The sequence below is a fragment of the Hippichthys cyanospilos genome, chromosome 15, assembly GCF_059441005.1.
Source record: "Hippichthys cyanospilos isolate Australia breed blue-spotted pipefish chromosome 15, RoL_Hcya_1.0, whole genome shotgun sequence".
Classification (NCBI taxonomy): Eukaryota; Metazoa; Chordata; class Actinopteri; order Syngnathiformes; family Syngnathidae; genus Hippichthys; species Hippichthys cyanospilos.
Window position 1 is genome coordinate 7,637,482 of NC_142383.1, and position 288,358 is coordinate 7,925,839.

Genomic DNA, 288,358 nt, shown 5'->3' on the forward strand with positions numbered 1-288,358 from the left:
AGTCTTATGTACAAATTTTACATTTTTGTCTTGATCTGAGTCCCATAAGAAATAGAGAACAGAGTGCCCCCCCCCCCCCCCCCCCCAAGTTTTATTGCTCAGACTGTTGTCTTAATAGCTCCCACTTGGAAGTGTTTAATAAAAGCATCAATATTGCCACACATGAAGAGTAGTTAAAAACGAAAAATGTCCTTTGATTTGGAGGTTAGCTTAAGGTATATGGAAGGGTTTTTGAAGTTGATTTTAGCCCCCCTTAGACTATTATGCTTTGAAAATCCTGACTGAGCCTAGTCGGACCCCTGCATAGTCTACACAAGTACCTCCACTTGAAAATACAGAGTGCAGTATTCGTGGCTGTCACATGGCACACAGCCTATCAATAAATCACGTGTAGCCGCTCATCTTTTACAACACTTACTTGAATGAACCGAACATAGTCGGCTGGATGTGAGCCAGGATCATGAAATATCGCCGTGATATGTGAGGTTTTTCCCATCTTCTTTTCCCAGCCTGCAGCTCTGCATTACAATCAGATAAACACACGGCAGTAAGTCAACGCCAGAATTTTTCATATTGCACAGAAACCGATTTTTATGAACGTTCCACAAGTTTTTCCATTTTTGGTGCACTTGTACCTTTTTATGGAATGAATTATTAAATAGACCTTCATCTCAAAATCAGTCTAGTGGGGAGTAGGTAGAAGGTTTTAATGCAAGCTGCAACTAATTGACTTGTAATGACTGCAGCCATTATGGAGATCGCATGGACCCTCGCCCTATCTCCATCCAGAGGACAAGCCCAGAGAATTCCCAGTCGAGCGACTTCATCAAGGCGATTATAATTTTATTAATCACTTGCAACAGGCACATTAATCTCCCATGTGTACCCCCCTGACTATTTGTGGCGTTTATCTCAGAAATTGAGAGTGCAGAAATATGCTGTGTCCTCCATCTCGGTGTTCCTGGTAATCCTTTTGTCTGAGCCTATGCAACCTTGAACGTCTCAATTCTCCCGGGAAGCTCTCATTTGCAATTCAGCAGTGGAGGATTTCCCGTTTCGCTGTAAACGTGCTCCGTGCAGTTTAAGTAGTAGACATTTAAAAGAATTGTGTGTGTGAATTATCATATGTCACCGATAAGGTTGACTTTCTATAGACGCAGAATTATCAAGGTTTCTTTGTTGTCATTACATCTACACAAGTACAAGGCAACAAAATTTAACTTGACAAGCTCAAAGAAACATACGAACATAACCCAGAACATAAACATAGAAACATACAGAGACAATGACCAATAGAGGGCGACAGGATGGGACGTGCACTACAGCAGGTCATGTGATGTGGGTAGAAGATAGGGACTGACAGAGGAGCTGAAGCAAGGTTGAGTGTTGGAATATCCTATGACTGATGTGCCAAGTATCTCGTCTCAGCTTTGTCCATTTCAGTATGGGACACTTGGCGGGGTAGGGGGTTAGAATGTAGTGTTTAGCAGAATTCTTCCTCCAGGTGAAAAAGTCCAGATAACAGATGTTTTAGAGACAAGTCATCAAACACTTTGGTCAACCTTGAGTTTTTAGTCTGTGACTCTCAATGGGGCATTAATGCACGCACATAATGTAACATTTTTTGCTCACTCTCAGCAGCTATTGAAAGCTGCCTGTGTTATTGACCTTGCGCCATCACATTGTAATATTGGAAATGCTCTGCCAGAAATCCTTAGCTTGTGTTTGGTCTGATCTTAGCATGAGGCTACCAGGACTACATTTCTCATGATCCTTAGACACGTTAGCAGGAAGTAGTTCTAGTAATTGTATGGTGAATAAATAAACACCAGCTAGCAATTATGAGAATAAGAACAAAAATTTAGCAGGAGTTTGAATTCAAGACTACAAACTGAAAAGAGGACATTCATACAAAAGGCCAACTAGAATCCAATGCACATTGTTGATTTTTGATCAAATTATAGGATTTCAAAGGTCCCTTAAATATAAGGTAAATTGAGAGTTACAGTTAATATTTTTTCCTTATGGTATATATATATTCACATATCATACACATTACAAAGATGGAGTCGTTTAGAAAAAAAGTTTAGAAGACTTGGCTGGCTTTTGTAGGACCTGAGTTTGCTAACACCCCACGGAGATGGTGAAATGGATTGCAGTAGACTAATAGTTTCGCCGGAGTGCGGCTCGATCGCGCCTCGTCACACGGCGTGGTGACCTCTCACCCAACGGCCAAGTGAGGAAGGTCACAGCATTTTGTCGGGGTTAATCAACAATGCAGGTATTGTGCTCCTTTTTCGGGCCATTTCACTGTGTCACTTGCCATCAAGCACAGAAGGACCTGTTTAAAAACAAAAACAAAAAAACAGAAGTATTCAGACCTACAAGGTATTTGTTTGCTTGGCCTGCATGTGAATGCTCAACACTTGAACTCTGACATGTAAAGATTTAACCACTCAGTTAGGTTAGACACTGTCCAGGTCAGATTAGGTCAACTGTGATCAGACTGCATGCCATTTAAAGCACTTTAATACAAGTAAGTAATGTCACACTGGTCTTCAAATTTTCAATTTTGTCATGTTTTCACGTTCCAAAACTCACATAATTTTTGTTTTTAGTTCATTTTTTCTTGTGATATTATGACATTTTTTTACATACTATGACTTCATAAAATGAATAAATTCCTAAATGTCCCCATTGCATTTTATTTGCATAAAATTACATACGTTATATGGTTTTATCAAAGTTAAACTGCAACTTAAAATTGTGCAGTTTTTCTTGTGTTGTGTATCCATTTTTAAAATAAATTCTGACACTGATATTTATTTTAAGGTGTGATTTTTGTAACACCTTAAGACCTTTTGTTTTAAAAGGTGCAATTTATTCAGATTCTGATGTATATATATATATATATATATATATATATATATATATATATATATATATATATATATATATATATATATATATATATATATATATATATATATATATAGTATATATATATATATATATATATATATATATATATATATATATATATATATATATATATATATATATATATATATATATATATATATATATATATATATAAATGGATCAGTATTTATGCTACAAAAAGGCACACCCCACTTCCCTTGGGGCTTTTTTGCTTTCTTCTCTACAGGTTGCCGCTTACAAAGAGTCTGAAGGTGACCCTCCATGCCCCCTTAAACCAACCCCCCTCCTCATGTAACCGTAGCCCTCTGAGAGCTAGACAGCAGCTCGACCCACCTTAAAGCCACCTTCCCAATCCCCACCCTGTCATTCCATGGTTGCCATGGCCGCACCTTGCATGCACAAACAATACGCTCACAAACCCACCCAATCATTTTTTTTTTTTAATCGCCCACCCGGTGTTGGATGACGATATTCCTCTCAGCCTCCATTGTCGCATTCCCGTAGCTGCCCTGACAAGCTCAGATTATGAAAGACACACCAAAGAATTCAATCCAACATTGTGTGGGGCACTTCCATTGTTTAATCCACTAATTTTATAACACAATCATTCAATTTTAAAAAGAGTTTTTCACTATTTTGATTTTCCTGCTAGCACATTTGACACGTTAATACACTACCTAGGAACCTGAGAAAAACCACACCTTATTGAGTACACATCATTTGAACGAATAACAAACCACAACAATAGAAGTCAAAGTTCTCCTGTATAAACTTTTTGGTATAAGCAGACACATTCTATGGTGAAAGAGATTTCTGTATCGAAAATAAGGGAGAAAGTAAACCGCAGCAATGTTTTGGCCTCGGAGCAGAGCTATAACAAAAGTGTGATGCTTTTTTGTAAAGCTCCTTTTATACAGCCTGTGAAACTTTCTGCTTTTCTCACCCCTTATTGATTTTCCATCAATGACACAGAATGGAAGGACAAAGTCGACCTGACGACCACCTTGACCTGGCAGAAGTTTGCCTTCTGAGACAGTAAATTCTATTCCAAAAATCCCCTTTCACAATACGTCAAGAACCTGCTTGTTGCTGTGCTGTAAAAACAGCACTGACAACGAGTGGTGGGAGAGAGTCAAGTTGACATATTTTCTCCCTGTAAAAGATGGCATTTTTTTCATGTTTTTTCCTTGTCTCTGTGGCATATAGGTAAAAACCAACAAAGACACGGAATGGTGCAACCACTAACACTTGGCAATTGTTAGCCTTGTTGTGTTGTATCAGATGTGATCATTGGATGGCAATGTTTCCACACCTATAACACAGATATTACCTACATGCAATTCAAAGTAAGGAATGGAAATCAATCTTTCATATGATGCCGCCCATATTCACTTAGACATAGCACAAAAAAATCTATTGGCCTTGAAAGATAAGTGAAAATGCTAAATATATTGGCCCTCTACAGGTTTCCTTTTCCGATAACGCTTGGCACAAAAAAAGTTAATTTTGCGGTCAAATCCTGGTATTTTCTGTTACCATGTATAAGACACACTAACACTTTAGCAACAATGTAAAAACTATAGCAAAACAAAATAAATCTTCTTAACTCTTCATATTTTTTCCGTGTTATTTATTTGACACTGATTGTCATTCGGAAGCTTTTAAAGCACCTAATGTGTTTTTCCAATGAAGGCGTATGTCAACAAAGTGTAAAGACTGTGAAGCCGTACCAGCTGCTCACCTTGTGATTGGCTGCTTGTTTTTGGCGGCCCCAGATCACCTCGCCAACCCGCCGGTCCGACCGGCCACTTGCTGCTCGCTCTAACTATTTGACACACATAAACACAAACACGAGTGCTAAAACATGCACACACACATACACCGGGGGCCATCTGCCAGCTGCATTAGTAGTCTACAGATGTCCGGGTCAGAACAAGTCTCAGCTATCATAGCGGGGGGAGTGTGTAAGTGAGTGTCTTGTTTATATTTAACACATGAGCAACAAAACTAAGACACATCATAAATAGTGATTAAATGGTTATTTACTCATAAGACTACAATGATTTATTTGTTTGCACCTTATTCGACTCTAATTATGTCTATCACTGGCGGTCTGTGTACATACCCTGCGTTTGTAGAATGTCTGAGTTTGTGTGTATATACGCCTTTCTGAAATAATTTTTATTAACCAGTTGACACAACTTTTGGATATTCTTTGGTTTGGCATTAGTTTTGTTTTTTTTCTTCATTTTCTTTTGTCTTTTAAATCTGTTATCTGTATTTTTTTTCTTTTTCATGTATAACCTGAGTATTTTTTTTTCAATGGGGTTTTCGAATATATCTATTTTAAAGTTACATATGTGATCTAAAGTGTACAATGTTCACTGCCAGCTGAGTTTAAGGGGTCTTTGATATCAACAGCTATTAATGACAGAGAATGGGATAGTATTTGTATAACTAGCTTATTTCTATATGAGCGTAACATGTTAAATCAATATTGTTTTTTATTTTGTAAATTTCTAACTACATTTAATGAAATACTTTTTTTTTTAAAGGCCATCATAAAAAAAAACAACAACATAAGACTATATATACACACATAATGTAATTGATTAAATTAAATGTACTCATTCAATGCCAGGGACATTCTTTCACGTTTTTTAAAACGTTTGGACATTAAATCCCAGATACTTAAGTATTAAATCGGTACTTAAGTACATTAATACATTAATTTCCAGATATTTGGAAGTATTAAATCGATACTTAGGTATCTGGGATTGAATGTCTGGACTCTTAAATAATGTGAAAATATATCCCTGGCATTGAATGAGTAACAATGTAAAAATTATGATGAAAAAAAACCCCATCATGCATGACAGTTATTTTACAACCACATTTGCTGTTTTCGCAAAGCAGAAGTCAAGATGAGTGCGGTGACCTTCTCCAGCTTTCCCTTCCACTACAACAATATGTTCAAAGGCTGTAATAGGCTCTTTGGCGGATAATAACGACTCACTAGCACAAGTTAAACAGTGCTAATACATGTGTGTACTTTGTGTCCACCTGTGTCAAGTGTACTTTTAGGTGATGACACCAAGCGAAAGCCAAAATGAACAAAAAAGAGCCTTGATTAGTCTTGAGCGGACAAGTTGTTAAATTACAAAGAAGGGAGGGGGTATGAAAGGATGCAAGACAAAGCCCCCTCACATGTGCAGCCTGAGGCTATATAGAACATATAAGGATGAGCAGTGTGTGAATCACACTAGTTTCCCAGATGCGTTTCACCCCTACCTCCACCCTTCTTGTTTTTTTTATCTTCGCCACACCCCTTGGGTGACCTCACGCAGGTCAAGTCACGCTAAAGTGAACTTCATAAACACATCATGTTGACTCTTTAGAATGGTAACAGAGCGTAAAAATACGTTAATGAGCATTGTGGCACTTGCTCATGCAGCATCTGCTTATCCAGACAGTGTCTTTCATGCTGTTGGTGAAAGAGACAATCGAAATAATGCGGATTGGAATGTGAAAATCGTTAAGACATTGTTATGACACTGTGAGACACTGTCAATTGATTCCTGAAAAAGTCTTATTTGTCTTTTGTGTCGTAAGTCAGTTTGAACATATTCAAAATGTCCTTGTGACACAAAAAACAATTAAGCCTGTTTCATAATTCTGTGTCGACTGGGACAAGAGAGTTTATTGATTAGTAATTCTTGGAAATATCTCAAATGCATTCGGCCACAAAATGAAAGTGAAATTTGCATTCGACGTAATACAAGAGGAACACTATAAGTCCCCTCAACTGTGTTACATGCAGAGTAGAACCAATCGCAATGATCCTTTTATCTTTTCTTTCTCAAGGTTAGAGTCTATTTTCATTGAGCTACATACAGCCTAAAGTGATTTGTGACTCCCACATACAATTCATTTGTCACTGATGTAAATGCTATGTCATCATTAGAAAATGTTACAAAATATGACTACAGTGTGAACTGATCAATATATTACAATATTTACATCACATTATTGTATGACATTATCACATGCAAGATAATTAATTTAAAATCTTTCCACTAAATATAGTGATGACCTGTCATTGTGCTGCAGTGGGAGGTGTTTGGAAATTAACATGCTTTAAATACCTTGAATTAAAAAAAGAAATACACTTGTTACAGAAAGCAATCCCATAACAGATTATTAACTATATTTCGTGAGGGTAAGATTTTAAAATGATGGATTACAATTGCCTCTGCCGAATCTTGGATGACATCATTAAATAACACAGCTGAAATGTAAGTCAGATTGAGTGTTTAATTTTGTGCTGGAGGGTAACATTTTGGTGTATTTTCAAGTCTTATTACTTGCTATGTGCATTTATATAAAACTCTGTGAAATGACATTTGAGGCAGCTTTGAAACAGCTACTATGAGCAAGCTAGTCGCATAAAACGTGCATCGTCTATCTTTATCTTCCTTGGATTTATTCCAAATTTAACCTTTTGGCTACCGGTAAATGCAAGCAAAGACAATAAGGAGGGTATTTTGGAGAAATATTATAATATATTTGTCATTCAAGCAAATCTTTATCTGCTGACATGCAGAGTGAGTCACAAATGTGTATCTTTTTTTCAAGGAAATGGAAAAAAAAAGCCAAAATGAAAGTCTGCTAATTTTTTTATTTTATAGTCAAGTTCTCTTCCCTACACTCAAACGCATCGTGTCTGCACGTCCACAAGTTGACCGCTAAACCATAAAATTCCACATGGAGTCGTGAAAATTGTGCTCTGCATAGTGGGCGAGCCGTTGTTGAAGACACCAAGGTAGAAAAGTGTCTGCAATCCGAAAAGATGAAATATGTCGGGGGAAATGTAGGATGCGTGGCGTGTTGGTTTTCCATTTGGATCTCTGAGGCAGCGTCAAAGCCAAGACAAAACATTTTGCAGGCAACCCGAGCAGACTCTTAATGAGGCGTTTTTTGTCTTCCCCAGCTTGTAATCCCTGCCAGCGTCGTGCCTGGACCTGCTCTACATGCACCTCATCTGCATTCAAATCAGCCTCATCACGCATTCATACTTCGCCACCGCTTTAATGACCTCCACTACTGGCATCATTGCAATCATCCACGCCATGCACTCACTGCTCGAAATACATGTCGTTTTTTCAAACTGAGCCATATTTCATAATACAACTTTAATGAAGTGGATGGTCTGTTGAGTGTGTGTTTTATGATCACACTTACTTTTGAATCACTTGAAATTGGGGTTATGGACCGGGCAATATTTGTCATCAAACATCAGGCGTACTGCTGGGTCTGGTTGCTCTTCCTGATACAAACCTGCATTTCTGCAACTTTTTGCCTTATTTCAAGACACATTTTGTTTCCTATTTTTCAAGGACTTTTTAGAATTTGTCAAATCTCAGCTGACTGTGTGGCTCATTTTCTTTCGTATATTTCTTACGCAAGGACCGGCTAGTTATTACTAAACTTCTGACATACAGCTGGGACATCATGTGTTTCGTGATACGACGTAGCGTGACTATAACTTTGCTGACCTTGTGGCTGATTTCAAGTTATTTTGTTTTCTCTTATGCAAGGACCGCTTAGTATTAGTCAAACCTCAAACTTTCGGGAGTCAATTCATTTTATGATACGACACTGCATGACAACAGATTTCCAGATTCTGCGTTTTATTAAAAGTCATTTCTGGACAAATTGAGATAAAATATATTGGTTTAAATAATTTATCAATAAGTAAAGTATTGATTTGTAAATTAACAATGAGGCAATAAGATGTCAAAATCGATGTCATTTATAATGTAACAGGGACACATCTGGCACTTAAAGCTAATATAACACTGACGGCCCAACACTTGCACGCGCACGCACACACACACAAATGCTTTTTTTTTTTTTTTTAGGCCGCATCATACAGAGTGAAGGAGCAATACCCTGCTCACTATAATCAGTCAGACGAGTGAAATTTTGCCCCGTGGGACTTTCAGAGAAATGTTAACTCGCCTCACTTGACCGTCTGTCCAGAAGATTACATTACCAGACAACAGACTTTATTAGCAGGCACCAAATGGGGGCCAAAATGTTATGGTGCTAAATTAAAATACTGTGATGCATTATTCTGTGTTGAGAGAAGAGATGAGGGATGTAATTAAACTTAAATAGTTTTTCATATTAGGTCAATAATCATCAACAGCTAATGATGACAATTAATCAACAATGCTTGTTTTTACAGTTTGTGTAATGAAATGCTTCCCATCTCTATGCTAACAGCAGATTACCAAACCGTACTTCATAAACTTTGTATCACGGCTGTCAACATTAGTAGTTATAAAGCATTAAAAAAAACGTTTGTCAGTTTTTTCACTTCTTGTGGCAGCTGAACTCAGGCAAAGACGGACGTTTATGTAGTTTTACTTCAAAATGTTGCTCGGCGGCTCATTGTAGAAATAAACATTTCTCACACTTTGCGAAGCCAGGTTCAAACACCATATTAGTTACATTTTTGATGTACCATCTCACAACAAAACATTCGCTGCAGAACTTAACCTAGAGAAAGGTTTTGAGAATTGCTTCTATGAAACATCTATTAGAAAAAATATGATGTGTTTTGTTGAGCATGAAACAGGAAAATAATCATACTAAAAGATTAAAGAAATCTATTACAGCAGTTTGAAACCAAATGTTTTTGGTGCGTAATTTGATGTTATTTCCACAATTTAAATATCTGTTACAAGTTTCATGAGAATAGTTGTTGAAAAATTGTAATTACAGTATAGAGAATTTTGCAGTTAGTTCTTCAAAAAAAATGTAATCATTTGACAGCACTAATATATAAATGTGTACATTGAAGTGGTTTACAAAAAACTCAATAGGAATTAAAAAAATGGTTACGATTTAAAAAATGCAAGTGCATTGATACGATACATGTCAAATGATTCCGCATTAAAATATATCAAGGTACATACCCAATCTACTTTTATTGAATAGATCTTTCTTTGAATGAACAGACAGATTTATAGTATTGTCAAAGTTCAGTCACATGAAACACAGAAAAAGACTGAAAGTGTTCAGAAAAGCAAGGACTGCTTTTTTTAGTGTCAACAAACATCAAAGTGAGTAAGTATCTAAAACAGAGGAGGACAGTTGCTAATGCAAACATTTAGCAAAATTGAATACGATCGAAAGGACGTGAGTCAGGCAGCGGTCTGGAAGAGATCTTCATCTGTGTTTTCTGCTCTCTTGACCAAGATGTTTGTTGTCCTAATAAGCACCTGTTGGGTGGGGGATGGGGGATGTGAAGTTTTAACCAGAAATTCCAGTCTGGTTCTTAGTGTAGCTTGTCATGTTGACAGAAAAGCCACAGGTGCAGTTTTTGTATGCTCTAGTACTCTGGCAGAAAAAAATGGTCAGTTTGGGGTTTCATTCATTCAAATGTTTGCCTACACTGGAACCTTTGTTCTCACACTCAAAAAGAGAAGGGGTGCACTCGGGTGGGGGTCCCTCTTCAAGAATTAGCAGCCCCAGTCAACCATGACTGTATGCATTCTTAATTACTGGAATTGCTGGCATACTCCATTGGGAAAATGTAACGGATTTCAGCAGTAAAAGGCTACCGTTAAAATGGTATATGAGCTGTATGAAAGTGTGGGTGAACATTTCATGGGCTTTTCTCTTGGACATCGCTCAAGGGGGGGTTTCGTGGGGCTTTCTCATGGACGTGACTCATAGACCTGCTTAATATGCCTTGGACATAGGCGTTTCATATCTTTCTATATCTTTCTGCTGCACTGGCCTTATAGATCTGGTTTATTAAATCTTTCTTGAATATATATATATATATATATATATATATATATATATATATATATATATATATATATATATATATATATATATATATATATATATATATATATATATATATATATATATATATATATATATATATATATATATATATAATGTAATGTGATGAAACATCCCAGGTCATAACCTTTTTTTCCTTCAGTCAGTGATTGGCCCATCTCCTCCTTAAATGACACATAAATCACAGAAGGGGGAATGAACGTGTGTCTTGCCGTGTGTTTTCATGACCCTTAACACGCCTTTTCATTGGGGACGTGTCAGCAAAATGTGCAATGATGTAGACAGCTCTGGCATGTGTGCATTGTGTAATCTCGCATGTCCTGCAGTGGTAATAGCTTTTAGATTTGTGATTTACAGTTTTCACTGAGCCTGGGAAGAAGGTATTGTGTAGTTGTTGTGCCGCAGGTTTAATGTTATGGGTGTGTAGGTGGGGAAAAATTAATTGCGTAATCTTGTGGGTTTTTGTGTGTACCTGCTGCTAAATTATGCAGTTTCACACTGCAAATGGGAGGATGATCATCAAACAACGGCTGGTATGCATGTTAGCATCTGTTTGTGTTTGCATGCTTGCGAGCACACGTCTGCACTTTCTTCTTGCGTGTGGGAGTGTGTGTTAGTATTTGCATGCTAGAACTGCAATGTAAAATTACTTTAATGGGGCAAGTTGAATAGATGAGGGGAAAGAAAGTGACAAATACTGCAAGTCATTCAGTAAGATATCTAAATAATTTAAAATCGATCTTATAAATACGTGGCTTCATGTGTAATAATTTCTATGGATTTAGAGTAAATAATGAATCATATTTAAATAAAGTCTTGTCAAATATAATAAATACTAAATTATTTAATAAATATATTTATAATACATGCCAGGTAATAAATACATTAATCAATAAATAAACTCTGCCTGGGTTTGAAATGTCCAAAATAATTTAAAAATCACCTCAAGTCTTTTGTTAGCGGCTAGCTGACAACAATGGCAACAAGTATTGTATGCTGGAATGACAATGTAAAATCTTTCTTTTTTTTAATACAGTGATCATCTTTTATTGGGAAGGATACCAGTTTAAAGCACTGGTTATAACTATAAATAATCCAACATAAATTACCGTAATTTAGGAATGTACTGTACATAGGGATGCCTTGATCACTATTATATGAGTGGAAATTTGGTTCAATTACATTATTTTCAGCTGATCTGAATCAGGTAAAAAGAAAATCCCGACAACTATCCAAAACTCAAAAAAACAACAGAACATAACATTAAAAAACATCTGTACATCCATTTTCTATAGCTGCTTATCCTCAACGGTCACCTTGGCACACCGAAGGACAATTTAGAGTGTCTAATACACCTACTATTTATCATCTTATACATTGAAATTTAGTGCTATGATTTTTTTTTTTTCAATCTTATCTGCGTTCATAATTTTCCTAGGTTGGGTTATGGCTGACCTTACTTCCCTATGTGGTCACAAAAGCAAAGTGGATGTAGATGGAGCAAACTGGAGCAAATATTGAAATAGTGTAGTGTAGTGTAGTGCTCAAAGACAGAAATGTACTATGTGACCAGATTCCAAGAGGCAGGGAGAAAACTGGTGAGTTTCTGATGCTCTTTGTCCCTTTATTGGTTTAGAGGGGCTTTTTGTATACCTTATGAGCGAATCATGATAATCTACCTTGTCGTAGAGTATTAATAGAAGTATTATATATGCATGGTTAATCTTTTCCCATACGTTCAGGCGCAGTGAGTCAATGGCACAAAAGCCTTTTGTGCACTTCCAGTAAGGCCCAGCAAGAATTGCTGTTCAAACAGCGTGAGGGGACAATGAGTAAAGGATGAGGGACATTTGCTTGAAAAAAAAAAAAGCAGGCCAAGATGGATGAATGACCACCTGAGTTGTGCTTTTGATGCTTAACATGAATTTTAAAACAAAGTCATTTATGAACTGCGAAAGACTAAAAGTTAGTCATTAGAGAAAGAGCAATTTCATTTAGGCATTTGGTGTTATCATTTATACACACAAGCAGGAAAAAAAAAAAAACTTTTCAGGGAATTTTATTTCACATCCATTATCTTCCTAATGAATGTAATGTAAATGAGTTTTGCAAAAATTCGTTTTCAATTCTGCATCATTGTTAAGATATGGTGGAATTATGTAAAAACCATCTGCGATTGTGTTCACCGAAAAAAGGGGAAGACTAATACCAATCTAAGAGACTAATGGATTGCCATAAACACTGGTTATGGGGATAATAGATTTGTCTAGGCTGTCTGTTAAATTTCTCATCCAAAAATCTTAAAATTAACAAACAAATTGCTGAATCCCAGCCAAACACACATGATTCTGACTTCCCGTCTCTGATGCCAAAAATATGAACACATGCTAACCTTTCATCTGATCTGCCTGCAGGAAGTGCAGCTGTCAGCAGGACATCCTTAATCACACCACTTACAGGACACATGATTTTTTTTTCCCCCCCAATAAGATTTGAATGAGATTTAGGTTCTTTATGAAAACCTTTGTCACATTTGCAAACATAACATTTTCATTGTCTGTCTCTATGTGTACACAGACTTCTCGACTGGTAATTTAGGCCATCATGTTCTGACTTTGTTTTCACAAATAAAAAATAAAATATTTCCACATACACCTTGCAATGTGTTCACGAACTAGAGTTTGCTCTTTGGTGCATTTAATTAGTATTTCTATTGAGGTTTGAAAAGTTCTATTGTATGGGTTGTCATTGAATGCATCTCAGTCAACTGCGTGTGCAGTATTTGTTTTCTTCTGCTTCTCTGCTTAGCTATTGACTGTACTTCTTTTTTTGCAAAACCTTATTCATTAAACTGAAAACCAATTGGGACAACATACCTCGCGAGTTATTCTAGCTCTGGTATGACGTGAATTCCTTTTAAGCGGTTCATCCTATAAATCACATGACAACTGTGCGATTGATGTAAGCATGGCAAAAATAATTGGCTTGCTGGACCAAAAATAAATAAATAAAAAGTGAGATGTCAGGATGTGGGCCTACTTTATATTGGGACAAAATACGGTACAGTTGCTTTAGCTTCAGTTCATTTGCTCCTCTAAAACTATTGAAGAATTGTAGCACATTTTGATTATCCTCTCAGCATCCATTCAAGGGGCAAGCGATTCATCATGTCTCAACACAATATTGCTGTGTGAAGCATAGGCTAAAATTCATGTAGCTTAGCATGCAGGTAGTGCTAAATGTACATATTTTCGTTGTCACAAAAAATGATTGAGTCATTTCAGCTTGTTCCACGTAGAAGACTTTGAAACCTTCTAGTATGCTATGCTAATACTCAAAATAGATAAAACTACTATGTAAACAAAATGTATGCAACTGTGTATTAAAAGCAGACAAAGAAGAATAATGTACATTTCTTTTGCTGAGTCAGGTTTTTGATAAGAAAATATTTCACATGTGAGAGCATTTTCTTCTCAATACCCCAAGGCCCAAAACGGTGAGCCCACCTCGACGAGGGCGTGACACCGCACGCACGCACTGGCACCGAAACCTGACTTGAAAGTGTTGCCTTGCCCTCCAGACAGACACGCGAGCGCAGGAAGAATGCAACACCAGCCGTGCCTCCCTGAGAGAGTTAACACCTGGGGACAGAACGCGTCAAAGCACCCATGACAGAGCCAGCTGGCTTTGGAGTCCTCCCACTTGTCTGCTCACATCAGTTTGATTACTAATGTCTGGCCTTTAGTATCGTACTTTCAGTGATGTCTAATCATGTTATAAATTAAATTTAGTAATGTCAAATTAACATTTTAATTGTAATCAATGAACTACTTTTGTAGTTAAAATCTTATTTTTCATTGCCAATTTTTGAGCTCAAACTTTTCATCAGCCTTCTTGTGCTTGAGTCGATGAGGTAAGAAAACAAAGATCCATTGAAAGTTTTTTGTTTGTTTTTATTTTATTAACAGCACCACTTAAAATTTGATCGAAAGTATAAGTGTTTCAACGAGTGCTCTCTTGACATTTCTTACTTTGTCAGCAACTCCAGTTGATTTTGAAGTGAGCAAAATGTCTGTTTTTGGCTTCTTCATTCACGCCTCTGACTCTTACTTCTGTACCATTTCACTTCCTGGTTCAAAATCTAGCCACCAAAACAAAATCATATTTCATCAGCTGTCTACCTGTAGAAAGCTGATATTACCATGAGGTAGGCACTTTATATTTATTTTTAATATATTTATAGATTTATATACTTATATATTTTTTATATTTTTTAAATAAAAGGTCTTTAACAATGATGGCAATTAACTGATCACAATTGGTCTGACTGTATATATATATATATATATATATATATATATATATATATATATATATATATATATATATATATATATATATATATATATATATATATATATATATATATATATATATATGCAACAAATTCATAAGGTAAACTGACAGCATCAGGGAGGGACTCTGCTTTGAATGAAATGCTTGAATGATAGCAAAATCACAGAATTTTCTTTGCTACTCACGGTATGCTTATACTTATACTTAACACCGATAACTATGCTAGGTTTATACTCACACGCTAAATTACTCACAATTATAAATTGAGTTAAATGAGCTTATTGCACACAGTTGTATAAAGTGATCATATACTTTCACCCAATATCTCATCTATAGAAAGTCATTATTTCTGTGTACAACATGCTCGTTATCTTTTTACATATTTAACTTTCCAAGACAGATTGTGATTGGCTAGAAAAATGTAGGTGTATTTATAAGTAGAACATCTCTACTCGGTATGTGTAAACTTTTGTTGCTCCTCTTTGTCAAAAGGAAAATGTAGCATAACAAAGAAGCAGAAAACCTTGAAATGGAAGGGGTTTTTTTTCGATGCAGATACGAGATGGAGAAGGAGAGAGGTGTGCGCAGATGCAGAGGCATGTGGAGGAGCAATGAAGGACGAAGCAGATGGAAAAAGAGATAGACTGAGATGGGGAGGGTTTAGGAATGATTGTGTGATTGTGGTGTAGATGAATGCATGCCGGAGGGGAAAAGGAATACTAATTCGGGAGGTTTATCTACACCGCATGCATGGGGAAAAAAAGCATTCCGTATTCCCTCACAGTGGAATTCCAATGTGGACCATGAAGCCTCGTGTTTTTGTCTGTGGGAACAACTGACAAAAAATAAATACAATCAAGTCATAGAGCAGTGACAAATGGCATCTGAAACGCTTTTTTTTTTTGATAGCCAATCCTCAAAAAGAAACTCAAACTCTGATGCCAAGCTCTGCCTTTGTATACGATATAGGCAAAAAAAGCTTCTTTTGTCAAGTGAGTGTATAATATCAGACTTAGATGGATTTTCAAGACCTTTTCAGCCGTTGGTTTCTTTGAGTGAACCTCGCTTCCTGGCATTCATCCACTTCCTTCCTGCAGGCGAAAACGAAATGCTCCTCTGAGTCATGCCAGTATCACTCTGTCATATATGTGAAAGCCTCGACCTTCTATGCGGTGCCCCTCATTGTTTTGACATGGGCTGACAGGGAGGAAATGCCACAGGAATCAAGTTTGATCATTTTGCAGATTTGGAAAAGCATACATGGAGCAAACTGCCAATGAATGACTCACGAAATAAGTCCAAAATATTGTCATATTTAGTACGGAGCAAAGCTTACTTTTATTTGTATACAGAAACCTTTTTTCATAAACCCATAGAGCAGTTATTATAGTGAATGATGTCCATCAACAAATGGCGTATGACAATTAATTTAATGTTTATCTAATTTCTTACAAGATGGCTATGATTGGACCCTATCACCTCGTCAACTGTCTCGACAATTAGTCAGTTGGCTCAAGGGTATTCCTTCAAGAGACGTGATTGGCTCCCGGCGCAACATAGGCCAATGAGGCCCGAAGTGGATTACATTTTCTGGACAGAATTGTTTTCCTAAAACTAGTAAATCGAAGCAAAATAATTAAGATATTTAAGATGTTATATAACAAAGCTATTTTTGATGAGTTCTCATATTCCAAATTTAAACTTTTTTGCAGTACTTTTTTTTTTAATTAAAATGGGTGTTTTTTTCTCCACATTTAATATTTTCTGGATCGATTTCAACTATTCAAATAGTAAACTGTTCAATAAAAATTTTTATAATCGATTTGGTTTTTCCTTCTTATTTCCACACTTTTTGACCAATTCAAGATTTCCAAAAATAAATTGTTCAGCTCATCCGTACTACAATCATTTCCCCCAAATTTCCCAAAAAAACATTTAAAAAAAGCACAAAAAATGTCCAGATTTTTCAGATTTTCTACACATGATTCTACATTGTTCAATATCATTCCATATAGTAATTCAATATCACTTCAGAGTCCACATGCTTCCATAATTTTTCATTCAGTGTTCAGCATTCACATACAATTTCTCCAGACATTGCTCCATCTAGTTTACAATGTTCTTTACATTAATATGAGAGTTATTATCCCAAATGATGAGACATATGCCATGTGACTTTAACCTTAAGTCTTCTTCACATTTATTGTGATTATTTTTTAAATGACCTGTGTTTTTCTTCCTGGGTTACACCCTCAAACAGTCATGCAACCCCACCCTGGTAACATGAACCCACTTGATGCCCCTACCCCCTCAGCGTAACTAAGAGCGTGGAGCCCTTAAGAGCAAAACCATTCCCTCTGGGACACTCTGGAATAGATCGTGTGGTGGTAGCTGATTCAGCATTCTGCACTGTCCCCTTTCCTCTCTACTACCCTCCCTCCCTTCTCTTCCTGAATACACTCCCAAACTCTCTTATCGCTGCATTTCTTTCCCATCCAACTTGGCAGTAAGCATTCAAGCTTTTCATAGCGATTCACAGGAAGCATTGTAGAAAACAAAGAAGCCTGTTTGCTGGTGGGACTGCAATGTCACAAAACAAAAGTAGGTCAACACACTTTTTGCACATTCACATGCATGTACAGTATGTACATCTAATGAAATTAATCCAGATATGAAGTGGAAAAAGTAGAAATATATTTATCCATCAATTTTCTATTTATCTGCCTTCGGGCAGTAGACGGGGGAAACCTTGAATTGCTTGCCAACCAATTGCAGGTCAAAGAGGGAAGAACAACCACTCACACAGCCAATCACACCTAAGGACAATTTAGAGTGTCCAATACACATGCCATGCATGTTTTCAGGGCATAGGTCTGTAGAAGGAACCCATAGAGAACCCACACGGCCTCGGTGAGAACATGGAATACAGAAAGGCCGGAGCGAGCTGAGGATCATTTTCGATTGACCGTTGGTTTTTTTACGGGTTATGACGGTAATACAAGGACATACACATATCTGACTTTTCACCTGAAAAGCAGTATATTATATTTTCATCATTTTTACGTTTAAAGGAAATAATGACAAACTTTGAAGCTGTTTGATGATAAACGTGGTACAGTACTGTACTTTTTTTGTTACTGTAGAAGAAAGGATATTTTGTTAAGAATAAAAAGGTTTGAAAAAGACCCAAACAACACTGGGTTTGGATAGCTAAAATATGGTTGCCTTCAGGTTCAATCTGAACTTGTGGCAGAGGGGCCAAAGTTTAAAAAAAAAGTCTTCTGGAGTCATTTTTGTTTCGAAATGGGCAAAGAACTGAGGCAGCAAGGAAGAAGAAGAAAGAACAAAGTGTATAATCACGGGGTCAAGATCAGCATCAGATTGATCAATGAATCGATTAGGTGTCTGATCAAGGAGAACTTGAGAAGGGATGCTGCAGCAGGCCTGAATAGACTGTGTCAATTGTTGTCTTTTATCAGGCCTCAGGTCTGGGAACAGGAGCCCCGCCGATAATATCTATTTTAAACAACCTCCCACATCCGGCCCCCTCAACTTTTTTCCTTGCTTGAACCACGACGTCATCTCTATTGATAGCCAGATCAAGCCTCTATCTGTTGCTACCCTCTTTTCTATATCAGCTATCTATGCAGCAAACGAGTTTAGAGGACTGGGCGAGGGGGGGGTTTGTTTACATGACAACGACCTTGTGAAAACACAGATGATATTCCAGAGCTTTTTAGGTTCCGTTTATATTTGTGAAACCTATGTAACACTGTACGAGGAAATGCATGCTTGGCTCCTGTTTGTAAAGGCCTCAAATTAAACAAAAATTTATGGTTGTACTAAAGGCAGAGCAAGTAATCTTTTTTTTTTATATAAATACAATTTATTTTATTTATATGGTGTCTGGATACATAGAATGTTAAACAAGTCCAACAACAGTCCAGATTCATGGTAATTAATTCATACATTTACACTGTGCAAAATGACTTCTGGGTTGGTAAGAAAGTTGTATTGAGGCCAGAAGTTTAACTATTTTATTCTTTGCATCCATGAAATGTGGTAAATTCCACTTTACATTTTATTTTCATCTCTTGATGGGGTTTTATCCACCAAAAAACTAATAACTTAATTGTTTTATTTGCAATTGTTTAATTGTTTGTATGCCCATTTGCGACCAACAGTATCCATGAATCCAGGTAATTATACGTCCTATACATGTTGTTCCATATAGGAAAAGATATGGATTAATTGAATGGGGAATTTGTTTTTCTTTGACACCTTGCACTAAAACTACACACTTATCATCCCCTATAATTTGATGTGCTTTTGATTAGCTACAGATCGCAAATGAGCTAAGCAATTAGCCAGTTAACTCAAAGACATATTTTTACGTTTTTTTTAAGAGTTCAGAAATTCAATCGCAGGTTCTTATTTATCGTAAAGTAAAGTTATCATATGGTAATCGATTACTTTAAGTAATTAAAAACTAAGTTACTTTGGTACTTTAGTCCCTAAAGTAATCAATAACTTCAGTGCTTTTTTTAAAGTAATTCAATATTTATTTCATTTTGTACCACTCATTTTAGACCCTTCTTTAGCGAAACTATTGAAAATGGAAAAAATAATAAAAATAAGAGTCTGGGATTGAATCGGGGCCCAAAATACCCCCACTCTGTTGATTCCCTTCCACAGGGAAAGGTAAATCAGGCCCGTTGATCACATGATCAAGAACTGATATTTCATATTAACCAGTGTAAGCAAGCAAGCATACTGGGAAGAAATGTGCGAGACAGCCAACCAGAGCTCAGATTTTCTTTCTCTTGTTTGGGTTGCAATAATCAGAATGTAAAAGAAACAGGAAGCATATAACAGCCAAACGGACAGCTGATGTACAGCCAAGATTAAACTATTTCAATAAGATGGCTTTTAAATTAGCTAAACAGTATGTTAAGTTATTAGATTAAAAGAAAGAACATTGTTGTTACCTTGCGGGGAGATAATTTGTGGTAAAACCTCACACTTCGTTATTCTGTATGTGCTGCTGTTTTAGTTAGAAAAAGGCACAATGTCACAGTCAAAAACTTCCATTTGGAGATGCACATTTCTCTAATGTTTACAGATTGCTACTATTAGAGCAAATGACCAAAATGACATCACTGAATCATTTTCGGGTGGCTTTTTGTAAACGTTGTCTCAACTGAAAGCATGTTTTTGTTTTGTTTTTTCAAAAGTACACTCTCGTGTTACTGAATAAACTAGAGTGTGTGTGTGTGTGTGTGTGTGTCTCTTATTCTTCTCAAACATGCCCCAGCATGTCTCTAAGGAATGCTTGTAATGCACTGTGGTTTTCTTTTTTTCACCACACAGAAATTTATCTGCCCAAAATCCCGAAGGTCACTGACCCCCGAGCTTATCCGCCGCACCAGTGTTGGGAAAAAAAGGAAGCGAGAAAACGCTGTGGAATGTCTTCTTAGAGACAGCCCAAACAAACTCTTTGCAATCTCCTCCACAGGTACTGAACCAAATAATGAGTGTTTTGAATGTACGGGCCCTTGATTTCCACTAGGAGACAACAGTCTGCATGTGTGTGTGTGTGTGTGTGTGTGTGTGTGTGTGTGTGTGTGTGTGTGTGTGTGTGTGTGTGTGCGCACGCACGTATGCATGTGCATGTGTCTTTCCCCATCAGTGAGTACACACAGTGAGGGGCGCCAATCAGTAGCAATTATGCTCAAAGGAGAAGAGAGTCAAGAGCAGCATTCCTCCTCAGCACGACAAGTGCTCATATCAAGTCAGCCTTGATTAATAGCGACGTCTGTCTCCGGCATGACGGCGAAATTTGCCTCCTCTCAAGTGCAAATACATTTGATTTGGGCACACAATCTCTCTCTGTAGCCTCATTGGCAAAGATTCTTGGCATCTTTTTAAATAACACAAGGTCCAATGCCAAATAATTAGAGCAAAAGAGCAACACACAGAGGAAATTCTCCAGAAGGACGTTATTTTGAATTTACCAAAAATAACATAAAATTAATTAAAATGAAAATTGGTTGTTAGTTGAATAAACTAAACTGTCATTTGATTAATAGAAAATATATTATTACATAAAAATTAATCCAACTAAACCATTATAAACTAAACTGTTATAAGGAACACTATGGCAACTATATAAGGCATATTATTGAAATTTAGAATTTAGATGGAAGCTGCTACCTCTTATCACCTTCAACACCATCAACAAATTACAATAAGATCTTGTGGAAACCATTAAACATGGATATTTTGATTACAATTGCACTGATTCCATTAAATTAACACAAAACTTTTGTGACAGTGAATCATGATCATAATTTAATTATTTGAAATATGTTTCTATTATAGACTAGCTGTCAACAATTTGGATGCACCCTCTAATTCAGTGAGGTTTCATTATTTAGAATCTTTCTGAAGTGTAATTATGTCTTCAAGATTATGAAGAAACACTCAAGGAACTATCTAGAGAACAAAAACTGGTAATCAAAACAGAATGTTTTGAGTTCCACTGTACATTCTTCAAAGTGGAACATTTTGCACAGACAGTTTGGTTATTTTACCATTCAGCTTTATAATGTGATGATCTTTAACCTTGAGTAATTTTCACTTATACATAGCTGTGCAATATTCAAAAGGTTAAATATCTTGACCTTTTATTGTGTTGGAGACAACAGGAATTTGAAGGTGTCTCCAAACTTTTGACTGGTACTGTTAATGTCAAAAAAGTGCAGGCTCAATTTTTGGCTCAGTCTGACACAACTTTGCGGTTTATTTTCTATGAACCAAACCCAATTTGAGGCTGTCGTTATAAAAAAAAAAAAAGAAAGACCCATTTTTGAGACCCTAAATTTGGGAAAGGCCAATGTGGGCCCTCTTGTGGGAGCAGTTTGGCCTGAGTGCCTCAGCTTAGTCAGCAAATTAAGGGTCAACATGCCAAGGCCAATGCGGCTCTCCTCCGCAATGAATGTAATCAATATTATGACTCATTTTTATATCCGGCCGTCATAAGCTTTAATGATGGTTTACACAGCGCGATGTGTGTAGACTGTGCCAAAATGGCTGATGAATTTCATTAGTGGAGGAGAGCCAACAGGAAAACTTGCAGCTTATTTTCTGTTCAGCTCGTGGGAGAGAAACACAGACCGCATCCGGAGATAAAGAATGATTAATGAAATATCCTTAAGGAATATGAGAGGGAAACTCAAGTCAAATTTCTATATGTTCTATGTGACCCACTAGTGTAAACGTAGGATTTTGATTAATACAGTGTGTGTACAATAAGAATTAAGCAGCAAAATCCATTTGTTTTTATTCATGTCAGGGGGGAGCCATTTTGCCACTTGCTGTCGACTGAAAATCACATCACAGTTGTTCAGGTAAGGGCCAATCATGGCTTAGCTGTTTTCTCAGTTGGGTCATGTGACATTCAGAAGCAGAGCAGTGATTGGTTGCTGATATTTCAAAGAATTTTGATAATATAGTGTATTTGTACAAACATGAATGCATGAATTGAAAAAAACGACATCAACGTGAATGTGAGAGTTCCCTTTAACGTTGGTGCCTGTTTTCCATATATGGGAATGTGATTCCCCGCAAAAGCAAGAACCCTCCTTCCTTGTAATTATTCAATCCAAATTGAAGGTTCGCACTGCCAGCATAATATCAAACTTGAAGGAAAGTTGCTTGATTCATTTTTTGGTCATGTAAACAAGGCCTCAAATAATGCATATACTGACTGTATACAGTAACACAATAACGACCTCCCTCCGAGCGTGCGGTGGGACGGCACATGCTTGACGAGGTTGTGTGTCGACGTAGTCCACGTATGTCTTGGGGCGCCAGATATTCCCGCCAGACCCGGAGGCGGCCCATGTCCCACATACAGTACATGTCGTGTACCAGAGGATGAAAACAACTAGCTTACTCACTGCACAGAGCTCCCATTTGCATTTAATGTGGCGCACCAGTCTTGTGTACTGTGATACAAGCGTCATAAATAAATCAGTGGATTACAAAACAGTATTACCTCAGCTATTTTAGACGCATATTGTCCTGCAATGCCACTGCCTCAGGAGGCGAGATGAGGTCTAAATTGACCTGTATTTGTGGCATTATGTAAAATTGTTTCTTTTGAGATTATGGTTGTATGGCTAAATATTTTCATTGGCAAAAACCAATAGAGCATTAGGTCTTTGTCACTGAGAGGTCATTCACAGTGGCCAAGCCGCAGGAAATTTATTTTTGTCTATATATTTTGACTCATTTGAGATACCCTTCTAAGTCCTGGTGTGATCTGTCCAGGACATCCTGGCCTCTGCAATGATCTTGCATGTTTTGTTTTTTTTTTGGAGTGGGGGTGTGCATTTGATTCTGCTGTCTTGCTGAAAGAAAATGGACATAACAGTGGACACAAATGAATAGACTGGGAATCAGGAGGGTATGGAAAGTCATTATTTTATATATTTGTGTTTAGTTGAGGTATTTGGTATTTTATTTTGTATTTGAGATTTCTTTTAAATACTTTTAGATGCAATTTTATGTCCTAATGTCCAAACACTTTCCTGTTAGGACAATGAAAAAATAGATGGGCCAAACACCTCTGTATGGCCCATTTCAAGGCTGTCTATTTACAGTATTCTGTGTAGAGTGTCGTCCTCTAGCGGGGAAACCAAGTGACTTGGACATTTCATTTTATTAACGCAGATTTTCAAGAAACTTTTAAGAATATCTTGTTGTGTTGACCCTCAAAAACTCTAAGTACAACGCTTAATAAAATTGCATTTGTTAAAGACCCTTTATTCTTTTTAAAAACTATTTGTAGACGTTTGTTTTAATAACAGGCCTGTTTATGTATTCCACGCCCACGTCATTCGAAAAAGTAGAAATACAGTTGCAGCCGGTGGCCGGTCTTACTTGATGTACAGTACACCATCTGAACTTGCAGAGCAAAACAACGACCTCTGCTGTTCGGTAAGGTCAATTGCCTCAGAACGATAAGGCTATGCAAATTCTTAGAGCAATATTTATCAGTTCCACCAGATAACAGCAGTACAAATAACAATCTACGCAACTGTTGAAATCAAATTAAAATAGATATTTTTTCTTAATCTACATTTTTTACACTAGGACAGACAACCTCTTCGGGGGTGGCCCAGTGCTGGCGCCACTTATTTTCATTTTGGCCGGCGTGTGCAGTTTGAATTTATCCAAAAAAAAAAAAAAAAGTTGTGGCACTTGACCAAAATTCTCTTGTCTTTGGTGTCATTTTTTCTGGTTGCTGTCTCTGACTTAGCCAAAGAGGCCGTAACAAGTTATTGAGTAAGTTAAATGTGATACACTACAAGTAATTGATGCTTATGAGGTAATAATCCACGCTAGGGGTTGTTGGGAGACAAAGTTCATTTGCACAACTTAGACAATAAATTCTTTAAAAAATAAAAGATAAATGTATCAAGTATGTTTTTTTTTTGCCTGATAGAAGTGCTCACAAATTGTGAAATCAAATTTGTTTTGAAATAAAAAACAAAATCTGAATGCAAACAAATTTCAAGTTCCATATTCAACAAGCTTATATTGAAAAAAACTGCATTTGGGTGCAACCATAAATAGTTTCTAAAATAGACATTATGTGACAGTTCAAAAACAAAAAAATCTACACGTTGGAGAACTGTTTTTGGAATGAAATCTTACACATTGTGCAAAATGTAGCACACAAACACAACAAAACAAACACTATTAAGACCAAAATAAGCAGAAAAAGTAAACATTAACAGTATGGGTCTCCAGATCCAGCCTGTCTTTGATGTTACCCTCATCCAACACACCTTATTCAAACGATCAGCTCATCAGCAAGCTGTGCAGAAACCGAATTATTTGAATTGGGCGTGTTGGACAAAGGCAGAATCAAAAACAGGTTTGATAGGGGCTCTCGAGGATGAGACTTGGAGACGATTTACAGTGTGTCAGAACTCATAGGAATATTCTTATATTCTCATGCAACATCCATAACATAGCAACGATCACTACTGAGTATATAATCAAATTCTACCATTAACTCTTGGAAGGACGTGTACGTCGTGGGTAGTTCCATGCTAGACCGACATGTGTCTGCAATCGGCGTGCGTCCGGCTCCATCCAAAGGTGTAAATGCTATTTCGATTTTATCAACACAGAGTGCATCTGAGCCTGTGGTAAACCTCAAAAACTTTCGAAGACCAGACTGATCGAGTCCTCTGATATACTGTTCCAAGTACTGCAGACATTGATGCTCGGCTTGTGTCGATGGAGAAGCTCGCAGCAATTCCAGAACTTTCTTCTTGGTGGGTTTCATTTTTTCATAGAATTGTTGAAGACTACCCACACTATCAAAAGCCTTTGTGAGCTCGGGACACACAACCTCTGACATTCTACCTAGCGCGTAGTTTGGCTTCTGGATGATCGACATGTGAGCAACACCTAAAAGTGTAGCTTTCAAGTTCTCTTTTTCTGGGATAGCCCTGGCTCCAATGCGGTCTAAAAACTCAATCATATCCTTCTCCGTTTTATCATTAAGATCTTCTTGTAAAGCCTTGTTCACGAGATCCCGCTCATCTTTGCTGATGTATGAGAGAAACGACTCAAACAGCAAATCCGGCGTGACAGATTTTTCCCCAAACAGTAGCGCTACTGTGAATGCTTTTGCGAGCCTACAAGGGAAATACCCATGGTCCTGAAATCCTTTCATGAGGATGCGGCCAATAGATTTCCATTCCTCTTCCCTCCATTTGTGTGTGAGAATCGGGACTCTCATATCTTGCCCTTCGGTAGCATAATCATAAAATTCCATCCAAAACGCAGAATAAACATCTCGAGACACCCCGGATGCATACGATCCCGCCTCCTTGGTGTACCCGAATATGAGAGAGCTGTTTAGTCGATTAGGATTTATGAACTGTGAGATTAATTCATCCAAAAGACTTGTTCTGGGGGTTAGGTTTGTCTCAGTGTCTTCTTCCTCTGTCTTGATGTGAATTTCTTCTGGCCCTGCTTGTTCTTCATCCGGACCAGCCAAGAGAGAGTTTGAGGATTCTTTTAATGTCGTGCTGAGGTACAGCCTTAGCATTCCCACCTTTAGCACAGAATAAAGGTCCCCTACGCTAACATCATCATCCAACACGGCTTCCTCTTGATAATCTAAAATATCGACGCGGAATTGTTCTAATTTTCCCTTTTTCGAAGTCCCATTTGGAAAGAAAAGATTCAGCGCCATTCGTAAAATGTCGGCTTTTTTTGAGTCCTTTGACATAACAAGTCTCCTTGTCCCACCTCCTTGATTCTTGCGTTGCTGTTTCCCCTCATGGATCCAGCCCAGGTCTACTTTCCTCGTGTATCTAACGGCAAGCTTATTATTTTTCAAATATGGTCGGGGATGTATGAAAGATGGTCCGGGTCCTCCCTCGTTGCCGTCCTCAGAGGCTTTACTGACAGCCATCTTGCGTTTAAGCTTCAGTACGAGCGATTGTCTTCGTGTATCTTTATCACCTTTTTTTAGATACTCGGAGCAAAATTTTCGAGCGGCAATCCTGTCCCCATAGACGGGAATATAAGTAGCCAGGATGTTCTCGTCCATCAATCCAAGAACGGAGACGTCTATCTACGACACCAAACAAAAAGATTATTACTACATGGGCAATCATTTTTTGTTAATGGTAGACTGCAAATTCAGGCTGCACTGGGAAAAAAATAACACCCACACACACCCACAATGTGTGATATTTTGCGGCTTAAACAGTCATTTCACTTTGAACAGGTCACATAATCTAAGATGCATGTACGGTAGAGCTTTTGGGTCACACTATTGTTTGGCAATTGCTGGGAACATGTTCTATATTGAAAGAAAGTGTCCGTGGCTTGAGCTCATTCTGAAAGTGCTGTGTGGATATTTTTTTTTGTAAAACAGGCTTTACACTATATGGTTTTCATAACCGTGACACTTGGACACTTTACATGTCTAATATTTGTACTAAAGCTTAGGAACAGTAAATGGAGCAACAGTAGATGAATCTTAAGGGAGGTGACAAGGTGGAAGATTGGTTAGCACAACCGCCTCCACAAGTGGTTGTCGTGAGTTTGATTGCCATTAGGTTGTGAATGTGTCCTTTGTCTGGAAATCAGTTCAAAGTGAACCCCACCTGCTGGGATAGGCACCAGTACTCTTGCAACCGTTATGAGGAGAAGCAGTAAAGAAAATTGATAGGAGGATGAGAGAATATTTAGGGAACCTACCTTGTCATCTCGTAGTTTGATTATGTTGTCCTCACAAACATTGCGACGTTGCAAAAAATTACAGAGTGCCTCCATCCCACTCTCCATCTTTTCAGATTTGTCTGTGTAGCACAGTGAATGTGAATTCAGAATCACGACTATTATAATACGCACAGTCAGACACACACACTTATTTTGTGTGTGTTAGTGAGTTTGTGTCTATCTGATGATTTAGCATTCAAAGGAAACGTGCCTGTTGTGCGCACACTTGCACATTCCAAACCCTATGGAAAAATATGGAACGATCATATTACGTGAATTTGTCAGTGAGAATAACTATGGTAACCAAACATCTATGGTGACCAGACATCCCAGTTTGTTAAGTCAATGTTTTGAGCTCTCTGTGTTATTATGTCTCGTGGATTCTCAAGCCTACCCCTCCCTACCCGTGTTCAACGTCTCTCGAACAACCAAGTCTTCCACGGGAAACGGGTTCTCGTGTACGCATCGAACGCAAAGTTCAACTTTAATTGACCATTTAAAAGATATTAATAAATAAGCTTATCACCTCATTGTTGATCCGTTAAAAAACAACTTTTAGCAAACAGCTTTGCCAATCAACACGACAAAAAAAGTAATAATTTAATGATCGAAAATGTCCCTCTGCTTCCCGTTTGTTAATGTGGATCATCGCTGGTCACCTGAAAAGATTCCGACAACATTTGGAATATATGTAGAAGGGAATGGTGCGCTTTGCAACCGAAGGCAAATGGCACGTAACAAGTATTTGTTGTATACAACAAGTCGGACGAACGGGACTCATGCATTACAAATATAATAATAAAAACATAAAAATTACGAATGAACAACGTTTACTTACTCAGATTTCGCTGTCAGTGTGCCTCCTGTGCAGCCGTGAACGCCATCAGTACCTGCGGTGCACATGCGTATTTCAATACACTACGGAAGCGTGGGACTGCTATTGTGCAGTAAACATTTTTGACTAGTTCGAACACACCTTAACGCCGTTCAAACGACGTTGAAGGTACTTAAATCGTTACAACATATTGATGAAGTCGTTCAAACGTAAGGAGTAACGTCGTTTGAACGTATTGGTAAATCATAGGCTAAATGCTAGGACAAAAAATCCCCCCCATGATGCCACGGGTCTTGCCTTTCCCAGTGCGCATGCGCATCCGTAGAGGAGCATTGCATTTTTACGTTACTATTTAGATTTATAAATAATACATATTTTGTTTATTTGCACATGGGCTTTTTGCTATTTGTGTTCCTAATAACCAGGAAATGCATTTTTGCCCCAAAGGAGATTTTTGAAATTTTAGTCTAGCCTCAAGACTCAAGATGTAGTATATAACCACATGCACAAATAATAAAAAAAAATATATACAAACTGTATATATACATTTTTAACTTATGTAGACTGTTGCTTTACAGCCAGCATCTGTATCCAGCAGTTTTCCAGAAAGTGACACTGTGTAAAGGGAATATGCATAATTTTTCGCATGCGCCTGTGGGAGCTAATGGGGTTTAACGGTAATTGCAAAAATACACACTCCTCCTCGAGCTGACTAAACCTATAACAGACATGGCGACCTCCGGAGGACTGCCACACCCCATGTATTATAATTTAATGATAACTAGACCTATGATTATATTTAACACATAAAGGTCATTAAGGACCCATTTATTTGCACGTTTTTCTAATTTATAACAATGTAATTTATTCATGTTTAATGAAAAATGGTCTAAATCTTACACAGTGTCACTTTAAAGGATCGGGGGTCAGTGTTGGGCCCTAAATTATTCATATTGTACATCAATGATACATGAAAGGTATCACAAACTTTCAAAATAGTTTGCAGATAAGACCAATATTTTTTGTTCTGGCAGTGATTTACACACTTTAATAAGACTGATAAATAATGAATTCAGTAAATTAAAGGAGATGAATAAATTATCCTTGAATTTGAGCAAAAAAGAATAATATTTTTCAACAATCATAGAACTAATTTGGAATTAGAGATACAGCTGGAGGGGATGAGTATTGAAAGAGTAAATTGGATTAAATTTTTAGACATGATCATATGTTCATATGTTAAACGTGTACAAACAAAAACCTCAAGATGCATCGTAGTAGTATTAAACAAAGCTAAACATGTACTGGATCATAAATCACTAAACTAAAGTAAACCTAGGTTATGGTATTTTTCCACTTCCAACCACTTAATATACACACATAGATTACATTTGGCAGATGGGTGATGTAATTTCTAATTAAATATCAGTTTTATGGTACCGATATTTCAAATTAGGAAGTGAAACATTTTGTTTACTGAAGCCACACCTCTCACAGTGTGACTGCCTCATTCCCTTCATTTGGTCACTCAATGCTGGCTGGCCATTAAACATCCATTCATCCATCCATCATCTTGATCGCTTATCCTCATGAGGGTCTGCACGTTGTGAGAGCCTACACCATCCATGAAAATGAAGCAGTCAAAACCAGCAGTTTACTGACATTAAAATGCAAAGCAGTGTCAATTGTCCCTGTTCCTCCTGTCAAAGAGGTCCCATTTTCTACAATAAAAGATTATAACTAATATATGAACTGTTGCTGTTCATTTGGCCAACTTGGTGCAAAATCTCTCTTCCTCAATACCGGAATCAACCCGGAATAAAATGACATAAATAAGTAGTTACTCTTGCATGGTTGGTGCCAGGGCTTATTAACGTCATCATGCATCTCGCAAGTTGTGTTTATCTGCTTGGGCAGGGTTGGTGCTGAGAGCCTACAATAAGCAAGGACTGCTTAGAAAGACATCAGTGAAGGGGAATAATACTCCGGGGGTGTTTATGGTGAGAAATCAACATTGGAACATGATTGATAGTCAAGTTGGAGTTACAATCAAGGATTACAAGACTATTCCTTCCTTCCTTCATCCTGACCAATACATCAGGGGCTGAGTAAATAATGTATGAATTTATTTTAAAATACCAAATAAAATGTGGGAGTAGCTCAACTGGTATTGCACAAAATAATGTGATGGGGCTATCTTGTCAAGAGTGTCCAAACTTGGTCCTCAAGTGGCGCTAGGACTGCATGTTTTTGATATTTTTGTCCCCCAAGAGACCTGATTCTGTGAATTCAAATGATCAGGATTGTTGTCATGCTCCTGCTGAGCATGCTGATGATTGTTTGAATTGGGTGTGTTGGAGGAGAGAAACTTTAAAAAGAGCCAGGGTAGCATTGAGGACACCCCTGCTATAAAGCGTCGCCACCCCAATGTAGCTCTGCTTCTTGTACCCCAACTTGTACACTCCAAGCTAGCTAGGATGGGTTTAATCTCACCCGCGACTCTAGAGGCTAAACCCTAAAAAGGCTTGGATGAATGGATTGACTGAAAAGGGAATACATACATAATGTTCTTCTAATGAGATGTGCTGTTTTCACAAATTGGTCATATTTATGGGCTCAGAAATTAGACGCAAGAATATTTTTGTTCAGTTTGTCAATATTTTGATGATGGCAATCGTGGTAAGGATAGAAACATAGGCGCTACTTCATGTAAACACAAAATTGAATTGTACAACGTGGCGAGGGTCGGGCCTGTGCCACTTTCCGACAGCTGATTGGCCTAACTTTTTCACCCCGAGCCAATCATAACGCGGTTCTAGCTCCTCCTACAGCATCGCTATTATGGCGGAACACGGAGCAGGAATTTCATCTATGCCCCCACGATAGCAGTGTTGAACGGCCGCCGCCAGGGGATGAACACTGTGGGATCAGAGCCGAACTCTTGCCCGGTGACGAACAGCGACATCGCGTCTTAAAATTTACCGCTGCCTCAAGAGCAACTTCACCTTTTTTTCCTGTTCCCACCATGGCGGAAGTACAGCTGCGTTCAAGCTAAGACAGTCGCTCAGATGCCTCAAGTTGAACTGTTGACTTGTCTATTTTCTAAAGAATATCTTTGAAGTTACACAACTGTATTGGGAAATGATGGATTCTTTGGAAGTGCTCTCAGACGGACTGGCCAACTTGTCCATGTTTCCTTTTTTTGACATGGCGCATTACGTGGTGTCCATCATGGCTCTGAGGGAGCAGCCAGGTAAGCTCAGGTGGGCTTGCCAAACGCCACCAAACCAAAGTCAAATCCTTGGACTAATTTCACCAATTCGCCCTTTAAAACCCGGAAAATCTTACTGCCGTCAAAGTGAAAGTAAATTGTGTGAAATAATCTCGCCAATTTCCGCCTTTAGACTCACAAAAATTCATTGACTACTCAGCAACTTTGAAGTTGACAGTTAAATGTAAATAACGATAGACTTAAAACAAAAACATCACAGCTCTCGTAGTGTAAATAACACTTTAATAAACGTCACAGCTCTCATACACAATATTGTATTGAACATAACTTTTTTACTAAAGTGCAAGAAGATGAATGAGAAATTTGAGGAATAATGAAATTGCTAACTTTAAGTTGAATAAGCAGAAAAACTCAATTTTAGCCAGTTTTAATGTTTATCAATACCTTGCGTGAATTGTTTTTAAGCATTGGAAGTGGTGTAGAGCTCAGTAGAGCTGTCAAAGTAATTGATTCAACAAGAAATGAATAGTCAAATTATTTTAAACTATTTTAAAAATCGAGTAATCATTCACAGTTATTAATTAATGTGAAATTGTCCAAATCTTTGTCCAAAACAGCAAGATGTTCTTTTGTTTTGAATCAAACTAAGACAGTTGTAAACATCTCCTTTTACATCGGAACATGATGAGTGAGCCAGTAACCAATCAGTTTCAAAAAGTTTTGAATACATCAATTCCTCCTGTATGGCATTGCTTATTTTTTTCTACTAAACAATACTAAATAAACAGTAATTAGGTAATAAATAGGAATCGGGGAAATACGGTTTTGCAATAAACTTTAATTCAAAACAAAATGGTATCGTTTTAATTGTTGGGCAGCACAGTCTAAGCACATCTGCCTCACAGTTCAGAGGTCTCTGGTTCAATTCCAGCTCACCCTGGCCCTCCTTTCTGGAGTTTGCGTGTTCACCCTGTGGTCGTGTGGGTGTTCTCCGGGCACGCCGGTCTCCTCCCACATTCCAAAAACAAGCATGGTAGATGTATTGGACACGCCAAATTGCCTTTAGGTGTGATTGAGTGTGTGAATATTTGTTGTCTGTGTGCCCTGCGATTGGCTGGCAACCAGTCCAGAGTGTCCCCTGCCTACTGCCGAAGACGGCTGGGATAGGGACCAGCAAGCCAGCGACCCTAGTGGGAATAAGTGGCTTGAGAAAATGGATATGTAATCGCTGAAATAGTCAATAATCAGTAAAAAAAAAAAAAAAAATATTGCTTTATTTTCATGAAAAACTGCACTTTTTGACAGAATTCTGAAAACGAATATAATGTCATGTGAAACTAGCCCAAAACATAGGATGAAAACCACAACTATTGGATGCATTCATTTACCATATTAAAACAAGCACATTCAACGCATTGTTAATAACAGTACAGAAATCACAAGGGAAATATGGTTATAAAGCAGCATGAAGCTTCTGATGTCATAAATATGGAACAGGATAATTTTCAGAGCCTATGCTAATTTCAAGCCTAAAATGCTAAAATGACACAACGTTATTACTTTTTCTTAACTTAGCACAAAGCATCAAATGTTTGAAACAGCATGTTAAGAATGGGTTGTGATAAAGTTTGGGAATTGGCTAAAATTTCATCAGCAAATCAATTTGCATTTTTTTGTAAGAATGTACCCAAAAAGCAGTTTTTGGAGGGATGGAGAGAGAAATCTGGAAATGGACAGTAACATTTTTAAGAAATAGCTCTTTAAGCAGCACAAAATTAAAAAAAATGGATCAAGTTCTTTTGTCATTAGAAAAATGGACAAGCATTCTTTGTGATGCAATATTTTTTTTATTTTCCTGGAAATCCGTCTGACTCAATCGGAGTGAAATCAAATGTTTCTTATTCATCTCCTCCAGACATTGCTTAATATCCAAGTGGCTGGTTTGGTTTGTTCAAATTAAGTCATCACAAGTATACATGTCAAAAACATGCAATACTGTCCTAAAATGTTTGGTTATCATTACAAATACACCATGACCGACCATGTTTAACATGCAAACTGGCTTTCAAACGCTTATGAAACACTAATGACTGTAAACACGCTTTTCTTTCCTTACTTGAGGACAAGTTAGTCCTGTTATGCATTCTTTGTTTAGCTTAGTTACTCAAGCGAATTATACAAAAGTAAAAATACGTTCTTTTATGAGACATATTAGGACACTGCCTGATTAAAAAAAAAAGTGTCTCTAATTTGATTTAACCTGGAAAAAAACAAAACAACAACTTTAGAGAAAAAATTCTGTGCACAACGACTAAAGGGCAACAAGAAGTGGCCAGACGTATCGGGAGCGTGTAAGTGTGTCAAAATGCAAACATGTGTCTCCCCGTTGACATTATATCACAGTGATAATGGCGCCAAGAACAGGTGGACTTGAACTGCGCTCAAATAGAATCCATTGTCGACAAGTTAGCGTGGTCTATTTTGGAACTTGCCTCATAAAGCATCCCAGCGCCTGTAACCTTTTCACCCTTTGTTCTTGACGCCCTAGTATGACCATCTTGGCGCACACGTGACAACGCGCTTAAGCACCACATACAAAATGTGCGTTGACGTAGCAGTTGCATACGTATATTTGCGCTGAAATAAAACTTTTAAGTCAACATTCCAGATGACAGCTTTTTTTTTCTCCCTAAAAAGGAAAAAAAATGCCATTGGCCATTCCTCGCTGCCATGTTTAATCCTGCCTTGTTTTAAATGCGCACACTCCCAATCCTGCGAGGCACTCCCGAGGGACCGAAAAAAGCTTTGCTCAAATAGTGGCTCTCCCTCTCGTGCAGTTTACCAACTGTTAAGAAGCCAAGTCACATATTTTACATTAGAACTGTCTTTATTTGTACCGCCTGTCATTGTATAGATGGATACGAACATTTCTTGATGTAAATACGATTTTGGATTCATGTTTGTGAAATTGGTTAAATTCTCACGATACCCCTGATAAGTCTTAGAAGTCATAGTGAATATGACTGAGGTCACTGTTTCACACAAACATTTCCTCAAAAAAGAGGGTAAATCTTCCTGTTATTTATTTTCTTAATTTACTGATGGTATTTTTCACTCGGGAACATGACGTGAACACTGTTAAACTCCTTTGAAAACCAAAACAGCAGCACCTACCATACTTAGCAGTCTTTCAAATGAAAGAAATTGTGAAGACTTACTACATGTTTTATTGTCGCATCATGTGGACTAGATCTTTCCGTTTCCATTTAACTCAATCTGAGTGTACAATCAACCATTTAAAATATTCTCACATTGTAGTCAAAGTAACTCTTTTCTCAAAGATAATTAATTGCTTGTTGACCAACACGATTTGATAGTACATCACTGATTTGATTTACCAGTATACATAATCACCTCAGAATCAAAGTGCTTCATTTATGTTACTATGTCGATGACCACAAATGTGGGCTGTTCCTTGAAATAACTACTCTCGACACGATTTCAGATTAAAATAATTATTCCATGAAAAGTAAAAATAGATTTTGGGAGTTAACATCAGCTCTCAAGGTGAACCCATTAAAAAAAAATGCATCCCCTAACCTGGCAAAAAAGATGATTTTAAGTTTAAGCGACATTCCACATATTGTACTCATCACATATTGTATGTTGTTTTATCTTATAGTGACAAGCATTACAGTAGAATCACAACAATGTTGTATGCATCCATTTTTATGACATTCATAAACTTAAATAATTATTCAAGTTTTTGCCTTAAACTAATTTTCATGTTGGAAGTGTGTATGGAGTCTGACTGTATTTTGGAAATTTGTTACTTGAAGTGTTAGAAAATTGTTTTTTTTTACTTTTTTTTAAACTAATGTAGGGTTACTTCACAATGTTCCTGTTATTCCTCTGTTTTTCTTTTTCTTTTCTTCCTTTCTCTTTAATAGTCATTTTTACCTTTGTTTTAAGCTCCACTTTTACTTGACATAGGTAGATTTTTAGTGTGAAGCCACCACCCCCTCATCTGCTGCACTGTAAATAAAGGCACTTGGCCACTATTTGGCTAACCATCTCATTTCCTGCCAAAGTGCTGTCACTAAAGTTTACTTTGCAAAGAATCTGTAGACATTAGATTTGTTTGAGAGAAAGCAGGCTGGATGGGAAGTAGAACACGCCGTTTAAAAGTCACTGTAGTGAAGCGTCCCTTCAGCGATAAGCCTTATTTTGTTGATTAGGGCGGAAGGGCGTGGTAAAGACGTTGCAAAGTCCAGATAACAGTGGTGTCTGAGTGAGAATGTGGTTAAAGACGCTACATGAAATTTGCCTCACAACCGCCGGAAAATAAATCGCTCCAATATAAAGAAAAACACAGCTCAAACGGGGGAAGCTTTTCAATAAAAGCAAACATGAAGCTACTGTATTTTAAGGACATCAACCTGGTGGATACATTTGTTCTTTGTGCATTTTATTTTAATTCAATTTCTTCTCAACAAATTTAAGATCATAAATGTTGTCTGCATTAATTCTAAGGGGCAATCGATGGCATACAATGCTAATGTGTTTACTCTCGAGCAAACACAGATCTTAAGGGGGGCAATTACAAAAACATTTTCAAAATAAAATAAGTAAAACAGGATAAAGTTGGAAGAAAGAAGGTTAAAAAGGCACTTTCTAATTTAAATAGAAAACACTTGTAGACCGAATTTGTGTGTTTTTATGGATTTGATTTGTACTTATAGGTAAAGATAGAAAATATTTATTTTTTGCTTATTATGAATTTCATTATATTAAAGGTATTTTTTAATCTTAACGTGAAGATATGAACTTTGACCTCATTAGGTGTTCCTGCAGAAAGTTCGCAAAAATCTGGCAACCGTGTTAAAAATAAAATTAAAATGTTTGGATGAGCAGGTTTAGTTCCTCCAAGTTTACCACCAGTTTTCCAGCAATCTAATCTCGGGTTAATCCCTCGGATTATGCAAAGGTCTAGCCAAGTGCGTGGGCCAGGTGGAGCTGGGATTGAATGCTCAACAGTGGTGTCTACAGTTCTTAAACTTTTTGACCTCTTCGTCCAACTTTAATCCTAAATGGCAATTGAACTCTTTCACTGCAAGGTGAGTTAAAAGGTTTTGGTCAGAGGCAGTGAATAAATTAAACAGTCACACTCTATTTATTACATTTATGTAACTTTTTATTTTAAGTTCTTCACAACAAAATTAAATACTTTTACAGTTTACAAACATTTTGTGTACAAACCCAAGCAAATTGCATTTCAGAATTTTTTTTTAAGTGTGGCCTGATGAGCCAACTCCTGTTTAGCCCTGTCAGAACCTGTATTTGCCCTGTATTTTAATAATAACACTATAAATTACCATGATGAATATTATGTATGAATGCATTCATTATGATGTATATGTGTGTACATATGCACTTTTAGACACCCAACAATATTTGCATATGCTAACCAGTTAGTAATCATTTGCAAGAAAGGTCCATCTATATAATGATATTGTAAACATGGGTTTGGCAAAGCTTTAGCACAGATATTTTTAATCACCTATTTTTAAAGTTGACTGACCCCACTTGGTTGGCTTTTTTCTAAATCAAGTGCATGCAAATTAAAGCAAAGCAACATACTCTGCATTCAGTAAAGTTTAATGACCTCCATTGTTTTGTTTGAACAAGTTACACTTCCAGATTAAACACAATGCATGTAGAACTGATTTTGTATCTAAGGTGGAAGCCTCCTTGTTGTTTTATTTATTTAGCTTTTTATCTTGTCGTTGATACACACACAAAAAATAACAATATGTCAAGTATACCATTGACCTAAATAATAATTATGAATGAATGATGAATCAATGACTCATTGTCAGGATCAATCCAAGCTTGCCATTATCGTCCTAAACTGTCATAAATGAATGTCATAAATTGTTGCCACACGTATCTCTTATATTTGATATCATAGTCTACAGATGTTATGAATGTTGCTATTCAGTCTTAGACAGTCACAAGATATCATGTTAAATGGCATTTAAATGCTTTTAAACTGTACAAAGGAACTGCAGTGTTTGAAATAGGAGGCTGTTTAACTGGAGGCCATCAGCCAAGCACTTTGACCCCTAATCCACTAATCCACCCTTTACTGCATGCTGTTTATTTGCTTGGTTCTAGTTAATATGTGTTCTCTAACTTTACTATACAGGAGCTCTGGAGGTGTCCCGTGCGAGCCCATTGGCCTGCTGGTTTAGCTCCATGTTGTACTGCTTCGGCGGGGCCGTGCTGTCTGGCATCATGCTTGCCGAACCGCCCGTGGAGCCACTGGCCAACGGCACTGGCGTCCTGCTCGCCTCTCTCCTCTGGTAAACTAGAACAAGCAGGTCACACATTGAAATGAAAAGAATATACACATTCCAATATTTAGGCCCTCGGAAAAGTTGAGTCACACTTGATTGGGGATGAAGTGCCTTGGAGCCATTTAAAATAATCAACAGTGATAGTGTTGTCTATTCTTTGACATTTTGTAATTGCCTGATTTCTTGGATTGGAAGCGTGACATTTCAGAAAGGGGTGCAGCAGTGGCTTCTATCCTTAAACTTTGAAGACTGTGTGTCCCTCTGCTGGTAAAATATGGAATTGCATTTTCAGGAATTTACCTGGATCGTCACTGTCAAATGTATACACTACTGTACATCAGTTTTATTTAACTCACTGTCAAAGGTGGTTATAGATGCTAAATATGCATTGTAACTGGGAGGTGTGACAGTGAATGAGTTCATCCTTCCTTTTCTATATCTGCTTATTCTGACTAGGTTTACTGGTGCCTATGTTTTCTGTCACTAGGTTGGGGGGGGCACTCTGAATGGGTTGCTAGCTAATTCCAGGGCACACTGGGATGAACAAACATTCATGCACTCAATCACACCTAAGGACAGTCTCCAATACACCTGCTATGCATGTTTTTGGAATGTGGGAGGAAGCCAGAGTGCCTGGAGAGAACCAGCATGGGCACGGGGAGAAATGCAAACTCCACATAGGAAGGCTTGACCAAGCTGGAATTGAACTCAGGACTCTGCACTGTGAGGCAGATGTGCTAACCACCCTGCCCCCCCAAAACCTCCATGTATTGTGTTTTTACCAAATCACAGTTTATATTTAAAATTGATTTAAACAAATAAGTATTTGTGTGTGTGTGTGCAGTAGTAGATACTGCGCTTGGCTGGCGGCTGGGTTAGGCACCAACACGCCAGCGACCTTAGTGAGGAAAAGCAGCAATAGAAAATAGATGGTTGGATGGATGGATAGATAAACGTATGTTTTATCAAATAATAATTAAAAAAACAAAACAATAATCCAAGTTAATGTAATAGCAGAATTGAAAAAGGAAAATGAAAGGCAATTATCAGTCGTAAAAACAGGTTCCAAAAAAAAGCACATGAATTTTTGTCAAAAAAAAACTTTTAAGACATACATGCAGTTTTCTCAGAGTTTTTAAATGCCATGTCACATGATTATCCAGAGGTGATTGTGTATACTTAGTGCAGTTGCCTTTATTTCAAAAACTCAGCTCAACTGAGAAAATATATACACACACAAAAAAAACATACATAGATATATACATCTTAGACCTTTAAAGACCATATCTCATAGTAATTAGGAACAAAGGACAAAAAAGAAACATGTGAATTGTGAAAATATATAGTTTTGAGAAATAGGCCAATTTGTGGCCTCATCCCAAGTTATCAGTACTTATGATGGCAGCTGATACTAATATTGACGGCTCTCTTGGTACAGTTTTATGATCACAAAGTATATGAGAATGCTACAAAACTGCCAATATTCTTATGAAATGTTAAGGAAAAATGCCATGTTGGAATAAATAGCTCTTTCTTTAGAATTATCTCATTATTTGGGGGGTTGTGTATCTGAAATATTTGTGATGTTGGTACTTGGTATCAGTGAAGACGTAGAAGATGAGCGGTTGTGCTGTCGATCAAACTAAAAAAACTGTTATTGAACACCATATTCGATTGAAAAATGCTTGCATGTTTTTAATTTCATTCAAATATTTTTTTTAGTTCTGCAGGTTAAAAACAGTCAAACTAGTAACCTGATGGCAGCTCAGTTTGAGTTTAGAAATAAACACCGCCCTCTGCTGGACAACAGTGCTACAGCCGCTGCTGACCGGATTTTCCTTTTGGGGTCCCATAGGTACTTGGTGTTCTACTGCCCATCGGACCTGATGTACAGCTGTGCGACTCTGCCACCTTTGCGTGTACTTTTGTCGGGAATGAAAGAAGTCACACGCACTTGGAAGGTGCTGGGCGGCGTCACACAGGCGCAGAAAAAGTACGCGGATGGTTTGCTGGTCATGATCGCCATCGGTTGGGCCAGAGGTACTCAAAAATTTTCAATAATGTAAAATGTCATAAAAAATATTGTGATGCGAGGAATCACATTTAACTAAGCCTAACTTTTGCATCCTTTAGGAGCCGGAGGAGGCCTAATAGGTAACTTTGAGCAGCTCGTACGCGGCGTGTGGAAACCAGAAACCAACGAGCTCCTCAAAATGTCTTAGTGAGTCTCCTGGGATATGATCTTTTCACATTTGGTGTAGACCAAATGAGCAAGTGCTAATTCTTAGTACGATGCACACTTGGCTGAATTTTTGTGAAAATCTTCTTGGGAAGATTTCCAATTACAGTAAAGAATCGAATCCTCTGTTAGTTTATCCTTTGACAAGTTTCCCCCTCTTGTTTTTTTTTTTTTTTCTATTTTAAGTTTTGAGTAGGGTTTGATGTACGAAAACTAACATTTGTTTTTTCTTTATGTTAGTTTGTTTTTTTCATTCCAATCACTGTTAATTATTTGGGGATTTTCGTTAAGTTGGCTTGATTCTGTGTGAAACATGTATTTGCATGTGTGATTTTATTTTAATCTGATTTCAGATTGTTTTAATGAAATATTTGTTAATTTATTTATGATTATTTTTTTTTCCAAGCGACAGCATTATTTATCTCGGGGGTAATACATGCAGTAACCAAAATCCACCAAGTAGAGATTGAATTTTGTTCACTTTTTTTTATAGTTTTTTCCTTTTGTTTGAAAAATAATTAAAACTAATAATATGTTTGTCCGGTCCAACTTAAATCAAGAAAATATGGAGGTAAACCTGTAATAGGTAGTCCCAAATTAAAAGCCATGTAGTCCAGGTTTAATTTTGCTTTCTTTTTTTTTTTTTTTTTTTGACAGGTCTAAATAAAGTGACATAAACCTGCAATAGAAAAAGTTGTAGTTGTGATAGAGTGAAGCAGATGCAGTGAGGGAATACTGAATTTATTTTTAAATATACGTTCACTGACTGGCCAAATCTGACGACATTGTCTTCTTTACACAGCAATATATATGCATATGCAGATATGCATCCCAATTTGCCATAATCAACCATCAAACACATTCTGGAAGATCAATTGTCATTTTGTATATGTGTGTGTTCAAGCCCCACCAAGGTGACCCTGATCGGGGCCGTGCTGTTCGCTCTGCAGCAGACTGACTACTTGCCTGTCCACACTCATCATCTGATGCTCATCTACACCACATTCACTGTGGTCAACAAGGTCAGTCACAACTAGGGATGTATCTTAATATTCTTTAGTCATTTGAATCCATCATTATAGTGGTCACCCAGTTAAAGCTTTCAAATTTCTGAGTAATGTTGAAACTGCCATATACTTGGGTGCGCAGAAGTATATATAACAAGCAGCAAGTAAACATACATGCGCTCAGGGATTACCATGTTAGAGCATAAGTATGCAGCAGCTATTATTAAGAGGAAACTACTGTATGTCTTTAATGGATTGCACCGAGCAATGTTTCCTCCTCATTCAGCATGGCTGGGAAGTTCATGTTTGCGCTGCATTTCAGAGTCATGCTTTCATGAACTGAAATCTATACAGTACAGAATCTTGCTTATCTCTTAGCCAGGGAATGCAAGATAAAAGTTTTAAAATAGAAAAAAAATAACCTCAGCAAAACCTAGCTTTTTATTTGTAGTGTATGTGACAGATAACGTGTTCGAATGTGTATTACACCACATGTGTCAAGCTCCAGTCCTCAAGGGCAGGAGTCCTTCGGGTTTATCCAGGTTCCTCTACCCAGAACACCTGATTCAAATGATTAGCTCTGCCGGAGCTTGAAAACTGTCCTAATCATTTGAACCAAGTGTGTTTGGGAGGAATGCATCAAAAACGTGGAGGATATTTATGCATTACACCAACTTACAGCATTGCTACGTGTTGATGCATGCATTGCAGGCATTGTGGTGTGGGTTTAGTGTTTTGTGTGTGTTTTTTTTTTTTTGACGGACCGACGATTATAGTTCGATTAGACTTATAAAAACGATGGACCGACCACAATTGAAAGGAGTCCATGTACCGACTAGACTATATATGACAGTCCAGCAAAAAAAAAAAAAGTAAAATGCCCGTCTCTGATATGCAGAATGTAGGAAGCGAAAAAGGTGTTGAATCTAAGGCTGTTTCTCTGGATGTGGGAGCGTTGGAGTGTGCTTCAGCTGATGCGTCAAGCATATTGTCTAGATGCCATGGAGACAGCCTTGTCCATGGCAGTCCAGGCCACTTAGTGGAAGGAGGCGATTGTTTGCATCTAGCAGAAATCCTCCTCCAGTAGAAAAGTCGGGACGACGGACGCTTTGGGATTGAGGAAAACTTTTGAGTTTTGAGCATGGAACTCTCAATGGAGCTTCAATTAGCCGAATTAGAATTCAATTCTTTTGAGGGGCCCTAAAACTGCATCCTATTGTGATTGAATTCAGTCGTCACATGAGTCTTGAGTGTTGATGATAGGCCGTCCCACACTATCCAAGAAGACCAGCAGCTTTTTATCCAGGCCAGACAGGCTTATCTGGAGAATTTTGCGAGAAATCAGAAACCTATCAACTCAAATAAAAAGGATACTTTTTAGATTCCAAAAATGTCAAAGACCTCCACGGACAAGCTCAATAGGCACGCCATCGCCATCTTCCACTTGTTCCAGAAGTCCATGGTGCTCTTCTCAGCGAGAAAATTCTGTAAATTGAGTCGAGAGCCCATGTGACCAATTGTGGGGTTAGATTTTGCAGGGAAATACTTCAGGATGCTAAAACGATCGTTGGGACAGAAAACTGCATCGGACGAAGTGAGAAAAGCAGGGAGATAAGGGTGGGAAAGGAGCTGAGTAAAAAGCACCTCTGTCAAGAGCCGAGCAGAATGAATGGATAAAATCATACAGAAAATACATACAGTATGTACATACTGTACATGGTACATACGTAGTCTACATCAAGGGTGTCAAACTGATTGATTTTCAGCGTGGGCCACATTGTACTTAAAGTGTCTGTTAGAGGGCCGGAATCAATCTAAAAATAGTCTAAAAAAGCTTCAATTTTAACGTACCCCTTTAATTTCTCTAAAATCCTGAACATTTAGGACTTAAAAATAAAAAAAAACATGTGTCTAATAAACACAGTTTTTGCCGGTTTACATCGTTACCTAGTTTTGAAAACAGAGGCCGATAAAAACTGTTCAAAAGATAGATGGAACAGAAAATGGTTATTTTTGCAGACAATCTGCAAGTTTAGCGAGAAACTTGAAATCAAATCAGCATTTGGCGGGCCACATAAAATGATGTGGCGGGCCGGTTCTGGCCCCCGGGCCTTGAGTTTGACACATATGGTCTACATGAATGCATACATCCATACATGAATACATACCTACATAAATATGTACATTCTTACATACACATGTGCATACTGCACATGCATGCATACATACATACTTTACATACATAATTATAAGCACAACATTGGCAATAGACTTGTGATAATGGAAGGTTTTTTTGTTTTTGTTTTTTGTCTTAAAAAAAATAATAATAATAACCCTACAAATTTAATGATGGACCATAAACTGCTCCATATTGCTCATATGTTGCTCACTCATGCTATTTGGAGGCAAAAGTATTGGAACATGACATATTCCCTATCACCTTTGGAATCTTAGTTTCCTCAACTGGCTTTTGTTGGCTCGGCGTTACCCTCAGGGCGGCGGCTTTTGCATCATTCTCCTCGCCTTGCGTCATCCGACCAGTGTCTGGCAAACCCGACAGCGCCTTCACCTCTGATCCGTCACAAATGTACAACGAGGCGTTTCGTCAGATTCAATTTGCTATCTGTTGTGCGCTTTGTTTTTCTTTTCGTTTCCTACTAAGCCTCATCTCACTCAGTTTTCACTAATGAGAAGCAAACACTAAACATATTACATACGCTTACATATTAAATTTTTCACCAGTTGTACAAATGAATGCTGGTTTCAGCAGCTCCATTACTTTCAATTCAAAGTTTCAAAGCAGTCTTTCGTGACTGGGATCATTTACAAATGAATGTACTTCCTTCATCTTACTCCACTTCCTTTGGACGGATCGAAAGTCCAAATATTTCCTTCACATCTCAATCATATCAGAATGTATTCATTCGGTTTATTCACTTAGGTGAGTTCATGTTTGGCACGTTGGTTTATTCTGTTTTTTTATTATGCATCTTCCAGACCAGGATGATGCTGACAGGCTCGGCGACGTCGCCGTTTGCCCCCATCGAATCGGTGCTTCACCAGACGCTCTTCGCCGGCTTCCCCCCTTACGCCGCCCTCACCGCAGCGCCGAAAAAGAACTTTGCCACTAGCATGCAGAACAAAAAGCATTGCAATCCTCCCGCCAATGGAGTCAGCGGGAAGAAGAGCAACTGACGAAAACGTCTCTGTTGAGCGCTGGTCAACATAGTTGCCTTGGTGGGATTTTTTTTTTCCTAAGCTAACTCCAATCAAGCCTGCATCTACTGTGATGTTCTCTGCCCATTGTACACTTGCAGCAAAAAAAAAAAAAAAAGAAAGTCTTAATTTTAAATAGATATTTATTATATGAAGAATTTGGGGTTTGGGGATCAATGCTGAGCACCTGAATAGCATTTTCTGTATGTAAATACTCTGCTGTTTCCTGCAAATCCTATTTTTATTACACTTCAAGCAGGTTCAATCTTTTTTTCTATGATGATTATATGCTATATTGTATTTAATGTATTTAAATATGGATATTGCACTTTTGGAAGATAAGCCTTTTGATTTTTTTTTGCGACGAATGAATTGTAAAGCAAATGTGAAATTAAATGAAATATCAATTAAAGCACTCGGAATGGATTGCTGGGACAAATATTATGCAACGTTTAAATATTGAATATTTTTACTTGAAACAAAGCTCTTACACAAAGGAGAGAAAAAGTTGTCTATTTGTAGTTTATTATGCATTAAAATCGAATGCGGTGAGTGAATACACTAATAACTAGCATGTCTCAATATGGGTTATTCAACTTATTAGCTCTTATTTGATTATGCAGCGTTGTGAATCGAGTCATTCCAGATCATAAAACATCATTCAGATCATAAAACAAACTAAGAAAATACCAAGACGAGCAAATGGTGTTTGCATTGAAAAATCGAAATGACGTTTTTTGATGACCAACAAAATAATTCCATCAATAGTTCTTTATCAACTTCATCAATTTATAATGTAGGCATTCACAGTAAAGTACTGTATAAAACCATTTACAATACTACCATAATTTTCGGACTATAAGCCGCACAGGTATATAAGCCGCAGAAAAATTGAGCAAAAAAACAAACAATTGACATAATTCAGAAATCCAATCAAACATACAGTATACATACAATCACATACTGTATATACCAAATTACACAAATGTCACAAATATCTATCCAAGATCTTATTCATTTTATACATAATTTTTATCTTTTTAATACTATATTTTTAAAACTCTTCAATACAGCCATTGATTCACATTTTTTCAGCTTTATTTCATAGTATTTAAGACAGATAAGCCGCACTGGCCTATAAGCCACAGGGCTCAAATCATGAGAAAAAAGTTGCGCTTATAGTCCGAAAAATAGGGTAATGTAAATGTATAATCAGCTGTTAAAATATGTGTATGGTCAGTATAGATGTGCTATATTCACGTTTTATTCATCATGTTCACAATTTATTTGAATTGTATGTAATACTATTGTGTGTCTATAATAAAATCCATAGGAAGCCATTCACAGTTAAGTACTGTATAAAACAATCTACAATACTAATATAAATGTATAATCAGCTGTTAAAATGTGTGTATAATAGGTATGGATGTGCTATATACAAGTTTTATACATCATGTCCACATTTGATTTATATTAGATCTCAATTGACTGCATGTCTACAGAATATTGCAAAGGAGGGCATATGGCATCATGCAACATCCTCTTCTGGCTGAAACACGGTATACAGTACATGGACATCAAGGAGATGGAAAAAGCAAAACTCCTGATAGTGCACGTACAGCATGATGGTGCGTGCCCACGTGTGAACACCACTATAAAATAAAGCGTTGCATCAGTGTAACATCACCTGGTGCAGTGGGATCCCTGCAGTGAATCGAAAGGAAAAACAAAAGGAAGACAAGTAAAGATGATGAAACGCTCGAAATGATGCACCTGCCATACGTTTCAAACTACACGTGTCTTCGGGAGTTCTCTTCATTGCAGATGGGGAGAGCATGGAGGCCAGGTTTGATGATTTGCAATAGAACGTGGTAGTGACGTTTTCACTCGCCGTCAAACACAAAAAGAAATCATTGCTTGAAGTGGCTGTATTTAGATGTCCTTGTAAGCCTAACTGGTCCTTTTGTCTTGTTGCTACCATTTTTCTTTACAGTATTTGGACAATGTTATTCATGACTACTGAGTCTTTTTTGAAAGTGAACTTTGGCCCCATCTTGAGGTAGTTTGCTGTCATTGAACCATGTTGAAGTGAGTTGAGGAGCTTCATTTACAGCTTTACTGCCATCTAGATGCAATTTTCTATTTTAGGGCTCTAAGGGATTATGGCAATGCAAGGGTAGTTGGAAAATAGATTTTAATAGGAAAATATGTGGTGATTCCCCCATAAGACAAGTCGTCTTAAACACGTGGTTCCCACTATGAATTTTGTATGCTGCAGTGCAGGACATGGCCACTTGGTGTCATCAGGATGCACTGATGCCACTTGATGCCTGGGAACTGACAGGCTGGCGAGCAGCTGCAGGCCGGGAGGGGTGGGGGCTGGGCAGGGGTTGTCCTTTGTGGAGCCAATGGTAGCTGCATGCTTGTGGATGTGTATGCCAGTGCTGGTTTTCTATGCTCGAGGGGACAAGTAGGTAAATTCTGGCCTTGCGAGGACATCTGGACTTAAAAAGCAAAACAATGTCAATAGATGCAAATAGCACAGTTAAGACGACCATCCAGGATTTAAAACAAGTGAACATATTTGTGCTGTGGTGTTTAAAAATCTAAAGTGCACAGATTAATTAATTTATTTTTTGAAAATCTTAAACCCAGGGCGAGCCATCAAAGGGGGACACAAAGCTGTGATGTGCACCAGGGAAAAGGAGCTCCCACATTTACACCATCACGGTTTGTTTGTGTGTGTTCATGTGTCCTAAAGACATGTACCGTGCTTGTTTTGTTTGGTTTTTGGAACTTCTGATTTTCAAAGCCTTTTTTAATCCAGATTACATAGTATTTGATTTTGGTTTTAATGCAAACGATGTCATCACTACTTCAAGTAGGAGATGAAAGACATAATGGGAACTGCACAGGAAAACATTCTGCCAGGCGGGAAGAGGGCACATGGGAGTGCAAGAAGAAAAAGAAGAATGAGAGGAAAATGTGATGGCCACAAGGGACAACAAGGACCTGGCATCACTCTTTCACTCAAATGCATTCTCTCTTACTCTCTGCATACGGCACACTCACTCAAAGTGTTTGTGTGTGTCACTTGAAAAGAGCGAGTGTAAATGGATTTGCAAAGCAAAATTACTCTACATCCATCCATCCATTCTTTAAACTTTCTAAAACCAGTTTCTTAAACTCAAGCTTCTTAAAAATAACAAACTTCATAATAAATATTATTAAACCCATGCTTGGACTGGATTAGTTTGAACTTTGATAGCCAAAACAGCAGCAACTATGGAAACAATATCAGACTTGTGGAAACTTGATAGTTTTGAAGCGTCAGTGGGTGCCAGAAGTTGCCACATTACATAAAATTAACACAAAAGCGCGCACACGCACACACATGTATACGGCAGGATAGATTTCTCTTTTTCTCAGTTATATGATTGCGCAGCACTCCACTAGCAAGGAAAGCGTCACAGTGCCTCTCATGCCTAACTCTTACGATTTGGAAAAGTATTTTATGGCAATAATTACTTCATGTTTCTGCTAGTTATAGGCGAAACCAGAGAAGTAAGTGCAGAAGAATATGCATGAAGCCCACCTAAATAGAAAAAATAATCATTTGAGTTATTTCCAAGACCGTTACAGAGCCATTAAGGGTGGAGCTTAATGATACTCCAGTTTTTAATAACTCAGCCCCAGGGCCAGTTTAGCTTTATTTATATAGCGCAATTCATACACAAGGTGCCGTACATAATTTAATGACTTGTTAAGTCACTTAAAGACGAAAGCTCTCAAGACATTTAATAAAATATCGCTGACATCGGGCCAAAATCTCATTTAGGTGAATTTTATATTTCTTTCTAAAGACCACACATGTGAGTGTTTATCGCAAATCGCTTGGTAACTTTCACAATGCAATGCTATGACTTATGACTTCTTTTTGTCTTTAGAACATGCATAACCACTTTACACGCGTGTATACCACATCTTGAATATTCTGACATACGCTATAACATCTATCAAATCTAGGCTGCTTCGTGTCTACTCAGTCGTCTCCGACAGCTCCTCCGCTCCACCAACTCTGCCCCTCTCTACCCTCACTCTCCACTTTGTCCCTCCATTTTGTTTTTGTTTTTTGCGCTTACTTGGGCGCTAAAACCCTCTCTCGAGTCCCATTGTTCACCGTGAGGGACACATTTTCACCTGGATGTCCAATCTTTTGATCGCCCAATGCAATTTTGAAATCAATCACATTTGGGGATGACGTCGTTTTCGTTAGAAGGCTTTGTGTGCAGCATTACAGCTAAATGCCGCTTCAGTTCATATAGCTATAGTTCATTAGCATTACTGTGTGTGTTCAGGGCAAAAACCCATTCAGGGATTTATAGACCGGTATCTGAACTTTGAATTCTATTGGGAGCCAGTGGTAAGCCTTTAGATGTGTAATATGTTCACCTCTCTTTATCTCTATTAAGGTACTAAAAGCATTTGCAGAAATACAGCACACCCTTGCAAGCAGTGGCGCTTCTTGAATGTTCTACCTTCCCAACCAGTCATAGTCAGTGGTCATTTGTTCACATCAGCATTGCCACTGTAAGGTACACGGTGTGCTTCTTTCACTCCGCCTCCTGTTCCCTCCTCCTCTTCTTCTCATTTCTTCCTCCACCGACGAGGCAGATGGTGTTTTTGTGTTTCATAAAGGACCTGCTAGATATTCTGAGGCAAGAAGGTCCACGTGTGCGGGTAAACGTGACCTTGCGAACAGGGAGGATTGGAAATGATTTCTTTTCATTGTGCCTCGGTTTCATTCACCTCTCCCTTCCATCAATCTTCTGGAACGTTCTCTCCCTCCGGTTCACCTCTCCGATGTCCCCCTCCTGTATGCAAAGCAGGTGTCAGCCGGGACAAGAAGGCAGCGACTTCCTCACAAAGGAGGCGACGGGGGTTTTGGAAGGGGTTGTAATAATGCACACACTCACACACGGAGAAGGGAAATGGGAGATTGGGGGTGGTGGGCAAGGAGCTGTCCATCATTAGTATTCCAGCAGGAGGCTCCTGGCCCGGCCCAGACATCTGAGCGGAGCAGCCGCCGCCGCAGATAAAGAAGAAGCCATTAATCCACATAAGATTACCAGCACTGATACTTTATCCCGCCGTAATACAGGGATGCAACCGCACTCGGCGCGTTTACAAAGGCGTCACAGGCAAAACCAGGGGAAGACGAGGAAGGAGTGGTGCCAGCTCACCTTGCGGATTCCAAAATGGCAGCAGCGTGCACAAAGAGCCGGCTCGGATTTGATTTGGAGATTTTGGGGAACTGCTGTTGCAGATGGCTTCCGAAAGCCCAGAAACAGCTGCGCGTCCTTCCTGTGACCGAATTTGCAGACACCTACATGCGTTCTACTTGCTGTCTTAGTTGCACATCAGCCTTTACGGTGGCAGAGAGCCAAAAGACCTTTTTTCCCCTTCATTCGTGAGATGTCAAATTTTCAAATCAGCCTTTCAAGGAGGATTTCACACACGTACCAGATGTCAAAGTTGCATCAGCGAACAGCGAGTCAAAAGCTGTTCTCTTCTCCATGTGTAAAATGTTAAACGTCTTGCTTCACTCATGACAATGGAAAACCGATCAAAACGGGTTTTTAATTTAATTCTCCAAATGTCTAACTTTGTCCTGCTCAATGTGTGGGGCGGGGGGGGGGGGGGGGGGCAGTTTTGGTGTGTCAGGTGTATTTACACATGCACGACACCAGGTGATGTTGTGGCGCTCTGGTCGATAAATTGCTGTCAACTGTCAAATTGTTTTCTTTCCTAGAGGGATTTTGCAAAAAATAATTCAGCAGCGCTTAACTAAGCCATTTCATTTCATAGCATAAGTCAACTCTTTAAGGCCTGATTGATAATCATTATACAATACTATACAATCTATACAAATTTTGGTTAGCCGTCCATCATATCATCACATACATATCAGATGAAACACCATGGCTGGCTAACCAAAATTTGCATAGATACTATGTTTTAAAATAGGGATAGATCGATGATCGAGCATGCCGATTATTGATGTAAGTATTTGTCATTTTGACGAATATCAGCATGGTTTCTTTTCAAAATTTGATGACCTATAATTAGTCACTTTAGAACTGTGAATTATTAAAACTTTCAGGTAACTTTGAAAGACTTTTGGTTAACATTGAAAACACTATATACGTTTTATTTTTATTTGAAATTAAAACAAAGAGAAGTAATGTTAAATGTCGGTTGAAGTTCTTGAGAATTTGATTTACTGTAGAAAAAGTGAGCCATGTTAAAGTTTTCATTTAGCTTATTAAAAGATGTTGACGACCCTAGAAGCAATTTTACATACATATGTCGTCTGAAATGTATTTTTCGTCAATCATCTCATTTTGCAAACCCAAAAAGGTGCTCAATAAACATATGCTTAAAGAAGTTTCAACATTTGGAGTTTGTATCTTTTCTTTTCTTTTTTTTAATATTGGCTTTTAATGAATATTAGTTATCAGCCTTCTTGATTATAAATAATTAGCAGTGGTCCTTAAAAAATACATTAGTCTACCTCTAGTTTAAGCCTTTAAAGAGTTGATATTCAACACACATTTTTTTAGTAACACAACTGTGTTTTAATGTTTTAAAATGTAGAGCACTGCCACTACAGCATGTGGGAGGTGAATATCAATCATCAGATGCCGCAGATGAAATGGCATCTTGATTAAGTTATTAAAAACAGTGATGGTTAGTATTCATCTAAATGATGAAATGAGAAGAAGACGCTGTTTATTCATCCAGCAGCGTTGATAAATGAGGAAGAAAGATATTAAAGAAAGGCTCCAGAGAAGGACAGGCTGGACAAGAAGAAAAGACAGCGCGCAGCTGGGTTCTCCGTGTCCTGGAAGAATCCAGTCATTCAGATGTGGTAGATTGTGTTGCCATGAGAACGCCACAGAGGTCATTGCGAAGCGAGATGAAATCACGAAGAAACGACAGGGAAAGGCCACAAACCATCATGTTGACGGACACACTGTTTCTGAAAACGAAGGCAAATGCTGGATTTTACGGGCAGTCGAAAACACCTCTGAAGCTTGTAAATTGCTAGCTCCTCCCCAATTCAGTGTCGGTGCCATTCACACACAACAGTGCCATGGTCAAAAGAGGGAATAATGCTCGCTTTCACAAGAAACAGGAAAGTGACTTTACATACAGCACAGGTACCGTCTGGACTTATTGCTGGTTCAGATTTCAGCTTTGAACCTCTCGACACTAACTTACCATGGGACAACAGGCTCTTTACTCACCTTACTGCACTCGTCGAACTTCTCCATTAAAATGGCTTGAAATAATGTGAATCTATTCCAACACATGGAGAAAAGTATTGTGGCTGCTCGTTTTTTTGTTTTGTTTTCGTTCAACAGCAATCTACTGTCATTCCTACATTGAATTGTGCAGTACAGTACAGTACATTAATATTAATAATCCATTACAAGTATACTGAAGCACATGGAGAAACACATGGAGAAAATTATTATGGCTGCTTGGTCTTTTGTTTTGTTTTGTTTTCGTTGAACAGAAATCTACTGTTAATTGAATTGTGCAGTACGGTACATGAAAATTAATAATCCATTACAAGTATACTGAAGGTATGAAATGTATAGATGGAAGATGCAATATTGTGTGCCTCTTAGTGACCTCTGCTTCAAATTAGGCAGTAGCTAACAATAATAAAAGGGCAGGATCAGTTGTAGACGCCATTGCTTTGGAAATATGAGGCCACGACAAATCCACTAGTCAGCGCTTTTCAGGATGAATCATTCAACATGGCCGCCAGCAGGGTCCAATAACGGCGACAGAGGTGGAAGACCTAATGAAGACTTCCACTGCTGATGCAGCATACAGCAAATGAGCTTGAAGTGAAGAGTGGAGTTTACATCATGACATTGTGTTCTCGCACATGTACTGTTAAGTGTGTGCTGAATAACCAACGACAAACATTGTTTTTAACAACATGCTCCTAACAATGGCCGCCAAGAGTCAGCAATGATGGCTGTTAACTTTGTTTTAATAAACCAAAGGTTGATAATAATGGTTGAGCAAATCAATGACAATGGCAATATTTTTGGCAGATCCAGGCTGGCGTGCTGTTGGCTGTTTTTTTGTTTTTTTGTTTTTATGAAATGAGCATAAACAGTTTTTGTATATTGTTTTTTTTTTTTTTTTTTTTTTGCATAATTCTTCAAAGCTTTTTGGCCCTAAATACATTTGTTGCTACACTTGTAACAAATCAAGTAATGTACAGTATGTACTCATCCATCCACAGTAATTGTTTTACATTTTGTCCGCTTACATATTTTATTATCTTTAACTTACAATGACGTCTGTAAAAAGGTGTTTAATCCATCTACTAGCTGTCATTTAGTTGTGTTTTATGACAAGCTAATTTTTTAAGCTCTATTTTTTTAACACTGCGACAACATATTATACAGCTGCAGTTTTTTATTCCTACTGTGGTAGAACTCCAAAGTGTTTTATGCTGTTATGCTTCAATGGGAGGTGCTGCCTTAGCGAGCAGCTCCATCTCACACGGTGATGACACATCGATGATGAGGATGATGTCGCCGCTGTTGCAAGCTTCAGTAGCTTGCTCAAGGACGTTGGGGCGGCGGAGTAGCAGGAGACGATTCGCTGAAGGTCACCTGCATTAAAAATAAGCACACTTCCCGACTCTACCCACTTGTCCGTCAAAGCCTTACTTGGTGCTATGCTTCATACAATCTAATTGCATCAAACGTCTCACATTTTAGTGTTTATTTTTAAGTCAATCGAATCCTTATTTTGTTTCAACAAAACAAATGTCAAAACCTTGGATAGTGAACGTATGCCATGAGAAAATCATTATAAATGATTGAATGATTGATTGGTGTGTTGCTGTCAGAACAAGAGCTGTTTCTGTTTGAATGTAAAAGCAGGACGACCCTCAAAATTCAACAATACTCTAAGTAGACGACAATAAAGATAACGGTATGTTTTTTAGTTGGCAGATTCATCAATACTCTATGCTATCAAATCAAGTGGAGTTCTCCCAATTCTGTTTGAATGAATCCTATATCAACAACCTTGGCTCGTGAAAGTAATGCTCTTAGAAGATGACTGGCAATTAAGGTCAATTTTCAAGTCGAATTGATGCATGCCAAGTTGAGCGCAAGTCTGCGTTATTTTATGATTTATTTTTTTTAATCAGGTTACAAGATATGCAGCTACTATACCCGAACCAACCAAGTACTGTACATTCATCAACCGAAGCTTTGTTGCTCAATGTCACTGAGAGTCAACATAAACAACATCCTATCTCTGACCAAGATATGATTTGGTTTTCCTGTTCCTGTTATGTTGAACAACAACATTGTCCCCCTGCAGTCCTCGCCTGCTTCAATGTGGCTTGTCTCAGCTCTTTTCCCGACCGTCAAAGTGATAGATATAGCGGCAGTCTGCTAGGACGACCTCACCCAGAGGGCTGAGGAGGCAGAAAGAAAGACACAAAATGCAGAGAGAGTGAGAGAGGGAGAAAGGGCACATGAGGAGAGCTAAAGAGAGCGGAGCTTGGATGAGGCATCCAGTGACCTCCTCCCTCTCCATTGTTGTCGAGCATAAGAGCAAGGCAGGCTGGAGGCCACCAAGGAGGGGGGAGAATACATTAGAAAGCAAGTAAGACCACAGAGCTTGCAGAGCAAGGAAATGGATGAAAACTGAGGATCCGAGCACAAGAGCAGGAAATACGCATTAGATGCAAAGGAAGCAACGGGAGAGGACAGGACAGGGTGGTGTCATACCACTCATTTCAGCTGCAATTGTACCAAGGGACATCAGACGCTGAGACCACAGACCTTCATATTGGGACTTAAACCACAAGTCACGTAAAGGAAGACCGCATGAGACTGCGCTGAGTTAATGAAATTCCAATGAGAACACGTACATTTCAGTGAGGATCTTGATAAAGGTAGAAGAATCCATCTCCCTAGGGCTTTAATTGCATAGCTGCTTTGTTCATTGTCACCCATCAGACAGGCATGAAAAAGTATCTGAACCTTTAAGAATTTCTCACATTTCTGCTGAAAATCATCATTACACATGATCTCATTTATTCCAAAATCACAGATGTAAAAACAGTGTTCCATCTAAACCCACCTAAACATTTTAAGGTTTTCAGATTTTTAATGAGAATAAGATGCGAACAATGAAAAAAGGGAGAGGAATAAGTAACTGAACCTTCTACCCAAGGAGAATTTGAGAGCAACCAACATTGGTTTTTTATTTTGTCAAATAATTTAAGTCATGGGATGTCCAATTACTGTGGGGTCACTTAAAGTTTTTCCTGCCCACTATAACAAAGACCTGGTAAGAATTTCTGTATGTCTTGATGAAGAGCATTACCTGAAGTGCATCATGCCTTATTCAGAAGAGCTCTTTGAAAAACCAGCGATCAAGAATTGTTCATTTGTATAAAGCTTGGAAAGGTTATAAAATCATCTATAAAAGTCTGGGCATTCATAAATCCTCAGTTAGAGAAATTACCTACAAACGGAGAGAGTTTGCCACTGTTACTTTGCTCTCAAGGAGCGGCCTTTCAATCAAAAAGCATGTCAATAATTCAGCGCAGAATGCTCAGATGTAAAAAGAACCCGAGAGCCTGCTACACTTACAAAAATCTTTGACACAGTCCAATATCTCTGTGCATCGACTATATGTAAAACACAGAAAGCTAGTGCTGTCAAAAAATATATATATATATATATATATATATATATATATATATATATATATATATATATATATATATATATATATATATATATATATATATATATATATATAAAAAATGTTTACAAAAAGGCACTGCGACCCCCCCACAGAACTTCTGACAAGATATTTTGTGGACTGGTGAAACTAAAGTTGAACAAATGTTGGAGGAGCAAATGTCGTGTGGATTAAAAATGGAACAGCTCACCAACATCAACACTTCATTTCCACCATTATGCATGTTGGAGGCAGCAGCAAGGTTTGGGCCCGTTTTGCTGCCTCAGGGTCTGGACAACTTGTTATCATGAATGGAAACATAAATTCAAATCTTTATGAGTGTGCTTTGCAGGAGAATCTGAGGTCAGGTGTCAGACACTTGAAGCTAAAAACAGGATGGATGCTGCAAGAAGACAATGATCCAAAACACAGATCAACTTTTGAATGCTTTCAGAAGAACAAAATACACTGTTGAGTTACCAAGTAAAAGCTCTGACTTAAAACCCATTCAGGTGCTGTGGCATGACCTAAACACCATGATTCATGCTAGACATCTGAAGCATCTGACTGAACTGTAACATTTTTGGTAGGAAGAATGATCTGAATTGATGTACCAAAATGATTTGTGACTCTAGGAAGCATCTGATTGAAGTAATGCTGCCAATGAAGAAGCAACAGTAATTAATGGTTCAGCAACATTTTTCTTCCACTTCTAACACTGTTCGCATGTTATCAGCATTAAAAATATTAAAATCTATCAATATGTCAGTGGTTTTAGTTTAAGCAGACACTGTTTTTTCATCTCTTTGATTCTAGAAAAGACCACATTTAAATGAGATTGTATGCAGGAATGTGAGAATTGTTCAGTTACTTTTACATGCCACTGTATAAGAATGAATATGAAGTGGTTAACGAAAGAGTTACATGCCATGGATATCAAGACACGAGTGCTCCTTGGAATGCACGGAGGGCTCCGCCTTTAGTCCTGTACAGCACTTCACAACAGGATATAAGATGGTGGCAGACAAAGGTACACATGGATCTGCATAACCAGGTAGCGGTAATAGTGTTCTAGCGTTTACTCATCATTTCTAGCGTCACTTTTTGTGGCTTCAGCGTTTTACGTTTTGTTTTTTGTTTTTTACAAAAAACAGTCACTGTCCTAACATGGAGTTTTAAGTTGTCTAACAGCCTGTTAATACACGTTCTTGTACTTGTTCAGCCACAAATGAGGGCACTTTTGCTTAAAAGTGCTTGTCATTCCATATCAAAGGAGTCATGGCATTACATAAGGGCAGTGTGCTTTATGGCTGTGAGTGAGAGTGTTATCTGTTGATGTACGTGGTGGTGGTGGGGGGGGGGCAGATGCACGAGGGAATAGTTTTTAGGTGCCATCTTGATTTCATTATGTCAAAATGTGAAATGTGAGGAAGATTCTTTTAAATATCTATTGGGTTTTAATATTCAGCTGTTTATGAGTAAAAATAAAAGTACTGAAACATAAAACACAAACATTCAAAAGTTTTAAGAAGCTTAAACTAAATACACTTTGAAAGGTTGTTGTGAATTTGAGGTTCATTCCTAACCTGTAAGCAGGTGTCCCCTGTATTTAAGGAAATATGCTATTCACGTTTTGTTTGCCTTTCAATCATCATCCAGTTTAAGTGCACAAGTTTAACATCGCTGCCCTTCTGCCTGCTAATGAGCCTTGTCGTCACTCATCAGGGACGCAATATCAACAATCACTAACTCCATAATGGTTCTTTGACCCTGATGCTATTATATCCGTCATCATCACCATCACCGTACAATGAGCTTACTGATGAAGAGTGATCACACAGCAGAGTAGAAACAAGCAGAAACACCACCAGTAGCTTCATGCAATGAAGGTGATATTAAAACTACTGTTTGTTTGAACTATTAATAACATACATCAAGCGACTCCTCCGGCGTCTTAAATCACATTTATTCACGCAGTGCTTGGTTGCCATGTGGCTTGAATATGATTATACAAAATAGTGTGTATCGTCAAGCCATATTGAATTGACATTCAGAGATTCCAGAAGGATAAACAAGTGAGGTCTTACTGAGTGATTCTACTGTGGGATTCATTTTAGAGCAGTGCTTTTCAATTATTTTTTGCAAAGCTCACCCCCCCCAAGGAAGGAGAAAATATTTTGCACCCCCCACTCATTGCAGTGACTATAAATGAGATCATTATCTGTGAAAATTGTCCAAGAATACATTAAATTGTATCTTTTTAACTTCAACAAAAGAAAAAAAGATGTTAACTTTACTTTTTATATTGGTTTATACAGGTTACAGCTTATTCTATATCTGAAAAAAAAACTGCATCAAATTGCCTAAAAAATGTCAATCCTTAACGTTTTTGACTGAACTGTTTGATGCTGAAAAATATGAATAAATACTACATTTAAATTGATTAGGAACATAACACTTGTATCCCAAATATTTAGAATGTGTTGATTTTTTTTTAAAAATGAATTTAGAAATGTGATTCAGAACTTTTTTTTTAAGTTCATAATTCTTGCACAGACTTTGACAATGAGCACACCACTGCACCACCCGGTGCTGTGGATGTACAATTACACTGCACAAGAAAAAGAAAAGCCTGTTTCCTGGGTTTTTTTTTTTTTTTTTTTTTTTATACAATAAAGTTCTGCTTATTATACTGTATATACTGTATGAATTATAAAAAATCGGAAAATGTGTTGTTTTGTGAGGTGACAATGGATTGGCTCATCCATTGATTTCAATAGAGAAAGATGATTTGAGATACGGGTTTTTGAGTTACGAACAAATAGGGCACCACAATAGATAAAGTAAAAACATATTGCAGCTCTAGATGTTTTAATTTAACATGAGCAATACATTAACAGAGTGAGAATTATCTGCACTGTCCACATCGTCACTCCTCATAATTTCAAACATATGCTCGCATTCCTTCATCAGTGCACTTTTCCAGGAAAGGACTGAAACCATGCAGGCCAATGCATGAACAATGTCAGCATCACTCACAGTATATGCTGCTGCCAACATTGTGGACACAATCCCTTGCAGAGACAGTCCAGAAATGGAACACTAACAAAAATGTCATCTTGATTTGGGAAAACAGCTCACTTGAAGTCTAATCCGAAAAACACGCATGTTTAAGAAAAAACACCTAGGTTTATTTAAAATCATAAATTGGGTTGATTGAAAATCAGTTTTTTGATGTTTACAGAAGCAATTGTCTTTGCTCTTAAAAAACATAGGACGGTTTATTAAAGGTTTGAATGATTTTTTTTTACGTTGACTAAGTTGCCATCTCAAACATGAACAATCAGTCGGTGGGGCGCTGTGTTGCTTTGACAGGTAAAGTTTTTTTTTTTTTTTTTTTTAGCATTTCTTGTCAATACAAGTGACACTCTGGTTCTGATCTGAATGACATTCAGGATTAAAAGAAAAAAAAAAAGTTACTTCTTGGTGCAAATGCATTTGGAGTTCACCGCCCCCCTAAAGCCCTGCATTCAGTTTGTATGCTTTCTTTCTGCTCGGTTGTATCTTTTGATTGACACAGGTATTAGTGCCTTCTTTCCCAGGACTCACTAAACACATCATCTCTTCCTCATTTCTTGTGCATTTCCCATCGCAGCTGCGCTGGGGGCGGCATACTAATTGTGCTGTGGTCACCTCTGAGGAAAACGATTTGTCCAAGGCGTGTCACCTGAGACAGGCTGCAGAAACACAAAAAGCAGCAATGCATTGTCTTTGATAGGGCAAGAAAATATGACCGTCAATTAACTTGTACATTTTCTTTATCACAAAAGACAACTGATGTTAAACGAGTCTAATGTATGCTTTCGCAAACATCAAAGACAACTTAAGAAAGTCAGTGATCTAAAGGTAATGTACATTTTTTTCCAAATATAAAATACACAATGCTAATAGTATCCATCAGAAGACTGCATGAGTTATATTGAACTATTTATTGTATGCCACAAAGAAGGAGTACACACCTGTGGAGCCTTACTCTGCTCAATGCAGAAGAAGGTCTCTCAAAAAATGCTTCCTACTCTTAATCTGCCTTGCCCATGTGACTGACTGGGACTTTCGTGTCTTGGCCGATTCAACCTGAATTATGTGTGCCAGGGTGTGGATAGATAGGAAGATCCAGAGCCAGGAAAGGTCACAATGACATGATGGCCTAAGCAAAAGAGATCTTATTAGAGACCTTATTATGACATACTAGGCTGACTGGCAGCTGGAAAATTTTGTAATAAATTACAAAGCCACCAAATCCAATAAGGAGCATGCCCGTTATCAAGATTCCAATAATGCATATGTCCTCCACGTCCTCTATGGACAAGATCAATAGGCACACCAAATTCAGCTTGTTTCAGAAATCCATTGAGTATCCAGCTGCAAATGTCCCGGAGGGGCAAGAAGGCTCCCTTCTATTTTCTCTTCTTGTTCAGAAAATTCTGTCAATTGAATCCAAAGCCCAGCTAAATAATTCCATGGTTAAATTTTGGTGGAAAAAATACTGCAGGCGACTGAAATGATTGTTGGGACAGAAGACGGAAAAAGGGAAAGTCAACAAAGCAGGAAAATGAGGCTGGGAGACGAGCAAAGCAGTGTCCACCTCCATCACTAGCCAAGCAGAAAAAAATATGACTCTCGTAAAATCGTTAATTTCTCTCCCGTAGTCCTCATATAAGTAACAAAAAACATTTTGTCCAGAATAATGTACCGGTAATTATTTACCTATTTTTTAGTCGAAGTGATGGCTAATATTTCCCTTGTAATGTCACTCATAAAATAATAAACCTTGTCATTTTATGACCACATTATCCTTGTAAAGTTAAAACCCCATACTTTTACTGAAGGCTTCCTCCTGATAAAGCGATGATTTCACATCAAAATTCAACATTCTTGTAGTCCTATGGATTTATTTTCTGAGTATTCCATTTTATTTTCCAATTGTAAGAATGATTGTTTTAATAACAACAGAGTGGGAGGGGATGAAACTGGGTTGACTGACACCATTATTTGTGTTGCGGATTGATTTCACAGTGTCTCCGGCATCCTCACTGGCACGTACTTTTGTGTGTTAGGGGGTGTCTGACAAAGGAACATGTGTGAGTGAAATGAATGCAGGTTAAATCTGAACGCCAATAAGCAGCTTGGGAAAGCGCCATGAAGGTCAGTTTTACATTCGCAGATGCGGCTGCTTGCACGTTTAGAGGAGTGAGTGTGTTTGTGTGTGTGTGTCTATGTCCATGGGGGGGGGGTGCGCAGTCAGCACACATCTGGATGCCAAGTAGTGGGCGGGTTAATGTGCGTGTGCGGGTCCGCCTCGTGCAACTTGATGCTCCTTCCAACAGGGATTAAAGTCAGACATGGACTCATCTAATCACTGCTGGCCCAAATCTCGTCACTCTCTAAACAAATCACAAAAACACACATACACACACGCATGCAGAAGATGTATCTTGGAACAAGTCACCAACCATCTCATCAGATTTTAACTCTGTCAGCATCAACATTTTTGCAAAATTATGACCTAATTAGAAAGATGCGGATCGAAGAATTTCTACAGAGTATTACCAATTTGGCATAATTTTGAGACTTAATTTTTTTGAAGATTATGGCAATAAATTATGATTTTTTTTTCAATTTTTCTCTATGAAAATTCAGAAAAAGTGCCTTTTTTCTTCGAAAACTCTGAATTAGCATGAGAAAACAGTGTTGTTTTATTCTTACCACTTCTTACCACTTTCTCAGAAGTGATTTTACTCATATCAAGCCATCATAAAATTATGACTTAAAAGTAGGTTGCTCTTAATTTTTTTCTTAATTTAATTCTTATTTTTTTAATTAAGAAATCCAACAAGTAAATAAATAAATACATAAATAAATAATACTGAATTGTGGGGTAGTGGGAAATGTATCCCATTAAATTGTCATAAATTATTTAATTTTAAGCGCAACCTAATTCATGGTAGACTATCCTTTCAAGATATTTGTCTCAGTATTGTTGCTACAGCTCTTGGACGTCAACAAGTCAACAAGTCCAATGAGTGCAAATCTCCACCTGTGATGCCATCTGTGATATGAAAGTAAAATTAGGTGTTTTGTTTGTTATTCCTTGCATGCAGAAAAAATGTTGATAGCCCACTGGTGCTGCTGCAACAACACTTCCCATCCATCATTCATAGTGACAGTTTGGAGTATTGGAGAAATTAAGAAGAATAGATAGAGCAGCAAGGCAGATGTGACTTGTCTTTGATTGAATTGCACCCGCGCATACAGAAGCCTCATACACCTGGGTGTCTGTGTTCATCTCCATCCAATATTAGCCTCCCAATATGAAGCTGGAAACGCCCTGACAGGCTGTCTCCAGTGGTGCTTGTCGTCGTTCCATTTTTTTTTTTTTTTTTTTTTGCGGCTGTTGCCGTGCTGCCTGCGTGTGATGAGGCGCATGTGAAGGGAGCTGAAGAACAATAACACGAGAGGGGACTTCATAGCAGCTCTTGTAAAGGTCACTGCTAATTATTGGCTGCTTTAATCACACCATTACTGAATTGCACCGGGTCACTGAGCTGTATTATTGTAGTTTACATATTTACCCTCTTTCTATTAGGGCTGCAGCTATTGAGTATTTTTGGTAGTTAGATATTTCTAAACATACCTAATAACAAAATTCTACTCAATTATGAATGTACAACCATCATAATCTTGCAGCTAAATTATTCTGGACATAGTAACCAGGAAACAATTTCTGCATAATGATGTCGATTGTTAGCATCTAAATAAGTGATTGAGTGTGATTTCAGAACAATGTATTGTTGTTTGTACGGGATTCAGGAGAAACAGTTGCTGTAGAAAGACTTGTCAAGCTGTTTTGCCATGACAAGCTACTGGGGGCAACTTCAAAATAAAAGCGTTTCAAGGCATTCATTTCCATATATTACTTGGTAAACTAAGGTTTATTCACAGTGGTCTTTTCACAGTGTTTCTGACGTGTTTTACATAATTACATACCATGGGTACATATAAAATAACAAATAAAACAATTGTTAATGTAGATCATTAACATTTGTTGCCTCGACTGAATATTTTGAATATTTTTTCCCGACATTTACACTAATAAGCAAGTATTAAGGGCAAGAAAAACATTTTTCGAGCATTTTTTTTTTAACCAAACAAATTACTTGAGGAGTGCCGCTAGTTAATAATGAGTGACATGTCCTGAAGTCGCGGCTCAGTTGTACAGTAGATAGCACGCCCGCCTCACAGTTAAAAGGACCAGAGTTCAAATCCACAAATCAAAGTTTCATCCACTGATTGATGTAGAACGAGCGAAGGTGAGGGAAACTTTTGAACACAGGGAGACAGGTGTTTGTCTGGGTCGCAAGGAGGCCACGGATTACAGCTCGGCTGCTTTCTTTGGTCTAATTAGGACCGAACCTTAATCTACACCCCCTCACTGCCTAATTGTGACTTTGTCACGTGAGGAGGAAGATTTGGACCGAGGAGCAGACAGAAATGAAGTGGAGAAGTAGAGAGTCCATCTATCTATTTTCTTAGATGCTTGTCCTCACGAAGGTGATTCTGGCTTCTAAGACAGGCCAACATTTCGCAACAGACCTCCAAATGACGAAAACGTTTTAAAACAATGTAATAAGCCTAACAGAACAGTAAATTTCTCCTGGCATTTTAACTTTCCGGCTGACCGAACTTAAATTTTGTTTTGTTAAATGTGATCATTGTGTTAACTAAGAAAAAATAACCCAGATGAAGATTATGTGTTGTGATTGTGGGTGAGGTCGAATGCAAAGCATTGATTTCAGGTTTGTGCAAACGGAGAAGGTGGGGCTGTATTTAAATGTGTCCGTGTCCGGCTGTAAGCCGTCACCTGATTTGGTGTTGGAACCAAGATACATTGACGGCAGCTACAATTAAGAGAGAAAATGCCTTTGATGTATTTAACTGAGCAACACTTTCTCCTCATAAAATAGCTGAGCGTGGCTGGGAGCTCAATGTTTTTGCTGTGTTTCAAAGGCATGTTTCATGAACTGGAATGCTTACTGGACACAATCTTGCTCAACACATTCATTGTACAGGTCTAAAGTAGAAAGCAATGTTTAAGTATTAAAATATTTTTGTGTAATTTGACTTTTTAAATATGATTTGAATGAATAAATCGCTTGCAAAGAGTCGAGCAAAGCAAACTGGGATACCTTTCTGTGGGCATGTCCCGTACCTTTTTCAAGTACAAATCGATCTTGAGTATAAGTCAACCTTTGTGCTGTATTTATTGCAATTTGTAAACATTTTATAAAAGGGCGAGTATAATTTTTGTAAATATTTGTCAAGGTTTTGGTCAGCAACGCATTTGGAATTAGTCTTACATGTGGCCATTGTTGCAAGGTCGATTTGAACTTCCTAGAGAATCCACTGTTTCTCGGACATGCTCATTTTTTCATCACAATATCATAATGTGTCATTATTATGTCAGCAATGTTCTTTCCCTAGTTCATTTAATGTTTTTTAGGTTCGGCAATGTTTTTAGCTCAATGGGATATGGCTGACATGTTAAAGAATATTTAGAAGGGTGGATGCCAACCATGATACAGTATATGGATTGAAAAGTGGGCTTTTATGCTTGACAGATAAGAAAAATCTATGTGAAATGCACATTTAAGAGTAATAAACCTAAGAGTCATTATCTTCCTTATCACTTCTATGTCAAGACAACTCAGGGACCAAGGCATCCTATTTCCATTATTGCCACTGAGGAAAATCATGAAAAGAACTCCAAAGTTTAGATACTTTTTATCTCGTCTTGGGCTTGCACTATACACCGACACCGAGGGGCCAGAAAGTGCTGACGTACACACTTGTCTTAGGAATTTCATGCCAACAGGGGAAATCTGCTGATGCCACAAAGACTTGTCTCTGGCACAAATCTCACCAAAGAACTCAAATTATAAACGGCCAACAGTCACTCACACCATAACTGTGAACATGTTCTGTGTCGTCTCCACCAGACATCAAATAGGAAAGGACAAGTGAGTTTGTGTGTGTGTGTGTGTGTGTGTGTGTGTGTGTGTGTGTGTGCGTGTGTGCGTGGGTGTGCGTGTTCAGGTGTGTGTGACCACTACCTTGACCCTTCTGCAAAGCTAGCACTATCAGCGTCAAAGGTTGTCAGCAAGATTGATGTCTTAAGTCTTAGCATTACTTGATCAGCATAATTCGGTTCTGCTTGATTCCCAGTTTTAACCTGTGAACACAGAGTAGCGCCCCCCGCTGCTGTGGAGACTTTCAAGTCATTGGGTGAATGCTGAAAGCAGTCATGCATGAGATAGTACCTTAGATATAATAATAATAATAATAATAATAATAATAATAATAATAATAATAATAATAATAATAATCAGCTCAGGGTGTATCCCACCGACTGCACGGAGATGAGAAAAAAATACATTATATCCAAACCTCCGATTGTAGACCGAAAAAAATAAGCAAATCTTAAGTTCTACTTCTGAAAATCTGTAAGGTAACAACTAGAGTGAGTAGTGTTTCTTTTCTCTTTTTTTTAATATATTGCTCATTGATTAATTTCTCTTGATATTTCTATGACAGCTTCAAAAATCAAGATGTTGGATTCACCACAAACTTCAGTTTATGGACATATTGGAATTTAGTATAGGATAGTATAGTAAGGATTTTTTTTTTTTTTCTGAAGGGAATTTTGTCACAATCAAAGAAATTCCCGCTTGTCAACCTTCAGAAGATTCCCTCCTCAGAGAATGCTGCATTCTCTCTATGTTTCTGTGATCACATGACAAGCCCTGGTGGAGTCGAAAAGAAGAAGAAAAATAATAACAATAATAAGAGTAACATTGGCGAAGCACTGACACCTGCTTAGCGCCTCACGTGATGGACAACCATCACAAAGCGCATTGTTTTTTGTGTATTCTGTGAATGTGTCAAGTGTTGCCTCTTGTTTTTCCCTCCGCCCTGCACTCCAAAAGGCTTGTGACAGGCAAAACAGATTAAACGAAGCTTGCTGATGGAATATATACAGTATGAAATCTTGTGCTGCTTCTGAGGGCTTATGACTTCTGCTTTTTTTGCCTGGTGGGAAGCTGAAGGAGAAAAATGGAGAAAGGAACGCTCTTGATCACCTGCTTTGTCTGGAGTGAGTCACCTTGCAAATATATGAATAGCAAATGAAGCAGGCGTAATCTCACGCACATTTGCATAGAGTTTCTGCACCACTGGCATGCATATATTTGACATGTCTTCTTTCTTATTCACATCCAGCCAGAGTTCCCCATCTTGCTTGTTGTCCTCAGACATCGGGTTGTATTTCTCCCTTTGGCAGGATGCACCATGGGGGGAGGGCGAGAGCAGGTGGAAGGAAGAGCAAATGACAAATGTGTCTCAAATACGCAGCCAGTCCAGCCACAACCCCCACTTACCCGCAATTCCTTTGCCCTCCTACCTTCACTCTTCCCTTCTCATCCTGTCTGACCACATTCTAATTGACCGTAGCTACAAGGGTCAATTCAAGACAACAACAGAGCGGTTCTCAATCTTTCAAAACCTTTATACCATGTAATACAGTTGTTTGCTTGACTATGTCTTCTTTCATCCATTCATTTTCTATACTCCCTATCCTCACTAGGGTCAAAGGTGAGCTTGAATCTATCCCAGACTTGTCGTCAGTCAATCACACCACACGCTATTCACACCTATGGACAAGTCAAATAATTCTCCGAATTGTCCAAGGGACCATGTAAGAAACTGGAATGATTAGACAGCGTCACAACATGCTCAGCACAAATGGGGTTTAAGAGAATGTCGTCCAAAATGTTTGTGATAATAATACTCTCTATGCCTGCTGACTCGTCTAAACATGACATTCCGAATTGTATTTGTGGATATGAATTAAGCAGGAAACTCCACCCGTGTTCATCCATCTCAGAGCGACGGACATTCTGCCGCTTGCTGTCAACTGAAAACAACATCACAGTCGCTTAGGTAACGATCATGGCTCACCTGTCTTCTGACTTTGGGTATGTGGTGTTATTTCAACAGCAGGTGGCAAAATGGCCAACCAGTGAAATGAATAAAAGTGAGCAACACTAGCATCACTGAATCACTGTGACCAGTGATACAGGACAACAACCATTTGCAGTCGGACTAATGCAGAGTACAGTATTTCATATCATCTCAAATTGAGCCAAACCCTACTGGCTGGTGGACACAAGGCTTCCTGACGCTCCATTTGATATTTTCTTAAATAGTGTGAAGCTGGTGGGGAATAGTGGACGTGTACAAGACTCATTCCCAGTAGGCAGACATCAGAGGAGTGCCTGTGAACAACAGAGGAATGCGTGAAAAAGAAATGCTTTTGCTGTTGTTATGACAAAGTCCCACCTGATAACCTGTCACATCCTCGCCGCAAGTGGCCATTATCTTTGCCCGGGTCTGTGTGATGAATCTAACTCGGCACCACAACTGAAGACCCCGGCTTTTCTCTGATGGGCTCTTTCAGCCGCAGCATGCTCAGCGCAAACCTTTCACAAAGCCATTTGAAGAAGGGTCTATGGATTTCAAGGCTCCCCAGGCTCTCTTCGTCCATCTGTCTGTCCATTTCCTGCATCTCTCTGGAAGATGCCGCTCAAGGCTTTATCCATCCGTCAAAGGGCGACGGGAAGAGTGGACACAGCGGTTTTTAATCCCTGGGACTGTCCTCTGTTTGCTTCTTCCCTCTCACCTGGGGGACTTTTCAGTTCAGAGGGCCAATTTATTGCGAGATCTGGAAGGGGACTAAGATGAGGCACCTTAGAATACAAATGCCTCATCGCCATAGCAACTGTAAATAAGGATCTTCAAGGAACATTAAATGTGGATGTAAGTGGAGGGTCTTTGCGTGATATGTGTTATTTGTCATCTGTCGATGCACATTGCGCGTCTGCTTCTTTGGGGATTAGTCATCCGTTGCTCATAGGGAAGTCAGGCGACATTTTTCTTTTAGCCCAGGAAGAATTGTTGAGAATGGCTTGAGGTTCAATGACAACATTTCTTGCTGGGCTCAAATGGGGAGTGTGAGCACACTTTAGTGCTGTCAAGAAAATCTTTTTTTTTAACTCATTGGTAGCAATGTTGTCCAGAATAAATTGCAATTAATTTCATTTCTCAACAATTATTTTGTACAAAGCTGGTAACTGATATTTACTTGAGTAAAATTTCATCACCAATGTAAAATCATTAAATAAAAAATATTTTCTTCTAAATGCTTTTCTAATTGCTTTTTTTTGACATGTTAATACAACTCATTTTCTGTAAAATATTACAGTTCTTGAACAAAATGACCAAATTCGAGTCACTGCTGCAGTCATTTTTTTATTATACTCTTCTCATAAAAACAGTTCTCAACATTTTGCATTTGCATAGTTCTTTCCATCAGCCCCACACTCAAGCAGCATTTGCATCTGCAAATTGTGCAAACACAGACTCCAGTATTAGTATTATATGACATTTATGACATCTGAATTCAACCTATATGTGTGGTGACTGTATATAGAAAAATGCATTTTTTTTTCTTTTTTTTGTAGTAAAATTAACATGTTTTTGTATGCTTTTCCCGAATATAAAATTTCTGGTGTGAAAAATGAGTGGTTTATTTGTTGTTAAAAACTGAGGTCAAAATTGGACTAAATTTAAACAAAATTAAGTTGCTATTTCAGGCAAAAACTTTCAAAATATGTTAAATATTGTTATTGCTCCTTAAAACATAGATGATTATCTCTGCATTTGGTGATTTTTGTGCATCTAGCGTAAAATCTGAGGATTTTATAGCCATTTTAAGATTTGTTATACAGTAATTATATATTTAAAAAAAAAAGAATTAATCAGGATTTTACTAGAGAAGGACTTTGAATTTTTTTGAAAACATCCAATCCATATTCGGTACAGATGTTATGGTACACTATTCCTGCTACATGGTTATGTCACTCACTTACACCCTGCTGTGATGTACTTTACTGTCTCAGTGGCTTTTTTCACAGCCTACACCTGGTAGACACAGGCCTCTCTTGATCTTGTGTTTAGGGCCTGTTCTTGTGCTGCCATAATTATCAATGTTAGCCACTCCCTCAATTTTGACATACATTGGAGGGGCATGACAGTTCATCCAGTTCCTTCTCCCTAATGGGCTTCTGTTGTCTGGGGCATGAGTTAGTCTATAGGGTCCATCATCTTAATGTACTGTATTCTTGGAGGCCTGTTTCTTTCTCCTGGATGGTGCTCTCTCGCTCTCTCTCTCTCTCTCTCTCTCTCTCTCTCGCGCTCTCTCTCTCTCTCTCTCTGTACAATATGGGATAGACTCTCCAAAATCCCACACCCAAATTAAGCAAGAAAAACATCAGCAGTGGGAATTTGTTATCACAGTTAGAGATGGAAGAAGTACAATGTGGTTCATCCACAGTACAAAGATGCAATGGCAAGGGATAGCCAGGACACAAGGGCATTAAGGGGGTGATTTCATCATCATCCTCAAACATTGAGAGTGGGCTGCAAACCCCACAAGCAGAACAGCTCAGCAGAAGCGTGATTGACCTTACAGAGAACATCATGAGGTCCTTGGGAAAATCAACTAGCTCCTGCTTGCCAAGGCTAAAGAAAGTAGTTCCATCAGAATCGCCACTGAATTATGTCAATGATGCCGCACTGACAAGTATTCCTACCAAAAGCATCACTGAGATAAAGCAGCTAATCTATGCAGCAGCATCAGTTATCCTCGTGAGGCTTTGCTATGAGATGAAAACCGGAAGGAGCATGGGCCACCTCCATGGAAGAAAAGGCTATAGATAAAAATGCAGGCGACCCAGAGAGGTTAGCCTCCTAACAGAGCAAGCTTAATTGTCAGCTGGAATGGGCTGTAAGTGAGAAGAATAAAACCTAGAGTCCAGACTTTAGAACAATTCAGGCAAATGAGCCGTGGAAGGTGTGTTCAGACGGGTGAAGGAAGACACGCTGGCTTTGTCATGTTCACATCATTACAATGATAAATGGCTATCCCTGTTGCTGTGCTAGGCATTATTGACATTTTTAACAAGTTGGTAATACAAAAAAACTCATAAATAATGAAAGAAAATGTAAGTAATAATAAATAGTAAACCAGACTTCAGAAATTCATACTAATTTATGGCTATACAAAAAAATCAACACAAATAAAATAATTGGAAAAAAGTCACATCAGTCAAAATCAAAATGATTCATTATTATTGATATAAATTATTGTTTGGGGACTGCCATATATGCAAACTGCTGTTTCTTCAATGGGATTCTCTGGATGGATAGATAGATAGATAGATAGATAGATAGATAGATAGATAGATAGATAGATAGATAGATAGATAGATAGATAGATAGATAGATAGATAGATAGATAGATAGATAGATAGATAGATAGATAGATAGATAGATAGATAGATAGATAGATAGATAGATAGATAGATAGATAGATAGATAGATAGATAGATAGATAGATAGATAGATAGATAGATAGATAGATAGATAGATAGATAGATAGATAGATAGATAGATAGATAGGTGGATAAAATGTATACCACTCCTGATCTATACTTTTGATAATAAATTGTTGATCATTTAAAAGTGTTGAAAATGGCTCAATGGTTTTCACAATAAAATGTTTACAAATTGGCCATCTTTTGGGTCTCCAAAAACATGATCTGGTCTCCCCTTTGTCATCTTCAGTCAGCCATTCTTTTTTGAAGTTAAACCACACTGTAATCATCAGTCTTTTTGTTTCACCAACGCTGCCATAGTCATTTTGTCACCATGAGATGGGCATTTTTTTAACAAATTTTTGATGGTCCATCGTTCATCTCCACCACAGACATCTGTCGATGCGGCACTGAGAGAATGCCCACCTCAGTCCCAACTGAACGCTCACAACGGGGGTGACTGATGAATACAAAGATGGACAAAAACCTCCCTTGCATCATTGCTTAATTTGTGTTTTTTATGTTTCACTTCTTTCAGCAGTAAACGTCACCGGTCCAACAGAGGTGGCATACTGCCCACCTCTGATAAATGCATATTATCCAACCATTCCTCCAATTGATGGAGCCTATCCTTTGAGAGGCAGCGTACACCCTGGGCTGGTCAACAGAAAACTGTAGGCGAAATAACACCTCTTTGGACTGTGTGACTTCCCGTTGATCAGTCCATTTTTAGTCACTCTTGGCACTATGTGCAGGTTTGGGGTTACGTAGAGTAGGATGGTGGTTAAGACCGGATGCATGTGTGGTACTGCACTCTGGACTAGGGGCCATCCCATATTAATCCGATTTGCTGCAGCAACCATATGTCCAAGCAGTGTGATAAACCCCCGGCTGCTACCTGGCACCCATGGGGCACTCTGTCAACAATAATGTCAGCTGATGTAGTGGTTTGGGGAACTACATGGGGCTACGTGCGTCACTACAACACACCATATGAAGCTACATTATTCCATCTGTTGTCTCAACAACACGTCCTATGTTTCACACGGCTCTGTGGTGTTTTATCATTTAATATACATATTTACCTCACACTCTTCTCACACTCTTATTTTTCTTCAGTTTTTTCAGAAAATGCATTTACACGGTTCCATTTCAAACTATTATTAGAAATGAAGACTGTGCTTTTTGTCATATTTATTGTATGCTGTCAAGAGATTCATTATCTGTTATTCATTGATCTAATTTGTCTCTTTTTAAACTCTTAAACATTGTTTTATTGTATCAGATTTAAAGATTGATACCGAACAACTAAAGTGGCTATTGTCATGTATGTTTTTTCCAACAGACTATAACAGAAAAAGATTTAACTGTTTACCTTTTGCTGCTTTTGAGAGTCGCCCCAAATCCTGAATGTAATCTTTAGTATTGACCATCAGGAGGAATGGTGCTTTTTTTGATCGTTGTCAATGGTCAAATACCATAATTCCCCAAATATAAGACACACTCTTAATTTTAGGCTCAAATTCTGGCATTTTCTATTTCTCTGAGTAAAAGCATTAACACTTTGGCAACAATGAAAAAAGTACAGCAAAACAACATAAATCTCAACTTCCTTAACCCTTCATATTTTCTTGTCTCCATATCCATAAATTATTTACTAGCACTTGTTGCTAACAGACAACTGATGTCCAGAAACTAACATTAAGATAAAAGAGTGAATTTTGTTCATGATGATCAAAGGACAATTTCTGGCCCATTTATTTGGAACTCTATGTAGGCTACTGTAATTCCAAAGACTTCTCATGCTTTGACCTGCCACTGTATTTTAGCATTTGGATATTAAAGTGAATTTAATAAGTACTGCGTTACTCATTTTTTGTTGAGAGCTAATTTTCTATCAGGTGTTAAGTTCTCTTTTCTGTTGTGTGATTGTCATTAAAAAATGTTAACCACTGTGTGATAGAAATGTTTTCATAAACAATATGACTGTTGAATAGTTTTGCAAATTCATAATAATACAACTCATGCATGGTTTCAAAATGCTGCATTTCTTTGTGACCTGAAGATTTACTGTGAAAATCCTCAGGAATGACACGAAACCATCATGCTTGATAAATGTCCCATCACACGGGGTTCCCTTGGCGCAACCACCCCTTCTTGCTGCCCCAAACCCGACCTCCCCACCACCCATCAAATCATCCTTGCACTGACAATACGCATGTGAACACCTTTTGTTTGGGGCTCCTCTTTGTTACTGAAAGCAGCTAGCCTGCAGCAGAGGCAGCGCCAATGTTACTACTGCCGCTGTTACAGTCTCCTTATCATCACTGACCACATTATATTGGATTGGCTTTTTATTGAGAAATAAATGAATAGCTGTGGCTGTGACTATCTCCTGGTTTTAGAGTTCAAAGTATGAAGAAAAAAAAGCATGAGCTGACTTTATGATCAAAAGACTATAAAGAATCACAATCAATTATGTCAACCTCCAGGTGGCATCCAAATATGCCTCCCAGTGGCTTTGAAAAGTACTTGAATGACATCACTGGAATCTGATTGGATGCTGAGTTAAACGAATGAATTCCTACCAATGGTTGACATTCAGCCCTTTAACCCCAACCTTTCCTTTGTGCCCGTAGAAAAGTGTTTAATCGTGCATTTAATTGTAACAAAATGAAGAAACAAAATGAACGATTGCTTATATCTTGGATTAAAAAATCTTTTAACTACAGTACAAAACTGGTTAAAGATTCGTAAACTGGTGTTGGATATATTCAGTATCAGTTCCTATTATAATCTGCATGCATATACAGTCGCTGACAAAATTCTTGACACCTATAAATTTTGTAAAAACAACAGCCTGTAACCTGACTTTTATTTTTAATCCTTGGTTTTAGAAAGAGCTATTATGAAAGCTAAAATCCTACCCCACTTATGTTTAATATACTAAAATATACAATATTTGCTTCACTGTACAAATTGTAATTATTTGATGAGCACGGAAACATCAGCTTTTGGCATGAAAAAGTTTAATCAACTACAGAGAGTAATGTGAAAATCCCATTGAAAATTTACTTCAAATACTCTGTTGAACAAGCTGGACCAAGTGACTGGGGAGTGAGAAGTCTGGGCTTCCCTGCTCAAGCTGCCGCCCCCCGCGAGCCGACCCCAGATAAAGCGGTAGCTAATGGATGCATACTATGTTGAATTAAGTAGAGGTGCACTGAGAGCCATATTCAAAATCTTATAAAACTTCCACAAACTTTGAGGAGTCATTCATTCAGTACGGCAATGATTCAAGCAATTTATTGCCGAAGTCAACAGGAATCACAGGGAAAGCAGTCCTGCATGTCTCCCAGAGTTCATCAACATAATTTGTTTTCATCTTCCATGCTTCCTCTTTCATTCTACCCCAGACACGCTGAATGATTTTCATGTCTGGTGCCTTGATTGGCCAGTCCTGGAGGACCTTGATCTTCTTTGATTTGAGGAACTTTGATGTAGAGATGTATGTATGTGGTGGAGCGTTCACCTGCTGCAAAAATCCACCCCCTTTATGGATGAGAATATCAGAGGTGGCAATACTTCTTGATATTTTAAACTATTGATATTGCTTTCAACCCTTCAAATCTCTCCCATGCTTTCATATATATATTTTTAAATTGCCTTTGTATTAGTGCTGGTTTCAGGGCACTGATTATTCAACCAAGACATAAACTGTTGTGGTTGACACGGGGACTTGAGGTGACCAGGCCCGGTGGAGCTCCGTTATAGTGGAAAAGAGTCCTCCCGCGCAGTTGTTTTTCATACCTAAGCTTGTGAAAAACAAATCCAGCCTCTTCAAAACCTTCTTCTTGTTCTTTGTGCTTGGTGCTGAGACACATTGAAGGCGTGAACCACCTCAGTAGTGGATCTGGTCTTCAGCCTTTTGATGACAAACACTTTGATCTCAGAGTGAATCTAAGGGATGTTGTGAGATGTCAAGCTGCAGTTGAAGTGATGGTCTGGTCTGCTGGCTTTCTTTTTAAACACAACCACCGTGTGATTGATCAATTATTGATCACAAATGAGGGTGTAATCAATGATTAAGTGCATCCTATAACAAGGTGACATGACTTTTGTCTTTGCAAAAACTGACTCAATGGCCTTTACCAAGCTGTGAATGTTAGAATGGTTTTCAGCACCATTATTTGGCACCAAAACATCATCTCAAAAGCTGTTGGTATTGGAATTAGCTATTAACGATTCCTAACAACTCATCAATAAATTACATAAATCATTGCTGTACCAAATAAATGCAGTTATCTAAGCTCTAAGAAGTGTGTGAAAGATTTTTATTTTGGCTCTCACAGCACCACTACTTAAGACACTGATGTTATGCATATTTTTGTATTTGAAGCATATTATTTGTCTCATTTTTCCATGACTCTCTAGGAGCTAAAACAATTGTCATGACGATATCTTAAAGATCTGTCCTCATGAAGCGATTAATTTTCTATGGGTAAGCCTTTTTTTTTTTTTAATTTAAACATAGTTCAGGAGGTTTTCGCTTTCATAACAAACAATTTCTGATGCTAATGGAATAAATAAGTCAGGTTATAGTATGTTGCTTTCATAAAATGGGTAAGCGAAAAGACTTTTGTCAGGGACTGTAAATATGTACACATATGTGTAAATATAAACACAAATAAATTGATGTTATAAATATAAAGTAGTTACTGCTCGTATTTAGATGCAATTGATTTATTGAAACATCACAAAATTTAAAGGAGCATGTCGAATCTGATTTATTATTAGGATAGTGCAATATTATCTCTCTGTCCATCCATCCTCCCACTAAATCGTTTTATAAGATGAGGCATTGTATATTACAATAAGGGTAATGACAAAATTCGTTTACATGATAAATATACGTTCATTTATTATTGTTCGTGTACAAATTAAATGGACTAATTGTATGTACAGAAAAATCTGATTTTTTATTACTATATTGATAGTGCAAAAAACTCATATACCTGAGTAAACAGTACATGTTACATTTTTCAATTCAATATGAATGTGAACTAATTTTATTAAAAGTGTTGTTATGATGATACACGGAGCATCATCATGATCAGCCACCATCGTGAACTACAGATAACCCCATGACGTAGCACACCCACGCAAACGCGTATAGAAATCCTATATAAAAATGTCGTCTGGGCTGCGTGCGCGCGCCTGTGCGTGCGTGCGCGGGAGCGCGCCGGCTAGGGGGCTCCGAGGTTAGCGGGTCGGTGTTGGCGTGGAGTGCCGATGAAGGATGAGCTTCAGGGGCGTCCATTCCGCCGACGCTCACTGGTCTCGTGGCCAACTCTCGCGCACCCTCTGGTGCTCGCTCGCAGCCTGCCGAACTTCTCCTTCTTCTCCTCCTTTGTGTGGCCCGTTCGTCACGTTATCATTGTTGTTGTGGTGGTGCTCGTCTTCCTGCTCTTCCTCCTCCCCGTGTGTGACTGCGAGCCGCTCCGCGGAGGAGCCCAGGTCATCTGCAGCTGCGGCGGCGAAGAAGAAGAAGAAGGAGGAGAAGCAGAAGAAGAAGAAGAAGGAGAAGCAGGAGGAAAGATGGCGATCACCCACTAGCCGGAGCGGGCGCACGCATGAGACCGACAACTTTGGAGGAGAAGGACAAGATTGTAGCGGTGAGTTTTGACCATTTATTCGAACGCTACATTCTGTCACGCTTTCACGGCGGAGACGCCACTCCACTTGCGTGTGTGTGGCCGCGTTCGTTGGGGCTTTCAAGGTCTTGCGAGAACGTCGCCATTGGTGGATCATGGGATAGCTTTTCGCCTCATGCGTGACCTGGAAAGAGCTTGACCGACGACCCCTCCTCCCCCTGCCCCCCAATTCCCCCCTCCTCCACCGGGAGGCTTCATTTCTTTTCTTTTTTTTTTTTTTTTTAATGGCTCCCATGTAAGCCCAAAGTCAAGTGTCTTCTTCTCCTTGCTTCCCGGTTCATTCGCGCTCGTGCCAGTCACTTCAAATAGGGAAATAGTCTTTGTCGCTAAGATACGAGGCTTAGTTTATGACCCTCTTTCTCCTAAAAAAATAAAACGGTGTGGGGGATTAGTGAGTTAGTCATAGGAGAAGCTAGAGCACAGATGGTTGTCCTTCTTCTGTGTCCTCCATTAGGAGCTGCCATGCAAGTGTCCTGCATGAGGAGGATATGTTCCCCCTCCCGCCCGCTTCCTTAAATCTGCTGTCCACCCCCCCCCCCCCCCCCCCCCCCCCATTTGTCTCGACTGGATGATGGTGTTGCAAATGTGCTGTCATTGTGTTGATGCGGCTCCTGACTGCCTGTCACTGGTCTTGGGTCAGGTGCTTGTGTGTGTGTTTTACAGTGGAGCTCCAAGCATAAAATGGAGGCTGGCAGATGAGTCTTCCAAGGGGAGTGGAGGGAGGAGGGGGGGGGGGTGTTGCAGAACAAAGGTGGTGTTTGACATGGAGCTGCAGGGCTCGACAGATGGACGAGGACATAGAAGAAGTAGAAGCAGCGGCAGAAGTCAGGCTGCCATCTTCAGTTGAGCTAATGGAACTATGGAACTTTTGTCAATAAACACACACACACACATATATATATATATATATATATATATGTATATATATGTATAAAATTTGCTGATACTGATGCTTGACTATTTGCATCGCAGTTGAGACAAAAGTGCAATGACTACTAGTGGCCAGTAGAGCCGCCATTCTTGTTCGAGTTCTGGCTTGTGGTGCCTGAAGAAGAACAAGTAAGAAATATTTGATGGGGACTGTTGTATCGTTTCTGTTATCAGTATTATTGTTTCTGTAATAGCAAAGTTACCCAGTCCTATCTGAATATTGTGTAAAAAAAAAAAAAGACCAAAAACTCCCGCAACAAATTCAACAAACAAGGGTCCCATTATCTTGATTCAACCTTTATAGATCACCATGACCTGGATTATCAAGAAACTCCACAGATGATTTCAAGATTTGTCGTTAATCCACTTGAGATAAAGGAATAATAATCAATAAATGGTTACTGATTAATATTATCTTAAAGCGTTTAAATTAAGTGTATTACTCAGTTGTGGTCAGCAGAGGCGCTGTTGTTGTTTCTTAGTCTCAATTAGTTAAGGAGTATTAGCCTATACTTTTTTCTTATGCATTGGGTTCATTCAATGTTTTCAATGTTATGGTTTCAATACAAACATGTCACTTCTAGGAAGTTTTAAACCATAGGTTGATTAAAAATTCGGGATTTAATTACGCAGTCAGTGTTTCTCAAGCTACTGACCCTTAAGGCATCAAGGTTTGGTCAATATAGTCAATAATGTCAGAAATCAGGCAAAAATGTTACAGGCAGATTAATATTTACTGTTAAAAAGTTGAACATCCAAGCATTTGGACACATTTAATTATAGATCTCATTTGTAATTAGTTTGACAGTTACCATCAATGTTATTTAATTTACTACAACCTGCAGGACTGAAATAGAACAACATTAAGCAATGCTGATTATTTTTTTTCCCAACCCGTTTTCATTAAGTGGAAAAACTAGTTTTCTGGTGTGGAAGTAATTACACGAAGAGAAAGTAGTTTACAAATCTTTGGAGTGATTCTTCAGACCTTGGCAGAGGTCTGGGCTCTGAAGAGTAGTTGTTATGTTGTAATTAAAATACTCAGGTTGTGACTAATTTATGTTATTATTTCCCATCGCTTTATGTTAATGTAGGGTTTCTTTTGAGGGGTTTTGAAATTTGTAAAACCAACGAACACTTTGATAAAGTCCTGTAAAGTGCTCATTGTGTGCCTTGACCCTGATTGGTACTGTTGTAATATCAGTTGCAATTGTAGCAGCGTTGTATATAACTTTAAACATATTTTAACAACAGAATCAAGCAAACACTTTTAGTATATGTATTACGTATTCTAAAAATCGGTCATTTACTCGATAAGCGCTGTATCCTTTACCACTACTGCTTTTGTTCTGTCATTCAAACTCCAAACTCTACTATCAAGGCAGACAGACATTTCACACTAAATCATGGTTTTATCCAAAGTGGTTTATTTTCATCGGGAGATTTTCCATGACCATAATGCTGCTTGCTCATGTAGGGACATTTTGGGTTTTCTTGACCAAACCTCTACCAGTAATCCTACTGAGGAAATATGCGATCAACCCTATTGACTGATGGGTAAGCTATGACGAGTGATTGCATGCTGACCACCGAAGTGTTTTCACCATGTCTGTATGGATAATGTTCAGCTATGTGTGAAGTAATGACACATAGTCCCTGTCAGGACGTTCTGAAGATGTGCCTCTGATTGTGGCCAATTTAACTTAAATGACTTTCCACAGCAAAATGCCCTGGAGTTATTCAGCCTATCAAGAGACGTGTGTGTGTGTTAGTGTTCTGCAGCGGTGACTGTAGTGTGCAATGTTACTGATGAGCAGGGCGTGTTTGTGTGTTGAGAGCTTGACACAGTGTGCTGCGACAGCGCCCAGTCTGAGGAGAGTCATCCAAATCAAAATGGTGGCCATGCTCCTCTCCCCCTGGCGTGGCAGGTTCCTCGAGGAGGAGCCTGGCAGGAATCTGCTGCGCTCGACACATTTCTCTGGCAGGCCTCTGCGGTGTTGGTGGACGAGCCCTGTGCTCTTCCAACTCTCGGGTGGTGTTATTGGTCTCACTCGGAGCTGCTGCAATGCACATATCCCATTCTTGTGTTGAGTTTAGTGGCATTTCCTGTACTGTCGTTTGTTTCGAGACTCAAGATGAAATCCATGGCTGGTAGCGCTTCCTCGATTTCAAAGCAATTTTCTATTAGGAAACATTCTATATTAGAAATGGAACTGTTTGGCCGGAACCGAAAATGAGAAATGCTTGGCCGAAAATTGCAAAGCAGGTTTTTTAAAACGTTTTTTAATTTTTAATTCATTTTAATGCACTACGCCTCGCTGTGGTCAATAGACTTTGGGATCGGAGTGTAACATCACAAGCAGCGCACTGCACAGGTGGGTATAAGATGAAAATGTATTAAAACTATACTGTATACTATATGCGTATTACCTTAATTTAATTCTAGTTCAGTGTTTTAAAGCCTATTAAAATGCGACTAATTTTAATGTACCCCGTTTTTTTTGGGGGGGGGGGTAAATTTCATATTATTTATAGTATATATAATGTAACAAAAGCAGGTTTGGTCTTTATTTTGATGAATTGACTTAACAACCTCTAGACTGGAAGACTGAAGTCTAATTATTTGATTGGGTATTGTAAACATAAGTGATCAAATGGACCATTTATTGTAATTTAGTAAATAAAGCAATTCCACTTCCACCGTTTGTATTTAGTTCTTCTCAATTATATTTTGCAAAGCACCCCCAGGAAAGAAAAATCACCCTGCGACATATTTGAGAAGGACTGATTTATGCCAACTTTCATAGATTGATTGGAATCCTCCATTATTTAGGCATTTTCAGTTAACGTTTAATGCATTGACACTCTTTATCTGTCTGTTTGAAAGGCAACACATTCACTGCATACATAGTTAGCTGCTAGCGCTAATGCTGAAAACTTGTGCTGTGTCATAAAATGTCAATGTAATTGACCGGCAGTTTGTTAGTGTTCTTAATCAGTGATTGAATATGTTTATTTGATTTTTATTGTATTTTTTTTTTGGGTGGGGGCGGGGGTTGTATTTATGATGGTAGCTCTGTAATGTGACAACAATCAAAACCGATTCACTAGGACTCTAGCTTGCCACTTTGTATCCATAACATACGACAGCTATTGTGTTGTCATCCATACATTATTTATGTGTTTATTTTCAATTTCGCAATTTGCTGATAGCTTGCATGTGACGTGATGTTGTTGTATCTTCCTTGGTAGGTTTTATTCACAGTGCACATCTCACATAATTATGTGAATGTTCTATATATTTACGTCGTCATTAAAACACATACTCTTGCCGTGCAACCAAATGCCATTTTTTACCAGAGCACACTGATTAGTTGGAGGTGGATGAATCAGTCAGTGTTGAGTTTGGAAGAAATTGAAGGAATGGCTTCTCGGATTTAGCCGCATAGAGGAAACACTGCTGTCCACAGTTTTGTCTATTCAGTCAGATTTAAAAACAAAAACACTCCAGCCTTCCTATGTGGGGTTTGCATGTTCTCCCCGAGCCCATGTGGGTTCTTTCTGGGCACTCCGGCTTTAGCCCAAACTTAAAAAAAACAAAACACACACACATGTATGGCAGGTGCATTGGACATACTAAATTGTCCTTAGGTGCGATTGGGTGGGTGAATGGTTGTTTGTCTTTGTGTGCCCTGGCTTGCAACCAATTCAGGGTGTCCCTCAAGCCTGTGACCCCTTAAGTAGAAGCGGCTCTAGAAAATGGATAGATTGATGGCATTAGTTGTCAATCAATGCACCTCCAATGCATCGAATATTAGCCCACTATAACATCATGCAACTTTTGACGATACGTATTCGCTTTTGGTTATGATTTGTTAAAAGCCAAAAGAAAATGAGCTAGGAGCTAATGCCCAGATGAGAACTTGTGCTGTCTGCTGAAAATATGTGTGGCGTTTTACATTGTGATGTTTCCAGCACTGATGTTTTCTGTAACTTCTGAAGCATCTACAGTATAGCTCAGACTTGGAGTCGAAACGTGATTCACTACTTTCGAAAGAAATCAAATGGTTACTCCTTATGCCTTTTTTTTTTTTTTTAAGTGAAGATATCATAGTCCAACAGTTGAAAAAGCACATATGTCAAAATGGTAAACTGAGTGCACTTTATCTACATCACACAGTGCCCTTTTGGCAGCTGCTTCTCAGACCAAAAAAGATTTCCTTTAACTCATTCAGTCCCAAAGACGTAAGTTTTAAGAGTCCAGGCATTCAATTTAATTCATTTTAGAACAGAAAATGTATACAGTGTGGTATTGCCTTGGTGTGTTGACTTTAATCCTTTATATTTGGGTTTCCTTTTAAAGTTAATTTTAAGTGATGTAAGCTATCTCATTTATGAGCCATTTTGCTAGGATCGTTTGGTTTGGTGTGATGTTGCAATGAATCCGAAAATTGATTTATATAATTTGTGGCGAACAATGACAACCTCATGCCTAAAATGGGATTTCACGCTCTGCATGTAAGTGAAATTGTCTTTTGTGATAAAAATGAGTTGCTGCTCCCTGATAAATGGTGGAAACAACCGCTGTGATAGTGACAAACGCAACGTTATCATGCAACCAGAACATCATGCTCTTGTTTTTGTAATCTTTTGATATGATTAAAACTTGAGACTGAATAAACCTCAAAGACTATTGCTAGTTTGGATAAGACAAGGCTTTTCACACATCAGTTGCTTAAAGTTCAATTGACTGCCTTATTTTTTAAAATTTGTTTGTAAACATGTGTTATGACCTGATAGTGATGTTTCCAAACACTGTTGTTTTGCTCTTTGCTATTGTAAATATGTGATTATGTAAAATTTAAATAATTTAAAGATGAGTTAGAGTTTATTAGAAATTTAAGAAGGTCAAGGTACAGTGGAGCATTTAAAGTTATGTTAAAATTTGAGCGCATTTAAGAGGGTATAAATAATTTTTTTTTAAATGCTGTAATCATAACATCGACAGCATTAAAAGGATAACCAATAGTGCAAAGCACATAACCAATTTTTCAAATGTAAAAAGTGCTGCAAGTTAATGATACAATGTGGCTAGGTTGGCATAAAAAATTGAAACAACAGTTTAACTGGCAGTTTAAAATGTATTAATTGTATACTTTTTACATTTGAATATAGTGCATTGCCATTAGCTTGCTTTTATACTCGTATGTCAAAAACCACAATGAAGTACTCAGTCTTCTTTAATCTATGTCTTAATCTTTAATCCATTTTTTGTGTCATATCCTCAACACTCAACAAGCAAGTCATGTTTTTATTTTTTATGTGACAATATAAAAAAAAAGAAAAACGTCATGTAAATTGAGGTGTGGGCTCAGATTCTCTGCATGTTAACATTTATGAGAATACATTCAGCATTTTTTTCCTGTGAGAAAGTGAGAGCAATTTTTGCTGTATTTTAGTATTCTTAAGAACCAGTAAAGGGTTTGATGCAGCAAGGATGTGTGTTTGTGCGTGCGTGTGTTTGTATGAAACCCATCATTCTACTGGTCCCTCTCATTGCACTCGGCCATTCTTCTCCACCTGGGGCAGTGAAGGGACGCTCAAACAAAAGCAAATTGAAATGCTCCAGTGAATGCTTTCTTGATTTGATGCACAGCTAGTGAGATAGAGGCTGGCCCCTCTACTGCTGCTACTACTGCTCTTGTTACACCATTCGCTTCCTTCTTGTTGTTTGTTTGCTCAAGAGAACCTAATAGCTATGTAGCAAAATGTCACTGAAATTCAGCTATGTAGCAAAATGTCACTGAAATTCGGAAGCTTTCAGCTCTACAAGTCCACACAGAGTAAATGTTCTGGGTTCTCATCATTAGTTTATGTGCAGTATATGTTGATGGTGTGACAGTATGAAGTGTTGTAGAATGCTTGGGTTCAAATTTCAGTCCCTGGTTGAACCTAATGTGCTGCAGATTCATGTCAGGGTTAAACTTCAACAAGGAAGTGGTGTGTGTGTGTATGTGTCTGTGTGTGTGTGTGTGTGTGCGCACGTTTGCACGCGCGCGCGCGCGTGTGTGTGTGTGTGTGTGTGCACGAGAGGTGTCTTTCCAGTTTCTGTTGTCAGTTGCCACGTTACACCACCGCCAAACTGGTTCCTCTTCTGTGCTTTCCATCAGAACATCAACAGTCCCAACGTTGCCTTCTCTCTTGTGGGGCTGAAAAGAAAAATAGCTCAGTACTTTATCAGTTGGCTTATTAACACTCTGAGCATTCCAGATCTGTGGTTTGGATGGAGAATGAATGTTGTTGCTGATAAATGAAGCCCACGTTCAGGTATCCTGCCCTAATTTCAGGATTTATGGTCCTTCTTCTACCAAGACACAGCAAACCCAAGTTCTGTCAACCCAAAGCTGCCTGTGGTGGGGAGGGAAAGAGGGGAAAAAAAAGCTGAATTCTTTGGAGACGCTCGTTCTTTGGGCAGTGTGGTGCCACGAGACAAGGCCTTCATTGAGCTGGAACAGGAGCAGTCTTGTAGAAAGGATTCACTAGCTGGAAGCAACAGAGCTGTCCAAGCACGATTAAATATTTAAGGGTTTGGAAAGGAGGTCTATGTGGTAAGTTAATATTGATGGCTCTCTCATCTTTCTCACCCCCGTCTCTTAACTTGTTGAGTTACCTCAACCTGGGGAGAAACCTCGTCTAAACTTAGCCCTAGCTTTTTAAAGCTTTCCCACTACCCTAGCAAGCATTCCTGCAGCAAACCGCTTGGACTTTTTCATTCCTAATTGCATCCCATGTCCTCTTTACCCTCTTCCGTGGCTGTGTCTGGAATACTCCATCCAGACATGCTGCTGAAACTCTCCCAGTGTTAGTAAACGGGAGTGTTTGCAGCGCTGACTTCCTTGTACGCCTGACAATGTTTACTGGCATTTGTCCATTCAGGACCACTTACAAGAAACACTTTTGTGCGCCTCACAATCTTTTTCTTTTTGTGCTTGTATGGCACAGCAGAGGCCATTGTACCTATAACAGTGTAAAGATAGAGCTCATAATAATTTACTGTTCACTGTATGTGATCGTTTCCCATATAGTATTTTGAGATCATAGGTGACAACTTCGGATTGATTGATGTCGGGAAATGGTTTCCTAAGGGAGATGGCTATGTGGAATGCAAGGTTTCCTGGCGTAATTGTCCTTGTGGAAAAACACTTCCTGGTTTCTCTCCACAACCTGTCCTTGGACATTCTACACAAGCTTTAGACTTAAGTGCTGTGTTATGTGGTTGTGTGTCTGCTCTAGGATGGCTGAGTTAGTCACATTTACAGTAACTGCATTGGTTATTGTTGACAATGTGACATTGTATTGGGAATTAAAAAGAATTACTTGTTCTGTGCAATCAAATAACATGTTAACCTATTGTTGTCATCAACACCCTCATGAAGATTGTCATTAGATTCAGTTTATTTGCAGGCCGATACTAAAACATTGGAACATGGAATATTATTGGATGGTCCAATGAAGAAAACAATCAATCACTTTTTCTGATATTCTTTTGAAGGTTGATGCAAAAGCTATACTATGGAACAAAATGTTTCCAGAATAGGAAATGCTATGTTGTGATGTTCTGCAACTTTCTGGCAATAGAGATGGGACCATACTTTTGAAAGCCTATTTCACAGACTTGACAGCTTATTCATAAGCAAACGAAAACAAAAAATGTTGGTAGGTTAAATGCTGTGTTGATGGCATAGGTAAATAAAGGCCCAGATTCTGATTTGATTCTCAAAACATACATTGGTGTAATTGAACAGCTTACGTGATGAGTGTGTAGCGACACCATACAATGAGATAATAAAAAAAAGAGAACTTTGTGATAGCTTGTTGATAGGGAGGTAAAACTGAAAAATTGTTTATTGTGATGGATGTATTGGAGAAATTATTTTATTGAACTTGAGATAAGACCCTCTGGGAGAAGCCAAGTAATGCCAGTGACATTGTACAAAAAATATAAAAATAGCAATACCTTAAGCTACTGTTAACCAATCACGTTAGAATGGAATGTTCAATCATGATCCTCAAAACGGATTATGTTGCTCTGGTATTCTAAATGTGAGGGCGCCCATATTTAATGTCCAGAGAAACTTGGACATGTGTCTTGCAGGCTTGTGTGACAGGGTGACTCAACTCTCCCAAATTTAGAGCTAGCATTTCCTGTATTCTCTCAGCGGCCATTTTCTTTAGCTTCTGCTAAAGGCAAGCAATGACAGTCTGCAGAGGAACCAGCAGGACAGTTTAAGCATTTCCATCTGTGTAACATGATAGTGAAGCAGCAGTTCTTCTCTGTGCTCTCAAAGGGCCTACGAAAGACCTCGAGGAGCTCAAAATGGTGGACGGTTGTGCCACCGATACTCCAGTGTGACAGACTGCCTGTCCTTGACTGCAGTATGAAATAGAGCCCTCGGTCTGGCGTTGGCCCGGGCTTTGGCTGTGATGCAGAAGATAATTCTGGCTGCCCCAAGAGAGCTGAGGAAGCAGCCAAGTGAAGTGACTATACACCAAAGAAAGATTGAGCAGACTTCCAGACAACTCCAGCCATGCACGTCTGCTTCCTCTTATCTCTCTTCTAAGCCCATTGGACTTCCTCGGTGTTCATTGTGTTTGTTAAAAAAAAAAAAAAAAAAAAAAGGACAAAGACACAGTTGTTTAATCTACAAGGATTGAAGAATGACATCATATAGGGATACATCACGACTGCTAAACCCTGCTTTCACTGGTCTGAACCAGCTGTCGGGACTAATAGGCATATGAATTGATGGTTAAACATGCTCTAGCTTGTGTTGAATTGATTCAATCTAAAGCAATTGAGAGCACTACTTGGCTGCAACCGGCAGAGGCAATGTTGTTTCAACTTGTTTGCTGGTCATTTATGGACATTGTAGAGAGAGATTCGTCCCAGAAGTGATCAAGGTAATCACATAATTTATTCAATTCAAGCCAATTTATCCTGAGTTGAACCAGTGAACCAAACCAATAAAATAATGTGAACCAAGAGGTTTTAGTGCACCTTAACAGAATGTTAGGTAAGTCACAGGTTTCATCTGTTGCTGGGTTACAATTCTGCTTATAGTTTGGTGGAGAGGTCTTAAAATTCGGTAGACTTGGCTTTTTCATTCCTGAAATTCCTGAAATTCTGCATAAGAGAACCAAAATGTAGCATGGAAAGATATTGCATTGGTTACATGTAAAGGGATCAAAGTCATACAATAATTTTTGATGTAATAAAATATGAGATAATCATTATTTATGGATGTTGTTGTAAATTGTTAGACTACGTAAACAATGAAGAAATGAACCAGCAGTGATGATTTGTCAATTTAAGCGGGCTGTAATTGACCTATTTAATCGTCAGACCGATTTAATCAGTCAGGTCTTCCTGAACATTACAGGCGTGAAGGTCCGCAAATCACCCCAGCAGCTTCATGGTGTCAGCCTAGGAGATGTCATCAAGTGGCTGCCTTAAAGACACTAGGAGAGGGTCATTAATGCTCCTCCTAATCTGCTTGGTCGTTATCTTGTGCAAAATAGGCCAAATGTTGCTACTTAATTCTCTGTGTAACACACCCCTCCCGCCCTTGCTACTCTTTTTCAGCAGGCAGAGCACTTTGCAAAACAGAAGGCTACCCTTGGAGCAAGGTTACCACAATGGCTGCTTCTCCACCAATTTTTTATGCGGCTTTGGATAGCAAACGTGGCCTCAGCGAGTCGTTAATTGCGTGGACTTGCGAATAAAGATAAAAAGAGTTGTCTGTCTGGATGGGTGGCTGATGTCAGGTAGCCATCTGTCACTTGGAGACGGTCTGACCTTGCAGTATGGAAGATGCAGACATAAAATATGGGATTAGTGTTTTGCTGCTTGTAGCATTCCTTTTGCTATCCCCTCTGCTGAAATACTCTTGGTCATACATTCTGTTAGCCATGTCACGATTTAGCTAGAATTTCAGATGCTAAACCTCTTTAGTTCTGGTTCTATTCCAGTCAAGCAGTGTTGAATGGGACGCTGATGGTCATAAAACTGAAACCTTGAAGAGGATGGTCTTTGAGGCCTACTGCATTACACTGCAGTACTTTCTTTTTTTTAATGTCCTGTGAATGTGACACCAGTGAAGGTCAGTCTGCAGACAGATCAGCAAAGCTCTCTGGATTGCAGTGCCCAAGCAGCTCTGCACCTTCATTTTCCATTGCCTCTAGAGACACTCAGCGTTTTGCTTGTCTGTCCTCACAAAACCTAGCTTTCTTCCTCCTTCCTTCGGCTTTTGAACATGAACGGCAACAGTTTGTGTTTTTGCTCTGTGAACACCAAACTTGTCTCATTTAGATCAGCTCAACTGCTATTAACATCCACCAAAAGAGAGATTAATCATATCTACAATTTAAATGTCTAATAATAATCTTTCGAAATAGCTGTGCATTGTATACATTTTTTTAAATGGGGAAATTATGAATTTTGAATCTATTAGTTTTAAATGTCAGAAATAGTACTAATAGTGCTGATGAAACTCCAATCTAATCTGATTAAATGGAGAACGGTAAATAGCACGATCTGAAATCCAACTCGCAAAAATACCAAAATGCTAAACAAGCAAGTTTGGGGTAATTTTTGAACATTCATGAAAGTCTGGAGACACACATCTTGTCAGGAAACTTTAAAGATGAGTAAAAGATTGGCTCCATTTCAGTTTAACTCTTTTCTTACATCATATAATCACTGGGCCACTCAAAAACGTGTATAGGTTCGAGTGTAAATATTCTTAATGTATTCATTTGTCATAATCTATTAACTCCATCTAGGAAGTGATGCAGTTTGAATCCGAAGATGCAACTCTTGCAGGGTGGTCATAATTCCATTTTATTGACCACCATTCTACCCTTCTATTTTCTATAGCCTCTTATCCTCACTAGGTTCACTGGCTTGCTGGTGCCTATCCCAGCCGTCTTCGGGCAGTAGCCAGCCCATTTTGTCTTAAAACAATCAAGCTAGAAAGCAGTGCACTACCATGATTATGCTAGTTTCATATGTCCAAACTCTCCTAGCCTTCTATAACTTCAGCAGGGCTACTAAAAAGCAACTTCAATGAAAACTCAATACAAGTATAGATGAGCAAGTACCAAAACTTGGGCTGAAAACTGGCCATATTTCAAGGCAATGGTACGTGTGAGAGCGGAAGTTACAAATGATACAAATAGAAAATTGCTATTTCATGAATTGTTTAAGGAAAATGCGATATACAATATTGAAAAATAAACCATTTATTTTCTGGTGGGGGGACGGCCCTCCAAAGTATTAGTGGTATCTGTGCTTTGAACTCAAATGGAGTTCTGATATTGCTATCAGTCTGACAAAAAGTGGTGTCGGGCATCTCTAATCACTAGAATCAAATCCCAAAACTATACAGACCTGAAAACTGAAAAGGCATGCGGTTACTCTCGTCTAGATGAGTAGTATATCACTTTTCATCACAGTCACATTTCAGCGTTTGTGATAAGACAAAACAGTGATCTGGCTGTCTTCCATCTGAGCAGAGGACAGAGGTTCCTGAAATGACGCGATCACATGATGCCGTTCATTTGAGGAAGTCTGAATACACTTGAGATGAGACATCGATTTCCACCAGCTGATCAATGAACTCTTGCGCCTTTTCAGATGAGAGATGGAACTCGTTCATCATGTTCAGCCATGAGAATTTTGTCATAACGATTTTAGTCATACACTGGAATGCAATCAAGAGAAAGTGGGACGAATATACAGAACAACTTTTTGAAATACATCACCACAACAATTTAAAACTTGAATCAAGCCAAAACCTCATTACTTCACACACTAGACTTGCACTATTTTCAACATTAAAAATTAAAACAAGCAAGTCCAGCCAGCTGTTGACCAGATGTCCACTTTCAATGTTCTAGCACTTACATAACTAAATCCAAAATTTAGAAAAAAAAAAACTAGAAAGTGTATCCACTCTAAATTGTTGATTTTGAAAACTCACATGGTTTTAAAGCTATAGCCTAAGTCAGTTTTAGTAGCTAGTTGAAGCTAATTATAGGGATCTCAAGAGAAAAGGGTTTCAGTACAAGATCCAAAGCGCAAAAAAGGCCTTCACTAGAATAGTAGTAAGGTTTTGGAATGCTCTTGCCAGACTCTAGAACTGGATCATATTCAGCATTTGTCAGGTGGTCAGAAAAAGATCAATAGAAGATGCATGATGGACATGTGATGATAGTTGGCATATGACAGTTTGGGGCAAACAATTCTGACATGGAGAAGATTGGGCTTTTAGGATAGAGACATTTATTTGCCTACTGAATATAGATTATTTTTATGAACACAGTATAGTTTTCCAAGTATTGGTATAACAATGAAGTTTTGCATGTATGCTCCTTGAGTGGCTAATGAGTGGCTTCTTAAAAAGAATGATAAATCGAATTTCTGTATCAATGTTTTCAGTTTTTCAGTCTTTAATATATATGCTATAGAAAACTTTTTTCTTTTTTTTCTTTTTTTTTTTTTTACAAATATTGCCCAATATATTGCACTATGTATTCCAACATGCCTTTGCTATATTGCAATATGCAGTCAAGCAGACATTTTAAAAATATATACGTTTTATGTTACAATTTTCCTGTAATGAATGTATGACCCTACTTCATTGTTGGCTTCTGGCCAGTCAGCCTAGAATTAGCCTTGCTCCAACATGATACTCACTTTTTGATAAAAGAATACAATCCCATATGAATTTATCACACATCTTTGCAACATGCATACCGCATGTGTCATTGTCCTTAGAGCAATCTTTCTCTTAATATGCAGCCCTTTCCTCTGCCATTGAATGGTATTCAGTTGTTCTACCTGTGGCACTGTTGGTGGCAAACATATTAATAATAATAAAAAAAAATCATGGACAAACTTAAGTGAAACTGGATGTAATTTCCCTCAAAACTACTAATATTGTTTTTATTTTTCATGAAACACTGATCTACGAAATGTCGTCAAACAAATTCCAATGGAACATCTTCAACTAGAAAAGCATCCTTTGCTGTAGCCTCGCGCCAAATGTTTACACATGGTTATGGTATGACAATGTTAATTACCAACTACTTTAATTAGAATCCACTAAATGTCAGTATTTTTTTCATATGATATGTAGTAGCAGGTTCTTAGGCGGGGTCCAGAATGTCTTTTACAATTTAAAGGATTGATTTGGTTTAAACAATCGTGGCTTTAAAACTTAACAATTATGGCTATTTTTAGGAGGGGGCAAAAACACACTATGCACTTCACCTTCTCTTAAGCTGCCCTTTTCCATGAAGTCCTTTGTTTACTGTCAACATAGGCCAAGAGGGCCTTTTTGTAAAGGAAACCCCAATACAAGAATCTATAGTACAGTATTGTAACATATTTACAAAAATTCTAAACATTTTGAATAAGTTTGCATACTCTTTGTAATTCCACCTTCTTTTGACTCGTAAAGTGTAATGGTTATGCCCTTTATCACTGCATATTGTGAGTAAGGCCTATTGGAATATGAAGGTCTGTCAAGTCAAACCAGGTTTTTTTTTTTTTTTCCTAAACCACTGTTGTTATCTACAACATGCCAACTGATACAAAGCCGAGTCTGAGCCAGCAAGAGTGTGATTTTAAGCACACCACAGCATTCGCAAGGCATGTAAAGGTTTTGTTTTTGGGAAGGGGTGTCCTCTGTATTTACCCAATGACTTAGTGCATTTACAAACCTTCATGGCATCCAAAGAGGGACAAGATCAGCAAGTTGGTCAGGTATACATTTTGTCAGAGGGCCAAAAGTAACCTTTGCCATGTTTTTTTTTCACTGGGTGACTGTACTGTGCTCAGTTGTCTAATTGATCTTTTTTTTTTTTAACCCTTTTCCAAACTAACGTGTTTGACAAATTCGATGCTTCTAATGCTGTGAAAGATCTTTAAGAAACCAAGGCTTGTGTTGTTGGAACTACAGAAATGTCAGGAAAAACAACTAGGATGTAAGGAAAAAAAATGACAAGGATAGCCCAAATTTAGTTGGGTTACTTCTGGGGTTCAAACTTGGAATGTTTGCGCTCTTTTACATGGGATAATTAACTAGAATATTTTTTCCCTAAATTAGATTAGGCAAGAGTCTACAATGTAAGAATGGTCTGGATGTGACATGAAGTATGCTACTTTAGACAGCTAACATTCACATTTTATGGCAGCCTTGATCTTTTTTAGGGTGGCATATAAAAATAAAAGCAGGATAGTAAACGACAGTCTTGGTCATACTGTAAGGTTAAGAATTTGCAACAAACACAATGAAGTTAGCTGTTTTAGGTCTCAAACTAAAAGATTATAGAGTTTGTCAATGACCTCGCAGATCTTACTCATTTGCAAACCCGTAGCAATTCAAAGAAAAATGTAGTTTGCATAGACATGTCATTGTGTTGTGTTCCTTTTGGATAAGTGTTATTACAATTGTGCGCATCTGCATCCAATCCCACTCCATCTTGTATATAAGACTTTTGAGCAGGTATTGCATGGCAACATGTGATACGGTGAGTTTTCAGGAGCCTCAAACATCACAGGATAAGCGGTTTACATCTTTAACCTACATGGCCTCTCTCTTTCCTGGGTGGTGATGTAATGTTTTCTAATGTTCTTGTAGTTAGAGGACACTCCTCTCCATTGAGCTTCTCTCTTTATGGGAATTTCACTGAATTAGTGCAAGTGGATTTTTTTACCCTCCTATTTTCAGTTATTTAAAGTATTGCATGTATTTTCTATGGCATTTTCATGGTACTTCCAGGCTTCTTGCTGTGCATAGAGAACTTACAATGAATTTAGATTCTCAGTCCTGATTCATTTTGGAGCCTATTAGTAGGACAAATCCACTCTTAATGCACTTCAGACATAAGGATAATCTTATAAGACATTTTTTTTAAGACATAAGGTAGTAGGGACTTGATGTCTTTCATCAGAAATGAGCAAAATTGGGACAAAAGCAGCCTGGTACCAGGTTTTTAAAGAGCAGGGTATCATTCACAGTTTACTTGTATATCAGTTGGCACAACAAAGCATTCGGCCCCTTCTCTCCATTAGAACATTAAATTTGTTTTTCCTATGCATTTTGTTCCCTCATAAACTCTATTTTTAAGTCACTATTTGTTGAGAATTCTATCCAGAGTGAAGACTGTCCATACCAGCTCGGGCATGCAGACGTGATAATGCATCTTTTATTTTTTTCTTATTGAGTTATACTGTTTTATTTTGCTCACTGACTTCTTTGCACGCACAGTGTCAGAGTGCAGATTTGTCTCCCTAGCTTTTATTGGTTGTTATATTCAGGAGCACTTTTATGCTGTTAAACACATGGGAATAAGATTTACATTTTCCTGTGGTTCCGAAAAAGTCAAGGATTATTTTTGTTACATTCTGACATTTACCTTTTACAAATTGAGGCACAATCTCAGCTAAAAATAGGTTAATGTCACCAGTTGTCAGCTATTGTTTATTTGTAGTAGGCCCTTCTCCACCGAACGGTTTCTACGTTGTACCACTCTGGCTTGCGCTACTCTACTCCACACCCGGGAGCCCCTCCTCACCTCACCAGTGGTGATGGTAGCGAGCACACTGCATACGATAACAAAAAAACAAGGGCGAATGCCGCCGAAGGATTATTGTACTTTGTGCTTGGATTGTGGCTGCTTTGACATCAAGTCCATCAAAATAAGGTTGTGGATGCAAAAGCTGTTTATTTTTTTTCCTCTTTGTCGTTGGTCATTAATGGTTTTCCCCGTCTAGTTTTCCATGCCACATATTCGAATCTGTCTTGGGCCTATGAATGGCATTCAAAGTATTCACAGCACGTTTTGTAACTGGACTACTTTTTTTTAGAACGACAACGAAACGGGTATCAGAAAAAGCAAGCAGGGTAGAGTAGAGCCACGTAGATTTTTCGGTGGAAACTGATTTTGCCGAGTAGAGCAGGTTAGATAACAGATTGACTTTAAAGATAATTTGCAACACTTCCAACAAAGAAAACAACTAATATTTTGGGGATTTTAAAAACCTCTTTATATATATTGCAACTTCCTGGAGACAAATAGCTTTTGGCTTATGTGCATACACTGGTTCAGACGTAGAATAAGCTCTGTTCCAATTGACTGGTCAAAGGTCAGGAATGTTCGGACTACACATTAGCTGTGTAATGGTAGCTAGAGATACAGGTGGCTAGGCAAAATGAATGTGTGTAGATGATGGGAAGTAAACACCAATCCTGTTGGTAGACTATTAAAAACCACAAAGGCTAAAGTTGAAAACTGATTCTGTTAAGTGCGAAGGCCAATGAAATAAAGACCCCACAGATCTTATTTACTTGCAGATGTTCAGTAAAATGTAGTGGACACCAAGAAGATTGCTCACGCTACGGAATGTTTCTTATTCATTATGCTCAGACATTTTGGGATGAAAGATTTTTCTACTGCCACTCTGGACAGTTGAAGTCTTCTTTGAAGATGTGCTATCAGGCCCTGTGTTGTAAAGCCATAGATGTTTTTCCTTCTTGATAACATGAGATAGCAATAGCCAACAGTTGCGGACGAAGCCTCAGCCCTTCTAATCAGCTTAATGCTGGCTTACTCAAAGGCCTTCTTTCAAGCGATGCAGCTGCAGAGTGGTGGGTGTGACTGACTACTGGCAGTGCTTGCCGATGCAGCGAGACCGGTTGGTGATTAACAAATGTCTGTAGACTTTGGAATCTGGGGAGCCCAGTCTGATGGCTTTGTCCTGCATTGCTCTCCACCAAAAATTCTTCCAGGTTGCTCCGTCATGCTCCCTCCTCCTCCCACCCTTCCCCTTCTGGCCTGCTATATCCCCCTTTTGCCCCTTCCCTTGCTCTCCTGAGGTCCTGCAGAACTCACAGATAAAGAAGTTCAAACATGCCTTGCATTTTTAGACCCCCTTGTGGAATGTCGTTGGCGGATTCCATAAAACAAGTGGAGGCAGAGGAGAGGCTTTACCGCTGTCCTTTTCCACAAAGGTTTGATGCAACTCATCCCAGAGCGCAAACCCTGGCATTTCTCTGAGAATCTCCTGATGCGACAGATAATGTCCTGAGAAATGAGAGGCGGAGTTGTGCCGGTGAGAGTGTGAGATGCTTTCTGCTGAGCTTGTGTTGTACATCTGGCCGATAGATTTCTGTCAGCACTTCCTCTGTGACAGGCCGCCCAGCCCTTTTTTTTTTTCCTCGCTGAGGAAGAGGATCAGGTCTGTGGGTCCATGTTGTGCTGCTGGCTGAACACCTAAGTGCACATAGTCAGCTCTTAAAATGGCTGCCCTTGAAGCTCAGCTCAGAGGAGGATCTGAGCAGCTCAGTCTATGCCTGTCAGAACTCCAGCTGACTAGATGAAAGCAGATGTACTATCGCCCCATAAACTTGGTGTAGCACGACGAAGGCTTCGCCAACTCCTGGCAGATGGTGTTTTTCTTTTTATCCCGTCTTGATATTCATGTCAAGAATACTGGCATTTGGAGGCCACTTGGTGGAAAACAGTGTTGAAATGCCAAGAGAGCAGGGCGTGACAGTAACATGACTCCAAAACAATGGATCTCCTGCTTGCTCAGGGCCATTGTGTCTCACATGGAGCTCTTCCTTGGTCGACCAGTTGTGCGGGGAAAGCTGGTTGAGTTCTGCCACACACTCTGGATTTCGAGGTTGTTTAGTATTCAGGTCAACAGACTGACTGCTTTAGCACAAAGGCTTATGTTATAGCTCAAAGGCTACAAGAGAAACAATCATTTCTGGGAAAAATTACCTACGTAATTCATGTGATAGATGTTCCAATGACTTTGTGTTAGAATTTACATGAGCAAATCCTTTTTAGAATCAATTATTGAATATATTATTCCAGGGATTACTCACCTAAAAATAAACATTATTTTTATTTGATGTTCTTAAAAACAAGGGTGTGGTTTCATGCTCCCTCGCGACTGTCATCCTCACCTGGTATTTTTTTATGTTCATATATCCCACAATAATTGCACCACTTTACACTCAACACTGCCTAGTGATAATTGGAGACAAAGGCAAGCCATACCATTGCGAAAATAAGTTAGTTGGAAACAAGCACTGAGACAAGTTTAACCTGTCATGACTAGTTAGTGGAAGACTCTTGGATCCCGTGACTGTGATGGGATGTACTGTGATGAGGCTTAAGCTTGTTCAGTGTTAATTTAACTGTAAATCTAGGTTGTTGTTTCTTGTGGCAGCAGGCATCCACCAAATGGATTCTCAATGTCACACGTACATATTCCTCTGTTGCCATACTGCAAAGCAGAGCTTCATTATCCCCGCTTTGCAGTGCTTCCATAACTTTATTATTAATATTGAGAAGCACTGGTTTATAGTGACCCCAAAACTTAGGCATGTTTAGATTTTTTAAAAATGACTGTTGAGAGGAAGGAAATCATACATGATCCGTCAGCAACAAATGTCCATGCAAAAATGGAAAGTGGCTATATTGGTTTGTGGTTAATGTTAGTACAAATGTTTGTGTCAACCAATTTTTATCATTATTTTTACCAAGTAGGAGTTGTATATTTTATTGCCAACCAAAATATTGCCTCATATCCCTGCAATGAAACTTGGGATATCAAGCTACACAGCCGTGAAATGATGATGAACTACGGTAGCGTTCCAAAACTATTCTGAAGGAAATGTAAAGCTGTCATCCCTCAATCTTAATTGAACACAGTTGATACAATTTGATGGAATATTCTGCTCTAAATGCTGTTGTGATGAGCTGCTGACCAGCTGACGCTTATCCCAAGGTAATAAAAAATGAGATGAATCAGGCCATAATCCCTCTACAGTCATTCCATTGTTCCTGGAATGATGCTATGCCCAATAAGGGACACTACTACTAACAGTACAACAGAAATCATTCAAGTGTTTTTGTCAATAGTGGTTTACAGATTTAATTCAGAGCTATCTTCAAGTGTCTGCTACTAGCCAAATACCTGACTTCCAGCCATAAGTTTCATTTATTTATGTTCCTCTCTCAGGGAAGTAGATATTTTACACTTGATTATAGCTAATTGAATTTTAGAAACAAGCCCTTTGTAAAATTGTGTACAACCAACTCTTTTTTTAAATCACACTACTGTCTGACACCAACTTAGTTATGGCACAGAAGGGGTGCATGAGAGATTTACTGATAATTGAGAGTAGGGTGTTCAGTATTGAATATCGAACTAGTCAAATTGGGATACAATTTTATTTTGCAAAAAGTTGTATTACAAACCCATTTTTCTGACCCCTATTTATTAAATATTGTTGTTTATTTGGTATCGTTTTGCATTTTCACACAGGGGGTATAGCGCTTTGATAATTGATTATTAATTTTGACAAGTGTGGATAAGTGGCTATAAAAAATGGACGGATGGATAGTTGTGTTAGTGGTTGATGTCTGCTGTGGCATACCTCCTGGCAGCATTATTGTGCCACTTTCAAATATGTTATGTAAACAAGATGTCAAAACAAGTTCAATAAAGCAACATAGCATCATAGTAACCAACTACAAAATGCCCCCCCCCACACCCTGCATTTTTGGTTTTTAAAAGGGCAATTCAAGACAGATTATTGCTGTTAAAAATACCTGAAAAAATTATGTATATTATATAAAATTATATATTGCTGTTAAAAATAAAAAGCTGTTTGTATAATAAGCACATGATCAAGAAAATGCACGAACATAAAATAGATTGCATGAAGCCTTGCATTTACAGTTTTTCTTCAATTTGTCATAGCACTTTAATCTTCTCATTTGTGGAGTCTTTGAAACACAGTACAAAGATGCTCTTTTACACTAGTTTTAAAGAAAAGGTTTCCTTTTTTTTTTTTTTTTTTTTTTTTTTTTAATAAAGGTTCCTTTTGACCACACAGTCATGGACATTTGAAAGTGTAAAACTGACTTGCTGGTCAGTTGCTCGCTTATTATGTTGCGAGGCTTCACGGTCGATACATATATATATTTTCTTAGCAAACATATATTTTTTTAGGCAACAGCAACAGGTTGTCTTTAATGTTTTGATCTAAATACGTTTTGTCTTTTTATTTTTCTCCCAAGGTTTCCCTGATTTTCCAGGGAGTGCTCCCCCTTTTTGGTGATGGAGGTACTGCAATGCGACGATTGTGACTTCCGTGCTGACTCTTACGATGACTTGAAGAGCCACATTCAGGAAGTGCACAAGGTCTTCCTGCAGCCCACAGACACAGATGATTCGGACTCACTGAAAGATGAGGAGGAGGAGGAGGAAGAAGACAATGACAACGACGATGTCATGGTCAAGCAAGCGGAGGAGGAAGCAGGAGCGCAGGAAACCGGAGACAAGGATAACAGGAATTATACACCACCTAAAGCTGGAATGAGTAAGCCTCCCAAATAAATTTAAGATGTTACAGTTAATTTACCCAGCCTTTAGACACACAGCTCTGCATAAAAGAATCATTGTTTTTTTAAGAGGGTAATGCATATCGATGTACTCATAATAATTATAATAATAATCATCATCATCATCATCATAAAAAGACTCTTGGTATTCACAGTAATGATGACAGTAAAAGTGTAAACATAACGAGATTATGTTCACATTATTTAAATGTGAAGGTAAATCCTGTTAAGGGTCAGAAAGTATCATGTTCACTCTTCTCAGCTTCTTTTCAAATTTTGCATTGTGTACTTTTCTATTCAAATTTTGCTTTATGTACTTTGTTTGTCACTTCAATTGACATCAAAATGTCCCCTCATATAGCAGATGCCTAATTAACTTTTATTTAATTAATCTTTTGTTCAGGTCCCAACTCTGCCAATAGCTCCAGCAAGGCATCGCCAAAGCAAAGTGCTGAAACTCATCTGCTGTTTTACCAGTGTAAATTCTGCGTCCGTTACTTCAGATCAAAGTCGTTCCTGAGGAACCACACCAAAAAGGTGCACAATGTTGTTGAGGAGGACGTTGTCGCACAGATCTCCTCACAGACTGATAATTCCAAGGTGTATTCCTGCCAGTATTGCACCTACAAGACTCCGCGCAAAGCAAGGATGATGAAACACCACGTTATGTATCATAGACAAGTTCCCTTGGGGGTCTCTGGGGTTACCTCAGAGAACATTGAACCTGAAGAGGAGTTATGCTCATCCAGCAGCCTCTTGACAGGAACATTAGCCTGCGAATGGTGCAACTATCAGACTGACCAGAAGGCCAATTGGACCAATCACGTGGTCAAGGAGCACAGCGACAAGGTCAATGTAGGGTCTAGCATTCTCGAGCCGGAAGGGGATTTGTGTATGAGCTCACCTATACCTAAACCAGATTCCCTGCCCCAAAGTCCCACTCGGTCAAACATAGCTTTGAATGAAGGATATGATGAGTCTGTGGGAGAGCCTGAAAACACGTCTGCACAGATTGTTGCAGACTCACCCGTCAACGAAGGATGCGTTGCTTCGCCTAAGCGGCCCAACAGTGTTAATGAGGTAGATGCCAACTTACTAAATGATGAGGACTCAAGGAGCAGCTTAGAGGGTGAGGATGAAGAGCTAGGCGATATAGACGATCCAAACTACACTGGAACGCTGTCAGCAGACGCAAAGCAGCTACTAACCGATGAGGACAATAAGCTGTTGGAGACGAAAGGAATACCCTTCAGGAAGTACCAAAATCGTTTCCAATGCCCTTTTTGCTCCTTCCTCACCATGCACAGGCGTAGCATTTCACGCCACATTGAAAACATTCACCTCTCTGGTAAAACCACAGTATATAAATGTGATGAATGCCCGTTTATTTGCACCAGCCCTCTTAAATTAGGCACACACAAACAGAGCCACAGTTCCTCTGATGTGGAGACCATGGACCTGACAAGCGACAGCCCAGAACCTCACAATGACGGCACTGGAGAGCTCATCAATGGTGCAAATGTAACTATGTCCAAGATGAATGGAAAAAAGTCAAACAGCATTTCGAATGACCAGCAAAATCCACATCGCTGCACGCTCTGCAACTACTCTACAAGCACGCTGAAAGGACTGAGGGTTCACCAGCAGCACAAGCATTCCTACTGTGATGACATGGATCCTACCCCTTTTGAAAGTCAGCTGGCCGATCAACTGGACACGGATGTAGCAGCTTCACCAGCCTGTCATAGAAAAACGCAGACCTCCATTTTAGGGCTCACTACTAAAAAAACCCTTGTTGGTGGCAAACGCGCACGAAAGTCTATAAATGACTTGCCGTTGGATTTATCCTTGGTCAAAAAAAGGACGAGAATTGATGAAATTGCAAGCAACCTTCAAAGTAAAATAAGCCAAAGCCAACAGGACCTGATCATAAAACTGGATGACATGGATGACGAAGACATGGCCGATCAAAACCATGATGGCAAAAACGCCGTGTTTGCATACAACATATTGCAGCCTCACACAAGGGATTCATCTCACAAGGGAAGCAGGATTGGAAAAAGAAAAAGCAACCCAAAATCAAAATCGGGGAGCCTTCCATTGTCCCTGGCTCTTTCTGATGACAGTGAGAACATTTCAAGTGATCTGACTGATAGTCGAGAGGCTACCCAAGAGAACAGTGACTATTCTGCCGATCCTGGAATGGCGCGTTTCTACTGCAAACATTGTGATTATAATAACAAGTCTGCTCGTAGTGTCAGCACCCATTACCAGAGGATGCACCCTTATATGAAATTCAGCTTTAAGTACATCCTGGATCCTGAGGACCAGAGCGCGGTATTTCGTTGCTTGGAGTGCTACATTGAGTACACAAACTACAACGACCTTCACCAACACTACATGGATCACCACCCAGAAGCTAGCAATGTGCTCAACTTTAACCAGCCTAATTTGGTGTACATGTGTCGCTTCTGTTCATACACAAGCCCCAATGTGCGAAGCCTGATGCCCCACTACCAAAGAATGCATCCCACAGTGAAGATCAACAATGCAATGATATTCTCTAGCTATGTTGTGGAGCAATCGCACAAGTCTGGCGAATCACAAACTTTGAGGGAGATATTAAACTCCGGCCCCAAAACGTTCAACTCCACCACATCCACTCCGAGGTCCTCCTCAACCCCGCTGCTTAAGACAGTGTCCAAGACCCCGGAATCAAGCACTGAAATGGATCCCCTTAAAGACGTCATGGCCGGAAGTGTCGTCGTATATGATTGTGACGTATGTTCCTTTTCCAGCCCCAACATGCACTCTGTTTTGGTCCACTATCAAAAGAAACACCCGGAGCAAAAGGCGTCCTATTTCCGCATACAGAAATCGATAAAGGTTGTCTCTGCAGATCAGCCCGTCGCTAACTCCTCACTTAACACATCAGCTACCCCCAAAAAATCGAACACTGCTCTGTATGGATTAGACGAGGATATGTTTTACTGTAAGCACTGTGTATACAGCAACAAATCTGTTGTGGGTGTTTTGGTGCATTATCAAAAGAGACACCCCGAAGTAAAGGTGACAGCCAAATATATCAAACATGGTCCCCCCACCCCTGGCTTGCTAAAACTAATAGACGAATTACAAATTGCAGCACCAAAGCAGTTTTTGATGCAGTACCCAAACAACGGTCATGATGGCTCCAACAACTCAAGTCCTAAACAGGGAAGTGGAGAGAAGTGTGATGACGAGCTATTTTTCTGTCAGCATTGCGATTACAGCAACCGGACTGTCAAAGGAGTGCTAATGCATTACCAGAAGAAGCACAGGGAGGCTAAAGCCAACCCCGAACTAGTGCGTCGTCACAGTGCCGTCGTCCGAAGTCAGCGCGAGCGTGCACAATCAAGTAGTGTATCTTCCGCCCCAGACCCCGAAAACACTGCACCTCTACGTTCCCTGAAGTGTCGACACTGTCCCTACACATCCCCTTATGTTTACGCCCTCAAGAAACATCTCAAGAAGGCTCACCCAGACGCGAAGGCCACAGCCTTGACCATTTTACATTGGGCTTACCAAGATGGCATTTTGAAGGCCGGCTATCACTGCGAGTGGTGCATTTACTCCCACACTGAACCCCAAGGCCTGCTTCTCCATTACCAAAGACGCCACCCGGAGCATAATGTGGACTACGCCTACATGGCGAGCAAGCTGTGGGCCGGGCCAGAGACCACTCAAGAAGCAGGGAATCAAGAAACAAAACACTATAAATGTAGGGACTGTGCCTTTGAGGCTTGCACGGTATATGACATAACAAATCACTATCAGGCAGTGCATCCCTGGGCCATCCAAGGGGACGAATCTGTGATTTTGGATATTATCAAAGGAAAACCTTCAGTCGAGAAGAATTCCAAATCTGTTGAGGATGATGGCACTCTCTACATTGCCACACCACCTCGAGAGAGTAACCCACTTCCCACTCACCCACGTCTATCTATTTCGAATAATCCCTATCAGTGCACCGTGTGTCTTTCTGAATACAACAGCCTCCATGGGCTCCTCACCCACTATGGTAAGAAGCACCCGGGTATGAAAGTCAAAGCGGCAGACTTTGCGCAGGAGGCGGACATCAACCCCAGCTCTGTGTACAAATGTCGACACTGTCCTTATGTTAACTCTCGAATCCATGGTGTCCTCACCCACTACCAGAAAAGACACCCATTGGTGAAAGTCACAGCTGAGGACTTTGCGAATGACATTGAACAGATTGTAGACACAAATGATGCAGAGGACAAGAACAAGACTCAAAGGCAGGGCTATGGTGCGTACAGGTGTAAAATGTGCTCGTACACACACGGGACACTGGAGAAGCTCAAAATCCACTACGAGAAGTGCCACAATCAGTCAGCCACTGAGATTTTCACTCCAGGTTTGACAAATTTCTCCATCAGCCAAGACACCGAGCCAGTAGCGGAATGCAGCACCAATCATGCATCAAGCACAGGTAAAGGCCAGGAGGTCAGTGATGTGGACTTCACTCTTTCACAGTTACCCATCAATAAGCCAGAGAAGCATGCCGTATTCAAGTGTCAGCTTTGCAAATACTTCTGCTCCACCCGCAAAGGCATCGCCCGCCACTACCGTATTAAGCACAACAATGTTCGCGCTCAGCCTGAGGGTAAAAACAACGTCTTCAAATGCGCACTGTGTTCGTACACCAACCCTATTCGTAAGGGCCTGGCAGCACACTACCAGAAGCGCCATGATATTGATGCCTACTATACCCACTGTCTTGCTGCTTCCAAGACAATAACTGAGAAACCCAACAAAGTTATACTACCCTCCCCCTCTGAACAGGAGAATTCAGAGATGAGCGAAGAAGTCCGCTTGGCTGTAGAGAGGCTTAAGTGTTCTCTTTGTCCTTTCCAGGCATTCAGCAGGAAGAGCATTGTGTCACACTATATTAAACGCCATCCAGGTGTCTTTCCCAAGAAGCAGCACGCTAGTAAGCTCAGTCGCTACTTCACTGTCATCTATGCCAAAGAACCCGAGAAACCTAAGGATAGTCCTATGGAAGATGATGATAAGGAGGCGTTGGAGGATGTCCCTGATTCAGAGCCGGATGCGGACTGGCTACCATTTAAATGTCTGAAATGTTTCGGGTTGTCCTTCAGCACTGGCCTGCTGCTGTCTATGCACTACAACGACCACCACAGGGCCGACTTCAAGAGGGACTTTGCCGTGTCGCCAGACCCCCATGTTGATGACGACACCTCAGAGTGCTTCCAGTGTGCGCATTGTGAGCTGAAGTTCTTGTCCCTCCCTACGCTTGCCACTCATCTGCTCAATCACAATGACGAATTTCAGAAGAGGGCTACCAGGCACGAAAGGAGGCGTCAGCTTCTCAGCAAACACAAAGCAGCAGCCATACCGGACAAGTCTGAGAAGGTGAGAAAGCTTAAGCAATGGTGCGCAAATGGGTATATTAGGGCACTTAAGGGATAACATGAATTTTTAACAGGGTTTCTTATCTCTTTTATTAAATGCCATGACAGGAACAGCACAAATTAAGAGCAAATTATTTGGAATATGAAGCAATCTCAGACTAATATGTGCAGTTTGACACAGATGCACATTGTCTTTAGTAGATGAGCCAGAAATAAAACAGATTGTTATTCGATTTATCTTTTGTAATTGCTGAATTAATCGCGTCAAGAGAAACATTTCCATTCATCCAGCCATCAATTTTCTATAGCTGCTTATCCTCACTGGGGTTGCAGGCTTGTTGGTGCGTATCCCAGTTGACTTGGGCAGTAGGCGAGGTACACTCTGAACTGGTTGCCAGCCAATTGCAGGGCACACAGAGACGAACACCCAATCACACCTAAGGACAATTTAGTATGTCCAATCTGAAGAATGCAACGAATTGATTATCATTCCCATACCGACTGCCAGCAGTTATTTGCCATCCTAATTTAACAAAGTAAGATTCATTTTTTTTTTTTATTATTAGTTTTATAGTCTGCAATTTCTTATTTGGTTAGAGAATCCATAGCAATAAGCGTCTCATGGGCGCTTTGGTTATTATCTGTAATTGTTATGCTATCACACAGAAGGTCTCAGTTTCAAATTCTATACAAAAGCAGCCAAAATGCCCTGCTATGTTTTTTTCGGATTCAATTTGCTTCTTAATTGTAAGTGGCAGTATGGCATGTGATGATCTTATAAATTCTTTTATTTTACTATGAAGCTTCCTTAATGTGTAATTTAATAATAGCTTACAGGTTTACATGCCTTTGACGGTCCTGCAAAGATACAAACCAAATCATTTTTGTTTTACTGTCAAATGGATGCAAAATAAAACTTGTTTGCGTTGTTTACAGGAAAGCTGTGCAAACAAAGCTCCTATAGGCTTCAGGTGTAACTTTTGTGTTGAGGTACACACTACCATCCGAGCAATCTGCAATCACCTGAGGAGGCATGTCCAGTATGGAGAGGTCAAAGAGGGACATGTCAAGGTAATTGCAGTTTTTTGAAGCATATATTTTTCCCTATTCCATGTTTGTGTTTGTCACTATAACCATTAACAAACACACAATGCTCCCACAAAACTCATACCTGTTTTACACATGACTGACCTGAGATATAGCATGTGCACAGAAGCGAAGAAGCTGGGCTAACTGTTAGCCTATCTGAAAGCAAAATGACAGTTCCAAACTCCCATTGTCATTTTTTACTGTGGTGAATAACTTGCAAGAGACATGGGTGCATGCAGTCACAGCTCTTTTTGTTCATGACATCAGTGCTTTCTTATTGGCTATCGTTCTTGTTTCACACAACAATCAGAGAATCTGTGGCTGAGCCCAACTCGATGTTGACCATTCAAACAAGGATCTGCCATTGTAAACATTGAACAGGTTTATCATTTATGATTAGCGGCTCAAGTGGTTTCCAGTTCGTGTAGAAAAATCACTGTTGAAATGCTCAGTTCATCTGAGTTTGATGAGATTGTCTAATACAGTATATTTAAAGATTTTCATGAGATTTTAGTAGTTCATTGCTCCTGAAAAATGATAAAAGATTATCACTGTCACTGTTGAGTTTTTCTGGATTTTGTGCAAGTCATTTCAAAGCCTTGACAGGCTTTTTACTTCGCCACAGGATGCTTATCGGTTCCCTGTGAGCTGCTTCTTTTGACGCATGTATCTTGTTCTTCCTCATTCGCTTTCGCTAGTGACAGAATCATCGAAGGGCTGAGTTATTACTTTTAGGGTTGCGGCTGGTATCTGTCGGAGCATTAGTATTCCAGTGTGGCTTGGAATAGGCCTGATGGTACAAGGCTCTAACCAAACGCTAGACATTAATGGACTTGGTATAGTCAACCAGCGCACTGCTGCATTTCTACAATTTCATTCGTGTGTTATACAGAATGTTCCTCCTTCTCAGGTGATTCTTTTTACAGACACTATGAAGAGGTTCCCTTTGGATGTGCCAAATCCTTTTTTGTGGCTGCATGAAGTCCAGGGTCAGGTCTTTCCACAAGCTCAGATGAGCCTCCTTGACGCACTGTGAAAGAAGTCGTGGTGATTTCTGCGACTTGTGACAGTGACACCGAAAGCGTCTGCAGAAGACGAGGAGATGGGGAAAAACATGTCCGGTTGCAAATAAAAGCTGAAATAATGAAAAGCAACGTACAACACTGGAATAAGGTTTAACAAAATGGTTTCAGATGAAGTATCCACATAATTTTCCTACATTCTTGTCTTACCTCAATTTGTGCAATACGAGGGCAAACCGATTTTTTTTTAGTCAATTATTCTATCGATCGTTCCATCATTACAGTAACTGCCACACCTTCAGTATAAAAAAACTGTGCCAAAAGCTAGAGTATAAATGCCTTCCAGTATAGCGTAGATGGTTGAAACAGCAGCATTTGTTATTCAGGCTTTCAGTTCATCCAAGTCTTTACACTTAAAGTGGTACCAGTTTCATATTACTACCATTCATAGTTCAGGAGATAAAATGTGCTCAAGTCTTCTGGAACAGCCTCTATAATGAGTTTTTCAGACCAATTATAAAGTTTTAATCTTTATTTTTCAGCAGGAAATAAGTGAGGTGGCCCTCACCGTGCCGTCGGAGAGACTTGTTAATGGTGAATTGGAGGAGGATGAAACGGAAAACCTTGAGAGACCCAAAGACGCCACGAAGGGCCTTACCTCACTCCCCACAGCTTCATCCGCCGTTGCTACAGAAACTCTGGAATTAGACCTGGATGCTGTCGATGGGAGGTCCTCGACTCTGAAGCAGCGGCTGTCAACGGGGGGGCACCCGTGCGCCCAATGCGACAGGGTCTTCATGTCCATGCAGGGTCTCCGATCCCACGAGAGGAGCCATTCAGCCATGGCTATGATCATCAGGGAGGACAAATATAACTGCCAGTACTGTCAGTTTGTTTCACCATTCAGACACAAGTAAGTTGGCGCAGTAAGATCAGCCCAGCATATCAGTTGGCCTGATTCATGACATACTTAGATTCCTTTTTTTGTGTTTAAAAGTTTATTCATTGATTGATCTTTTTGTCTCGCCAATTGATCTTTTTGTCTCGCCATTCAGCCAGCCGTAAGTGAGTTGGAGTAGTATCCGAAAAACAAAACAGTATGTTGACATTTTTTTAACAACTAAATTCATTTTTATGTAAGTACTTAAAAAATTTGATTTATTTTACGTTCATGAAATGTTTTAGGTCTGCAAATATTAATATATTTGTCACTTTTGATGAATCGAATTTCATTATTTACTCCTGAAAGCGACAATCTGCTGATTTATTTTGTTTACGACCTGGTTTTAAATTCTTTTTCAATAAAACAAAGAAAAGGTGCAATTTAGTTTTCGTTTTTAAAATATCAAGTTCATAGTTTTACAAGTCAATCTGATTTATTTGATTTTAATGTAGTCATTGTCATTTGATTTTAATTTGGTCATAATCTTAATCATTTGTGTTAAATTAAAACTTTAAAAAGTGTATATAATTTATTACATTTTATTTTTATGGCTTTCATTCAATAAAACAATTGATCTAAAAGAATATGATTTATTAGGGTTTTGTTTACCCATTCTTAGCAAAAGTAAATTTGGTTTATTATGTAAAATGTTTTTACTTATATATTTTTGAGGTTTTAGATTTTTTTTGAAGCGGTAGATCATGATTGAATGAAATCTTATTAGTTCCCTTATAAAAGTATTTATGCTTCCACATTTTGAAAGAATGTGAGGAAACCCCCTGTTTTTGCAGGGGTATTGCACAGAGAAGACTTTACACTTAAATCTGTTGACTTCCATATTAATAAACACAAACTTCTGAGTGTGCAAGACATCCTTTCTATTTGGGAACACAATTTGGTTTTTATCCATCAGACACAACGCGAGCAGGAATGAGAGTCAGGTGTAATCCCCACTGTATCCTCCGTGCCCTGACCTAGAAACAGGCTGCACTCCCATGCCACCTAGGCAGCCTGGCATTCAAAACACAGCCAGCTTCCCTACAGGCGCTCCCACCAGGGGATTGTGGACAGATGAGTTCCCCCTTCCCTCATCCAACACGTCTCCCTGCTCTGGAAAATGCATTTAAAAAAAAAAGAACTTGACTCCCATTTTTACTTTCCATCTGTTTTGTTGTAGTTTTAATATTTTCCTGTCTTGTCTCCTATCACCCCCAGCCTGGACAGACACATGCAGTCTCACCACGGCCACCACAAACCATTCAAGTGCAAACTATGCCCCTTTAAGTCTGCCTATGCGAGCCGTTTGAAGAGCCACCTGCACAAGGCGCACACTGGTAAATTATATGCTGTGCACCCACCGTTATATAAAGACCTAAAATCAATATCAAACATTTCAACTGTATTCCTCCCTATCAGGTGAGCAGCACACATACAAGTGCTTGTTCTGCCCCTTCTCCTCCATGACCATCAGCCAGTTGAAAGAGCATTCGTTGCAAGACCACGGCGAAGCCCTCACTCTCCCCAAACTGCGGGCCGCCACACAGGCTGCTCACGCCACCCTCAGGACTCCCACCAGACCAACCACCAAGGCGGAGCAGAGCCCCTTAATTCCGGAAGGTGAGACTAGGATATCAGGGCTTGGAATTGACTCTAATATGGTTTGTCGCAAGTCGTAGTTCTTACGTGTGAGCGTAAAAAGTTTAAACCGAGGCAGTTGAAGTCTTCGTGGTCGTTTAATTGGCTCAGTAGTACATGCAAAGTCACAAGAATGCAAGGCGGAATGTAGTGGTCCTATATGTGTCCGGTTTGTCAGAAAAAAGTTGTTAAATATAACATACTGATGCACTTCAAACAAAACAAAATCATCAGACATCAAGTACAAAATTATTTTGACCAAACGCAACAATTTTGTTTATGCAGCAGTGAGATGCATTGACTTATACATTGGATTGACCAAAATACATACTTACAGCCACATACAGAAAATTACCAATATGCATAAAAGTATGTTGTGAGGCAAAATTTGGCAAATTTGACATTAAAATGTTTACTCATAAACACTAGGGATGGGCCAAGATCAGAACACCATCAAATTTCTTGTCCCTGCACATCACAAGATTATTATTATTTTTTATTTTTTTCTGTGCAATGGCGTATGCAGGATAATTTGGTTGAATTGAGGCAATCCAAGTACACAGGAGTAGTCGTTGCTTGTTGATTATCGACATGACAGCAACACATTCCGCAAATGTGCAATGAAGGCCAGCCACCTTCAAAATAAACCTCACCATAATACCCAATAATGTACGGACATGAACACTGTGGTAAGTTTTTATTTTTAAAGTTGTTTTCGAATGCATGTTGCATCAATGGACAACATAACTCTTTACAAACGGGTGCTCCGGAAGTGTGCCGTGAGTTGCGGCTCTCGATATTAAAAGCACATCCTTGTTCTTAAATTACTTTTAATTACCAATTCAGGGTGCAAAAAAAATTGCTTAATTACGCTGTATTGCGTGGCGCCTTTTTCCAGCTTTTAGCGCAGCGTCTAGCATAAATTAGAGGTTAGCTAGCAGCACACGAATGTGCCATATAACCATGTGAGAGCAGGTGGATTACTTTTCAAAGCTTGTTTAATAGACGTAATCGACTATGCACACTTTAATGCTGACAGCCTGACACGCTGGCCGTTTCTAATGATCATGTTTTAACAAACCAGGCAGACTCAAATGGATGTTCTGTGGTTCTTACATCACTTCGTCTCATTAAACAAAATGTATGTGGAGAGTTGTGTTTTCCAGTTTAAAAAAAGGATTGTAAAATATTGGCTAATAAGACAGTTTGTTACTTAATGCACCGCAATTCGCACAACCTATATACAATTTGTTACATTATTCATTAAGGAAAGATCTGCTGCTGAAAAATGAGCCAGATTCTTTTTAAGTTTTGCGTTAGAATGCTAAATGGTTCGTTTTCTTGTACTCCTCAGTAAGAAGAAAGGTTTTAAAAACTTACTCTTAGTCATTATTTTATTTTGCAAATACAGTTAGAGAATCTCGTCTCATCTTGTTCTCGTGGACTCAATCCCATGAGACATCTCGTCTCGTGGACTCAATCCCGTGAGATTTCTCGTCTCGTGGGATTTTTGTCTCATCTCCTCCCTAATAACCATGATGCACATCTTTGTGCTGTACAGATGACAAATGTCCTTCAATGTACATAAATTAACAAGCATGAGCTGAGATCATCTCATTTTTATAAAGCATGCCTTATGTGTTGAAATATCTACACTTACTACAAAAGCAAGCATCGTAGGTAAAGCTGAGCCGCAATGTATTTTTCCAGCATGTTTCGACAAACTCGTAGTGCTGAATGGTGCATTTTTCAGGTAGATAGATATTATATTAGTGTCACTGTGGCTTATTTATTGATGTGTCTGAGGCTCAAAGTAGGGCGAGAAGATGGGCTCGCTCACTCATATAAGCACTCTTGAGAGAACGAATGAAGCATGTGCACAGTTGCTCTGCCGCTCCCCTATGACCATCGATTGATCACCCGAGTGGGGTGTATGCGTGTGATTGATATTTCGAATGAGTACGAAGAGCGATTATGTGGCTTCAGAGGTTTTTTATTTTATTTATTTATTTTTTGCCACAGTTGGTTACAAATTTAATCCAATTGTCTGCCAATCAAAAAAATTAGGGCTAACCGCCCTCAATATTGGAAAATGAAGGCTGTCATTTACATGTCATTTACATGTCACGTAATCAACGAATTGGTGTTATACTGTGGGGGAATCATCAGGAAATTAATGCTCAATGAAAAGTGTTGGAAAATTATATATGAATAAAAACTATTAAAAAAAATTGCATGTGGGAGAAATTCAATTTTTTTTCAACTCAGTATGAACCGTACAATTCCAATTTTCCCCCAAATCAATCCCAGACCTTTTTCTGTAAAGCTATGAATTGGATAGCCCCACCAAGTAATTTTTTTCTTAACAAGAAAAAAAGGAACAGAATACTTGGTCAGTTATAATCAGTCAGTTCTTGGAAATCACAAGGGTTATGATGGGAGATGGAGGTTTTTTGTGTAAAATGTATTTTTAAAATGTTTTTAAGACTTTTCTTAATTTTTTTTAATATTGAATAATCTGTGATATAGTGAAGTTGTGAAACTTGAACTCGCTATACCCTAAGGTTGACTGTGTTGACCTATTGAGTAGGGGTGCTGACACCAACCATTGATACCTATGTTTAAAAAAAAAACAAAACATGGTATTGAGTATGTCATCCTTGCCAGTAGTCAGTGCTACGCTGCGGATATGTGACACACCTGTGCACAGCTTTAGGTCTTTTTTTAATTGTTTTGTGTTAGTGTTAATTGAAATTTTATACATTGATACTTCTTTTTAGTATCCATTTTATGTCCTTGTTATTAACAATTTTAATCTTCTTTCATTTTTTTTCCTTTAGTATCCATTTTTTTCTTATTTCAAAAGTTGTGTGCAGCATTTATGATGGACTGTGCTCAATTTTCAGACACCTCATACTGGGAGCCGGCTGACGTCCACGAGCAGCTCAGCCGTTACCAGATCACTTCTCGTAGTCACACGTCCCACGGCGACCATCGACCTGACAGTATTCTCACCTGTGAGTTCTGCGAGTTCAGCTCAGGCTATATGCAGAGTCTGCGGCGACACTATCGAGACCGCCATGGTGGCAAGAAGCTCTTTAAGTGCAAGGACTGCTCCTTCTTCACCTGCTACAAGTGAGACACCGCTATGCCGAATACTTGAAATAAGATATGATGTTAACAGAGCTGGCGGGTTATGTTCTTAGGAATACCTTCACCTTGCACGTGGAGGCGGGCCACAATAACAACAGCAGTAACCATGTGCCAGAGGATGTCCAGAAAGACCTTCGCTGCCCGCTCTGTCTCTACCACACTAAACACAAGAGCAGTATGATCGACCACATTGTCCTGCACAGAGGTACGCAAGCTGTCTCAACACATTTCTTTGTGAGTCCTTTACAAAGCTCAGCAACAATTGGTCATCCGTAAAACATCTTCTAATTTACAATTTCAATGCCTTGCCATTCATAGTGGGCATGACTTACAAACTCTAAGTCATGGATAAGTTTCAGCTCCCCTAGTGACACTAATGAGAGCGAGTTCTTTAGAAAATGGAAAAACAAATATCATTAAGATGGATCAGGTGTATCTATGCAGTCCTTCTCCTCAGGCCTTCATCCTTGGTGCCCGTGTGTTAATTTTGCATATCAATTTACATTTATTATTGTTTTATTTCTTTCAGAATCAAATTGTTGAGTTGGTCAAAAATGTTTTTAGTTATTGACTGGTTTTATTTCAGGAACTGATGCACTTGTGGGTTTTTTTTAGCATCAGCTAACCTTTAACTGGTTTAAACCTTGTAAAAAGTAAACATTTTTTGAAAGTTGATTTAGGCCTGTGAGGTTTTTTAGCATCAGACTAACCTGTAACTGGTTCACACCTTGTAAAAAGTAAACATTTTTTGAAAGTTGATTTATCTTTTTTCTTTTTGTTAATGTTGAAAATTATACAGTTTTAGGTGTGTATATATATATATATATATATATATATATATATATATATATATATATATATATATATATATATATATATATATACACACACACAATTATAATGATCACATTCATAGTAATGATACAATTTTAGGTATACATATCCAATTATTATAGATCATGATCACATTCATAGTCACTGCAGCATGTGTATGTGTGAAGGAGGCGCGAAATGTTTTCTTTCCTCAAGGGCGGCTTTGCAAAAAATAAGGCAATTAAAAAACATTAACCTAATGTAATGTTCCTTTATTTCCATTAGAGGATCGTGTGGGTCCGCTGGAGGTAAATCGCTCCAAGTTGTCCCGTCACCTCCAGGGTATGGTGTTCCGCTGCCACAAGTGCACGTTCACATGCTCCAGCGACCACGCCCTGCAGCTGCACCTGCAAAAGCATGAGCTGAAGCCTTACTGTTGCCAGCTGTGCTACTACGACAGCCGTCACCGCAGCCAGCTGGAGGAGCACCTCCGCCTTGAGCATAAGGTCAGAAGCGTGAGAATCCACCCCTGTGCCTTAGCTTTGTTCCCACATGTAAGTTGGATGGAAAATCTAAATTCCCTCTCATAATGTTTCAAACTTTATTCACAATAACAGTATGTGCAACTATGTGACTTCCTCGGGCCACGTGAAGATCACTGACCTTGGAAAAAAAAAAGTACTAAGTACAGTGGTACCTCGGTACTCGACCATAATCCGTTCTGAGGTGGTGGTCGAGCACCGATTTGTTCGAACACCGAAAGCAATTTTCCCATAAGAAATAATGGAAAGTATGTGTGCACAAGTAAATGTGCACAAGCAGTACATGATAAAGATAAAGATAAATAAAGCATTATAAACCATTTTGTATAATTTACTTACGTTTTGGAGAGTGGTTGATGGCATACAGGAATGGATGTGGAGAGGACGGGAGGGAGTTACTCCTTCCATGATGACGCTAGCTAACTGCGACGCGAGGTACACCGCGTTCATATTTTGCTATAATTTCCTTCTTCGGTTCAATAGTGGTCCTCATTGTTTTCCTCTTTGCCTTCCCCTTATCACTGTCTTTCTTTGGACCCATTATTAAGGGCTAGAGCAACACGAAAAAGTTTCAATCCGGGAAGAAATACTCGAACAAACGTCTTACTCCGCTGGCGGTCTGAGTTGAACTGGCGCTTACCCGCTGGCCGAGAAGGGCCGAGGAGCGCGTTCGGGTCGGCTCGGCTCGGCTCGGCTAGGCTCGGCTAGTCGAGCGCCGAAAATCTGATCGAGGTCCGATGCATTACCTACTTGATTTTTTTGGTCGAGCACCGATTTGGTCGAGTATAGAGGCGTTCGAGGACCGAGGTACCACTGTAGTTGGGTTAAAGGCTTCATAAAAATACAAGCTAAAGTAGTTTTTCTAAAGGCTTATATAACAAAGAAGAAAGGTGCTGAATATGCAATAATCATTCAAACCTAGCATGTTAGATCATGAATCTACAGAGACGTTTCTGGAAGGGCCACCATCACCAAAATGAGTTCCTTTCTTTTTTCTTTCAATCATTTTATTTTTTATATTTAGGTATACTGCAATATATTAATTTTTATTTTATTTAACTGATACTGTTCTTCATTTTAGAAAAGTTTTTTCTTCTGAATATCACAACTTAGGTTGCAACATGTACTTTATTATAAAATGGCATTCCCCATGCTGGTATTATTACAGATTATGAAAAGGATATCCATTTTTTTTTTTCATTACGTTGCCTTCACTTTATTTTGACAATAATAGTACTCTGATATGGATTTCTGCTATATAGTAGTCTTTTTTTAGTCTTGTAAATTGTTTTTGTAAAATATAATTGTTAGTGAAACTTTTTTCTAATTCATCTAATTCATTTCTGTTATTTTGTTTTTTGCTTGAATATAACAACGTGTATTTTCCTAGAATGTTTAAACCTCACATTACACGTTTACTCCCTTTTCCTCAGAGCTACCGTACCTGTCATTGTATAGCTTGTTAACAATGAAATTGGGAGCGCTACTACAAAATAAATCAATAAAATAAGAAAAATAAATAAAATAGAAATTATAGTATATTTGTTGTAATATAATTATTGCTCTTGTGGAAAAATTCAAATAAAATGACTGCATTCCTCTGAAGTTATCATTTTTTATACTATTACATGTTCAGATAAAATCCATGTAATTGTAAAAAACTTCATAAATATTACCCTGCATTTTATATATATATATATATTTTTTTCCAGAATCGATAATTCAAAGGGTTGCTTTTTCTCCTATTTCTTTCCACAACTTTATTCCTAAAAAAATTCTAAAGGACCTTTTTGTTTGGCATCAAATGATCAACTTTTCACTCTTGGCAGTTAAAGGTTGAGTTTTCTAGCGGCGTGTCAAACTCAAAGGAGACCTTGTGCTTGCGATCAGGTCATCCGGAACTTCGAGCTGATGGGCCGCGTCAACCTCGACCAGCTGGAGATGATGGAGCACGAAAACAGCAGCAGTGATGAGGAGCAGCAGCCACAGCGGGAGTTGGAGATGGAAGCGGAGGAGGAACAAGAATCAAGCAACAGGTTGGAGATGGCTGTAGACGAAAGCGTGGCTGTGGCAGAGGAGGACGACGGCATGGAGGAGACAGAAAGCCCCGGACAGGAGGAGAGAGGTATGGAGGATGAGGAGCGGGAGGACAGCATCAAAGACGAAGAAGAAAATGAGGAGGAGCTCAAAGAGGTGGAAGAAGAAAGGCCTGCACCACAAGGTTATTTTTTGTTGAAGCATATTTCACAATAAATCTCAAACAATAAAGACATCAATACCAAACTGAGGCAACGATGAAACTTTTGTTTCCCAGAGGTTCTTGCTTCTCCAACCAACAGCAGCAGCAGTAGCAGCTCTGGAGAAAAACGTTTTCCATGCGAGTTCTGCGGACGCTGCTTCACCAACAATTTTGAGTGGGAACGCCATGTTCTTCGTCATGGCATGTAAGTATTATCATTTTTTTTATTTTTAACCTGTTCGTATTTTAAAATACCTAAAAGGTGGAAAAGAACTTACCCTTGTAGAATTTAGTAAAAACGCTTAGCCAAATTTAGCCCTTAAAACAAATCATATATTTGAATTATTATTCCCCACGTATAACATTCAAATGTTAAGAAAGAGGTCACGCAGAAAGGTTTTATTTAAAACTTTGTTACCTTAAAAGCCGCTATTCCACAGAAGGCAAACAATGTCGCTTTCTCATCAGGTTCGTTCAAGGTTGCAAACATTCACCAGAGTTTGCTTGCGAATATTCGCAACCTTAAACAAACACCGAGATGAACATGAATTTTGCGACCTTTTCCAACACCTGTAAAATCTTCAGGAGCTTAAACACCAGTTTCATTGCCCTCTGCCACCATACAATCCTAGTGTCAATAATATTATCTCTTACAGGATGGTGAACAATAGCCAACTGGACACCAGCACAAACTCCAATATAGAGGCTTCTGCCCCTTCCTCCCTCTCCTCCACTTCTGTGGACGCCGGACTGGAAGTTTCCGCCAACCAGGGCGAGAATCAGAACGCTTTGAGTCTTTCGCCGGGTCAGCAGGCGGACAATGGGGAGTCACTTGATGCCAAAAAGGAACAACAGTTGGGGTGACCCGAGTGGGACTTTCCAAGGTTAGCTTAAAATAGGATGTTTAAGGGGAGAAAAAAGAAAACAACGATACAAGTGAAAACATTTAGTTTGCGCTTCATTAGACTGTAAAACTTTTAGATTTTCATATATATATATATATATATATATATATATATATATATATATATATATATATATATATATATATATATATATATATATATATAAACAAACAAACACACACACACATATAGTAGGGATGTCCCGATCACATTTTTCTGTTTTGAGAATTGGCTGATAGAGTCCTGATCTGATATTTTGACAATTTTTTGAGCTGAATAAAATAAAAGTGCATCCAAATCTTTTTTTTTTTTTCCCTAAACAAAACTGCAACAATATGACACCAATTGAAACAAACTTTTTTTTTTTTTTGGCACATCGTGGTGCCACTCAAAATAATGTTGTAAATAAATAATATAAAATATCCTGTCTTGCACAAAAATGACAAAAATATTATAAATTCCACTTATTGCATTAACAAAAAAGAAAAATGTGAACACCCAAAGGGCTAATAAGCATGGTTTTCATTGCCTCTCTCACATGTTCGTGATATAAGAAAGTGCTGCGCATGGAAAGTTACACTCTGGAAATTCAAACTTATGTCAGCCCATTGTTTTGTGGGGCTTAAGAAATGACATCGGATTCACAGATGAAGTCCAAATGTCCGTTGTGAATCCCGAGGCGGGATATCTCGTAAATGACGAGAAAATCCAGTAGATCTGCAACACAGGCATAATAGCGTGACTGTAGCTCATATCGTAGCTGCAGTTGTTCACGAGACGCCGAAAGCCAAAGTTTTCTATCACAGACAGAGGTTGGTCATCCAATGTGATGAATTGAGCGATATGGGCTGTGATTTTTTTTTTTGGCTTCTTTGCCGTCTTTGGGCATTCTTCATCGTTCTGCAAAGTCTGTTTCAGCGTTGGTTGGTTGAGTAACTTAACCTTGAAGTTTAGCATTGGTGTTTTTCAGCTGGGGTCTTAAATTAGTTTTATTAAAAGCAACGCTATCCGTTCCGCCATGTAAAATGCTCATTTTGCACACTTTGCAAGTCGACGATGAATTGTCTTCATTATTCACGCAAATATATTTCCACATGTTAAGGCATTTACCAAAGCGTTCCCCCACTGGCTGTTTACTTCTGGTGTGTCTGGCTGTGTCGCAACAGCATAAAACTTTTTTTTTTTTCTTAATCTTTTGGTAATATGTGTGCCTCCGTTTTGCCCTTTAATAAGAATAAACTACTCCTAATAATAATAAACAATCCGATCATTGCCTTCTGATTTCGATCACCCGAAAATGACATGATCGGTCCCGATTTCCGAACATGATCGGGACATCCCTATATACAAGTATTAGGTTGTGCTGCTTAAAAAAACACACACACAAAAAAAGCTGGCGTCCCCTAGGACAGATTTTAATATATTGGTAACCAATAGTGAACTTTATTGCTGACATTCTGGTCAAAAAGTACAGTGAAAGATGCCACCTATATACAAATTATTTATAGAGAATGTTGCCCCAAAATGATTATTCAAATTAAGCGTATTTGAAGCACCTTTGACACTCACACATTTAAGAAAAAAAAAAGTGAACAGTGTAGAGAGCTACCTTATCATTTTTTTCCATTCTTGTCCTGTGTTAAAACATTTAGTAACGCCCGCACCTTATCTACTTTACTACTAATCTGCATTGGTAGAAACAATTGACCTTGCCATGTTTTGTAGCAAATTGCTATCTTTAGACCCTTTATGATAAAATTATTATTATACTGCGTATAAGCCTTCAGTCCCTAAATGTTTGGACTGTAATGTTTCTAATGATTGTTCAGTAATTTCACAAATGTTTTCATTCTCACACTGGTTATAAATATTGCCATCAAAACGTGGATGCATACAATGATGACAATTGAGGTTTTATTCACCCAGCTACATGAATGCGTTTTAAGCTGAGAAGAGAAGGGTCTCTAGCTGGAGGACAAGTTAGCACCTCGATTTAAGGCACTAAAGGTTGCACTTGTTTTTTTTTTTTGTGGTCAACAAAACAATTGTTAAAGCCTTAAAACAATTTACTCAGCTTGGATGCAACTCATCAAGCAGCTGTTTACTCATGCTCTCTGAAGAAGACAACAGTGTTTCTCAGTCTTTATTGAGGCCCATTTTTACAATTAAATAACGCATGGCACACAACCTGCCAAAGAATGGCATCAAATGTATTGAGAAATGAGTCTCTTGTCTCATTTTGCTGAAAAATGCGCTTAGTTTGAAATCTGAGCTTCATCTCAATCTCATCGCAGGAAACCATGATGCAATAATTACACAGTTTTATTGTACTTTCTGTCATGTAATGAAAAACAATTTAAATCCTGGCTGGCATTGCTAGATCAACAAAGAAACACATAATTAAATACTTGCCGGGGAAATCTAAAGCAAACATGAATATATCTCAATGCACACTGGTGCATTGTATATGTATGAAAAACATAGTGGGTCATAAATAAATAATAAAATGAGAGACACAAAGTATGGCTGTAATTGAATGCCTTTTGTGCCATGTATTCAGTTTGTACCTTCACATGGGGGGGGGGGGGGGGGCTTCCTAATCTGAGAACAAACACAATAAAAAAACAAGTGCAACCTTGACAAAAAGCCTTGTTCTATATTGTAATTTCATTAAAATGATCGCCACCCCATCCTCTTCTTTGTCCATTGTCATCTTCATTCCTGTGCGTCGATTTAGTAGTACTGTTATACAAAAAAAAGCATAGATTGTCTTTGTGTTGAAAGTTGCTGCTTGAACGCCCTGAAGCCTTATTACGAGGAATTAAAATATAGCAATCAGACTTTTGTAAAATGCCCAAATTAGCAATGTTAATAAAATGAAGATAAGCGTATTTGATACGTTTTAATGTGCGTTACCCAACTCTCTGTCAAGCCTGCTGTTGTCTTTTCTGTTAGTGAAGAAAAAGGAAGTTTGCGCTTGAAATGTCAGAACTGCAGATGCCATCCATGTACAGACGACAAAACTATTTGTTACGTGTTTGATCTGTGGTCTTTTGAAAAGAATATACTAAAGCCTTACCCCCCCCCCCCCCCTTTTTTTTTTCTTTAACTTTCAATGTCCTAGGTACACTTGAAAAAAAAATACAATAGTTGACTCCCATATTAACTGTTCCACATTTGCGGTAACAATGGCATAATAATTGCCACCTAAATATCTCCCATTAAATATTTGTAAAGACTCTTTCACATGTTCAGTCGGAATCTTTGCATTGGAGTCATAACAGAACAGCCGTCAACATTCAAAGTACTAGTACTAGTAACTTGGTCATTTTTTGAGCTATCCCCATGTATTATATATCATTACAAAGGGATTTTCGTGTAGAATTACATTGTAACACTATCACAATTTTTATTTGCCAACAGAAGCCCGGTTTTGTGAAAACGCATCAGATATACTTAACACATTTGGTATTGAATGAACTAAAGGCGGAAAATTGCCAGGTCGACTCAGCCCAGCCCCTCCTTCCGCATTAGTTCAGTGCATACAGAAAGATTACCAGGGAGAATGTTAGCTTTTACCAGCATTGTAAAAGGTCTTTTCAGGATCTTTTGAAGGCAGAATATTTTCTGGTCTACTTCTCCTGTCCAGTTTTGTTGAGTTTGCACAGAGAAGGGCTTATACATAGTAGGCTCCATGCAGCCTCTGTTATTGCTCTGATGCGACAAATTACAACGCAAAAACTGGCGGGGTTGAATTTGCTCCCCATTTCTTTGTCAGTGCCTTTATTTTTCTTCCCCAGAACTGATACAAGGCGGTAAAATAGTTATTTTCTACTACAACAGACTGTGTTATGGCCTGCCTCAGTTACAGCTCTGATAAGGACCTCTAAAGCAGAAAATTGAGCCGTTAATTTAATACCACCTTCCATCCCAGTCCTGTTAAGAATTCATTAAAAGGTGAAAACATCAGTTTTTACAGGCAGGATAAAAGGGGTTTCACACATACAATCTTCTACTTCATTTACAGCTGCTTACGCAAGGGTGAAAATGGTAGATACACAAGCCGCATTCCGTGTCAGTCCCGTTTATATGGAATAGAAAAAAAGCCTGAAAAATACATTTGTCTTGTTTTGCCTTGGTTACCTTTAGCGGGCCAACAGTTTTCCTATTCTAAGTTGTTGCTGTTGATACAGAACGGAAAAAGTCTTTAAAAAAAAAAAGCCGGCTTTAAACCTGCTTCATCCTTTGCTTTCGATTCTAATTGGGCTCACAAGGCAGAACGTCTTGAGACAAGATCGTAGTTAGATTCCTTGCCAATGCTGTACATTCAGAATAGTTAAAAAAAAAAAAGATTAATATACTGTCAGGTAAGGAGGGGTCCACACGAGCGCACACACACACGCTCCCTTTTCTGTTACGGCTTAGATTTAAAGTATACAGTAGCTGGGGTGACTTTGCCTCCCACTTCCAAGACACACACCATTCCGTGCATGTGCCGGAAAACAACGTAAATATACAATGGCTTTTACCGGCACACACATCACAGCTCTTGCTGATACTACCTCCGAAAGCAAAAATGGTCGGGGTTGACGTAGTCCCCCCTATCCTTTCATACAGCATAGCTGCTTCATTAGTCAAACCCGTCAGCCTCTAGAGATCTGGTTTCCTCTCGTCTTAGACATCTGTGTCAATTATCATTGGTCCATAGTTGGTAAAAGGCAGGAATGTATCAACCTGTCTGTGCACCTCTTTTCCCTGACTTTATTGTAGCGATCAGGTCGTGCCAGGTTCTCATCTTCTGGTTGGACCTTTTCCCATTGTGAAACCAGATGCCGAGACAATCTCGGAATTTGGCGCAACTTTTTTGTGTGCGTGTGATTCTGTGATTAATTTTGAATTGTTTGTGACTATGATTCCCCCTCACTGTGTGTTCACGGTCTAGTTCTGACTGTAAAAAAAATAAGAAAACCCAAAGTTGAGTCCCTGCTGATAACACACTGGATATATACGTTGTACATAGGTTTGTTTTGGGTTTTTTTTTTTCTAATCTATAGGTTGACACTAGACTGTCCTTTTTGCCTTTTTCTTCTCGTTTCAATCTAAATCCCTGATATGGTGGGTTGTGTACGTTGCCTAGGATGATTGTTTACAATTTGATTCCATGTTATCTCTGGATATTCTGTACATATTGTAATTCATTGTCTTTTTTTAACTTGATAATAAAGTTATCAGATAACGGTCTGGTCTTGTTTTATTGCAATTTTTTTAGCATGCTCGCTGTTTTGTTGAGATGCGCTAATCTCACATCTGATGCCAAATCTTAGCACAATTTCCATTTCGCAGAGGATCACATTTTTAATCTGCTGCTTTACTGCTTCAGACGAGGGGCAAAGGAGGACACGACCAGAGGGTGTGCCAAGACGAGGGAGAAGATGGAAGTCTTATCACAGTAAAAGACCAGATGGATGGAGGCTTATCAAGATTGACGGATTCATGCATTCGTTGCATGTGACCCACTGACGTCATCTGCCATTCCCTCACAACCGAGTAATAGTAGGCCAATCAATAATACATGTAGTTTTAAGCGTGTATGGTTCTGACTTGATTCCAAGCATGAAATGTTGCAGTTGATTTAAGATTGATATTTAAAATGCTCAAATATACTCTCCAGCAATACATGCAATGTTTCAGAATATAGCATGCCCCCCCCTACAATTTTTAACATTTTTGTCTGCATTAATGTGCCAGTTCTGACGTCATCAAAATAATAAACTGCGTAAACCTATTGGAAGTCGGTGGGTGTAAAGCGCCTAAAATGCCCCTAGTCCAAATATATTCGGTTTCTATTATCTTATACGCAAAAAGCGTGCAGACGAAAGGCCAAAACATCCCCGGAGATAAACAAGCATTGAACGCAGTGTGAGAAAGCGAGGGCACTATCTGCTGCGTTCGCGATACCTTAGACATCCGAAACTTGAAATACGGGTCAACGTCACACTTGAATAATCTCTAGCAAAAAGAGCACACGAACACTTTGCGTCATTGACATTAAAGAATAATGTATAAAGACACGTGCGTTGTTGATGCCTAACTGGGGCAAAGATTAGCGCATTAATACGAAATTATATTTCCCAGTGTACGTGAACGCAACAACCCATCTAAAAAGAACAACCAGACAACTGAATAAAACTAACACGTTAACGTTTTTTTTTATTTATTATACATGATTTATTTTGTGCCAAGTATTTAAATAATTCGATTGTTCGTTTTTATTTCACATACAGTACGCCATTTATATTTAACCTCTGACATAACCGTAGAAGAAGAGTGCATAAACAAAATCGTAGAAGAAGAGTGGCGCAAAAGCGGCATGGCGGCTGACAGTTTGTAATGTGACAGCGAAAGCATCACAGAGTCCTGCAAGTTTAACATATCGCATTTACTCAGTGTCTGTAGAGACAAGAACGCCTCCATAATGCAGATCACTTTGAAAACTTTACAACAGCAGACGTTCAAAATCGACATCGACGAGGAGGAGACGGTAGGAGTGTAAAAATTCATATCATGCGATTAGGAGGGGGCGGGGGGCACTGGGGTATTTGGGTATGTGCTGGAAGCAAGACTATTTGTGAAACCTTTTTGAGTAAAATACACATTTATATGGTTTACACAGCTAATAGTGTCTGCGTCCGACCTTTCATAATCTATTCAGTTTAGGTTTTATGTGAATTGACAGCCATGATCGTGACTCTGCTGACTGGGTAATACTGGATCATAAATATTTAGCCGTAGCCCACTACTATTTACTTTAAATGACTTCTGCCCCGATATAATAAACGTATTACATAACGCTCTCTTTCAAATCAACTGTATTGCAAATATACTCTCAGTGCAGTTGTATACACGTTACTAACATCTTAGCTAGATGAGGAAATCTTAACATCCAGAGCGACTTAAGTTATTCTTAGATTTTGTGACTTCATTGTTAAATGAATCATCATCTTAAAATTACACTTTGGACGATTTATTGGGCGTGTGCCCTCCAATGAGCATCTGTACCTTACGTTATGACTGGGAACATATGCAAAATATTAAAATGATCATTTAATTCGATGTTTTGCATACAGGTGACAACTTTAAAAGAGCGGATTGAACAAGAGAAGGGCAAAGACAGTTTTCCTGTTGCTGGGCAGAAACTAATCTATGCTGGTACTGTATTCTGTGTTTATTGCAGTACTTTGTACAGTGTACTTTGTAAAATGGATATTATTTCTTGTTCTGCTTTGAAAACATCAATAAATAACAACAAAAACAATATCCACTGTGTGTTTACAGCTAGTATACTTTTGGGCAAATTTATTTGGTTGTTTTAACCCCTGGGGGTCCGGGGATTTTTCACTGTCCTGGTCTTATTATCCCCCAATTTGGAAATATTTATTATGTCATAATTAGAGAATTATGACTTTTGAAGACTTTTGCATTATTGGAGTCCTGGTTAAGCTAATCGTCAAAGTCATTGAAAGGCTTGCAAATGTCATAAGTTGGCGCCCCGTTTGCGAGTTGCAGTTGAAAGGATTCATGCAAAAATCGGGGGAAATGCATGATTAAACATCGGGTTTTCAATATGTCCAAAATTGACAATATTGACAATTTTGAATGGCAGTAAATGAGCCTGTCATTAGCTAAATTTGACACCTATAAAGTGTACCTCTCAACCTTCCATTTGCAAGCATTTAGAAGGGACAGCCGCGTGGCATATATAAAGTTGTCATGTTCTGACAAGCTATTTTAGCCTCCTAGTGTTTTTTGTATGCTTTTCCTTTGAGGTCACTCATCAAAAACATCAAAAAGCCTTAGTTTGGTCTAAATTTCCTCCAGGGGTTAAATATTCATGGAATTCTTTTTTTATGTTTAGTTTAACAGTGAACTTCCAACTGGTAGTGGCAATAAAAGCGGCTTGAATATGCTTTTTAAACAAATGTTATATCTGGCAAATTGCTTGACTGTTGACTGCTACCATACAGTGCTTATTTCTCAATTTTTTTGCTTGCAAATTAAAGCAAATTAAAAAAAATGGGTGAAAGTTGACTCATCGCTTGAAAAACTCACACATTGGGTTGCTTATCTCAAGTCATCACTGTATCGTACAATAGACGTTAGAGAACACTTTAGAGTTTTTTTTTTCTCTCACATTTAACAAAATGTGGTTAAAATTGTAATAATGTTTCCTTTTGAACCCACAGGTAAAATCCTCAGCGATGACTCTCCCCTCAAAGAATATAAAATTGATGAAAAGAACTTTGTGGTTGTCATGGTGACAAAGGTATCTGCGTTCGTTTTTGTTTTAATAATTGAATGAATTTTGAAGTATTAGCCAAGAAAGCATGGAGGGTGGGTTTTCCCCAGATACTTGAACTTTCTGCCACATTCCTGCAACAACATATGTTTATTGAATACGAGTGAATTTTTCCCTGAATGGATGTCTTGTTCGTCACGACTGGCTGTTGACCAGTCCATGGTATATCCTACCTGCTCAAAGTCAGCTAGAATTTGCTCCAACTCACCCTCACCCTTTATGAAAACAAGCATTATTGTAAAGGTTTGAAATGTGCTTTTGGTTGTGTTAATAAGCACATTGAGTATGAAATGTTCTGTATCTATGCTTTATTGATACAGAACATTTCATACTCATACTTTCATACTCATTACATTTCATACTTTCCTTGTCTGGATGAAAAATGAATGAATGCAAGTTAATCATGATGACATTGTGGTTTGTGTCTTAATAAAGCCTAAAAAGGCCCCCGCTACATCTCAGCCATCACCAACCGCGTCAACGGCCAGCACGGCACCACCTCCGACGCCCGTCTCGCAAAATCCAACCGAGCGACTTCCAGCAGATGGCCAAGCAGAAACAAGACAACCACCACCTCCTGCTGCTGGTGCCGCTTCGGCTGTGGCGGCCACTGCCGACTCGGCTCCGCCCTCAACAGGGTAACTGCTTGAAAAAGCTGACACGTCTACGGCATTTATGGCCCTGACTCACGCCAGTCTACTTTTTTTTTTTTTGCAGGAACTGGGAGACCTTTGGCAACTTAATGGATGAGGCGGGCTCAAATGTTGGTGAGTCCAAGTTATTTGATTAAAGTTGAAGGCAATCTTTTATGTCATTCTGGTTGAACTCTAGTTTGCTTGGAATTGAAAAAAAAAATCTGGTCTCCCACCAGCACCTGCAAGGAGCTAGTGTAGCATTCCCCAGCTTCACTAATCGCTCCTCAGGGTCAAATGCATCATACCGTAAACAGGAGGACTCAAACACTAATCAATTTTTACCAAAAATGTATTAAATTATATCTGAGAGTCAAACTAGCACCATAAACTAATGTTAGCACTGTTTTTCAGTGCTCCTTATCAAACATCACATACAGCTGCACATATTCATCAGATTCAGATTCATTCGAGCTTCATTCAAAAGAAACACAGGAAGCAACCTACTGATGACGCAGCAACTGGGGCTTCGATGTCTTGCTCAAAGACACTTCGACATGGTCTCTATGGTTGGGGGATCGAACCCACAGCCTCTCAGCTGGGAGACGACCACTCTGTATCACAGAGCCATGCCACCCCACACATAAACGTAACAAAACATATTTCAGCAAAGAAGAAATAGTCACACTTTCAATACAGATTGATCTTCTCAAACAAGAAAAATGTAGTAGTAAATAAACTGAAAAACATAACTTTTGTCTGTTTGGATATAATTTCTTTTATGCTTTTTTTATATATATATTGTTATGTATTCGTTTATAACTATTCAGCACATTTACACCTATAACAGAGATGCATCTTTGCTTTATTAGTTCTTTTGTCTTGTGCTTTTTGAGGACAACAACACCCTCCAATCTGACTATTGTCAAACCACTTCTGTATATAGTACATTTTTTATAAACTGCAGTAGTGAAAATAATAGTGTAGCCCTCCACTAAATCTTCAAAGTACTCAAATTCATAAATGATTACAGTACATTTTTATAAACTGTTTGCATTATTTGCAATAGTGCAAATAATAGCATAGCTCTTCACTAAATGTTCAAAGCGCTTAAATTCATAAATTATTTGTATACATTACAAAGGACCCAAACAAAAGTCTTCGGTCATCAAAGTTTGCCAAAATAAGTTATTCTTTATTGTGATGATCACCTGTATTTTTTGCAATAGTCATGCAGACTGAAATTGCATTGCTGAGCCAACGTAACTTAATCTTCACTTAGCCAGGGGGTGAAAAACATAGAGGCAGAGAAATATGTAAGTATTCCATACAAAGCCACAGAAACATGAGATACAATCTTGCAGCCCGAGTCGAATACAGACTGGCTGCTCGTCCGAATGGACACAAGAGTTTATTTATTCATTTATGTGTACCTTGATTTCCAGATTTAGCTATTTTTCAAATCTTTGAACTTTAAAATGATAAATTAATTCAATTAATCGCCTAATCTTTTTCAGTCACAGTTTCACCTGTGTCCTGTCAAGCAAGCCAGCTAGCTAGTTGTTAGCCTGAAAAATTGACATCTTCACGCTGTGATCCATCTTTCCAAACGCTACCGTTAGATGGATTCGAATGCATGTCACCAGTCACAGAAGAGTTAATTAAATAAAGGCACATAGTGAAAAGTTGTTAAAAAAGTCTGCAACATTTAAGGCAAACATTTGAGCTGATCACCAAAGTGCAATTTGTTTGTTGTTGCAGTGACGGGTGCATCGTATGATGCCATGGTGACGGAGATGATGCTGATGGGCTACGAGAGGGATCAGGTTGTAGAGGCGCTAAGAGCCAGTTTCAACAACCCCGACCGAGCCGTGGAGTACCTGCTCTCGGTAAGAACTGACGGTTGACAATTTCCTTCTGTAATACTGGGACGGTTTTATGTTCAACCCGTGGTTATAGGTTATGGGTTTTTTTTTCTTGTATGGAAAAAAACCCTTGTACGGGTTCCATTTCAAACATGTCGTGACTCCTTCAATAGGGTATCCCAGGCAGGGACCAGGTCCAGGCCAGAGGGTCCGACGCTGAGTTGAGCGGCGCTCCAGCCGGACCCACGGGGGATGTAATTGAGCCAGACAACATAGGTGCCTCCCAGGGTACAGGTAGATCAAGAAGCAGCACAAATGACTTCCTGGTAGAAATGTCTCGATCACGTGATTTTGCATCTGAGTGAGAGTCACCTGATTTGGAAGTTCTGCCAAACATAACATAACATCACAACTGCAATTCAATACCCCTGCAATCCGTTGGGGACTGAAAAAATTGCATCCAGGTTTTCTTTTAAAGAACATTAAGCCAACATGACATAATATATATATATATATATATATATATATATATATATATATATATATATATATATATATATATATATACACGGTACATAGCCTAAACAGTCATTTAATTTCTTATTTTGGGCGGGCCTCAATTTTTTTTTAAAGTGGATTAAATTCGATGTGTTAAACACATAATTTTGCATACATTAAAATATTTTCACCGCAGGCATTGTTTGTCACATGTCAAGCGAGTTTAAGGTTGTTGCCAAAAAAAGAAAAACATGTTTTGTTTTTTTCTTTTGGCAGCATCTCTGTAGTTTGACTTTTTCTGGCGTTGTAGCCCCTAAAATAACCATAATAATGATTTTTTTTTAAATTCTTAAAACAGCTGATCTTTTCCCTGTTTTTCATCAGCTGAAAATAACGTGATCGGCTTGATTCCCGTGATTAATAGGACTTAATTGATTGACATAATTGTTGTTCCCACAGATAATCCACTGAATTTCTTAAGGAATCAGCCTCAATTCCTCATGATGCGACACCTGATCCAGCAGAACGCTTCACTGCTTCCTGCTCTGTTGCAAGAGATCGGGAGGGAAAACCCAGAACTGCTGCAGGTAAGTGCACACCCCAATTCCTGCTAGATGTACACGTTTTGAACCCTATTTTCTGCTGCCAGGAAGGTTTTGTGCATGTGCTTGTGGCAGCATAAAAAATAAGAAAGAAAGAGCTTTAACAAGTCTGAAAATGAGTAAGCAGACTCTTGTCACATTGAGTTCGTTTTTTATTTTGGGGATCACCGCTACACATTTTAATTGTCATGCAAGTGAAAAAAATATTAGTTGCTGTCCACAACAAACTCTCAGCGAGATCCATTAAGATCAGTTTCCTGTTCTATGGTTGCCAGTAGCCTGTGTGTGTGTTGACATCACAAATGAAAGAGAAATTCATTTCCCCTGCCGCAGGAGATTAGCAATCACCAGGAGCACTTCATTCAAATGCTAAACGAGCCTATCCCCGAGTCGCCCGGCGAGCCCATGGCTCTCGATTCCGGGAGCTCCGGAGGAGGTGCGCCAGGTGACACGCAGAGCAGCAGCAACATGAGCTACATCCAGGTGACCCCGCAGGAAAAAGAGGCCATCGAGAGGGTGAGCGCACGGGGGAAAGCCCATTTGTTTGGACATATTTTCAGTGGAACCTCCACTTATGGAATTTAGTTCATTTTATTGTAATTTGAATTTTGGGATGTTTGCCTCCAAAATTGTGTGTGTGTGTGTGTGTGTGTGTGTGTGTGTGTGTGTGTGTGTGTGGGGGGGGGGGGGGGGGGGGGGGATCTACATACTTGATTGTACTTTATTGAATGTGTTTACCTGTTTTATGGAGGATTGCTCTGCCTTCCATAAATTTTTCCTCTTTCTCGAAGGAATATGAAACCTGACGCGGTTGCGAGTGCTATCTAAAATATGGCAATACTGTACTTGACAGCAACATTGAGCATTTTTATAGCAAAACTGCCCTTTAACCCTTTCACTATGATTCTTTTTTTTCCTGAAAAACATAAAATTTACGGCATATATTACTTCTTTATGTCTAGTATACTTGGAAAATTAATTGAAAAATTCCCACTTCCATAGATTAGGTTACAGGCCCTGGGATTTTTGTGTCCCATTGGTATTTAATATAATAATATGAATGTGACAAAAAGTAAAAATGATCACCAAACGCCTTTAATACATAGTAATCAGAGTTATCTATAATAACACATATGTATAATACATATTATCAATATATTTCCGCAGTACCACATCGTTAATTCTGGATAAATTGTACAACGCAAGCCGCCTTGTTGACAGTCGACTCAGCACTCGCTTGTTGTATATGGAAAAGTTGCTAAATGTTGCTAGAATCTGTAGGTAGGTGTGTAATGAACCGCTGGGATGCCATTTCATCTTATTGCTACCATTCATATACCCACTTATTTTTTGAAAAGCTGTGGGATGCATTGTTCCAACGGGAGTGAAAGGGTTAAACAACAAGTCAAACGTTACAGTGCTCACTGATCTTATTGATGAGTTCATCTGCCTAAAAATCCTCAAGATGGCGCCGCACATGATATTTTCTGCAATTTCCTGGCCTGTCTCCTGATGCTGCGTCATCAGTAGGTAAATGACGAGTTAGTGTAACTCATTTGAGTAACAAAGGGAGAAAAGCGCTATATATTAGTCAAAGTCCATTTACCATTCTTGTAACTAATCCTGTATAAAAATGCTCATCACAAAATCTACGATATGGCAACGGACATTTATCGTAACACGTTGCAAATTATGCTTCAAGGACTCATGAAAGGAACTGAACAGAAGTCAACCATTTTAGTCCAAAGCAGCCATTTTGGCAAGCTTGGTGTCTATGGCTGATGATAATTTGGAGGATTTGAAAGGACAAAAAAAGCCTTGACTTAAAGCGTTGTGCCACTTTGGAGGTTTCACACGGTGTGCTTGCTTGTAATTTGTTCATAACTTGTGTGTGTTGCAGTTAAAAGCGTTAGGATTTCCTGAGGGACTGGTCATACAAGCTTACTTCGCGTGTGAGAAGAATGAGAATTTGGCCGCCAACTTCCTTTTACAACAGAACTTTGATGACGATTGAGCTGATTTACTTTTGCTTTTTTTTTTTTGGTTTATTTCTGATGCTTGATTGCCTCTATTGAATATAAGCCATTTATTTGGCCTCATTCCCAAAAAATGATTTAATTCACTTCAGTCTTGATTAGTAGTTTTTTTTTCTCTTTAAATGCTGATGTTTTATGTAAAGGAAAATGAATATGGCTATGTACACAGTACCCATTGTCTTTGTTTTTCTAATTTTTGAAAGCTTTAACTCACGTGTTAATGTCATTTTTTTTGCCCGTCCTCCCACAAAAATGACCGCAAGAACCATATCAACATGGACGAAATTGAAGTTATGTGCTTTACACACATAATAGACTTGTCATTTAATCTTAAATAAATCCCATGTTCTCTACCGTGTATGCCCTCCATTGGAATTAACCTGTTTGTTAATATTTCAGATTATGTTTGTATGTTTTACTACCCCCTCCGCAATCTGTCTACCTGTTGGCAAGAAGCAGCATGTTCAATGTGAAATGTATGAGTACTGTAGTAGTAGTATTCCCACGAGGACGCAGTACTGCGCTACCACTGAGGTACCAACAGATGGCAACAGAGAGCACGACGCGGATCTCCACCTTGCCCTTGGTGAGTCCTGTCCGTATTGATTTCCATCTATTTCTATCCAGCTCATATTTTATTTAAAAAATATTTGTAACGAACTATACATTTTGTCTCAACTGTATAGACTTTCACGGAAATGTGATATGTCTTAATATGTGCTGCTCATGTATTCTCTGTCGAAGAGCTTTACATTTTAAATGTATTGATCGACATTAGTAATATTTAGATAGTTTTTAACTTACTACACATGTCTTTAATGGCAACAATAGATGTTACATTTTCACTGACATTTTATTATGTTTTCTATACCTTTAGAAGTAATATCCATTTTACTTTTACGGTCTTTAAAGCATAGTCCATGTAAAATTAAAGGAAAAAGTATGGCAATTATATATTTGCAGGTTATTAGAAACATTTTTTTTACAATACTATACTTCAGTCTATAATGTACATTTCATAAGCTGTTGATATCCCGAGGGAAAAATTGCACCGTTTCTTTAATTGAAATACATTTTATTATACCATAAAATACAAAACATTTCATAACAGAGGGTTTTTTTGTATCTACAAATGTACAGAGATAAAGATTATATTACATTTGTTTTCCGTTTTGGCTATATAAAAACAAAACAAACAAAACACCCCTTTTTTGTTCATAGTCACTCATTCCATTCATTATAAAAATAGGAATGTTTCCTTATAAATTATTGCACTATGGGACTTGCAGTGCTTTCTCAGATTGCCTTCACGCTCCAAAACCTGATTTTTGAGTGTGGAAAAAAAGAGGGGAAACACTTGATATATGGCACTTTGTCGTGGTTTCTTTGGTACCTTTTGGGGAAAAAGTCACTGAGCACCAGTCAATATAAATTAATTCTAACATTGTTCCTGAAGTGACAGGTGGAATGTGAATATGTATAAATATAACTATGCATTATGAATACAGTGTCGTTGGCGATTTAATGAAGGCCTCTGGAGATTTTCCACACGAGATTCCAGTTGCTGGTCCTCTTTGAGTTTGGTCTCATAAATAAAGTTGACTTCCAGTTTTTGGTCCGGTTCTGACCCACGCTCGCAGGTCTGGTCTTGATTGTCTTTAGCTGTGAACGCCACAGCATGTCATTTGAATTTGCCTTTTTGTTTTGGCAGTCCTTGCCTCACAAGTGTCGCTTCATGTGGAGGGCCAGGTGGTCCGATCTGGAGAAGGCCCGGTCACACTTCTGACACTGGAACGGCCGATGGCCCGTGTGCTTCCTGTAGTGGCGCGTCAGCTCGTCGGATCGTGCGAACTTCCAGCCGCAGCCCTCCCAGTCACAATGGTAAGGCTTCTCTCCTGGTTGGGGGGGCAACACACAAAATGGAGGTCAGTGGTGACCAGATTGTATTATATCAAGAGAGTTCCAAAACTCAGCCACGTGATGGTATTCACATTGTTGTGGTTAAAAAATAGTGATTTATTTTTTTCATTTAAAAACATTACAAAAAATAATAATTTAATTGTCCAATGTATTGCACTGAACTTGTTTTTTTTAAAAAAAAAAAAAAAAAGATAAACACAAAACACGTCATATTTCACACCATACATTGTTTAAATCACTCCCAAAGAAGTGACTGTTGCAAGGTGTTTTTTTTTTCAACTAATGGAAATCAAACTTCGTATCAGTTAACATGTCATCCTAGTACAACACTGCCTTTTCACTGTAATGAAACTATGGATGATTTAAGAAAAACATATTTGTGTATTGTATATTTTTCCACAACATTTTTTAAATTATTCTTTTCTTGTTTTTTTATTGTTTTTATTTAAAAATGTACTAATAATGAAGTTAAATACAACGTAAATTGATTTTTTTATACACAAATTCAAATACTATGTATGTACAGTACTTATGCACGTACTGTAGTAAACATATTGGTCATATTGGTGTGATTGTAATAACCATAAAAAGCCACTAGAGGGCAGGCTCGTCTTACGAATAACTATTTTCTTTACTATTCTGACAGGTGTCTTTTACAGTACTGTTTGAGTACAGTACTTGCAATTGTTTTTAAATGTGTTATACAGGGGTTCGTCTCTTTTTACACTTGTATTGCAGTGGCGAATGTTAAAATTTTACTTCAGAAAGGTTTTTATGATTGTAAAGGCAATGATTTCATTTCACTTTATGTGCTACAACCAAAATTGATTTGCAATTAAATGCACTTGTTTTACAACTTTTAAAAGCGCTTATTTTTTATTCCCATTCATTTTATGTGATTTAAGTGTTTGAATTTTGTTTTAAAACCCAAAATACTTTTGTATTTTATTACATTGAACTTCCTCTCAAAAGTAAAAAATAATTTGTTTGGAACCTAATAATAAAAAAAAAAAAACATTTGTTGATACACACCATATATATATGCTTTACATGCAAACTTGAAAATAAACTGAGGGCTCAAAGTATTTCTGTTTTGGATGTTGGAAATTGGACATATTTACCCTTCATTAGACAAAGATAACCAATTTAAGGAGGTACATGTTTGTGTGAATTGTTGCTGTCCAGGGTAAAGCATGTATATCATTTTTCATAATTAAAATACAAACAAAATAAAACTGCGTGCATATTTCTGATCAATATTTTTATCCAAAAAAAAAACATTTGGAGATGTTAAGAGTTTTCTGCGATGAAAGAGTATTTTAAAAGCTTGAAACCAGACCACTAAGGTTCTCTCTACTAGAGAGTGACACAGGAATCTCACTCTCACAGAGAAAAAAAAATCCTGTCCCAAGACCATAGACCATAGACCACAGAATCCTGTGGGATTCCTGAGACCTGCAGTATTGCTGAAAAAAATGTCAGCTTCTACTCCCTGCCCTCTTTTTGTGATGAACTCATTTAAACCTTAAGATCTATTTTCCCCTTTTTCTTAAGGATCCAAGCCTTACAAGCCCAAGTGTTTTTTTTCCAAATGTTTGGCTAAAGTAGAAAAGATATTGCTGTTACTAAATGAATTAAAGTAAAGTAAATCACTTAGCTAATTAAATGCTAGGTAATTGATTACTTGAGGTAATTAAGTACTCAAGTAAGTGATTAGTTTAAGAAAATATGCGCTAAAGTGGTTAGGTACTGAAGAACTAAAGTAAACAATTAGGGTTAGTAATTGATTACATTTCCAAAGTTCTACAAGTAATTGATTACTTTTTGTACTAAAGTAACTAATTACTTTAGCACATCATTCATTTAGTACCAGCAGTTTTTAGATCTTCTTTTGGCCGAACACTTGACAAAAAATGTGAAAAAATATAAATAGGTACCCAGGATTGAACGTCTAGACCAGAGGTATCCAAACTTTTGGTTTAGGGGCCACATACAGTAAAATGGAAGAATGCAAGGGTCACTTTAAAATTCATTGACTCATGTTTTGAACAAGGCATAATCAGTCAAGGAAGCAATTTTAACTCATTCAGTGCCATGGATGAAAACTCTGATTTATCAAAATAGTAATAACAATAATAAATAATACAACTCTAGTCAAATACAGTACGTTTTTTATGGAGAAGAGCTGACACCCTTGACTAATGCTTACCTAATATAAGCCAATTGAGCATTGTAGTGCTAACTGACACACTTACACACTTACAACATAGCTATTACCTACATCAATTCTAACTGAAGAATGGAAGTCAATCTTTTATATGACAGCACCCATATTTACATAGACATAACACACAATATTCTGTTGGCCTTGCAAGGTGAGTAAAAATTCTAAACATACTGGCCCTCTCGAGGTTTCCTTTTCAAATAATATGTGGCACTGAAAGAGTTAAGTTCATTTGATGAACTGCTGCAGAAGCTTTCTGTTAAAGAAGATGGGTCAAACAAAGTAGGAATTTTTGGGTGACCGACAGCCTTGTATCCCACCTAGACCAACCCCTGCACTGAACGACAACCCAATCCCTTCACCACAAAAAACGCGTTCTTTATTCACCACAGTGTTTTGAATAGAAATAGAAAAGTTTCTTCACTTTGCGTAAAGCTCTACCGTATATAAACCTATATTTATTAAAATCCAGTATATATATATATATATATATATATATATATATATATATATATATATATATATATATATATATATATATATATGGGACCTTTATTTTTAAACTTTCTTCATTTTTTTCCTTGTAATTTCTGATGGGAGAATGGATGGCGGGCCGCAAATGACCCTCTGGCCGTAGTTTGGACACCCCTCGTCCTGACGCTTAAAGAAATATGTCTTTAAGATAGAATGAGAGAATCATTTTCCGTGCATGCGCAGGTCGAGTACAAGTCTGTGAAGTGTAATAAGGGCATCCTAGAATCACTAAGCAGGAGCTTGGTGTGGTTACCTGTGTGCGTGCGGTGATGCGCTTTGAGGTGCGAGCTCTTGGTGTACGTCTTCCCGCAACCGACGTAGTCGCACGTGTGCGTGGCCACGCGCTTGCGGGGCCACGAACGTCGCCCGCGCTTGGGCTTGGGCTCCTCTGGCAAGCAGTCGCCGCTGGAGATCATGAGGGGGTCTGCATTTAAAAAAAAAAAAAAGTCACGATTTTGGGACCTTTGGATGCAAGGTGGTGTCAGAACTACAGAGAGACGCAATGGAAAACAAGTCATAGACGTACAAGAAAAAACAATACGTTTCATTTGCTTCACATCTGGTCTGGCTTCTGCAAGTCTACGATTAAGAGACGGTTTTGCGTCCAAGGCCGTGGGATGTCGGTTTTAATCCCTTTCAAGCGCTTGTTTTAGGCTGTAATTACAACCCACCATGTTGTATAGGCCCAATTTAAAAAAAGATTTCTTTGACAATCTGGTCTTTGTTAGTGTCTGCGTTTCTTTTCTTCCGCCTAATGCACGGATGTTGAACATGGCGTGAGACGCTACCTTGGTAGTGCTGCATGGCGGTGGGCTGAGGGTAGGCGGTGAATCCTTGCGGTGAGCTGTGGTGGTATCCGTGGGGAGGTAGAGGAATCTGAGCGTGAGGGTGGCCCAACACCTGGTGCTCGCGGCTCAGGGGGTGATCCGGGGAGAGCGACGAGGACGAGGACAGGCGCCCGCCGCCGCCCGTCATGGCGGAGCGCCCGCCGTTTCCGGGGAAGCCGTGCAGCTCCAGGTGGCCGGGCCGCTGCCGGTGCAGGTCCATCGGCGGGGAGATTGTACAGTTACTGGGGGCTTCCTGCTTTATCCGATGGCACGTAAAGGGTGGCGACGCCCGCGAAGGGGGGCGGTCGGACGCGGCGTTGACGCAAGCCTTGGGGTTGTACTCCCCCAGGTCCACCGTGGTCTTGACCACAAACTTGCCGTGCAGGCTGGTGGGGTGGAGGTACGCCGGGTCCAGTTCAGGTCTCATGAGCTCCGCCACGAAGCCGCCGGACGGCGAGACGTCGCTAATGTCCGGGATGGTGTAGAGCAACTCGGCCGAACCCTGAGGGGACGGCAGCAGGGGGTACGAGGATGAAAAGGAGCCGGGCGAGCTGGACGGCAGCGTTTGGACGGAACCGCACGCCATGACGTCGTCCTGCTGTTGCTGCTGCTGTTGTTGCTGCTGCTGGAGCATGGAGTTGGACAGAATGAAGTCATAGTCCAAGTCCAGGTCTGGCTCGCTGTCTTTCTTGGACATGCTGGGGCTTGTGGTACAGGTGGCGGACGGATGGTCTGGGTCCGAGCTTCCCGTTGGCGCACTGAGTCTCTTAAGATGGGACAGCTCCTCCTTCCATTTCTAGGGGAAAGTCACAGGCATTATTGACTGGAATAGTACACTAGTGACATCAGTTTTTCGCTGGATTCAAAAACGAGTGGGGGTCTCTCGAGGTAAAGAGCTGAGTGTTAAAACAAACCCGTTTGAAAGTTGATGTAGGATGTATTTTTAGGAGTACAAGATTGTCTACTTGGCAGGACACTTGTCCTCAGTTTTCTGAATGTATTTTGGTTGAACGTTTGGGTGGCTACATATGCACTGGGTCAAAGTGACCCAGGGACTTTTTTTTTTTTTTTTGCTGTCCCTTCCAGGAACATAATATGAGGGTTAGAGACGGCAATCTACTTTCTGACAAGGGTTCATGGGGTTAATAATTCATCTTCTAAAGTTGTCCTTGTTTTGAGAGTCTAAGTCTAGAAATCCATACAGTCTAGTGAGAACAGCTCTTCCACCGTTGATTTTTTTTTTTTTTTTTTAATACGTATTCAGGCAGACCATTTGAATCTGTTATCGGTGAAGTAACTGTTTCAGATGATCCAACTTGCTACTGGGTCCTGAAGTATTTGGACATTGAAAGGCGGACTTTCAGTTTTAGTTTAAGGTTTTGTATACAGAAAGACAGCATTACATCATTCATGAATAGCAGGCATTGTATGCCTCCGTTATTGAAAATGGAGCATTATATATATTTGAATGAAAATTCTTAATGACTGTCTAAATTATGGATGCTCTTAAGGTCACTAAATTGCGACAAGCATCATCGATAGGCTTGAGTTCCAAGTAATGACTTAACCATTGACCAATTACCTTCCCAATAAGTTAAGTGTCATGATCAAGCTGTGTTTTCGATATACCTCGCTGTTCAGCATGACAGGAGATTTGCATGTTTTTGATCCTTTGAAACTACCACATCAAATCCATAATTATAGCACATAAGTGTTAAGGTGTGGCTAAGTACTAACCCAAACTTTTAGGCAAAAAAATGTGTCGAAATAAACAAAATGAAAGCACTAAAATCTAATATTTTATTTTGTTTTCATTTTTTTTATTTAATACCACAGTATATTGTATCATAACAGCAATTTTTGGTGGTGTTGCTCACGTATATTATCTTTTACAGAAACAAAATACAACAAACATGTTGGTCATTTCTAATGCACTTTGTTTATTTAGGCCAGCTGTGACATATACATGGCATTACATTTCCAACATTACATTACATTTAAAGAGCTTCTACAGTGGTGCATTATGAAAGAAACATCATTTAGGCCATTATTGACCTGTCTAACCTGCAATTTACAGTCTGCTAAAAGATTGAAGCACTTTATAATGTTATATTAAGATCTGTTATAATTTAGTAAGTTGGTATCACAGTTGTCCACCAATTTTGTGTTGAGGATATAGGGTTGGAAAAGCTGACTTTTAAAACGGAAGCTTTTCTGTGCAACCCCTGTAAATTTGATTGCGGTCCCCATAAGGTAGAAGATGAGCACTTACTAAGTTGGCACTTCCAATGGCTTTGGTTTTGACAGCGGGGCTGGTGAACGTGGAAAAGGATGGCAGCAGGGTTCCTCCTAAAGCCATCTCGACGTCATTTGGAGGCTGCCTAAAGATAGACGTCAAAACAAAAACAAAAAACAAATATCAAGTACTGGTCCTGATGCTATAGGTTCCTGGTGGTGGTCCTCCCCCCCACCAAAAATAAAAATAAAAAAATCACCTAATTCACGAGAAGTTCTGATCAAACTTGGTAGAAGTGATGAGGGTGAAAAGTTGTCGTTCCGCTGTGTGTCAAGACATGCTGCAAAAGAAGAAGCCCCCCACGCGTGGGTTAGTTCAGATTTTTGTTGTGGGAAGACTCGAAGGCGCCGGCCGTGTTTGTGGGGGCTGGGGGGGTTCGGGGGGGATTCCCTCGCTGGCCACGCGCAAAAAGAGCGGTGGCAGCACGTCTTAGTGCGTGTGGAATGGGAGCTGCGCGCGGAGCCGAGCCTCTTAAAGCGCCGGCCGAGGCTCCACCCCGTTGCCACGGCAACGGGGAGCAAAACAAGAGCGTTGTTTGTGTTAGCAACAGTTGCACATGCGCACTGTGAGCTCGCCCCTGTGAAAAGTGGCTGAATACCTGTAAAAGGTTATTCACCGGAAGAGTAGTTGTGTCAGGAGGGTCACCCAGTCGGCTAGTTGCTGGATTTACACGTTTACCTTATAGGCACAAGGGTAAGCATCTCAAGCCGTTGAAAATAATGATCTAATAACATGACACAAGCCGTATACATGACCCAATCATACTCACCACCGGAGAAGCGGATTGTGAAATGCGTTCGTGTGTGCAGATGCAGATGTGTTTGGATGTGCAGCCAATCAAAGGCCAGAAAAATACTGACTCCATTGAGAGCCAGCGCTCTAGTCCTGTGAGGTGAGTTAGTACTCGGATTGGTTTGCAAATATAGTTGAAGGGCCAAAAATCATGATTCTTGAGGCTTTGGGGAGATTAGTGTGACATGGCATTTTAAGGTCATATCTGTTTTGTCTTGAACAAGAAAAAAAAAAAAAATCCACGTATGTTAATAGAAGCACGTGCCAGTTAGAAATGCTACGGGATGATGGGAATACGTTGTTGGAACTCAATATTTTCATGAAACAAACATTTACAACAGTTAAATTAGGCCTCTTACACGAACTACATTTTAATGCAGTACCCGTCAAAAGTTTGGACACATGCAAATTCTAATAGACTTTACATATGAACTCATTCAATCCGAAAGACATGCTGTATTTTTACATGTTATAAGAATCCAGGCATTCAATCCCAGCCGCTTTTTTAGATCTTTTTTTTTTTCTAGTGTTTGACTAAAGGATGGTCTAAAATTGCTGTTGCCAAATGAATTAAGTCCTGAACTATTCAATTGTTTTGGGTAATGAGCTACTATGTCAATCAATTACTCTAGTGTTAAAGAAATTGATTACTTTAAGTAAATAAGTACTCAGGTAATCAATTAGATCAAGGAGGCAATAACTCTAGGTACTTAAGCAGTTAAGTACTTGATTAGTATTGATTAATTTAGTACTTAATTCAAACACACACGTATGTGTGTGTGTATGCTCTCTGCTGTGTCCCACAATCTAAAAAAAAAAAATAATTTTACATCATGTTAATATGGACGCATGTGTATCACCAGTGCTAACTTGCATTTCTTGGCCACTGGACAGTTATCATATATTGCTCGGGTATTGTACCATAAAAGAAATCTTAATTCCCAGCCCCTGCAAAAACACAAGACTAACCCGAATTGCGAGTTATGAAAATCTGTCATGAGAAAAACTCACCTGGGGAGCTCTCACAATGGCTCCAAGCGCTTTGCAGTGCTGCGTTTGAACTGGTTTTGAAGTGCTTGTGTTTGCTCAGAGCTAGTGAGCTAACACAAGACTCTTTCTCTCGCTCTCTCGCTCACACTCACACACTGTTTCTCTTTGCGACACAATTCCGATTGGCCAAGTTTTGAGAGCAAACAAAGTTCTTCGCCGCTCATCCTGCTCGCATCAGGATCTTGTCCGTTGGGCATGTCAACAAACATGCCGTAATTCCAACAGGACATGCTGTCAAGTGTCAATGTATGATATTTTTTTTAATTACCTGAGCGCATGCCACGTGTTTTTGTCGGCCAAAGCGCACAAGACTTTGGTGGGAAAGAAACATTTTGTGGAAGAGCAACCGTAACCCGGGGGGACACACATGATCTATTAGGTAATCTGTCTAAACATCCCATTAGGATGTCTCCTGTAAACACGCAGCAATGGCTTGAACCCTCACAATACTCCCCAAACTAGCTCAATGTGGGCTACTGCCATTGTAGCCTGCCTCTTTATGTGGCCGGATAATGCTTTTTTTGAAAATGATCTATGCTTTGCATGGCAATAATAAGCAAAGGAGTGAGGGGGAAGAGTGAATAGAGATAAAGCCTGAGAAAATGACACCACTGTCTTGCTGCGTTTTCCATCCTCCTTTCAACACAATGACGGAGGCTTAGTGTGTCCCGCTGAGTAAAATTACACGTGAATACAACGGAACTGTGTCATAAAGTACAATTTTCCGGAGGAAAATAGGCCCGTGAAGTCAAGAGTTCAAACCAGGCATCATACGTGACGTCACGCGTTAATCCAGCAACTCCAGGTTTGGTTTGGCTTCAAGAAATTATGACTGTACACAGAAGTTCCAGTGATGTCTTTTTTAATGGCAATTATGTTTTACATGTTTTACAGATAAATGCAAGTGAGATGGTAATGACTGCGTTCAACACAAAGTGCTGCATGTGAACCTCTGGCTTGACACCAGCGGTGGACAAGTACACTTTTCCTTACTATTACCCATATCAGCGTCAAAGAGCTTTTCTGCTTTAAAGTTTAGGATTCTGGGCTTGAATCTCAAGCTTGTGGCCATTCATCAGGTATGGCTTCCTCTTGCTGTCCAAAAACATTGACACACTTGCAAATGGGTTGGAAAAGGATGAATGGGTGGACGGCATGCCATCTTATACACAGAATGGCAAGTTGGTAAAAAGGCTAGATAAAGCTAGTGTATAAGGGGGTCTACCTTCACTTTTTATGTCAAATATCACCCCTGCTTATACTGCCGTAAAATGTGCCTGTGTAGTTGATGAAGATTTCATTATGAAGAAGCATCAATTGCACGGATATTTACATATGTGCAGAATTTTCAGCCACTGAAAGTGTTCAGTTGCAAATGGCTGGGAAAAAAGAATTGGCCACAAACGACTCAAAAAAAAAAAAATCATCCAAATAAAGGCAAAAAATAAAAGTCCAAATATGACACCCAAAAAATGTGGTGGGGGGCATTTTAGGCCAAGAATGGCAAAAATAAAAATAAAACTATTGCCCTAAACTGGCAAAAAAAAAGACATGCATTTTAGACAAAAACGATAAAAAAATAAGATGCATTGTCTCACAAAAATGGCACAAAAAATGCAATGTATGTGTTTGGCTGAAAGACATTAAATATGTCAGAAAAAAACTATTGTGAGAAAACGCTTCCAGCAAGCATCTGTCTCAATTTCACACGTGCACACCGGAGAAGGAGTGGGGTGTCGCTTGGTAGGCGACTACCTTAAACATTTCAGCAGGTCGAGAAGGGAGAGAGCATTGCTGAGCTTCCTCCTCTTTCCTGGGACAATAAGCAAGCCAAAAAAAAAAACCAACAACAAAAGACTTACCAAGGAGGATGCAACAAAGGCCAACTTCAAAATAAACACACCAAATAATACATGTAGGACAATGCAATAGCCATAGAAGGCTTTTGTTTGGTAAATTAGCCTTTGCAGCTGTGGGAGCAGATTAGTTGGCTTGAGTCCTCGATACATTGACATGCACGCCATTAAAAAAAAAAAAAATCATTCAATCACTGATCAAGGATGCTAAGAAACTTCTAGTCAATTACTTTGGTGTTATAGATGAAGCACAAGTCTCCAGCAGGGCACTAACTAGGTGGTGCATTCAGTGCTGTCGAACATTTCGAACTCAGACTGAAAAATATCCATCAATACATTAAACATCAATAACTCCAACTATCCAAACAATGTGGGCTTTCAATCAATGTTTATAAGGCGATATCCTGTATATCAAAAATTCCATACACTTTTTGCGCAAAAAGGCTCTTTCCTTACAATTCAAAATGTAATGTAAAAACAACAACAAAAAAAGACACTTCAATGTCATCATTTGTCATTCTGTCTTGCAAAGCAGACGGGAGTAGATCTTTTTTTTTTTTTTCCACATCTATAAATTGAAGCAGAAATCATTGTCAAGCAGATCATTTTCAAAAAATGTAGATTTATCATCAAATCAGAATCAGAATCAGAATAGAATGGAATTGTAAGACAGCCATCATTTTGTATTGGAGAATTTCTTTTTTGGAAATTGGACTAGCTTCCTTGGACTGTTCGAAAGTTTGACTCGTACATTTCCAGCCTGTCTAAAATGTATCTTTAATCATCAGTGGCAGTAAATGAGTTAGTAATAGTCAATAATCCCACGTTTCCCAGCATGCGTTTTCCAGTTTGAATACATTGCATAAATTGATCAACTGAAACCAACTGTATATCAGATCTCATGAAACTGTTGGATTCCTTCTGAGTGAATCAAAAGAGGAGATAGCATTTAAATTTGGAATTTGATCTTTGGCACAAGTCCCATCCTATAAAGTTGTGTAGTAACCACTTTTGACAAGACATCTACAGTATCAACAATCCCTTTTGGCCCAAAGAGCAAACGCCGACTCGCATCATCAACAGGATGATTTGCGTTTCTTGTTGCGTTGCCTCGGCTCTGTCTAACTCTTGGAATTCCGGAGCCCACCCAGCATGAATCATATTTTAAAGCATAACAAGCCAAATATCGACCATAAATCCACCGCTCCGACGAGAGCACGGCGCAGGAACGAGATGTGGAGGGATTGAGGTCATTACTGTATTATTAAATTAGAATTGTTGCGTTTATTATTCTTCCGGCAAATCAATCTTTTGGGGCCTTAACTTGCCCCAAAACAACCCTGAGGAAAATCGATCTATTTTAAAAACGTGATCAAGAAACCTTGGTTATTTTTTGGCTCAAGTCAACAGGAAGTCAGCCATTTTGGCTAGAAGCAACCAGTTTAAGCAAATTTTCTGGCTTGTGCTTTGACAAACTTTTAGACAGATGGGCGTCCGCTCATTTCTGCAAACCATTTTTATGATGTTATTATTATCATAGTGGCATGAAAAGCAGCCTGTTACTGTAAGAGGTGTAACATTTTCCATTCATTAGCTGTGACATGACACGCGTGCTGTCTTATCACATTAAGTTAGCTCAGGTGTTAGCCATTATACTAATGCTCCCCTCTAATGCTTTCGCAGGTGAACTGTAAACAGTGCGGTGGTCACCGAGTAAATCTGAGTGGCGGCAGATTAGGACTGAAGATATTCAAGCGAGCGTTGGGCCACTTTGGTCCGGCTGCCGCTCGGTAATTATTAGAAATAGTTGTCATTCTTGCACTAATTCGTGAAAGCCGAGTCGCTACCTCGCGCAGGCCCCTTCCGTCACGCTATGTAAAGAGAAAAAAAAAGTATTTTTCCGTGACCAAAATGGATTTTAATAGGCTCTTTACTGAAAGAGGAGTTGAGAGAAAACTTTGCGTTGTTTCTATAATGAAATCACTTCAACACCTTTTGAAATGAATAGAAAAAATCCATAGCAGGTTCCAACCGTTGCCATTTTAGCTCGCAGTTGAGGGTGAAACTTAGTTCAGCACTATAAAACATATTTTTTCATTTCTCCCGTCTGATTTTTACCACTATTATGACAGCAATGAAATAGTTAGTTATAATGATGAAGGCGTAATGCAAAGGTGATCAGTTCTGCACACACAAAGTAGAAAAAGAAGTCAAATAATACAAAATCTCTTCCTTTTTTTTTTTGACGGCAAGTTACTCAATTGATAATGCCGTAATGCATTTTTGTTGGTGATAGGGATATGTTGCTTCTAATAATGTATTTTTTTTGTGCAAATGCAAATTTAAAACAAGAAACATCATCTCATGCTACAACATGTTTGGTAAAGCCTTCTGCTTTGTTTGAATCCATGTACTTTGTATAAGTTCCAGTGTAAATTATTTACTCATTCTTCCTTCAACAGCCCTTTTGGCTCCAATTATAAACAGCTAATGCAATTGTGAAAAAAGTAAGCGCTGTCATTAACTCGTTCACTGCCAGCTCAGCTAAAATGGATCTTTGACATCTATAGTCATCAACTGCTGTGAATGTGTTAAAAAAAAATCAGTCTTCTTCACATAAGAAGATGCACATAAGAAGTTAGTCCATCCACCGCTAGGGGTACTGGAAATGCTTTTATACCAGCTAAAAATCGAGCTATGCTACACCATATACTGCAGAATTTCCCATGCGCAACATGAAATACTCACGGCTTGCAACATTTTTTAGTTTGCCAAGGTGGAGATTTTGCCCTGATCGAAGCCTCAAAGCTTCACCAAAAGAGGGTATGAAATAGTTGTAAAATCCTTATTCATGTGGGTTCTGTGACGTCACAGATTTAGAAATACCCAAGGTTTGAGGGTGCAATATTTACAAAACAATAGAGTAGAATACCTCCATTGTTATTGTCCAGCTATACAAGAAAATGAGGAGAGCTTGTCCGATTGGTGCTTATTAATAATATGAACAATAATAAATAATATATAAATGAAGAATAAAGAAAATAGAAATCACAGGAATGCAATTGTTGTTATTTTCAGTGTTTTGTTTTTTTTTTTGTTCAGAACGTTAATAGCTTTGTGGGAAAAAAGTTGTCTCTGACTCCGTCTGACTGTCCCGTCTTTTTCGAGCCCACTGACGTCGACCAGAGGGAAACCGTTTGAAAGCACAATGACAGGGATCAATTGTGTGTCTGCCAATCTTCTTCACCTGCTATCTAATCACTTTGTGCAAGTTAGTCTTTGGGATTCTAGAGGTTTCAAGAAAAACATTTGAATATTTGACCCCTGACCTTTCATTCATATTCCACAAATTCAGTATTAATCATATTGTCATGTTTTGACTAGGTGCATAGAACGTTTTGTTGCAAAAAAACAAAAAACAAATGTTGTTTAGGGTTAGGGCTTATGTCCTAAAGTTTATTTTCTTGTAGCGTCTTGTTTGCTGTCGTACCAAAGTGGCTCAAACATGCGCAAATTCCTTGTGTGTTCTAACACACTCGGAGAATTATAGATGATTCCGACTCAGTTTTTGTTTTTCAAACATTGGCGCTCCAACGTCCGCACGCTTGAGCTCGCCGGCCTATCCGATGCTCGTAAAATGTCCCGTATCTCGTTTTGTCATCTTGGCGTGTTCAAGGGTGACCAAAACAAACATTTCAGGAAACGTGCAATTAAGTGGAACGAGGTGCGGATCGTCATATCGAATGTGATCCGCGAGCCATATGAAAGAGGTTTATGCCGGACCACAAGGCGATGTCACGTCTAACTGACTAAGCGCCGCGGCTTCCGTTGGCATGACAGGACGTCGCGGAGCAAGGGAGCTCCCGCCGGGCCGCCGGCTGTCCGGCCTCTGTCTGCTCCGGGATTCCTCGCCGGCCTTAAATATACCGGTTATTTTTAACTTCCCACGTCACGGGGCTCAACGCCGCCCCTTTTTCTGCTACAATGTTTCCTCGCTGCCAGAAGGGGAAATGAAGGGGGAGCCGCGCTTCCTGGTCACATGACACAGGGCAGGCAGCAGAAGGAGAAAGTTTATGCGGGCTTGGACTCTCTCACCGGGCATGTTTGCGATGCATCATCCAGGGAATGAGGGTACATCAGCAGACAGCGGGGGTGTGTGGAGACAGTGGTGATGCCGGTGGGTGGGAGGGGATGTGGCTAGGATTAGAAGCCTCTAAAAAGCAAAGCCCCCGCGACTCCAGCCGCTGTCTGTCGGACGCGGGAGAGTCAGGGACTTCCCATGAGCTCACCTTATTGATTCGACTTGGACGGCATCGCGGCTCGCCGACGTCAAACAATTGATTTTTATGCCGCTTCCAGCCCGCTTGAACCTTCCTTTTGAAGCCAACGCACTTCCCGTCCCTCGCCGTCGCCGCGACACGAGTCCCGAGGAGTGCCGCGTTTGACGATTCGCATTTGGGCCTGGTTTTCGGGCCGACGCCGATGATGAAACCGAGCGCAATCCGCCAGGGAGATTTGTCTAAATCTGTGGATGCTCAAGTTGAAATCTGCCGCAATAGTAATGATAACAACGATGAAAAATGTTCTTTCTCTAACACGATGTGTTTCACCACGCTGGCTGAGGTCCAAGTTGTTCTAATTATGAAAACAATTGGTCCCGTGGGATGTAACGTCAAGTGTGTTCATTCCTTCCAGACTCCCGACGGTCATAAAACCTTAACTAACTGTCCGGCTGATGTTTTAGGTCACATAAACATAGTTGGGGTAGCGGTTAGCGCGTGTATTTCACAGCAGAGAGGTCACAGGTTCAAATCTTGGCTTGTGCCTTCTTGTGTGGGTCTTGCTCCTGTGGTTTTGTGGCCGCTATACAGCCACCTAGACAGGTCTAAAGATTTTCATAAAAGTTATTCTGTGGTGCAGATATTTAGCTCCAGCTAACTGCCTTTTACATATGGCCGTATTACCATTAGTGCGTGCCGATATTCTCGATCGTCCTGCTTGTTTGTTTCTCGTAAAATCAACAGCAAGTGGACTGCCACCATATGGTTAGGTTTTTGGTTGTAACTTTGTAGTCAGTCTGATTCCTTGATTTTTTTTTTTTTTTTGGTCCCTTTTTCCATCCATCCTTCCTCTTTCTAGAGCCACTTATCCTCCCAAGGGACGCAGGCTTGCTGGTGTCTATCCCAGCTTACTTCGGGCATGGAGTTCAGCCTGTTTTCCGGCTTCCCTGCATTTGGGTCCTCTCCCTCCACGCCTTCCCTCGCCATGCTTAATCGTGACATTCAGTATTGGATTGCTATGTCTAGGCCCTTAAACTCCCTGTGGCCACCTTGGACACCCTTTGTAAAAAAAAGTTCTGGTTCAATCCCTGTTCTTTGAACATCTTTAATCGTCGGTAGTGGCGAATGATTCAATATGCAATTGGCCATGGACCGACTCAGGAAGTTAACCTTGGAATAGGTTCCAGATCACCCAAAACGCTAATGATGAAAAGCGCCGTAGAAGAACATGGTTGCGTACAGTAATGCTCATAAATTTATATACCATGAAAAATAAGCAGTTTTTCTGCAAAGTATGACTGACTTAACCTCTTTTTTTTTCTGTGTTCTGTTTAATGATTGGGCTATTCTGAAATGCCTTGTATTGTCGTTTAATTTTTAACCACATTAAAAGTAAATTGTGTTTTGCCTCGTGTGCCATTATTAAAAAAAAAAAAAAAAAAGATCTTACACATTCTTCTTGGTTACTGTCTGTAACCCTGAGCACAACAGTAGTTGTACATTAACGTTGCATGAGGAAATTCAATTCTTTATTCAAGATGGCCTTGACTGAACTCAGGAAGACACAAAACATTTTTGTGATGAGAACATTTTTCCAAATCCGCATCTGTTTTGACCCAAAATGTGCAAAAATGTTTGGATAAACTTTGGGAGTGTCGATAAACATCAGGTTGGCTGGTTTCGCGCCATTCCGGGCGCGCTTCTGCGCTGTCATTTCTGTTTTGGACATAAGCGTCATTCGGTGGGGCACACACATAGCAGTAACGCCGCAATGATCTGATTACCAAACGCTGCAAAAGATTACCTTGCTCAATTATCATGTTGTGTTTGGTGTGTTAAGAGAAAATTTTTGCTCTGCTTGGAAAACTTTTGGGACATACAATAATTGATGTTAGAAGACCACTTCAATATTTATGTGCGCTATCAACAATGAGTTGGGTTGAGCCATGTACTCCGTGAATGTGATGTGAAACAGAGTGATAATCAAACAAAATAGATAACTGGTTGAGTTGTGTGTTTGAAAACAAGTTTCGCAAGTCTGTTTTCACAGCGTTGCCACAGTTACCTTGAAAACGTACTCAAAAAGTTACTTTATGATTACTTTCTTTACAAAGTAATTAAGTTAGATTACCAGTTACTTTAAGTTACATTTTGAAGATACTGACCACAAATGACACTCGGTGTTGCCACTTGGATGGAAGTGTTTAATTACTAGGAATTACTAATAACATTTTTGTTTTTGTTTTTTTTGCAATCAAAATGACAGAATATTTTTTCGCCTTATCAATTTGTAATCATTTTTAAAATAAGGGCTGTCCTACTTGATATGTAACTATTAACGTTTTGATGGCAAAATTCATCATTTATAGTGTACTTTCTTTCTAAATACAACTATTACATTTGATGACGATTTGAAGTCATACAATCTGGTGTGATTAAATATATACTGCCCTAAAATCATTTTTTGTTTTTGCTTTTGCTTTTTTCTACATTGAGTGTATTCTTCTCGACTGTCATATTACCTCTCTTTGAACATGTAAACGGTATTGAACTGTAAAATCTATTGAAAATTAAATCTTGCAATGTGTCTTTTTGTTCAATATGTTAGTCAATACAGACATACAGTTCTCTTAAGAAATAATGAATCATTAGAATCAGTTTATTTCAAATAATCATTCACTTACTGACAATTGCAACGCCTGTTATAATTATTTATAACTAATAACAAAGTGAAAAATATGCCAATGCAAAATAAAACTAGGACCAACATCTGGTTGATCCAGACCAAAATAAGGTGGGATTTTTACAACATTTTTGGGGTGTTTGTCATAAAAATATTTATTGTAATTCTGATTTTACTGAGGCGAATTCCGACTTGCATGCAAATTCTTGTTATCGGGCCACCGTACGAGCAAAATGAGAACCCCTGAATAAATGATGCTTCACGAGCTCATTAATGGCATCTCTCGCCAGTTTTAAGCCGTCCGCTAATGACATAAACAGATAAGGAGACAATCACAAGAGGCCTCTCATAGCATCTGCAGCCATGTGACTTGGCTAGCCGGCAACTCAATACGAGCCGCGCCTGAAGCCAGCAAAGCAGTTATCGTCCCCTAAATGTTGCCATTATTCTTCCCGGGGCCTTCGTGCATGCTTTCATGAAAAAAAAAAAAGAACTTCCAGAGCTACATACGAACAATCTAATTTGGAAAAAAGTGATGTTAAAGCTTGCCAGTAAAGCAAGACCACAACTTTACGACGTTAGCATGGTTCCTATGGAAACATATGAGGATTCAAGTTGTGCTTCTGCGAGAGATCACAAGTATTCCCAGAGCCACTGGCGGGCTAATCAGGTGTCGACGTTCCCCCGATGCAACTCGGCTGTTACGTTTCGACTTGATTGATCGTAGATGTTGGAATTCTGGATGGCTTTTCCAGCTCCAAATCATCTGCGGCCCATCTCCAAGTGGCATTATGATATGCTGACATCCATGCGGTAATTGTTGTCAGATTGCGGTGCGCGTACGAGGCCTTCCACGTTCCAGAGCAGGCGCAGCCGACTCGCTTGTTATCCCGCGGGGAGCACTTGGGAATGTGTGACCTTATCCATGTAGCCCCGTTTTGTTCCAGGTTTGTCTGGAAAGGAGCTGGCAAATTGGGGGCAACCGCACTCCACGAAGAGGTGAAACGATAACAATAACAACAGCAATCGTCTATAGCGGGCCAACGCTAATTGCTTTCTTAATTGTTAGTCGGGTCTCTGGATTGCCTGCCCACCCGTGAAGTGTAAAATTATAAAACCAAGTCACATTTAGTGTATTGCATACCAGTGATACAGAAGAATTTAAGCCCCCTCCCCAGCCACTGATTACATTTTGTTCGATCTGCTCAAAAACAATCATAAATGTGAAACCTGATAAATACTTCCATTAACAAATAAAATGCAGGCTGAAGCAATCACAGCTAAGTAGAAACATTGAACATCAATGCTTGGTTGGGAACCCTTTTGCAGAAATGACTTTTTCAATGTGGCGTGGCATGGAGGCAATCAGCCTGTGGGTACTGCAGAAGTGTTATGGAGGTCTAGGATAATTCGATAGCGGCCTTAAACTCATATACCGTGTTGGGTCTGGTGTCTCTCAACTTCCTCCTCTCAATGTTGCACAGATATATATATATATATATATATATATATATATATATATATATATATATATATATATATATATATATATATATATATATATATATATATATATATAGATATATATATATATATATAGATAGATAGATAGATAGATAGATCCCCGAATGAGACTGATTTCAGCAGGACTTCTGAGAGAGGGTAGTGTTCTCTAATTTTTGCTTGTTGGTTGTTTAGAAGAAAACTCATCACAGACAGATCTTATTAAGACAGCAAAGAGCTAAATTACGGAAAAATTGAATACATAAATACTCTTGTCTCCTTCAATATGTTGATGCTGCGGAAAGATCGGGGGAGTTTAGGCTCTGCAATAAATCCGACAAGCAAGAAGAGAGCCGAAACTTCAACAATATTTCTTCAAATCACCAAGGTATAAAGTTTTAAGGTTTCGACAGAAATCAGATGTCCGATTCTCCACTTTTCATGCCTTTGCTCCATATTTTTTATAGTACAGTATACCTTCAGTAATGAGCAAGCGAGCTGATTTGTCCATAATAGAACATGGCATGTTGCGGTAAGCTTAATCAAAGTACAAATCATCTCAGACGGACGGTCCCTGCCGGAATACTGAGCAAAAAGCCATTTGCTTGACAGGCCCAATTTAAATGATCGTCTCTCCACTTTGACGTTTTATTGACATCATGCGGAGGAGGCGGAAAAGGGAGTTTTGAGGGGGGTTTTGGGGGTTACTCAAACCAGATGGGCCACCAGCTAGTGAACTCACTTGTGGTGTCGCAGCGTTTTGGCTCGAAGAAATACTTAAACATGGAATACAATGTCGTAAAGTAGACCTTTGCGGCCCGCTTTATACCGCTTGTAATCATTTGATACTTTCCCACCAGTCCCAAAAACGTGAAGCTGCCGAGAAAGTATGTTTAAATGTTCAGCGTTCTGATCGTTTGTGTGACATGACCTGGTTGTTAGCATATTTTACAGTTTTTGAAAATGTTGTCATTTCTGGATATGGAGGAATTGCCAACTGTTTTTTAGAGTTACAGTATAGCCCTGCCCAAAGTGTTTTCTTCTAATTCAATCTAATTTACTTACATCCATTCATCCATTTTTCTATAGCGCTTGTCGTCATTAGGGTCACGGATGAGATGGAGCCTCTCCCAGCTGCCTTTGCTTTATTTATTTAAATATGTATTTAGCACGATTTATACATGGAAACTCTGCAAGGATCTTTGCCTATAGACAATTAGATATACTATACTCCACACTGCTCACTGCAGTGTTTAAGCGAAGGTCCTGCACATCTGCACAAATGTTCTTTGAACTAGGAAACCGGAAAATAAGAATGCAGATAAAAACAAATTAAAATTGATAAATCCCATCCCTAGATTCTAGTAAAGAAGTAGGGCTGCAGCTATGGAATGTTATTGGTATTCCGATAGCCTATAAAAAAAAAGTGAATCGAATACCGAGTATTCAGATAAAAATAAAAAATATTTTTATGCTTGGTGAAAACGAAGTATAAACAAAGAAGACCAAATGCAAATATATCAGGAAAACTGAAATTTTATTTACCTTTGGAATGACATGACTTAATCTACTTACAGCCATATTCTCTAAAGAGGTTAATGACGCCTTCTTCGTATTTCTTGATTTTCTCCAGCTTTGTTTCCATAGTAATGATCTTCTTACTTCTCCCTGTAACATCACTAGCAACCTTGGGACCCATGGCTAACCAATTAAAGTTGAAATTAAGCACTAAATTGCACAATGAATATATTGTAAGCTCTCGCACAAGATCAAGTCTTTAGCATATTTTTATCTAATATAGGGTTATGGTTAGGTATATAGGGTGATATATATATATATATATATATATATATATATATATATATATATATATATATATATATATATATATATATATATATATATATATTAGAATTTAGATACTTAGCTGACGCCATATTTGAGTCAGCCTGGTTTGTTGTAGGAATGGCAACTGTCCTGATGTCATCAACAAAGTAAGTCATTTACATCTATCATGCCAGTCTAAATGGAGCACTTAAGCGCTGCTGGCTAGCGGCTAAATTATGCTAGACACAGCTAGGTATAACGATTAAGACAGGTGCGGAATGTTAAGGTCAGTGTCAGCGTAATTCAATTGTTTATTTAGTGCTCTGAATAAGGGAATGAATTAGGGAATGAATGTGATTTCAGAACCACTTTGGTTTTTTTATCAAGAGCTAGAATTATCTGTGGCATTAGAGAAATTAGGCAAGCTGTCACAGCGTGACATAAAAGTGTACCAATGCATTCATTTCCATATATTATTTGGTAAAGTATGGTTTATTTTTAAGTTGATCTCACCGCACTTCTACCGTGTTTTTTTTTACTGTAAAGCCGAGCATTAACAACTGTTGCTCCAGTTGACTTGGCATATCTTTCTGACATGGATACTAATAAGTGTGTATTCAGGAGAGGGAAAAAATGCCTCGAGCGTTTTTTTTGTTTTTTTAACCGAGCTATTCAAATGGCTTGACCCGTTTCAGCCCCAGTAAGAAGTTTAAGAAGGGTTTCTTTTTATCATTAAAAAAGACAAACTTTAACTTGGCTAGCGGACCAAAGTGGTTAGTGGGTAGCAGTTAGCAGCAGCAATGAGAACCCCGATAATAAATTAAAGATGGGTCATAGCGGTGCATCTGATGCGCTGCCTTGTGGCCGGCTAACTGCGCCTTCGGGAAATGTGACATGACATCTCTCTTATATTTGCCTGCTAAATCTCCAACCTAGCCAGCGACTCGGTTGCTTAGCTTAGCGTTTGGCGCAGTGTTTCCAGACCACAAACAAACCAAAACTGCCCGGAAAACTCGCCAGTTTTGTCGTAGCTAATTTGGAAAACTGCATTTTAACGTGCTCAAAGGCTTTGACGGCTTTTCCTATGGCTGCCATGTTTTGCAGTGTTGATGCTAGGCTAAGCTAACAACATATCATCAATCTTTTCATTTAGAACTCTCACTCGTGCCAAAAATGTCAAACGAGAGCTACTGACTTTTGAAAATGAAATAAATTAAAGATTCACATGGGAATCATTAGCACCGAATTTGAAAATACCATCAAAAGTCAAAACAGTTGGAAGGATCTGAGCACTAATCAATCGGAGTGTAATCCAGCAGTGGATTACAGTAGAAATTCCCGCGCTCGTAAGTGTCCATAAAACATGACAAATCCATGGCAACTGTTTCCAATGTTGGCCATCTGCTAAAGAAATACAATTCATCTCAGGTCATGACAACCCTTGGAAGATGTCAAATATTTTTTTATTATTCACACATGAATTGGAGACATAGGTAATTGTTATTCAAATCACAGGAACTGATGCAATAAAGTTGTGCCATCAGAAAGTGAACAGATGTGTAAAAAAATATTGAACTTGTTTTTGGACTGTTTTTTTCAGTTAAGAGGATTGATTCATAGACATTCAGTCATAGTCTATATAAAGTTTATTGCTTTCAGGAATCACACACGAGTGGTTATTGCATCCTTTGTTGAGAGTAAAATCAGAGCGATTATAGGACACTCGACGTCTTATTTGCGAAAAAAAAAAGATAAACACTGTACATCTGGCAGCACAGTGTCTTGCAGTTGGGGATTTACTTTTGAGGGCACTGCTTCCTCCCACTTTTCGAAAGCATGCATGGTATGTTACTTGATGAATTGGAATTGTCTGTCGCAGCCCAGTTTATAGGATTTTTTTAAAAAATGTTTTTGATCATATTTCTCTGAAAAACTCTGATTATTTTATTTTATTATTTTCAATTAGAGAATACTGATACCGTTTAATGATATCATGCCGATACGGGGCTTATTTCAATGTATCGAGTACTCACTAAAATTTTTGATACCAGTCTGTGAACAGTCCCTTCCACACTCTTGTGACAGTTCTGTTATCACGAGGTAACAACCAATCATGGCTCAGCGTGCAAATGACATGTGACCAAACTCAGAAAACAGCTGAGCAACTATGACGTTGTTTTCAGTCAACAGCAAGTGACAAAATGGCCGTCCCCATGAGGTGGATCAAATAGTTTTTTTTTTCAATTTCATTCATAAGCCACATATACAGTATTAATTATAATGTTACTTCTGGATTTGTGGGGCAGAATAGAACATAACAGCATAAATTGTATTTTTGCAAGGTAAAATTTCACTTCTTTTTACGCAATTTTGTCTTTGGGCGATATTTTTTTTCAGTTGCTGCGGCAAGGTTCATAATTGCTTAGCACTATAACTACTTTTACTGTAACTTTTACTCCCAAAAGATTTTTTTAACACCTATTAGGGTTTCAGTTTGACTGACACGTAAATGAGGATAATTACAACGGAACATATCCAATGTTTTCTCATGTTACTATTTAAAAAAAAAAAAAAAACATGCACCTGACTTCCAAATGACGTACACGACAACGTGACCTTGTTGCACTCAGTCGTATGCGAGCTCACGTCCTCGACAGACGTCTTCGGGGGGAAAAAATGACGACGCGGGGATGTGTGCTAGCGATGCGTTAGCGTAAGAACACTCTGCTCTGTGTGCTGCGAGGGGAAAAATACAACTTGTTGTTTGTGTTGGACGCTACGAGGGCCGCTGTCACCGCGTTCGGGGCCGAGAAAAGACGAAGGCGGCTATTTAAAGTACCGGACACGCTATCAATGGAGCCTTTTATTTGGGGCTGCCCTTTATTCGGCCACAATGAGCGTCTTTGGGCTTGTTTGCTGGTGATGGGCTTCAGGAGTTTTGGCGTTGCAAACTCAAGCGGCGTTTTCATCACCTGTATTTTGCCATTTCCAATTATGACACTTTCCCTTTAGGCATCCACTTCAAACAGCTTCCAAAGCTATTTTTAGAAAAAAAAAGTCGTAATATGTCATCGATGTCTTGAAATTGTTTCACACTTTGGCACATGATGAGTTTAAAATACATCATAATAATAATAATTAAAGATGGGCACAGCTATGAAGGCACCCCCTTTTTCCTGGCGAATCCTCAAAATGATCATCAAACTTTGACATGATGTAATTTTGGGCATGGGTCCTCGGGAATTTTTTATGCATCTCGTTAAGCCAGAGACATCCACTCAATGTCATGTCCACGGTTGAAACAGGTTGAACAACAACGTTTTTCTAATCCTCAAAAGAATCATCTAACTTAGACACCATGCTCCACGCATATACTGTTCTGTGAGGAGATATAGACAAAAAAATTGAATTTATTGTCACCATGTATAACATGTGGCTTAGAAATTGCTTTAGACGGGGGTTCAATTTGCTCAATTTCCTCGTGGTTCTTCCAGAGTAAAAGTCTTAATGTTGCTTCAAACAAAAATGGTCTTCCTGTTTCAGTTTCAAGAGTCGGCGCTACTTTTATGTGAGTCTTGTTCTGATCGATACATTGACCAAATTTTATGTTAATTGGTGAACTGGTGTGCTCATTCACACACATACACACATATATATATATATATATATATATATATATATATATATATATATATATATATATATATGTATATATATATATATATATACTGTATATATGTGTGTGCTAGCGATGCGTTAGCGTAAGAACACTCTGCTCTGTGTGCTGCGAGGGGAAAAATACATATATATATTATATATATATATATATATATATATATATATATATATATATATATATATATATATATATATATATATATATATATATATATATATATAACAACTGTTGCTCCAGTTGGCTTGGCTGACTGGGAAAATACCAAAATGTGCAAAGCAGTATGGGCAAAAGGTGACTTCTTTGAAGGATCTCAATTATGAAACGTACTCTGCTTTGATCAAATGTTTTTAAACTAATAATTCAATTAACAACTCAGGGTGTTTCTAACTAATGAGAAAACTTTTGACTTGTACTGATCTGCTTCCAAGTAGCCCATCGGCTCAAATTCCCAATAGTAGTTGGTCTGAAAAGGCTGCTTCGAATCAAAATGGTGGATGTCGCGTTCAGTCGCGTAAAATTTTGAGACCATCTCATCTCATTGGCTTTCTGCATATTTAGTGTCGTGTGATTGTCTCGCTAGTTTGCGTGAGTCAGGTGGCTGCCTTTTATACAATGCTTTCATTTCATGAAGTCTTGTCAAACAAGATCCAAAACAAAAGCCGCTAAAACCTTGCAGGTGCTGCCAACAAATTTTGGAATCCAATTTTTTCAGGGGCCAAAAGCTGCATCTTCAATGAAAGGTTTAAAAAACATTTAGTGTAGCCTAAAATTCCAGTAAAACTTGCTTTTGCATTTGAATGGGTTTGTTTCAGTTTTTTCTTGTATAACCTGTATCATGATATGATTTCATATGTGTCCTTTTCATACATATACAATACCAGCCCCAAAAACCTATTTTGTTTTCATTACTAATTACACTGTAGCTTTTCATTGAAGACATCAAAAGTATGAATGAACATGTGGATTGGTGCGGTTAACAAAGGAGGTAAGATTACTGAGAACGTGTTTTATATTCAATTCTTCCAAATTCCCACCCTTTGCTCTCTCGATGAGTCATCTAAAATGCTTTTCACTTCACCGGTTTGCCTTATTAAGGTAATTAGTGGAATTTCAGCTAAATAAGTCAAAACAAGTGGCCATCATTGCCTGAAAATGAAAGAGAAGAACCTGTGGCCCGTACTGCACTGTACACTGTCATTGAAAAATAACAGAAAAGACAATATTTGTAAATGATTTAATTTGACTCCTATGAGTATTTAATTATTGACAGTTGTTACCATTCAATTGGTAATAATTGTACTGAGAAAAAATACTTAAGGGATTGAATGTGATTTCAGAACCACTTTGTTTTTTTTTTTTTTATCAAGAGCTAGAAGTTGAAATCATTCATTCCCAAAGACATGTTTATTAAGAGTCCAGACATTCAATCTGAGGTACTTATTTATATTTTTTCCAATTTTTTTTCCTGGTTTTTGGATAAAGGAAGGTCTGAAGAATCTACTACTAAATGAAATAAGGCCTAAAATAATCAACGTAATTGCTGAATTCACTTTAACAGACATTTTTAGAGCCTTCCATAGCCAAACTTGCAAAACTTTGAAAAAAAATCCTACATTAGTATTATATACAGTATGAATATTTTGTCTCCACAAAATCATTCCTATGCCTACAAAAATGAAAATTAAGATATTATATTTGAATTCTAAAATTGATTCCCTTCAATGATAAATGATACATGGAAATAACTCAAAAATGGACAAATTGAATTAGAATTTGAATGTCGCCATGTTGAAATCCCATGTTGAAATATTTTGTCTCATTCATCTGTTCATGGTGCGCATCGTCTACCAATCTATATTTCTCACACACTTCAATTACAATTTGAACCTGTTGGCAGCTGGGAAATTAAAGTTGAAATCACAAGGAGGTTGTTTTTGTAAAAATCCCAATTTGAGTTAAAATGACAAGCGTCGCGCATCTTGCATGAGTAAATACAGTTCAAAAGACATAACTACTGATTTCTTGGCAGAACAACCCAAACGTAATCTAAGTAATAACTTCAATCAAATCATGCTCCAAATGGTCATTTTATTCCTTTGACTACAGCCAGTACTTGTCATTCTTACACAAATGTTACCAATGGTTTTGACGGCAACATTCACCCATTTTCAGATTTTTTTCTCTTTCCATAAGTTCCTATGGGAAAACCCGAGGCTAAAACAACCTTGCGATCTCGGAGGTTCTGCTCCATTGCTAAATACACCGAGTGCTTCTTTGGATCCGTTCGAGCAGTTCTATCTAAAGAAACTTTACACACTCGTCCCACGCTTGGCTCCGGCTTGTGTAACTGCCTGTCAAACGTCTTTTTTTTTCTTCTTCTTCTTCTTCTTCCTCTCCTATTTTATTTTAATGCGTCACCGCAAAGTCGCAGAAGGGCGGGAGAGCCCGTGTGTGTGCGTGTGCGTAAGGGGGTGCACCCTCCCCTCCCTGTGTGAGTCATTGTGATGTGTGCGTAAGCAAGCCGGAGTAGTATTCCATTGCTCGTGCCATTATGATGCCGCTGCGTGTTTATTGTCACCGCGCCGCCAGGCCGCCGTAAACCTTGGCTCGCTCCGACTTGTGGCTCACATTTAACTTTTGAACGAGATTGGCACATTGGCCCAAAGAGGAGCATGCGTTGGAGGGAGAAAGGCGAATAATGTTGCGTTGGGTCGTTCGTTGAAGGGTCTCTGTAGTATTATGTCACCCCCGAAGCCCCATTTAAGCCCGCAACCAGGGTGTTAGCTCCATTATAGCGTCACACTGCAGCCCTGCCAGCAATATAACACCATTCTGGTTCTAAATCAGAATGTGGGACTTGGTGTTGGTCAAGTAACTTCCCAAAGCTATTGAAAGTTGTTCAAAAACAGCTAGTTGTGAACAGTGTTGGGAGTAAGGCATTACAAAAGTAATGTAATTACTGTAATGCATCACTTTTGTCTGTAAAACGGTAGTGTAATGCATTACACACAAAAAATCGTAATATTTTACTTGGTACAAATGAGATTAACGCAATGCATTTTTAACCTGAAAGTGGTGGGGGGTTTTTTTCCCCCAAGTTCGCTACAAACACAGCAAGACCACCATGCCCATTACTTGATTTCATCAGAGGTAAAGATAAAAAGAATATCATATTTAAGTGCACTTTGTGCTCGACACCTAAAGAGCTGTCCACTTCGCCAAATAGCACCAGTAATTTGACAAACAATTTAGAGCAGTGCCAAAGTAATATGAAGTTAGTGAAAAGAAGATAAAACAAAGCAGGCAAAATGATCGTTCTCTCGCTCAGGGATGCCATTTTGACCGCAAGAGGTTAGGAGACTCGTGGCGGAGTATGTCGTACGTGGAAGATAAGCTGACGCTTTCCACAGTGGATTCGATCTACATTTCGAAACCCTGTCAATGAGAACCCTGTCGCAACTAGCAATAACGACAAGGTAAGCTAACTCCAATTTTCCCTGTACGATTGCTATGAATAATACTCTATAAATAATTCTGGTCAATGTGTATTAAAATACAGAAAAAGATTTTGTATCATGTCTTTAAAGGTGTCGAATACAATACAGATGAAATGATTTGTACTGTTTTTAGGCTTAAGCCAACCTTTCACTGGATGTGTAATGAGCGTAATGAGCTCCATTTAGAATGGAAAATCTATATTTACAGTTATGTTGGTGAGATTAATGTAAAAGTCATGCAATAGTAGTGTAATGCTTTACATTTTCAATACACTAATATTGTAATGTACCTAATTACGATTAAATGATAACACGTTGAAGTTTTGAAGTAACTTGCTCAACACTGGTTGTGAATAGCTTGAGGTTTTCTAGGGTTAAGTTTACATATCTAGCTCAGGTTTGATATAAATCAGTATTTCTCAAACTTTTTTTTGCAAATGTGCGCCCTCTGTAATATTTCCTTGAACCCTTATGCAATATTTTGATCATTTTTGGGTCATTTTCTTCCACATCATTCTCACAGTATTTTAGCCAATGGATGACACACTCCTGGTATTGAAATTTTCTGTGTTATCGGGACAGGCCAAACAATGAGTGACAAGCACAAAGATTTCATCTCGGTTCGGATCCCGTTTCAGATCGCGTGTTCCGTAGATGCATGGGAGATTTCGTTGGGCTTTCAGATAATTAGATGGGTGGGTTGACAACTGCTTTCAACACTAAGGGGTGCGGGCACTGAGTCACAATATCACAGGTCCATTCTGAGGAGCACAGTGAAGTAGCGGTGAGCACACCTGCCTCACAATTGGATTGGTCCTGTGTTTGAAACTCAAACTCGGCCCGTAGATTTTTTTCTGGCTACTCCCACATTGCAATAACATGACTTCAATGAAGACTTAATTGCCCTAGGTGTCAATGTTTGTTTGTATATGTAGGCTGGGATCAGCTCTAGCTCACCTACAAGCCACAGTAGGACGAGGAACAAGAAAAACGCATGGACGGACGTAACATGCCTCAGTCCAAAGGTTCTGGGTTTGAGTCTTTAATAATCAAAACGTTCAAAACGATGAAAATGGCGCTTTTACAACTCAGTCACTTAGTCACTTTCACGTGTCATTTCCAGCCATAAGAGCCACAAAAAAAATGCATGCCATTTCAAAATGTGGCCAACATATGAATAATTTTGATGGCTGTAAATTATTGTAGCCCACGCTGCTTATAAAAACATCTCAGGGGAGGAAAAAAAAGTAAAAACAAGGAAGTAAGTTTCATGCTTTTTCCAAGTTAATTCATTCTCAGACCCGAGTCTAAAAAACGTTTTTGAGCTTTTATGGGTCTGCAAATATGGCCAAGCACAATAAAAATAAAAAATGAAAACGCTCCACTTGTACGTTAAACTTGTGTATAATGCGATAGCCTCGACAATGTAGCTTGGAATTATTCAAACGCTGAGTTCAACGTGGCTTTTTATTTGATAAATAATCCTTTCTATAAAAACACACATAAAAAAGTGTTAAAAGACATAGACAGACTTTAAAAGATTAACCTGCTGAGTCCATTTGAAAGTCTGCGCTAACCAAAACAATAGCACATAAGCAGTCTTGCATGAAGTCATGGGTGGCATATTACCACAAAGTCTAAAGAGGATTCCTGCATATGAATTTCATTTTAATTTTTATGGATTAGTTCCAAGTTGGTTGGGGTTGCCTTGCGATATTGTGTGCACATGTCCAAACATTTTCATTTGGTATCTTCATAAGTTGGACCTTGACACGGCACTTTTTATTCTTCTAAAACTAAACAATCTTTAGTCACCACAGTTTTGAACAGAAATTGTTATAAATATGTTTTAGTAAATATTTTTGCATATTTAAAAAATCCATACAGTATGTAAGCCAAATTATTATTAGTAATAGAACTTTTTTTTTTTTTTTTTTTTTTTTGCTTGCCTCATGTGTCGTTTGATACATTGTTTTGAAAGTATCCAGCGCTCTGCTGAAAAATGGATGGTGAACCTCAAATAGCTCACCAGCCGTAGTTTTGACACCACACGCTCACACACACACAAAAAAACCCCTCCATTATTGATCCCCAAAATGTAATCATAATTCTTTAATAATCATTTGAAAATTGTACTACATAATGTTATTATTAAATTTAAATCATTACATTTTATTATTAAAATAAGATGCGTTATATTTTTTTTTCCTTTTTTTCATCTCCAAATAACCAGGACATCTGATGGCCATGAGGACCTTTACTAAAAAAGTTTTTCTAACACTTGTAGTGTTTTTATTGTAACAAAGTATACATATTTATTAAAATAGGACATTTTAGAAAAAAAGTGTTGTTATTCCACAAGTGTGTAATTTTCAGCTAAAAAAAGACCCATTCATTATAAAAAATATGAATAAATATGAAAATAAATATATTTAGATTATACATAATATATAAATGTTGAAAAAAAACGTAAGACATAACATTTGTTTTGCTGTAAAATGCTGTTAATGTTTTTTCTTCCATGAGTCTTGACATTAAGAAAACTAGTATTTGTCATCCTCTGCACCAATTAGATGTTTATCGAAGTGTTTTCTGCGCCACTCGTTCCAATGACGTCACAAAAATACGGTCAGTTAACTGGCGAGGATAATCAGATAGACTCGTAAAAGTGCCACAGTGACAAAAATAGTAGAAAAATGCACCTTAAGTCGCCTCTCAAAGCAACCTTGTGTACCCGCCGTGTAAAAGTCCACTTCTGAAATACACACAAGCGCGTAATCATCACGGTCGGCGACGGCGGCGTCTAATTGACTCGCTACGTGGCGCACCGGGCCAGTGTGCTCATTATACGACCATTTCCTGTTGTGGGTTCACGATGAGTGATAAGCACAAAGATAGAGTTTATGTCTTGGGTAATTGCTGGCACCCATTCCAGCAGAGGAAAAAGTGTCTGGGGATAGAGGCGGCTTTTGTGGATTAAGACTTTCTCGTTTCAGCCTGTTAACCTTCTTCTTATGTTTGTTTGCAAGATACAGCACTAAGGTCCCTGGGTCACTTTTAGTTATCCAAATGGGGGTAGAAATGTAGGAATTCCAAATGTGATACTTTGTTTGAACCAGTGTGTTCTGTTCTTTTTTTTTATTTTATTACCAGGCTCTGGAATTTGCCAGTCCCAGGACCCAAAAGTTAACCTACTTTCACTCGGTATCACAGGATGCACTCAGGAAGGGAGGAGCCGGCTGGAGATTGAGCCCGGTCGGCTCACGTCGCTTATTGAGGCGGGTGACCTCGGAGGGGGCGGCGCACCCTTCGACCTTGTGTTATGTAACCCGGTTCCCCGGTTGGCGAGGAAGCGCAGAGGACAGACGCATCTACTTGTCTGCGTCTCGGGGGGGAGGGCGGCTGTTTAGACAGGTCGCAGCTCGGATCTGAATTAGCAGGAAGGAAAGCAGAAGGGAAGGGAGCGACGGATAACAACGCTGGCACTCGTTTTGTTTTATCCTCTTGAGTCCATCTTAAAACTCTGCTCCTCAGCTTTTTTTGAATCATAGATTGGTTTCACGCTAAGCGATATTTTTGACGGAGTGGCAATGTTATAAAAACCTCCAAATGAACAAATGACAAAGTAGTCGTTGTAATGAGTGTAATAAGTGTGGCTTATGTGCGGTCCACACCCTCATTTTTTCTGGTCACCTTCATTGGCGAGAGCTGGGTGGCGCCCGAAGGCGTGGACTCATGAGGTATTATGCTAAACTCTTTCTGTTGTTCAAGGAAAGCCTGGCAACTGTCACTCCCAGGGAGTCTGGGGTCCGATTGCCTGAGTCAAGTTTGTCGGCGCGTTGTGGTTCGTTAACGCTGGTTTGACTCTGTTTCGTGTCAGCTATAGTGCCACAGTTGGTTATTCGGTATATTACCCAGTAAAGATTCGATAGTAGTTCTTTTTTTGTAGCTCTACTTCCTAAGTAGGGTAGTAGGAACTCCGTGAGATTTTCACAGAATCCAAGATTTCATACGCTCAGAATATTATGTGGTGTTCCATACCCTATTATGTACACTGGTGTAAATCTGCCAACTGTCACTTGGGAGTCTGGAGCTGGATCCCTGGATTGACCTCCATTTTACAATGGTTAGCATTCTGCTAGTGTTTCTTCAAGATTAATCAATTCATTCAAAAGAATGAATCTTTTGAGAGAAGGTGAGCCAACAGGTCACTAACTGTAATCATTCGTTTGACCAGAATGTAGCTATGAGCAAAACAGTTCTCTCTTCTGGAGAAACCAGGGTCCTTTCAGGCCCAAGAAAAAAAAAAACAACAACGATCATTTCATTGCTGTGCATGAGCTACAAAAGTAGAATTTTACAAGTAAATGGCTTTCTGTTGCTCGAAGATACGATGACAAAGAGATGTGAAAGTGAACGTAGCCTTATGCTTTCTTGGAATTTGAACAGACATCAAAGTGCCTTGCCCTGTCCCGTCTATTGTGTCCCTGCCGTCTAACAGGTGTCTTTGGCGAGCACATCTTGTTTGCCTGCCTGAGGCCTAGGGGTGGCTTGATCTGGCCATAAAAAGACAATTACTGCAACAGGAAGTCGGGGTAGGAAATGTGCCTGCATGCTTGAACAAACACAAGCGGTGACATTGTGAATATCCGAATATCTTTACCATGCCTTCTTCGTTCCCACCATTCATTCCTCAAAATGTCTCTCAAATATGTGTACCCTTGTTTGGTTTCCCGACTCCTCCAAGCCAGACAGAACATGGCGGGATACGGTGGCCATTGCCAAATGGATTGACGTGCGACCTGCAAGGGACTTGAATACATTAGCATCGCCCGCCTTGCCTAAAAGTCTCTCATCGTCAGATAAAAATGAACACAGGCTGAGCACCCCCTCTTTAGTCACCAATTGATGTTTTGGTAATAATTATTTGATGCAGATGATTGATTGTCAGGGTGCTGTTTTCGCAGACGTTTCTCCGAGCTCACCTTGCCTGAGAAATACATTGCAGTTTGGAAGTATCAGATGAGAGAAATCCTGGCGTGGTGGTGCCTATGCCAGTTGTCTTCAGGCAGTAGGTAGGGCCCACGTATGACCAGTCACACTCACAAACACACCTGAGGGCAATTTGGAGCGTCCGATATACCTATCACGCATGATTTTTGGGATTGAGTGAGTCACAGGAAGGCCAAAACTGGAATTGAACCCAGGACCTCTGAACTGTGAGACAAATGTGCCGACCTCTCCGCCACCATGCCGCCACATCCCAAAATCCATATTGTAAAAATCTTGAAACAAATCCGCTTCCTGTCGTCTTCCGTACGTCAGAGGTACAGTGTCACGATGTGGCTATACCATCCCGAATGTTTTTCTGCGCCACAGCTTTGGCCAAGAGATTAAAAGAAAAGTCGCCAGTGACTTGACCAAAACGAGCAGAGTTGCACCGTCTCGGATTTAGTGATTGTGACTGATAATGCTCCTAACATGCTAACTGGTACACAGATTAACAATTTGGCACAAGTTTCATGCTTTAACCATCCTCTCAATTTAGCTGCTCATTTGGAAAGGTTTATTTTCATATCTCGTTGAGATGAATGCAACCTGCCCGTTCAGGTTGAAGTCGCATGACAAAAGATCGGGTAATTCAAGCCGAGTTTATTTGTTTACTTGAATCATCGCAGTTTTTTGTTTATTTGTTTTGTGGACCAAAGTAATGAGGGGCCTATACCCCAGTAAAGCCTTATGCCGAGCAACACCCCCCCTCTCTCCCCGCTTGACCTTACTTTGTAATCTGCTGCATCTCTTCAACTGTGTCATAAGTACTTTTCTAGCGCTATAATAATACCCTGTGCAATATTTACTGCAATATTTACAAGCTTACCTTTTGCTCACTACATACAAGCCAGCCAATCTTTTCTACACAATATTTTTCTGTTCTTTACAACATTCTAAGCGTACTGGTTCACGGACTGTAATCTGCGTTCACCCTCACAGTCTTCATTCCAGGTGATGGGAGAGCAGTCCAAACAGTGGGAATCACCCATCACTGTGCAAATACATAAAGTCTGAACTGTAACAGCAAACCATTCCGTTTACTATAACATATCACCTTCTTGATTTTTTGATGGCGTACATGAGATTCCAGAAAACACACACAAGTTTTAATCTGCGTAGACTCACACTGGCGAGACTGTCTCACTCTCATAAGCTTTTTACCATTTTGCCGCCCGGTGTTGTTTTACTGCTCTGTGCCAATACTGGCAGTTATTTTTCTTTCTTTGACGCTGGGCTCCTAAAGCAAGGGCTTATAAAAGTCAATTACACATCTGTAAAGCTAACCTCTGGGGTTTGCGAGGCCATGTTTGCAAGTGCGTCATCGCGGAGGGGAAAAGAAAATCCAAATTATGTAACGTAACGCAGTCGCAGTAGGCTTCCTAGCTGCATCTGCTATTATAGCAAGTCACTTCCTTGGTTTCCACGAGCTAGTGATCGGCTGGCCTTGCGCTGCAGGTCCGAGTGTACAAATACCGATTTAAGGCCGAATTTGGCTGTTGCCCTGGCAGAATGTTTGCTTTGGTCTTTTTTCATTCATTTGAAAAGTTCCTCAATCGAACAGCAGACTGCCCTTGCCCCTCTTCACCACCATAAACATTTTCTGGAGATGCTACTGCGTTCAATAATGTCGGAATTTCCTCATTAATAAAGCAGACTTATTTGAAATGTATGGTTTGGAATGTTGAGCGGTTGAATAGTGTGTTTTATTTTTTAGTATAAGTTAGTTTTCCATTGATTGGGGGATTTTCTCATGGAAAATGTATTTGGGATGTTCAATTTCTTTAGTAATTGTAAAGGATTTGCTTCTTCTGAAGGAAAATGAAGGCAAAATTTTGACAAAACACAATTACATTTTCACAAATAATTTGAAGGTCTATTTTGTCTAGGGCTGATTTGATTTATTTATAATGGAAAGTAATCCTCCACATGAATCCCCTTGTCACAATCAGCAACTATTTTGTTGATGTAATAATGGCCACGCCTATGATATAGCATATTTCAACTATATTTTGTTGCGTATGCTTTTGCTGTGGTTTAACATTTTAGCAGGCGGTTTTTGTGTTTGTTTCTATTGAGGCTGTTATTTGCCTATACGTCACTGATTGATGTACATCGTCATCAAGATGGCAGTGGTGAAGTAAATCTGTGCACCCCCGTTGGCATGAATACAATTCATACTGAATTTTGATCTACATTTGGAAGAGCCCAGTTTCCAATCTGAAAATATTCAATACCAGCCCCCCCCACGCGGAATATTCACCTTATTAAATCAGGCCCTCTTTAAAAAAAAAAAAAAAAAAAAGTATGCACACCCTTGCATTAAGTATGCGGCCTTGTAACCTCTTTTGGTTTGTGATTGACTGTCACACGATCAACGCACTTCTTCGAAGCAGCCTTTTTAAACAACAAACTTGTTAGGCCTGACTTTTATGTCTCAGCTGCTTATACCAAAATTCATTTACGCTAAAACGACACATTGCAATTGTGTTACCTGAGTGCAACAATAATGTATTCTTCTCTTTTTTATGTTTAAATTTATGTTTACCCATAATTCTCATCTGATAGTCGTGATAAATCTCTTGAGGCCTCTTTTTTTGAAAAATATTCAATAACTATGATTATAATTTGTATAACTTTTGGGGGGAATGTTGTGCCACTGCATTTTTGAATGTACAGTGTGTGCTTTAGCCCCATACAGGGTGGGAAAGACTGACTTAATGCAGTGTAAAAAATAAAATGAAAAAAGTCATTCTGCGCTTGACTTGTACCACAACATAGTTTTTCCCCTTGTCACTCCTTGGCATGTCGGACAATATAAATGATGTGAATGATAGCCTACTTTGTGTGCTTTCGCCCACTCGTGAGTCATCGCCAATTCTTAAACTGGTTTCCCCGTTCTCCTCCCGTGACTTCACCCACGTCCGACCGGCCGCTATCTGCCCTTTTTCCTATAGGACGGCGCGCTACTCTCGGAATACAGCAGGTTAGCATCCTACGTCACACCTGCACTCGGCCACCCTGTTTTGGAACTGCTGTGACAACATAACAGTTCTGCATAGCTACAGCTCCTGATATACTTTTTTTTTTTTTTAAATCACGGTTAGACTGCGTGGGAGGGTTGTGTTGCAATTTACTGCCACAAGGAGGCTGGGCAAAGTCCAAACAGCAGAAGCGGCAATTGCTCTACATTTACAGTGACGCGACAGCAGAACTACACGTTTGCGGAATCTACTGTGTTTCGTCATTTTATTGCCAACTCACTGTCTAGAGGTGGCACTGAAGTTTCCATTGACCTAAATTGTTTGCATCGCTAAGGAGATGCACTTTGTACCTGTAGGTGGAATTATACTCTCATGGAACATCTCACAAGGGTCAAGATGAAGAATTTGAAACATCTGTTGGAGTTTAGACATTAAAACCCGGTGAATTAGAAAAGCATTCAGTAAAACATATAGGACCTCCCCCAAGGCCAGACTATCCAACCTCTCCCTGCATATGACTTGAAATTTGTCCTCAGGATTCAATCACGATACAGATAAAATGTTAACTATGATGAAAAATGTAGTCCTGGATCTGAAACAAAATCCTTTGGCACATGTCCTCATCCTTCCTCAATGTTTTGCATATTTTTTGCGTAATCTTGCAAACAAAACAATAATTTGAGTTAGAATTACTCTTTGGTACTGTCATAATAATGTCATAATGTCATACTGTCACTGTCCTCATATATACAGTATATATATATATATATATATATATATAAAATTATCAGGAATTTTGTCACTAATTATGTTTCCAAAGGTGCTATTGACATGAAATTTTCAATTATTTTGATTGATGAGTCTTCATACATCTATTGAAGCAGGAATCATGTAATTTCATTTTGATTCCAAGATCAGTTTGAACACACACACACACACCAATCACAGCTCAGCTTGTGAATGTCACATGGACCAAAAGACAAAAATTACAAGTGATTTGTTATATGGTGGTGACCTGAGCTCTGAAAAACAGATGTCATTTTGAGTTGACAGCAAGTGGCAAAATGGCCACCTACCTGAGGATAAAAACAAGTAAATGTACCTGCTTCATTCATAATCCACAAACTCAATATTAATCTGAATGCCAGGTTTGGACCAGTGGGGGCGCAAGGAAAAAATTGTGGAAAAAAAACATGAACTTGACTTCCTTTTAAGTTATTCTTGTTCAGACTACAAACCAGTTGAAAGTGCATCAATAGTGCCTCTGCTGGTTGCAGCCAAGTAATGCACTCTGTTTTGACTCAAATTCCCTCATGATTAATCAACTCCACACAATGGGCCAATTTCTTGGATAGATTCATGGGTTATTATTTCCACCCCTGGTAGCTAGCGTTGTTATTAGCAACATTTACTCTAATGCTGTCTAACTTTTGCTGAGGTCCAACTTTCCTCTTGCCCTTCCTCCGTCCTTTCCTCCCACGACGCAAACGTAACAGCGAACGTCCGTCCAAACATCTGACTGAGTGCGCAAAACCTCAGAGGACTCGCTGCATACTTGCTCCCTGCCCTAACACACACACACACACACACACACACACACGCACACACAAAATGAAACATTCCCCTTCTCAGCTGCTTGTCAGGCTGCCACACCCGACCCGCATGACATCAGCCTGTGATGTCATCATGGGACCAGCGGCATCCACTTCATCATCAACAGCATCATCATCATCATCCTCATCATCGTCCTTTGGCAATGGTGGATCAGCTCGGATGGGAGGCAGCTGGATTTTAATGAGTCCTTCACACATGGCAGTGTGTGCGTGCATAAGAAATGCGCATTTTGGATTACGTATTTTGGGGACTGGTTAGTCCCGCTGATGTTGGCCATAACATTTGCAGTTTCGGTGTATATGCGAGTGCAGATATTTGTAGTCTCAAGGGGACGGATTTGTGGACCTTGGCTGGGCTCTATGATCTGGGTGATTTTCTCTTTTTGTATATAATTAATGTAGAGAAATTTGGCTTTCGGGTAAAATGAAAGAAATTGCACAACAGGCTCTTCCCATAGCAAATTACCGTGAATAAATCTGAAAATTTGAACCAAGCCGATGTGATGTGATGTAAACTTGGCATATTTGTTGATGGTAATAGTGCTGAAGCCGGTGTTTGGGAGATGCGCCCAACTGAAATTGGACGGTTATAGGCAAAAAAAAAAGGGGTGTGACCGCCTTTTGAATCCTTATATCTCTGGAACTACTGGGTTGATCCTCTCAAATGAGGTCTTGCTGGAAAGAGAATTTAACAAGGTTCTGTTTAGAAGATTGGTCATATTTCAATCACTTCAATCTTAAATCAATGATTTGTCCATGAAATTGCCTTGTGAATCATAAACTTGCATGTTCTCTAATACAAACGTGTCAGGAGCGTCAAATATTTTAGTTTAGCATCCAGAAGGAGTCAAAGTATCCCAACTCTCAGAGATTCATGATTGACATGTAGCATCTTGTACATGTAATACATGTAATACGTAGTAGGCCCAGTAAAATTTAATCCCCCGCTCCAATTTACCTCAAAGTGGTACCACAATCAAACATCAAGTACACCAAGTTTCATTCAAATCCAAGTTAGCTTGTTTTGTTTTGAAAGATCCTACCAACATCTCTCAAGGTGAACAGATTTTGACTTTGACTTTTTCATCTGGGATGTCAGTTTTTCAGAACCAATGTAGTTCCGAGGACTTTCTGGGACTTCTCTGGTCTCTATACAATCTGCATTATCAGGGCGCAAGCAATGAACTGAGGCTCGCTGTATATTTGTGTGAATGTGCACGTGGGCGTGCATGAGTCCAAAGGAGGCCAAAAGGAGCAATTAGGCTAATTCAATCAATGTGAGTGTGGCGTTGCTTTGGCTATTTAATCCTGTTTATATTTGTAGTGTGCTTTTGGACACATTCACGTTGTGCTGCTCTCGCTGTTTCCAACACAAAGTTATTACTGATTTGGCTTCAATCGGGAACAAAGGGTGAAAAGGAGAACAAACGGTCAGAGGAAGGCGACCGCAGTATATGGCAAACATGGGATGGGACGGGAAAGGATTGAGACATTTATAAATTACTTCTTGGTTTAATAGTCAAATGGAATTTCGAGTGTAAAGGAAAGTTGTAACCACAATTTTTTAGGGAATCAACATTAAGCGCACGCTAATGAAAGCCAATACAAGCACTGTAAATGTGCAGGCTTTAAAAGTTAATCATGCTAACTTTAATGTTATTTTTGGATGCATTTTTGTGTGCCCTATTTGATGTGTTATTTGCATTATTGAGCTTTCTTAGGCTAATGACAAAACTGTCTGTTCCAGTGGACTTTTATTTTGCTGAATGCGATGCACATTTCCTCTCAGTTGCATCAGTTAAAAACATGGTGGGTACACATGTTGACTGTATAGGTTTGTTGTGATAAATTATGCAGACCGGAGTGGCTCAGTGGTAGAGCGGTTTTGGGTTTGATCCCCCATCATTGTGGTCAAGTCGAATTGTCCTTGGACAACACACTGAACCCCCAGTTGCTGATGCTGTGCCATTAGAAGATGACTTCTCAGTGAAAGGTGTTTTGAGTACCTTTTTCAAGTCCATTAAATCAGTAGATCCCATTGGGCAAGTTAGAATGTTTTCCGCTTGTGCATGGTTAATAGAGGCAATCTTTATGGTAATAATTTTTCTTGGTATTAAATTTGTTCAACTTTGAACCTGTTGTCTGATCAGAGTATAGCATCCATTTGAGACAAAAAGGTAAAGGCGAATACATCAACTTGCCCACTAGGCAATTCATTGAAATGTATTTTGATATCGCCTTATCGATCTCTAAATCATAATGATTGAAGAAAAACGATTATGCTAAACGGTGAAGACTGTTTGCAAGTTCCTATTGTTGTGGAAGTCATCTGAATGCAACCTTTGGTGCCCATTTTTTTTCTTTTTTTTTTTGCATGCAAAGAGTGGTACCACTGAGCTAAAATTATGGATTGCTGAGGTCAGCAGAATGCACGCTAAACGTTAAAAATATTAACCTAATTTTCGGATGGACTAGAGCACCAAAACTTGCTTTAATCATTAAGAATATAGAGAGAGCAATGTAAACATTTTACCCCGGCCAAATCTAGTTGTTGTTCTGAAATTAATACTATACTATACAACCTGTGACATATATGCATCTGCAGTGAGCTTTTAGTCCAAATTTTTGCGTGTGTGTGTGTGTGGGGGGGGGGGGGGGGGGGGGGGGGGGGTTGCTCGATGTCATACGATCTACCAATTCTCCCTTCGTGATGGACTGTTCAACCACGATCGATACATTTAGCTGTAAGAGTCTGCCATCCCTGAGCGTGCTTTAGACTAATTAATGACACCCTAGATGTGTTTTTTAAGATTTGCACACATTGTATAATTTAATACATGGTTTGTTTTTAAAACTCAAACACAACTAAAACACACAATTCACACACAAATGCTGTATACACATGTAGGCAGATAACATTCGCAGGCATAAATTCTTCTACTGTAATCTGTGAAAAATGAGTTATATTTATAAAGTTCAATTGCAACTTTCTTCTTATTTCATTATAAGTGAGGGTTCAAGAATAAAGTTTTCAATGTGTTGAGTTTTAATTAATATTTTGTAAGTTCTGGAGTAAATGAACAGTCATTATATTATTTGTGGTTTTGATTCAACTAAAATAACCATATTATTTCCAAAACTGTCCAGTCCGAATGCCTGCACAAGTATCCATTTTTCAGTTCAACAACAAGTTAAAATTAATATTATACAACATAAAGATCATTATACACTCCTATTTTTCAACCAAATATGAGACTATCAGCATTTTACATCCCAGCCTTTGCATTTTTTTAAGACTGTAAGCTTGCCAACTGACATTGAAGCAACACTCCTAAACTCGGCAATATCTTTTTATGTCCCAGATTGCAATTCGGTGGCAATTTCGGAAGCTTTACAACCATCACAACAGACAGACAGGTTGTACAATTCATGCTATCCGTGGCAGCTTTCTTGAAACAGGATCTGTTTGTGACAAACCGGCCTGCTGCTACCTCCATCAGATGTAGAAATTACAATATGGCAAGCAGGAGTTAACTTTTGCTATTCTTGTCAAATGGCATATGGTAGTTTAGAAAGTGTTACCAAGCTAATAAATCATCAATTCATATGCCCTTGTAGAAAGGCTTTTTTCACATCTTTTCTTGGACGTCGCTGAAATTGGGGCTCTCATCCGAAGAGGGTGTTTATCAAAGCTTATCACGAGCCTTGCGGTGAGCCTTGGAAACCACCGCAAAGCGCTTGCAACACGCTCATGGCATTCATCCCAGTTCCTGGTCAGACAGATAGACAGTCTGTCAAGATAGACAAGACAGTTTGGATGAGCAAGTTGCGAACCTCAAAGCCGGTGACGGCATCTCGACTCTTAATTAGCCGCTCGAGTCGACTACGCCACACGCTCCGGTCAAATCTTCTCCAGATGTTGTCGCGAAAAAGTAAGAATATCTTTCATGCTGTAATCCTGTAACGTGACAGATAAACAGTGTTTTTAACGGTTGTTTTCTGCCCCAGTTGAGCAACGCATGCGCACAACAAAAATTAAGCCGAATTACAGTTCTTCTGTTTAAAGTCAGTACAGCTCTGATTACAGAGGACCCCCGGTTTACGATGTCTCTGCCTTACGTTTTTTTCAACTTACGACCTGGACCGTGACGCTTTTTTTGTCCTCTCTTTACGCCATTTTGATTGCCTTACGACATCAACAACAACAACTTCTCTTCTCAAACATGGCGGTCAGTCTGCGAGTTGCACCGTGTTCATACATCATTACATGCGTCACTGGCTATGTCACTACTGTACCGGTCTGCTATTTGTCGGCATCATGACTCCCTAAGATACTGGTCTGCTATTGGTCAGCGTCAGGGAGTCACTAAGATGCTGGTCTGCTATTAGTCGGTGTCAAGGTGTAAAAATGGCGGCATGTTAAAGATTTGTTCTTGTGTGAGTGCTAACAAATCATATTTATTGTGCATTTTAGTGCTTAGTCCAAACTTGAATGGGTTAGCAATGGGTCCCAAGATTGCTAGTGATGTTAAAGAGAGAAGTAAGAAGATGATTAGTATGGAAACAAAGCTGGAGATAATCAAGAAATATGACAAAGGCTAGGCTATGCTAGGCTAGCTACCCTTGCTAGGGAATATGGCCATAAAAAGCTCTTCACGTCTCTCAAAGATTAATGAATCCTTTATATATTTTTTATTTATGATCTTATTCTATTGTATACATGGATGTTATGTATAAGTAGCACTTAATGTACTATTTTGTTACCAATTTTTATATATATACAATTTTGATGTTTTTACCTGGAGTTTTACACACATTAGCTAATTAACATAGGTTTCTATTGCCCACTGAGTTCGTCTTACGATCCCAACCCCGGATCGGATTTATTTCGTATGGTGGGGGTCCTCAGTATTGGCAATTTTTAAAAGCCTGTCCTAAATTATTTGTTGTGTTAACTTACGTATTTATCATCCCCGATGATGGATGGATGGATGGATGGATGGATGGATGGATGGATGGATGGATGGATGGATGAATGGATGGATGGATGGAATTGACAGGCAGCTGTCCTTGTGCCGGCGACCTCTAGCCCAGTTCAGGCATGGCGTCTTCTACCTCGGATGCTAAATATGCACAACCTCGAAGGGGAAATCCTGCAATTTCAGCTGACTTGGACAGCAGGAATCCTCAGTGATGGATGTTTCGCATTAGGGCAATAAAGTGGACTGGAAGAATCCACATTGGATCAATAGCAGCGGGGACGGGCAGCGGGCCAATGCGTGTCGTTACCCGCATATTCATTTTGGCAGCGACCGAGCCCGCATTGTGATCGCAGCGGTTTCTAGAGGCGTGTTTACCAAAACAAAGACAATCGCGTTAGTGGTTCCAGAGCTGCGCGCTGACGTCGGAAAAGGCCTCCGCGGAACGTGCGCATGTGGCGACGCAAGGTCACGTCATTGTGCGCGTGTTTCACCGTGGAACGCTTCCCAAGAACCATTCCGCAGCAGAAAAAGCACGACATCGAAGCCACCATCTGGACTCTGGATCCGATGTCGGCCATATCTCGCTCCAAATATAAGACATGTGTCAAAATGTTCCTCGGCCATTGACCCTTAATCGCATTTACTGAACACACACACGTCGTCGGCGAGTGGGGGCGGAGATTGCGCTTCTGACGAACGTTTGCGTCTTGTTATCTGTTTTCTTTACAGCTCACGAGGAGTTTATTTTATCCCACCGGGATATTTGGGCTTCAAGTCAATCCTGTCGAGAGGTTTTCCGTGTGTGTATGTGTAGTGTGTGTGTGTACGTGTGTGTTGAAAACTCTACTTGAGATCTTTATGTGGCGGCTGTAGATCCTTAACACTTGTTAATGTTTTGCTTTTTGACACAATAAAAATACCTAAACTGTCATTGTTTTTACCCTGAAATTTCCTGAAATGACTCACAATAGATAAAATAGCATCTTTTAAAAATGTCTTTTTTTTTCCTCTATTGTAGGTCCTTTGAGGTTTGACTACACCAAGATTATTCCAGGTGAATTTTACTTGATTTTAGATTCACTAGTGTCTTGTTATATTAAGGAAAATGGTTGTCAGGCTAATAATTTTGAATATATGTCATAAATATTTGTGTTTTTATTGGACACTGCTAATGCAAAAGGCAGTTTGAACTAAGCCTGAGAACTGTATTTGTTCCACCACATTTGCACGTTCCTACACAGGTTCATGCTTAAACATGCATCTGCTGCTTTTTGAAGAGTCACGCGGGACTCTTGAAAAAGTGAAAGAGTAAAACATCATAAAAAGGATCATACATATGACTCATACAGAGGTCAGACAGGGCCTTTTGATAGGCGCAAGATCTGCACCTGCAAAAACAAGTGACTGCAATGGAGCAAATAAAAATATACATTTCCATTTCTTCAAAAGATTAACCAACAAATAATTGTCCATTGGACATGATTTGCTGGTGATGTCAATAAATAAATAAAAAGAGATTAATTAAGACCTGTAATGAATTGTTCTATTAAATCTTTTAATCTCTTTTAATTTAATGGTGGAGAGATCAACAGATTGAAATACAACAATGAAAAAGGTACTTCAGTCATGTATTTCCTTAAACAGACTTTAATAGATTCAGTTTGGCAAAGAGCTTTGAAATGGCTCCTTACAATAATTTGTTGCTATTATTAACTGATGCTGCAGCTGCAGGGGTGCTTTGCATTTATGCGGTATGCTAAATTTAAGATGCTCAGCAAGCTTCTTCATACAAAGAATGCATGTCACTCACCCTCGGGATGTTTTGTTGAAAAGTTACATTTACCATTCATTGGACCAACAACTCTTACACGCGCTTCCATTTTCGCCTCTTCCATTTGCTCCTGAACTTGCCCTCCCACCCACAACAGAAGCCAATCAGGTTATGCCAAACACAATGATAGCCAATCAGTGTCCACGTCAGGGTGTGACTGAGCTTTGTTTTCCAACTTTTCCAAAAAGTCTGATGCATAATCCCTTCTAATTAGCAAGGTGGAATTGAAAAATTAGAGGATAAAAATCTATTGAATGAACAAAATAATGCTTTAACTATGACTATGTAATTGATTGCAAAAAAATGTTATTTTGACAGCCTTGTGTTTTGGCCCAGGTTTAAACTGACCAAGAACAAACTAAGTGTGCATGCAAAGTAAAAAGTATGAAAACATCTCCTCAAAACTTTGCGTTCATGATAAAATCAAACTTTGTCATTGTCATTGGCTTTCATCTTGATCAGTTATTTTAAGTTTCAACATTATTGCAAAAATGATGTTTATTAGATTGTCACCGCTTGGCTGATCGTCTTGAGTGAATGTGAAGATTTGTTGTACTACTTTACACGTTCCAGGATCCACACATCGAGATGAGCCACGGACAAGAGCATGTCGGGCTATCGCGAGAACATCTAGAACATTCATCGATGAATAATGTGGTTATCTCATACGATCGCCTAGATTCCAGCCGCCGGCCACCCGAGCCACGAAGCCTCGAACGGCCGAGGTGAGAGTTCACGCTGACACTTATTATGGGCTGATTAAGACATATGATGACCCTCGACCCTCCCCGCAAATTGAAAGCACGTGTGGGCAAACAGCAACACTAATAAAACTGTAAGGAGCGTTCATGCAAAGTCTATTTGTTCTGGGTTACATGAAAAGAACTCTTTGTCTTCTCTCTGTTTTCCCTCCTGATGCTTTTATTGTTTATGTCTGTAAAATGCTTGTCTCGGCGTCATTGAGAAGCTTTACTTGTTCTATAAATGCAAAGTACAGATCCTATAAATGCTTACTTTTGATGGGCACCCTCCACAGAGTCATTAACTCATTCACTGCCGGCCGTTTTCAAAGCAGTCTTCCCCATATTGTCATCCATTTTGGAACATTTGGACTCCTCTTTCAAGACCCAATGAATTTTATATTCTGGGACATTATAATCACTGAACCCAACAAAAGAAAGTACACACTCTTCCTAAAACAGGAGTTATAAAACTTTGCTTTTTATGTTCACTAGTAATCAGCGGTACAAGAGATGTTTTTGTATGAAAAGAAATGTATTTAGCATAAAGGAGGCTAACGTTGATATGTTTTGATTTCATGACACTTCACACTATAAAAACAAGACTGAGAAAGGAGGCAAGTATCGGTTCACATGAATACAGCTTAACCCTTTCATTCCCGACAATGCGTCCTGCAGCTTTTCAAAAAATCGCATTGGGTATAGGAATGACATCCCAGTGGTTCATTACATACATATTTACACATCATAGTGACATTCAGCAACTTTTCCATTCACAACAAGCCAGTGCTGGGCCGACTGTCAACAAGGTAGGTTGTGTTGTACAATTTCTTCTGAATTAACAATCTATTACTGTGGAAATATATCAATGATATGTGCTATATATGTGTCTTACAATATATATATATATATATATATATATATATATATATATATATATATATATATATATATATATATATATATATATATGTAAAGGTGTATGTAATACATGCCATAACCCCCCCCCCCCCCCCCCCGTATTCTGTATTCTGTAAATCTGTAGTAAAAGGGTTGTAACATGCTGTTAAATTCCAAATATAAACATCTCTGTCAAAAGTGTCTGTGTGTGTGTGTGTGGGGGGGGGCATCAAATATATGGATGGATGTATAGATAGATAGATAGATAGATAGATAGATAGATAGATAGATAGATAGATAGATAGATAGATAGATAGATAGATAGACAGACAGACAGACAGACAGACAGACAGACAGACAGACAGACAGACAGACAGACAGACAGACAGACAGACAGACAGACAGATAGACAGATAGATAGATAGATAGATAGATAGATAGATAGATAGATAGTGTTTTTTAAAGCCTGACTCAAGATAGGCTTGCATACCTTCCCAGCAGCTTAGTAAAAAATACTGGTAATACCATACTTCTGTCACGGCTAATTGTGGGTGGAAAAAGTGAATATTTTCTTCGGGAAGGGATGGCTGTAATTTGGGAGGAAGGGTTCGTAATCGTCTACCAACTCTCATGTTCTATCTTTAGTTAGCATTTGAAACCTTGTTGAAGTTCGCCAACACATTGAAGGTACAGGGGTGTTTTTCCCCCACCGCAACAGGATGATTAGCTGGGGGAAGGAAGCAAGGCGGTGGTTTTTTCGTGCTGAAGCAACATGGTGGAAAGCGAGGGTGTTGTGGTTTGGGGGGTTGAGGGTTTCAGGGGGATGGCGGCGAGTGCGGCCTTAAACTCTGGTGACCCCAAGGTTTAATTCCTTGCGCATACCAAATCGTAATCCACTGCTAGAGACGCAGTGTCATTTCCGGCCAGCTTCGTTTTTTCCCCTGAAACCCTCAGCTCTGAAACATCTCAATCATTCATTTGAAATCAAAATATATTTTCTTAACATAGGCTATATAGTTTTTTTTTAGGTAGTACTCACTTTTATCACTGTTCGATTGCATACCACATATCATAAACCATCATAGTTTCACATGAAATCTCATCGCTGTCAGATTTTGGTCTGTGGTCTGTAGAGGAAGTACAGTGCGTGTTTCAATGGACAGCCTTGGCAGCCAACGGACATAAACATTGGCTCATTGGTTGTTGAGCTACATACTTTCAACAGTACACACAAAAGAATGCAGATAATCTCGTCCTGCTAAAAAGTCAAAATCATCATAAAATGGTGTAGCGTATTCCAAAATCTTTATAGAATTTATCTCACAACTTCACAGCATTGAGACAAAATAACATTCGCTCGTGAAGTCATTAAGCGGTGTTGCGTGCGGAATTTTGAGGAGAAATGAATTTAATCACATTTAGCATATGGCTGGAATATAACTAAATGTGGAAAGAGTGAATCACTGTGAATACTTTCCAGATGCACCGTAAACTCTTATCTGGTATTGATAATGGTTTCAATTATACGGTAATTTATTTTTTGAAATAATAATTTTACGCAACACCATCCCGCTATTTCCTATACCACTTATCCCCATTAGGGTCGCAATAGTGCTGAAGCCCACCCCAGCTGACTTTAGCCAAAAGAGGGATTCGTACAATATAGACAGGATTCACGGATGTCACATGACTAACATCATTTCCAATATCAAGGCATTATTTCAGGCTAGCATAGGCGTTTTAGCGCTACTCACCGTTCTGTTATTTTGTTAACGAAAAAGTCACGCTCATCTTTCTCTTCTATAAAGGAAATGTACACGTGCAACAGTCACTGGAACGTTACACCTTGAAAATGTGTTTGATGAAAAGATATACTCACACGCTATTAATAATGAATGGTTGGCGGTCTTTATTAAGGCAAATTGTCCTCATTATGCATCCTCAATGCTTCCTAACCGGTCGCACAACCAGTTCAACCAGACTGATCAAACATCCTTTGCAGCCTTAGCTCATTGCTTGGTCATGTGACAACCACCAACCACAAGGCCGCGATGACGAGATACGAGCCTTGGCTTTGATTGATGTCAGTCAAAAGGCGGCCGAGGCAAATGTTGATACAAGGGCGATTCATTTGGACGCGGCTGTTGTCCAATAAGGTTGCGACGCTGATTTATGCCAGTGCAGAAATTCCTCCGCCGCGATAATTTCAGCGCAATCTTCTCCATCTGAAGCGCTGCTCTGGAATATACTGTAGTGACACATTTGACAATAATTATGTCCCCCTGGAGGCAATTTAACAAAAGCATATGATTCCTTGTTAAGTACGACTGGCTGCGTTCTTTTGATGCTAATCCACTGCAGCCTCAATGACTTCTTCTTTTAGAGTTTAATTATAACGCAGTGTTCTGTTTGTTTAATTTCAAAACCTTCTTTTTTTCCCTTAGAAACAATGTAAAGTCAATTCATCCATGCTGTCGTGATCGTAAAATCTTTTTTAACTGCGCAGCAACGTTTTACCTCTTGTTTTAAAATCACTTACTGTCTGTTCACAAGTGAAAAAAGCACTTTAAAATAAAAATACAGAACTCTTGACAAGGGAAAAACAAGTTTACTCCGAAAAATAACCTGCATTGAAAAAATATATCTGTTGAAATTCTTTTTAAACAAAAAAGCTCAACTTACTCAGTTACTCACTACAAAAAAAAACTATTTTCTTAAGGGAATAATCAAAAGGCAACAAATCCCATCTCTTACCATCACCTTTGTTAACTCTCCAGGCAATGTTCGAGTCGGTAAAAGCAAACTAACAAAAGCTAAAACTAAACTTAAAATCAAGTAAAACTCCTCATTTCTTAATGCCGTCCCCATCACAAAATAATTTGATTGTAAAGGCTATGTTTTAAATAGCCTAAAATTGTACAAAGAAGCTGACTGTTGCTTAGATCATTGATGGTGAGAAAATAAAAACAATCCTAAAGGATTTTAATTAAATAAGTTCTTCATTGCCATCCTTACATTTTCAGATGTGTTACTGTCACGGATTTTAAGATGTGTTTTTATGTTATTGTAACACAAGTTAAAAATAAAAAAAGCTGACAAAAGTAAACTTGCTCTCATCTCAAGGCAATATCCCCCTAAGGAAACAAAGTCAATTCATTTCTAACTGTCATAAAAGCCAAAAACACTGTTATATAATTAAACAAAAATGAAGTACGACTGTTTTTAAAAGTGCACACTATACTTTAATAAGACACAACATTGTATGACTTTCACTTGTTCATGTAAAAACATCAGAAATTAAATCAAACATTTTTTGTCATCGCGGTTCGGTTATGCAGACTCGCTCATACATTTTTGTTTTTTGAACCCCCTGTTTTACAATTTTACAATTTATGGTGGGTCATTAGAGGATTGGAAGATCATGGAAGATGAACATCAGGTCCAAGTGTTCTGACTCATTGCAAGCATTGACATCCGCCCTCATTTGGCCTAAAATGGCAGCTTTTTGCTTCGGTTTTGTTACCTTTCGAAAAAAGGCTCCAGCACTTTCCTAAACAAAACGTCAAGAAAAAGTGTTTTTTTTGTTTTGTTTTGTTTTTTTTAGTATGTATCAAGGAAGCTTTTCACTCTTTAATCTTGTAGCTCTTTAAGTTTTTTTTTTGTTTTTTTTTTGTTTTTTCCGAGGGGGGATGCTATGTTACAACTTGCTGTACCATATACAATATGTAGACATATTTTCCTAAGTTTTAGACCCAGGAAGCAAGCACAAATTTTTCTCTTGAGCAAATCAAATTTCATATTGGACAACCACATGGGTCTTTCTATCAATGTTGCATACAACTGACCAAAATGTTTATTTCCATGTTGCTAAAGTATTCAAGCGTAGCAACACTGGCAACTCTCCTGCAGCCTGGACAATGATTCATAACAGGAATATGACTGTTTCCTGGGACGCCGGGCAGCAGTAAAATCTCTGGGTTGACACCAGAGTATTAGCAAATAAACACAAAGCAAGTATCACTATGGTGCTTGGAAGATGGGCCTTTCAATGTACTTCGTGTCATTATCGTAACTAATGGGAAAATAAAATATTTGTCATTTATTATTCATAAATCATGTTAGACTGACCATCATCTCATACGCTGAGTGCTTATGATTGAATGGCCACATACTGTGTGTGTGTGTGTGTGTGTGTGTATATATTTATATATATATATATATATATATATATATATATATATATATATATATATATATATATATATATATATATATATATATATATATATATATATATATATATATATATATATATACAGTCGGCCCCCGGCTTACGAGCACCCTGATTTACGAACAATTCGCCTTACGAGCGTGGATCAGGGAGATTTTTGTCCTACGCGCAATTCGACATGCCGGCCATTGAGTATGTGGAAAAGTTCTCGTTGAATTGCGTCAATAAAATCAACAGTAGCGACATCATCAATCATTAGTAGCTACTTGTGGCAGTAACGTGAACGCTATTGGTCTTACAACGTCACACTGACTGTCTCACTCACGGTGTCTAAATATATTACCATTTAAGTGTAGTGTTTGTACAGCTAAAGGGAAAAACAGCTGACATGAAATTAAATGTGCCGATTGCAGGACAAAGAATTGTCATTGGTTTAAATGTGTGTTTTTTTTTTAATTAATTGTCAATACATTCCAACCGTTTAAAAAAAAAAGTGCGAATAATTATCAGTCAGTCACGGAGATGCGAATATGCTATTGGTCGATTAAGGTCACCCGGTCTCACTCACGGAGATGCTATTGGCCGGCGTCACACGTCAATCACAGAAATGCCGATATGCTATTGGCCGAACGCCTTTATCTAGCTTGATGGGACAGGATGGAAGGAAGGAGAGAAAATTAGTGAAAAACGGAATGTTGTGAAGACTTTGCAAACTTTATCTGTTAGACATAGCTTCTAAAATTACTAGCAGCGGTAAAGAAAGAAATAAGAGGATGATGTTTTAGTATCTGCGTGATTTGCACCCTGACTGAAAGAGTTACTGTAACACTGTAAGACCAATAGCATATCCATCGACGTGTTAACTTTGAGCGTTGGACTCTGCCCCCCTCTGCTTACACCCAGCTCAAGTCTCGTCGTTTCAAAGGTAAAAGCTATTTAACCATTGTATTTATTATATACTGCAAGTGTACAGCAGATTATGTCACTCAATTTTAATATATGTATACAGTGTGTCGTTTTTACCTAAGGCTTCGGCGCGTGTTGCACGCATTCACGAATTAACATGGGTTTGGATTGCCCGCTATACGAGATACGAGCGTAGCCGCTGAACGGATTAAGTTCGTAACCCGGGGGCCCACTGTATATATATATATATATATATATATATATATATATATATATATATATATATATATATATATATATATATATATATATATATATATATATATATATATATATATATATATATATATATATATATATATATATATATATATGTTGAATTATCGAATTTTCCTGCATGTGTATGTGGGTCTCTGAATTTTTTAAATGTGAAAAGCATGTATTCTTTACATATTTAAGACGAATATTACTGGAGTACACATATTTACTTAAATCTTAAAAATATTAAACTTTATACAGTAACTGTACTGTTATTCCTCCCCGTTTCTATCCCTTGGCTGTAGTCTCACGGAGAGCCGCGGTTGGCCTGGTATTAGCAGTGCCCAGAAGTCAAATTAGAGTGAAGGCTTTAGCTAACCAGACATGATAACATAGTTTAGACTTGAAATTGCAATTTAGAACTAATCTGTCAATCAGCTCAGCTCACGGGCACTCCTACAAGGCACGTGATAGGCTGCCGGCGTGACCATCGAGCAATGAGGGCAGCCTCCTGCAAACAGCAAAACAGTAGTATTTAACGAGGGCTCATTATTTGGCAAGTTGATGTTGTTTTAATTTATGACCTCAAACATTATAACCTTAATTAGTTATCCCCTAATTTGCAAAGCAGTTTTTTATGTCATATTTATGCATACTGTAGCATTGTATATTTATTCATCTTAATTTAAATGAACTCAAAGGAACTCATCATGTATTCCCCATAAACACACATCATTATCATTAATGAATTTTGTTGTTGACAAGCATTAAGTGTAGCCGATGGATGTTTAAACAGTGAGAAGCAAATATAAGGAAGCCTTGATCTTGGCCAATTGTTTGCTTGCTGTTAGCATAATGCTACAAGCCACACAATCATTAGATACACCTGCACCATCTCGTGACGCGAAAAAGCTCGACACGAAAATAACACAAAAAAAACAAGAATGATGCTATTGATATAATACCTGCTATATTTTTCCCAGGATAATCATTCAAAATCAAATTCAGTTTATTTTTGTATCATAGTATAACTAAAATATGTGCAAGCAAGTACATCTAGTCAAGTTAGGGATAATGTGAGAGACTGAAGTGAGTCTTTCACAGTTTTTGTGATAGGAAGGCAAGTGGAGTATTATTTGGAGTACAGTGATCCCTCGCTACTTTGCGCTTTGCCTATCGCGCCCTCAGTGCATCGCGGATTTTTGGGGGGGGAGAAAAAAAATTATATTGCGGAGTGACATAGGCAAGTTATCTATAAATGCACGTGTCACTGGCACGCCTTGGAAGTCCAACTACTACTGCAGTACTTACTTTACTTTATTTTACTTTAATCTTAAATACGGTCCCAATTAACCACAAAAAACGAGGGATCACTGTAACAGACTCATTTTCTGTTCCTGTACAGTGTATATATATATATATATATATATATATATATATATATATATATATATATATATATATATATATATATATATATATATATATATATATATATATATATATATATATATATATATATATATATATATATATATATATATATATATTTATATATTTATTTATTTATTTATTTATTACAAGCTGGCGTTATTGAAAAAATACTGAAAAAAACGTGAAAAATAAGAAAAAATAAGATCTGCTCAGTGAATAAAAACAACCCCCCAAAAAAGGAATGCGCATAAAATGTTCCCTGGCAATTTTTTAAAATTCTTTGTTGTTGTTGCTGTTGAACAGCGACACTATTTACTGTATTAAATCTTTCAATTGTATTATTTCGAAGCGATACAGTGAATGACGATGCACACCAAAGACTCACTGTCCACTTGCATTAATTTTCAGCATATACAACCATCCCCAAAACGTCCATGGAGATACATTATGGCAGACGAATCACTGTGTGTGCGAACGCATGCGTTCGTGTACGCCGTGGTCACGAGGGAACGGGATACTGCGGAATTCCCAATGAGGCGTGCTTAATGAAACGCGGTCCAACGCAAACACAACACGCTCTTATTAAAGTGATAAAGCCTGGCAGGCTTTCCGTCGTGATGAAACGCAGGCCCGCTATGCGGAGTGAATCCCCGTCGGCCGCGCCCTGCCGCCTCACGCACCGATGTGCGCGCGCGGGCTTTGCATTCCAAGGAAATCTCTCGCAATTCTCTCTCAGTTCCATCTTTTTATCTTCTCTTGCTTTGTTTGTCCCATTCTCACTCAACTTGATTGGAACAGCGCCATGGCTTTTGTTTTTTCCCTCACATTTAAAGTGCTTGGGATCAATGGTGGGGGACCCTAAGGCAAACATCAGCAATTGCCTGGGATGTCTCATTATCTCACGAGAGGTTTTGATTTTCAGCCTCTTTCTTCTCCAGGTAGTTCAAAGACCGGCACAGGGACCAAATGTGGTCCACGTTCAAATTTTCATCGGTCCTCCGACATGAAATCAAACATTTCTAGCGATGTCCAACAAGCTATTTTATGTTTGACCAGAAGGTGCTCTCGGGTTCTTTCAGAAACACGCTCCAAATACGTTTTCCCTCTCCAAACAACGAATTATTCTCAAAGTCATATTAAGAGTCACAATCAACCCCGCGCTCCATGACCCTTGTGTGATCCTTTCCAGAACTTACCAAAGAAAAATAAAGTTGACAGAGTGCCTTTTTTCACTGAAATGTGAAAAAAAAAAAGTCCAGTAAGAGATAGTAGCTGTTTTCAAAAAAGTCAATATCAAGAGGCTTGGTGGAAGAGTGATTGAAACATCCACCTCACAGTTAGGAGTCCTGAGTTCAAATCCAGCTCTCACCTTCCTGTGTGGAGTTTGAATGCTCTCCCCGGGCCCGCGTGGGTTCTCTCAAAAAACAAACATGTATGGCAGGTATATTGGACACTCCAATATTAGGTGCATAAATGGTGGTTTGTCTCTGTGTGCCCTGTGATTGGCTGGCAACCAGTTCAGGGTGTCCCCAGCCTACTGCCCATAGACAGCTGGGATAGGCACCAGCAAGCCTGCACCCCTAGTGAGGATAAGCGGCTGTAGAAGATGGATGGATGGAATATCCAAATGTGTCAATGATATATCACGGTATGAATTTTGCAATAATTAGCGTAATAAACTATACTGTGGAAAAAGCCACAATATTATAGCTCACGATATTGAAAAAAATAGCACAATATTGTGTGTTGTAGATAGCCGTGACAAAGAAATGGGCTTGGTCATTTTAATGTCATGTCTTCCTATTGGCTCAGTGGTGGTCATCAAGGTCGATGAGGTTGACAATGCTATGTTCTGCTGAAATAGGCGAAAAGTAATGTTTGATGTGCTTGCTACTTTTTAGCATCAAACATGATATGGTGGCAATTTTAATGATGATGACATTGTGACAATTTTACTCCCGCAATAATCTCCGTTATCATTCCATTTCTAGTATCAGACTATGACAAGGTGACTGGGAAGACATATGAAAAATGAAAGCAATTGGAAGCTGAATGGTAGACCACACAATATCACCTCAACAAATTTGCACCTTCTTTGCAAAAAATGTTCACACCCCTGCTGTCACCTCACTAACTAGCTTGAGGGAGTTTTTCTCGCTTCCATCTCCAGGAGCTTGCCCACGTAAAGTTCATTTGGTTAATTATACGTCATCGTGATGGCTGAGTGTGGTTCTTGACCTGCTAAATATGTAAAGTACTCTGGGATCATGTCTGTTATGAATCGGTGCTATGTAAATAAAAAGGAACTGGACTTGACTCACTGTTCGGTATGAGAAGAGGATGGAGCTTAGCGGAGCGCATGCCTCCTCCCGAGTGAGCATCTGCTTTTCTTTTCCCCCTCTTCCTCAAACATGGCTTTTGGAACGCGTGTTGGGCCCAAAAGCAGCGTGACACAACTCTAAAAATATGCAAAGATGACAAAAGTCAGGTTAGCCAATGGATTGTTTTACAAATGCGCATTTAGCCAAAATTAAGTCTTATGCATAACATTGCACGCGTGATGAAGTGGCGCATGCTGCTAATGTCAATGCAGACGGCGTGGTTTCGGTTCTCGAACAGCTCCCACATCCCGAGAGCAGGGTTGACCAAGCAAGCACAATTTCAATATGTTATTTTAAAAAATGCAACATTGAGGATTTCTGTTAAAATCGATGAGGTAAATTAGCATTTTTTTCACACAGCATACAATCACACCTTTTATCAGTGTTTTAAAGAGTATTGCTGTCCATGTCAAAAAGCCTTTTTAAGCATATACGGCTGGCCGCAAAAAAATGATCTTTCAGACAAGATAGCTTTTAACATTAGCTATAGTAATACCACAAACACCAGTCATCAAATTGATTAGCAATTAAATATCTCACAGATAGTTCTTGGTAAGAATTTTTTTGTGCATTTTATTTCCAGCAAAATTGTCATGTACCACTTTTTTATTTTGAAAGTAATGCTCACCCTGCAATGTGCTAGATGTTATTAGCATAACTTGTGGATTTTGGTGAGCGAGTGATATTCAGCTTTGAGTGCTTGCTAGTGCCACAGATAGCAACATCAATTTCAGCTAATAGCTAGGTAGTGTGTTCCATTAGGAATCATTTCAACCTTATGTAGTCTTGTTAGCTTAGCTTGCTAAATTTGTTATCACCACGGATATTGATGTGGGCTCATAAGTGGTTGCTAGATTAATGGGCTGAGCATCTCCTCTTGCAATTTGTTATAAGCTTTGTCCATGTGCTGACTCAGAGTCGATCAGGCATTGGGTGTCGTCTTTTTTGGCTCCGCCGCAGAGAAGGAAGAAGGCGGCGTTAAAGGGCACGGCGCCACGTTGATGACAGCGGGTCACACACGCGCTCATGTAAACATGCAAAAGCAGTGTGCTTTACATCAACATGATTGTGCCAAACGGGACAATGCAGACGACTCCTTTGTCAGTTTTCCATACAACATGTCCACCCTGCACCTCAAGTTTTGTCCAGCTCCCTAAAAAAAAATACACAAAAAGTGCGTCATCAAGAAACAGATGTTTTTGTATTGCTTCACTCTTGTCTCCTTACACACATACACACACAAGCTTGATTTGAGTGATCGTTTAGGGACATTTACGAGGTTTTCTCAAGAGCATCATGCAATGTTTGCATTTACTTGTGCAAGATGAGACAAAATGTCCACAAAAGCCAAGGGAAAATATAACACATGGTCAGCCTTCCATTTGTTCAGATTACCTAAGTATGTTTCTCATAGTAAATAGAAATGTGTCTTCCTGGGTCAAATTGTGGCCATCATTAAATATTTAACTGTACAGGCAATCTAGGTGTAATCACAATTTAGCCTGTACTCGCTCATATTAAATATTGTTTAGAAGAAAAGTTTCAACTTGGGCTTTCATGACTAAAACAACACAAAAACGGGATGCATCCATCACTGTTGTGTAAAAACAAGTTTTTTATTTATAAATATGACTTTTTTCAAGATGGTATTTTTCTGAAAAAAAATACTCATAAGATTTCTATGCTTCTTGTAATGTTACTTCTGTGAACTAAATTAGACTTCATCTCTTTGTTAATAATAATAGGACTTTTTCGTAAAAACAAAAAAAAAAAGATGTTTTATTTTTGACTAAATCTGGCTTTTTTTTTGCAGTATGGTCTTTCTTGCTATAACAAACCCTACATTTTAAGGAGCTTATTTTCATGATGTTTTCAACATTTTACTTTAGTCATATTGATTGAATATTTACATAACATTGTGGTTGTTGTTTTCTCGATTGGAATAAAGATTTATTTTACTTACATTTTTTTTTCTTGAATTTTCTCCTTTTTTTTTAATTCAACATGATCTGTATAAGTAAATTGTTATTCCCGTTTTTGTGATTTACAACTTTTACTTTTATTTTACTATTTTTTTAGCGGATCTGGCTTTAATTTTATAACTTTTTTTTTGCAGCATTATATTGTTTCTTTTAAGAAACTTATTTCATGCACTATATATATATATATATATATATATATATATATATATATATATATATATATATATCTGTGTGTGTGTGTGTCTTATATGTGCTTTATTGCACTTCTGGAAATGCTAGTGCCTTGTTGTGTTTCTTCCCACACCTGATGCATTGTTTCATTTTATCCCGGAAAACCTGTTCTGTCATCATCTTCTTGCAATATTCCCAGAGAAAATGGCTCATCGTATAATGATCATGACCCAAAAGCCACATGAGAACAAAATTAAAGACAATAAAAGTCATTATTTGACTAATCATTTAGAACAGTCTTGCTAATTTTACCCATCATTTGGGAAGTGTCACCCATTTTTCCTGCAAGTCACCAGAGCAGCCGGTGTATCTGGTCTTACAAGTCACCTCCTTTTCCTACCAACGGGGACAGAATCTAGGCCCTTCAACACCGTCTGCACGCTATCCAGATCCTGAAAGCTTCGGTTACAACCTCAACTTCTTTGTCTGGGTGATCATCTCCGGAGAATAGCCATAACTCGAGTTGCTTCAGGCACCCGGGGCGGATTAGCGGTGTTTAGACACCAAAGTGGCCCATTGTGACGATGAAGAATCTTCTGTGAGTTCAACAGATACTCTTGTGAATGCTTTGCAAACTTTTTTCTTTACCATTCGTCATGACTAAAAGTGACCCTTTGGGCATTTCATTTTAGTTGTTAATGATACCGTCATATATAATTGTCCTAAAAGTAAAAAGTGGAACGTTTTCTCTAACCAAACTTTGGCTCATGTTGAGCTCCCAGATACTACTATCAACACAATATTTAAATGCGTTGCTACTAACAGTGACAAAATATTGGAAAGGTATGAGAAAGATCACATTTTAGGGCAATAAAGAGCGCGCAAGCGCCATCACGCTTTAATGCAATCTGAATAAAATTGAGACCTGTCTCTGCACATACAAAAATATTGGCTCATGAGTACAATAAGGGGGGCGCCTTATTACCTTAAATTTCCTCAGAATAATACAATACATTCATAATTTAAACATTCATAATGGAGCAGGAGACTTTTTTATTGCTAATATGGTTGTTTACAAGCCATATCACAAAAATACACGACTAAGGAAATTTCCATACAAAAAAAGAAATTTGCCATTACTGTTGTCAAAATGAGCCGTGGGGGAGGGATGGTCCAAGTGCCACTCAAGTAAATCATGTTTGTTTTAGGCATTGAGCTGGTTCAAAGTGAGTGAGTATAGCTTAGATAGGGCTACGTTACCGCATAAAAAAAGGCAAAACATCTGGGAATTACCAGGAAAAGAAAAAAGCAGAAATACTTTAGTTGGTTTCCAGTAAAAATATTTGCCCAGTTGATCGTTTCCTGAGGGGGTTGCAAAGACAAACGATCATCATTAGAAAGAATTGCCAGGATTAAATGTCAGTCAAACTATTCACAAAGAACACATTCTTCTCCATTCCTTCCAATGAATGGTTAAAAAAGGGGTTTATTGCTCAGTTTTTTAATTGCATCAACATTTTGCAGCATATTATCTTGCAATCAAAGAGCAAAATGTGCATCTCATTTTGTTTTGGGTGTGCTGTTACTTTGTTGTTTTACACTTATTGAATCTGGAATTTTACATTTTTGTGCAGCATATTGATTTTTTTTGCAGAGTTGTCATTTCTCAACTCAAATTTGTGATCAAAAGACAAAATGTGTTTCTTGTTAGGGATACTTGTGCAATTAATTTACTGTGTGCACACACTCATTTATTCCAAAATAATTCTTTTTTTCTGCAGCATATCATAGCCTAGGAAGACGCATCTCAGTAAAATGAGTTTTAATAGAGCCATCGTTTATCATCAGATTAGCTTGTGATCTAAGACAAAATAAATGTCTTGTTTGTGGTGTGTTTCTTTCCTATGTCTAACCACATGATGAAATTGTCATCTCTTTTCCTGCTGTGTATGTATTGTTAGAAAGAAGTTAATGCAGAGACATTTAGAAAAGTGCTACATGTCAAACATTTTCAATAGTCATCAAAACATGTCACACAGAAGATGGGTTTGCTTTTAGTTTCCCATCAGAAGACTTTCTAATTAAAGAAAGAAACTTTTGTGTAACATACCAACATGACACTACAATTGACATTCACTTTTAAAAGTACCATTATGTTTCTAAAGATTTGTTATTTCACAATTAATGTTGCCAAGGAATAAAAAAGATAAATTAAAACTGTATCTGTAATTAACTGATCCACTTAATCTCTTTCTTGTCCAAATATCTGAAAAAAAAATACTGTGTTTTTCATTTAGATACATTGCGTTGTTGTTGCAGATCATATGATTTATATAGAACATAAAGAGGTTTCATTCATTTATTTACTTGAACGGACTTTAATAAGGTTCCATGAGCCACCTTACCGTGGTGGAAGGGTTTGAATTTAACAATGATTCAAGGAGCTGAGTTGTCCGTGGGAAGGTCACCCATGGCAAACAGGTCTTAGGTGAGGGTCCAGACTAAGCATGGACCATAGACCCTTAATGATGATTAAAACTTCTGGAGCCAGGATTGGGGCAAAACTCTCAATTTACTGGTTGATCTACGTTCTAACAATGTGTGTGCACGTGATAGAGAAGTCTGGGATTCCCCGTTGAAGCTGCTGCCCTGCAATCTGACTAGTAATTTCCAAATTACTAGAAATCAACATTAAAATGAAACATTGTCCATCATTTCCTTTGCAAACTTGCTCGAACTTTAGGGCTTTAGGGTATGGACATTAGTGTCTTTGCTCCTATCATTAGCTGTTGTAGCTTGGTTGCTTTGCATTTATGTGGTAGGCTAAACTACTTCTGTAGTAAGCAAACTGCTTACACAGAATGCGTATCAAAGGTGATCAAAGGTGCCAGTTTGGCGTTTTTTTGCTTTAAAGGGACAGTGTGTAAAATTTTGACCGCTTTTCATTACTTTTCATTGTAATGATTACTAAACCTACGATTAAAAACAAACTATTGGTCATTCAGAACACATTCATTTGTTGAAGTGAGTCGAAGTGTGCAATCATTTAAAGTATTCCTGTTTAAAGAAAAATGGTCTAAATCTTACACACTGACCCTTTAAGTTAAATTTTTAACATCCCTCAGACAGACAACCCTCACATACTCTTTCATTGTCATGTCTTACCTCAGCCCTCCTACAATATCAGGTGCTTATGAGGTTATCTCAAACACAATGACAGCCAATCAGTGTCCAATTCAGGGTGTAATTGACCTTTGTTTTCCAACCCCGAAACAACTCAAGCAAACGGATCCAAGCATACAGAAAGCTGAAAGCTGTGCATTTGTAAAGCCACAGGGTTGAAACTAGGCCACCAAGTAGTAACAAATACTACTGTATTTGTTGGGTCATCCAATCCCTCTCGCGCTATTTTAGCCAAGCCCACCTCAGGGCGTCATGTATACAACACCTGTTATTTACCTCTCGGCCATGGAAAATGACAGTTGTTCCCCGGGGATTCGCAATGTAAAACTTGAACATCCCCACTTTTGGACACTGCCACCGACAGCTGTGAAGTGGAGAGCAGTCTGTGAATGTCTTGGGGGGGTTAAAAAAATGTAAACATGGTATTGGTGAGAGGAATATAAGTGTAACATGATGAGACCAGCCCAGCATCTGTCCTTATTAGTTACTTTCAGTTTCATTATGTTTGTTTGGTTCTTGGATCCACTCTGCGTCTCCAAGAAACTATGACCTGGTGCTGTTTAGCTAACGATGGTTAAAGTAAGAAAGAGCATGTAATTAAAATAGTAATAGAATTTTACGTAGATTACACATGTACAGATGGTTGAAATGTTGCAAAACACAATTGAATATTGATTTATGTTAAAAGAAAGGCTAGTCCGCTAAATTTCAGTTTTGTGTCTTACCTAGGGTGACCAAATGTCCCAGTTTAAATGAGACAGTCCTGGTTTTGAGCGCTGTCTTACGCTTTTCAAGAGCTCAATTATTTTGTTCCAATTATTCGAAGTTTTGCGTCCCATTGCTATTTTTTCTTTAGCCCAGTCAGCAAGCCAATTGTTTGTGCCATGTGTATGTCATTTGAAACTAACTATAACTAACTATATATAAATTGTTTAATGACTTGGACACAAGGAGCGCTTGTTTCAACAGTCCCGGTATTTATTATTTTATTTTTTTGATAAATGCTGACTGTAATAACCAAATTTTGAATATTAAGCAAAAGTCCATGTATTGAAATAATTGATTTGAAAAAGTGTTCCGCTCGATGGCGCAGTGGTTAGCACGTCCACTTCACAGACCTGATTTCCAATCCACCTCGCTTCGGCCTTCCTGTGTGGGGTTTGCATCTTCTCCCCTAGCCCGTGTGGGTTCTCTTAAGGTATTCCGGCTTCCTGCCACACTCCAAAACATGCATGGCAGGTGAACTGGACACTCTAAATTGTCCTTAGATGTTATTGTGCGTATGAATGGTCATTTGTCTCTGTGTGCCCTGCAATTGGCACCCCCCCCCCCCCCCCCCCCCCCCCCGCTTACTACCCATAGACAACTGGGATAGGGACCAGCAAGCCTGCGACCCTAAAGAGGATAAGCACCTACAGAAAATTGATCTATGGATGTTTTGAAAAAGTGAAACTTCAATGTTGACTTAGTTCCTCACACAATCATTTGTCTGGACTAAAAAGAACCAAAAACAAAGAGTTTGCATGTCCTGGTGCCTGCATGCTTTTTCTCTGGGTACTCTGGTTTCCTCCCATATTCCCCAAAAACATGCATTGTAGGTATAATGGAGACTCCAAATTGCCCTTAGGGGTGTTTGTAAGCGTGAATGGTTGTTTGTGCGTCCCTGAGATTGGCTGGCATTCATTTCAGGGTGTCCCCCGCCTACTGTCCGAAAATAGCTGGGTCAGGCTCGAGTGAGCATAAGCGGCTAAGAAAGATGGATGGATGGATGGATGGATGGATAATTCTGAAGTGCCATCATGGTAGTCAGTGAAAGCTGCTGACTAAAGGTCTAGGCTGCATTTGTCATTGGCATCTGAAATATGCCAATAGCCCTCCAGTAGAATTTTTTCTTTATGGCTTTGTCAGCTTGACGGCTCTGAAACCTGGAATGGCAGAAACTCCGCGAAAACAACACTGATGACATCTTAACTAGCAACGATCACTAAAGTTTAAAAAAAAAAAAAAAATTCGTCTGGACATTTTAAAAAATTGATTTTTAATAGATTATTCGAAAAACGTTGAAATCCCATCATGTGTCTTAAAATGGCTGATGTCACAAAACAGCTCCAAGTGTCTTTGGCTGCTTTATTGTCGACTGATTGACACTAACGCTTAACGAAGTCGTCATTGTGGTCATGCTGCGCAGCTTTGATGCGCCATCGTGGCTACTATTCCTGTTCAAAGCTAAACAACATAAGAAGCAATTAGCTCTTTGAAAGACTGAAGCGTGCCTTTCATTGTTTGTAATAAGAAATCTCAGTGAGGAGTTTCAGGATGGCTCGAAATGCAAAACAAGCATCCTTTTTTTTTCTTCCCCCTTCTCTCATGAGGAGCCTTTTCCTGACGTCTGCTCCCTCTGATCTTTTTCTGGGATCACATGTAATGATTGTGGCTGACTTTGAAATGTGCAAACACGCTAGCCAGGAGCTCCTCTGCATGAGTTTTAATCATCGGAAACTTAGTCAGCTAGCACGCTAGCTTTGGTGCTAGAAAGTAGCTGTCTTTTGTTACACTGCATTCTCATAATACTTAGAATTGAAAAATGATGAGTTCATGGAATATTACACCTCAGAAATCAGTCAGGTCCTTCAAGACCTTCTGTGCTGACAAACAGTATCAGGGTGTATTTGCGTTTTACATAAAAGGGTCATAACTTTTTTTCAGCAGCCTTTTGTCTCCATTTCAATGCATGTCTTGGCTGCGCAGTTTCCAGTTGTTTGCATTTTTTTTTTGTGTCCAATCAATTTCAGCTTCAATGTGTTGCCATGCAGATACTGTTTACACAACACCTTCACAATATTCTGGTGTTGAAGTCTCATTTTAGATTCAACACTGCATCTTGACGGTGGCATATTTCCATCCTTCTGATTGGTTCACCTATGTTTACTCCTCTGATTGGTCAATCTTAAAATGCACAACAAAGGTTGATTTCAAAGAGAGGATATCAGACATGGTGGATTATCAAAAAAAAAAAATAGGTCATTCATTATGAAGTGTTTATAGACGTTTTTCACCAGGCAAAAAAAAATCTATATTTTTTTTATTGTTATTCACATACCAAAATACTCAATACATAATGCGTCGTCACAAAGGTGATTTGACAGTCACCTGTGTGGCGTGATATTTTGTTTTTCCAGTTGAAGAAATGAAAGGTAAAATATTTGCATATCAGACAAAGACAGTTTGTAAACATTGCAAAAAACAAATTACGGCAATCACCGCAGCTGCATGCACTTTGTTAAACTAGCTCAGCTGCAGCTGAAACATGAGCCTGTAACAAAAGTGTCTTCTGTTTGTGTTTACATTTGCATTGCAGTCTGTTCTAGAAAAAAATACATTTTAAAACAGAAAATTTATACTGGGCATTTTACAAATTTTGCCCAAATCGTGTCTTGTCGGGTGCTCATGGACTCCATCTCATGAGACATCTTGTCTCATGGAATTTATGTCATGTCCCTCGTACACTGCATCATTTTGTGTTTTTTTTTTTTCTTTATACAAGCGTGTACTGTAACACGAAACGTGACTTTTTCTTTAAACACAAGAACAGTTCTGTTTGTTGTTCTTTGGGATTAAAGGATGCAGACAAACAAGACAAAATTTGGATTGATACTCTTGTCATTGCGCAGCGACGATGCAATGATTTAGTGCCTGCGTCCGAATTTAACATCCAAGCGCTCCTCAAAGCGCCCGGCCGTCCCAGTGGCAAGAACCGCAGTGGATTTCACGGGAGCGTCCCTCCGGTGCGGCCTCTTTGGTGCACACACTTGGATGCTGTCAAACTCTCTGTCATTTACTCCGACGTCACACGAAGCGGCGGGCGAGATGGTTTGCAGCTGGCCCGCGTGCTGTCGTGCAGATATGTATCCACGCTAGCCGCACTAACGCTTGGTTTACGTCCAACGTGTAATTGGAATAATTGCAAGGGCCCTAGCGCTTACTTACTTACATGCGTGCGGGAATATATCTGTCATAATTGGGTGTAATGAAACTTGCATATTTTCAGTGTTAACGCGAGCGGTGTTGAGTTCCCGGACACCCACTTTGATTTGGAGTTACGTAAGGAATGTGTATTGTTTTGAAACGTTCCAATCCTGACAGAACGCTCTAACTTCACCTGATCTTTCTGTTCTTCTTCTTCACTCTGCTGGAGCATTTGTTTTACTAATTAGAACAGAATAATAATCTAGAACAGAGATTCCCAAACCTTTTGTGCAGAGGGACCATATGTTATTATAGGTAATAAAAAACCAAGGAACTCAATTGAAAATTAAATTTGAAAAAACGTTTTTGCTAATTAATAAAAGGGTGCTTCTAAAAAATATATATCGGAAACTCTACATTTCATGTTTATGTAACTAACCATAATCACTGTAAAACTGTCAATTTCACACATGCGCTTTCAAGTTTTTTTTGAAACATGTTTATTTTGGCATCACTGTACGGCCATTCCAGAGAAAGAAGGTCAAACAGTGATTTGTGAATTGCGGTTCATCACACGATACTGATTAAACTGATTACACTTTAGGAACAATTATGTTAAACTATACCATTATGTATCAAAAAATGGCAACTCAGTTTTTAAGATTGTGTTGTACAAAATGGCCCACGATTTGGGAATTGTTCAATGCAAAACAACCCAGAAAGTTGGGTCGAATTGACCCATCTATCGCGTTCATCTTTTCTTGATCAAATGGGTTATTTTGTAACCCAACTCTTTTTAGTCAGTAGCCTTGCTATTACTTACTAATTACAAATATGAAAAAAATAAAATCCAGATGTTCTTTAAGTTTTTCCTATGCTCAAGGAGATTACCCCTCAAATTTCTTTGAATGTAACTGACATGGTACATACAGTATACCGCTCACAAATATTCTTACTGCAAGCTTTGGGATTTCATTCACTGCAACACATACAATTGCAAATATGATTAAGTATTGTTGTAAAAGAAAGCATAATCCACCGTATGCATCAGGGTCTCACTTGCTTATAAATGTGAATTTTCGCCTGTGCGAAAGCTAGCGTGCAATTTGATTGGCTATAATTTGGGATCTTGCTGCACTACATATCTGTATTTTTTTATTGGTCATGACTGTACGAAGAGAACTAAGCCTTTTTAGGTAGTACTTGTGTAAAACCTTTGAGAACCATTGTATTATACACATCCATCCATCCATTTTCTAGAGCCGCTTATCCCCACAGGGGTCGCAGGCTTGGGTCGCAGGCGGGGGACACCCTGAACAACCATTCACTCACCCAATCACACCTAAGGACAATTTAGTATGTCCAAACCACCAGCCATGCATGTCTTTGGAGTGTGGGAGAAAGCCAGACTGCCCGGAGTGAGCCCATGTGGGCTTGGGGAGAACATGCAAACTCCAGACAGGAAGGCCAGGTGGATTTGAACCAGGGCCTATGAACTGTGACGCGGACGTGCTATTAACTGCGCCACCGAGCCGCCCTCTATTATACATAGTGGCAATGAAATTAAAAGAGAGGAATTTTTTCTATTGCTTGTATATACAGAATATTTATAGATACAATACACACCACGCCTGACAGAGTGATTTCTCGGCTCACTCGCATCTCGTCCACCGTCCTACCTCCCAACTTTAATATTATCATTAAAGTGGCAAGAAAAGCGTGGCATAAGTCCCGCCAGTCCACACATGCGGCCCAAAGACGCTGACTGCTGATATTTGTGTTTGCTTAAACTTTAAACTCACAGTCAAACAACGGTAATTTGGGGTTTTTGCGGCGCGATGTTTGGCTGCGGCAGCTGCCGGGAGTGGAAAAACCTGTTTGGAAAACACACACAAGCAAGCGACGCGCCGCGTCTTATTTGCTGGCCCGATTGACGGCTGGGAGACGGCCGCTTTTTGTTTTGTGTCCTGCGTATTTGTTACGGAAAAAAAAGTGGCCTTGCGCGTTTGGGGTGAATGCAGCAAAGAGCCCGTTCCCACTAGCTTCTCAAAATAGTCACTGAGGGCTTTTCAATTATCCTGCCGCGCCGTAAGAAGGGGCCCAATCATAAAACCAGACTGTTTACCTCCTCTCTAAATCTTGCGCCGCCTTGATTGAGGGGCCGAGTTGAAGGCGGACTGGGATACAAAGCACAAGGTCGGGACGGGTGGGAGTTGGGAGATAATGCACAAGTGAACCATGTGTGACCCTCTGAGGAAGTGAACACCTATGGGGTCACGCAAGAGGCAAATGTTAGCTTAGCACACGTGTCAAATGGTAGGGACTATACAGTTGTATTATTTGAAATTTGATGGAACATTTCTGGAATTTTGTCTTTGAAAATATAGCAGCATTTTGACTTGGTCACATTCCAAATGACGTTTTCCTGTTTAGTTATGAGAGTTTATGTTTAAAACATTTCCTAATTACCATATATGTTTTTGCTCACATTAAGTGAATAATTTTTCCGTTTGATTTTTTTCAATGCATCATTTTATTTTTTCTCTTAGAGTTTGTTTTATTGAACTTATTCTGATACTACTCAAATTTAGTTTAGAGTTTTCCCATTTTTTTTCCCACCTTATTACACTGACAAAAAGAAACATTTCTCTTTTGTAGTTTTATTGTTTGATGTGTTGTGATTGTAGCCATAAACAGTTTTCTTGCGGGACTATCCAAGGAGTCGACGATATAAGGTTGACTAAGGTAATTGTTCATTTGACTTATGGATCAAAAGAATACTTTAATAACGATTAAGCATTTAAGGTGACACGCCCTCCCGCAACTCATCACTTAAGTGCTTGTTTGGGCATCAATCATCATTCAAGCACCCTGTGCAGTTTGTTTCCAACATGAAACAATCTGTAACCATTCAAAATCAAACAGGTTTAAATTTCTGAAAAAATAAAAAAAAATAAAATAAAAAATAGGATTATTTCAGCCTGAATAATTAATAATCGTTTAAAGGTAAATTTAGCTGATGTTTAATTGAGCAGGTCAACCCTGGAGTAGGACCCCCGTCTGATGTGCTTCCCCCGCCGGGGAGGCTCAGAGGATTATGTTGATTTTTTTTTTTTAATCAATATTTCAGCGCTTATATTAACATTAACCTCCTTCAATGCTGCGCTCAACGGGAAAGTTCACGTGATATGTCGAGGCTGGCTTCCTGAGAACACCATAGGAATACATGGTGTAATATTGATTGAGGGAATATTGATCGGTTGTTAATCATCAAAGGGACGTCTGTGTTTACTGATCGGCATTCAAATCTAAAGCGTCACATTTTATCTGCGTCTGAATGAGCTACTTAGTATCCTGCGGCTTTTCAGGGAGTGCCAAGAATTGTGACTCAGTCGAGAACAAACCGCTAGCAACATCGAGCTGGTATATATTTTGATGCTTAGTTACACTAAACCCCTGCCAGCTAACCCCAACGCTAGTACTAAACTAACCCTAACATCAACACCTTCACTTAGCCTCAAACGTGATATCGATGCTTTCAGACTTCTCTTTCTCTCTGGTTTATGACGCTTCACCTACAAACACAAGCATCTGTTTTAAAATTGGCTTCTAAAATGTATCATAACAAATAAATTGGCTTTAACTCTTTCAGTGCCAAATGTTATTTGAAAAGGTGCCAGCCAATTTTGAGCATTTCGACACATCTTTCAAGGCTGACCGAATGTTGTATTGTATGTCTATGTAGACATTGGCGGTACCATGTGAAAGATTGGATTCCATTCTTTATCTAGAAAACAAAAGTCAGATTTTACCTTTGTCTGTTCTTTAGTCATCACTGTTTGAGAAGTCACACCAAGCTATTTTGAAAAAAGGAGAAAATGAGCTTTTTGAGAAGACATGTTTTCATCATCTGAAACATCTCAGAAGTCCTTCGATTAGACATGAACAAAAAAAAGGAGACATGTATTTTTGATGGCAAAGTAATAAAATATTGAGAGGAGCGCTGGCCACGAGTATCATCCACCCATTTAATTACAAAAAAAAGTTCATGAGAATTTATGTCACTGGCACACAACCTCAGTATTTTACAAGACAAAAATTCTTGTCCATGGCACTGAAAGAGTTAAAGAGTCAAAAGTCCCATCACTATTTTGACATCCTGTCACTTTGCCATAAAGACACTATTGAAAGTTTTGAAGGTGGCAAGGGTAGTCAAATCCAAGGCCAGCCCAACATCACATGTACAATCATGTTTGTCTTTTTTTTTATGCAACATGGATTTTCATTTTACTGAAAAATGTTTTTCCTAGTGTCACGACTAATATTACGATTGCAGATATTTCGATACAACATTTGATTTCAAATTCTATATTTATTATCATTGAACAGCGCTTTGTTTGAAGTTTTGTTGTTAACCCATAAATCTACAAAAATATATATGACTTACATGCCGCCACCAGCCCAAAACCTAAATTGAAGCCAAACACCGTATTCCTCAACCGTAAACCCTAACTCAGGTTTTTTCACAAGTTGTTGAGAAGAACTCCTCATTGGCATGACTCATCGTGAAATTCAAGCGTTTTTGTTTCTCTCACAACATTCGACTCGCCTTTCCCTGCTTCGCGCTCGCATCTAACGCTTGTCCTCGGTGCACTCTGGGCCTGGAACGCTTCCAGCGCTTACAAGGATGCAAAGTGAGCAGATTTCTTACATGCAAAAAGAACGGAGCCAAATGAAGAACATTTGTCAGATGAAGCACCTGCCAGTTGGGATTTTGGCTTTCGCGAGCGCAGGGGATGAGAGCAGCCTTCCACCCTTGGAGACCAACTTTCTAAGCTCGCGTTGGGTTTTTTTCTTTGACGTTATGTTGACTGACAGCCAGATTACATCCACCTGTGTCAGCTGCCTTGTGTTATTAAACACACATCGTGGATATCCAGCGTCGAGAGCGTTTGTTGCTTAGCGTGCTGCGTTACTCAATACCGCCAGGGCCCCGTGCCAATTGTATTCTGGAAGCTTTTTCACACAGACGCTTATTTCCCTGTCATGTCACATCAAATGAAAATAAGAAAGTCATCAAAGATGTTTCAACAAAGCACCTGAGGGCTGTGTCGCAATTTGAGTTGCAAAATACTAGTCAGAACTTTTCCAGGAACTTTACGGAACTGTGCCATGCAAAATTTAGCAGAGGAGCTTCAGATCTATTACATACAAGTAGTTTGTTTGCTTGTTATCGCCTTTCATTTGGTATGATGAACAGTCATTTATTGAGGTGAAGTTTGAGTGAGTGAGTGAAGTTTTCATCTTTCAAAGCACATGGTCTACTAATCCAGAATTTTCATAAAGTTTGACTACAATTTGAACCTTTTGGCTGCTGGGAAATGAAAGACCTTAAGGACTTTGTTTTTGCAGAAATCCCCAAATTGACATCTCTGTCAAAAATTCATATTTTCGTAAGGAACTCAAAACTAATCTCGGCGACATAACCTTGGTTTTGTGAAAACACGTCATATATATGACTGAATAAATGCAGTTAGGCATTTTAGACAATTGTGCGTATGTATACGACGCTAGTGAGCTGTCTTTAAAGCTGTTAACAATAATAAAATTCTGTACACTTTAGAGAGAACAATCTTTGCTTTCAAAAGCCCTTATGACTTCTGTGCTTCGGTATTTTAATGCGGGACAATTAATTTTAGGTGATAGTGGGCACAAGGCATTGGAGAACTACTCGAGCGAGTGGCATACAATTGATTGATGAACGCGCAGCACTTTCACTGCAAATGCTGACTCAGAACGTAAAGCATCGTGAGCATTCATGGAACTCCCACACACCCCAACACGCCAAACTCGCCGGTCACCATGGTGACGTACACACCGGATGAAGGGCAACACTTCAAGGTGTGTTCATTTCCGCAGGACAGATCTTTGAACCGTAACGCCGGTTTGACAATATCAGCAAGATAAGGGAATTCCCTCCCAGAGGCATCCCCTCCCCACCCCTTGCAGTTGCCACGGCAACCGACAGGCAAACAGTAGGCCTGAGTGTGGGACGGCATGCCGGAGGACTCCCAGGAAGTCCTCAGGATTCCCTGGAGCGCTTCTTCTACTCGTTGTTATTGTTGTTGCTATAGTAGTGGCGAGCGAGCGTACAGGTGAGAACAGGTTCCTCCTTACGACATGACGGAGATATAAATAGAAACGGCAGCTTTGATTCGCGCACCTCAGTTAGGTCACAACTCGCGTGACTATTTTTTTCCATCACACAAATCATTACAGACTGGCATGTTGTTTGCATTGTCAACTATAGTAGAACTACATAGCAACTGCCCTCGCCATTCAACACAAAACAACAGAACTGAGGAGACTTTGAAGGCCATATTTTGTCTTTCAATGTGGTGCGTATTTTCTATCAATGAACTACAATTACATTTATTTCTTCAAATTTTGTTTCATTCTGTAATTACATTGAATATATCAGTACTTTTTCCCCCTTATTTTGGATTTTTTTTTCTCTTCATTGCAGCAATGCCCTCCTCAATCTCCACCACAAACATAGACATATATATATATATATATATATATATATATATATATATATATATATATATATATATATATATATATATATATATATATATATATATATATATAGGCTACCAACTACTGTAGTGGATGATTATACTTTATTCTAATATAGGAAATAAACAAAAACATGATCGTTAGTTAGGGTTACAATGTTGCATTATAGTGTCTTCCATTTTGTTTACTTCTTTTCTGACCAACTTAGACAACAATAACATAAAAAGCAGTCGTGAAGGCTGAAAGCATAAAAAACAAATGCTTGTGTTGACGTCATGGTGGTTACGTTCGCTTCTTTGATGGAATGAAGTGAATTTGAAGCATTTTGGCTAACATCAAAAGAAAGTGTGGCTTGCTGGCATCCCACAGACATTTTTCTGCGTCCTTCCTGGCCCTTGAAGACTGCACAATCATGTGTGTGTCTGCATGTGTGTATATGAGTTGAGCGTGCACATGGTTTAGTCATGGCCGCCAGGGAGCCGTGAGGCGTGCAGCCGCGAGCTGCAAACACAAAGCAGCGCCATCTGCACGCCTGGAGCACCTCCAAAATCAACAACACACACGCACACAAACACACACACTTGTCAGAGGTTGTATGTAGCGCCTCATCTGGTCACGTCAATTGTGACGTTTGGGGAGCAGAGCACACTACATTGTTCGAGAATTTGTTTTCATGAAATTACATTTAGACGTGACAAAAATTGTGTAATGTTGAGAGAAAAAATCTATGAAGTGTCAAGTGATTGTCCGTGAGAGAGAGAGAGAGAGAGAGAGAGAGAGAGAGAGAGAGAGAGAGAGATTGTGTGTATTCATAATGTATGTGTAAGCAGGCAGTCAGTTGTTGCCAGGGCGACCAAAGCTCATCTCATCAAGTGTTCCCACTTTAAATCAAAATTGTATATTCTTACATGTATATAAATGTATGCATGTACTTAAGAATTGCTATCTAAAATCTGGTGTATAATTATATTTTTAGTTAACTAACTCAAAGGAGTATAAGGGAGTATAAAGAAAGAGAATTATTTAAATGTAAAATTATGTATTTTAAAAGGGACATTCCAAATTGCCCTTAGCTGCGTTTGGGAGTGTGAATGGTTGTTTGTCTCAGTATGCTCAGCAATTGGCTGGCAACCAGTCCAGAGTGTCCCAAGACTACTGCCCGAAGACTGCTGGGATAGGCACCGGCAAACCAGCGACCCTGGTAAGGATTTGCGGCTAATGACAATGGATGGATTGATGGTGCACAAATAGAGGAACCATAGAAAAAGAAAGGAGAGAACATTTAGGAGAGTTGTTGAGTGAGTTTAAAATATCATTGTCTTATCCTTTGATTATTTTCATGTAATATAAGCAATCACTGAACTTAACAGAATATGCTACGAACTGTCGCGTAGTTGGATCACATACTATACTGTAATGTATTAGCCTGTTGCTTGCTAGCGAAAGTGTCTGTCTGTTTGGTGTGCTCTGGCTCCACCAAGTGAACAATAGCAGTACTACATTCACGCCATCGTGACTGGAAGAAACTGTTTGAAACCCTCCGGCATTACTTTAAGGTTTTTATTATTTTGACGGTATTTTACCATTGTTATTTTTGTGAATGTCTTGATTTACCATTTGACCGACGGTGTTTACATCGTGGCTGTCAATTAATACCACACCGCATGCACCCTCAGATAATGATATGTATCATGTAGAATATGGGATTTTATTTTCAAATGGATGCATCCGTGTGCGTGTGTATGTCTGTACGCGCGCGCTCGTACGTGAGAATCTCGCAGCATCCCAGCCTCCATCAACTGGGCGTGTCTTTGCGTGTACGCGTGTGCGCGCGTTACGCACGTTACACACGCACACAAAATCGCGCACAGTGTCGACTGAGTTTTAGAGTGAGCGAACAGGTTTCTCTGGGTTAATTCCACCCGGAACTAAGAGAGGACGTTGACTCACAACAGGTGCGTGTATAGTCCGACCACCGAGATTTAAAAAAATACATCATATACAGTATATATATATATATATATATATATATATATATATATATATATATATATATATATATAAAGTGTCATTTGTAGAAAGTGTGATAGATTTTTTTTTTTTAAATTGGTCGTGAGACCCCCTCCTTCCCTCATTTGACGCTTCCACAGGTGGTACGGATCTACATCCGCAGTAAAAAATAGAGCGCCGTCGTAGTACTTGAGTGAGCTCACCAAAGGTTTCTTGTTAATCAAGTGACGCCTCGGCTGTGTGTTTGCTCCTGTTCGTCTTTTGCCTCTTGTCTTTAGTTTTAAAGAAGCAAAGAGTGCTCGGGGAGAACTAAGAACTAAAATGGAGGCGCTGAAAAAAGGACTGAACAAAGCCAAGGAAGGAGTGGTGGTGGCAGCAACGAAGACCAAGCAGGGAGTGAGTGGCGCGGCGGAGATGACCAAAGATGGGGTCCTATACGTCGGTGGGTCTCCACTTACTATCGGCTAATTAATCATCTTATTGATTGATTGATTGTCGTTTAGTCGCACTGATCGGGATCACGTGCTTCTAAGAACTCGACAAGTGTATATTTTTTGAAGCTTTCTAATGAAGTCCACTTCACTTAACTCATTTAACCTTGAAAACGGACATTATTATTTCTTTTTTAAAGCATGCTGTTTAATTTGAACATAAATGCCATTTGCTTTTGTCGTATTAGTGGTGGGCAATTTTATTTTAAAACTATAACATTTTATATATTCTATTCATTTTTTGTTACTCTCAACCTTGACCAGCTGGTAGAAAATTGAAATGGAGTACATTTTTCGTTAATTTCTTCCTATTAGGAGCACCAGTTGTCGTAATACAGCATATTGTATACTGAGGTATAAAATATATTTTTAAAAAATGTCAATAAAGAAACATTTAAAATTCCCTTTCAACCTTTTTTGCTATTTAGTCATTATACATTGGTAGTATAATCGCAAGTTATAATGATAGCAAGATTCAAGTTTTCTTGTCAGAATAAATTGATTAACTTAGATTAAAATTATAAGTGCTTCTATTGATGAATTGGCATTATTAGCTGTTGTGTAAAAAACGTGCATTTTAAAAAAAATTCTAATTGTATAGTGTTACAACATACATTGAATTACAAAATTGTGTATTCATCTGAAAAATTAAAAAATCCTATGTATCCTTTTTTTATATTGAATTAGCACTTATTAGCAGTTTAAAGCATTTGCATTGTTTCATTTTTTATAGTAGTATAGTGTTACAGCATGCACTGAAGATAATAAATATAAAAATCCAAAATACTGTTTAAATGAACAATTAAAAAATTCATATCTAAAATGTAGTTAGCAGTAATGTATGTAATTTAATTGGTGAAAATTATTTAATTTAATGTTTGTCCATTCATAATGACTTAGTACTTAGTAGCTGTAAAAATCACAAACCTTTTTGTGATATTTTTTTTTTTTGCCTTTTTCTCCATTATATCCATACGTGAATATTATATCAGTTGACCTAGTGACTTCTTGTATAAGGAATATTGTAATTGTTTCTAAAAGTAACCATCTTTTTTACTCTCACAATCTACATGCTAACAAATTGTATTAAAACAACACAAATTATTGCTGTTTCAAGTACATATTGTATATTTCATGAGATTTCACCCAGCACTATTTTCTCTTGTACTTTTAGGAACCAAAACAGTGGATGGAGTCACAACAGGTATCTAAGCGAGCTTTCCGACAAGAAACACTACACATACTTGCATGAAGGCGCCGTGTTTCCATGTGCGGACCCCTGGGAGGGCAAAGTGTGGCTTTCACAAACAAGCTGAGGCACCCATGGTGACCTTCTGTGAGGCATCGCGGGAACCCCATGTTTGACTAAATGAAAAGAAAGCTTTTTACAAGTGAAGAAACGTGTAGCAAAACAAGACATGCGGGATATGCAAAGCCACTAATTGCACAAAGAATACAAGACAGTAAAGGGTGTGGTTGTTTGTTCTTTAAGTGAAAGGGATCTGATTCCCTCTTTTGTTCTTTTTCAACAGCCGCCGGTAAAACGGTGGAAGGCGTGAGTCAGGTGAGCGGAGCAATGGTTACGGGGATGACCAACGTGGCCCAGAAAACAGTTGAGGGGGCGGGAAACATCGTTGCGGCCACCGGATTGGTCAAGAAGGAGCCTGCCAAACCGGTGAGAACAAATACCAGAGTAAAAGTCCTGGAACAGGGTAGCGTTGACTTTAGCTAAGGTCGAAGTTTGGGTGAAAAATTGGAAAAAAAAAAAAATCACCTATCTTCATTTCAACCAGATCTTCACCAAAATGAAATGTAATTCAGTTTAACATGCAGTAGTACTATAGACACCCCAGGAGCAAGTAAAAAGAAAAAAATTAAAAAAGAAATTACAGTACAGAGTACGGAAACCCCATCAAAACACACACCAAGAGCTCAATACCGTAAAACCGATTGTTAAAACTAACCCACCGTATTTTTCAGACTATAAGCCGCACCAACAAATATTTTTGTTTTTATAAAAATTATGATATAAGACGCACCAGACTATAAGATGCAGGTTGTAACATCAAATATTCACAGAAAGATGGTACTTTTTTTTTTTTTTTGCATGAGCAAGAATATGCCTTCAACAGGGATTGAGCATGCCTGCACGTTTAAAAATAAGGGCAGCACCGACATTTTCAACATTACGCACTCGGATTTTCAACTACTCTGTTAGAATACTGGACCAACACAACAGTAACATGCCCAATATGCTTACTATTTGAGCGTAACCTCTGGTGGTGAAATTAATACTTTCATCTTATTCTGTTTCCTTTTGTTTATGAAGAATTTGCTCTCTGGTGACTAGTTAAAAAAAAAAAAAAAAGAAAGATGCAGATAACTGCAGGGTATAGGTGGTCAATTTGACTAAACTTACAGCGTTGTTCTGCATAAAACAAGCCCAACAAGTGTTGTTTTTGTACAAAACAACTTTAAAAAAAAGGGATATGTATAAAACAACCCAAAAAGTTAGGTCGAATTAATCCAAATATTGTGTCAGTCCTTTTTTAGCTATAATTGGATAATTGTCTTTAGAGTGTAAAAACAGCATAAACTATTAACTCTGCAAAAAGCAATGCTGTGGATATAGTAATTTCAGGTCATTTGCGAATACTTCATAAAGTTGATTAAGAAAATACTATTTAAAAAAAAGTTTTCATCTTGGCAAAAGGTGCCTAATTTGAAGAATTTTATTTCTAAAAGATATGTTGGTTCTTATGAATCATCGTTTGTGTTGCTGCAGTATCAGTCATTTCAGTATTTACATGAAGGGGGAAAATATCCATTGACGGATTTCCAAACTTTTAATCAATGTATGTGGAAAATTCTTAGAAGTCCCAATATTCACAAAAGTGTCAAAATTCCTTTAGAAAAGTTGACACGTCAAGACAAACCAGAATTTTGACACAATTTCCTAAGGTCTTTACGTAATAAAATGCATTTTTGTAATTGGGGAAAAAAAAATCTATTTTCAATTCAGAAATACAATCTCATTTCACTGAAAATGACTTTCCTCAAAAGTGTCCTCATTAGAGGAGGATTAACATCTCCTGTTGACTCATCGTCCTCCATTTCCGTGCCTGCACACCTCCGCTCAAAATGGTCGTCTGACCTTGAGCCGTTTGTCGTCCCCCGTCTTCTTCTCTGTTTGCATTGCGGTGTCACTCATCACTCAAGAGGAAGAGCAAGATTTCATCCCTCCAAATAAATCAATAACCTCATTGACAAATTCCACTTGATGTTACGTGTCGAACGCGTCTGGAGATGACAGCGTCTCTTCGATGAGTCACAAGCCGTCGCCAACAAGTGAGAAAATTCCCGAGAAGTGATTAGGAACAAGTCCTTTTGTCCTTGCAAATGTCCTTTGACGCCATTACACACGCGCAGACGCCGCGTGTAATCGGGCTACTCGGCCCGAGGGATGCCACGCGCCACCTGGAATGTGAGCCCGCTTCATATGACGAGCCCGACTGGCGACAGATGGACGGACTGACAGTCGGCGCTTCATCCTTTAGAAGACGCGGCCGCGTATCAGCGAGCATCCCATTAGAAAGTGACGCAGTGTTGACAGGCGATGAGCGACAAAAAGGAAAAACGAAAGGATCGATAGCAAATGCTTGGCAGGGGTCATCAATCAGGTGAAGGATTTCTTCCAACTTGAAAGGATTTGGGGAACGAAGCTTTTATGCTCAGGCCTGACTCATTCGGTAAACTGAGCCTCGGAAAAAACAATGTACTCTAAAAATCTCATTTACTCCAATATGATCATTATTGAATTAGACAGTGTTATACAAATAGGTTTCTAATTGGCATTTTACCAACCGATTTTTTTTTTTTTTTTTTAAATAAAATTGTGGCATATATAACTTGTACCTCTATACAAGTAAATATACCTCTAGCACATAGGTGTCGAACTCCAGTCCTCGAGGGCCGGCATCCTGCATGTTTTCCGGTTTTCTTTCCCCAAACACCTGATTCAAATGATTAGCTCATTAGCAAGCTCTGCAGGAGCTACAAAACGATCCCAATCATTTGAATCAGGTGTTTTTGAGGGAATTTTATTTATTTATTATTATTTTTTTTAATTTTAACCTTTAACTGTTAGGGTTCATTGCTTTGGTTGAATTGATAATAGTTCAGAACGACTGAATAACTTGGTTTTGATTTTGGGCCATATTATCTAGCCCTACGTTAAACGTACAACTGTTTTCACATTCCTTCGTCATCAGTTGTCAAATTAGCAGTTCCATGGAATTTCGACATAAAGCTGACTTTTTTTTTTCCATAACAATTACACATACAGTATGTTGACTTTACATACTTTAAATGTCCATGTTTTCTTTACCAAGTCTTTCAAAAATTGTATTTTTGTAAAATTCTTTTATCCCCCAGTTTGAGTCAGTTATCTATAGGGTTTAAATGTTACACTACTTTCTATGATGATGACCTATTTTTAATTTGCATTTGTCATTTAAAATTTTTAAACTGTGGCTTCATTGCCATGTTATATTTTGATATGGCAGTTTTGCTTTTTTTTTTTTTTTTTTAATTCCCAACGTAAATAAGTGTTTGGTGGTCGCGAAGGTTACCGATTGATGGTTTACAGCAGCCAGAGAAATTAAGTGAAGAACTCGCATCAATTTGCCCCGCCGTTTGTCTGTCTTCCAGAGCAACGACAACTCCGCGGCGCTCGACGCGGCCGAGTCACCGGTGGATACCGACACCACCGACGCAACGGAGGTAAGACGCTATGAAAATTCAAATAAACACTTCCGGTAGACACACGGTCTCATCTTGCCTCATAGGACGACACAGACTGAACATGTTTTAAGATGGACCATCGGAACATCCCGTGTCTCTTTGCAAAGTCCCGTCGTGCCTCGTTATGATGTGTGTGAAATTGTTGTACCGAAAGCTGTTGGGTTTGTGTATACTTCTATTGTGTCTATTGCATATCAGCAAATTGACCTCAGGTGTCTCGTGGCAGTGATAATGCAAATTTATTATCACTTGTGTGAGTTTACGCGTGTTTGTCAGTAACTAGCACATGGAACTAGACCAATTAACCACCTAAGTGTCTATAAACTGTATGAACAAAGTCCATGTCAATATTCTATTTTTTTGCTATGGCGTTTGTGTATCCATGTTGTATTTTCATCATGAAATTGAAAAGCAAACGTATGTATCAGTATGTACCTGTATGTATCACATCCTATTGGGATTGTGTTGAATAAAGTGTTTAAAAATGTATGTAATCTGAAGCCATAGATTTATTATTTAAAGTTCAATTTATCAGCAGATACATTTGAATTTAAGCTCAGATACACCTGTGACTGTTTTTGTCCCGGTTGGGTTGAAACGGATCGTTAATTTGAATGCAAATCTAAACGTCTGTTAAAATGTCAGTTTCAATTTGTGAAACAAATTGTCTGGCAGATCATTTTAAGAAATGCGTACAATAGTTTTTACATTTCAAATATTCCATATTCAGACATGCAATTTTGCAAGTAAAATAAGCGGCTCTAGAAAATGGATGAATTTGGTTGAGAACTTTGTAATTTCTACCATTTTAGTTCAAGCATTTTCAGCAACCTCTGCCTCACAATAACTATGCATGATATTTTTATAATTTAAAAGTTAGCCACTGTTACCACTCCTCAATAACCCTCCTATAACTTAACAAGAAAAATGCTAATCATAAAAATTGTTATTTAAATATATTTTAGTATTTGTCATTCATAGGGAAATGCTAATATTTTAACCTGTGCCTCGTGTACAATGCACCATTACTGGGTAAATTAAAACCTTTGTCAGTTACTGCAGCTCAATAAGCCTTCTTTCACCACAAAATGCTCATTTAATATATATTTTAAAGTAAGTCATGTTTTTAAAATTATTCATAGAGAAATAATATTTTAAAAAGAAATGCATTCTTTAAAAATAAGCACTCCCACCCCAAGTAAGTGTTCACTCCAATAAACATTTTACCTCAATTTCATTTGGTCAGAGGTTGCAAGTTTGCTTGCGGCTGTGGCCTTCCTGTGTAGAGTTTGCATAATCTCCCCGTGCCTGTGTGGATTTTGTCTGGCCACTCCAGTTTCCTCATGAATTGTAGGTTTATTGAGCACTCTAAATTGCCCTTAGGTGTGATTGTGAGTGTAATTAGTTGTTCATCTCTGTGTGCCTTGCAATTGGCTGGGAACCAGTTCACGGTGTGCCCCCACCTACTGCCCGTAGACAACTGGGATACGCACCAGCTCGCCTGCAGCACTTGTGAGGATAAGTGGCCAAGTTAATGGATGGTTGTATGCACATCAGCTTTTTTCCCCCCAGTATTAATAAAATAGATCATTTTTTATGCATTTTTTACTGCTGTATAAGAGAATATATGACAATATTGTGTTTAAAACTAGATTAACATCAAAAGTGTGTCAGAATCTTAGCTACACCAGAAGCAATGCCGGGAGCTTTTCATCACCTAAAGATGAGTTTCATGAAATATTAACAGAATAAAAGACTGATAAAGAAAACAGATTCAGTGACATTTAGCGAGGGATTGCGTATTGTAACATGTCTACTGTGCACATGCGAAGTTGTCATGATAAACAAAATGTACAGAACCATCCACGTGAAGCAGGAGCGCTCATTTCCTCTTCTTCCTCTTGAGGGCCTTCCACTCTCCCTCCTGCGTAGCCAAGCTGCCAAAGAGCTCTTTTACTTTTCTCTTCCTTTCCGCATCCCTGGGGGTAATAATAAGCAGGTTGAAGGTGAGCAGCGTCCACAAGATTTGGGAGGCTAGCGGGACGGTGATACGTTACCTCTTCATGGTGTCGTTGAGCTTCTCGCTGGCCAGGAAGCGAGTGTCCTTCCTGATCTCCCTCAGAGCTCCCTTGAACTCCTTCTTGTACTTGTGACGCAGTCTGTGCTCCTCCTTCTGCTCCCTGGTCTGGCCACGCTTCTTCCCAAAGTCCAACCTGCAGGAAAGAACATGGAGTCACTGAGGTATCGCAAGTGCCTTATTATGTCCGTTTCTGACGTTCACGTACACTTCCACAATCTTGGGTGTAAACAGCCTCAGAGGGACAGGCTTCTTCTTATCGAATACCAGACGGTGGCGAGCGAGTGGAGCATCGCCGAGGACCTCCAAGATCGCAGCTCGAAGCTCCTGCGATACAATTTACAGTAAGTACATCCTCACACAAAAGAACTAAAACCTGAGGCCTTTTTTCTAAACCAGTATGTGCTTAACTGGGATCTTAACATTCCATTCATCCTGAAATAATTCTAGGCTGTGTTCAAAATCTCCCTGGTAATATGTGCTGTAGAGAAATAGCCATGTTCAATCATACAAGAAAAAAAAAGTCCTCATTGGTATAATACAAGAAAAAGTAAGTCAACCCACCTTTAAAGGCTCTGGTAATAAGTTTGGGGAGAGGTGTTGAGAGAGCATCACTGTGACTGGCTGAAAGATGTCTGTGAAGCAGGTCAAGTCCTTGTAGAGTACACAGCATATATTCAGCAGCTTCATGCACGTGGACATGCATGTCAACCTGACCGTAACAACATACCAGAGATGGTTATTATGTTGTGATTTTATATATATATATATATATATATATATATATATATATATATATATATATATATATAATTAAAAAAAATAAATTAAAAAAGATCCCAAAACGTTATAACGCTAGGACAAACTTGCAAAATGCTACCTGTAGTGATCCATGTCAACATTAGACTTGAACGTGAGTTGCTGTGTGCCAGACAACGGTAGGATTTTCCCACTCCAGCTCTTCAATGATTCTGGGTCCGACAGCACTAGCAGATTGCTGTGCTTCCCAGCGCTTCTAAATGGTGGCACTACGCCGTAGCCTGCAATATCAAGTTAAAAATAAATAAAAGTTTGTTAACAGTTACCAGTGACGATAAGACAGCGTTAAGATGAGTTGGCATCAACCTGCAGAGGTCTTATCCCGCACAGCAAGATGGAGCGTTCCCGACAGGAAGTTAACAAGCTCAGGCAGGAAGCGCTTGGATAAAGAGACGTATTTCACCGCTAGACAGCATAGCACTAAGCCTGACGTCACATCCTCTAATGACCTCACGGGGCACTGCACACACATCATTTAAACTCTTTAAGTGGGAACATATCCATATTACTTACATATTATAGCTATGTATGAATGCTGTGGCTGCATACCTTAGTGAGAGCTTGCCCAATGTAAAGCAATGCAGGAGTGGTGACAGGATGTCGAAAGTCAGATGTTGGAAACAGCAACGCCACCACCTTAAGGTTTATTAGCTAAAAGTACAAAGTACAAATCTATAAGAGCACACAGAAAGATATAAAGCAGTAACAAAGACAAAGCTATCATGTCCATTGCTAAAACTAGCTAAAAGAGTGCACAACCCTTTTTCTGAAAAGTAAAGACAACTACAATGCCCCCACGGTCTATTGTTGTCCAGAGTTACTATCGCACAAACTGTATATGCTGAGCATTGGAGCCTAAGAGTCCCAACTAAAACCGCATTTCCATTTTCATGGTTCAGCGATGGTGATTTTTTTCAAGATTTGAGACTATTTACAATTATAAAATCCTTCATATAATGAGTCAACATTTTTTAAGACTATTGAAAGATTGATTTCAGATACAGTGGTACCTCGGTACTCGACCATAATCCGTTCTGAGGTGGTGGTCGAGCACCGATTTGTTCGAACACCGAAAGCAATTTTCCCATAAGAAATAATGGAAAGTATGTGTGCACAAGTAAATGTGCACAAGCAGTACATGATAAAGATAAAGATAAATAAAGCATTATAAACCATTTTGTATAATTTACTTACGTTTTGGAGAGTGGTTGATGGCATAAAGGAATGGATGTGGAGAGGACGGGAGGGAGTTACTCCTTCCATGATGACGCTAGCTAACTGCGACGCGAGGTACACCGCGTTCATATTTTGCTATAATTTCCTTCTTCGGTTCAATAGTGGTCCTCATTGTTTTCCTCTTTGCCTTCCCCTTATCACTGTCTTTCTTTGGACCCATTATTAAGGGCTAGAGCAACACGAAAAAGTTTAAATCCGGGAAGAAATACTCGAACAAACGTCTTACTCCGCTGGTGGTCTGAGTTGAACTGGCGCTTACCCGCTGGCCGAGAAGGGCCGAGGAGCGCGTTCGGGTCGGCTCGGCTCGGCTCGGCTAGGCTCGGCTAGTCGAGAACCGAAAATCTGATCGAGGTCCGATGCATTACCTACTTGATTTTTTTGGTCGAGCACCGATTTGGTCGATTATAGAGGCGTTCGAGGACCGAGGTACCACTGTATTTTATTGCCAATCAAGGCCTTGATTTGAGATTAATGGAGTCAATGTCTTTTCAGACTTTTTAAAGATCTGTGAACTCTCATCCTGCTAATACTGATCAGGATGCAGATGAACCATGGGCTCGCGTACTAATACTAGCTTGGAACATGGAACACACAAACTGTGTGTGGAATGGTACAGAACTAAAACAATGTTTGAGGCCCTTGAAGTGATATTATACATCAAAATAAGGAAATGAATAGTTTACTACCATGTCTAATGTAGGGAATGCAGCATTTCCTTTGACTTCAAGCACTTCCTCCATGCTGTGAGCAGCATCTCCAATGATGGTCTGCATGGACTTACAGGCTGCTTCTGGAAACATCTGACACAAGCTGTACACCTCTCTACACAGGCGATAAAAGAAGAAATAATTAATAGAAAGAATTTAAATTAGCTATTCAACAATTGACTCACGGAATTAGTCTGTCAACGGTGGTAAGTTTAGGTGGACTCCGACAAGCCAGTTCTCCCAGATACTCCAACAGAAAACCCATCAATTTCTGTCAAACAGATAGTATTAAGTCATCATAAACTTAACAACATAAACGTGAATAAAGTATTGTACCTGCAGCTTGAGCTTATTCCCCACTGCCAGACTTGGGTGGTTGCACTTCAAAGTCCGAGCTACAATGAGGCGCTGGTTGTCAGGGGTGTGACAGCTAAGTAGGGTTTCAAGTTCTTTGTAGCTTTCTGGAACTGTAAGAATAAAAAAAATTGCAAGCTTCTGTACATCTTCCGCATACTAGATGCGGCAAAACAGGCTGATAATTCAGGCTCATGATAATGTTAGCCAAATCTAATCTATGCTAAGAGGTAGCTAAATGACAGCTAAGGGTCACACTGCTAACAGTGAATTGTGTTGTATAGGTTATACGCCACATTAATGATGGAAGAAGTGTAAAATCGATGCCATTACATATTTTAAGTTGTTAACTTGCATAAATAAATATGGCACTTTTTCCTCCCTTAATTGTTCGACAGGGAACCAACAAGTTTTCTGACTCTAATAATATAATAGAACGCCAACCCTCGCTAATGAGACTGCCAATACAGAACTTAAAGAGGTTCATTACCAGAGAAGGTGTATGGAAGTTCAGCTTTGGCTGCTTCCTGCTGGGCCTTCCTCTCCTCTTCGCTTTTCTTCGGTTTGATTTCCTCACCCTCTTCCTCCTCACTTTCTGGCACCGACTCCAAGTCTGAATGACCATCTTCTTCATTCTCCTCCTCATCATCATCATCCGCATCATTCTCTTCCTCTTCCTCATTGCTGCCACCATCCACCTCTTCTTTTTCTTCTTCCTCATCATCATCGCTCCCATCATCGCCCTCCTCTTTTTCATCCTCCGATTCTTCTTCACCTTTTGCTTCATCTTCAACTGGCTCCTCATCAAGATTCCATTTGCCATCCTTTAGAAAAAAAAAAAAAGCAAGCATGTACAACATACATATTTCCTGTACAAAACGTATTTTATACATGGTACAGTATGTCACCTGATAGGCTAAAGTTTTCGTGTCATCTTTGTCCAGGATGAATCCGTCATGGAGGTCATCTGCCGACACGTGACTATGACTCGGTGCAACTTCCACCTCTTCATCACCCATCATTCTTCTCAGTCGATCCGCCTAGGAAAAATATTTACAAAAGTATGGTAACACAGATTGTCATTCTTAATTATTTTTGCGAATATGTTATGAGGTGTGCCTCAGGGCTCAATTTTATGCACACTGCTTTTTAACCTGTATACTCTCCCTCTCGTTGACGCTATCAGAAGTCATGGAGTCAACGTGCACAGTTATGTCAATGATACACAGATGAACATCTACATGTCCACTTTTTAAATTGTATGTTAGATATTAAATCCTGAATTACAGGCAACTGTCCCCATCTTAACTCTTTCCTTGGCGTGGACAAGAATTCTGATCATGTAAAAATCTTATGCTGTTTGCCAGCGTTGGAAATTCTCGTTAAATACATTAATTATTATTTTTTTTTATAGAATCGTTGGATGACACTCTAGGCCAGCGCTCCTCTTAATATTAGGCTAGTTGAGTACTGTAATGATTAACTGTGATAGGTTTGATGGCGTTGCTTTTGCCGGCTAAGAAAGATACTATCAGTCAGGCCAAGAAGCAGAATTGGAGACATGCAGTTGGGCGAGAGAGAGACGAGTGAGAAGGGCAAAACAAGCTATCGGTTTAAATCAGCTCACAATCAGGCAAAATATGTCTGGTTGTAGTCCAAATGATCAATACAAAAAGACGAAGTGATTTCTGAGAAAGTAGTGGTGAATATGCGACAGACGCTAGCGCCGTTGCCATCGAAAGCCACCACCGACTTTAACATATACGGGGCATGGCTGGCGCCGTAGATTAAAGGAACCGACGTCATCTGATGATGACAAAGTCGGATTCCGATATGGATCCCTTAATATAAGAAGAGATCCATCCCCCAGAACCTAACTTGCTAGCTAGCAAATATGTAGCATAGTAGTTCTGTAATTCGAGCGATCGCAATTTAACTCGTTCAGAATTATAGTATTGAAAACCCTCTGGCTGGATGAGAATATTCAGTCATGCTTCTGTAACTATGCAGAATCAAAAACTTAGAAGATTGCTTGTCATTTTTCAATCTTCAATTTCTTAGAAATAAAAGTTTTGATTGATTGATTTTGTTAATGCACCTCCAGTTTCTGCAGTTTCTCCCGCTCTTCCTTGGCAAGCTCCTCAGGGGTCTTCATTTTCTCAGAGGGCTGAGCCTTCATCTCAAAGCCGAGCTCTCGCACCACCTTGTCGTACTCCTCCAACTGTGTAAACATAAAGAGCAAAAGTCAGCTCAGAGAAGCATCTGCAGAGATCAACTGTAATTAGGGCTACACGATCATGACCAAAATCGTTATCATGATTATTCATCAAAATTATTCAATGTGGGTAACATATCTATTTTTATTGCACTACATGGTTTGAGACTACCCCTAAATTTTGATAGAGGGCTAGTAAAGTTTTGGTTTGGCCTAAAAGCATCTGTATTGATCGGATCCTGATTTGGACAAATGAAATGAAAACGTTTCAAACGTTTGGGGACCTTTGGTTTCTCCTTTGGCGTCTCTTCCCGCTGAGCTTTGGGCTTCTTATGCACCATGAGCGCCTGGATGCTCTTCCACTCCTCGTCCAGCTTCTCCGTCAGCTCATGTGCCTCTTCCTTTTGCACCTGTCTCTCTCTCTGAGCATTAAGAGGAGGACAACATTTTTATTTATCAGATCTCATGGCTCCCATCAGAAAGGAGGTGGCTTACCTTTTCTTGTTTGGACTTGTGGATGAGCTCCTCGATCAGCTCCTGCCTGGACTTGGCTTTCGGGCCACCCTCTTCGTCTGGGTGCTCTCCCGTGGTCTTCTTCCTCAAGAGGCCCCCACCGCCCCCAAAGTGAGATGCCGTCAGCTCAGCTAAAAGATTCACAATGATGTTAATATAATAGTTAGTTAATAATAGCATGCTGCTATTTTAAGCATAGTGCATTTTGGTTCCATCACGCAAGCAGACACCAATGGCAAAGAGCGCTCTTTATGACAGCTTTATTTAAATTTGGTTAAAAATTCATTATTTAATATTGATTTTATATATTCATTTTCATCATTATTCATAAAAATGATTTTTTTCTATTCATTTTTTATTTGCACTTTTTAATTCTTCCTTGTTTTTTATTTGTTTATTTGTATTTTTATATGTGAAATGTTTGACATTGGTGACAAATTTTTCAAATAATTTTTTTTAAGGCCTCAACCTTTTTATAGTTTTGAATTACCGTATTTTTCGCACTATAAGGGGCACCGGATTATAAGGCGCACCCTCAATTAATGACATATTTTAAAACTTTTTCAATCACAATATAGTAATAACAATAATAACTCAATATATATATATATATATATATATATATATATATATATATATATATATATTCACACATACATATATAATTTTCAGTGACATAAGCATTCTTCTTACCTGACAAAAGTCCCTTCTCCTCTGACTCATCATCGCTGTTCACCAAGTCAGTGAACTTCTCTATTTCAGACAAAGATTGTCCATAATGAGTCAACTCCTCTTCTTCATTCAGGTTGTACAAGTCCTTCTTCTTCTCGTGGGCACGCTGAAACATGTTATTTAAAAGTCATTAAAGAGCCCTTCAACACAGTCCAATATTTGTAAAATGCCCTCATGGCTCACCTGTCTCTCCATAGCAAACCTCTGCAGGATCTTTTCTTCAGGCGCAAGTTTGGAGTCATACTCACCAATGCGCCTGTCTATGAACTTGTTGCTCTTGTTCTTCTGCCTGTATTCTTTCAAGAGTGTCTCTTTCCTCTGTTGGACAACAGGAAAGATTAACTTGGCTGACTGCAGTTGAGTGGGCATTGAAAATGTTTTGATGTGTGTTTTTGGTATGATAACACAATAGTAGGGTAACCAAGACAACAAAGGACAAATATGTGACAATATTCATAGAAAAATAAATGAAAAGAGTAGGTATATGCTAACTTAAAATCATAAAAGTCGGTTGCATTTGTTCTCTAGTGGAGTGGCTATCAAACCTATCAAATGCATGTCTAGCATGCCCTCCTGCCCAAACACAAAGACCGTTGGGGATGTCAAAATGTCAATTAATAGACACAGTATTAAAAGGTTTACAAGATGTGATAGCTTTAGCCTCTGGGGTCTCACCTTGTTGATGGCTTTAGATCGGGACACTCCAGGGAGGCCCACATCATGCTTGCCTTTCCTTCCAAGCACGTCAAATTTCTTGCGGTTGATCTTCACCTCAAAAGGGTTGTTTTTTATCTCGGAGGAGGTCTTAATCTTGCGAACTTTGTCGGCCAAGCTCCGCTTTTTGGGCACCTTACCCATCTGGAAGAGTTGTTTCTAATCAGCACTGAACAAAAACCGCTCATTTTTGTGTAAATGCTGGAGTAATGTTAGTCTGTACTCAAAAACAACCCCCAATTAATGGAGACAACTTTTAAAGGGACCAAATCAGAGTCGTCAACAGTAGAGAATGGTTTGAATTGTTTTAAACAAATGATGAAATGATAAGATTTTTTTTAATTTTTACATTTTAAATTGAAAACCTGCAATTGAAAATAAAATCAGATGTTTCTATAAGTAAGTTAGCCTTTAATTTTTGCATAATCAAATCAACAGCTTTCAAACCATTCCAACGACAAACTGGTAAACGTATACCGCTGAACATTATAAATTCTAATGGGAACTATTTACAACCTTTAAATGTACATTCAAAACTTCTTGACTTAATAGTTAAGTGTGAATGCAATTGCAAAAAAATAAATAAATAAATAACAGTTAATTCGGGCTACCGTTTGTTAAAGTCCAACTCACAATTTTCACATAAATTTTCACAACTTCAACTACAACTACTGATTGTTTTTACCCAAATCACACATTCAATTCAGCAATTTAATTAATTCTATACCCTGTCATTTCAGTCAGCCCATAGTATTAACACAAATATTCTTCAGTGGTATTTATCATTATAAATATTAACGCATGTTGCTGATTCTTAATAGGTACATTAGCTTTGTAAGCAAAAGTATTATTTAACAACTTACCGTGCATGCGTCGCGAAGATTCACTTTATCCTATCCACTGAGTGAGGGACATTTAATTGTACGACAACGACTTAAAAGTTGTTTTAAAGCAAAAATCACTATCACGTTGTTTCGCTGGAGCTTCCTCCCAAACCAACACGCGACGATGTGAAAGTTCAAAAAAACAAAGGAAATCAAGCAGGAACAACACTATATTCTGGTGCGAAATTCCCTACAGCGCCCCTATAGCGTTCATAAAATGAATTACAAGTTCGACAAATCAATAAGTACAGTAACTAAAAAAAATCGTTAAATGAATAAAATTCCTATTGTATCATTTTAGAAATATTTTACTGGAGGTGCAAAATTAAATGAAAAAAATGTCAACCAGGAATATAATAGGGATTTGTTCGTTCTATTTTTATTCCGTGTATATCAACTGTGTGATACATGAGCTAAAAACAAATCGACCCACATTAATGGAAACACTACAGAGCTCTTAATATTTGGCAAAACCAAAACAAAGAAAATACATACTTAGAATACTATAAATATATAAATTTCAAGGGGGTCAGATCACCAAATGAAAGAAGAAGAAAAATGATACAGGCTATTAAGGAAAGGAGCAGGGAGGTAAAAAGCCTCATGACTTTCAGGCTTTTCTTTTTTGAGGATGAATAATTATACTTACTGTACCATTATTAAAAGGAAGCCAGCCATAAATTATTTGTCACATAACCTAAATCCAATACTTACTTATATCGAGATATTCAGGTGGTTTAGGCACCCCAGAAGTGTATCAGTTATGGCAAAGGGAGCATGTGATGACCATCGAATTACAAAGATAACACAATTTTTCAAGATGCAAACAATGCTGAAAAAATAACATGGAAATCAACATGAAAACAAAATACCACACAACAGACACCTTTAAAGGGTGAGTCATTTAACTTTATTGAAGTTTTAATAAAAGATGGCGTTGTTATAACAGAAGACGTTTATTTCCACGGCACATACATGATCTAAAAGCAAATACATTGAAATAGTTTGCAGCGTGGTTAAAGAAAAATGAGAAATAATCAGTGTGGTTCACAGTGCTCTCTCACAGCAAGCTAACTATGGCTCGTCTATAGCGTGTGACAAAATAAAACATGAAATAGTCATTAAAATAACATACACAAAAGTCAATTGTTCATATCTTTGTACACATTCCTTCATAGTAAAGCAACCACTGGAATAAAGCTCATAACTGACAGGTTGTTAATTATCTCATATACGTTAGCCACAGCCACTAAATTAGTACTTTTTGCATTTTTAACCTTGAAATGACAGGGTTTTCCTTTCTGCATTCACTTGTTTTTGTTCTTAAAAGACACTTTTCTTTATATTGTTATACAATCCGAATACATTCTTGTGGTTACAATTACTGGCTTTGCTTAGCACTGGGTGCTTCTTAGTAGACATGCATTTTAAGAAAAAAAAAGGCCAGTAGAGTGGACACAGACAGGAGGCAGTACACCCTAAATAATGACTTATATTTTTTCTTTACACTGTATACAAAATTGGCACGCGCTAAAGGAAAATTGAAGATTAAAAAGCCAGCGAGTAGCGGTGTTAAAAAAAAAAAAAGTGGGTAAACGCGTGAGGAAGCTCATATTTAGGACTCTGACTTCTTTTTGTTCTTCTTCAAGAAGGAAGGAGTGCGGAATTTCTTTTTCTTTTTGGAGGGGGACTTGCTGGGAGACTCGTCGCCTTCTGCGTCGGCAGCAGCGGGTTCCTCGGTATCGTCAGCTGGTTCAGCGGTAGCGGCGGTGGGGGAGGCCTCAGAGTCCTCAACGAGAAGCGCTGGGGCATCGAACGGGTCATCGGGGGTTAAGTCAGGCAAGGTCTGTCTGAGGGTGGCGGCATCACTATCGTCCTTAAACGTTGGCTCCGGCAAGGTCTCTGATGGGGGACAGTGGCAAGGTTAGTGACAGAAAGGGGGAGTTGTTGAGCTCACACCCACACAACAACCAAGCCTTTAGAGGAAACAAGCCCATTTTACAATGCCAATATTTTTTTTTTACCCAATTGCAGTTCTGCACAAACCGCACTGACTTGTAACGGAGATGACAAAACCACAATTTACACCTTCAGCAGAAGCATCACTCATGTGAGACGGAGCCTGTTTGTAAATCTTTTCAGGAAGAAGTGTCAAAAATACTGCCGGGCGGAATGACAATTGTGTCAAAACCCCTTTAACACCGCCTTAAAAACACTGCATTTTTTTCACCTTTCCAATTGCTGTGTAAATCCCAATAACAAAGAATAAAGGGACAAAAATGAACATGCTATTCTCTGCCGGAGGTAGGATCGCAGGGAAAAGCAACCTGTATGTAAGCCCCTTTAACGCTACAGGCGACCCCCCCCCCCCCCCTTACACAAACACACACACCTTTATCTGTCAATCAAGTGTCAAACTAACACTGAGACAGGATGGCAGAAGAAAGTCACACTGCCTTTGAGGGTATTGTCAGATATCATTTAGGCAGGGTGACAGATAATGCCCGAAACTTTAATACTACAAGTGTAGTGGTATCTCTATGCGTATCTCATTCTGAAGATACAATGGTGTAAGATCACCTGTTTGATTTCTGATTCGTCTGCAGCAAAATTGTGTCAATAAAGACAATGTGCATCCGGATAAAACTTAACAAAATAGATGCATACAATATTTTGCAAATGGGTTGCTATAACAAAATTCAGTAATGAGGTGCTTCATGTTCCAATTCATTCACTCTAAGTTGAGAAAAAAAAAATAAACTGCTTCTATAACAGCATTACAAAGCATAAAATTAGATTTGGTGAAGCCTGGGTAAAATGTCATGGGGATAAAAAAAAACAAACGAAGGGAACAAAGTCCACACATTTGCCACCTACTGAGGTAGAGCCGTAACATGGAAAAGTGTTTGTGACTCAACCCCTTTTACACTGAGCAACCTTTAAGTCATCCTTTTACCCCTTTCCAACATAATCCTATGATAGTTTTGTGCATTAACAAAAATGAAATAGGAGTGATTTAGTTAACAAGGACATTTTCCAGACAGCATTTTTTTTTTGCCTTTTTTGTGACGCTATTCTGTTAAAACGACACTTAATCGAAATGAAATGAGGGGGACTTGAAGCTAATGTTGGAGCCGATGTTATTAACCTCAGATCAAAGCCATAAAACCACAACTTACCCAACCAACGTTAAACCCCAAAGACCGTATTTCCTCAAATAGTGGCCTCGGCTCTAGTAAAAAGAAGGCACTCCAAATAATTAATGGCTATACAAATAGCACTTATTTTTCCATAATGCAGGCTCTAAATAACTTTACAGCAGGCACTGTCATGTATTGCAGACAAGATCACAGTTCAGATCTGTCATCTTTGGGTGTAACGCAGATGGACACAAAAAAGAAAACAAGAATATCATACATTACACATAACTGATGCAGATTACCGTTTAGGATAGAATAAATAAAAAGTCCCAGCCACTATGTGAGGAAATCAAGGTTGCCCTTTCCGTCGATTAATTTTACCTTCATTTAAACAGCGAAATCTTAACAAGTGCCATTCCTTTGATCATTTCCACCCTGTGTATATAGACAAAAATATGCATATTATATTCTGCTATAAACTACATTTGTGCTTTCAAGTTTTAAGGAAAGCAAAACCACACAGGTGAGGTCAAAACACCACACAGCAACATTCTTAACCTCCTGAGACCTAAGACGCTAAAAACTACTTACTCCAGTTAGACAAAATTCAAACTAATGTCAATGTATCATCATCAAAGTTCACTTAAAGTTAGAAACTTCATATAAGCTTAGTTGGAAATGAAATGCTGTCAGTTGAAAAGGGTCGCAGGAGGATAATTGCATCTGACATAATGGTGCAGGTTTAAATTAAACAACCAAGAGCCAAACAATTGCTAACCAGTCACATGAAGCTCACATAGCTATAAAAAAACAAACAAACATATATACATATATATATATATATATATATATACATATATACATATACATATATATATATATATATATATACATATATACATATACATATATATATATATATATATATATATATATATATATATATATATATATATATATATATATATATATATATATATATTACTAGTTGTAATGTTAGTCTAACACTATTCAGCCTACTATGCAACCATTCCTCTCCTACACACCCACATTCATATACATGTAACAATATGGAGACGGCTTTGGCCTTGGAGCAGCGTTTCCAAGCGCAACAGCATAAAAAGCCAACAGCAAGAAGACACACACGCACACTCATATAAGAGGCACTTGTGTACCTGGTGAAGGAGACATCTGTAATTTAAAAAAAAAAAAACACACATTCAAGAATTCACCCAACGATTTTGAAAAGGAAAACGTGGCTATTTCTCAACAGTGAGTCCCTGGCAGGGAGCGAAGTTAGATAACGAAAAGGTGGGTGGTGAGGATTATTTCATCTGCTACTCTTCGTGCATGCAAGGCCACTTCTTGGCGACATCATTTTGTAAAGAAACACATGTATTGAATATGTTGTGCATGGAAAGCACATCCATGCACATCTTATCCAAAACAGTCTATTGAATACTGTTTATTGGTATATGTGCAATTTCAGGATCATCCTACAATGCACGAGAACCTTGGTTGGTGAACTTATTTGGATCTTTTGAATGCGAAATCCAAGTGTTCGATATTTCAGCACAACTTTGTTTGTACAACTTGCTTCTCTTCGCCACAATCAACCCTAATGACGTATTTTTATGTTTTTTAAGAGTCCGTTAAATACTAGGTACTTAAATATATGTATATATTGTTCTTTTTAAAATAAGGTAGTCAATATAGATTACTTTAATGTATGAAGTAATCAACACCTTTATTGAACAATATGGATTCCTTAAATGTATAATCACCACTCTATTACTTAATTACCTATGGTAATTGATAACTTTAGTACTTAATTCATGTAGTAACATCTATTTTCAGACACTGGTTCAGCCAAACAGTTAAAAATAAAAATATGTATGAATAAGTACCTGGGATTGAATGCCCAAACTCTTAAAATAACTTGAAAGTATGTCTTTGGAATTGAATGTGTTAACTAGGAGCCGAACAACAAAATTCACAGTAGTTGTTTGATCCAATGGACCAATACATGTCCAGGTTCAGTTGGTTTTTAAGCAGTACTCTTCCTCATGAGCTGGCAAGATTGAACACAATGATTGATAAATAAAACCTTGCCATTATGAGGCTTCATACAGGAGGTTCTCAGATTGGATTTTTTTTCCCCCATGGATCAAACACCCAGTATGAATTTTGCTGTGCAGGACCTAATTTGAGAAAAGCAAGCAAAACGCATTGAAACACTGACAGCCACAATTAAACCATTATTATTATTTATTTATGTATTTATTGTTAACAGTGGTTTTATGATGACTGAGTTGAGTCGGAGGAGCACTGAAATAAACCTCACTCACATCCAGGAGGAGCCAGAAGATGCATTAACCCATTCACTGCCAGCCCAGTAAAAACAGATTTTTGACGTGTATAGCCGTCAATGGCAGTAAATGCGTTAAAGGTCGAGGAGTCAGTATAGCACTAGCACTATAGCCATGTAGCAAAAGGAGGGGCATGCCAGAAGAGAAGCATGAAGGTGGTTTGGCGGTGGATCTTTAGATAGGGGGGGCGGTGAGGGGTGGTGGAACTGTACGTACTTACTATGGTAACAGGTACTCTTTTGCATTTCCATCTCCTGATTGTAATCGCAGCCACAAAGAAGAAAAGAAGCACAGGTAGAAACAAATGTATATGCAGATCAAACCACAGGCACAGTGTTAAAAAAAAATTGGTGGGGAGGGGGGAAAAAGAATGGCAGCTGCCATTCTTAGGTGACCCCGACGAGATGGACGATGGAAGGCGGCGGATCAAAGGGGAAATGTAATAGACCAGCTCACATCTTGGATTACAACTAACGTCAAAGCTGCACACCAATTGCTTCTCATCTTGACTTGAAAGAATCACAAATACCTACAAATTATCACTTTGGATGGTGCTCTTTTGTCGCAGGTGTAATCCAAATGTAATAAAGACCAAGAGGAAGGACATACACAAGTCGACATTTTATTAGCTTATCCTGAGAATGTATTCATATTTTTTATATATTCATATAGTCATATTTTTATTCGTATTTATTTTCATCATATCGTCTGAAAAAAATTAATGGAAATAGTACTGTAAAACTTATGTTAAATGGTAAGAATGTAACATGGGGTTATTTCTTATTTCTGATTGTTTGCTGAATTTGTTCTTTTAAAGACAAATAATGTAACAGTCGTTAATTGTATCGAAGTGTTTTTTAATTTTGGTAAGGGACAGAATAAAGATTTTTAAAATGTTGCATGTTTGCATTTTTTAATCCTCAAACTGTAACAAAGTTAGTATGTTTAGAAATGCTAAAATCCTCATGTTTCTCTTCAACTCCATCCACTTTTTTTCAATTGTAAAGGACACAATTATATATATATATATATATATATATATATATATATATATATATATATATATATATATAATATATACACACACATATATATATATATATATACACATATATATATATACACATATACATATATATATATACACATATATATATATATATATATATATATATATATATATATATATATATATATATATATATATATATATATATATATATATATATATATATAATGATATTTTGTCATTAGAGACTGTGAATTTAATTGTTGGTGATTAAATTAACAAATTCAGCAAGGGATTAATCTGGTATTTATTTATTTATTTTTAGGCTTCCCTACAGAAGTGAAGTGCAATCTTTCCATTTATCCACTGTTTGATTCAAGCAAGATTCCATCTATGAATCTTACTGAGAGGAATTAAAGCATTTTTCCCTTCCTTTTTTTTGTGTTCTTAATGTTTAGAACCAACATGGAAAAAATAGCTGATGCAAGTGCTCCTCCTACAGGTTAAAAGCATAATTTACTATTTTGCCACTGAGATGAGGACAAAAGGTAAATGTACATTTGTTTAGAGAGAATTAAGGAAAACAAATCCCAAGATGGTGAATAGACTGTGCAAAACAGTAAGATAAGGAAATTATAATTTTGAGAATCATAATAATTTTGCCTCTTGGCCTGTTATTACTCAAACACAGAACAACAGTAATGCGATTGAAACATTTAAACAGCCACACGGATGCATAGTTGACTCCACATTGTCCTCTGGAAGACCACCAGAGATGTCATCCACCCAGCCCGGAGGGCTGGTGGAAACCCCGCATTTAAACGTTTAACCGGGCCAGCCAAATGGTATAACTGGGCCACCCTTACCTTCCTCTGGCCTGACTGGAGTGCTGGGGGGCGTACAGGTGGCCTTTGGGTCTTTGGCCTCATCTTCCCCTGGTTCTGCTAACAGCTCTTGATCTGAATGGATGATGAAAAAATGATTTAACTACCAAACAGACTAGAAAAAACATTGATTTCAGGCAAGAGCTTCATCCACTATGTCTTAGTTGAAATAGTCCTTAAAGTCCCATAAAGCCAAAAAGATTGAAACATGGACAAAATCATTGGCAGAAAATAAAAAAATAAAAAGAATTTGAAACTGCATATTGAAAAAGCAATACAAAAATACAAATAAAGAAAAATTTAGCCAATGCCAAGCTTTCTGGCAAGCACATTTCAGTCCAAAATACCTTGATTTGATTGTCTGGTGATCTAATTGTATCTGGCACAGATTCAAGACTGTGCTGATTGTACAAAGCAGCTTCAGAACACTAGATGCCCAGTGCCGGATGGAGCAAAGCAGGCCCAAGAAGAAAACAGAACCTGTCTCCCATGTACACTGTATTTATTTTTTTTTTGGTTGGTTTCTTTTTATTCGGTCCACATTTTCAGTTTTGCAGTTAAAATAAAACACATCTACGCAATTTCACATCTTTATTTGTTAATGAATGCTTTAGGAACAATTGGGTCCTAAAGTTGCTGCTACAGATTATTATAATCAAATTTACTTTAGCCACTGTACTAAAGACATGGGTCGGTTGTCTTCTTGTAAGGAACCCGCAACTTTGTCCACGTATGTACTGTAGGTTTCAATTAACTTCTAAAGGTGTAGGTGGGAGTGTCATCAACAGATATCAAATCAGGAAAGGTTAGCAGGAAGAAGCCTCACTGTTCACTTTCCATATATGAGCTGTTCTGATTGGAAAGTTTAAGCACAGCACACCACAGCAAAAGGCGCGTTTGGATGCAAGGAGTGAGCACTCGAACGTTCTCGGCTCCTCGTTCCAATCTGCAGAATTCTCGGATGCCTTTGGCATCAGAGCGAAGGGATCAAGGGCAGGGAGGGGACCAGCAGACTCAGACCCGTCCAGAGAGGGGAAAGAAGACGGGGCAGGGATGATCGCCTCTGCTTTGCCTCATGTACCTTCAACCTGATTCGCCTCCATCGGTTCCTTGCTGAGAGCTCGCAGGACGGCGCAGTGGAACTCCTTATGGGGGGAGTCCGGGTGCACTGCATCCGTAAGGCCAAGAGTTGGGGGGGCCTGCCCGGAGGCTGTTGCTGTGCCAGGCACGGGGGGGGATTGAGGGATTCAACTGTCAGAACACTTTTCAGTTTGGAGGACTGGGCTGCCTTTACAATCATCTCGTGAATCCACGTTATCATTGCACGTGGTGGAAACACAATTACGTACTATTCAAGCTATACTGTAAAACAACAAATCTCAAAATGTGCAACAATGCATGACATTAAGTGGGAAGTCAAATTAAAAAAGTTCTTAACGAAAGGTTTTATACAGCACCACTACTCCAAACATGGCATTCTGATTAATAATGGTGTTTGTGGAATCTGAATTAGGCAACAAAATCCATCCATTTTCATCCATCTTGGGTACAGCCATTTTGCCACTTGTTGTAAACTGAAAATGACATCGCAGTGGCTCAGGTCTTGGGTAATGACCAATTACGGCTCAACTTGTGAATGACACGACCAAACTCAAAAAGTAAGTGAGCTGTGTTTGGTCCTTACCTGAGCCCTGAGCAACTGTGATATAAATTTTAGCCATAAGCCTGCGGCAAAATGGCTAACCCTTGGATGGATAAACGTGGGTGTAGTTTGTAGTTAAATTCATATTCCACAAAGGCTATATCAATCAGAATGCCGTGCTCAGACCAGTAGGGGAACATTAAACATATTTTTTAAAGTCAAGAATAGACCTGTTTCCCTTTTAAATGTTTGATTACAAACTACATATTCTAGCAAAAGCAAAACGTTCTAAAACTGCAGAGGAATTTGCTATGTACAAGCAAAATGAATATGAGGTATTCCTTGAAAGTGATGGCACACCCCAGTTAACCCAGTGTACTATTAATTCAAAGACTTTTCATTTTTCCCTCATCCTTAAAAATATAACCGGTAGTAGTTGTATGAAAGAACAACAACTAGCAATACATAAATGGCCTCACAGATGAGTCTTGAAGAGTTCCCTGCACAGTATTAAAGAGATCAGCATTACTGCTTCACATTTGTTTCACTCAATCTTGCTCCAACTTCTCCAAATGCAAAACTTTGAAGGTTATCCCTTATGCCCACTCACAGCAGGACTACCTTTATTGGGATCCCTGTAACTATTTACCTTCAGGTCCTTTCTGCTTCAGCTCCACCTCTCGACGATACTCGTCCAGCTCTTGGTCGGTGAGCTGGTTGAAAGGGTTAGGCCCCTGCTTGCTGACGATCACTTTGGGTTGGTACTCCTTCTCGATGATGGCCTTAGATGCTGTCACCAGTTCCCCCTTTGAGACAAAGTTGAGAAAGAGGGAAGGGGGGTTGGACAGGACAAGAAAATACCTCAAAATTATAATAAGAGACCCAATCAAAACGTGGAATTTGATATATGAATTTGTTTTAACAAATATCTTTGCTGTGCGACCAGAACTGAGATTTGAATTAATCTATCAATTTTCATAAAGTTAAATACTAGACACTCTTTTCTCCCATCCTAACAAGTTAGAGCAATTCTCACCATAAATATTTTATAAGTCACACTAGCCACTGGCATGATGTAACTTCACACTATAGGATTCTGTGTTGTGACAATTTTACTGGGTTCTGTATAAAACACAGAGGTGGCGAAAATCTCTCTTGCATGCGTGCATGGCCTCCTTCATACACATCATACAAACATGGTTAAAGACTCCTGAGAGACGATGTGAGTAACAGATTAGTGACTGGAGCTGCAAGTACCTTTCTAATAGAGCTAGCAGGACTATAGGACCCCTCGGAGGCATCGAGGCCATCAATAGTGTCTGTACAGTCAGACAGAGGGGCGTCCTGCAATAGTAAACCCAGTGAGGGCGGACGGAGGTAGAAAGGGCAGCAGATGTTAGCAATGGGGAATCTTAATCATGCAAAGGCGGAAACGTTTTGCACAAGCAACATCATTGCAAAAAAGTCTTCATATAGTGGCCATTTATGTACAGTATTTACTGCATGGTACTCAGTACTGATTAGGGTCTTTTAAACCGCTAAAAAATAAAATAAAAATGAATAATGATTTTGAAATTAAATAATAAAAATAATCCATTCCATATTGGGTGTTGTCTGTTTCTGAAGGGAATAAAATAAATAAATAATGATTTAGGCCCTATTTTCGGAAGGCAACAATAATTATAGTACAGTACATTTTAGCAGTTGTTTGGATAGATTTGAGCCATGGTTTTACTGTAGTATTTGTCACACATAGAATAAGACCTCCTTCGCTGTAATCTCCAGTGACAACTTCAGCTACAGAGATACAGTGACAGCCTGCAGACAGTGAGTAGGTTGTGCTCTAGGTCTACATCATGAGTCATTAAAAAAAAGAAAAAAAGAAAAGAAAAAGTCATTGGTTGTTTTATCATTTTGCTCCAGATATGGAAAAAGGAGATGTGGTATTTACTTAACCAAAGGAAATTATGGTTTGGAATTTATTAGAAGCTGTAGACTGGAGGTTTGATTACTTTACTGCTTTTGATACACGTGGCATTATATTTAGTTACATTTGAGAATTCACTGAGGCAAACATGCAGAAAAGCGCCATACGCATGCAAAGTGAAGGACCATGCAACAAAGCAGCATCTGCTCTTATGAAAAGCAATTTTAATAGTTTCAACAAACCCTATACAAATAAGTTATGTCCATTTCCCTCACATCCTGCACTTGCCAGAAGCACAGGTATATGGCAATGAACACATGCACATAAAACCTAAAAATATATATATATTTTTTTGCTCAGCATTCCATGAAGCCTGCCAAAACTCATCCAAAAATGAGGAAAACTATAATGTATTAACATAATGCGCAATGTCAACAGTTTTTTTTTTTTGAAGGCCCCCAACCTGGAAAGAATATATTTTAGCCCCATTTACACCATTTAGCCCCATTTTTTTTTTTTTTGGGGGGGGGATACCATGTTTTTCAGGATACCAAAACGACAGCCCATTTTGACACCCTACCGAAAGTGTGCTGGTACACAACCTCAAATTTACCTCCCGCCTACTTGGTGGAAATGTGGCTTTTCTTTGTATCTTTCTATATTAAGACATTATAAAAATCAGTACTATTTTGATCGTTTTGTTATGTAACCAAATGAAATTACTAAAACAAATATGAGCCCATATTCCTCTCCAGGTTAGGAAAGAAGTGACATTGCAGCACTGACCTGCTGAAAGTTGCGCTCCACCACTGAGCCAGCGCACAGAACCTGAGACTGAGGTCCCGCCGTCTTAATGTCTTGCAGATTCTGCTCACGGATCTACAAAGATGCCGATAGCTGTATTGTAATAATAAACATGACCAGAAATAGAGGAAGAGAATACAAAGTCTACCTTATTCCTCATTTCCAGCACTTCTTTGGGATTGGTGTTCAACGGGATGAACTGATTGGCCATGGCGGCCTGTCGCATTCCGTCCTCTTTAGTCCACTGTGAATACCATGAAACAAAGTCAGAACAAAAAAGAAGCAAGCAAGAAGCAGAGAAGCAAACTGAAATGATACACACACATTTTTGCAGGCTTAATCATGACTAAAATAAACATGCTGAACTAAAAAAAAAAAAGACAAAAATGGGCTGGCATGAACAAATGGGAATCAATGATGAAAAAAATCATTTGTTCCGATAAATCACTATCATTAGGCACTAATGTAAATCCGTCATAATATGTGTGTTAGTGAATAGTGAATGTCCTTGAATAGTGGCCTCCTCATTAGGACTGTTGCAAGGGAAATGTGACAAAATAAACACCATGCTTCATCAAAGATTTGGTGGCTGTAAGTTTGACTGAGTCACTATCGCAAAATATGCAAGACAGGCGAGTTACTAGTTATTATTAGTTTGTCCTATTGAATCTTACTATAAAATGAAATAATTAAGACATATTTGTTTTTTAAATACATAGACGCTTTCCCCTTAAGAGACCATCTGACATCTGGCACCTTTTACAGTAGAGTCCATAAATACTTGCAATCGATGCAAAATTGAAGGCACAGTTGAGCTGCTTTGGTATCACTAAGATTAAAGATCAACTACTGATCCAACTTATTTGCCTCATGACTTCTCAGGACTTATATTTGTTACCCAACAGTGATATGTTGAATAAAACAGAAACTTATTAAAAAAAAAAAGCTCATGAGATGTTAACATCCCAAGGTGAGGATGAAGAGTAGGAGAAGAGAGCAGGATGGGGTGAGGAGCAGGTCGGAGACGATGACGCTTACGAAGCGAGGAGGGCGGACAGTGAAGGGTGAGCTGGCACCACCAAAGTCGTATTCAAAGCTGATTGGACAACAACATCAATGACAACATAGACAACAGCGATAAGGAGAGAGCTCTTTTGGATATGGAATGACCGTATTTTCTCAAAATAGTCATTCAAATTAATACCGCAGCCGAATCAGCTCCCATTCACATGACAAATGCTTTCCCTTTCCGACAAGAATTATTTCAGTTATACTTTTTTTTGTTAACTGCCGACCTAATTTTAACAGTGTTGCTAACCAAAACAGCAGCACCTCAAAGGTTTCATTCAATCTTGTTCTTCATGGGTTAAATTGAAACTTGAACTGTGAACTTGATTTATTCCGATCCTCTGTTTGTGACGATAAACATAAGTCAGCCCCAACGCAAACTTGCCAAATAATTCTCAATTTCTCCACAACGTGGTGTGTCCAACCCATCCATGTACTGTATCGCTGTTTCGCTTCATTTCTCCAAAACAGTCAATTTTATTATTTGTACAGTTGAAGGAATACCCCCTAATAATTTTCTCCTCACTTCTGTTGCTAAAAAGAAAATCTACCCCCCTATCAGCATTTTCAGAATGTAGAAGTAGCCCCAGGAACCTCTTTGTGTAAAAACCTGGTAATGCTCAGTAGGACTGTCAAAAGAATCAGTTTCAACACAAAAAGAAGAATGAGCAGCAGGAGAAAAATCCAGCTTTCATGCAAGACCTAAAGTTCTTCTTAAAATTGTGCCTGTAGGAAGCTTATGACCTTTAAAAATAAAGTACTGGGGTTAAATGAGCACAGAAGGAAGGAAGGTGGGTTGAGCGTGAAGATGGACATGTAAACACAATATATATACTCACTGAGGAAGAGCCTCACAACACAACATCTCCTACTTTTCCAACAGGAGATAATTAATTTTGATAAAGTAAGGTTAAATTATTCAATTTTCCCCACCCGCTGCTAATCATGCAGGTTTAAAGAAACTTATAATAAACTTAACAGGAAGCAATTGCAATTTTCTTTTCTTGTTCTGGAAAAGGCAAATCATAAATTCAAGCTGCAGAATCCTAAAAAAAGGACATCGGCCTGTCTTAAGGATGCAAGCAATTTACTCGTTTAGCTTAAGAAAGAAATATAAAATAAAGTTTACAGCAGAGTGGTGAGCACCCCCTGCTGCTCACTCCTCTGGGAAAAACATTTTCAACAAACAACAACACGTTTCACTTCCCAAACATGCAATGGGGCATGCGGTGGGGCAGCTGGTCGGCTGCCGTGACACTTTCAAGGACTGTGAGGCGGACAATAAGCTACATGGCAATTAAAGCAAGCTAGGATAATATTTTTAACTCATTCAATCCCAAATATGTATCTGTCATTAAACAATCCAAACATTCAATCCCAGGAACTTATTTACAATATAGTTTGTTTTTTTTAATACAGTTTTTAAAGAAGATGTAAGAATCACCAAATGTTCTGAACATCTGTTTTTAAACCATTGTTAAACCAACTTTAAAAGAATATTTTAATTTATAGTTTTTGCCTTTTTGGGAAAAAAAAACAAAACAAAACAAAAAAAAACACCCTAACTCGAAAGCAAAAGAATATTTCCCCATGCCCAACCATCGTTTTGGCCACCCTCACACAAAAATCGGAAAACACAAATAGATAAGATTAGGGGATAAAATAAATGGTGAGCAAAGTGGAGCTGTATTTGAGAATATTAGACTTAATAGACTCTCCTTTGTTTCAAATAAAAAAAGAAAACGTATGATTTAAGAATAAATGCCAAACAATTAGTTTCACAAAGTAACACACACAAATTTTTGTTTTAAATGTCAGTTTTTTTGGGACCAAAAGGGACCTAACAAATGGAAAAAAAGGTTTGCAAAAATGCCAGTTAGCATTTATTTTAGTGCCCAATGTGCATATTGCACAATGACTGCATTTCAGCCAATCAGATGAAAAAAAAGACAGGAAATCTGAGGGCACACAAGGTCTGCTTTAAGAAAGCTTACACGCAAAAAGAAAAAAAAAACAATTGAAAAACTAAGTAACTCAGCCTAAATTGGCAGATTTGTTGTTGTTTTTTTTGTTTTGTTTTTTTTTCTTTAAGTTTGCAATAAGACTTTACCCCTCACAGCCTGGTTCAACAAGATGCCGACCACATGCCACCAGCAAGGTAGGTACTGAACAAATACACACACACGTATACTATGAACAATAAGGTAGGCACAGACCAAGCAGTTGGTTATACAGCTTGGCACGCAGACACCGGACGAGAGAGACTGCAGCAAGGGTTTGACGTGATCATGTGTTATGTTCGTCCACACCTTAGGCTTCGACTTGGGGCTGCTGCCGTCGGGCCCGTCCTCGCCAGGCTCATCGGGCCGACCGCCGGCATTGAGCCAGCGGGTCTTGTCGCGCTGGCCGCGCTGGAAGCTGTGTTTCATTGGGGAGCGAGTGCCCGAGTCGCCGTCCTCGCCGTAAGAGTAACCGGCGGAGTGAGCGTTCTCCAAGTCACTGTACTTTTTGCCTTTGTCTCGCAGTGCCGGACAGCGGTAAGGGTAGCCAGTCCTATAGCCCTGATGGGGACCAGACAGTAGTAATTCAGGGTGCACACTCAAAATCCTCTCATTTCAGTTTGACATACCAGGTTGTCGAGCATTCGCATGAGCGCCTCAAACTCTTGCTCCCCTACTAGCCACTTGGGTTGGGCAGAGGACCCTTCGCCGGCGGGCTCGGGAACGCGAGGACGGGACTTGTACTTGCTTGGGTCAAGCATCACCAGGTTATCAGGACCTCCAGCGCTGGCCAGTGTTCGCACCTACAGAAAAATAAATGAAGCATGATAAAGAATATAATACATTAAAAAAAAAAAAAACAGATGTAGAGCATAAACATTTGACATGCATAGTCACACCTTTACAACGTAGTCCTCAAACCATTCATGTCTGGTACCTGTTGCTTGTGTCTAATAAGTACTCAAGACTGTTCCACTTGCCCTGCTCTGGCTCATCAGTAAAAGGGTTGCCATTGCCTGTCATTACTGGCCAAGCATATGTCCTAATGTGTAATGTGGACATGGTACAATAACTATAGGACTAGGCAATAAATCAAATAAATTCAATTAATTTGCATAATTGATGATTTGAATAAGCGCTAAATGGTGAAATTGAAGTTTTGCACGAGTGGCCAAATATTTGATGGGCAGTTTTACAACCATTATCAACTACTTCATTTAGGCATCTGTATATTTAATTAAATAGAGCAATCTACATTTTTTCATGGTAACTGCCATTTGGTACAGTATGAAATAGAATAACTTGAAAATATCAATGAAAAAAAAAATCTCTTACCTGAATCTCACATGCGTTGACCAGATTGTGAATGTAATAGAAAGCTTCCTCCACAGTTTCGCCAACAGACACTAGACCGTGGTTCCTCAAAATAAGCACCTGAAGTAATACGAGGACATGGCAATGTCTTACAATGAAAACCAGAATATAATGATCAGATTTTAAAATGGTACCTTAGCGTTTTTGCCCAAGTTCTTCTGAATGACAACGCTTTCCTCATCATCCACCAAAATGCCTTGGTAGTCATGGTAGGCGATCTCACCAAGCGCAAGCGCCTCAGGCGAGATGGGTAACAAGCCGCATTTCATCGCCGACACCTGGAATGGGATTGAATGAACATTTGTGATAACAACTTCAGTTTGGGATGTCAATTAGCTACTTATGAGTTTGCTGTTTTTAACTCTTTTGGGACCCTTTTGATCAATATAATAAATTGGAACTGAGATACCGAAGGGGCCATACACTTCCTGTTAAATGGTGGGCATGGGTCAAGGGGGCGTTGTCATGGCTTCAGTTAAACCTAAATAATTTTGTGCTGATTGGTGAAACGATTGTCAAGGGCAACGTTGTTCTTGGGTGTGGTCTTAGCTCACAAAAACAAACATTTACACCTGCTTAATTTTCAGACTTACCGCTGCGCCCGCAGCTGTGTGTATATGTACGACACACTTGACATCCGGGCGCGCAGCATAGATAGCGGCGTGCAGATTGAAGCCGGCCCCATTGACGCCTAGGTTAGTGCTTCCCCGATCCACGATGTCACCAGAGAGGTCAACCTTCACCTGAAGGAAATATAATTAAAAATGATGATTTTTTTTTTTTTTTTTTTAAAGCAGAAGAATTCCAGAACAGAAATAGTAATCAAAACTCACCAGGCTGGATGCGGTGACTTCGCTATATAGGAGCCCAAAAGGGACAATAAGGAAACGGTCTTGGTCTGAGCTCACCCTTACCTAGAGGACAAGGAGTAAATCCCATTACAGCAGAAGTTCTGCCAATTGGCCTTGACATTCTTCTGTAAATCGTATTACTGTGAGATGGTTGTAGATGAGTTGCGACCAGCCAAACAGGTCGGTGAGCCGGTAGAAGGCCGCCAGCTTGCATCTAAGAAGCTTCTCGCCTTTGTCATAAGAGATCGAATCGGAGCCACGCAAATCATTCACCGGAGTCACCATACCCAAACCTGGAGAAAAAGGTTTATATTGGAGCACATGGGAGCAAAAGATATGGCCATACATGTGAACAGATGGTGTAATGTTGACTACATTCATTTGGAAGTGGAAGCCACCCAGTACTAAATCCTCGCAGCCGTTCTTTAAAATTTCTTCTAGGGGTAGGCATTGCGATCTATTCATATTTATAGAGGGTGTGGACAAAAAGTAATATTTGTTCTGAAAAACTGAGCATCAACTTCTATTTAATGTTGGTGTTCTTTTATGATGAACTCCAGGTAGATATTAACCCAGTCAACAAATACAAACTTCACTGGTTCAATCCAGGTAACGCATGGACAGTAACACACAGTATTTGTGTATTTGTTGAGTATTTGTGGTATTAGATGCTTATCTACCACATATTGTTAGCCTGTATCGTTTTATGGCATTTCAATTGGCATGGTTTCAGTAAGCTCACAGTTAAGCTTCTTTCAAACGGGGCATTGATCCCTCTTCACTTGGCAAGTAGAACGACCTGTCGTCACATGTTTGGAAATGTTTGTGTTTGAGCAAACTAGAACAATTACCGGTGTCAAATCACAGAAGAAAAATGAAAAAAATCTGAAAAACGAGAATTATTGACTCTAAAGCATAAAATTAGTCCCTTCAAAAAAGGGGAAAAAAAAAAAAAAACATAAAACAAAAATTAAAAAAAAAAAATAGTACAAAATTCTAAATCACCAAAATAAGTTACACACACACACACACACACACACATACACACACAAAAAGGGTTTTCTTCATCACTAAAGAATACTTCTGTAGGGAATGGACCAAGGACAGTCAGACTTACTCATGTTGAGCGCTGCCATACCCCCTTGCGGCGCAGCAGGACACATGGAGGGCATGCTGGTTGTCATGAAGTCGGCAATCTGCTGCAGTGCCAGCAGACTGGTGGGAGTCTTGCCCTTCTTCAGTTGATCTTGGATCATGGACTCTAGCTCGTCGCAGAACACCTGAAAAATGAAGCCATTGGAAACGCAACATTCTTTCTACATGGAAATACATTAGAAGCTTTTCACACCACAATATAAAATTATTAAAACAACGGATGTCTTTGTGCTGAAAATCCAGGTCGATTCATAAAAAAAAAAAAAAAAAAAAATAGTCAGTCATAACCTCCTACCACTGGATGGAACATGCAGTATGATGTTTGCTAACTACAGTAGATATTATATTTAACCTATGTGGAATGTTGGAAATGAAAAAAATATACTAGAATGAGAGAAAGCGTAGCATTCTATAGCTTGCTACACGTTAACTAAGGAAATCCATCTGGCGACTCAATTATTCAATGGATTAATCAACAGTAAAATCAAATTGAAAGAGATTTAATGATGACATGACACCCCTGGTTTTCAACTCTTTGGCAAGCAAAACACTTGGTATAGTTGATCAAGGAAATGTCGTCAAATATCCAGCAGTTGTACAATTTATCTGTGAACTCTCCCACTGACCGGGCTCTGCAGGATCATGGAGACCCGCTTCTTCTGTTCCATCATATTGAAGTCTTGGCGCAGGGCGGGCGCCATGTTCCTCTCGCGTTGATACTCGGGGCTGCTCTCATCCACTGCCCGGTCGAAGTAGCGCTCCTTATGGGGAGCCGTAGCGGGAGGGTGGGCCGTTACCACGCCGGCACCTGAGTCGCCGTTCATCCTGGCCTGGCCTCCTGCACGGGACAGTGACAGTTCTTTGACTTTATTTGCAACAAGATCCTGGTGAGCACTACATACTGTGATGGACTGTTTTTAATATCAACTGCTTAAATCCTGCCTATAATCACCAAATGTGCTAAATAAATATGGTACAAAGTGAAGTGTGCTAAAGATGCTGATGTGAAAAAAAATGTAGATGTACAAGTCAGCATCAGCAGTGGTCAGATGTACAGTAAATGCTACTTCCTGTCACATGCCTGCCCAGAGAGATTTTCACTTATGCTTCCCGGCATCACAACAAGGCAAGTTCAACAAAACAAAGTAGATAGAACAGTGTGCGCATGAGATGAAGCAAACTGACATATGATAAGAGGAATGACTCTGGCTGACTTGTGCAAGCGCAAGCACGTGCCAATAATGAGCTTGGTCCCACAGCAGGGGATCAATAATAAAAAATGTTCAGCCCAAGTTTCATGAGAATGCCATGCTGACTCAAAACAATTTGTTTTTGTATGTCCTAAACACTGACTCACTTATTCAGTCTCAATGCAAGCCTGGGCACTTACTGTCTACTTAAGTATCCTGAGTCCTGTTGCAGTCAAGCACAGTTGAATAGGACATATTGTTGGGTCTCACTCTAGAGTGTCAGTTCAACCATCAAATGTCGAATTAAACATACATAGACTATATGTAATATTAATGGTGCAACAATTAATCAAGAACTAATTGGGAATCAAATCACAAATATCTATAGATTGATTGCAATCAATTATTCGCAATATTAATCAGAAAACTTCATTTAGACCAGTGGGGGCGCATAGAAAATGTTGACTTGACTTCCTCTTTATTATTGTCATTAAAAAGGATATACTGTACAGTACTTTGTTTTTGCTCTAATGTTGTAACTTTATCTGTAACAAAAAATATCCTATGATTTATTCTGTATCATGATACAGAGGTTGCTGAGAAAAAATATTTCCCCAAAAATTAACATCATGATAGGCCTATGCACAATTCATGCATGTAACTGTTGGCAACAACCGTGTCAGGAAATAAAAGAAGCTTTCTCCCGCCTACGAGACAGGTCGGACGTGTCATCTGACAACTCCAGGCTCATCCCGTTTCAAAAAATGTGGGCGCAGGACACCAGAGGGGGCCTTGGCGTATCTCCAGCCCCGTTTGAGAGCGTCATCTCTATGGAGACACAACATATTGCCATGGAAACGGGACGGCCTTGTGAAGATTACTGTTATGTAAGAGCAGCTGTGAGCTAAGATCGTACCAGTACAGTCAGTGTTAAAAGGTACTCACAGCTAACTTGTAAAACTGAACATGCATTCATGGAGGTGAAACAAAAATAAATAGCCATACTTGACTGAAATGGCAACTGCTTAGAAGCAAGGGTGTGGTGACAAGATGCAGCTATTGCACCAGCCTGCAAATCAGTGTTGTTTATGGGATGACATAGTTATGGGACACACACACACAGAGGAAAATTGTACAGACTTGGCCCAAAACAAAAAAGAGAATATTTTTGGGATATTCTGCAACTCATGTCAGGAATTTAAGTACATCAGCTTGCCTTGAGGGGGCATAAAGAGCTAGAGTGCTACACTGTTGTCAGTACGACTGACTAAACCAGACTAAAACCAAATATTGCTGAGAGCTCATCTGTTTGTGTAAGGTGTACCGAGTAAAGATGTAAAATGCAAACATTTGCACCAAGTAAAGATGTAAACTGCAAACATTAGCTTCAAGTGCTTTTTTGTTGCTTGATGGCTTAAAAGAATTTGAACAAGATCCCCCAACTATCTGTGCACTAGGAACTTTGATTCGAAGTCTCTAATTAATGTCATGTATTTGAGTATGTTTGTGAATCTTGACAAGAATAAGCAGTGACTAGGGTTGAGTAGGGACTCTCAGCTGCAAATGGTATTGAGCAAATTGTAAAAGAGTCAACATATGAGCTCAACAAAGCGATTTTTGTCTCAATTAACTTGACTTAAACTGTTACAATATATATTTTTAATAAAATGTGTTTACAAAAGATTTTATTAGACTGATGGCATTAGCTTTTTGCATTTACTGATAAATTCATCCTGCTGCGAATAACACCATCTTGTACAACTTGGGTCAAACTGGCAGGTGACAAATTGCAATCTAATGCTTTTCATCCAGTCAAACTTTGCAAAGGCATGTAACACACACACACACACACACACACACACACACACACAAACACACACACACACACACACGTCAGGCATTTGGTACTATAGCTCGGCTAAAAGAATGGCGTGTAGGTTTTGCTGTGAGACTTTTATCTGCCGCTGACCGCAGACACCAAGTCACATGTTGCATAGTGTTGCCGTGTTAAATACATCGGCTGTGCATTTATCAGGCTGCTGCACACTATATTGCACAAACGAGTTGGTGGGTGATTGGAGAGTGAGAGATGTAGGTAAACAAACTCCTGGGGGAAGATTTTCAAGCTGAGAGTTCAAACAGTGGGGATAAATTACTGTCGGCTTCTAAACACAATGTATATGTACATATGTGTAATTGGATAAAATTCTGTTTACACTTACATTACATTGATAAATGCTACTTTCAAATTGTCTGCATAGTAGATAAATATCTTAAGATTCCATTTATGTTAGAACTGAATTGTGTTGTCCAGTAATTGGAGTACCTCAGATCAACAAAAATACTTGAGACATTTTTTTTTCCTTGCCCCAGATACTCATTTATTTAGTGTACACATAAGGGGAAAAAAACAGTCAAACCAAACGCGGCAACATTTTGCAACGGTCTTCATGACAGAAAAATATACTGCCATTGCCGCATTGGCAATATGATTAGAGCCAACTTCAAAACAAACCTTACCATACCAAATAATGCATGGACATGAATTCCATGGTGTGCTTTTATTTTGAACAACATAAACAACACAACAAAAGTTGGTTTGAAATCACTTTCATTTACCAATTAAGAGTACAAATAAAATGACATTACACCGACATTGTATTGGATGATGCATATAGCCAACGTTTAGCGATACCTTTAGCACTATAGCAGCGTACAGCTACAGCATGAATGAGTCGCTAGCAAGTACCCTATTAACTTTAGGGTGGCAAGAGCATTTAAATTACTTTTGAAAAGCAGTTAAATGGACATAAATGACTCTGCAATCTTTGATGCTAGTACCCTGACACAGCTGCTGTCCCTAAAGATCCGTTTTAACTAACCAGGCTGACTCAAATGTACCATTACATCCAGCAACATTGTTCATGTGGTTCTGATTTTGTCTCATTGACCAAAATCTATGAAGAGAGGTTTGTCTAAAATATCACTGTTTCTAGAGAGGAAGAAAGTTTGCTATGAAGCATTTTTTAAATTTAAGTTAAAAAAATGTTTATTATAAGAAAATTATATGAATTGGTCATTCATCATTAAGAGGAACTATGTCACTTGTTTTCTTGTGCTTAAAATTGTTTTTCACTCAGCAAAATTAATGTTTTTAATTTCTACCCAAATACCAATATCAATTTTCAGTGGATATCTGCATACCAAAAAAAAATACTAGTTGTAGCCCTAATTGGTTAAGATTTTTTTTTTCTTTAATCTGAACAAAATCAAATAGGACTGTGAAATAGACTTGGGCACTTAGGCACACAAACTCATAGTGGGTAAACCACTGTGGCCCCTATATTTGCAATGGCAGCTACATTGGTAGCATGACTTAGTTGTATTGGAAAATTAATAAAACACTCAACTCAACATACAGTACAGTATGTTGTTTCATACCCGTTTAAATGTTGCTTTAAAATAGTCTTGTCTATACTCCAGCTCACCCGTGATCCCAGTGAGTATTAGTACTAGAGAAAAGTGACTGGCCTCCCGGATGGATAGAAATGGGGACCACATTTTGAAAATGAGTTTCCAGACATTTTGTACTCTATCTAGAGAGATCTCTAAAGGCCTCATCCACATCCAGCATGAGAGGAGGCTGAACAGGGTTCACAAAAATGAATGTTATGCTAACTATAGAACTAGTAAACTCACTGTGATATACAAAAGGCATCTCAGTACAGTGGGAGCAATACAGATCAATGTCAAGTAGACGAGTGATTGATTTTTTATTTTTTATTTTAAACCAAGAAGATGCCAACACAAATAGCTGAAAGCACAACAGCTAATGACTGAACTGGAAGAGTTTCATGCTTCCAAATAGACACCGGGGTAAATAGCATGTGGCTGAAAGCATAAGGGGTAATAACTACACAAACCCTTTTCTATCCAGGGATTGGGTAAATTATTTTAATTTCTTGTAGTCTTAATTTAAGGTTCAATTGCTTACACAGACTATTTTTACAAAGTAGACCTCCAAAGTTTCCTGTTCAACATTTTAATAGGGTGCTGTTATAATTTGTTTGACTTGTTCTTCATCACATTCGTGTTCTTTTCTGTTTACACTTGCATGTCAATTAATTGCAGTATCTTGAAGCTGTCATACACTAGCTTTACCTGTTTTAGATCACGTTTTCAAGATTAACTTTAGCGGGTTGTATACTGTAACATGTAATTAGTTAGCAGTTATAACTTCTTTGCACCCAATTTAACAAGTGGTGAGACTTCATTAATAAATAATAGCGGTTTATTGCAATGAAAACACATCTAAATATATAACTTTAATCATTGCAACAACAAAAACAAAATAGGAAAAAATACAGGCATCGACCCAAGCTGCTGTTGAAAATGCATTGTACGGCGGCACCACGGGCCTGAATTAGCTGATAATAACATAGGTTAAAACACACCATCAGTATGTTACGTTCTATTACAAGTGACCAGAGCATTAAGGACTAAGACGACTTGCTTCGCCTGTGATGCAAAATATATATAAATAAATAAAAAGTGCACACCCACTTCCCTGCAGCCTCCATTGATCGGGCAGCGACACATTAGCAAAACAACGTTAGCTTGTTCGCATCCACTTTTAAAACATACGGCGCATACAAAAACAAGCCAGGAGCCGTGTTGCGCTGGGCAAATGATGAAAACCCGTCCTGTCGAAGCTTACCCTCTTGTAGACGAGTTGAACTGTAACCGTTGTCGGTTGAAGACAGGCAGGCAGGAAAATTCCGCTATTTTTGTCTTAGAATCTGCCGATTGCAGGGTGAAATTACTGCCCCTTTGCGTTCAGTTGGTCCTTAGTTTGGCTCCTCCCTGTCCGCCATCATCCCGACTAGGGTGCGGCCAAGTATTTACTTGCAATTTCTCATTGGTCATGTAATTACACGTGACATTATAAAGACGTCTGATTGGTTGACAACTGTGTAGCCCCACCTATTGCTTAGAAATAAACTTTAAAAGGATGGCGAAACGTATCACGTGCTATTAATGTAACGTCTGATTGGATTAGGAATGTTTAGTCAGGCAATTGCACGGAAAATAAGAATACAGTTTATATTAGTGCTTGATTGAAGTAGGTCCAAGCCGAGAAACTAAGAGAATTGGCAGAGGTTTACTCTATCCAGTTCGATCGTCTAAGCACGCGTAAGGTTCCGTTTTTTTTTAAATAGCAATTTACTTTATTTTAAATTCATGCACGATCGATAGAAAATGCATCCATGCAAACCCAGAAGGAAGTCCTTGGTTAAACCATTTCCTGGTTTGACTATAAGTCGCCTGATTGTCATTGTTTCTTAAAAAATAATTGGTGTGAATACATAACGCTGAGCCTCCAATATTGAGAAAGAATTAGCCAGCCATTAGGAAGTGCAGTCAGGAAATTTATGACAGTAACCTTGCCACGTTGCTTTTTAAGTGGTCCTTCACACAGTCTCAAAACATTATCTACTTTGTTTGAAATGCGTTCATTTATAAATTTACCACTAGAGGGTGTTGCTTTGTCAATAATGTCACATGGAAGTTGAACTCTTAACCCGGTAATGCTCTTCTATTAAGCATAAGACACCATTATGTGATTTCCCATATCTAACGAGCCAGAAATGTGCGGTATACAAGAGGGTAGAGCCTCAGGTGAGAGAACAAATATTTTACATTGTCATCATATCATGTGACCGTTCAGCAGGAAATATGCAATATAATGATATTTGAGCATTTCAACAACTGGTTTTGCAAGGTTCGAATGATAAGATTAGTTGCACATTGTCGTAACATGATTCAATGATGATTGTGTTGTTTCAGTGCACAGAAAGTGTGGGAAACTCTTTTTACAAGGCAGTATCATGCAAACGTTAGATTCAGTGGTGCCTGATGATGAGCATCAACTGCTTAAGCCATGTCTTCTGTGGTCTTTATTATTAGTTTATATGCAGTATATGTCAATGCCACGATTTTACATTAATTTGTCTTCGGGAAGAAATTGGTGTTGTTGTTTTTTTTAAACTGCAAATTGTTTGTCTAGATCGAGTGCATGCTCAGTTATCAAGCGTGAACTCTAAATGGTGAGTAAGTCCTTAATTATATGCCTCTTTCTAAATATTTTTTTATTTAGAATCTATTATTATTTGGCTTCTAAATATTTTTTATTTAGAAACATTATGCGATCCTTGTGAGGATAAGTGGCTATAGCTAATGGATGGATGTTAATTGGCATACTTTCCTAACATAATAACCACACCAATCACATGCAAGTCCAGCAGCCTGTAGTCCTCAGGGACTATACCAACATCAGATCACTGTTATACATTCACATTTTGGCGAGAGGAAGCCTACGTACAGTTAGAATGCTCAGGCTCCAGTCATATTTTCAATGAACGTCATGCACGCCATTGGCCCTGCTGTATTCTGAATGTGCCAGGATGAGGGCAGACTCACTTACATGAGACCTGAAAACGAGATGATTTCTAAAAGACAAAAAATGTGTGTGGGTGTGTAAAGTGTAATTTAATTCTTAATGCCTGGGGTATTTTGACAAAAGCATGTCTCAAACATATAATTATAAAACACCTAGGAACTGTTTTAAACCGTGAAACATTTTTAGTGCTTTAAGTCTTTGCCATATTTATACTCTTGACTTTACTCTTTGCACCACAACGTGTGACTTTAGTTTAATAATCTTAACTGAGTTAGCACACAGCGTTCGCTTGAGACTGATCAGGGACTTGCCGCTTATGACCCTTGCTGAGAATAATTGCACTGTCTGCCTTCTCAGCATGGATACCACCAGCTTGAGACGCTAAATATACACAACTGGTGTGTCTGAAGAGCTCAGGCATTGAGACAGTATACTTAGATAGGAAATCTACACCTTGCTGCATGATGCTCTGTCCATTGTGCATGGGAAAATTATTTCTGCTGCCCAGCCGCAATGGTTTAAAACTTTTGAGTGCTCACTGGTCAGACTGCCATTTTCATTACCTGTACTAGGGATGTTTCAAGTCAAACGTGACAACTCTAACTCTATTGAGATAGAAAACTCAACCAGTCACGTTTAAAGTTGTCAAGAGAAAAATATGAACTTTTTAGCGAAGAGACAGAACAAGCACTATGAGAATGATGAGATGCTGCATAACCAAATAAAACTTACATGAAAAAAGAGAAATGTATTTTAGAAAAAGCATGGCAAAAAGTCTACTGTCTTAACCTCATACCAAAACAAATGAGTAAATTATGTAAGATTATTTCACAAGGTTAAAGGCCAAACCAAGTCAGAAAGTGTCTTTATAATAATATGTTCTATGCGCCCCCCACTTGTCTGAACACAGCATTCTGATTAGTATTGTGTCCGTGTAATATGAAATAAGGGGCAAAATCCATACATTTTTATGCATCTCAGGGAGTGGCCATTTTGGCACTTTCTGTTCGCTAAAAGGACATCACACTAAATAAACAAATGGGTTAAAAATAACCCAATTATAGCTCAAAAATTGACCAACCCTTTACATATTTGGGTCGGAGGCAGCCCAAGACCCCTTCACACTACTGTACGTGTGTGTATATATTTTAAAAAAGCAGCAGTCAGTCTCAAGTTGCAACAAATCATCTGTGAGCCATTGATACTTCTGCGTACATTCCTCGGTCACCTGTTTCCTCTTAGCAGCACATGTCAGCAAGTGAGTGAAGACAAAGTCAGCTGGTTTGCTAGCTCATCTAAATATGATGTGCATTTACCGCTCAAATCAACAGTGGGTGATAGAAAAGTAAACCATTTGAACCATTGCTAGCCATAAGGAGTGTATTTTAAGTATGAGTCATTTCAATGTTTCCACGTGTCTGGTGAACGTGAACAGGAAGTTGGTTGATTTCACAGTTGAATGCCTCCATCCAATTTTGCATAATTTGTTATGTGCACAAAGGAACCACTGATGTAGACGTTTTTTTCCCCATCTCTACTATAAAGATGTTTTTGTATTCACGGTGTGCTAAGAAAACAGCAACTCAAGAGACCTAATGTCTCTGTTTCACTCTGCTATTTCTTTCAGGAAAATGTGTCACCTTTGACCTGGCAGTACTCACCTTTTGGACCCACTTGCCTCCATGTCCTCTTGCTTGGCCATACCTGTAACCATTTTATCATGATACATTCTTTTTTTCTCTCTTATTTATTACATTAAGACTGCCCTCCATTCCTGAGAGAGGTGTACCCAATTATATGGTTATCTTACGATTCAAGCACATGAGAACGTATTTTCTATCTGCCAGCATCAAATATTTTTTTAAAGTGATTAAAAAAGTTTATTAGTATATTACAATATTTATTGAGAACTGCACTGCATCTCCCTGATATTTCGCCCAGAATTTAATAATTAAATTGGTGTAAGAAAATGTATTTTCTTTATATCGGTAAGTTCCAGGGGTGGCTCAGTGACACAGTGAATACCATGTCCACCTCACAGTTAAAGGGACCCGAGTTCAAATCTACTTGGGTTCGGCCTTCCTGTGTGGGGTTTGCATGTTCTCCCTGAGCCCATGTGGATTCTAATGCAGCCCCACAAGTTTGAAAAAGGCATTTTAATAAAGATTACGTTTGCAGAATGAGAAGTACATTAAGCAGCAAAATCCACTCGTTTTTATCTATCTTATGGTAACAATTTGCTAATTACAAGTTTAGTGAAAATGACATCACAGTTGTTCATTCCATATTTTAAAGTGTTCAATACAGATATTGATCGTTATTTTGAGTCTCTTGGGTTTGTGAAGAACAGGAAAGGAAATTTGATCCTGGACATTTACTTTAATTTGTTTTGTGAAGTCTGTCATTTATATATTTTCAATGTATGGATGTTATAATTGTCTGGAATGTCTGATTGTTTGTATATATTTGTGTTATTGTTCATTGATTTGTTATATTGACAAATATAATGTGTAAATGTGAAATGTAGGTTTTATGTCAATTAAAAAAAATAAATGACCTTTCAGTGAGAGGAAAAATGCCGAGCTTTGAAATAGATAAAAGCAAGTGGATTTGGGTGCTTAACGTTAATATTGATCAGAATACTGTACCTTTGTTTATACTCGTAGGGTGTTTAGAAAATATCATAGTTAAGAAAACCTTGGAGTTGAAATGTTGTTGAATGTGTCAAACATCTTAACTTGGTAAATTAGGGAAAGAAATATCACTGAAAAGTTTCATCCGCGCTCCATCCTTCATCCCGACTCCTCCTACTTCCTCCTCCTCTTTCCCCCAGCGAGTTGCTATGAGATCCCGGAGCGACTTACTTTTGAACCAGTCTGGCTTCAGCCACAGCCACCATGCGGATTCTCTAACAGGCACATATTCAGCGAACACTGCTACGCTGCTTCTTACTTTCCGCATCGGGACAAGGAAAAAAGGGCTGGAGAAACACACGTCCGCGGTGAGTTAAACGAAATCACATTCTTCTTCCTTTTTCTTTCTTTCTTTTATTTGTTTATTTATTTTTTTAATTCAACCACGCTATATGTCTAGCCGCTTGTAAGTGTCGCTGTGTGTCCGAGAGTTGTACACTTGAAGCTCGCTTCCACTTGTTGCTCCCCAACGGAGAAGAGAAAACTATTTTAGTCGTTCTTGTAATCACGTTTCCACAGAGCCCGATAATGGAGTTTCAAAAGACACGGCTGCATCCTTTCCAAGTCGAAAGTGCGGGGTCGTGATAGAAGTTTTTCTGAGTCCAAATGGGTCAAAGGGTTGTGGGCAGTTTTACTGGGGGCATTAGACAAAACAAATCAAAACAAAACAAAAATCATCTAATACCGAATCTAGAAGTTGGAATCTTGCAACACTGGTTGGAATCTTATCAGCATAGACTTGCATTTTTGCAATGAAAGAATGAATAAACAAGTTCACCTGTAGAAAGCCATATCACGAGAGTAAAGCGCAATCCAATAATATTAAAAAAATCAAACGAGATCAAGAAAAAACCTTGCGGGCAATACATTTCAGAATAAAAGGTATATTTGTAGAAGACTCGCTTTGTAACAATCGAGGCATTAATTGCATCTTTCAAGAACTAAAGTTTTAATCACATTTTTTTTTTTTTTACAGAATACCTGTACATAGTTTTAACAGCAAAATTGAAAATCCTCATCAAGTTGTACTCTTTGCAGAACAGTTTTTTTTACATAAAAATATATATATATATATACTGTATATATATATATATATATATATATATATATATATATATATATATATATATATATATATGTATATATATGTATGTATGTATGTATCATAAACGTTATAATTACTAGTGTAATGTTACAAGATTAACGTAGGAATCCTATAAGAATATAATAAGTATATACATTTTTTTGGGGGGGGGGGACGGAAAAGGCATGTTTGTTTGGAGAAATAAAGCCAATTTGTATTTATTTTTTTCTATGATTTTTCCTCTGAAAAAAACAGCAGTAATCTTGAAGGAATAGTGGCATTTTTATTCAAAGAGAAACACATAAGATAATGTTACAAGGTTTAAGTTGTAATTTTTGATAAGAAAGCAAAGCAAAAAATTCCTTTTGATTTTTGTTAGCTTTTTACTTCATCCTCAACATTTTGACTTTTTGTCGCATGGCTGTTCTTTAATCTTTTGCCATTAAGTTTCAAGTGAATTTCACCTCACTAATGTCAGCCACTGTAAATGACTCACTATATTATTAAAAAAAAAAGTATGTAAACGTGTCAAATCTTCACTTTATGTGAATGCACAATTCATAAACAAGCATAATAAAAGTAACAGACTTCTTCAGAATTTCTGCATGCCTCAGAAGAGCCATTCTGGCACCCAGAGGTCATTGTGAGGTTTCTGCCCTTGACATGCATAAATTTAAGACTGCGCTTTCAACCATAACAATAGATAGACATTTATAGTCTGCAACCTCGCCCAATGCGTCATCTCCATGTGTTGCGTGTGATGTGGTGTGTCCATGTTGTGATGGAGACCCCAAGTATTTTATTATTGAACCCCTTAAAAATACTGTTGCAATGGTTTAAAATGCACTGAACCACCATTTATCACATATGTATCATTTATACCTGCAAAAGGTAAAAAGCTGCAACAGAGATACCATAGCCTTGCAGTTGGGTGGACTATTTGCATTGCTAAAATGATTGTTTTTGATATACCGATTGTAATGGGACAAAATGTGCTGAGACTTGTGTAGAGCAAAGGGATGGGTGTGACCAAACCTGTATTGAGGCAGGCTCCATACGGCGGGACACAAAAATTATGACGTGAAGCCTCGCTGGCTGGCTGGACCACGTGACTGCTTCAGGAAATGGTTTGATAGTTTGGCAGGCATTGCAAATATAAAACGTAAAATTCTCAACTCTGTTAACTTCATGGGCTTATGTACTATTTGATGACACCATAAAGCAAATGAAGCTTTGAAACATATGGAAACCAATTGCAAAGCTTCATTTGGCCATCGCTAGTTACCGAGCTCCGCAATATTCAAGTTGATATTATACTATTCATAGTGGACCCCTGCTATTCTTGCGAGATAAAACAAATGTTGTCTAACTCAGTTAAGTTGACCACAAAATCTAGGTGACTATAATCAAGAAGTTTAAAACCTTGCTTGCTTAAAGGTTGTGGCATGTAAGAGTCTGGAGTGATTTCAGTTCTGTGCCGCTGGATCTAGTCAGTCAGAGATCCTTATTGTTTCACCTGCATGCTTTTGCAGCTGTGTGGACTATGAAGGGGAAGGGGGTGAAGTGACAGCAGTCATTGTTTAAACCCACTCTGGCCCCACCCATTTTCCTTCAAGTCTGTTTGGTTGGAGTGCTCCATCCCCCTGACTCTTCGACTGATTTGACGGAGTGTCCGTTGTGTCATGTGACACCCAGGCCAGCCAGAGTCATCGAGGTAGGGGGTTGCATACATCAGGCTAGCCCTAGCAGGATATTGCTGCATGTTCTCTCACCAGCAGACAAATCATTAAACTGCTGGTAGTTGTGACCGTTCTGTGAATTGTGTTGACTTTGCCTTGGGTTAGAGGTTGTGTTTATCTGTTGTGAGTTAGTTTTAGTGCCTCTTTGAAAGGTTATGAAATGCCAGTAGAAACAATTGACATATTACTTCCATTTGTTCTTCTCGCACTGATTCCTCCCTTCCCATTAACATTTATGTTTTCTTTCCTGGGTACCCTTACTTGCACAACTAAGAATTCAGAGAAAAAGGGAAAATAAATAAGCCCCATTCACATGTTTAAATATGTATTTATTTATTTATAGAATACACTAAGAATCTCACATTTTAAAATGACATAAAAAAGGAAACACTTCAGCACTGTAAACGTTTTAATTGCTTCGTTGAAAACCGTCAGAGGTCTGAGTTTTAATATTTTAGCAGTTTGTTCCCTGCAAAAGATCATCCATCCATTCATTTACTACAGCCGCTTATCCTCATTAGGGTCGCAGGCTTGCTGGTGCCTATCCCAGCTGACTTGTGGCAGTAGGCCGAGGACAAAGTGAACTGGTTTCCAGCAAATTGCTGGACACACAGAGAAGAACAACCATTTACACACCCAATCACACCTAAACACAAGTAAGAGTGTCTAATACACCTACCATGCATGTTTTTGAATTGTGGGAGGAAACCACAGTGCACAGAGGGAACACATGTGGGCTCATGGTGAACACGCAAAGTCCACACAGAAAGGCTGGTGCAAGGTGGATTTGAATTCGGGTCCCTGAATTGTGAGGCGGACGTGCAAACCACTGCTCCACTGAGCCACCGCAAAAGATCATATCTTAAAAAAAATATATATGAAATCTTTTGAGGACGCCGGCTTGAATAAAACAACGTCGCTGAATGCACACAGACAGTGCACTTAATGTGGGAGCGACACTGACAATGACATTGAGGAAGACTTTTTAATGAAATAAGGTTGCGTACCAAACACTAGGTCGTGGTAACTCATGTGAGTAACCCACAAAAATAATTATGTGCACAACTGTTTAGAAATACAGTTAGATTTTTTTTATAATACAGCATATATAATATATAATACAGCATTTGTTACAATCAAAACAAACCTTCAGTGAACAAAATGGATTTTGCTCACGAATAAACATACATGAATTCCTTCTAATTGAGGACTTTCAATTTAAACTGAAAAAGTATAACTCTACAGCACAACAATATTAAAAAATACCAATGATTTGAGATAAGTTACTATCACTCTGGTAGTTTATTTCAACTCGATAATTCAGCTACAATGACTATTAATAGTGCAATATAGATTTGTCATTTCATAATGACGACAATCACATACGTTCACACAAACACACTCGCTGTGTCGTGCCCCTTTGCTCTCTCTCTCTCTCTCTCTCTCTCTCTCTCTCTCTCTCTCTCTCTCTCTCTCTCTCTCTCTCTCTCTCTCTCTCTCTCTCTCATAGTTTACTCGCAATGTTGCCTGCTTGTTTTCAAAGGCTGAAATCTTCTCTGACAGCCGACTTCATTTGTTTAGATGATGGGAAAAGTTTGATTGGTTCGTCATGCTGAGCTCGCATCCTACCTCGAGCGATATCACCAAAAATGCTTAGGGAAAGTAGCATACGATAACATGTTAGCCACGGTGGTTAGCTGCAGGATCAAAATTATATTAATACTAAAGCCCACAAAGCAGGAAATGGACAATTTGATTAGCTGCTGCAACAGAGGAGGATTCACGTATGATAAACAATGAGAGCTGCACACTGCATTTGCCCGTTAAGACAGGCAACTTACCAGTTTTGACACTTTTCAACGGTTTTAGGTCTCCATGACTTTTAAAATCACAATATATTGCCAATCTGGTTATGAACCCATGCCGTGAAGAGGTCCTGCACCCACCCTTTTGAAAATTGTACGAGAGACTAACGATTTATCAGTCACATCACAGCTTTGTCTGAACCTGAATTCAGAAAGTAGCTAAACCTGCTATCGCTGGCGACTTTTTTTGGCGTCATCCTCCTATACTGCTACATCAGCACGATGTGGGATTGAAATTAAAATGAAATGCTTCTGCTGTTTATTGTTAAACCATTCCAGGGAAAAGATTAAAATCTGCCACCTGTAAAACTCAATGTTGTCATGCATGCAGACGGTAGTAAGACAAAGATAGGAGAAGGAGGACACAACAACAAACAGAATGTACTGTATGCGGGCTGCTGCCCCACTGCCAATCCCTTCCAGCTCCGTACCCTCGGCAACACTAAACGCTGGGAACCTTTTCAAAAGAAAAGAGAAAACACACACACACACACACACACATACAGCCAAGTTGGCTGTCAGCAACAATGCATCAGTAGCTCTGCGCTTAACTCAGATATGCCATCAGCAAGGCCTGGGAATCTTTAGCCTCTGATAGCACTTCCAAAACACTAGCCTGTGAAAACAACTGCACTGGAACGGACACTTGAGCATGCTTTGAGGTAAAAACAAGGCTTTACAAAATCAGGATTTTTGCTCAATGTTCAGGGAGTTGAAATTAGTGCCTGACCAATTTAATCAGATAATTATGGCTCTTCCAACGTCAGCAAAAAAAAAAAGGTCCGCCAAATGGGTTGTATTTGCCAATTTAACTTTTTGCCTTAATGGGTAACATGTCCCTTTACAGTAGTAATAATGATTTGGTAGACATAAATTAATAACATAACCTTGTATGCTTAATTATATATTATGAGATTTGTTGATAAAGGCATTTTGCGGACCTTTTAGAACTTATCATTCAAAACTAAGCAAATGTTATTTTTTACAAGCAATTCTTAGGTGAGCAATAGAAAGAAATTGGTGCAAGGAATGGACCTGGATGTCACTATTTGACACTCAACCTAAAGTCAATTTAAAAAAAAAAAAGATCATTTTATTTTTACAAATATAATGCAACAAAAATCAAACAAATGTATTAAATATGACACAAGTCACCTACTGGTTACACAAACACACATGGCAAGCATTAATGGGATTAAAACTGCACGAAGGAAATGCACTGAGCCACACAATGCATCCTGTAAACAGAAACAAATTATATATATATATATATATATATATATATATATATATATATATATAATCTGTATATACTGTATATACTGTATATACTGTATATATACAGTTGACCCATGCTATTTGTTGGGAATAGGTATCAGGCCAGTGAAATTCAGTGTATAACTGATGCCCATTTGAAAGGCATCTGGAGGAAGCAAAGTATTATTTATTTATTTATTTCATCCAGTCATCAAAATTAACTAAAAAGCTTTAATGGCAATAGCCTGCCTTTGAAGAGATCATGGTGAAAGGCAGAGTTTAATAAACGTCAGGACCTTTGCAACAACTGGAATACAGTAATTGGCCAGAGCTCTGCATGAAAAAGCCTGCGATCCCCTCAGATACGACGTTCTTATCAGTTTATTCTAAGGCTTGATCTATGGTTTGCTGAAACATCTTTGGAATGTAGTAATGCAATGCATTTTGCATGGTCAGTAACACACACACCACACACAAAAATGCCTCTACAGGCATGTCTGCTTGGTCTATGGAGGCAGATGGTGCCCCTCCCTGCCAATAGCTTGGGGGATGGGAAGGGCTACAGTGTTGTTGTGGCTGGGTCGTGTGGTGTTAGGTAAGGAGGTGCTGTGGGCTGGCCAAGATGTCTGCTGTGTGGAGACAACACAGCACCGCACACCTCTACATCAGAGCACAGGGGGCTGGTCCTTGACCCGACCCTGCATGGCTTGAACAATATGGGTGGCCGTAAGTTGTATGTCAAACTCACATGGACAACCCAGGTAGAAGTTTAATCCAAGTACAGAAGTACGATGACTAATGGGCTATTTAAGTGAAAGAAAAAGAAAAGGAAAAATAAAAAGGAAAAATATATTAGTCTATCAATTACAACAATAGCTTTCAACCTTTGTTCAATGATGCAAAATATTTTTTTCAGTCAAGTACCCCTACCAATGCAAAGCAATTCTGGAAGAAAAAAACAAGACTAAGCAGATTGCTGTGCCATCTGTGTTTGTTTTATTAAATAAGTATATTTGTAATGGTATATATAGACATATGTTATTCAGCAACTTCAGAAGATACATTGCGCCACATCATCTCTTTTATTTTTGGTTTGTGTGCTGGACAATTGGGCCTCGAAGACATACACAATTTTGCAAAGGAGTATATATGTAGAAACAAAATGTTGCTTCATGTTCCAATTATTTTTTTTCTTAATTTGAAAAGAACTGTACTGCTGGTGTCATGGCATTAGAGAACATTCAATTATTTTTTTTGCAGACTTGTTGGTAAAATCTTCCTTTACCCCCTGAAGTGCCTTACCGTTTATCATTTGCAAACAGCTGAATTAAAAGACTGCTTGGAAACTGAAAGCAACATTACAAAGGGAAGTTTCAGAAAACACAAAGTGCATGACTCATAATGTCCACAAGCGCATTCAATCCGATAAAAGAGGTTGTCAGTTGTTGATGGAAGACCAAAAGTGTTCAATTATCCAGCCATATTCTATCATACTTTTCCTCATTGGGGTTGTGAGCAAGCCTGGGCCTATTTTAGCTGAATTTGGGCCAGAAGTATACTACACGGGCTTTGCAAAAAAAAAAAAAAAGAATTGTCTTCTGTGTGAGTATTTTGAAAAACAAACCAAAAAAAATCTCAAATTGACTTGGTCGTTGTTCTGCAAACGTATCCTGGTAGTATCGACCTTGCTAATGAGATGGAGGCGGGCACAGCATTGATTTGGGGGTGTCTGTGTCAAAGATCACATCTTTCACAAAGACTGCCACAGTGGGAGGTTAATTGTGAATCGGCCACATTTTCAAGAGGTATCAGGATATAACTTTACACAACAGAGGAGGAGAATAGGGGAAAAATACTGCCTTAGCAACAAGATTGGGGCCATCACTACACAAAGTTTATTTTCTGGAACAATACTCTTTTTCAGCCCGCTGACCAAACACCCCATTCCAGACCATTTCAAATTGATTGAGAGCGGAAAACAAGTTGCTTCTAGAGAAGGTGAGGTTGATGTTAACAAGGTAGAGGGTAGCATGTCATTTAATTTATCTCATGTGAATCTGCTGGTTCAAGTGAAATCGTACAATATGAAATAGTTGATGATCAAACTGTTTAAACACAAATACAATTAACCATAAATCAGTCTTGATAAAAAATAATGCAAGTAAGCAGGAATTTCTTGATTTGATTCGGATTCTAGCGTGGCCGATTCAATTCAGAATATATTCTCGAATCAAAATGCTTCGATTCAATAAAAAAATATCCTATCTATAGATGTGCAAAGAATTATTGTGCTATTTCAATCTGCTTTGCAAGCGACTAAGAGAGACAAAGTGACATTTTTCTTTCATATTTATTAAGTTTTGATTTGTAAAGAACATGCCTTGTGGCTATCGTGCGGCGTGTGGCTATCGTGCGTCACACAAGCTAGCAAAATGTGACAAGACTGCTTTCAATGTGGATGGGGCGTTTGAATTTCTTCCATTGTTTGTTAATGTGAGTCCTGCTGCTTAGGCTTGACTTTCTAGAACGGGCTGCACGGTGATGTCTTGGCACAGCACACCTCCATCGTAGTAGGGAAGGGACATCAATGTCTTTGTATCTATATCTACGACTTGAAGGGTGGAACAATGAAAGACTGGTTAGCACGTTAGCCTCACAATTCATAGATCCCGAGTTCAATTCCAGCTTGCCCCGGCCTTCCTGTGTAGAGTTTGCATGTTCTCCCCGTGCTTGCGTGGGTCTGCCTTGGGCACTCCGGTCTCCTACCACATTCTAAAAAACGTGCATGTTTAATGGACGCTCCAAATTGTCCTTAGGTGTGATTGTGAGTGTGAATGGTTGTTTGTGTCCTGTGATTGGCTGGGGACCAGTCCAGGGTGTCACCTGCCTACCGCCCGAAGACTGCTGGGATAGGCACCAGCAAGCCAGCAACCCTTGTGAGGATAAGAGCGGCCATAGAAAATGGATGGATGGATGGAACAATGCAACACAGCACATAGTGCATTGTCTAGTAGCTTCCAAAATGGCGGATACATCTGATGTCCATTGCACGTTCCTGATAGGTACTGCTAGTTCCCCAATTAAAGTGCCGAACAGCTGGCCTCATGCACACTGCCCTGAGCGCTTAAAGGAGGCAGAAAAGAAAGCGACCCCCGCCACAATAGACACACTCCCACATGCCACCTCCCCCCAGTCTCTCACTTGCTTCCTCCTCCTCCGTCTTGACTCGAACGTGTGCACTGAGGTTTACCAGACGAGACCACTTTTGCTCAGTGGCAGATGAGCGCCGTCTCTCCCCGCCCTTTTTACATGGCGGACAAGGGAGAGTAGCGGCGTGGATGAAGATGACAGTCATGTTTGGATGATCAAACTGATCTGCCTGTCATGCCATCCACATGACAGAGCGAGAAAATCTTCCCACCTGCAGGATCTTTTCCCGCACTCGTCATGGTAAGACTCATGTAGTCTCGATATTGTTACGTTAATTACATTTTATGCTGTGCGGAGTCACTTACACGCTGCATGCTATTTTTATGCCACCCTGTGAAGTAAATAATTCAGTATTGTGGTGGACTGCACTTTCCGGGTATGAGGAGTGACTTCTTGTTGTGTGGGAGGGGAAATACCCTCATAGGTGACAAAAGGGTGACTATATATGTTTTCTTCCACTACATTTTTCCCAAAGTACTGCAAATCCCAATCAGGTCACTGCAGATTGATTGGCTAGGATGCTAGCTGCACCACAGTGAGCTATGTGAACCAGGGATGAGCATTTGACCACATTTCACACTTTGAAACGATTGGTGGAACTCTGAATGTTCTGAGCTTCTGTTTCCACACGTTTTGTCATATTGAACATAGTACTGTTGCCTGCAGATGTCATGTGGATGTTTGTCAACTTTTCTTAGTTGATCTCTTGTTAAGTGAATGCACTAAGTCTGATCATCTATGAGTCGTCTGTGTGATCTGATTTTTTTTTTTTTTAGCAATAAAGAAAAACATGTACCGGTACATATTTATACAATTTACATATGCTTACAGAGACTGCCTGATGTAAAGGACAATGGTCTTGGGTGGGGTCCATCACGTCAGTGTCACTGACCATAGAAAAAAATAAATAAAACAACCATTTTGTTTTGGGTAATCTGTTTCAGATTATGTACTTACTTTCCATTTAAAAACTGTTGTAAAACATGACCAAAAAATCCCTAATTTTTTAGTGTTCAGTGCTTCAAAATTTGGTGTACCGACACTTAACTGCTAAGACCCACTTTGGTGGGTCACAATCTGTGTTATTTCAGCATGCTAACACATAATAGGGCATTAATCTAGGAATTGAATGTGGCTTTTGTAATCCTTAAAAGGCAGATCAGATGAAGAGCTAAGGCCTGATTTTCCTGTCTGGTACAGAATACATCGCATTAAAGGACCTAGATCATGGTATTTTTTCCACTTTCCATAGATAAATATATGTGTATAAATTAAATTTGGCACATTGGTGATTTAATTTATTATTAAATATGAGTTTTTTAGTACAGATATTGGTTATCGGGAAGTGGAACATTCTGTTTACTGAAGCCGCACTTCTCACCGTGTGGCTGCCTGGCGCCTTTCATGACGTTGTCCAATGCCGGTTGGACACAAAACATCCATCCATTATCTTGACTGCTTACTCTTACAAGGGTCGCTAGAGCCTACCCCAGCCTAGTGAATAAAGGAGCCAAAAATAGGCATTTTACTCACATCAAAATGCAAAACACTGTCATATGCTCACTGGAGCCATACAAATTGGTCCCGTGAGAAACAAGTATTCAAAACAACAGGCCACTGGTGAGAGTGCAAAATAAGGAGACAATGCTTAGAAATACATCACTGGAAAAAAAAAAACACACACACACTTGAGGGGCATTTAAAGTGAGATCAACATTGTAACATGGTTAAACTCTCCAAAAGGTCCCATGATAAGGGCCCTTTAAAAAAGTCTTTCTAAAATAACCTCATAAATAATGATAGGTAACGATGGGATTTTTTGTCTTCTCTTTGATGTGTTAGTATGTGTTTAAGCTAAACAATCAGTGATAAGGGTTTTTATAGCAAGTAATTTATCTCCATTTGCCACCACAGCATTGCTTTTTATAAGCACTTAGTCTTCCTCCATGTTCTATACACATACATGTGCAAACAGAAAAAAAGATAATTATTTTACTTTAAAATGTTAAATACAATTTTTGAGCAGATGAATGATTAGGATTTTTTCCTAAACTGTCTGATTAACACATATTTAATTTAATCAAAGCAACAGCTGTTGGCTGTTGTTTTTTTTTTTTTTATCAATACGAGTGCAGACATCCTCAGATAATTAATGTAATATTTTAACAGATCAGTGACAATATGTTTTCATAGAATGGAGTCTGCTGCATGCTTAAACAAAGAGAGCAGTTTATTGAGAATCAGGCATGAGCCAATATCACATTCTGATGGTATAATACCTTGAGCAAAAATATCACTTTATCACTGTATTAAAATTACAATGGATACTGTTTATCCATTCTCCATCCCAAAAAGGTTAACAATAAAGACCATTGCCATCTAACTATTTTCAAGGAGGTAGGTTGTTGAATCAATCCGACATGCAGCCAAGGAGCCAATCATTTTCTGCTCCATTTAAACGCCCTCTTTGTTAGATTTATCAAAACAGAAATACGCCCATTCCCGATCACAGACATTATTAGCGGCTATTGAAACCTTGACTTTTTAACATGGTGATAATTGTCAACACTGTTATCGGCCCATGCATACTGGCAATTGGCTTTCATGAACCCACGTGCCAAGAATTTGGTATTTTGTGCAGACCAGGCAGTTATCTTCTCAGAACTGAGTCTGATTTGCAAGCAAAACCTGAGTTGTCTTCCAATACCTTGTTTTAATAAGCCACATGTTGACAACCATGGGATTGGATTATGAAGGAAATCAGATTAAATGTGAAAACATGTACAGTACTGTATTTTTGTCTGATTCTTACACAAAAGTGTCTTAAGTAACCTGTGTGCTAATTTCATTCTGACCCTTGCATAACAAGTCAATCTTTTTGGAACTATGTTGTTTTCCCTTGCCAGTGTATCGGTACAGTATAAACGGAACATGTGGCGGAGCATTGCAAGGAAATCATGGATAGTACATAAAACATTTGGACAAAAGAACACCTAAGCAGTGATTTCTGGACTCGTACAGGATGATACATGTTTTTTTCATGTTTATTTAATTGACTACATGCTGTCAAATGTTTTTCTACAAAAAAAAAGACAGGACAGCAACGGTATGATTTATTTTTCCGTTAGGATTTGCTCTGTGTGCTCTTATACTGTTTGCGCTCCACCTCTAGGATTATTTCTCTCTGTTTAGCTAGCTGGCCTGCTGAGTGGGGGGCTCCCTTAGTCGCCACGGTAACAGTGTCCCACAGAACTTGTCTCTGAGAGAGCAGGCCTTGTTAGGGTAATTATGAGCCACTGAAGCATGATTTCAGAATCGTCTCTCGGCCTCATTGTAGTTTTTTTAATCTTATATGACGAAACACAGCGGAAGGAATTTCTCTAACTTTCCTTTTTACTTTTCTTCTTGGCAGACTGGCTTTTTGGAAGTCCAAGGGGCCTCATCCTCAACCCGTTTTAATCGTGCAGAGTGTGAAATAAGAAGACGTTTTAATGAACCAAGACATGCTAGTCGACGCCATGACCGATAAGTAAGTGGTGTATCTTTGTCATGCTACTGTCTAGTTATACTCTGTCTAGCCTGTTTATGCAGTGTGAAAGTATAACTTCCATGCCGCGTTGCTACTGTGGCTCACGCAGTAACACTTCACTTACTCTCCAGGAAGTGTTGGTTGAGTGTTCCATATCACCACTAGAGGGGTACATGGGGTGAGGGAGTTCATAACTCAGAGTGGATGTTTGCGTAAAGACTGTTTTGCCCCCCCTGATATTGTCATCAATGTCATTTCCATTTGCATTTTTTGTCATCAATGACAAAATAAGATGAAAGCCTCAGAGGCTTTGTTGCCGTGTTATTTTCTTTCCTTTTTCCTCATTTTAAGGTCTTTATTTTTTCCTGCTTTCTTTTGTGAACCGTCTCTCCATGTGGGCTTGGAGAATTCTGGTGCAGAAGGCAAAAACAATCTGCCATCAGTGCTCATAATAAGTGGAGTAAGTGCCAGAGGCCGGTCAGCTGAAAGGGATCTTCGCAAACAACAAGGCCGCTGTATAACGAGGCAGCCTCAAGAACGCCAAAGGCAGCCCATTTCTCACAATGTGAACTTTAAGAGGCAGAGTGGTTGGCAGATCTACCACACTTTTCTGAGGTTCAGGTTTTGAATCTAGTCTTATGCCCTGCTGTATGGCATTGTTCTGCGCTCGCCCTGTTTGTGGGAAAAACTTGCAACAAAATGCACCACAAATGACCATTTACCAGAAATGTAAATCTGTTTTCAAAGTTGTCACGCCTTGCTGCTTATTCTTTTCCAACATAAAAGCAGATGTTCTTTTTTTTTTTTTTTGATTGAACACAAAATATCTCCTATATGGTATATATGGTCTCCTATCATGGAGAACTAAAGACATGTGTGAATATTTACTGTGGATGGGCTGAATTTTAAGGATTGGGATGTTTTTAAGTTTGATGGTCTCTTCTTGAAACAATCTATTCTTAGTTAATTTGATAATTGTTTAGTTGCAGGGCTGCAACTAATACTTATGAAAAAAAATAGATCAATGTGTCGATTATTTGGGTGAGAAAGCTGATTTAAAAACATGCTCTATTTTCCATACATTTATTCAAAGACATGTCATTGTTTCTAATTGACTCCAGAAAATTCACAAACATAAACCAGGATTCAATTACTGGTTCAATTGATAACATCAGAAAATAGGCATTTGTAATCATTGTTGTCCACGGTACAAATGGGAACATTCTGAGCATTAGGAGAATTTGAAATGGAAAAATGATTTCTAAACCAGTCCCTGATTTTCAAAGATATTTATTGATTAAAATGACAATCGATTAGTTGTTGCACATCGAATTAGTTTTCAATTGATTAATTGTTGCACCGCTATTATGTTAGCCTCATTTCTGGTAAACCTGCGAGACAGTCTTTTCAAAAACAAATATTTTATTTGAAAACAACAGTTAAACACTATTTTATTCAAGACCCTCTGGGGCTTGTCAATATGAAAATTTAGGAGTAAGCGATTATGTTGTTGATGATCTGTGCTTCTTGGATGAAAGGTATCTGGCCAACCAGAAGATCGAAAAGGAGGGGGAGGTTCCTTCCTTTTTTTACTGTGTCAGTGTTGTCGTACAATTGTTCAGTAGCGAAGAATGATGAATGTTTTTCCTAAAAGAAGTGAGGGGAACGGGGGAAAGGTTGGAGGAGGGTGTCCCCACCCCCAATAAGGAACAAAACACTGCTCAAAATACGACTAGTTAACATCCATACAAAGCAGACGGATGTTTCTTACTGTATTTGCTTTCCAATTTGCACAAAACACATCAACAACGGACCCCTTATTTCCTTGACACAAACATTTATTCAGTGTGGGATATCGGTCCACATTCCTCTCTGATACAAGCATTCCATTTGGTTTTCCCAGATACGAACTGGCTTGTCTCCAGACTTTCTTTCCAACCTCCCAAACAGAGTTGAGATTGCTCGTTTTTAGCACATGCATTTTGTGCAGTTTTCGCACATTCGCTAGCGTTGAAGCTCGGCCTCCTGCTGGGATGAGCAAAGTTTGAAAATCCAGATTTGCCTCTTTAATCCCTTTCAGTGCAACACACTCTCCTCTTTCTGAGTAGGATTTGAACTGGATTTTCAACTACTCTTACAACAAGTTTTTCCTCTTGTAGTACATGAGATGAACAAATGGATGATTCTCAAAGATGAAGAGAGAGTGCAGTGGGACCTTAAAGCGGAAACCAAGTCAATAATTTTCTTTACATTAAAATGTTCTGTCCACCCCCCACCAGCCTGATTAATATTGCATTTGTGGATTAGGAATTTTAACAGCAAAATCCACTTTTAAAAATATTTTTTATCCATCTCTGGGGGCAGCCTTTTGCTGTTTGCTGTAGGCTGAAAATGAAATCACTGTTGCTCGGGTAACGACCGATAACTTGCAAACATCACTTGACTGAACTCAGATACATTTTAGCTCTAATTGGTTGCGAGCAACTGATGTAATTTTCAGTTGAGAAGTAGCAAAATGACCAACCCCAAAAATGAATAAAAAGTGCTGAATGTTGGAAAGAATGTTGAAACAAAAGCAGGATGGCAAATTATATTGTTCCTTAACACTACATTAAATTTTTCTCTTCTGTAACTGGACTTTTGGCTTTTGTCCACAAGAAGAGTCTGCCACCACTCAGTCCCGACATTCTTTGTCTCCCTTTTGACCAAAACCTGTGTTCTATCCAATCCCTATTGTTTTGTTTCCCTCCCCCACCTGGAGTGGTCCCCGCTGACAGCGCTGTCAGGGAGCATGGATGTTTATAGATAGAGGGGGTGGATTGCAGAAAGGATAAAGTGGGAGAATTAGGGATGTGGTGTTGGGGTGACTTTTCCTGGAATGACCACACCTTTGCAGGGAATCTCAGTCCGCTGAAGAGCCATGTGCTTTGTTTTCTGCATGAGTCAAACTCCCCCATGTTTTTCTTTAGGACAAGCCAGGGATGCAGCAACAAGCCTCTGAATGAATTCCATTTAGCAGCCATTTATTATGTGCTGTTTTCCAATTAGGAATGAACCTATCGCTTACTTTTGGTACTTAGGGTGTACTGAAGCAAATTTGAGTTGAATATCGAGGATTTGGATAAAAAAGTTAAAAATATATTTTTGGGTTGTTAAACTTTTTTTTAAACTTTTTTAGCAGCACACGACGACGTTGCGTCAACGTGTGCAGGGTCATTTATACCTATCGTGCCAGCCTATATCAATCACTCGAGTGTTGCTAATCTAGCAGCTAATTTATGCTGGGACGCAGCTATACTGGAACTCGAGCCAACCCTGTAAACATTGACAACATGTGCTGTATGTCAATGTCAGCATAATTAAGTTGTTTTGTTGGCGCCTTGAATTGGCGATGGAACGTCATTTCAGAACAACATAGTGTTGTTTGTGTCAGGAGTTGGAGTAGAAAGATAAGTCAAGATAGTAGTGCAACTAAGCTAAGCAACACGCTCCCAGGAACAACTTCAAAATAAAAGCAGGACAAGGCATTTTTGTCCTTATTATTTGGTAAACTAAGGTTTATGTTGAAGTCGTCCCTACAACATTTCTAGTGCAGAGCATTAACAGTTGCTGGGATTGGCTTGACATTTTTTCTGATGTGTGCACTAAAAAGATGGGTAGCTTGAACACGAAAAGAATCCCTCAAGTAAAAAAAAAGTTAAAACAACCAAGTTACTCTAAATAAATGGAATCGTTTCACCCCTATTTCCTATAAATGCTTCCCATGGTATGATCTTCCAATTTCTGCACTTCCCTTTTAGTGGTTTTCATTCACCAGGTGTGATGTGATCTTTACATTACCAAGAAGTAATACTAGTTTTCATTGTTTATTTGGAACTTTACACAGCTGAAACCTCATAGATTGGTAACAGATATCTCGGTTCATGCTGTATTTGGTTTGAGAGTGCTGTGGTTGGTCTTGAGTAAAATCGAAACCTGCTTCACCACAAACACCTGCCTTCAACAAACTTAGATCTAGAATTGTTTAAAAGAGCTTTTTAAAAAGCTTTTTAATTGAATTAATTTACCACAAAGCTCAAAGAATTGATAAATGGGTCCCTAAATTCATCTATCCATCCATTTTCTTTAGCCGTTTATTCTCAATAGGTGTGCTGTGTTGCAGTGTTCCATCCATCCATTTTCTATAGCCACGCTTATCCACACTACAGTCGTCTTCGGGCAGTAGGTGGGGGATACACTGGAGTGATACCCGTAGAAGACACACACAAGCATGGGGAGAACATGCAAACTACACACAGGAAGGCCAGGGCAAGTTGGAATTGAGCCCAGTACCTCTGAACTGTGAGGCAGATGCGCTAACTTACTGGCCCTTACATCACCATGCCCATCAAAACTTGGTAGGTGCACCAGGCAGATGACTCAACATCAGTAAATAAAAACATCTCCAACAACTGAAGCATCAGAAGATAGAATCAAATAATTAATTTGCTAGTAAGGAGTCTTCTATGAATCTTTTTTGGCATGAACCATCACTTACACATTTTGTCTTTGCTGAATCTGTGAAGGATTTCATGTTTTATTTATTAGGGTTTGAGTTAAAGTAGTTTGTCTCTAAAGACATGACTTTTTAAGATACTGTCTACCAGGTGGTGTAATCAAGCCATGTTTTGTGTGTTAATTTAGGTTTGTGTGTATGAGAAAGTAGTAAAAATGATTTTTACCCTGCATGAAAATAATGAAAATTCTGAAGAAAAAAATCTTGAGATTACTGATTATAGTGGAGTGAGCTCTTGAGTCTTAACTGCTTCTTAACCAGGAGAATCATTGTTTCTAATGGGAAACTGGGTGTCAAACTGGTGTGACCTTAGTCCGTCATCTGTCATTATGTTTCCCACTCACTGAGTTTCTGGAGTGGGAACCATTTGATGAATTAGTTTTCAGTCTGAAGAGTCCTCATTCAAGTCCATGCCTGTTACATCCCCACTTCCTCTTTGTGCCTTCTCTGGACCCCGGATCACCAAAGGGTTCACACTTGGACCATAATATAGACGTACGAAGGCGTGGCATCCTCTGCATCTCGCAGGAAACTCCTCCGCATCAGTTGTCAACGGGTTTTGTGGGAGCTGAGCGGGTAACAGTCTGAGTGCTTCCTAACCATGTCGAAGAGGTTATAGCCTTTGACCTGAAGCTCATCAATCTAGCGCCAATGTCATCATCTTGCTCGTCTCAATCGAAGCAGTCAGAAGAGAGCAGGAGGCAGGGACTTGTTGCATGGTTTGTTTGTGCTCGCTTGCATTGGTTTCTTTGTGTGGGGATCAACAATGGAGTGAAGTCTGAAGTGCACACTGTAGGGCTGCGTGGGATATCTTGTGAGCTAGCTGACCTTGATCTCATGTTATATATATTTTTATATTGGAATTAATAAACTGTAATCTGATTGCTACTATGTCACTTACCGTGATTGAATTTGGGATACAGCAAACTGATTGGAAAATACTGTTTCTGTTTTTTAGGGCAAGCTTTGCACATACACAAGTGAAGTCAAACATTTTTGAGAACATGCTTACAAATACATTCAAATGTACTTGTGAATATGTTCAAATATAAATGTAAGCTTAATGATAAAATCATACCATCTTGACCAAAATAAAACAGCGTATTCTTGTCAATACTTGGTCATAATGTAAGCAAAAGCAATGCTTTTCAGCACGTTTTCGACAAGTATGTTTGAACGTATTTGCATCTACATTCGCACATACTTGCGTGTGCAGGCTTTGACATGTTTCTTTGTACGTTTTGATGTATTTTTCGTGTTCGTTTTGTCTTATTTGTAAATAAAATACACAAACACATTTGAAATTTGAAAAACATGTATGAGAGTTTGTCAAAAACATGTTTGAAAATACATTTGACAATATTTGAAAATACTTTCAAATTAATTTGAAAATACATTTGAACGGGTTTGCCAGTCAAAAATGGATTCTTTTTATGTTTCCCTATCAACTTTTGTTTTTCTTAAGTTTTTATTAAATGATACACCAGTGGAAATGGAGCTGAAAGGTGCAAAAAGAACAGTGAAAAGGGCAAATGTGTAATCCGTTCTTGGCCTGTGGGAATAAAAGCTGGTATAAGGAGAAGGTATTCAACATTGTTGTAAGGGTTTTCTTCTCGATCAGGGAAGCGGTCTGATGGAACAGACTGGAAAAAGTCATGAATGGAAGCCCAGCCATCTGTCACAATGTTACTGTCTCCTTATCTGTAGTCACCAAAATAATAGAATTCCCCAGATGACTGTTCTGCTCTGGCTTGGGGATGATACCTAATGATGCATGCTAAGGTCTAACAAGGCTAACATTTACAATTCAATTATGCTCACTGTATTTTCAATAAACAGCTGTATAACTTCAAGTTCAACAGGGTTTCCAATGTAAAATAAGTTTTGAGGCGTGATTTAGATTAGCTAAGCGGGCGGTAATCTAAATGTGCCACTTAAAATTACACTTTAAGGTTAAAAAAAATAAAAAACATTTTTATTTTTGTCACGGGCCAAACTGTAGTTATGGTTTCCATCAGAGGGCCATTGTGACTCTGAAAGTGTTACAAAAATACAACAAATTTGATTAATACCTAATTTTAAAATTAGAAACTAACTGTTCAACTGTTTTTCACTTTATTTTAAAAATAGGGACTGCCAACTAAAAAATAAGTTTGCAATTCCCCAAAAAAGTAATGGCTACAGCAATCTGCTTTTGAAATTGTAACAAGATACTTGAAGTTGGCAGACATGATCGGCTTTAATGAGTCACATTACAGGATTTAGCAGGCCAGATCTGGGTCCTAGGCCTTCGGTTTGATAACTGTGTGCTGCACTAATTGACAATCAGTTTGGTGACTTGTTGGTTTAGATGCTGTCTCCATGAGTAAAAATCAAATTGCTGCATTGTTAATTGTGGCAACAAGCATTGTTTGTTGCAATCTCCTTGCTCGGCCTTCAGCTGCCATGGCAATGAACACCCACTTGTCAGCGTAGAGAGCCCTGCTATGGGCAGTAGTTCATTCAATCGCCGTAGTGATTTCCTCTATTGCTATTAGTCTTGATCTTTTGTGTATTTTGACAATAGCATGTTAGTTATTAAACATAGATGAGCTTTTTAAACTTATGAATAAAAACATGATATCCCTATTGTTTATTATTTTGCCTGTAAAACTTTAACCTTGGGGATAACATGTCAAAATCCTGTGGAGTTCATGTCAAGGGGAAATGTGATATTTTGACAGTGTTTGGCCCTTTGGACACACACAAACATACACTTCATAACTGTTATGTCTGATCTCTCTCTTCTCACCCCCAACCTAGCTTGAGGATTTTATAATTCTCCCCAGAGGAAGAACGTCACATCTTGTAAGGAGTCACAGGTCAGAAAATTCACTCCTCATTCCCTGTTTGTTTTTTTTTTTTAGTTTATTTGTTTTTTTGTGTGCTGTGCAGACTGTGACTGAGCTGCTTGCCTGCTTGCACGCTCCAACACGAATGACGCATGCTTGCCCAACCACCCCTTGCCAGACCAGCCTTTACCCTCCCTCGCTCCTGTATTCACTTTGCTCTCTTTGTTTTTACTCGTTTTTTCATGACCACACCTGGCCACTTCGTCATGCCACTTTTCCTTTTGGTGCTCTTTGATTGGTTGTCATCTGATTCTTAATTCCTCTTGGAAACAAGCTGATGGTTTTGCGCACAGCTTTCTGCTTCTGTTGCTTTTACTTGTCTATCAACCGTTTGTCAAAGCCTTCTTCGAGAGAAGATTGAGGTACTTTAACTTGCAGAACATACTCAAATCTGAAAAATTATATTGAATTGAGCACCCATTGCTGAAGGAAATATTGAAGGTAGCTGGTCATTTCTTGTTTTACCTTTTTACGTTTTACCCTGAAAAGCCCCCTTTCTCCTGCTTGTCTTAGCACAGCAATATTTTTAATAAATGACACTAGTTTAAGCATGGTGGATGGAGTTGATCTGGCAACTATTCCACCTTTTGAGGTAGTGTGACATTTTTCTTCCCTTTTCAAAGTGTTTCAGTACAGCAAAATGACAAGATGGAATGGGGAGAGCTGATGACCAGGCAGAGCGCTGCACCAAGGCCATCTGAAATCTTTGTTGCCCTATTTAATTTAATTCCTTAATTTTAAACTGTTACTATTGAATGCTACTACTTTTGAATATTCAATTTAATATTGATAATAATCATCACTTACAATATTCCCTCCTTTATTGCGGCTAATGGGGACCGGATGTTTTGTGACTGCTTCCTACAGGTTAAAATTTGAATACCTACAACCAAGCCACATTTCACTATAAATCATGTGATTAATCTGGAACAGGTGTAAAACTCAATGGGAGCAGAATGGATTCGCAACTATGAAAAGAAAGTCACCCTTTTACTCATTTATTTCTACATGTGGGTCCTGTCACAGCATCTTTTTCTGCAGGAAGGCAATGAGTCTTGGTTTTAGCGAATGAATAGATGCTTCAAGTCCCATCAGTAAAATTTTGGCCACCATTACTCCTTTCCATCCTCCTCTTGTAATTTGCTGCTCCTCCCCTTACCTTCTCCTGTGCTCCAAATCTGTTCAAATGCTTCCTTAATGACCAACATATCATGTGAATCTCTCTGTCATGCTTGTTGTTGTTTGGTCTGTGCCTCCTGTGCACTGTGAAGGTTTACTTTTTGTTTTTCGCTATTACCGTTGGCCTGCCAAATTCAGGAGGAAAACCTCTTGGTACTGTGGCATCCTTTGTGGGCAATGCCGTGAATTTTCACACAGAACTCTAAAGGGAACTATTGGTCCATGCTGGCCCAGACTTACCACCGTGAAATTGGTGCCCACTAAAGACTGTGGAGAGGCCAAAGAGGGAGGGAAATGAATGCCAACTGGAAGTAGAGAGGATGAGATGTAGAATCATGTTAAGAGATGTTTCCTAGCCTTTCAAGTGACTGGTGGTAGAGTTGATTAATTGTGTTCTACAACAGAGGCATAGACGGTCTGTGAAAGCATTTGATCCAGCCCATCATGAAATTCTAAAAACAAATCGATTAATTAAAGCTAAACAAAAATGTTAAATGTAATGAGGATAAATACATTCTTCTGTATTGTTATGACTTTACTAACTTCAATAAAATAAATGTTTTCGCACAATTATATTTAAATATATTACCGATAAGTGACCTTTTGTTGTAAAAATTCCAACTTAACACAATTTAATATTATGACTGTTGCAAAGCCTTCTGATTGGGGCTTGTTTTCTTGTAACCGTTTTTTGCGGGAATTAATCATTCATCCACTTAAATCGTTTTTATTTCTGTCATGAATTTCATTTTTATAAACACTGCATTTTTATCTATCATAACTATTTTAGCATTATTCTGACTTTGTCGCCTTTTTTAATATAGAAGTTAAGGCCGTCCGTTCATCTATTTTCTATAGCCGCTTATCTTTACTGGGGTTATTGGCTTGCCGGTGCCTATCTCAGCAGTCTTCGGACAGTAAGCGGGGACAGCCTGGACCAGTTGCACACAGGGACAAACAACCTTTCACACTCACCATCACAACCATGGGCATAGGAGTTCATTATTTAAGTAAATTGTAGTAAAAAAAAAGAAAAAAGATCTCATTATTGAATTTTCTCTAAACATTCCATCTTTTAGATCATAAGATATAAAAGTTATTGAAATATTCCAACTTTATTCATGTAAACCTACATGCAAGTACTGAGTAAAACACTTGTTAGATTGTTGCAGATTTAGTATTAATGTTGGAGGACTTTGTAAACACAAAAATGGCCCCCGCCCAAAAGTGAGTGAAGTCACCTGCCCTGGACTGCTCAGAAAACAAAACAACCACAGATCGGACTGCCAGTCACTTACTTAAGACCACAAGGCTTTCAAACTCTGCTTTCACGGCTTCCTAAAATAGGCTGGCGTAATGTGCCCCAGAGGCCTGGCTGCCATTATAGTGGCTCCAAGTAAAACTACATTCAGTGAATGACTTGTCTGTGAATGGCGGTTTGCTTGCGCCATGATTGGATTTCCTCCTTTCTGTGTTTAATACAAATACATCATCGTAGGAGCATTTGATTTGTTAAAATCATTGTACAACATTTTATTGTACAATTTATTCTGGATACGCTGTAGCGATGGTTGTCAACTTTTATCCTTTGTTTAATGCTGTTTTCCTACGCGAATTCACAAAAAAAGCAATGTTTTTTAGGCCTGGGGAGAACATGCAAACTCCACACAGAAAGGCCGGACCCAGCTGCAATTGAAATCGGGTCCCTTAACTGTGAGGCAGACGTGCTAAACAGTCATCCATTGAGCTGCCTTGGTGATGTAAAACATAACAAAATAAAGGCAAAAAACATTTTGCAACGGCATCTCGATGACATATTTTAGCAATGAGTTGCTTCATTTTGCAATTAACCTCTTAATTTGAAAAGAAAAAATCAACTCTTCCTGTCGTAGCGTTACATTTGCTGATACTCGTAGGGCGGCTCGGTACTGCAGTGGTTAGCACGTCCACCTCACAGATCAGGGACCTGTGTTCAAATCTACCTTGCTCCAATCTTCTTGTGTGGAGTTTGCATGTTGTCCCCGTGCCCGCGTGGGTTCTCTCCTGGCACGCCGGCTTCCTCCCACACTCCAAAAACATGCATTTCAAGCTTTTCCTTTGAATTAGAGCAATTAGTCAGAGGAACTTCCAGTACCGAGAAAGGGAGGCAATACTGCATGGAGGCCCTCGCCCATGCTGCGCACATCACTCACCCTTATGTTCACTCCTCAAGGTTTTTCTAATCCTCCTCAGTCATGTGATAAAGGAAAGGGCGTATTTTTTTTCTCCTCAAAAAGGCTCACCATCGGTATACTAAATATATCCTTTGCAGGACCTGACCCTTCATTTGCCTTTGCTGTGGCCACTTTAGGTTCACATGCTAGCTTTGCCGTGGCTCTACAACTAGTAATTATATAAGAGTGCTTCCATTTTACATCTGCTGTATAGTGTTTCCTTCACACAAGCGCTTATCCTTTTTAATTTAGTCACTGATTGTTTCACCACACGTTTTAATATAACCAGGAATAGTTTGTTTTTGGTTCTCTTGTGTTCTCTTGATCCTTGAGGAAAGGCGTGGATTGTGTGAATATACCTCGGGGGGAGAGACTTGTAAAACAAACCAAAACATGTACTGTATATAGCAATGATTGTTTAGCAGATGTTAACCACTGTGATAAAAATAGGTTAAAACTTAGTCTATAAAATAAATATATAAATAACTACTCTTAATGTATCGATTAAAAAAAATCATGATAGCAATGTATCAAGATGATTTAGTTTTAGATTTCTGATGATCTAGTACTTATATACCGTGTAACCCCAGTAAAAAGCTAACATTGCATCCACACATTTTCTATTGTGTAAGTTCCTCAAACCTGAACCACTTCATTTGACTTTGTCAGCGCAAGCTTTGTCACGACACAAGTGTCATAATGCAAAAAAAAACAAACAAACGATAAGTTAATCCTTTTATACTGTTTGAGTTTTAGATTACATAAACAGTCCAACATTCTTTGACATTTTAGACATATTTTACAAGCTTTAAGGCAATGATTGTAACCAATCATGTAATCCTACTGTCCATCTGTCATCTGTTGATAATGCATCCAGACTGCTGTGTCATCCCTGCGGTTGGCAAACCGCCGGAGGTCATGCCAGTGCATTTAGGAGGTATTTTTATTATGAGCTGCACATAAATTGCACTTTTCCGTGAGTAATTACCTCAAGGCAGACTTTGAAACACAGGCACACACACAAAAAAACCCCACTTATCCACCTGTAACCACTATGCTGGAATGGGACGTAAGTTTTAATAATCATAGCGATAAAGGATTGCCAGCTGGAGTTGTAATGCTTGGTTAAGCCTAGTTGCAGAGATTAGTAAAGCCTCGGCTGGTCTGACAGAATCAGTTCATCATGCTGTGAGGTACCCAAAAGCCGCCTGCATTTGTTCTAAAGCTCTTGGTTTGTGTGGTCCGAGGCCCCCTCCCCTTAGTTTACAGTATCACATCCACTGACATACAGTATTTATAGCCAAACTTGAATTTAATCCCTAAATTTGCCACTCCTCTGTATTTCATTTCAAGTTACTGCTCTCCTTCGAGTTCATAGTCCTGGCCTGACCTCTAGAAGTCCAACCTCTGTTTCCTGTGGTGATTTTAGGGAGATGAACAAGTATAATCTGAGGAGTCCTTATAAATGTTGGCATTATGCCCCCCCACCCCCCACCCCCACCCCGGACCAGTTGAAGGGAGGAAAGCCATATGTGATTCACTGCTTGATCTTTCAAATCCTGCTCATAAAATTTGGGGATTTGAGATTGATAATCCATCGGATGTTGTAAAAGTACTTAAAATAGTATTAACTGAGTCTAGAATGAAAAAAAAAATGTAACTGTATTTATCTGTAATAATTTAGTTTGGTACTGTACATGTAAAATTAAATTACTGATATAATACGGAATTCATTAATTGAACATATACATGCTACATGATTTAAAAAGAAACAAAAACAAGAAAAAAGGAAAATCACAGTTCAGAATGGTTTACGTGTTCATAAGGAGTACAGAAAAGGACAAAAACCTATCTAGTCCTACTTGAGGTTTTCAATATTTGACTTGTACGTGTTAATACATCAGTAGGTGACGCTCCTCTTAACACACTCAATAATTTACGAATGGCATGATTTGTAAGCCAGTTTCAAATATATGCTCATAAATATACAAATAAAAAGATACATTTGATCAATGCTGTGTACAGGTAACCTTATTTATTCTTGTATCTGATTGTTGTATTTTTGTAACTTTATTTTTAAATCTCTTTTGAATACTGCTTGTGATTCACACATTTTCAGTTCGTTCACACATAGTTCATATCACACTTGCATAGTACTTGGGCTACGACCAATTACAACGCAGCTTGCGAATGTCACATGAAACTCAGAAAGCAGGTAAACAGTGATTGGTCATTACCCGAGCCCCGAGCAACTGTGATGCCAGTTTTAGTCAATAGCCAGTGTTAAAATGGCTATCTTGCTGAGATTTTCTGCCTCTTATTTCGCACTCACATTTTGAATTTTTATCCAAAATGCTGAGTTTAGACTAGTGAGACACATAGAGCATTATTGTTAGACTATTTTTTTTTTTTTTTACTTCCCTTTTAAACAAAGGTGTTTTACAGGACTTTCCCAGTGTTATAAAAAAAATAACAGCAGTCCTCCTACACACAATTTTAGCATAATGAAAATGGGGTTGAGTAATTTAATTTCAAATTATTTCTTTGTTGTTAATCACCTGTCTTGTCTAAACTGACAACACAATTTCTGCGACTCCCAGAACCCTCCTGCCTATATGGCAATAATAAGAAGTCGTTTCTCTTTGTGGCATTGATCTTGGCGTGAGCCAGTGAGAGATCTGAAACGTTGGCAGCCAATGAATGTCCAATTCTGTCGCATCCGCCTTTGCTTCTCTGCTCTCCGGATGAGTCTTGTCTGCATTGCATTCGAAACGTGGGAAGACACCATCGTGGGATGGAACAAATGTGTTTACAAGACTTTAGCTCATCAGATGAGAATTGAGCTCAGTGAATTTTTGATTTTGGGTGTTTGTGTGTAACCACTACAGGAATAGGTAATGAAAATGGTAACTTCAAAAATTTAAATAATGGTCTGATTTTTGTTTAACTAAAGCATGTCACGCTCTATGAAGACATGTAAACATGTGCTGTTTAAAATGCATGTATCCTTAAAGAAGCTGAAATGTACCAACCTCAGTGCTTGGTATAGCAACAACCAACCATCACACTTGTCTTTTTCTGCACTTGTGTATTGGAATGCGCCATCTTCAAGGCACTGGTCCCCTAAAGAATAAATGTTCCCCTTTTCTATTGAAACCATGACATTCCAATGGAGCTCATTGTATGCGCCACATTTGTAAGTCTTCCTACAAAACAATGTAGAGAATTCCAAATCACGTAGCCAATACTCCTATCTTGACTGTCTCTTGCCCAAGTGGGCATCCAGCCAACTTCAGTGCTCGGTCACCAGTGCAGTACTGGGAACCCCGCGGCCCTTAGCAGGTGTCTGCCCCCTTGTGAATCCCGAGGAGCCTAGAAGGCAACACAAAGGGCTCAAAGAGGCCTGCCAGCATGGTTACCATCTTGAATATTCAGGCCCGGTATGGCAGCTCCTCTAAATCTGTCAGCAGGCGTAGGGTGGCTGCCAGTTTTGCTCTTTCTGCTACTGTAACCCACCAAGGCCTCCAAATGGGCTTTTAAGGCTTTTGTTAAGCCTTGACCTAAATGCATGCACAGTGCTAACTGGGATTGGATAGGACTATACTAACACTTAAAAAGTTACGATTTCAACATTTTATGTCTGTTTCCACTCGCCTTTGAGACCGCCTATTTTTACAGGATGGTGTCTTCTGCAATCTGCAAAATTGCTGCTAAGCAAAACTTTGCCAGCATTTAGTTGGCAAGACCATGACTGTGTCCTCTCCTACCTCTCTGTTCATTGTTTGCTACTCTGGAGTGTTGATGTAGAGGGATGGCGGTGGGGGGTTGGTTGGCTTGCGGCAGAGTGAGAGGAGGCCATCTTCAGTAAACAATTGGTCCTTGTGCACTTGGAGCAGCACCCCTTTAACCCCCCACCTTCCCCTCCTATTACAGAGTTTGTGCCTGTAACTGCCAAGTTTGGTTGGTGATCCCAACCAAGGTCAAGACACCCTAGGCAATTTGTTCTCATTTACTGGAGAATCAATAATCAATTAACAAGCCCGACTCTCTGTATTTTCCTAACAAATGATGGATTGTTTTTGCACCATCTCGTCAGCAACATCCTAGTTACTGAAAGTAATGACTAACCTATATTTACTATTGTTCACTATGGTCCTTTTTTGTCGCAAGTGACAATAGATTCGTTTTTATAACAAACTGATTCAGACCATTTTTATACAGCCCCCACAAAAACATAAACAAGAAACAGCCAACATAATCTTCACCCTTTGTACCCATTTCCTGTTAAAAGCAGTTATGGTTGGTTACAAATGCAAATGCGTGTAAACACAAATATTTGGAAGCAACGTGCCAAAACCTCATTGTTTTGCATAAATGCAAACATTTGTGTGTGTGTGTAAAGGGAAACAAGGATAATATGAGAACATGGTCCATCTTGGTGACAACAGACAACGGTATGTTTCATCTGGTTTGTTGCAATACCATAGAACCCGCATATGGGTTATATAATCAGGATTTAGAGGAATTTATAGGCAAACCAAAAATGAGACCATTTTAAATGACAGTGTTAAATCAATGTTGCTGTGGTGCTTTGTTTTGATATAAAAACTGCATTTTGCAGCCTGAAACTGCAAATCAGGGACGGGTAAGCACCAACACCAGGTATCAGGCTGGTACTCAACCTTTTTTCAAGGTATTGTTACTCATGGTGGTGGCCGATAATATTATTGCTGTTTTGCTGGTGGCTGTTTTGCGAAAGGCAATCATGTCTGGCAGGTGCCCATTAAAATGCAACTTCTGTAGGTATATGAATGGAAATGGAAAAAAAACCACAATATTGCCAATAATTTCATTTCATCTTCAAGGAAGATGCTGTAATGGAAAATATACTATGTCTTTTTTTAAAATTATCGGACATTTGGGGGGGGGTTATGTCTTAAATGTACAAATGGTATGTACTTAGTATCGAACTCTATTAACTTTTCAGTGCAATCATTTGAAATTGTCACAAAGTCAAATGCTTTGGAAGAAATGACTAATCTTTGCTGATTTTTTGTGATTAAAAAAAAATCATTGTTTATTACACACAAAGGCCACACAATAAATGTGTATCCTTAAATATATATCATAATGAAGTTCCTTGATAAGCTCATTTGTGGACCTGTAATTCAAATTGATGTGCATCTTAAATTTTACAATCAATTATTAGATGAGCAATGCAAGGAAGTTGTGCAAAGAACTGACCCATTTTCACAACTTTACAAACAACCTAAACTCACAGTTAAAAAAAATGAAATAAAAACCATAAAATACATAGTGGTGCATAGATAAAGCACAAGTGTGTTAAATAGGACATCTTTCCATTACTATTAACACAAACTCATATCACAGGAATGAATGTCCTTATAACAACATTAATGGCGGCATTCAATGCATTTGGTGAACAACGGTTTTTTTTTGTGTCATTTTTTTTAACTATATATACGTTGAGGATCTCTGCCATTCAAGGATCATAAGTACCAGACCGGCCCACAATTAGTAAAAATCTGAATGTGATGGGCAGCTTTTGAAATGCATTGGGAGGAAGCAAATTCTATTTTATTCAATATAACTTTAAAATTAATAGGCCGGTTTATCAGTCATCAGTATTTTTTACCTGCCAAAAATATGCATTCCACTCACTGCCTAATCAAATGAAACCATGTATTTGTTGTTGTTGGGGATTATTTTGTAGACTACATTAAATGAAAAAAAATATTTTTATTTGTTTACCAAATCTGCTAAATCTGTGTCCCTTTGTCACAAGACACCTGAGAAGCTGTTATCTCTACTTTCATGTGGCTGACCGTTTGCTGCGGGTGTCTTTTGAGGGTTTTGTGGAAAAACAAGAATAACCCGCTTCTGACCGGATCACTTTACCCTCACTTTGTGAATAAGTGCATGACCTACCCTCTATATGTTTGTCACAAATATTATTTGTTGATATGAAGTCATGTGAACACAAGGCCGCAGCGTGAAAAGTGAGTTCTGTTAGCATGTGGCTTCAACCCCCCCAAAAAACGGCTTTCTTATTACATGTTTGGTTAAAGTGGAAGCACTTTGAAGGGAATTTTTGTCAGTTGAGCACTTTGGGCAATAATGTCATTCCAACTTCAGTTAATCGCAGCCATTGCAAGGCACACTTGGCCAGTACTGTGCATGTGGCACAAATGGAATTGAGAACAGATTTAAGGATTTATTTTAATATTTCTGCTTAATCTTTAAAGTCCCCTCACACCCCTGAAGATTTTCAGATGGCCTCAAAAGAGCGACTTGAGGGCAACTCTCAAATACTGACCGTTACATAGTATTAAACTTCCAAAAAGTCTGAAAATGTCATAAAATGTCTTGGTTGGGTAAGTTTGATTTAAAATGATCATGGTATAACAGTGATTTGTATACACCACAGTCACCACATTGACTTTTTTTCCCCTCTTCTAGTCATGCCACTCTCTCCCCAACTATGTCAAGACTTAAGTTTTATATTTTTGGAAGACTCCTCAAACACTGACTTTTTCTTGTCAAAATATGACATTACGTACTCATCTTTTTCTCATTCTTCTTTCGTGTTCTTCCTCATAGCAGCTGACTTGTTTTTTTGTTTTTTTTTCCTTAAGTTGTTTCCTTTTTTAAAGGAACAATCTCTGTTAAGATTGTGGATGAAAGCACCAGATCTTCTCCAATTTTTTTAAACAAATCTGATTTTTTTTTCATAAATTGTGTTATCTCAAAAAAAGTAATTCGTCTAAACACAGCATTGTGATTAATATTGCATGTATAGAAGCTGAATGAAGGAGCAAAATCCCTCGTTTTTGTCCATCATAGGGCGGCCATTTTGCCAGTACATGACCAATGATTTAATTTGCCTGTTGCACGTTAATAACATTACTTCTGATGTCAATATGGACTTAAAATGGTGCCTGTAATTTTCACTCATCAATTTCTGATATGATCCAGTTTTATTCAAATCATGTAAAATGTTCAATCAATCAAAACTGCTATATCTTTACAATATTTGCACTCATTTTTTTAAACTGCATGTGATGAGCAGCAACAGTTGACATGAGACTGAATCACTCATGCCATATTTCGATATGAGGGAAGTGGTTTTGGCTTCTCTTCCCATATTTGGTCATCTCTGCGTGAGAAGATCAGCTCTTCCTTCTTCAGAACCTGTGAATAGTGAAAAATATTTTGGCTTGCGACCAAGTTAGCTTCACTCTTGTCATTGGTGTCTTGCAGAGGAAACTTCACTGTTCCGAAGTTGTCAGAGTCCAACATGGGGTATGGCGTGCTGAGCGTGTTTCTCGGACTGCTCCTGGAGGTGTCCACCCATGGACCCCACGCTGTGCCCCGAACCTCCTGGAGACATCAAGGTGAGTCCTCATGAAGTACACATAGAACAAATGGCTTTGAGTGGGGTGAGCTTTCATTGATGTAAAAAAAAAAAAAAAAACAACAACAACAACTCTTGATACAAAATGGTGCTACACTTTCAACATGTTCAGTGAAAAGACCATGGAAATGTCTATCCCTGGTTGTACATCTTGTTGAACATATTGGTTGTTGTCTTGTCATGCCACTGATATGCTAACCTATCTAATTTCACTTTAGTCACTTTCCATTAGTAAAGCTTCTTTCCAAAAGTTCAAATTTTGTGCTTCTTTGTCGCATTGCTGTCTGCTTAGTGAGCTAGTTAAGAATGAATCAACAACTGTCAACTAGTTCTTTTTCCTCTGACAAAATATCAATAAATACGGCCACTAAGATGGTGTCCAGTGAACACGCATTTTCATGAGTTATCAGTCAGTACTTTGCATTCAGATTTATTTTATTTTTTATCTTAAAAAAATTTTTTTTTTCTTTTTAACTCGCAGGCCAAAGAAATACAATTATTACTTTAGTGCCATCTAGTGGAAACTTGACATTTAGGTCATCCATTCATTCAGCCAATCATTTTCCATCAGTAATTTTTAATCCAAATTTGAGATGTCCATGTCCTGTTTTGTTGGCAGTCCATGAATGCAAATATGAAATGATTTTTCTGCTTCTCTTCCTGACAGCGACTGAAAATAAATGGTGTAGTCTACCCTGACATTACAGCTTGACCATATTCTTTAACTTTAATTGTTGAGTTTAATGGCAACACTGTGTGTAAAGTTTTAGCACATTGTTTGCTAATCCACTTGTGGTAGCACCAACCGTTATTTAGAATATTATGCTATCTAATGCTATTGATGAGTTTCATGTCATAGTTGTTTAATTGTTTTAATTTATTTACTGTATAGTAACATGGGTTCCTGATTGTGTACATTCTAGGTGTATGGCATTGATCTTTATATATATATATATACACATTTTTTTTTTTGGTTTCTCGCCAAAATGTGGGATCAATATGAAATTACAAACTCCCTTTTGGAACGCAGGTCAATTTTTATTGAATTGTCCTCATATCTGGCAGGGGCCCAGTCTATGTCCATCGGGTAAAAACTGGGATTCATTTTGCACATGTATTCGTCTTAGCCAGTCACTAAAAGATTTTTGGAGAATTCGGAGCCAAACAATACTTCAGACTGTTAGGATTTATGTGTATGCATGCAACTTAGGTCTTAGGCAAAGTTTGGCAGTGCCTAGTAAAGACACATTGGGAGGCGCTTGAAATGTGAAGCTGTTGCATAGTGAGACTAGGAGGCTTTCCTAGCATCCACCCTACATCATATTTAATTGAAGGTTCTGCATGTAGTTCCCTGTAAATGACTGTTTATCTTGTTGGAACGTGTTGTTGGCAGTGAGACCACAATGACGGCCTTGGCACTGACAAAGAAAATACACATTTGATCTTTTACCATTGTGGTATATTGCCCAGACAGTTGTCAGACAGTCTTTTTTTGTGTTTCCTGTTCAGAGAGAAGCTTTTTTTATGGTGCATTGTTGCATTGTTTGATTTTTCTTGAGCAAAAATGGCCTGATCTCTGACAAGCAAGTGGGGTTCGATCATTTTTTTCAACCTATTCCAGTATGAGGACTTAACTCTGAGTGGCTACCTCTAGTATTTTTTAAAAATATCGCCAAAAAACAGTGACAAATATTTTCTAAAGAAATACTTACTTATTCCAATACAGCATTTTCCATTAAATTTCATTAAATTGATTGCAAATTTATATCCTTCTAGTTTGTTATCTTTTGTCTGTGATTAGAAAACTGCTCCAAGAGTGTGGCTGATACTAGTACAGTATTGGCTTCCATTGTGAGTGCTGATCCCTGGAAATAAGGACAGGTATCAGCCCGATACCAGTACTACCAGTATTGGTATTCATACATACCTGGGGGATAAAAACACTGCAACAAAACCTTTTTTTTTTTTTTTTTTTCCCCCCCAATTAGAAGCACTTTTAAGAGTGCTGTAAAAGCAACTGTCCTGGAAAAGTTTGAACTTGGACAGCTGTGACAAACACATAGAATGTGTCCTCCTCCAGGCTGCACATTTTTCACTTTCATTTTTCACTGTGGTGGTAACACACAAAAGCCAAAAAAAAAGCAAAGATCCATTTTTATTCAGTGCAATATTGTGGTTCCTGTCTTCAGATTTGGAGCTAATGGAGTTCTCTGAGCCCGGTATCTTCAACTACTCCACGCTGCTCCTTAGCGATGAACGGGATGCACTCTATGTGGGTGCACGAGAGGCCATCTTTGAGCTGAGCAAAAAGAATGTGACCGTTCGAAACAAAAAGGTTATTGAAGATGATTACTATTACTAATCTTCTGTCAGGCCATACATGACAATTTTTTTTATTTATAATGTGTATTTTTCCATTAACTTTGAATGCTCTGTTTAAGGTTCTGTGGCAAGTTGGTGAGACCCCCATCGCCATGTGCACTCTTAAAGGAAAATCAAAAGAGGTAAGCGTGAGAGTACCCCACATAGGTTTTTAATGACTCACTTAAAATATGTTTTCATACAATAATTATATTTTATAAAACAAATGTATTAATGTCTGTCTTATATGTTTTACAATTCATGCTTCATTTTCCTTAATATAATACAAAATGGCGGCAGACGTATATTAGGGAAGAGAACGTAGTAATGGCATTTCACTTCATTTCAATGGAGAAACTTCATTTAATAAGTAGTATAAGTCACGTTTGAATGAATCACATATTTTGTCAAGAAAAAAAGGATGCTCGTAAGGGAAGATGCCAGTGTACCACAAAGAATATGCACTGTATTTTAATTCACTCGTCTGTGTGGGCATCCAGACCGACTGTCTGAACTACATCCGAGTGCTGCAAGTGGTTGATGACCACCGGCTCTACGTTTGTGGGACGCATGCCTTTCAACCCCAATGTGATTATTTGGTAAGTTGTTTGTGATGTTTTTCTAGTCACTCAGCAGCCACTTAGTCAATAGTTGCACTCCTTTATAAAGTCGGAAAAAGACTAGGTCTTATGCAGAGTTCAAATGCATTTCAAATGCATTCTCATACACGTTAACTCTCCAAAAGTTTCAGTCACCCTGGTGAAAAGCAGTTGATAGTGTTTGTTCGCATGACCCCTCCAAATTTGGCATTTGATGTGTTTTGATGTTGTTTTGTTTTTTTTTTATATAGAATTTGGCTGACTTTTCGTTAGAGGGCCGAGCAGAAGACGGCAGGGGGAAGTGTTCCTTCGATCCAACGCAAAGCTTCACGGCGGTTATGGTTGGTGAGTCAAGGACCGATTTACATTAAACTAGAAACTAGATAATTAATAATGATCACACAGTATTTAAAATTCCTTTTCAACTTTTTTTTCATCAGATGGAGAGCTGTACTCTGGGACTGCTTATAACTTTTTGGGGAGCGAGCCCATTATTTCTAAATACTCTCCATCACCGTACCTGCTGAGGACAGAGTATTCCACATCATGGCTCAATGGTGAGTGCCCTGGAAAAATTGGAACGTCTAATAATGATTTGTCACCATTTTTCAATGTTGTTATTTTTCCAAATGATACGATGATGGCTGGTGGATCTTTAGAATTTTGCAAAATGAAAGACTCTATTTTCTAAACAATTTTTTTTTATCAAATCTACAGTTCAAAGTCTTATAAAATTGCAGAGTTGTTCTTCAATTGTGGTGGTGTCATAATATAAGTTAGTGTTTTAAATTTGTTGAATGTAAACAAGAAATTTGGGGACCTTGCATGAAATAATGTTGCAGTGTATATGTTCCATTTCAATTAATATAACATCCCAGTAAATTGAGTTTAAAAATATACGTGTAATTCATAAGTCAAGGTTTCGCTGTAAATATGTTACCAGTCGAAGGTTTAGAAACATATGTAATGGTCTCAAACACAACACTTTAGGTTGAGAAATTCAAGCTTTTAGCGCCAGTTACCCCGGTTCATTTGTTGCCATCAATGTTGACAGGTTTTATGTGTTTCAGTATACGGGGCATTCCATACACAAGTATTATTTTTATTGTTTAATGTATAGTATCCCCTCATGTTTTCTGCAGAGCCCAGTTTTGTTTTCGCCGACGTGATCAGGGAAGGGACAAACCCTCCAGATGGTGAGGATGACAAAATCTACTACTTCTTCACTGAGGTGTCCGTAGAGTACGAATTCTTCGGCAATCTGCTCATTCCGAGGGTGGCTCGTGTTTGTAAGGTGGATATGTCCTTCATCATTGCCTTCTTAGCACCCCCCCAAATCTCCTTTCCCCAGACTGATCTCAGTCGGTCTTCCTTGTCACAGGGCGACCAGGGTGGACAGAGGACGTTACAAAAGAAGTGGACATCCTTCCTGAAAGCCAAGTTGGTGTGCTCCATGCCTGAGCTTAACTTTGTCTTCAATGTGGTGCACGATGTCTTCATACTGAAGAGCACCCATTTGAGGGACACAGTCATCTATGGGGTCTTCACCTCTCAGTGGTTAGTCATACCTGTTCACATCGCTTTGCAGTCCCAGTCAAAAGTTTGGAAACACCATCCAATTTAAACATAGCAAATAACTGTTAATCATTCCAGGTCAGAAATCATCATTCAGTTCATGGATCTGACTGACAAAATACCTTTTTTTCTTGTTTTAAGCACAGGTTTTGCATGTATTTTGTGCACTATACTTTTAATCCAGCGCATCTCAAATATAGGGGCGGCCCCCCTGGGGTGGCACGAGGCAATGTTGAGGCAGTGTAATTGTGATAAAATAAGGATTGCCACCTTTTTTTTATCCGGTTATTTGATACACTTGGGTTTTTTTCTGCTTAGACGAACCTTAAACCTGTATAAATGCTGTTAAAAAAGTAGTTAACAGTTGTTGAAAGTTGTTTTATATTGCTTTTTTCTTTCGTCAATGTAAAAAAGGATACAGTTTTTGGTATGTTTATACAATTTCAATAGATGATCATTTTATTTATGGTCGCCATGGCAAGTGAGGAAGCGCAAAATGCTTTCTCTTTCCGAGAGGCGCTTTGCAAAATATAATTTAGAAGCACTGCCTTAATCTGAGTTTCTATCTTGTTTCAATAGGGGAAATGTTGGTCTGTCGGCAGTATGTGCTTACAACATGTCTGCCGTGGATGAGGTCTTCTCCAAGGGCAAGTACATGCAGAAGGCCACTGTGGAGCAGTCCCACACTAAGTGGGTTCGCTACAATGGTGTTACTCCTTCACCACGCCCTGGAGCGGTAAGTTCAAACATCATCTATTTCTTTATTTTTTACAGACACAATGTTAGTGAGAGACTGCATACAAACTATGTGTGTCCAACAAATATAACTCACTTGCTATGATATTTTTTCCTGATTTTAAAACATTTGTGTCTGCTCTCCAAGTGTATTAACAGCCGCATGCGGGAGAAGAACATCACCAGCTCGCTGCACCTCCCTGACAAAACCCTACAGTTTGTCAAGGACCACCCCCTGCTGGAAGACCCTGTTATGCCCATCGGCAACAGGCCCCGCCTCATCACCAAGGACGTCAACTACACACAGATCGTCGTGGAGCGGGTCCGGGCCCTTGATGGGACCATCTATGATGTCATTTTTACAGGAACAGGTACAAAATATGAAACGTTTCAGTCAATAGGTAATATGACTGTAGTCAAGGGAGAATGTGCAAATGCACATGGGAGATTCACACCCAAAATATAATATTAACCTCTATCCCATCCCTCTAGATAAGGGGGTCTTGCACAAGTCAGTGGTCCTCGCAGGAGAGATCCACATGGTTGAGGAAATCCAACTTCTGAAGAACTCCGAGCCCATCAAGAACCTAGTGTTGTCGTCCGAGGTTAGTATTGCGCCATATATTAAAGACTTCCCTCCAAAATATAGATACTTCTTTTTCACGTCAGAATAAAAAATGGCTTCCCTCTCTATAGACGCAATCCCTGTATGCCGGTTCGGACTCAGGAGTAATTCAGTCGCCCACGGCGTTTTGCGGCAGATACCAGTCTTGTGATGACTGCATATTGGCCCGAGACCCATATTGTGCCTGGGATTCCAACGCTGTTCGTTGTGTCAAAATCTCTGACACCCCAAGTCTGCAGCTCAGGTGATTCAAGCAATACTTTGATCTTACTATGTTATGTTACGTTAACTTATCCTATACTTGTTTGTAGGTCACTGTTTACTGTTTTATTCATTCATTACAATATTTGTCCTTATCTTTCAAAATTTTTGTTTGTTTGTTTGTTTGTTTTTCCTTTAGGAGGCTTATTCAGAACCTTAGTGGTGATGCAGACAAATGTCCTAAAGGTAAGGTGCCATAGATGGTGTATTTTTCATCATTATACATCAAGACTTTTATGGATTTTTTATTTCAGAAAATTCATTAATATAGGAACAGAAAAACTTCTAAATAGCTCTCCACTGTGTTGGTTCATTTTCATCTAGTGACACTGGTGTGATAAAGTAATAACACCTTCCTTTTGTTATAGCTCCCATCGTGCCCCTGAAGGAGTACCAGCGAGTTTCGGTGAAACCCGGGAGCTCCGCCGAGCTGCCGTGCCTGACGCCGTCCAACACGGCACTGGTGACGTGGCGAGCCAACGACTCGCTCCTCACCGAGGCCTCGCGCTTCCACTTCATCCGGGAGAACGGCCTGCTCATCTACAGCGTGGCCGCCGAGGACCAGGGCCGCTACGAGTGCTGGTCTGTAGAATTCGTCGCCGGCGTTGGGAAGAACTTCACTCGCCTCCTGGCGGGATACGTCTTGACGCTGGACGTCCCGCACGGCGCCACGACCCACCAGAGCCAGGAGATCTCGCACGGCGCCGAAGGTAAAGTTGAGACTGACGGAGCGCTAACGCCAGCCCTCGCCCCGCCCAGTTTCACTGCCACAGTGCAGCTCACGTCCCCGCCCCGCTTGTCACTAACCCCGAGCGGCAGTTCCGAGCTGCCGCCCGGGCAGCGCGTCCCGCCAGAGAGCATCGTACCTGAGGCCGAGTACTTGCAGCGCGGCAACGGCACAGCCCTCCTCTTCCTCTTCTTACTCTTCTTCCTCCTCTTCTTGGCCGCGCTGGCCTACAACTGCTACATGCAGTACCTCCCTCCCCCATGCCTGCGCCTTCGGGCGGCCCTGTTGGGCACCAAAAACAAAAGCGACGGCGCCCGGCCCGAGTACAGCGCCTGCGAAGCGGGCCTCGTGGAGGCGCCAGCCGTGTTAGACAAAGTCGCCACGACGGAGGGGACGCAGAACGGCAGTCAGAACCTGCGCGCGCTGCGAGATACGGGCTACGAGACGGAGCCCGAGTGCAGCAACGGGCGCTTGCCCTCGCACGCCTTCGAAAGCCCATCCACGCAGAAGCCCTTCGACGTGGACTGCGACTCCCAGTCCATCCAGTTCGCTGACGCAGACGAGCCTTATTGCTAGAAAACAAAATGGAAGGTGGCGCGCTTGCTGCTCACGTCATCGTTTAGCTTTTTATGTTCAGGAAGCTGCTGAGCCGGCTTAAGCGAGGTATCCATTAGGGTTTTCCTTGGAATTTAACTTGGAAATGTTCCAAATATTACAAATTGGAAACTTTCAATGGAAATGTATGGAAATAAACAGGGAATTTTGAGTAATCAAAAACAGAAGCAGACAGCCATGTAAAATAGGTGGATTTAAATCATTTTTATTTAAATCTTGTGATCTTTACAGATTGCTAATTTGAAAAGTTTTATTTACCAAGGTAGCAATGTACTTGAATTAAAATCTGGGGCAGGAACAAACAATTACTATAATCATTTAATCTGTGAATTATTTAGTCAATCTAAGAATCTGATGTTTTTTTTATCGTTTTAATTTTTATCGCTATGTTTTAAACTGAGCATACAGAAAAGTCACAACAATAAATTAATTAGGATTCAGTGTATGTTTTGTTCTGTAACTTTCCAGAAATAGGCAACAATGTTGATCATTATTTTTCCAAAGTAAAAGCAGAGATTTGCAGTTTTATTTTGAATCAACAAAGATAATCAGTCTGATTCAATCTGAGAATTTTTACTGTTATGACTTGGATTCTCAGGATTTTTGATTTAACATTTTTAAATGGTTAATAAAAAACAATTATTAATAATTTGATCGTCGATATCCACTTTAAGAAGTGTTTGTTACTTTAGTTGTAAAGATGCAAAAAATATACTTCCAGTTTTGATGAAACGATACTTAAGTTCCCTATTAACAACTTTTGCAGTCCTGATTTTTTTTCGTACCAATTCCCTTGAAAGGTTTCCACTTTTCACAATTTTCAGAATTTTGCAACCCTAGTAGTACACACATACCAATTTTACACAATTTAATTGGAAAACGTAAAAACAGAACGGGGAAAAAAAAACCATCAACATGCATGTTCTTATAGTTTTTGCACTGCATATGTTGTACACTCCAGATTGCCGGCACAGCAAACATTGCCACAAAATACAAAAGCTCGGCTAAATATGATCATATCTGGTAACAACATTGCGATTGGAGAGTGTTCCTTTTGTCATTTTAATAGCGGCAAATGACTTGAGACTCGCTATACAAACACTTGACACAAAATATTGCTCATTTATTTGTGTACGCAAACAGCTAGCTTTATACTTTATTTTAGTGTCATTGTCCAAATAATTTATTAGGAATTATGAATATTATTGCACAGGTTTCACATTTACAGTGGTCTGTTGTCTCAAACATTTTCTGGGCAGATTGGGGAACAAACATCACACTTAACTCGCTCAACACCCAGAATTTCTATTTATTTTTTGGTGACATCAATTAATATTTACTGACCAATGGCAAGGAAGGAAAAATACTCTAAATTTGTCCCTTTTTTCGGTATGTGTGTGTGTGTGTGTGTGTGTGTGTGTGTGTGTACCTCGCTTTAGCTTAAGTCCAGCAAGAAAATCTCATTCCTAAATTCCAAATTGGAAACATTGTTTACCAAATTGGTAAGTTATGTGGATGTTTTCCAAATTGGACTTGGTTTTCTTTGTACAGGCTGAGTAAGTCATCATTTTTGTTTTGTTTTGTCTGCATCCTGGGCCGTCAGACTTCAACAATTCTCAGGGAAGGTTTTGCACAGCGCGTCGTGGTCCAGTTTTCTTCTTCTCGGGGGGGGGGACGATGGCAAAATGGAAAATACAATGCATTTTTCTGTTGACAGGATCTTTTTTCTCATTTTTGAGCAGAGGTGACTCAATCATCCACTCTTTATCCACAAACTTTTTTTTTTAATTAAGCCTTAAATTTCCTCATAGTGGCCATCCTTCTAATGGACAAACAAATCCGTCAAATAAATCACTGTATGAGAAGTGACAGAAGATATTTTTAATAAGTCGGGTAGGATTTAAGTGGGCCAGTGATTGCTAGTTGATAATTGTCACACATGCCACGTTCATCAAACAAAATTGTAAAAACAGTAAATGAATAAAGGCTTCCCCCATCTGCAGTTAATCAAAAAGGGTGCACTATTTGCAGGAATGACGTATTTAAGGTGAATTTATCCTGAGCCTATTTATTTATTGTGTTCTCACAGCATCTTTTCTGTCCCTTGCATTCTCACGTCCCGTTGCTCAATTGTCTTTTCTTCTCCTCCATTTTCCCACCACCACAATTTCTTTCCTTCCTTCACAGCCTCTTCGTCTGTCTTACCATCCTCTACTTTTACTTCTTCCTCTTCCTCCATGAAGCCTCACATTGAGGCTGGTGAGGCGGAAGTGAGACTGTTGCCCCCTTTACTGAAGGACCAGGCATGGGGGCTTCAGAGCCATGAGGCCTTCCTGCTCTTCTGTCTGGCTCTGGGTGAGTGATGTGCCCTCATCCACCCTCCAGTCTAAATGACACCTTTTAACCCTGGTACTGATTTGTGTCTGGGCTTCTCCTGCATGGCCTGACTAACATGGTGGCCTGTGCTCTGAACTTTTTAACTTGTGAATGTGGTGACACTGTAAAGAAGCTGACAAAATGACTTTGAATGTCGGTGAAAGTGTGAAGTTTTTTTTTTTTTTTTAATCTTCGGTAGGCTCACTGTATTGCAACTGGGCCATTGATGTGCCTGTCAAATATGTGTGTGTATATAAAGGTATGTGTATATAAATGGAGGTTGTCAATAGGTAGGTATAGGGAGACAAAATAAAGTGTCAAATGTGTCTAACACTTGGCTTGTTTGCTTTTTTAATTGCTTTGTTTGTTTGAATAACACAACATAAGGAAGGACACTGAGACCTTGTGGTGTGCCACAGGGAATAATACTAATGGTGTTATTTACCCGAGTTCTATAGTAAATAAAGTGGAGTCTCTAAATTCCAATAGCTCATGAAACCCTCTGAAGTGGAATACTCAGACATTCGTATTAGCATATGTCTTGGTCTGTATACGTATAAATTGCAATGCTACCACAGAAGGGTACCTTGTGTTGGCTTAATGTT

General features: G+C 38.9%; 10 protein-coding genes and 2 long non-coding RNA genes across 49 annotated transcripts in view; 7 read left to right on the forward strand and 5 right to left on the reverse strand.

Moving 5' to 3' along the window:
* Positions 1-23,597: 23,597 nt before the first annotated feature.
* On the reverse strand, positions 23,598-29,929 carry LOC148411578 (uncharacterized). Of its 2 annotated transcripts, none has more exons than XM_088435273.1 (4): positions 29,825-29,929; positions 28,340-28,391; positions 27,481-27,581; positions 23,598-26,848 (listed from the first exon to the last, which is right to left on the reverse strand). In XM_088435273.1, the coding sequence occupies exons 3-4, from the start codon at positions 27,565-27,567 to the stop codon at positions 25,208-25,210; spliced, it is 1,728 nt and encodes a 575-aa protein (XP_088291399.1). In that variant the 5' UTR covers positions 27,568-27,581; positions 28,340-28,391; positions 29,825-29,929; the 3' UTR covers positions 23,598-25,207. The 2 variants fall into 2 exon arrangements, with proteins under 2 accessions (XP_088291399.1, XP_088291398.1); XM_088435272.1 differs by lacking the exon at positions 29,825-29,929 and adding an exon at positions 28,478-28,619.
* Positions 29,930-31,177: 1,248 nt separating this feature from the next.
* Positions 31,178-44,828, forward strand: tmem38b (transmembrane protein 38B). Of its 2 annotated transcripts, none has more exons than XM_088435638.1 (6): positions 31,178-31,599; positions 37,777-37,933; positions 39,783-39,967; positions 40,061-40,148; positions 41,071-41,188; positions 44,171-44,828. In XM_088435638.1, the coding sequence occupies exons 2-6, from the start codon at positions 37,827-37,829 to the stop codon at positions 44,366-44,368; spliced, it is 696 nt and encodes a 231-aa protein (XP_088291764.1). In that variant the 5' UTR covers positions 31,178-31,599; positions 37,777-37,826; the 3' UTR covers positions 44,369-44,828. The 2 variants fall into 2 exon arrangements, with proteins under 2 accessions (XP_088291764.1, XP_088291763.1); XM_088435637.1 differs by having other exon boundaries at positions 31,178-31,589.
* Positions 44,829-49,039: 4,211 nt separating this feature from the next.
* Positions 49,040-49,559, reverse strand: LOC148411580 (uncharacterized). Its single transcript, XR_015868031.1, has 2 exons — positions 49,366-49,559; positions 49,040-49,263 (listed from the first exon to the last, which is right to left on the reverse strand). It is a non-coding gene; the product is annotated as an uncharacterized LOC148411580 (long non-coding RNA).
* Positions 49,560-75,179: 25,620 nt separating this feature from the next.
* znf462 (zinc finger protein 462) lies at positions 75,180-120,678 on the forward strand. 3 transcript variants are annotated; one of them, XM_088434218.1, is made up of 14 exons: positions 75,180-75,416; positions 96,552-96,853; positions 97,279-102,311; positions 103,247-103,381; positions 104,964-105,334; positions 106,580-106,698; positions 106,781-106,981; positions 109,906-110,134; positions 110,206-110,357; positions 111,251-111,471; positions 113,398-113,728; positions 113,822-113,951; positions 114,403-114,630; positions 120,032-120,678. In XM_088434218.1, exons 2-13 carry the CDS (start codon positions 96,592-96,594, stop codon positions 114,608-114,610), a joined length of 7,392 nt encoding a protein of 2,463 aa, XP_088290344.1. In that variant the 5' UTR covers positions 75,180-75,416; positions 96,552-96,591; the 3' UTR covers positions 114,611-114,630; positions 120,032-120,678. The 3 variants fall into 3 exon arrangements, with proteins under 3 accessions (XP_088290344.1, XP_088290343.1, XP_088290345.1); XM_088434217.1 differs by lacking the exon at positions 120,032-120,678 and having other exon boundaries at positions 114,403-119,892; XM_088434219.1 differs by lacking the exon at positions 120,032-120,678 and having other exon boundaries at positions 104,967-105,334; positions 114,403-119,892.
* A 310-nt stretch (positions 120,679-120,988) lies between these two features.
* On the forward strand, positions 120,989-128,993 carry rad23b (RAD23 homolog B, nucleotide excision repair protein). Its single transcript, XM_088434221.1, has 10 exons — positions 120,989-121,192; positions 121,779-121,860; positions 122,895-122,974; positions 123,443-123,645; positions 123,725-123,774; positions 125,401-125,528; positions 125,678-125,798; positions 126,462-126,589; positions 126,938-127,120; positions 128,505-128,993. Exons 1-10 carry the CDS (start codon positions 121,127-121,129, stop codon positions 128,616-128,618), a joined length of 1,155 nt encoding a protein of 384 aa, XP_088290347.1. The 5' UTR covers positions 120,989-121,126; the 3' UTR covers positions 128,619-128,993.
* Positions 128,994-129,694: 701 nt separating this feature from the next.
* On the reverse strand, positions 129,695-136,866 carry klf4 (Kruppel like factor 4). Its single transcript, XM_088434220.1, has 5 exons — positions 136,641-136,866; positions 136,418-136,526; positions 134,107-134,941; positions 133,572-133,742; positions 129,695-130,535 (listed from the first exon to the last, which is right to left on the reverse strand). Exons 2-5 carry the CDS (start codon positions 136,502-136,504, stop codon positions 130,360-130,362), a joined length of 1,269 nt encoding a protein of 422 aa, XP_088290346.1. The 5' UTR covers positions 136,505-136,526; positions 136,641-136,866; the 3' UTR covers positions 129,695-130,359.
* A 161-nt stretch (positions 136,867-137,027) lies between these two features.
* LOC148411584 (uncharacterized) lies at positions 137,028-175,610 on the forward strand. Its single transcript, XR_015867985.1, has 5 exons — positions 137,028-137,134; positions 137,251-137,333; positions 139,178-139,362; positions 173,255-173,290; positions 174,641-175,610. It is a non-coding gene; the product is annotated as an uncharacterized LOC148411584 (long non-coding RNA).
* Positions 175,611-201,983: 26,373 nt separating this feature from the next.
* Positions 201,984-208,594, forward strand: LOC148411585 (uncharacterized). 2 transcript variants are annotated; one of them, XM_088435300.1, is made up of 6 exons: positions 201,984-202,002; positions 203,090-203,253; positions 204,477-204,506; positions 204,835-204,977; positions 208,013-208,084; positions 208,150-208,594. In XM_088435300.1, the coding sequence occupies exons 2-6, from the start codon at positions 203,133-203,135 to the stop codon at positions 208,162-208,164; spliced, it is 381 nt and encodes a 126-aa protein (XP_088291426.1). In that variant the 5' UTR covers positions 201,984-202,002; positions 203,090-203,132; the 3' UTR covers positions 208,165-208,594. The 2 variants fall into 2 exon arrangements, with proteins under 2 accessions (XP_088291426.1, XP_088291425.1); XM_088435299.1 differs by lacking the exon at positions 201,984-202,002 and adding an exon at positions 202,599-202,756.
* Positions 208,595-209,692: 1,098 nt separating this feature from the next.
* Positions 209,693-218,483, reverse strand: nop14 (NOP14 nucleolar protein homolog (yeast)). Its single transcript, XM_088435298.1, has 19 exons — positions 218,336-218,483; positions 217,434-217,616; positions 216,942-217,076; positions 216,720-216,864; positions 216,009-216,157; positions 215,798-215,935; positions 215,397-215,519; positions 214,207-214,338; positions 213,789-214,122; positions 213,281-213,411; positions 213,130-213,215; positions 212,924-213,059; positions 211,551-211,652; positions 211,308-211,461; positions 211,063-211,222; positions 210,747-210,894; positions 210,391-210,509; positions 210,163-210,318; positions 209,693-210,084 (listed from the first exon to the last, which is right to left on the reverse strand). Exons 2-19 carry the CDS (start codon positions 217,614-217,616, stop codon positions 209,988-209,990), a joined length of 2,628 nt encoding a protein of 875 aa, XP_088291424.1. The 5' UTR covers positions 218,336-218,483; the 3' UTR covers positions 209,693-209,987.
* Positions 218,484-219,243: 760 nt separating this feature from the next.
* On the reverse strand, positions 219,244-249,148 carry add1 (adducin 1 (alpha)). Of its 29 annotated transcripts, none has more exons than XR_015867867.1 (20): positions 242,487-242,652; positions 237,206-237,417; positions 236,542-236,704; positions 235,566-235,717; positions 235,407-235,487; positions 235,167-235,316; positions 234,708-234,851; positions 234,535-234,633; positions 233,829-234,002; positions 233,416-233,760; positions 230,280-230,375; positions 230,114-230,206; positions 228,658-228,744; positions 228,050-228,206; positions 226,840-226,974; positions 225,741-225,833; positions 224,086-224,116; positions 222,672-222,687; positions 221,878-221,931; positions 220,194-220,258 (listed from the first exon to the last, which is right to left on the reverse strand). XR_015867867.1 is itself a non-coding variant. In XM_088434139.1 (19 exons), the coding sequence occupies exons 2-18, from the start codon at positions 237,401-237,403 to the stop codon at positions 221,880-221,882; spliced, it is 2,235 nt and encodes a 744-aa protein (XP_088290265.1). In that variant the 5' UTR covers positions 237,404-237,417; positions 242,487-242,652; the 3' UTR covers positions 220,112-220,258; positions 221,878-221,879. The 29 variants fall into 29 exon arrangements, 17 of the variants coding, with proteins under 17 accessions (XP_088290261.1, XP_088290263.1, XP_088290260.1 ...); XR_015867862.1 differs by having other exon boundaries at positions 220,195-220,258; positions 224,086-224,119; XR_015867864.1 differs by having other exon boundaries at positions 220,209-220,258; positions 224,082-224,119.
* Positions 243,373-288,086, forward strand: sema4d (sema domain, immunoglobulin domain (Ig), transmembrane domain (TM) and short cytoplasmic domain, (semaphorin) 4D). 5 transcript variants are annotated; one of them, XM_088434131.1, is made up of 20 exons: positions 243,373-243,448; positions 243,837-243,876; positions 245,857-245,935; positions 247,063-247,230; positions 259,490-259,606; positions 266,964-267,022; positions 277,726-277,859; positions 280,069-280,214; positions 280,321-280,383; positions 280,741-280,839; positions 281,091-281,184; positions 281,280-281,396; positions 281,982-282,133; positions 282,221-282,396; positions 282,994-283,150; positions 283,298-283,520; positions 283,642-283,754; positions 283,846-284,018; positions 284,175-284,221; positions 284,404-288,086. In XM_088434131.1, the coding sequence occupies exons 7-20, from the start codon at positions 277,763-277,765 to the stop codon at positions 285,336-285,338; spliced, it is 2,592 nt and encodes an 863-aa protein (XP_088290257.1). In that variant the 5' UTR covers positions 243,373-243,448; positions 243,837-243,876; positions 245,857-245,935; positions 247,063-247,230; positions 259,490-259,606; positions 266,964-267,022; positions 277,726-277,762; the 3' UTR covers positions 285,339-288,086. The 5 variants fall into 5 exon arrangements, with proteins under 5 accessions (XP_088290257.1, XP_088290254.1, XP_088290255.1 ...); XM_088434128.1 differs by lacking the exon at positions 266,964-267,022; XM_088434129.1 differs by lacking the exons at positions 243,837-243,876; positions 266,964-267,022 and having other exon boundaries at positions 243,410-243,448.
* The window catches only part of LOC148411589 (uncharacterized), a 4,437-nt gene continuing 3,693 nt past the window's right edge, over positions 287,615-288,358 (forward strand). The window contains exon 1 of the mRNA XM_088435430.1: positions 287,615-287,732. Within this exon, the coding sequence (XP_088291556.1) occupies positions 287,615-287,732 (118 nt within the window). The remainder of the gene's footprint in view (positions 287,733-288,358) is intronic.

Coding starts and splice junctions, on each gene's coding strand:
- LOC148411578 (XM_088435273.1), bottom strand. CDS start 27,567: ATGGAGAGTGGGATGGAGGCACTCTGTAATTTTTTGCAACGTCGCAAT. Junction 26,849..27,480: donor TCAAACTACGAGATGACAAG/GTAGGTTCCCTA, acceptor TTGGTGTCGTAG/ATAGACGTCTCCGTTCTTGG.
- tmem38b (XM_088435637.1), top strand. CDS start 31,478: ATGATGGATTCTTTGGAAGTGCTCTCAGACGGACTGGCCAACTTGTCC. Junction 31,590..37,776: donor GGCTCTGAGGGAGCAGCCAG/GTAAGCTCAGGT, acceptor TTTACTATACAG/GAGCTCTGGAGGTGTCCCGT. Junction 40,149..41,070: donor GAGCTCCTCAAAATGTCTTA/GTGAGTCTCCTG, acceptor TGTGTGTTCAAG/CCCCACCAAGGTGACCCTGA.
- znf462 (XM_088434218.1), top strand. CDS start 96,592: ATGGAGGTACTGCAATGCGACGATTGTGACTTCCGTGCTGACTCTTAC. Junction 105,335..106,579: donor GTTTCACCATTCAGACACAA/GTAAGTTGGCGC, acceptor TATCACCCCCAG/CCTGGACAGACACATGCAGT. Junction 111,472..113,397: donor ACCTCCGCCTTGAGCATAAG/GTCAGAAGCGTG, acceptor GCTTGCGATCAG/GTCATCCGGAACTTCGAGCT.
- rad23b (XM_088434221.1), top strand. CDS start 121,127: ATGCAGATCACTTTGAAAACTTTACAACAGCAGACGTTCAAAATCGAC. Junction 123,646..123,724: donor TCGGCTCCGCCCTCAACAGG/GTAACTGCTTGA, acceptor TTTTTTTTGCAG/GAACTGGGAGACCTTTGGCA. Junction 125,799..126,461: donor AGGTGCCTCCCAGGGTACAG/GTAGATCAAGAA, acceptor TTGTTCCCACAG/ATAATCCACTGAATTTCTTA.
- klf4 (XM_088434220.1), bottom strand. CDS start 136,504: ATGGCTTTAGGAGGAACCCTGCTGCCATCCTTTTCCACGTTCACCAGC. Junction 133,743..134,106: donor CGCCATGCAGCACTACCAAG/GTAGCGTCTCAC, acceptor TTTTAAATGCAG/ACCCCCTCATGATCTCCAGC. Junction 130,536..133,571: donor GCATCACCGCACGCACACAG/GTAACCACACCA, acceptor CCCCCCAACCAG/GAGAGAAGCCTTACCATTGT.
- LOC148411585 (XM_088435300.1), top strand. CDS start 203,133: ATGGAGGCGCTGAAAAAAGGACTGAACAAAGCCAAGGAAGGAGTGGTG. Junction 204,507..204,834: donor AGTGGATGGAGTCACAACAG/GTATCTAAGCGA, acceptor CTTTTTCAACAG/CCGCCGGTAAAACGGTGGAA. Junction 204,978..208,012: donor AGAAGGAGCCTGCCAAACCG/GTGAGAACAAAT, acceptor TCTGTCTTCCAG/AGCAACGACAACTCCGCGGC.
- nop14 (XM_088435298.1), bottom strand. CDS start 217,616: ATGGGTAAGGTGCCCAAAAAGCGGAGCTTGGCCGACAAAGTTCGCAAG. Junction 211,653..212,923: donor CATTCCCTACATTAGACATG/GTAGTAAACTAT, acceptor TTGTACTTTTAG/CTAATAAACCTTAAGGTGGT. Junction 211,223..211,307: donor GCGGGATAAGACCTCTGCAG/GTTGATGCCAAC, acceptor TTGATATTGCAG/GCTACGGCGTAGTGCCACCA.
- add1 (XM_088434135.1), bottom strand. CDS start 237,403: ATGAACGGCGACTCAGGTGCCGGCGTGGTAACGGCCCACCCTCCCGCT. Junction 234,003..234,534: donor TCAACGCATGTGAGATTCAG/GTAAGAGATTTT, acceptor ATTTTTCTGTAG/GTGCGAACACTGGCCAGCGC. Junction 220,259..225,740: donor TCCAGTCAGGCCAGAGGAAG/GTAAGGGTGGCC, acceptor GTCCCCCATCAG/AGACCTTGCCGGAGCCAACG.
- sema4d (XM_088434128.1), top strand. CDS start 259,569: ATGAACCAAGACATGCTAGTCGACGCCATGACCGATAA. Junction 277,860..280,068: donor AACCTCCTGGAGACATCAAG/GTGAGTCCTCAT, acceptor TCCTGTCTTCAG/ATTTGGAGCTAATGGAGTTC. Junction 281,185..281,279: donor CTTCACGGCGGTTATGGTTG/GTGAGTCAAGGA, acceptor TTTTTTCATCAG/ATGGAGAGCTGTACTCTGGG.